Source organism: Monodelphis domestica, chromosome 7, assembly GCF_027887165.1.
Source record: "Monodelphis domestica isolate mMonDom1 chromosome 7, mMonDom1.pri, whole genome shotgun sequence".
Taxonomy (NCBI): domain Eukaryota; kingdom Metazoa; phylum Chordata; class Mammalia; order Didelphimorphia; family Didelphidae; genus Monodelphis; species Monodelphis domestica.
In genome coordinates this window covers 52,168,898-52,438,964 of record NC_077233.1, presented here as the reverse complement: position 1 = coordinate 52,438,964, position 270,067 = coordinate 52,168,898, and the positions used below count along the sequence as shown (strand labels likewise).

The following is a 270,067-nucleotide window of genomic DNA, read 5'->3' as shown; positions in this document are numbered from 1 at the left end:
TGTGAGATTTAAAATGGTTGAGGTCTTAAACTTTAGTGATTAAAATAGTGGAAGATATAAATTGTGATAGATATAAGAGAGGGTGAGTAAATTTTACCGCAGAAATATATTTCACTACAGTGTCTTGGGTTTTAAAATCAAATATAAGGTGGTCGCCAGGGAAATATTCCCAATTATTCAAATACCCAAGTCAATTGGGTTTTATAGAGATTTTAATTAACAATACAATGAGTAATCAAAGAAAGAGATCAAGAGTAAGAAAGGAATAAGTATGAAGGGCCTCAAGCCAATATGGCCTAGACCTGAGTCTTAAAAGAGAAATCAGTCCGTTTTTTAACACTCACCACAAGGTCTGACTAAATAAGGATACTAGTGACACCAGGCCAGCGTCCTTCCTCAAAGAGTCTTCCAGCCAGAGATTGTTTCAAAGGGTTTCAAAAGCTCTCTCAAGAGCCTCCAGAGCTCCTACCCCAGAGGGACAGAGCCCCTCAGAGGAGCTCCTCAAGGAGCTCTCCAGAAATGAGAGTCAGAAATGGAGATCTTTCCTTTTTGCTCTTCTCTGAGCTCTTTATTTTTAAGGGCAAAATCTCCTCTGTCACCTCCCCTAAGTCCTTACATCTACCAATCACTGTAGATGTTTCTAAAGGACCACCCATTTTGAATTCACAGCTGAGTAGTTTTAATCTCTTTAGTAAGTCAGGAAAAAATGCTGCTGTGTTGACAAATTTCATTAAGAAAAAACCTCTGAATAAGTTATCACCCTTTTAGGTTTAAATAGTTTACAAGTTGCCCCATCTTTATAGGTACTTAGTATCCCATTGTATCAATTCTAAAACAGTCATGACTCAAAGAACTTCCTGTCCCTTCCATAAGCATGGATCAAAGTACTTTCATTGTTCTCAAGGAGCTCTCTGTCCTAAAGCAGTCCTAAGTAGGGTGGAGTAGGGATATTCCCAAGGCAAGGAGCCCCCACACTCAAGTAGAGTACTCACCATCTGCTAGGGAATTTTTTAAGTAGAAGATTCCCCAATGGGGGAAACCCCTAACATTCATAAGTCTGAGAAATTTTAAGGTTTACACCCAGGACCTCCCGTCTCCAGGCCTGACACCCTAGCTTCTGCCACCTAGCTGCCCGCATAGGACCAGCCTCTTCTCCTTTTCTCCTAGGGGAATAATACAGGCACAGATAAGTAGTACAAGATAATTTAACAACTAGAGAAATCAGGAATGGCTTCTCAAAGGTGAAACCAAAGTTGAGCCTTAAAGCGATTGACAAATCCAAAAATGAGATGTCAGGCAAGCATATGCAGAGAGTGGAGGTAGGAGTTGTTGATAGTAATACCTATCTGCCTACAAATAGACCAGACAATCCCTTGAAGTCCTTCTGGGCCTAGAATCTATTATGGTATGAATCAGATCAATTCTGTGTTATGGGGCTAAAACCTGAGGCTGGTAAGCTTATAAATTTAGAGCTGGAAAGAGCCATAAAGGTGGTTTGGGTCCAAATTCCTTATTTTGCAAGTGTGGAATCTGAGGTACTGGCAGAAGTTCAGTGACTTGGCCAGGATCACACAGCTAGTGGGTGTCTGAGGAAGGATTTGAACCCAGATATTCCTGACTCCCAAGTCCAGCCACTCTCCACTCTTACCACATTGCCTACATTGCCTCTCTAACCCAGGCACCTGAAGGGATTTGTCCAAGATGGAACAGTTTACTTAGGGGCAAGGGGAAGTCTTAGTGTGTGTTTTCGGTAGTCTGATTTGCTTTCAGCTATTAAATAAGATCAAATTTATTCTATATTTCTGGACTTAACACATCACTGCAATCAGCTGTGACCCCCCCCCCCCCCCAGTAGAATTCTGCTCTTTACAGCATAGAAAAGGATCTCATCCAGGAGACTCTGGCCATAGATAGACAACCATAATGCAAAGAACATTAAGGGGGGGGGGGGGGATCACAAGAGGATACTTAACTGATTTGAAGGATCCAAACAGACTGAAAAATGAATTAAGAAATGAAAGTAAGATAAGAAACAAAAGCTATTTAATTTTTTTAATATCAAGGGACTTGTCAAAGAGCCATATACAATCAAAAGCCAATTCTTTTTACTGCTTTTACATCAAAGTTAAGTAAGAAATTGTGAGCATAAAGCTAAGGAGGAAGAAGAGGCGTTTCTACTTAGCTTTCGAGCTTTGTGACCCTAGGAAAGTCATTTCACTTCCATTTGCCTCAGTTTCCTCATCTGTTAAATAATGGCACCTACCTTCCGGGGTGGTTGTGAGGATCCAACACTGTTTATGAAGGGCTTAGCACAGTGCCTGGCACAAAGTAGATACTTCATAAAAACTGAATTGAGAATCAGGAACCCCAGGTTCTAGACCTGTCTTCAGAGCCCCAGTTGAAAACGTTGAACTAAGATGATGCTAAGGTTGCTTCTAGTTCTAACATTCTCCAGTTAAGAACATGGCAGCTGCTTCTAAGCCCCCATCAATTTAAGTACTTCAGAAAAGCTTGTATTTGACGAAACAGTTCATCTGCAATCCCAAAATGGATCAACCATGTCTTAACACATTCTAGAATTCTTGGTGAGATTTTCGCACATAGAGGGATATTTGTAAGTGTTTCAAAAGGGAAGCAATGATCATTCCAAACCCACCTGACTGAAGAACAGATCATGCCAGACTAACCTCATTTCCTTTTTTGGAAGGGTAACGGAATGGTAAATCCAAGGAATGATGTAAGCATAGCATACCTGGGTATCAGCAAAGGAAAGACTCATGCTGTCTTTGTGGACAAGACAGGTACAGGCTTGATTATAATACATTTCGTTGGACTCATAATTGGTTGGATGATGGAACCCAAAGAGGAGTAATTGATGGGTTCATGGCGGAATCTTCAATGGAATGCCTAAGGATCGGATCCTTCTTATATTTTTACTGGGGGTTTTTCTGATATGAATATGAAAGGAAACACTTTTATTAAGCCTTTGTCAGATGATGAGCATTGTGATACATGCTAAGGATACAAACTCAAGCTGAGAGAGTTCCTTCCCTCAAGGCACTTGCATTCTAATAGGGGGAGACTCCTACATAGGGGAGATCAGGACAGACAATTTATACATCTTTTCAGGAACTATGATAGTCAATTTTTGAGCCTGAAGCAAGTAGAAATGTGGGAAGAGATATAGCGTACCTGGGGAGGGAAGAAGGTAAGTGCCAGGACAAATGGCCAGATAGCCAAGGTGGACAGCTGGATGAGAGAGGAAGTCTGGTAGTTTGATATCAATTAGATGATAGATTTAATGTGTTGTCATTGAATTCAAAAACTGAAAAAGCAATAAGAATGTCAAAGATGAGAACTAGAAAACAGTGGATGACAGAATCAGGATCCCATTAGATTCGATGGAAAAGAACAATGGAATAAGTTTAGTCAAAATAAACTTAATAGGGACGGATTAAAGTCTTACATTTGTATTTAAAAAATCAAAAACACAATATACCAAAAAAAAAAAAGCCTCCCATCCTCCTGAAATTGCTATACAACAGTTGCTATGAAAGAGATTAGGGGAGCACATGAATTACTAACACCATATATGTTAACCTAGCTCTACGCTACATTGAGAAGCAGAGTATCCAGAAGAGGAGAAGAAGCATCCATTCCCTCTGCACTGGTTGTTCAGTTGAACCACATTTGCACTATCATGGTCAGTCCCGGGCACTATATGCCCGGATGACATTGACAAGATGGAGTGCAATCAAAGGATGGTGAGCATCGCTCCTGAGGGAACTGGAGGCCATTGCCGTAAGAAGTTGGTTACAGGAGCTGGAATGGGGGCAAAGATAACCTAGAGAGAAATCTCAGAGGTCCTTAAAGGCAGCATTGGTATTTTTACTTTTATATATATGTGTTTTTTTTTAATCTATATTTATTTGTTTGTTAATTTATTGGTTTATTGATTTATGTGTATATAGTTCCAGAACTTGGCACAGTGCTTGGCACATAACATAGTTAAGTACTTAAATGCTTGTTGACTGAACCATCCCAAGGAAGAGAGGTCAGACCTGTTTTGCCTGATGATTTTGGCTCAAGGTAATGGAGAACTTTCTAACCTTCAAAAACCGAATGGGCTCCCTCAGAAGGAGGTGGGTTCTCTCCCATGACCACTTGTTGGCAATGTTGTAGAAAAGGAATTTTGTCTAGGTGTAGCTTACCCCAAGTCCCTGAGGTCTCCTTCAATTCTGAGATACCACAATCCTGTGACCACTCACTGTCAGTCGATTTTTTTTAGTAAAACCAAATCTAGGATTCCTTATTTGGCAAAGTGTGACTGAGGGAAGAACTGTACTAGCTGGAAATTCCACTGATAGCAAATCAATCCCTCGGGAAGTTTGTATGAGCAGCTGTCAAGTTGGTGAGAGAAGAGAAGGAACAGAAGGAAACAACTGGGCCAACCACCTCATTCCTTTCTGTCTTCCACACTCAACTCCAGTAGTAGTGCTTTGGGAATTTAAAACCCATTGAAGGACCCAGCTAAAAACTTGTTAAGAGAGACTTGGATCTTAATTCCCCAGTTTCATAGCCTTAATCTCATACCCTAAAAAAATCCCTTTCAATAGTAAACTAATTAAGAAGTATTGACCTATCTCAGACGTGTAGGGCACTGACTTAGGCACCATGAAGTCTTCGAGAGAAATAAATGTAAGGTCTAAATTTCCAGTTTTCTATAATTTATAATCTGCACAAGAATGATAGGATAATATAATATAGAATAATATAGTATACTATAATATTATATATTAATATAATAATAATATATCTATAATAATATGTAGTTACATAATAAAATGACCTGGTTACTGTTGTATCATTGAAAATTTGTTATCCTAAAAAAAACTACATTTCCCGGGAGCCCACTGACTTCCTGTCCTTATGTACTTCCTGTAGACAGGATATTAGGCTAGGACAGGGAAAGTCCCACCTCTCTCTTTTCGGCATGATGCAGCAATCATGGTGGTATGGTAAGGTGGGGATTTTGAAATGGCTAATCAGTCATGGGCATGTGGCTTTTATTTTGTATCCTCTTCATTCCTTTATTTCTAATGATCATTTAATAAACCTCCTAAAATATATTTTTATTATTTGAGATATAATTTTAATTTTTTACAGTGTACAGACTAGCAGAAATACAGAATTTCAGAGGTGTGGGAAGTCAGTAATGGGCTGATATAGGCAGGGAAGGTTTCAGGAAGGAAAAGGAGTGGGAACTTACTCTTAAAGGATGGGTTAGTTTTTGGTAAGGGAATGTAGTTAGTAAAAATGTAGAGGGAACCCTTTCTTGCCATGGGTTCCATTATTCTTGACTTCTATCTGTAGGAGTAGCCACAGTTTGGGAACTAACCAGCCCCCAGGAATCTGATGATGGAATACTTGGGGAGCCTCCGAGCTCTGGATTAGAAGCTCTGGATTAGGTTAGTGTTATATATTAGAAAGAATACTGACCTCAGAAGCCAGAAGACAAAGCTTTAGGTGCCAAGGTGGTCAGCTATATGATCATAAAGCTGTGTGAACCATAAGGCTGAGAACTCCTCGAAGGTGGGAACTGTCTTTTGCCTCTTTGTGTTTGGCACTTAGTAGGTGATTATTAAATATTTATCAATTGTTTGACAAGCTAGTTCACTTCCCTTGCCCTTTATTTCTCCCTCCAATTCCCTAGAAGATAAAGAAATCAAACTATAGCAGGGATTCTTAGCACTTTTTGTTTCATAAATCTCTCCAGTAATCAAGGGAAACTTAAGGACCCTATCTCAGGATAATGTTTTTAAAGCATAAAAATACAGAGGATTACAAAGGAATTTAATTCTATTGAAATACAGTCACTGAAATATTTTTTAAACAAGTTCAGGGATCTCAGGTTAAGAACCTCTGATTACTGGCCAACCCTTTCAGTTCTAACATTCTGTACATCAGAGCTTGGGCATCTTACCCCAACTCTCACCAATCTCATAGCACCTGTAATCTGCCCAATTGGTATTCATTTGTTTCAGACTTTTTTAACCCCCTAGGTGGCTCAGTGGATTGAGAGCTGGAGGTGAAAGGACCTGGGTTCAAAACTGGACTCAGATACTTCCTACCTGAGTGACCCTGGGCAAGTCATATAACCCCTATTGCCTAGCCCTTACTACTCTTCTGCCTTGAAACCAATATGATTGATTCTAAAGTTTTTAATTATATATATGTATGCATGTATTATACTTTTATATATAATATATACTTGTAAGGATAAATACTTTTATACATAAACATATACTTATAAGGATGTTATTTTATATATAAATATATACTTATAAGGATATATAATTTTATATATCTTTGGGAGCTGTCCAGCAGTCTCCCTGAGGGTAAGGGCTAGCTCAGTTTAGATGTGATGATGAGGTTGAATAATGGAGATGAGAAGCACTGTGTGCTCAGGTCCATGTGCATAGGCATCACACAGTGTTTTGCCATAGCATGGAAGTTTATTTATTATATAGCCTGGTGATTACATACTTCTTTGGCACACAATCAATTTTCTACACATATGTTTCCATGGAACTTAACAACAAGACATGTAGCCTAAGGAGATAGTCAATGAAACATTGTTGCTATAGATGAATGACATATACAGGGTGATCTAGAGGTTAGTTCTCCCTGACCTAAGGAGAATCATTGTTACTTTTGGTCAGCTTTCACAATCAATCACAATTACTTGGGAGATGGACAACAAAACATTTCATAGCTAGGTACAAGGTTAGAGGGCAATTTAATGACAGACCAAATTTGGAGTTTTCCTCATTTTACAAGTTCTATTTTTCTTGTGTTACTTTAAAGCACCTGGCAATGTTGCCTGGTTTCTGTCCATAAACAGAATTCAGTGAAGTGTGTCTTGAAGGTGATTGATGTTCTTGGTTTGCCTGGCTTGTAATGGGAGTAAATGTAACTTCTGTGGAGAAGGAAAGGAGGGGGGCAATGGGTAGTGATCTCTAGGTTTTAATTCTATGAATGTAATCTTTTAGGGTAATGGTCTGGGGGGATTAAGGTGGGATATATGTTTATTGATCCTATAAATATTTGCTCTCATATTATTTCTCCTGTCCATTAGTTAGGAAAGTTGGAGAGAAGTCACAGAAGGGGATCAGTGGGGGCCTCATTCTCTGGGGACTGCCTTACAGACCCCATTTCCCCAGACTGTGACCTTGTCAGTCAGTGAGGGTATGATGGCCTCCACCAATATATAAATATATATTATAAGGATATATACATATATATATATATATTTATAAGGATATATAAGTTTATATATACTTTTATATATAAATATATACTAATAAGGATATATACTTATATATATATATGTTTTTATAAGTATATATTTTAAATATAAAGTCATACATTTTTATGCAGTCATTTTGTATAATTATATTTCATCCCCAACCTCCACATTTCCTTTCAAATAGATCCTGTTTTATGGGTATAGCTTGTGTACAGAGGTCTTTTATATATTTAGGTCACAGTATCTTCCCTTTATCTTCCTTATCAGTCTCAATTCTTCTCTCTCCCGAACATTGTCATTTAGTGGGAATCAGAAAGGACTAGTCCTCATCCTTTCAAGAATTCATGGTAATGTTATTTTGTGAGAACATCAAAATAACAAAAATTGTCCCTGATCTGCTCTGCCTACATGCCCCAGGTAATAGATTCTGTTCTGCTCCTGGATATTTGATCAAGAGTGACTTGGGGACATTTCATTCCTTGTCAAAAATACTTTCTTAAAGATGGAACTGCAGATCCAGTGGGATCTTGAATTCTATCTTACCCAACAAGGGTAGGGAGAAGGGAAAACCAAGGGGGGGAGGGGGAGAGGGAAAAAAAAAGGGAGGGAAAGATAGGGGGGAGGGGGAGGGAACAAAAAGGGAGGGGACAAGGGGGACTGATTCAAAGTAGATCACTGGACTAAAAGGTAGAGCCGAAGAAGAAAAGGTTAGAACCAGGGAAGGATATCAAAATGCCAGGGAGTCTACAAATGACAATCATAACTTTGAACGTGAATGGGATGAACTCACCCATAAAACATAGACGAATAGCAGAATGGATTAGAATCCAAAACCCTACCATATGTTGTCTTCAAGAAACACACATGAGGCGGGTTGACACCCACAAGGTCAGAATTAAAGGATGGAGTAAGACCTTCTGGGCCTCAACTGACAGAAAGAAGGCAGGAGTGGTAATCATGATATCTGATAAAGCCAAAGCAAAAATAGACCTGATCAAAAGGGACAGGGAAGGTAATTTATATTTTGTTAAAAGGGACTTTAGACAATGAGGAAATATCATTAATCAACATGTATGTACCAAATAATATAGCACCCAAATTTCTAATGGAGAAACTAGGAGAATTGAAGGAAGAAATACAGTAAAACCATATTAGTGGGAGACTTAAACCAACCATTATCAAATTTAGATAAATCAAATCAAAAAATAAATAAGAAAGAGGTAAAAGAAGTGAATGAAATCTTAGAAAAATTAGAATTAATAGACATATGGAGAAAAATAAATAGGGATAAAAAGGAATACACCTTCTTCTCAGCACCACATGGCACATTCACAAAAATTGACCATACATTAGGTCACAGAAACATAGCACACAAATGCAGAAAAGCAGAAATAATGAATGCAGCCTTCTCAGATCACAAGGCAATAAAAATAATGATTAGTAATGGTACATGGAAAACCAAATCAAAAACTAATTGGAAATTAAACAATATGATACTCCAAAATCATTTAGTTAAAGAAGAAATCATAGAAACAATAATTTCATCAAGGAAAATGACAATGGCGAGACATCCTTTCAAACCTTTTGGGATGTAGCCAAAGCGGTAATCAGAGGTAAATTCATATCCCTGAATGCTTATATTAACAAACTAGGGAGAGCAGAGATCAATCAATTGGAAATGCAAATGAAAAAACTCGAAAGCCATCAAATGAAAAACCCCCAGCAGAAAACCAAACTAGAAATCCTAAAAATTAAGGGAGAAATTAATAAAATCGAAAGTGATAGAACTATTGATTTAATAAATAAGACAAGAAGCTGGTACTTTGAAAAAACAAACAAAATAGACAAAGTACTGGTCAATCTAATTAAAAAAAGGAAGGAAGAAAAGCAAATTAACAGCATCAAAGATGAAAAGGGGGACAGCACCTCCTATGAAGAGGAAATTAAGGCAATCATTAAAAATTACTTTGCCCAATTATATGGCAATAAATACACCAATTTAGGGGATATGGATGAATATATGCAAAAATACAAACTGCCTAGACTAACAGAAGAAGAAATAGAATTCTTAAATAATCCCATATCAGAAAATGAAATCCAACAAGCCATCAAAGAACTTCCTAAGAAAAAATCCCCAGGGCCTGATGGATTCACCAGTGAATTCTATCAAACATTCAGAGAACAGTTAATCCCAATACTATACAAACTATTTGACATAATAAGCAAAGAGGGAGTTCTACCAAACTCCTTTTATGACACAAACATAGTACTGATTCCAAAACCAGGCAGGTCAAAAAAAGAGAAAGAAAACTATAGACCAATCTCCCTAATGAATATAGATGCAAAAATCTTAAATAGGATACTAGCAAAAAGACTCCAGCAAGTGATCAGAAGGATCATCCACCATGATCAAGTAGGATTTATACCAGGGATGCAGGGCTGGTTCAATATTAGGAAAACCATCCACATAATTGACCACATCAACAAGCAAACCAACAAGAACCACATGATTATCTCAATAGACGCAGAAAAAGCATTTGATAAAATACAACACCCATTCCTATTAAAAACACTAGAAAGCATAGGAATAGAAGGGTCATTCCTAAAAATAATAAACAGTATATATATATATAAAACCATCAGCTAATATCATCTGCAATGGGGATAAACTAGACACATTCCCAATAAGATCAGGAGTGAAACAAGGATGCCCATTATCACCTCTACTATTTGACATTGTACTAGAAACACTAACAGTAGCAATTAGAGAAGAAAAAGAAATTGAAGGCATCAAAATAGGCAAGGAGGAGACCAAGTTATCACTCTTTGCAGATGACATGATGGTCTACTTAAAGAATCCTAGAGATTCAACCAAAAAGCTAATTGAAATAATCAACAACTTTAGCAAAGTTGCAGGATACAAAATAAACCCACATAAATCATCAGCTTTTCTATATATCTCCAACACATCTCAGCAGCAAAAACTAGAAAGAGAAATCCCATTCAAAATCACCTTAGACAAAATAAAATACCTAGGAATCTACCTCCCGAGACAAACACAGGAACTATATGAACACAACTACAAAGCACTCTCCACACAACTAAAACTAGACCTGAGCAATTGGAAAAACATTAACTGCTCATGGATAGGACGAGCCAATATAATAAAAATGACCATCCTACCCAAACTTATTTATCTATTTAGTGCCATACCCATTGAACTACCAAAATACTTCTTCACTGATTTAGAAAAAACCATAACAAAATTCATTTGGAACAACAAAAGATCAAGGATATCCAGGGAAATAATGAAAAAAAACACATATGATGGGGGCCTTACAGTCCCTGACCTTAAACTATATTACAAAGCAGCAGTCATCAAAACAATTTGGTACTGACTAAGAAACAGAAAGGAAGATCAGTGGAATAGACTGGGGGAAAGGACCTCAGCAAGACAGTATACGATAAACCCAAAGATCCCAGCTTTTGGGACAAAAATCCACTATTCGATAAAAACTGCTGGGAAAATTGGAAGACAGTGTGGGAGAGATTAGGATTAGATCAACACCTGATACCCTACACCAAGATAAATTCAAAATGGGTGAGTGACTTAAACATAAAGAAGGAAACCATAAGTAAATTGGGTAAACACAGAATAGTATACATGTCAGACCTTTGGGAGGGCAAAGACTTTAAAACCAAGCAAGACATAGAAAGAATCACAAAATGTAAAATAAATAATTTTGACTACATCAAATTAAAAAGCTTTTGCACAAACAAAACCAATGTAACTAAAATCAGAAGGGAAACAACAAACTGGGAAAAAATCTTCATAGAAACCTCTGACAAAGGTTTAATTACTCAAATTTATAAAGAGCTAAATCAACTGTACAAAAAATCAAGCCATTCTCCAATTGATAAATGGGCAAGGGACATGGATAGGCAGTTCTCAGATAAAGAAATCAAAACTATTAATAAGCACATGAAGAAGTGTTCTAAATCTCTTATAATCAGAGAGATGCAAATCAAAACAACTCTGAGGTATCACCTCACACCAAGCAGATTGGCTAACATGATAGCAAAGGAAAGTAATGAATGCTGGAGGGGATGTGGTGAAGTGGGGACATTAATTCATTGCTGGTGGAGTTGTGAACTGATCCAACCATTCTGGAGGGCAATTTGGAACTATGCACAAAGGGCGATAAAAGACTCTCTGCCCTTTGATCCAGCCATAGCATTGCTGGGTTTGTACCCCAAAGAGATAATAAGGAAAAAGACTTGTACAAGAATATTCATAGCTGCGCTCTTTGTGGTGGCCAAAAATTGGAAAACGAGGGGATGCCCATCAATTGGGGAATGGCTGAGCAAATTGTGGTATCTGTTGGTGATGGAATACTATTGTGCTAAAAGGAATAATAAAGGGGAGGAATTCCATGGAGACTGGAACAACCTCCAGGAAGTGATGCAGAGTGAGAGGAGCAGAACCAGGAGAACATTGTACACAGAGACTAATACACTGTGGTATAATCGAACGTAATGGACTTCTCCATTAGTGGCGGTGTAATGTCCCTGAACAATTTGCAGGGATCCAGGAGAAAAAAACACCATTCATAAGCAAAGGATAAACTATGGGAGTGGAAACACCGAGGAAAAGCAACTGCCTGACTACAGTGGTTGAGGGGACATGACAGAGGAGAGACTCTAAATGAACACTCTAATGCAAATATTATCAACATAGCAATGGGTTTAAATCAAGAAAACATGTAATGCCCAGTGGATTTACGCGTCGGCTATTGGGGGGGGGGGGGGGAGAAAATGATCTTTGTCTTTAATGAATAATGCTTGGAAATGATCAAATAAAATATTAAAAAAAAAGATGGAACTGTTTTTAAATCTACTCTAAATTTTTTGCTCTCATTTTCTTGTATTTCAAGGCTCAGCTTAGCTGCTGATTCATCTACTAAATATTCTCTGATCCCAGCTGAAGGCAATCCATGGAAAGTCTGCTGACTTTGGAGAAAAGGACACGGGTTAAAATTCCATCTCCTCTAATTTTTTTTTAACCCTTATTTTTTGTCTCAGTGTCAGTTCTAAGACTGGAAGAACAACAATGGCCAGGCAACTGGGGGTTAGTGATTTGCCCAGGGTCACCCAGCTAGGAAATGTCTAGGGCCAGATTTGAGCACAGCATCTCCTGACTCCAGGCTTGGTACTCTAACCACTGTGCTGTCTAGTTGTTCCACCACCTCTGATTCTTACTGCCTATGTGACTTAGACAAGGCAGGTACAAGCATTTTTTATGGCTTACCATATGCTATATACTAAGAAATAGTAATACAAACAAAAAGACAGCCCCTGACCTTAAGGAACTGGAATGATTATCCAGTTATATATATATATATATATATATATATATATATATATAATTATCTCTATCAATAGATAGATTTCTTTGGATAGAGATATCAATATAAATAGATGTCCATATATATTACATATATACATATTTATTTATCTACCTCAATCTGCATACTTCTCCATCTGAAGATAGTTGCTCAGAGTTCCTAAGCTTTTCAAAGTCATTTGTCTTTTCAAGATTGTTATTGCATGTTATTCTTCTGATTCTGCTTATTTTCCTTCCTTAATTTCTTAATGTGGGGGTCAGGGGAGAAAGGGAGGCCACAGAGAAAAAATTCAGAACTTAAAAATAAAATAAAATTGATTTTTAAAAAAAGGGTAAGAAAAATGTTCCCCTTTTCACTACTGTGGAGCTCTGCAAAAGTCTCAGCTCCAGGGAGAGGGGGAAAGCTACCCAGACCTAGAGATGGGAAATTCTGAGTTCAAATTTGACCTCAGACACTTCCTAGCTGTATGACTGGGCAAGTCACATAACCCCCCCCCCCCATTGCCTGGTCCTTACTGCTTTTGTCCCTTAGAACCAATATTGGTTCTAAGATGGACGGTGAAGACTTTTGTTTAAAAAAAATTTTTTTTTCCCAATGGCAGCCCTTTACCCTTTAGAGTTCTGCAGTCTAGAGGACAAGATAAGACTGATAAGCATGAGAACATAGGACACTAATTCACCATCAGGATAAGCATGTGCTGAATTGGCAGAGTGATAGCTCAAGCAAAGACCAAGGGAAAGTTCATTCTAACATCAGAAAAAAATTCCTTTTCCTGGCTCTTTTCAGGTCCATGTGACAGTCTGATCACCATCTGGTCATCAGAGCCTTCTCAAAGTCCCTTCTTAATCCACAGCTCTCTGGCCTCAGAGACCTTGAACTGTGCTGTACCCCTCTGTCCCTCTCTTCCCTCCCTCCTTCCCTCTACTTGGTCTAACCTCAGGCCAGATGGAGAAGTAAACAAAATTTTGATTCATAGAATTATAGAATTTTGAAGCTGCAAGAGACCTTAGAAATCATCCAATCACTTCAGAAAGGCAAAAGATAAGGCTCAGAAAACTAAATTAAATTGTTTGAGACCATTAGGCAAGTTAGTGGCAGAGCCAGAACTGAAAACTCAAGGCTCCTTATTTCTAGCCCTTTAAATTTTCCAGTAGTTATACTAGGTTTGCCTATTCCTTGCCTCTCTCAGTTCTCTAGTTGCTTAAGGAAACTCCCTATATTTAAAAAAAAATTTTTTTCCCCATGGCTACATGATTCTTCTTGTCTCCCTCCCCCTCCTAGAACTGACAAGCAATCCCACTGGGTTATACATATATTAGCACTCAAATCCTATTTCCATATTATTCATTTTTGTAGTAGAGTCATCTTTTAAAACCCAAACCCCAAATCCTATACCCATATAAGCAAGTGATAAATTCTATGTTTTCTGCTGGATTTCTACTCCCACATTTTTTTTCTAGAGGTGGATAGTGTTCTTTCTCATAAGTTCCTCAGAATTGTCCTGGATCAATGCATTGCTATTAGTAGCAAAGTTAATTACATTTGATCATCCCACAATGTTTCTGTTACTGTGGACAATGTTTTCCTGGTTCTGCTTACTTCACTCTGCATCAGTCCATGAAAGACTTTCCAGTTCTTATAGAAATCCATCAATTCATCATTTCTTATAGCACAATAGTATTCCATCACCATCATATACCACAATTTGTTCAGCCATAAGGAAACTCCCTCTCTTAAGGATCTATCACCTAGGCTGGTTCTCTTCAAAAGCTAACTCTAAAAATGGTTTGGATACCCTTAATGTATAAACTTCCTGTCTTATACCCCATTCCCTAAAGACTTCATTTCCTAATCTAATAGATATAACCCTATTAATATATTCAATGAGTACTAAGGATACTCTGAGTACATTAAGGGTGTATGACCCTGGGCAAGTCACTTAACCCTGTTTGCCTAGGTTCCTCATCTATAAAATAAGCTGGAGAAGGAAATGGGAAACCACTACAGTATCTTTACTAAGAAAACCCCAAATTATGCCACAAAGAGTCAGACAGGACTGAACAATAACAAAAAGAATACTAGAATTGTGTCAACTCACTTTTAAGGACCACCTAGGAAATATTCAACTCTTATTAGCTAACACCAATCAATCCTATTTAAAGGGAAGCTGGCCCTCTAATTCAATCAAGAGCTTTATACATTTTAAAGTATTAATACCTTGTTAACACATTAGTACTTCTTATCTTGTGATCATATCTTGGGGTGTTAACAAATCTTGTGATTATATATACTAGGAGGGGGAAAATTAACTATCAAAGATCATCTTCCTCTCTGCTTCCCCAAATCAAGTGGAAATAATACTGAATTTGGGGCACTAGATTAGAGGACTGAAGTTGTACCAGTTTTAAAAAAAGAGAAGAAAATAGTCTACAAGAGGCAACTAAGTGGCAAAGTGGATAGAGTCAGGTCTGGAGTTGGGAGAACCTGGATTCAAATCTGAAATACTTCTTAGCTGTGTGACCCTGGGCAAGTGACTTACCCCCAGTTGCCTAGCCCTTGCCCTTCTTAGAATTGTTTCTAAGACAGAAAATAAGGGTGAGGTGGGGTTAAGAACTTTGGAAAACTTATGGAAATTTGTTACTAAGATAAAAATTAAAAAATAAAATAGTTTTGCATGATAATTCATGAATAACCTAGATTGAATTGCTTGTCAGCTCTGGGAGAAGGGAGGGAAGAAAGAAGAGAAACAATTTAGATCATATAACTTTGAAAAACTTATTTGGAAATTTGTTATTAAAATAAAATAATATTTTGCTTAATAATACATGTATAACTCAGGTTGAATTGCTTGCCAAATCTGAGAGGGGGGGAGGGAAAAGGGAGGGAGGCAATGTGGATCATATAACTTCAGAAAACTTACGTGGAAATTTGTTATTAAAATAAAAATAATAAAATAGAAAGGGATCTTAGAAATGGTGTAGTAAGAAACCAAGTACAAAAAAAAAAGCTTGATTTTGATTTTTGGGAAAATTCTAGAAAGAATCACAAAGGATATGGTTGGCAAATATCTAGAAAATGAAGTGGAGGAAAAGGGGGAAATGACAAGACATAGACAATATTATCAAAAATGAAATGGAGAATTTTGATTACACTGTGGAAAGGAAACAAGACTGACAGTTGGTGGGGGAAGGGGCAACTGGGAGTGACAGTTGGGTCTTGTGACTAGCACCTCCTTCCTGCTTGGGCTGGACTTCCTTCCTGGTGTGGGAGGAGGCAAGAACTCATTCAGCCCAGTCTGGAGTGGGTGCCTCTTCTTGGTTCAGCCAGAAGATTCAGGCCCAATCACTTCTGAAATTTAGAACTGTTCTTTTTTGCTTTCTGTCTACTGCTAAGATTCTGAATTAGACAAAGCAAGGACAGATATAGAGTAGACGGGAGTGAGAGAAACCCGCCACCAGCCGGTGGGGCCTGGCCTCAGCTCCAAAAGCTGAGAAAAAACTACAATCCCAACTGGTTATTAAACTTTATATTATTTGAATTCTCAGTCAGATAAGTGGACTATCTTTTCTGTGCATAGAGGGAGCTGAATATCAGTGAATCAGTGTCATTAAATGACTATTCAATGACAAACAGTCCTTATCGGACCCCTGCTGCTTTCTCGGCAGGGGGCATCTCTCTCCTTTTTGTCACTGAGCAATATTACCTCTGTTCCCTCAACTCCTCCATACCCCCATACAAACCTCCAATTATCCCCATTTTTCCAATCCCCCATTTCCTTTCCCAATAAATATTACAACACTAAATTAAAAAGGTTTTGTACAAACAAAATCAATTCAACCAAGATTAGTGGGAAACAATAACTTTGGAAGAAAAAATTTATAGCAGATGTCTCTGGCAAAAGCCTAATTTCTCAAATATATATATAGAGAGAACTGAGTCAAATTTAGAGGAATACAAATCACACTGATTGATAAAGGGTCAAAGGATATCAACAGGCAGTTCTCAGAGGAAGAAATTAAAACCATCCATATTCATATGAAAAAATGCTCCAAATCATTATTGATTAGAGAAATGCAAATTAAAACAACTCTGAGATTCCACCTAACACTTATAAGATTGGCTAAAATCACCAAAAAGGAAAATTACAAATGTTGGATGTGAGAAAATTGAGATACGAATATTGTTGGTGGAATTGTGAACTGATTAAAAAAAATGTTGGGGAGGGCAATATGGAACCAGGCTCAAGGGCCCATAAAACTATGCAAACCCTTTTACCCAGCAATACCATGACTGGGTCTGTATCCCAAAAAGATTAGAGGTAAGGGGAAAGTGCCTACCTATACCAAAATATTTTTAGCAAAATATTTTTGTAGTGGCAAAGAATTAGAAATTGAGGGATTGTCCATCACTTGGGGAATGAATGAACATGTGGAATTTGTTGGTGATGGAATACTATGTGCTATAAGAAACAATGAACTAAATGATTTCAGAAAGAGCTGGAAAGACCTTCATGGACTGATGCAGACTGAAGTAAGCAAAACCAGGAGAACATTGTATACAGTAAAAACAATATTGTACAATGATCAATTGTGAAAGACTTTGCTACTCTCAGCAATACAATGATCCAGGACAATTCTGAAGGATTTATGACTAAGAATGCTATCCACCCCTAGAGAAAGAACAGGAGTTAGAATGCAGATCAAAGAATACCACTTTTCACATTAGTCTATTTGAGTTTTTATTTTGAGGTTTTGGCTTTATATGAGTATTCCCTTACAACAGTGACCAATATAGAAGTATGTTTTTCATGACAATACACATATAATCCAGATAAAATTGCTTACCATCTCTGAAGAGGGAGGGGAAGTGGAGGGAGATAATTTGGATCTTATATTTTCAGAAAGCATGTTGAAAATTATTATTACATGTAAACCTTAAAATTTCTTAGACTTATGAATGTTGGAAATTTCCCCATTGGGAAATCTCATACTGGAAAAAATTTCCTACTGATAGTAAGAACCCCCTTGGCATGGGAGGATCTTTCTCCTCCCTACTTGGGACTGCTTTAGGACAGAAACCTTTTGCTGAACAATGGAAAGGGCTTTGACCTATGCTTAAGCATAGAACAGGAAGTTCTTTGAGTCATGATTGATTTTAGAATTGATACAATAGAGATACTTGGAATGACAGAACCAGGTCTTGGAAAATACAATTTCCACCCTACTTAGAGTAACAGGATTTAGGAAGGGCTGCAGCAAAGGATCAAGATTTAATTATTTGAGAATATGACCTTCAACAGACATGTGCAAAGGGGAAGACCTCTGGGCGGTCCTGGGTTAAGCTAGAGCCACCATTGGCACAGGGAAGACATGGACAATGATTGGTAGATGTGAGAACTGAGGGGAGGGAACTTAGATGGTTTCCTTAAAGATAGCGGGGTCTGAGAACTGGGGGGGTTCGAGAGGTTTTGCTCTGAGAGGTTGTGCTCTGAGAAGTTTTGCTCTGAAGGAGGCTGGAGGTGGAGGCCCCTGAGACTGTTTCTCCATTTTGGTCACGTGAGTGATAGGGACTGATCTCTTTTCTTTGCCTCAGCTATCTAAGGGCTTGGGCCTTTTGGCCCAGCCTAAACAGAGGGGGGTATTTAAGCCCTATTCCCTCTCTCTCTCTCTCTCTCTCTCTCTCTCTCTCTCTCTCTCTCTCTCTCTCTCTCTCTCTCTCTCTCTCTCTCTCTCTCTAATACCTTTCTTCCTCCTGTTTGTAATTAAAAACTCCATAAATGGTTGACTGCTGACTTGAGTTTTTATTTAGGAATTACATAGCTGAATTCCTTGGCGACCTTAAATTAATATATATCAGTCTTTTAAAGTGATTTCCTTGTCACATACATGTAATTGGGAAAATAAAATATCTTTTAAAATAAATAGAAACAACATCCTTAAAAGTATGTATTACATGAAAATATGGCTAAACTGCTATCAAACTACTTACTGCCTTGGGGAAGGTGGAGAGAAGAACAAAAGCTAAATTCTAAAATGTCAGAAAAAATTATTAAAAACTTTTTTCTATGTGTAACTGAGAAAATAATTTTTTAAATAAGAAAATTAGGTGGGTATGACAATAATAGCTAACTTTTATATAGTGTCTACTCTGTCAAGCACTGTATTAAGTGCTAAACAAATATCTCAAGTGCTCCTCACAACAGCCACTAAACCACTAATTTAATCTCTGATTACAATGAATCAGCAGGGTTTCATCAAGATAGGTTATGGGGCCAATAAGAAGGAACTGGGATTATTTAATCTGGAAAGGGAAAGAGTGGTGAAGAACATGGTCACTTTTCCAAGAATTTGAAGAGCTCTCCTGTGGAGGAAGGGTTAAACCTGTTCTGTTTTATCCCATGGAACAGAAATGGGTAGAAGTAGCAAAGAGATCCATTTAGACTTGACTTGAGGAAAAACTTCTTAACAATTAGAACTGTCAGGATTGAGAGCCAGGCCTGGAGATGGGATGTCCTGGTTCCAAATCTGACCTCAGACACTTCCTGGGCAAGTCATTCACCCCTATTGTTAGCCCTTACTGCTCTTCTGTCTTAGAATCAATACTTAGTATCAATGCTAAGACAGAAAGTAAGTGTTTGTTTGTTTTTAAAGAGATACTGTTTGCAACCACTGCTACATGGCAAGAATGAAAATTCTTAACCAAACAAGGGGGAGAGAAAACAGTAAAAGAAAATATATAATTTGGATTATATACAATTTTAAAACTTTTCATAAACTAAGTCAACGCAAATAGAATCAGAAATTATATTATCACATGGGGAGAAGGAGTTGATCTTTGTTCCAGTATTTGTTAGAGGTTGGACTGGCCCAGCTTGGAAGCAAGCAGGACTCTGTGGGATGCAATCCTACCAGTGGGTGCTTGGTGAGCCTGTTTTCAGACATGCATAATGGAGGCATTCATGTCATTATTCTATTGTCATGCCTCTCTCCTTACTGTGTGCAAAAGGGAAGCCCTTTGATTGGTTGCTGAATCAACCTTGCATTCTTTTATCCTGGTGGTAATCATGGCAATGACTGCTGAAAATCTTTAGGGATTGAGTGTCAGGCACCAGGCACCAATGCTCTCCTTACTCAGGCCCACACATGGTGATAAATACATTTGGCCTCTGTGAATGTGTCCTTTATTGCTCTTGAGTGAAGGATTATGTAAGATGGTGACTTTTGGAAGATCAGAAAATGGCCTCCACCAGACACCCAGGAGCTAGAGTCCCTACTTCTAGAATTTGCTGGCAGCCAAGCAGTGTGAGGGGCTGATGCTGAGCCCAGCAGAGGAGCTCTTCCAAGACCCTGTGTCTTGTAGCAACAGTGGAGCAACTGTCGATTGGTGGGGCCATGCAGTCTTGAATTTGGAAATGAACTCAGTGGAATGAATAGTGTATAAATTGGAGGCTATTTTTCCCAAGGACCAAGATGGGAAAGGAATATGTCCCAAGTGTGAAGGATGGTATTTGTACTTGGGTTCTTACTACACCATCTCTAAGATCCCTTTCTATTTTATTATTTTTATTTTAATAAGTTTCCACATAAGTTTTCTGAGATTGATCCAAATTGTCTCCCTCTCTCCCCCCTCTCAGATTTGGCAAGCAATTCAAACTGAGTTATACATGTATTATTAAGCAAAACATCATTTTATTTTAATAACAAATTTCCACATAAGTTTTTCAAAGTTATGTGATCTAATTTGTTTCCCTTCCTTTTCCCCTTCCCTCTCCCAGAGCTGACAAGCAATTCAATCTAGGTTATCATGTATTATCATGTAAAACATTATTTTATTTTTCATTTTAATAACAAATTTCCACAGAAGTTTTCCAAAGTTATATGATCCATATAATTAAGATTCCCTTTCTAAAACCTAATTGATATAAATTGGACAGATAAAATTAGAATGGTGATCACTGGGTCAATCAATAATAAAGGAGAGATACTAAGTGGGGGTTGATATTAGGGGGAATATGGTTGAATAGGGGCTAGAGCTGATAGCATCAGAAAAATATACTGCTGCCCCATTAGGGATAACCCTAGAACCCTAAAGAGGAAATGTGGCTAATCAGGGCTCTAGGAACTCAACTTGTCAGTGTGAGTGGAAGTTGGGATATAGAGAGCCAGAGTTTATATGGCTACACAGGGAAATGACATCAATATTTAAGACCAAGAATCTCTCCTTAATGTGGTCAGAGGTCACAGAATATACTCAGACTATTTTCAGAAGAAATGTGAATAATCAGAAACCAAATGAAAAAAAAAGTTCCAAATTGTTAATGAGAGATACAAACTAAAACAATTGAATTGATGAAGATGTTTAAAGAAAAAGTAAATAACTGGAAGAAAACACACTGATAAAATTATACTCTGTGACCCTGTGTGTGTATATATGTGTGTGTATGTGTGCAGCTAGAAAAGTTCAATTGACCTGGGAAATGATTTGAATTTGTTAGAAAAGTCACAAAATTGTTTATGCTTTTTGAACCAGACATCCCACTGTTGAGAGCCAATGGAAGGCAATGAAAGAAGAACGGTCATGTATCTGTAGTGGTGCTCTTTGTGGTTGAAAAGAAATGAGGAATATGGGGGTTCAATACAGAGGAATCAGTACTAAGGAATGACTGAAAATTTTTAGTTATATGAACATAATGAAATATTATATCCCAATAATGAAATGGTATATGTAAGGCATTTGAAACAACTTGGGGGACTTGTATGAACTGATACATAATGAAGAAAGCAAAACAAAGAGTACTATTTACTGATAAACTCCTCCAAAATGTAATAGGAAACAACACCAAAAATGCAGCTGATGCAATTATGATAAATTTAGTCCCAGAGAACAGATGATGAAACATACTCACCTTCTAATAGAAAAGTGATGGGCACCTAGGGGATACAGAATATTAGTGGCTGTCAAATTGTTTGCTTTTTTGGTTGGGTTTTACTAATCTTTTTTCTTCTGTACAATGGAAATGTTTTGCCTGACTTCACATGTATAATCTATATTATATTGCTTGCCTTCTCAAAAGGGTGGGAGAACCAGGGGGAGGGAGATAATTTGGAATTAAAAATTTTAAAGAATTTTTTTTTTTATGTATTTGGGAGCTGCACTCTTTGTGGTGGCAAAAAAAAAAAATTGGAAAATGAGGGGATGCCCTTCGATTGGGGAATGACTGAACTTATCTGTGGTATCTGTTGGTGATGGAATACTATTGTGCTCAAAGGAATAATGAACTGGAAGAATTCAAAGTGAACTGGAATGAACTGATGCAGAGTGAAAGGAGCAGAACCAGGAGAACATTGTACACAAACCGATACACTGGTACAGTCAAATGTAATGGACTTCTCTACTAGCAGCAATGCAATGATCCAGGACAATTCTGAGGAACTTATGAGAAAGAACACTGTTCACATCCAGAGAAAGAACTGTGGGAGCAGAAACACAGAAGAAAAACAACTGCTTGATCACATAGGTCCATAGGGATATGATTGGTAATCGATCACCCTAGTGCAAATATTAATAATATGGAAATTGGTCTTGATCAATGACACATGTAAAACCCAGTGGAAGTGTTCATTGGCTAAGGGAAGGGGGAGGGAAAGAACATGAATCATGTAACCATGAGAAAATATTCTAAATTAATTAATACAATTAATTAATTAAAGATGTATTTGGGAAATATTTAACAAAATAAAAGTAATTTTTAAAAAATCAAAGGCAGCTTGGATTAATTGATAGGGAAGTGGCCTCAAAGCTAGGAATACGTGAGTTCGAGTCCTGCCTCAGACCCATCTAGCTCTGGCTGAATTCCTTTAACCTCCCAAGATAGTCGGACCCTGAACTGCAGAGGTGCCCATCCTCATTGGTTGGAGTTTCCTCACCTGGGGAATCCTCCTAACGAATGACTTCACAGCTCCAGGGGCTTCTATGAATGTATTTATTTATTGACTTTAATCAGCGAAAGGGATTTGGCTAGCCCAGTATCGGACTCCATTCTAGCTCGAGCATTGTGCCACAGAGTAACGTTTCCGTCTATGTGCGCAGCCCCAGGGATGGCCGGCTACATAGGCCGAGGAGGTGCTCGTCACCGAGGAGTGACAGACACCTCTCCCAATGACTTCACCCACAAGTTGGGGACAAAGCTGGCACGGGAAGCCGGCTTTCCTTACCCCAGGTCGGGGTAGCTCTCCCGTAAGCGGAGCGTGCCAGATGCTCGCCCCCTCTGCCTGCTGCTGCTCTCACCTTGGCTGCCTGAAAGAGCGGTGACAGCAGGAGCTCTCTGGGTGCCTGGGCGGGACGGGGCTAGCGAGGGCTCTCAAGTCCCTCCCCCACGCACCCCACCCCCGCCCCTTGCAGCCTGCAGCCAGGCTGGCCAGCTCCCGGTGGCTCTGTCCGTGGTGGCGGCGGCGGGTGACCGTCCGGGAGAGGGGAGAGGGAGAGAAGGATCGGAGGCCGGAGCTCATCCCTACGCGCCAGGCGGAGTTGGGCTGGGCCAGGCCGGGCCGGGCTGGGCTGCGGCTGCGGCTGCTGCAGCGGCTGCGGGCTCCGCACTGACGCCAGCCGCGGGGGCGGGCGCGGGGGAGGGAGCCCTCCCAGCACAACTCGGGAGGGTCCTCAGGTGAGTGCAGCGCAGCAGGGGCGCTAGGGGTCCAGGGAATGGGTCGGGCCAGGAGGCGGGCTCTTGGAGGCCCCCCTACTCCCTCCCCCGGCCTCCGAGCTAACTCAGGTGTCCTCGAGCACGCGTGGGAGTGGGCGGGGCGTGGGAGTGGGGAACCGGGATGGGCTCAGGGTCCGAAAAGCTGAGAGGCTCTCTGCGTGTTCTCAGAGATAGGATGGTGGTAGGAGCTGTTGAAGATGAAGGAGATGTTGGGACGGAGTTAAGGCTCTATGATGGGCTACTCGTGTGACCTTGGGCAAGTCATTACCCGTCTTGGGCCTCAGGCTCCAAAATGAGAGAATTAGCCTAGATTCACCCTTTTGTCCCTTAGCCTAGAAGAAGAGCAATTTTCTATTTTCTGATCTGGTACTGGTTCCCGCAAGGGGTAGGGGGTGGGGGAACAGAGCATCGTTCTGAGGCGGAGCACCCAGAGGGCTTCGGGTAGGGATGCTCCAGGACACACCGACTCCTCCGCCGGAGGACCAAGGACTCACCGTCCTCCCCCAACCCATTTCACTGGAAAGCTGGCTGAGTTCTGGCAGCTTAGGAACTTTGTTCTTATTCCCGGTCTATCTGGTGGCTCTTAGGAGGTCGGTCCGGGACTGTCTTGAGATTCCTCCCCAACTCCTACCTTCACCGCCAAGACCAAACGGCATATTTCAGTTTTCTGAAGCTAAGGCAGGCGCTGGGTGTCTCAGGTGTGTGTCCTGCTCTTCACGCTTGTGGGTGGGTCTGGACAACACCTAGGTCGCTGCTGGACAAACGTCGGGGTTGGCTGTTAGGATTTCACACCCAGATTCTGTGTGCTTAGGGAGTCACCTGTTCAGCCCCTCTTTATTCTGGGCACTGGAGGCCATGGACTACGAAAGAGGCTGCGTTTGGAAGGTCTGAAGTTGCGGACCTCTGCCTAGGATGGCTGGCCCTTTCTCTAACCGAGATGTTCTTGTGCAAAGGATGCTGGGTTGGGGAGACTCCCAGAGCTCCTGAGAACTGCAAGGATTTTCTAGGTAAGTTGCTGAGCTCAGGCTCCTTTTATCACTGTCCTTCTCCCTCTCCCCCCCCCCAATACCCCCCCACCCCACCCCAGCTCTCTTATGCCCCCATGGGGATTAGGGGATTAGGCACAGAGCTAAAATAGGTCTCCCTTGCCTCACAGATGCTTTGGGTCTCTCGTGCCTCCAGCCCAGAGATTCTTAACCTTTGTGGTGTCATGAACTCCTCTGGCAGTTGGATAAAAGTCTATGGGCTCCTCAGAATACTATTTTAAAATGCATAAAAGAAAATATTTAGGATTACAAAGAAAACCAATAACAAAAAAATGAAATATTTTTAAAAATTTAACCCTTAACTTCCATCTTAGAATCTATACTATATATTAGTACTGAGACAAAAGAGTGATAAGAGCTAGGCAATGGGGGTTAAGTGAGTTGCCCAGGGTCACACAGCTAGGAAGTGTCTGGGTCCAGATTTGAATTTAGGACCTCCTGTTTCTAGGCCTGGCTCTCAATCCACTGACCCACCTAGCTGCCTCCTATTAAAATATTTTTTTTAATGTAATAGACTCACTGAAATCTGTCCATTGAGCTCTTGGGAAATCATGGATTCCAGGTTAAGAAGTCCCACTACTCCCTCCTCTTCATAGCCAGGAGTACCTTAACTCCCTAAGGGGGTGATTTCCTGACCTCTTTTACTCTCTGGATTTTACCTCCCCCACTAAAGTGCCAAAGTTTTGCTGTTCCTTTCTATAAAATCTTAGTGCCTCCCCACTCACACCAGTCCACACCCAGTCTCATTCCTCTTGTAGGATTAATTTTCATTTTGGCTTCATTCACTGGGCTAGAAAAATGCATCTTTTCTTCCTGCAGAATCTCAGAATCCCTCTTAATCCAGCACATGGAAACATTATAGGATTAGGGTGCTTGGTCAGGCAGAAGGCGGGGCTAGGATGGAACAGGAGGTAGGCTCTTCCAGTGAGGGGTAGGACAGCAAGAGAGGACTCTGACACCCACAATACCTGGGGAAGCTGGGCAGGGAAGAGGGTGAAGGTGAGGGCTGCCATTGACATCACAGATTCTCCAGGACCCACCCTGGGGTGGGGTGGGGTGTTTGAATCACAAGTTTTCTTCTACCTCTGACCACAGGTAGGTGAACAAGGGCTCTAGGGAAGGTCAGTGCAGAATACACAGAGAGCAGCTGGATCCACACTAGGCCAAGCTATTAGATAGTAAGGAAATGAGAAAGGGCAGAGCCCTTATGAGTGGGTAGTTGAAATCTAGATCCATCCCTCTGCCCCCTGCTTCTTTAACTATGGTGGGAAAAGGTCTGGATTTGGAGTAAGATGACCTAGGTTCTAATCCTTTCTGCTACTTAATACCTGTGTGACCCTGGCGAAGTCATTTTAATTCTTGGGTCTCAGTTCTTCTTCTGTAAATTGAGGAAACTGGATGAGATGACTACATCATCTCTTTTTGCTCTAAATCTGTGATCCTTTGCTTGAGGTGTAGAGTCTCTACATATTATAGGATTTTTTCCTTGTACTAAAATATCAGAGGGGCAAAAATACCAGGTACTTCTATTTTTAGTCACAGCTCCTTTTCAGTACTTTGAGAACTAGTTAAGATTAAAGTAGGTCTCCCACCTTTTGGTCAACAACTCTGACCCTGTCTTCCCCAACACTAGCCTTAAAAATAATCTAACAAGGAAGACTTGGAAAAGGGGACCAGGTAGGAGTGGGTCTATAGAGGGTGAACAAAAGCCATAGGAAATGGGCAAGGGAAACCAGAGTCATACTGAGAGTTTGGCCAATGAGACCATAGTCATGAGCTAAGGGACCTGGGAAAAGAGGGGGTAGGGACTTTTTTTAAACCCTTACCTTCTGTCTTAGAATCAATACTGTGTATTGGGTTTCAAGGCAAAAGAGTGGCACAACCTAGACAGTGGGTATTAAGTGACTTGCCCAGGGTCACCCAGCTAGATTTGAACCTAGGACCTCTGTCTCTGAACCTGGCTCTAAATCCACTAAGCCACCTAACTGCTCCTTACCTGGGACTTTATAAAGCATTCAAAGATCATTTTAGAACCTTTCATCAATATTAATGAAAATGGGACTTCTCATTTATATATTGCTTTATTAAAAAAAAAAACAACTTTCCCAACTAGCATCTTGGGCTTTCAAGCTTGAGGTGCCAGTCTTACAGACATCAAGTTCACCCTCCTTATTTTATGGATGAAGAAACAGACCTAGAGAGGGAGTCACTTTCCCTAAGTCGTCCAGGTTGTAAGAGGCAGGGGCAGGATTTGCACCCATGACCAATGCTTTTCCCACCAGACTTCAATGCCTTCTTATTTAATTTGATCTTCACAATGGTGTCCAACCCATGAGAGACACTCTAGATTTTTATGATAACTCCAGGTAGAGCAGATATTGTTAGCCTAATGTGACAGATAGAAAAAACTAAGTCCCAGAGTATGGCCTAAGATCATATATCCAACTCATTGTAGAGGTAGGGGTCAAACTTGAGCCTAGAAGAAGAATAAAGGTCCATTGAAAATTGTTTTCAATGGAAGCTAGTCCTAGCTTAGGAAGTCTGCCTTCCTCGGTCCTTTCCCTCTTTGGAAGAGCCAGAATCCTGCAGGTAGGTCCACCAGCAGAGCAGCATTAAATTTTTGCCCCCTTTGTAGTAGACAGCAGGACCAAAAGAGGGAAAGCTTGTTTTGGGGAGAGGCTGCTGCTAGATAGCAGAAAGAATGCTGGACTCGGAGATGTGGAAATCTCTGCTCAAATCCCTGCTCCAATATCTGTCAACTGTGTGCCCCTGGCCAAGGTGCTTCCACTGGGCTTTGGTTCCTTCCCCAGTAACATGAGGGTTGGCACCAGGTGATTGTAAGGTCCCTCTCATCTCTACTGACCTCTGCATCTCTGATCATGGGTGGCAGAGGAGGAGATTGAGGTAGGGTAGACACAATAAAGAAGATGCCAGCTTGACAGGGTTAAATTGGCTGCAGTGACTGGAGATGGTACTCCAAGCCCATCCATCGGCAGTGCAGGGCTCAGTTAGCCTCGTCTGAGCATCTCTGAGGATATTGAACAGAGAGAGAAGCAGCAGAGATGGAGGCAAGGTGAATGAGGGGGCTCTAGAGCCAGTGCCCAGGTAAGGAACCCTGTGCCCCCAAGGAGCCATCGTTGGGATCCCTTCTGCCCAGGGGATCATGCCAGGGATCCTAGCATGTCCCAAAAACTACTGAACTGCCCTCTTCCCCCTCTCTACTCCATGGGCCAGGAAGATACCAATCCCCTACACACACACACACACACACACACACACACACACACCCTGTTCAGGCTGAGCCTGGGCACTGCAGAGAGGGCACTGTGCCAGGCACCAGAAAAGGATCACAGTGGGGGTGGAGAGGAGGGGTAATGTGATAGGAGGACAGGACCTGGGCCCCAGTACAGTAGCCCCAGGGCTGCCAGTAACAGCAGCCATTGGTGGGAAAGCAAGAGGCTTTCCTCCCCTCCTCTCCAGACACAAATAGCCTGCCCTAAACTGACCAGAGGCAGCTTCCTAGGTGGGAATAGACAACCTTCCTTGTGATTCCACCTCCCAGCTCCTCTTCCTTCCTCCTCCACCATTTCCACTCCACACATGGATGTGACCTACTTTTCAGTACAAAAACTCACTGGGCAGTGCTCCCCACCTGTGGACTCCTGATCTGTGGAGCCCCTTTTTGTCTTCCTGTGATATGCAGGTTCAGGAAACAGGCTCAAAATTCCTCAAAGATTAAAAAAAAGAGAGAGAGAGAACTTGAGTTCAAATCCTGTGTGATCTGGAAAGGGACAACTTTCCCTCTCCAGGACTCAGTTTCCTCAGTATAAAGGCATCTATACTAGGTGATCTTTAAACTCCCTCCTACCTTTAATCCTCTGGTCTTAGGTATGAAAGGGTAATATATAAAATGACGTCCTGATATGATGATGATGGTACCCTTTATCTTCTGCCTTAGCATCAGAGTGGCAAGGGATAGGCAATGGAGGGGTTAAATGACTTGCCTAGGGTCACACAGCTAGGAAGTGTCTGATATGAACCCAGGTCATACTGACTCCAAACCTGTTACTCTCCACTGTGCTACCTAGTTGCATTCCTGGTATTATTGTTGATTATCTGCTGCAGGGACTTGGGGAACCTTACTCAGGCTTTTCTTGGAAGAACAGAGTTGTTGGGGAAACGTGCTCATCCCTTAGTCAGGGGCCAATTCATCCCTGGGGCAGCCACAAAGTGGAAGAAGGCCAGGACAGGGGATGCTGACAGTCTGGCTGTCTGAGGCCCTGAAGGGAGAGCTGCTAGGAAAGAAGAAAGTAGCATTGCCTTGATGACCCTTTAGCCCTGGGGAGCCACGGAGACAACAGGAGGGATGAAGCATATACCTGTGAACAGGATCCTTTAAAAAAAAGTGTATATATTATGTATATGTATATATATATATACATATATATATATATATATATATATATAGAGAGAGAGAGAGAGAGAGAGAGAGAGAGAGAGAGAGAAAGAGGGAGAGAGAGAGAGAGAGAAATCCTATATATATATGTGTATATATATGTAGGATTGATTGGAGTTCTAAAGCATTTCCAAATTGTTCGTTTTTAGACTATTGGAACTCATTTCATAGATGAAGAAATAGATGGCCAGCGAGGCCAAGGGATTGTCCAAGGTCAGGCTACTGAAATACTAGAACTGGAACTGGCCCTCGGGTCCCCTGACTTCTAGGCCAATGGTCTTCCCATTCTAGAATGAGTGAAGAAGAAAGACTAGGTTCTGGGGTGCAGAAACCTGGTTTCTGTGGAAGTGAGAAATTGAAAATGATTTTGTAGCAGGAGTTTGGAGCAGCTGAGAATGATGACCTGTCAGTCAAACGAGACTATTCTGGTTTAGAATGTGACCAGGAGAGGCAGTTGGAGGAAGGCAGGAGACCAACTGTTGTCTGAACCCTTTTGACTTGAAAGAGGGAAGAAGGCTGTTCTCTCTCTTGGCTTTTTGGAGACTGAAGCCTGAAGGTTGTCTTGGACTTTGAAGACAGAAGAAAGAAGGACAAAGTCCAGCTCTCTCTCTGATTTGCTCTGTTGTGATAGTGACTGAACTTCCAGACCTATCAGCCATTTCTCCCAACTGAAATATTCCATCATCCTCCAATCTAAGACTCATCCTAGTGATAGGGAAACCCCCAAATCCTCTTTCCTTCCATTTCTTATCCTTCCCTGTCTTCCCCAATAAACCCTTTATTTAAGATAGAGAAGAGAAAGAGTATTTCATTTGAGACATCATAAACTCACCCTGAGTTGATTTAGAGAAACCAGAAGGAGAAACAGGAAGGGGGGGAGGCAAGAAGGGAGGTGAAGGGAGGAAGAGGGAGGAAGGGAGAAAGGAAGATTAACAGCCTAATCTCTAATTATCAATTACCATTCAAAATAGTCCCTTATTACATTTCGAACCTCAGCTCCTGTCCTTACTAGCTGGGTGACACTGGACAAGGCACTTAACCTCAGTTTCTTCATCTGTGAAATGAGGATGAGTTATATACGACCCCAGAGGGTGTACTTTGTCAACTTTTAGGTACTACATAAATAAATCAATTTGATTCCTCAAGACCCAATTAAGCTCCTACTTGGTGTGAGGCTTGTTGAGACCCAGAAGATACAAAGACTTGAGAAATTATCCTGTCCTCAAGGAGCTTAGGCAACACTGCACCCCCCCAATTCCCTATATCCCCCATATTCTCCTTTCTGTTACAGGTTTGTCAAGAGAAAAGTGAAGGCAAAGGAAGGCAAGCCCTGGAGAGCTGGCCTTGGCCATGGCCCCCACAGCTCACATCTCCCTCTGGAGCCTGTTTCTTATGCCAACCCTCCTCCCTTGCATAGTGCAGGCTGGACGGCTTCCTAGACAGTCAGAAGGCACAAGGCACCCTCCTCAAGACTCCCAGCAGGACCATGGGGAATCCCCTGGGCCCAGACACCAGAACCTCAACTCTCAGGGTCACTCTTGGTTAAATCCTGGACTCAGAGATGAACTTGGCACAGACCTCATAGATTGGCTCAGACCCACATTGCCTCCTTGGCTGAGGACTGCTGTGGGGCCAGGAGAAATTGGAAGGTCCAAAAACTCTCCAAGTAGCCGCATCCTGCCTCTGTCTACTTCTCCTCCTCTGAGCTCAGTAGTCAGTCTCGAAACCCCTCCTGGACAGGATAGTGCCACTGGGGCTATGTGGATGGGGCCTCCCCCTAGGCAGGAGGGACACAGTTTAGTGGATAAATTAGGCACTGGGGATGCAGAGGGTAGGAAGATGGGAGTCAAATTTGGGGTTTCAAAGGGACCCATTTCCAAAGACAGAAAGGACCCTTTGAACTCAGAGCAGACTCCAGGACAAGAGACCCCATTTCCCTTCGCAGCTGGGTCCCCTGAGAAGTCCCCAAATCTTCATCTCTTTCCAACCCTTGCCCTGGAGCCCAAAGCCCAAAGACCCCACCAGGAGGTGTCCACAATTCAAGCGAAGGTAGAGGCCTTGTCCAAAGGCATGACAGGCTCCATCCCAGAAGGGACTCCTAAGGAGGACTTGGGCTGGAAGGCAGTGAGCAGGGATGAGGACCTTAGTCTTCAAGGATCATTAGCTGCCCAGGCTTCTGCTCTTTCATGGGTGCCTTCCATGACAACTGACCATGAGCACTGGCCATCAAGGAATGGTCCTGTGATCCCAGAGGCAGGTGGAGAGCTGATTATGCAAATGGACTCTGTCACCCTCAGGACCATGACCAACGATGTTGTCCCCTTCCCAAATGACCATGACCTAAGCCCCACAGTGGAAGGTGGAGAGGGGCTGTCAGCCAAAGCACAAAGTTGGAGAGGGAAGGGTTCCACAGAAGAGAGGAAGCAGGACTCCCTCAAACCAGGGAGGAGCTGGAGTCTAGAAGAAGCCCAGGCCCCCCAGGTTATCATCGAAAAGAATTCAGTATCTCCTGTTCTAAGACCTGAAACCTTCCTAAAGCCTGAGCTGACATCCTCTGCTACAGCTGCCTCCTCTCAGGCTTCCAGGTCCCTGCCCATCTTGATCTCAGACAATCAGCTTCCCTCAGCCCTGACTGAAGAACCTGACCTTAGAACTGGACGCTGGAGTGCCCATTTTGCCCATCAAATCAGCACCCAAAAGGCTCTGCTCAGCCACCAGACTGAGGACTCTGACCATGAGAGGAACACATCGTCTGCTACAATTCTCCCCAGCTCCATGTCACCATCAGCTTCCCCCAGCTCCAATACCTCAGATCCATTGTCGCCTGGGTCAGGTAGGTGCCAAGTGGAGGTTCTAGGCACTGGCCCTTCCAGGTAGGCTCCTCCCATAGTTCATGAAAGTTTGCATCCTTCCCATTCTCCATCCTAGACCCTTTGGGTTCCTTTGGGCAAGGAAGGAACCAAGCCAGGAAAAAATACCCAGAGCATCTCCTCTAACACATGAAGCCCTGTCTAAGTCTGACATCCCTGCTATTTCCTGCAGCCCTCTCTAGGAAGCAGGGGCTTAGAGACTGTGCTCTGCCTCCAAGAAAGCCAAATTCCAAGATTCTTGAGAGCTCCCTAGTTCAGCTATTGCCCTGTGACTTTGATATGTTTAACGTCTAAGGGCCTCAGCTTTCTCATCTGCAAAATGTGAAGAATAAATAATGGAAAATAATATGAAGCAGTACAAGAGACTGCATTGGGAATCAGAGGTTCTGGCCTCAAATAGCAAGCAACCTCAATTTGTGGCCTGCAAGACTTTGAACAAATTGATTAATAATTATTCTGAAACACAGTTTTCTCAGCTATAAAAGTGAGAGTATTAGAACGGGTGATCTCCAAGGTCCTTTCCAGTTCTAAATCCTATGACAACAGTTCTATTTTGCTCAGCTGTTCCTCTTTTCCATTTTCGGCCATTCTTGCTGATTCATTTGTGGTCCTAGGATTTGGGGAGTTTTCCCAAGACCCAGCCAATTTCTGTCTACCTCTCCATTCTTCCTCTAAAGTTTAGGAGCTAACAAACATGGGAAGAATCAGGTAATCTCTGAGTTTCAGACAATGTTCCTAAGACTATCAGTGATAGACATCTGCCAGTTGTGTTGGGGAGGGCACTCTTTCATCCTGGGAGCATCCCCCCCCAATGGTATTATTGTTATTTCAGAGACCCTTCTCTTGGAGGGAGCCGAGATGATTTCCCCCCAGCGAGTAAGAGGGGCTGTGGAACCTCCAAATTCTTTGAATTTCACCACTCCAAGCACTCCTGCCCCTGAGAAGATGACAAATGCCACAAAGAGCCCCCCAGCAGCTGGCCTACCAGGTGAGGGAACACTAGTGGGGGGTCTGAACATCCAGGGGGAGGGAGGACCCCTTTCACCCAACTATCCCCAAAAGAGAAGATTCCTGATTTGGAGGAGCCCAGGAAACACCTCTGGTCCCATCAGAAGACCTAAATTCAGTTTTCCTAGAAGGACAACAGTTCTGTTTTGCTCTGCTGTTCCTCTTTTCCATTTTCGGCCATTCTTGCTGATTCATTTGTGGCCCTAGGGGTTGGGGAGTTTTCCCAAGGCCCAGCCAATTTCTGTCTACCTCTCCATTCTGCTGCTCTTAGAGCCTGCGGCTCAGCTCGAACGAGTTCCAGTTTCTCTGGAAGGGCCTCAGATACAAAGATTAATGAAAGAGGGACTAGTGGGCGGGGCCGGGGAAGGGAATAGCTGCTCCTGTGAGATAGGTACAGGGCTAAAGCTAAGCAGCTTTTACGGGATTATCTCCTTTGATCCTTGCGATAATGCCGACAGAACCCCTTCTACAGCCCCAGGGGAAGGCCTGCGGACCCCGGTAGTGGCCGGGGGGCAGACTGGGAGCTCATAGATATCCTCGTTACAGGTGTAGCGGCAAGACAGCCCGGGGAGCGGCCTCCCCAGAGTCACCCTCCGGCCCCTCCAACTTCTTCCCAGCCCCTCACCTCTTCCCGCCGAGGTCTCATCCGAGTCACTACCCAGCGAGCCCTGGGGCAGCCGAACGCTCCAGAGCCATCTCCTAGCCCTGCACCTTCAGACCCTTCCTCGGATTCCACTTGCGGCCCGAGGGCGTGCGGTCCTCAAGCCAATGAGACGAGCTCCCCGCTGCTACGCTGGGGGTCCCTGCGGCACACGCTGAGCTTCGCTTGGGAGCTGCATGTGTACGGCGCCGGAGCGTTCTTCCTGCTGCTGGCCTTCCTGGCCTTGGCCGGCCTAGTGGCCGCCGCGATCACGCCACACATGCCTGGGCGAGCCCACGCGCTGGCCGCCGCCGCTCTCGTGCTAGCAGCCTCCTTGCTGCGCGCCATTTACTTGCTGGCCGACCCCTATGGCTCTCGGGGCCGCTTGGCAGCCCGCACTGGGCTGGTGCTCTACAATCTGCCTTTCCCGCTGCTCGTGACGGCCCTCGGGGCGCTGGCGCTTCTGGGCCTCGGGCAGCTGCTCCCGCCCCGCTTGCGCAGCCTGCGCCTGTTGGGCGCGCTGGGTGCGGTGCACTGGGCGCTCCTACTAGGAGCGGACCTGCTCTCGCCCTGGCTGCGCCCTCCTCTTAACCTGCTGGTGCAGGGACTGTCGTGCGCCTGGGGCGCCGGAGTGGCGCTGGGCACGCTGCTCCTGTGTCGCCGCTGGCTACTGGGTATGGTGGAGGTTGGCCCCGAGGGCCACGGGAGGAACCGAACCCCGGGTCCTGAGCCCAGGGTCCTGGCTGTGGGCGGAGCCCTGGGATTGCTGGCCAGCGGTTTGCAGCTGGCCGCCGCTGTGTGGCTGTACCCGCTGGCGGGGACCCCCAGCCGATTCTCCTGGCCCTGGTGGGGCGTGCAGTTCTGGCTACGCCTGGTGGAACTCGCCTGGGCCACCGCCTTGGCCCTGGTGGCTGGGGTCGCTTCGTGCCGCTGGGGCCCGAGACCCACCGAACACACGTGCTGGGGCAAGCTTCTGCACTACGCGTGCCCCCCACCAGGTAAAAACGAGGTGCCCGAATATCCCAACAACTGCTACGATTGGACAGGCACAGCGGGGCTGGAGCGGGGCGGCACAGACATCAGCAAGAGCCTCATTCGCAATCCGGCGGAAGGCGGGGGACCCCGTGCCCCTAAGGATAGCAATGAGCTGAGAGCCGGCCAGGTCTTTCCTAGCCCCGCCGGCTCGGCGGCCTCCCTGGCTCGGGCTGGCCGGAGCCCCAGGTACCCCAACAACGTCGGCCCGGGCCGCTCTCGCAGCAGCGTGTGCCTGGATAAAACCGCGGGATTGTCCCTGAGCGAGCTGGACTTGCGGCCGCCCTCGCCCATCAACTTAAGCCGGAGCATCGACGAGGCGCTCTTCAGAGAACACTTGGTCCGGGACAGCGTCTTCCTGCGCTCCAGCCTACAGTATCCAGCCGGCCTGGGCCGTCGGGACTCCGCAGCTTCTCTGCAGGACGCCTCGGCCCTCTCCCAACCCGGGGGCCCCCTCTTGAGGCAAAGGCGCAGCAGCGACCCCGACCATTCGGGCTTAACCCCTCAGGGCCGCTGCTGCTCCTTGACCGACGTAAGGGTTGTCCCCAAGCCCGCCCCGGAGCCAGAGACCGGGGCCGCGTCCGGGAGCTCGCTGGATAGTTTCTCCAAGGGCTCCCTCAAGATCAGTTGGAACCCGTGGCGCCATGGGCTGTCATCAGTGGAGAGCCTGCCTTTGGACGAGCTGCCCAGTACCGTCCAGCTGCTGCCCTCCCAGGCCGAGCCGGAGCCTGCGCCCGCCGTCGGAGAGCCGGGGGATTCGGAGCGCGAGGCCCGTCGGAGCTTCCTGGCTCTAAGCAAGCAGGTGGACTCGCGCAGCGCCTCCAGCGAGACCATAGAGCTGTGACCCCTGCCAGGACCGATGGACCTCGGGGAGCTGGGGCTTCCTCCCTCCTCTTTCCGCGCCCAGAACAGCCAGGGAGGGCGGGGCGTTCCATCCCCAAACCCGGGATTATTTTTTTACTTTTTTTTTTTTAACTGATTTTGCCCAAGGGCGGAGGCCTTTCCGGAGTGGAGAGACAGCTGGAAGGGGGCGAGGGGGAGGTCTGGGGGAAGGTGCTGCGGCCCCCACCCTGGGCTGCACCCCGGGCACACAGCCAAGGAAGAAAGCATTCGAAGAAGCTGTATTGGGGCAAGAGTGCAGAATAGGCGTACTGCAAGAAGCCTCTGGAGAACCAGCTCCCAAACTTCCCGCTTTGTGCCAAAAGAAAGAAAAAATAAACCTTCCAAACCAACCTGCCTTGCCCACCCCATCCCTCCTTAGCCGGGCATAATCTCCCCTCCCCCCCATGATCTCGAGGCTCCGGCTCTGTCCCAGCCCAGCCTGGGCTTTCCATCACCCAGTGAAAGCAGAATGAGAAGCCAAGGAAGGCAGAGCCCGGCCACGGCGCCCCACTGTGGAACTCCGGAATCACTGATGTATTAAAATCTTGGCTTTGCTCCTTAGTCTCCTGGCCCTGCGAGCCTCGGTTTCCTCATCTGTAGCCAGGGCCTAGGCGACCTCTGCGGCCCCTTGTGTCCTAGGGCTGGATCCTGCGGCTTTGGGGAGGCTTCACCTCCAAAAGGCTGGGTGGGGAGCCCCTGCTCCACACAAAGCCTTTAACTCTCCCCCAGCGGCGACTCCTGAAGCTCTTCCCCTGGAAAGGCCCGCAAAGCCCCCCCTTCCAGCCTTGGACAGACCTCAATGGCCTGTCCTTCTCGTTGGGCAAGTTCCAAAGGCAGACAAAGCGCCTTCCCAGCAGCCTAGAAAAGGCTGTAATTCCAGATTTAAGTAAGCAGAGGCTCCGGCATCCCGACTCCCAGGGCCTACAAGGAGTCGACTAACCTTTGTGACACTCGGCTTTCCTGTCTGTAGAATGGGGAGAGTCGGAGTTTGGGGAACGTTTTAAAACAGCATTACACAAAGGGCAATGAAGGGGTGCACGGTGGGAGAGACAGAGCAAACTGGAGAACCGGGAAGAATTAGTCCAGGAAATGTATGTGTGGGAAGGGCGGACTGATTGGGGCAAGACTGAGGGGTGAGATATGGGGGGGGGCAGGGGAAAATGAAGGAAAACTGAGGGGCAAACTTGTGGGAGGACGTAGACACATGCAGCAGGAGTCCCTCCCAGGGAGATTGGAGCCCTGTTTGTAAGACCCCCCCACCAGGGTTCCCACTAAAGCATCATGGGATAGGGGGTCCTGGGGGGTGGGGAGGGGGGCTCAGACAGGTCAGAGTCCATGCTAGGTTTATGAAGAACTTTATTTTCCTGAGATGAATAAATAGGTTAGTCGGTGTGGGCAAAGCAAGGGGGGGACCATGCGGGAGGATTCAGTCCTTCGGCTCCCCTCCCCTGGCAGGGACCACCTCCTTCAGCCTCCCAGGAGCCGGAGAGGGGAGGAGGAAGAAGGTAGGACCCAGCTGTGTGGCCAAGGCCATAGGCACTACCAAAATGGGGAAATGACTCTTAAAAATCACTTAACTGGGGCCTCTCCTCCTCTCCAGGATCTCCCTCCCTCCCCCCTCCCGACTCCCGACTCCCCTGGGCCTTCTGTCCACCCAGAAGGCCTGGAGAAGGGGAGGTGATGAAGAAGCCCAGGAAGGGAGGCCCCCTGGCTCAGTTCCCGCACAGAAAACAATGGAAGTGCAGCCCTGGCTTCTGGCTAGAGGAAGCCCAGGGAGAGGCACCTCTTAGCAGAGCACCGGCCGGGCCCAGAACCCAGCAGGCCTGGCTCCGGCGGCCTCGCCCCCCACCTGGGCTTCTTCCCTCACACACACCTCAAGCTGCCCAATCTGCCTCCCTTCGGGATCCAGGCTCCCCCCGCATCTGTTCCAGGCTTCCCCCGTGTCCACCCTGGGGCTGGACTTGAGCCCACCACCCTGGGCCCTGGGTTGTAGAGAGGGAGGGGGAGCCCTCCCACCCGGAGCCATTCTCTATCTGCCTTTGATGAAGCCATCCAGCACCCGGTCACTCCGCTCGGACAGCCAGTAGCCCGCCATGGCGGCCACGGCCCCGATGAAGATGGCGGTGAAGACCATGTCGCCCTTGGCCGCCAGAGTGGCCAGAGCACAAATGATGACCCCGAAAAACATCTGCTGCAAGACCACCACCTCGTCATCCGTCACCTCGGAGAAGAAGCCCCCCGGCTTGGGCTCTGGAGAGGAGGGAGGAGAGAGGGGAAAGGCCAGCTCAGGCCAGGGAGACCCCCCCAGCCCCAGGGGACACGTGGCTGGACGTGGCACCTCACAGGCGGAGAGTGGGAGGGAGAGAGGGAGAGCGGGCCCTGGGCCCTCAGCCGCCCCGCTCACCTTCCAGCTGCTGGGGCACGCAGCCCTCCGGGCTCCTCTCGTAGCCCTCGGCACAGGCACATTGGTAGCTTCCGTCCGTGTTCTCACAGAGCTCATGAGCCCCTGGGCACACCTCGGCTTCCCCCTCGCACTCATCCACGTCTGGGGGAAGGCAGGGAGGTCAGCTCGGCCCCGGGCCTGACTCGGAGCCCCTGGGCTGCCCCCCCCCCCCGCACTCTCCAGCCCGCCCCCCCCCCCCACGCCTCACCCAGGCATTTGGCTCCATCGCGACGGTAGCCCGCGTTGCACCTCTTGCATCGAGCAGGCCCTGCTCCCATGCAGCCAGCACAGGCTTTGGCACAATCTGGAGAAAGAGGGGAGATGGGCCGGGGCTGTGAACAGGACCTTGTGATCTGAGGGGGTGGCTGTCCCTCCCAGGGGCCTCCCTCCCCCTCCCCCTCCAAAGGGGACTCTGACCTCGGCACTCGTAGGCCCCGTCCGTGTTCACACAGAACTGGTTGGCTTTGCAGGCGGCCATCTCTGTCCCACACTCATCGATGTCTGTGGAGAAGGGGGGCCTTCAGAGCCTGCCCCCCCATTCCCTCTGGCTTGGGTGGGGCCCTGTCCTCGAGGCCCCACAACACTCGAAGCCTGCCTACGCCAAGGGATTCTTCTCAAGTCTTCACATCCATTTACTCCTGTGACTCGCCCGAAGCCCCCCGCCTTTGAGGTTCCGGGGTGAGGGCCCGCGGCTCTTTTCAGCCAAGCACACTCACCGACACACTTGTGCTGGTGCAGGGCCCAGCCCTGTTTGCACCGCAGGCAGCTGCCCTCCTCGGGCCCGGAGCAGCGGGAACAGGGGCCGAAGCAAGCTGACGGAGGAGGGGGACAAGGGAGGTGCGATGGAGCCGTGGCCGAGCAGCCCGCCCCGGCGCCTCCCGGCCCAGACCCGCTACCTACCCTCACATACCAGGTGGCTGGCGTTGCGAGCGGCCTCATAGTGACCGTCCCCGCACTGGGCACAGGCGGGGCCCCCATAGCTGGGCTGGCAGTCGCAGCGCCCGCTGCCCTGTCGGGTGCCCTCCCCGTCACACTGCCCATTACCACTGCATGGATTCTCCGGGCCCCCGGGACAGGCTGTAGGGAGATATCACCCGTCTTGAGCCCGGGCGGCCTCCCCCTCCGGCTGCCACACGACAGGCGGCGCCCGCCACCCTTGCCTTGTTCCAAACCCTTCTCCATCTCTTTAGCTGGGCCGCGTCATGAGGCGGATGGAGGTGAAGGGAAGGCGGCGGCGGATCTACGCAAGGGTCAGGGGAGATCACGGAAGAGGGCACGGGCAGTTTTTATCAGACAAACCTGAACAGCTTCTGCCCAAGCAAATCCACTGCAATTAGAATGAGAAAGTGGGAAGAAGCCGAGCCCAAGGGCCCAGCCTGTGCGGGGTCCTGCGCGCCCCCCACCCCTGGGCCCAGAGGCAGCTCTTTGAATAACTCACCCAGGCAGGAGGGCCCATAGGTTCCAGGAGGGCAGCAAACCTTTAGGGAGTCCATGCAAAGCCACTGGAAGAGATCTGGGGCCTGATGCTGCCTGAGAGGGTGGGGGCACCATTAAAGGGGCAGGAGATAATAGAGGCCACAAAGAACGGGGTCGAGGTTCCCTGGAGGAGGAGGGTCCTAGCTTGCTCCCCAGGGCCGGCCCGCCAAGGAGCAGGATGTGGGCAAATGAATCACAGCCGGGAAGGGAGGGAGGGATCATCCAGTCTCGCTCCCAGCAAACAAAGCAATGGCCCCGGGAAGCTAACTGGATGGTCTCGCATCAGGTGTCCGGATTTCCAACCCAATGCTCTCTTGTTGTCCTCCTTCCTTTTTTAAACCCTTACCTTGCGTCTTATAATCGACAGTACAGATCAATTCCAAGGCAGGAGCGCGCCAAGGGCTACGCAATGGGGCTAAGCGACTTGCCCAGTCACAGCTAGGGAAGTGGTACGAGGCCACATTTGAACTCGGGGCCTTCCATCCCCAGGCCTGGCTCGCAATCCACCAGCCACCTAGTTGCCCCCAGGGCTCGTTTTAGCATATTGTCTTGTTTTCCCGGATGAACCAAGAATTGTTTCCCAAAATAGTACCCATTAAAAAAACACGTATTAAGTTCCATGAACGGGGAGGCCCTTTGCTAGGGGCTGAGGATTCACAGATGTGCCTGCCTGGAAGGAGCTCACAGTCTAATGGGAGGGGGAAAGGGAAGGACCCACACCTCAACACACTAGATGGAACGTGATATGGGCAACAGACATCCAGCAATGGCCCAGGATTCTGCTTTGGAGGGGAGACGTCCCCCCAAGCCAATCCTGCCCCCCCAAGCACCCCTCTGCTCCCCCAGGGGCACCCACTCACTTGCTGAACCACCAAGACTCCACCAGCTCCTCGCTCTGTTCCAAAAGCCGGTGGCATTCAAAGTCAGATTTGCTGCACACGCCCTCCAGCACCTCCAGCAGCCGGGTCTCACTGGTCACACAGCACACCAAGGACCTGAGGTCGGGCCCTGCTCCTCGCCCAGCCCTCCCCCCCAGCATAGGCAGGGATCCCCATCCGTGGGACCCAGGGGGGAGGGGGCGTCCCAGCCCCTGATGTGGCGCACAGTGGATCAGGAAAGACAGAGGAGACTCCCCAATTCTTTGGGAAAGGAGGTTCGGCCCCACGCTCCTTGGGCCCTTGAAACTACCTGTCCTTATACTTAGACAGCTTTTCCTCCTCCCAGGCAGTGTTGCCTCCTCCAAAGTTGTCCCGAACGGTGCGTTCCAGGCCCTGGGCAAAAGAAACTCTAGGATTCATGGACTCCAAACACTTAAAAAGCATGAGGTACCTGGGGAGGGGGCGGCTGGAAGGGCCAGTAAAAACACCCACCTTGCTGAAGCTGCTGACCAGGTTCCGGCAGGTGTTACAGGGCTGGGACTGGAGCCACACAGGCACTGGGAAGCTCAGAAAGAGGCACAGGCCCCACGACAGGGTGGAAGCCAAACCCCCCCAGATGACTGGAGCCATCTTCCCTCCAGAAGGCTGGGGGTTATTGGGTGGTACTGTGGACAGACGTGAAGGGACGGGGCTTAGTGGCCTCTCTGTCCCTGTTCAGGAAATGGGGGGGGAAAGAATGATGAAACTGTAACCGGGAAGGAAGCCTCTGTAAAAAGCAAGAGTATGGGGCACTGGGTGGGCAAGGAGATACCTAGATAGCAGGGAAGAAGGCCAGGTCCAGATAGAGAAATAGTGAGAAGATGATTGCTCTATGTCCAGGGAAGTAGGTAACAGGATTAGGAGGAATTAAGGAGGAAAGAAACCAGTGACCAGGAAGTTCTCTAAATAGGGATGGGAAATACTAATGTGGGCTTTCCAGCTAAGGGGAGAGTACTGGAATAGGCAGACAGGCTGAGGAAGAGGAGGTGCTGCTGGAGAGGGGAGAAGGGGGAGAGGGGAGTGGGATTAGGATTCTAGTACTGGTCGAAGAGAAGGGCACAAAAAAAAAAATTGGACCAGCGAAGGGAGTGTTCATGGAAGGGTATAGGGAGGGAGGTGGTGGGAAGAGAGGATGAAATCCTATTACTCGCAAAAGAAGTGAGCTGGAAAGAGCTGTGCTGGGATGGGAGTGGGGAGAGGGAAAGGAGGAATGAGAGGAGACAGTCATGGTATTTCCAGGGAAAAAGTCAATGGGGGGGAGGGGGGACTTACAAAGCCATGGAGGGGAAGGGGGCAATATTAGGGGTGCTGATATCAAGCACGTTTGGGAAAAAGCAGGGGGAAATGTGAAGGGGCTCCTCCCTGGTAGGGGGAGGCCCTTAGATTAAAAGCCTTTTAAAGATGGTCATATCTGGGGAGCTGATAGTAGATGGGGTACTGAAGGGAAGGGGGTGGTATCAGGAGCTATTAACCAAGGTACTGAGGGGAAAGGGCAATAGGAGGGGAACAGGGAAATATTGGGATGCTGATATTGATGGGTATTAAGGGGAAAAAGACATATTGGGGGACTATTTAGCAGGTATTGAGGGGAGAGGGGCAATATTGGTAGGTCTGATATTAAATATGATATTGAGAGAAAGAAGGCATTAGGAAACTGACGCTGACCAAAGTATTAAGGCAGATGTTGGCAGGGCAGATATTAACTAGGTATGGGGGGGCAATATTTGGAAGAAGATATTAACTAATATTCAGAGGGAAAGGCAATTCTGGGGGGGGCTGACATCATTAGCGGTACTGAAGGGAAGAGGGACCGGAGGGGGTTCACATAAACCGCGGGGGGAAGGGGGAGACATGTGTCATCCCCCGCCCCCGTGGACCTCTTCCCCCCCCCCCAGTTCCGGAGTGGGGCGGAGAGGGGGAGGGGAAGGAGGGGGCGGGACCGCGGAGGGAGGGGCCGTTCGTACCCGCCGTCTTCCGGAGCCCGGATGGCCTGGGGGGCTCCAGGGCCGCGCCCAATCCAGCTGCCCTCGTGCCCGCCGCCACCGCGCTGCGCCGCCGCCGCCGCCGCCGCCGCAGCCTCCGCGCGGCTCGGGGCCTCCGCAAGCTCCGCAGTCTGGGGGGCGGGGTCCGCTTCTCCACCAATGGCGACGGGCCATGTGCCCTTGCGTCACTTCCCCAGCGGCCAATGGGAGCCCACTCGGGGTGCACCTGTTCAGGCTTTTAAAGAAACGACGCGCGTACCGCGGGAGGGCGGTGTCTCGGGCTCGCATGCCGATTGCACAGATGCATAAACTGGAGGCTTGGAGGCTACAAAAATAAGACTATCTTTATTTACTGCCTGCACAACCCTAGGCAGGCGTTCCCCAGACACTCCTAGCCGGGAAGGGTTCCCGTCTCTCCCCAAATCCACACGTCTTGAGGCACTGATGGGCGGGCTTCACGGTGGGGAGGGGCCCTTCGCTCCAGGTGGTTACAAAGGACTTCGGTCTCGCTGCCGCCCTTGGGCCTATTAGGCGAGGAGCCAGGAGTGGGTCAGAGAGAGGACGATGCCCCCAGCTGCAGGCATTCCTCCAGGGCAGGCTGCAGGTACTGGCCCATTCTTGTGGCATGAGCTTTTACAGTGTCCCGGTGCCCCTTGCCAGGCCCTACTAGGGCCCTCAGGAAGGCAGACGTCTGGGAGGGCAAAGAGAAGACTGGTACCGAATGAAAGAGGTCGGGTATACACTCTGGGGGAAGCAGCTCCTCAAAGCAGGCGACCACGTAGCAGCCAGACGCCCTGCCCTCCAAGAAATCGGGCAGCACACAGCTAAGAGAGGCCGCAAAGGTGTCCGGAGTGGGAGCTGGGGGCCGGGGAGCTCCCACCTCCTGGAGCCACTCCCGGCAGAGCGCCACTGCCCCGGGCGAGAATATCAAGATGACCACCCCGCCCTCTTGCAAGGCTTGGCGTCGTTGGGCATGGAACCATGCCAGGGGGCCCAGGGCGCTCAGTTCCTGCCGGTGCCACAGGTCCACGGCCACTGAGAGCTGCAGCTGCCCAAGGGCTGAAGCCAGGGTGCCTACGAGGCGCTCGAAGCTGGGGTGGTCTGGAGAGTAAAGAAGGAGGGCTCTGCGGCCGCGGGCAGCCCCTGCGGGAAAGAGACCCAGAGCGGGTGGGAAGGAGTGAGATGAGGAAACCTCCCCCCGTGTCTTTCGCAGGGTCCCCCCTTGACACTCACCCCCATAGCGGTAGTCCTCCTTCAAGAACTGCAGCCACCCTGTGAGGGGAAAGGGGCAGAGGCGGCCCATCAGCCTGGCCCCTGTGCTTGGTTCTGCGATCTAGGCTCGCTAGAGCCTGGGTCTCTGGCCCACCTCCTTCTCCTCCCTCCCCAACAGGGACTTCCTAAGTGGGCTCTCTGCTGGGTGAGGGAGAGAGGAAGGCTGAGGGCAGAAGAGGGGAAGGAGACACCAGCCCCAGGGATGTTGGGGCTCACCTTTCATACCATCTCTGTTGAGCAGGAGGAGGAGCAGGATGCAGGCAGCCAGGGCTAGGAAGGCCAGCCAAGCCAGGACCCAGCGATGATGGGTGTCTAAGGCACAAAGCAGGGAGCAGAAGTCAGCCCCAGGGCTAGTCGGGGAGGGGGAGCCTGGTCCACCCCTCACAGGACTGCCTTCCTTTGAGCCACCCACTGCCATGGTCAGCCATACTCACACTTCTGAAGAGAACAAGCCCACAAGGTCCCTGTGGCATTCCACAGCTGAAAAGGACAAGCAGCCCATTAGCCCAGGGGCCCCTCCAGACGCGGCTCCTCTCCCTCTCTGCTCCAGGCCTCCTTGCCCTCTCTGAAATGCTGCCCAGGGCTTTCCCAGAACCATCACTACGGAGAAACCTTCCTGCACCGCCTGCCTCTGAGCCTGGAGGAAGTCTTTTCCCTCTTTCCCTCTCCCTGGGTACCTAGGTGGCCTTGGACAAGTCTATAGATCTGTAGCCCTCTATTTGGGGAGTTAAATTAGATGGAGGTGGGGGCACCAACTGGTTCAGTGGATAGAGCTGGGGGTGGGAAGTCCTGGGTTCAAATTTGATCTCAGGTACTTCCTAGGTGGGTGACCCTGGGCAAATCACTTAACTCCCACTGCCTGGCCCTTCCTGCTCTTCTACCTTCAATATTTAGTATTGATTCTAAGATAGAAGGTAAGAGTTTTTTAAAAAAATAAAATAAATTTAAAATATTCAGAGTTATATAAAAAATAAAATAGATTAGATGGAAAGGTAGTGTTTTAATGGAAAGAGAGTCAACTTTGGAACCAAGAAGACCTGAATTCAAATCTTTCATATCCTGATTATGTGATGATGGGTAAGCATTTTAGGCAGCTCTCTATAAGTTGCTGACTTATGAAGATAGGAATTTGGGGCTCAGTGGATGGAGAACCAGGCCTAGAGATAGAATGTCCCGGGTCCAAATATGGTCTTGGATACTTCCTAGCTGGGTGACCCTGGGCAGGTCACTTAACTCCAATTGTCTAGCCCTTACCACTCTTCTGCCTTGAAATAGATCTTTAGTATTGATTCTAAGACAGAAGTTAATTATGGACTTTTAAAAAAAGAGTCCATGGGAGGTCCTGGGTTCAAATTTGGCCTCAGGAACTTCCTACCTATGTGACCCTGAGCAAGTCACTTAACAACCCATTTGCCTAGGCCTTACTGCTCTTCTGCCTTGGAACCTGTGGACTGATACACATTACTGATTCTAAGATGGAAGGTAAGGGTTAATAATAATAATAATAAAGGAGTTTGCTTTTCTTCAGGGAAACCTTTCCTGGATGTCCAGTCCCCTTCTTAAACTCCATCCCATACATTTTTCATTTGCTATCCTTTTCCAAGTAAATGCTGCACTTTCCCACTATACCTGGCTTGTATAAAATCTTCCTGTCCTATAATCAATTATTTTCAGGATGTACTCATGTATTTTTCCTTTCAAACAGATCTCATTATGCAGACTATTTATATTTGGACTCATACAGTAATTATGTTCTAGCTTGTATTATCATAATTGTTTCACTTCTGATGGCCTATATCTTCAATGAGACTATAAGTTCCATCAGAACAGAACCTTAAAAGTGTCATTTCCTCATATTCCACATAGCATCAGGCACAGAAAATGAATAAATATAATAAGATAATAAATCATAATCATGAAAAATTAAACTAAATTATGAGTTAATTATAAATAAAAGTAATCTTTCTTGAAATATAAAACTTCAGTGGGTTTCCCTAGTCTTCATAGAATCACAGAATTTGAGAATTAGCCTAATCCTTCTCATGTTTCTAATTTCATTTTTATGGAAATATCTCTTGTTTTCTTCATTTCTGAGCACATCTTTCTTCCCCTGCCCAGCAAAGCCATCCCTTGTTCCAGTCCCCAATCTCTGCAGAGAAAGGAAGGAGTATTTCCTAATCTCTTTTTGATCCAAGCTGGGCAATTATAATTATATTATATTTGGGGTCTTTGTCATTTTGTTGTCCTTGTTGTTGTTTCCATTTATGAACACAGAAAAGGGAAGCAGAAGCCCAGGAAAGCTAAGTGGCTCACTTGTAACAGCATAATGGGTGAGTGATATTGTTTGTCAGTATGCCTCTCTTTTAACATCCCAGTAAGTCATCAAGAATTTATAGGAAATGCTTCCTGGGAGGTTCCAAGAACAGAGATCTCAATGCAAAGAGGGATTTGTTCCTAACGGAAAAATTACTGCATATCCCTTGATTATACTGTATAGAAAGCAATCTAAGAATGCAGTATAAATAGGAGTATTGCATTAGAGCTCAGCCGGTGTTGGGGAGAGAGAAGAGCAGGGGTTAGCAGGGCTCACTGCAAATAGCTAGAGATCAGGTTTCCCCCATTAATCATCTACATGGCAGACACTCTGCTAGGTGCTGAGGGAGGCAGAAAAGCAACTGAAGACTAGGCTTTCTCTTTGCTTCCTTGTATTACTTAGTCTCCCCATTAGTCAGTTAGCTCCTTAAAGAAACAGATCAGGGTCAGTTAGGTGGCTCAGTGGATTGAGAGACAAGAGGTCCTGGCTTCAAATCTGCCTCGGATACTTCCTAGCTGTGTGACCCTGGGCAAGTCACTTAACCACCCATTGCCTAGCCCTTACCACTCTTCTGCCTTGGACCTAAATATATAGCATTGATTTTAAGATAGTAAGGTTGTTTATTTTTAAGGCCATTGTGTTTACTTGTTACAATGTGAGGGGGTCCCATTTTAGGTGGTAAGACTTTAGGAAATGTCAGTGCCATATATAAGACATTCTTAAAAAAAAATAATAACATCTTGGGGGCAGCTAAGTGGCTCAGTGGATTCAGAGCCAGATTCAAATCTGGCCTCAGATACTTCCTAGATGTGTGATCCTGGGCAAGTCACCTAATCCCTATTCCCTAGCCCTTACTGCTCTTTTGCATTGGACCTGTTACTTAGTATTGATTTTAAGATGGAAGGTAAGAGTTTTGTTTTGTTTTTAATATCATCTTAGGGACCATGGAACATAGAATGATAGAACAGTGTTAGACTCAGAACAGACGTTAGAACATAGAAAATTAGAAAATAACCAGGAGGGACTTGAGGGCATTGAATGTTAAAACCAGGAATGTCAGAGCTGAAAGGGACCTCAAAACAGAGAGATGGGCTAAACATCAGCTCTCCTCTGACCTCCTCCTCCACTGATTTCACAAGAAAGTGAGAAGGAAGGAGAGAAGAAAGATATCATTGAAATGCCTTTCTAGCAAAGGAAAATGACTCACTCATAACTCACTCTCCCAACAACCCTGTGAGGCAGGAAGGGCAAGTCTAGCTCCAGAACCATGATTTCAAGGGCTTAGGGAACTCCCAGATGGAGAAATTCCCTCTACTCATCTGCAATGGTTCTTCTAGTCTTAGCAAGTGGCCTGAGGCACTTTGGGGAGATGGGAGTAGGGGGGTAGGTTAAGTGACTTGCTCAATCAATCAGTATATCTGGGATTTGAACCCAGGTTTTCCTAACTCTGGGGCCAGTTCTAACCCATAAGCAACACTGCCTCTCTTTGTTAGCTTGCTTTAGATGATGGGATCAGAGACTCTCAGAGCTGGAAGGGACCTCAGAAGGCATTTAGGTTAATGCCAAAATTCTACAGAGGAGAAAATTGAGGCCCCCAAAGTTAAGTGGCTCTCACTGTTATTTCAATAATAAAGGGTCAAATCCAGATATCATGAGTCATCAGAATCAAAGGTGAGTTTCCCACTGTGTTATTATTCCCATATTAGAGTAGAGGAAATTGAGAAGCAGAGTCAGGAAGTGTGACTGCCATGAAAGCATCAGATCTGGAAGTCAGACCCATGTCTTCTGGTCCTGTCCAGTGCCCCTTCCATTATTCCAAGCCAGAATGTTTCAGATGCCCATCTTCACACTGCCTGCCTACCTTTGCCAGACCAGGAGTCAGGAAGATCTAAGTTCAAATCTGTCTTCAGATGCTTACTAGCTGTGTGACCTTGAGCAAGTCACTTCACCACATTTGCCTCAGTTTCCTCATATGTAAAATGAGCTGGAAAAGGAAATTCAAACCACTCTGGTATCTCTGCCAAGAAAATCCCAAATGAAGGCCTGAAGAGTAGAACATGAATGAACAACAACAACCCCTTCCACTGACCTGTACACACTGACCAGACTGCAAGTCTTGAAGAAGCTGTTTCCCAAGGAAGGCTGCTCTCTGCCAAGCCAAAGGGAGTAGATGTCACATAGGGCCCCACCAGAATCGGGGAGGGAGGGAGAGAATGAGGAAAGGGGTGGGGAGAGCCAGGACCCCTCAAACCTTGAGGATTCTTTGGGGACTTACAAGTAACCTCAGAGGTATCACCTCACACCTAGCAGATTGGCTAACATGACAGCAAAGGAAAGTAATGAATGCTGGAGGGGATGTGGCAAAGTAGGGACATTAATGCATTGCTGGTGGAGTTGTGAACTGATCCAACCATTCTGGAGGGCAATTTGGAACTATGCACAAAGGGTGACAAAAGAATGTCTACCCTTTGATCCAGCCATAGCACTGCTGGGTTTGTACCCCAAAGAGATAATAAGGAAAAAGACTTGTACAAGAATATTCATAGCTGCGCTCTTTGTGGTGGCCCAAAACTGGAAAACGAGGGGATGCCCTTCGATTGGGGAATGGCTGAACAAATTGTGGTATATGTTGGTGATGGAATACTATTGTGCTCAAAGGAATAATAAAGTGGAGGAATTCCATGGAGACTGGAACAACCTCCAGGAAGTGATGCAGAGTGAGAGGAGCAGAACCAGGAGAACATTGTACACAGAGACTAATACACTGTGGCACAATCGAATGTAATGGACTTCTCCATTAATGGCAATGCAGTGATCCTGAACAACTTGGAGGAATCTACGAGGAAAACCACTATCCACATCCAGAGGAAACAGTATGGGAGTAAAAACACTGAAGAAAAACAACTGCTTGATTACATGAGTGGAAGGGATATGGCTGGGGATGTAGAATCTAAATGATCACCCTGGTGCAAACATCAACTTGGAAACAGGTTCTGATCAAGGACACATGTAATACCCAAAGAAATTGCGAGTTGGCTTCGGGGGAGGAGTGGATGGAGGGGAGGGAAGGAAATAATGTGATTATTGTAACCAAGGAATAATGTTCTAAATTGATTAAATAAACTAATTCAAATGGGGGGAGGGGAACCACAAGTAACCTCAGATCTCATGGCTACACAGTTTGAGAGGGATCAGAAATGAAAAGCTAGAAGGGACCTTTGGTGCCATCAAGTCCAAACCCTTCATTTTACCAAAAAAAAAAATGAAACTGAGGCACAACAAACTTGTGATTTGTCCAGAATCACAAAGCTTGTAAGTAACCAAGTAGGGATATGAAGGTATGTTTTCCTGGCTCTTCATCTGCTGCCAGGGAATGGAAGGGGCTTCATTGGAAAATTGGGGGCTATAGAGCAGAGTACCCTGTTGGGACTGTAACTGCATCAACTGTTGAGGATGGGAGAGGAAGGCATTCAGGATCAGAAATGGGCTCTAGGATGAGGGGGTTTGTTCTCACCGTGTGGGCCAGGCTTGGCAGTGGGGTACACCCACTGATCTCCATGGCACAGAAGGAGTGGTTTTCCACAGATCCCCAAGTCTCGAGCAGTAGCATGTCATCCCTTAGGGGACCTAGAACATCTGGGAGGGGATAAAGTTCAGAAAAATCAGAACGAGAACCTTCTTTTATTCTCCCACCTGCCCATCCCTTTCCTTCTTCCTTCAAGTCTTTCCCTGGCTAGGTTTCCCCTTTTTGCCTTTCCTTTTACCCCTTTCTTCCAGCATCTCACTCACCTTTTGGTGGACACTTCTGAATTTGGGGCTTTCCCCTACTCCACACCTGTAGGGGAAAAGGACAGAATCAAGAGAACACTCTGGATAAAGAGAAAGCTAGGAGAAAGGCTAGAGGGTGGGAAAGGAGTAGGAGCACATATCCTAAATAATAATAATAGACAGCAAAGTCACTTAACCTCAGTCTGTCTCTGTCTCTTCTGTAAAATGGGGATACCACTAGCACCTACTTCCTAAGGATTACTATAAGAATCAAATGAGATAAAGTTTGTAAAGCACTTTGCAAACCTAAGAGAGAGAGATTCATGCCGCCTCTTGTCATTGTAATGAGGATATATTTAAAATATAGAAATAAGTTATAATGATGAGGAGGCATTTTAGGATAATATATAAGGAGTTAATAATAATAATAAGGCGGCAGCTGGTTGGCTCAGTGGATTGAGAGTCAGGCCTTGAGATGGAAAGTCCCGGGTTTAAATCTAGCCTCAGATACATAGTTTTGATTCTTTTTTTTTTTAAACCCTTACCTTCCATCTTGAAGTCAATACTGGGTATTGGCTCCAAGGCAGAAGAGTGGTAAGGGCTAGGCAATAGGGGTCAAGTGACTTGCCCAGGGTCACACAGCTGGGAAGTGTCTGCGGACAGATTTGAACCTAGGACCTCCCATCTCTAGAACTGGCTCTCAATCCACTGAGCTACCCAGCTGCCCCCCATAATTTTGATTCTAATAAAGGTGAGGGTTTAGAAAAAAAAATCAGAAAGATCTGAGTCTAATTCCTGCCTCAGATAAATACTGTGTGACCTCCACTAACTTCCAGTGCTCAGAGACAATGCTAAAACTGTGGCTTGCAGTTACCTACCTGCACTGATAGAAGGAGCTTCCATACTAGGAGTTTTCTAAGCTAATGAAGTCAAAGGTTGGAAAATGATGATTATGTTAATGTCCTCACATTTGTATAGAAAATTATATTTTTAAAGCTCTTTAATAATATATAGGATCTTAGCACCCAGATAAAGAAACCAAGTATTTACCAACAAAATATTACATCTAGAGACAAGAGGCCAGTCTGTGCTTCCCTCTACCAGCCCAGCCCGAGTCAGAAGAACAAGTAGAGATCATGGAGTATGGATCTTCTGGACCTTATTTATGTCATGAGCCCTGTTGGCAGTCTGAAGAATCCTATGGATCCTTCTTAGAATAATGGTTTGTTGCTTACACTCATATTCATAGGAAATGCTAAATTTCCATTAAAGGTTAATAAAAATGGAGATATGGGTTTTATTCCTCTGTCCAAGTTCCCAGATCTCCTAAAATCTATGCACTGATCCTTTGAGTGTGAGGAATACAAGGTTAAGAACCCCTGATCTGGTCCATACACATCCCAATTCTACAGATGAGAAAACTGAGCCCCACAGAAGGGAAGTGACTTGCACTAGATGACAAGGTCAGATCTAAAGTCTGAGCCTCCTTTCTCCTTTATGTGTTTCCCATTGCAACAAAAGTGAGCCTCTGAACAATCCAGGTAAGGTGTGGTTATCATCATTTGACAAATAAGGAAACTGGGGCTCAGCAAAGGGCAAGGTCCAGCCCAGGATCCCAAAGGGAGTTTGTGGTTTGTGGGAGAGCTCCAGTTCTGTTGGATCCAGTGTTCTTGTTTTTCCTTTGGGATCTCACCTGAAGACAAATATTGGGATGAAGAGTCAGCATAGGGAGATGCTGAAGGGTCTGCAGAGAAGAGAAAAAGGGAAAGAGAGAGAGAGAGAGAGAGAGAGAGAGAGAGAGAGAGAGAGAGAGAGAGAGAGCGTATCTGTCAGTCTGTGTAAAACCTCTTTAACATCTTCCCACCCAACTTCTTGGACTATCTTAGCTAATTTCTAGGTATCGATCCCTTGCTTCTGCCCTCCTTTCTCCTGATTCCCCTGGTTCCCTCTGCCCTCACTACCCTCGGTCTTCCCAACTTTCTTCTCTTCCCTTCCCCTTACATTTACAATGACATTCTCCCGAGGCAGGGGTAGAGGCAGAGGGTGGCAAAGCTCACTACCCACTGGCTGCCAGCAGAGTACCATCTCTGCAGACAAGGGGCAGGGTGCTTTCACCATCCAGCTCAGGGCTGTCTCCCCCCAGAGTGTCGAGAATGTCAGATTCAGCTTGCTCTGATTCCACAGATTCTTGTGAGCCCTGGGATCTAGGAAGGAAGAATTGTGGATCACTCAGCTGTTCTTCACCTGGGCCCCCCACTAGAGGAACTCTCCCAATTCCATCTTCCATCCCCCTCTCACTGTCTCTTCCCCATGCTTCATTTCTCCCTCTGTATCGATATTCCCACCCACTAACAATCCAGGACCAGAGACCACCTCCCTTTCCTACTCCCTTTGGAGCCCAAACTTTCTCACCCTTCTGGAAGGGGCAGTGGCTGTTTCTGATGGCATCTAGCACATTTGGCCACATCTGAAAAATTAACCAGTTTGGGTAAAGGAAAAGAAGGCAAGGCTCAACCTTTCTCTGACTTGGGAATAAGACCCTTTCTCCTTCCCTCCCCTCTCCCTCTCTCTGCTTTTTTCCTCTTTCCCTTCTGTGTGTGTGTGTGTGTGTGTGTGTGTGTGTGTGTGTGTGTGTGTGTGTGTGTGTGCATCCTCTGGCTCAGGGAGAGAATTCTGAATCCACCACCACCCAGTTCCTACCTGGATACAGAGGCACGGGACAAGATCCGTGTTGTTCACAGTGATGTTGTGTGGTCCTGTCTGGGGAACAAGTCAAAATATGGAATCTGGGATAGGAGTTGGGGTGGATAGTCAGGGCAGGAAGAGAAGAAGAACAGGTTCCAAAAAGGTGACAGGAGACCATAGTCAGAAGGAGCCTGCCAGGAGAAAACTGAGAAACCTCTACCCGCTTTAGCTTGGAGAAACTGTGTTCCCCAAATTTCTCCCCTTCTGCCAATCACCAGTGCAAGAAATTCCATCATTCTAGATTTACCCTTTGGATCTCAGAATCTTTATGGTTTTCAAGACCCTCCCTTTAAAATAAAAATCCTATTGGGCAAACATATTTTAAAAATTAAACTAAAGTTCTATTGCAATGATAGGATGAGATGGAAGGTAGAAAGATCTCCCACCATTGTCAGAGTCACACAGCCAGAATCAATGGGCTGAAGACAGAATGAAAGCCTGAGTTGGGAAGAGCATCTGAGGAAGAGCCTCAGGGAGGGACCAAGAAGAAGGAAAGGTAGGAGGGATCCAAAGAGGAATGTCTGAGACTCTGAGAAAGGGGGAGAGAGACTCAGATTTAAGTCTGTTTATTTTAGGGAAAAGAAAGGAAGACTGAGAGATCCTAGGCAGGAAGGAAACCAACTTGGGGACCCAGGGAAGAGAGGTTGGGCCATCACAAAGGATAGGGACTGCCTTCCTTCTCACCAAGACTTCATGAAATCTTGTGCTTAAACCCTGGGTCTGATTCCAGTATAGGAAAAGGACATAATTCTGCTCAGCAGAGACATCCATCACCAGCTGTACAGCATCCCCTTCCGCGGAGATGTTGAACCAGGGCAGGACTGGAAGGCAATAGTGAGTGGGTTAAGTTCCATCCCCCTTGTCCATCTCTAGCCATATCCTTCTTTCCTTCCTTCCATATGCCCCCCCCCCCCGTCCCAATCAGCCTCCCTTCAGTTTCCTCCTGCTGCCAAACTTGCCCCTCATCTCACCCCCACTCCATTCTATACCCCAGCAACTCTGGACATTGTTCCACAATTCAGGTTTGATGCAATCTGGGAAGAGAAGAGAATATAGGCCCTCAGTAGGAACCAACAAGAAAATGGGAGGGGATGAGATAACCCTATCTCCTCCCTGATTGAGCAAGTAATCAACCAGTCAACCAGCATTTATTCATAAAAGGGACTACTGTGTGTCACAAGATGAGATTTGAGCTGCCTTCCCCCTAAATACCTGGGATCAAAAGAGAAAAAATGGAAAAGATTCTGTTTGTAGAAAAATATTTATAGCTGTACTTTTTGTGTTAGCAAAAATTTAGAAAATGAGATGTCCATTAATTGGGGAATGGCTGAACAAATTGTGCTATCTGTTGCTGATGGATATTATTGTGCTCAAAGGAATAATGAACAGGAGGAATTCCATGTGAACTGGAACGACCTCCAGGAATTGATGCAGAATGAAAGGAGCAGAACCAGGAGAACATTGTACACAGAGACTGATACACTGTGGCACAATCGAATGTAATGGACTTCTCTACTAGCAGCAATGCAATGATCGAGGACAATTCTGAGGGATTTATGAGAAAGAACACTATCCACATCCAGAGGAAGAACTGTGGGAGTAGAAACACAGAAGAAAAACAACTGCTTGATCACTTGTTTACATGGGTATAGGATTTGGGGTTTGGTATTTAAAAGATTACTCTGTTATAAAAATGAATAATATGGAAATAGGGTTTGAGTGATAATACATGTATATCCCAGTGGAATTTCATGTCAGCTCTGGGAGGGGAGAGAAGAGGGGAGGGAGAGAACAGGAATCATGTAACCATGGAAAAAAATTTTAATTAAAATAAATACCTGGGATCACTGGCCTGGGAGCTGGAAAGGACCTTATAGATTACCTTATCTGACTCCCTTAATTAAAAATTAGAAAAGGGAAGCCCAGAGCAAGGCAGTGATTTGCCCAAAGTCAGAGAAGTTGTAAAGTCAGTCCAAATGTGATTCTTAAATCCAGGTCTAAACAACCTTCAATAAATATTTATCCTGGACAAGTCACTTAACCCCCATTGCCCAGTCCTTACTGCTCTTCTGCTTTGGAACCAGTACACAGTATGGATTCTAAGACAAAAAGTAAGGGTTTTAAAATAAATAAATAAACATTTATTAAGCACCTACTATGTGCCAAGTACCATCCCAGATATCAGGGATACGAAAACAAAGATGAAACAATCCTTGTTCTCAAGTGGCTTACATTATTATTATCATTATTATTATTATAACTGATATGATACCTTATTATTAGTAGCCCCTTTTGGGGAGAGACAACACATACATATATAAATACATACAAAATAAATAGGGATAGAGACAGGAGCTGTGATTTCATTGGTACAAGCAACTCTAGAGTGAGGGAAGTCCCTCTCCTAAAGGAGGTAGGCACTTTTCCTGCAACTTATAGTTGTTGTTTTTTTAACCTATACCTTTTGTCTTAGTAATAACTCTAAGAAGGGCAAGGGCTAGGCAGTTGGGGTTAAGTGACTCCTCCAGGGTCACTCAACCAGGATGGTCTGGGGGTAGGACTCTGACCTCAGGTCTTTCTGGCTTCAAGACCAGTTTTCCATAGACCATGACATATTGTCTCTCATGAAAAATAAATGCAAGGTTATTTTAAAAGGAGATATTAGTGGGAACAAGTTTTGTATGATAATATATGTATAATCCAGATTGAGTTGTTTGTCAGCTCTGGGAGAGGGGAGGGAAAAAGGAAGGGAGACAGTATGGATCATATAACTTTGGGAAACTTATGGGGAAATTTGTTATTAAAATAAAATAAAGATTTTTTGAAAGGATATGTTAACAGTTGAGGAGGGGGAGGGAGACTCAGAGAAAGCCTCCCCAAAAAGTGCTTCTTAAATTATGCCTTTAAGGCAACTTGAGTTTCTAAGAGGTGATACTCAGGGAACATTCCAGACATGGGGAACAGTTCTTCCAAAGGAACAGAAATGGGGGAAGGAATGTAGGATGTGAAGAACAGCAAGAAGGCTCAGTGAGTCTGGTGCTAGAATGCTGGGAGGGGACTGATTTCTAGCGAGCCAGGAAATTGGGGCAGCTAGGTAGCTTGATTCATATCTGGCCTCACACACTTCCTAGCTGTGTGACCCTGGGCAAGTCACTTAACTCCCATTCCCTATCCCTTACAGCTCTTCTGCCTTGTAACTGATACTTCATATTGATTCTAAGACAGGAGGAAAGGATTTTTTTAAGACCCTGGAAAGGTAAGTTGGAGGTAGACTATGTCAAAACCTTTTCTCTTACAATAAGAGGTAAGGCAGGGTAAAACTTGAACATAGCCTTTTAGTTGCTATTGCAAAGTCATTTCAGTTATGTCTGACTCACAAGGAGTGACCTATTTGGGGACTGGTTGGCCATTTCCTTCTCCAGCTCATTTTACAGATAAGGAAACTGAGGCAATCCAGGTTAAGTGATTTGTTCAGGGTCACACAGATAATTTGCCATTTCCTTCTCCAATTCATTTTATAATTGAGGAAATTGAGGCAAATAAAAGTGACTTGCTCAGGATCACACAGCTAGTGAGTGTCTCAGGGCAGATTTTAACTCAGGAAGATGGGTCTTTCTGACACTAAGGCCCACCTTAATCACTTCATCACCCAGCTGCTCCCTGAAATAGGCTAGACATAGATTTGTGATATGGAAGAAGCCTTAGAGATCATTAAGTTTAATTCCATGATTTTACAGATGATGTAACTAGAACCCAAACAGAGGTAGTGACTTGTCTAGAATCACAATAGTGATAAGGGGGGAAAGTCTGGATTCAAACCCAGGTCTTCTTCAGAATAACAAATGCCAGTGCCCCCAGGAAAAGGAACTTGGGAATTGAAACTCAAATTCAGCCGAACACTCTAAAATTACAAAGACCAAATTTGGTCTCCCTAAAAAGATGTAAGAAAACTCCCTACCTTTTTTTTTTTGGCAGCTGTAGGATAAAACACAGAGTACCAACTTTTTTTTTATGTGATCATTACTTTTTAAAACCCTTACCTCATTTTTTAACCTTACTAAGTATTTGTTCTAAGGCAGACAAGAAGTAAAGGCTAGGCAATGAGGCTTAAGTGACTTGCCCAGGGTCACACAGCTAGGAAGTATTCCAGACCAGATTTGAACCCAAAGACTTCCTAACCTTCATGCCTAGCTCTATACATCTAGTAGCCCTCCAATATGTTCATTACTTTTGCTAAACTATTTTTTTCTCTTAAAAAAAAAAACAATTCTTAGAGATACTAGGTGGCTCTCCTGAAGGGAAATGTAGGTGATATAAAAATGAGAGATATCAAGAAAATTTTATATTAAAAAAAAAAACCTCTTAATTTCAGGCAAAAATAATTAGTCTGGGATCTTTTCCTGACAGTAGGTTGTGATAAAGGGAGAGAAAATGCAGATTGGAGAGGAAAATATCTGAAAGGATGAGGCCAAAGACACTGAAGACCATTTTTTCCCCTTTTGGATGTTGCCTAGGACCTATTCTGTTCCTTCCCTCCTCCAGTAGCCTAGAACTCACCTGGTAGTTGTTGTGTGTGATTGAGTTCCTTCTGGTAACGGGGCTGAGTATAGGACCAGATCCACACTTCATCCCCTACTGGTGCCCTAAAGCAGTCAAATACCAGGTAGCCCTGAGAAGTAAAAAACCCCACAAAGGGTCAGAGTTCTCACCAAAAGCAAGGACCACTAACAGCATCCTTGGCTCCCTCCACTAAGGCATCCTGACTTTCTCTGCCTACCTGGTCTCTTGGCTACATCTTACATGATTCCCCCAGAATCCAAATAAAAATCACTTGCCCTGATCATTAACCAAGTGCTTTCCTCACAACAACCTTGGGACCATTTTACAGATGAGGAAACTGAGATCCAAAGAGACCTCACTCAGCTGATAAATGTAGGAGTAAAGATTTAAATCTAGATCTTTAGACTCCAAGCTCAGGACTCTGTATCACATATTTCTACTCATCAGCTTAGAGGGCAAAGTGGAGAGAGTTTCAGGCTTGGAGTCAAGGAGACATAAGTTCAAGTCTGGCCTCAGATGCTCATTAGTATGACTCTGGGCAAGTCACTTAACTTCTGTCTGCCTCAGAGACAATAACAGCATCTCTGCTGTGAGAATCAAATGAGATATTTGTGAAGCACTTACAAGACACAGAGTAAACTCTTAATAAACATTTCTTCCCTTCCCTTCACATGAGGAAGAAACTGCTAACCAAGTCAATTGCTTCCCTCAATATTATCCTTTTCAAGTATACCCATCACCTTATTTATTCCTGAAAACAGTTCTGTGAGGGAGTCAGAGCAGTCATTACTCTCATTTTACAAATTAGGGAAAGTGAGGAATGGGACTATGAGACTTGCCCAAGGTCACATAACAAGTTAGTGCCCTAGACAGGTCTTCTGACCCCAAACCCTATTTTTCTGCTTTAATGTGTGGCCAGGTGGAATTTCAGGGACGAGTTTTAGGATAAGGCTTAAACAATGGACTTTTGCACCCTGAGTTTTCTGTCCCTTTCACCTCTCAAATATAAAAATAATAAATAAATAATAAAGTCCACTTCTTTCTCAAGCCCTCCAGTTTACTTTTTATCCCTAAACTAATAAAACAATACTTATTTTCTAATATCATCCTTACACAACCTACCACATTTTGGCCCGGCTGTACCATGGAAGGAGACACCTCTACCTCCACCAAAACACAGCGGTTAGAGAGGAAGTCCTTGAAGGAGAGTATGACTTCCGCCTCCAGAGATTCTATGGGACACAATACAATTCAGCTCAATAAACATTTATAAAGCACCTACTGAGTGCAGAGTGCTAAGGGAAGGGACTGGGCTAGGAACAGCAGCTCAGTTGGTTTGATGGTGAGGGTGGAAGCAAAGCAAGGAGACAGGGGACAAAGATAATAGAGTGTAAAGAGCCATCCTTCCCAATAGAGGGAGCAGAGCAGGGACTTGGAATAGAGGGGGGCTGCCTCACCATTCCTAGGCCAAGGTCCAGATGTAAGTTCAGCATCTTCTTGGAGCCCGCCCTCATCTGGATCCTCCTTCCTAGGCTCTAAAATGACTCTGTAAGGACAGAGGCCCCCTGCCCTAGCACCCCACCCACCCCCAGCTCAGAGACAGTGAGTAACATTTCTGGCCTCTTTCCCAGGTTTTCTGGAATTCCCTGTGCTGGGAAAGAAAGTCTCTGGGCTTCAACCCAAGGAGTCCCATCTACCTTAGCTGATGGGACCTGAGATGGAGGAGCCCAGGACATCTTGCCCAAATAGGAGGAACCCTGAGTCAACAGTTCAGTTTATCACTTCCTTCTCCCCAAACTCCTCTCTTCTCCTAGGCATGGAACTGAACCCTTCTCAGATGACCACACACTTACTGGATTTCTTCTGCCTTTTCCCTCCCTCTCCATCCTTTCCAAATACTTTCCTGATGGAACCTTTCCCTTCTCCCTAGCTTTTCAATCACTTTGGATCTCTTCTTCCTCAAATCTAGGGATCCACATAGATTGTCAGAGCAGAAAAAGGTATCTTCTACCCCAATCCTGCTCCCTTTTCTCTCCCTTCAACATCTCTCCCACCTCTTATTTTTCCATCTGGATTTTTTTCCCTCCCTCCTTCCTTTCTCTCATCAGGAGCTCTCCCTCTTTAGTACAATGTTGTCCCCCACCCTACCCTCCAGCCACACTTACAATTTTAGGATTTAGAGCTAGAAGAAACTTTAGAATAGCACAGAAGAGAAGGCTAAGAGATTAAATGTCCAATATCACCCAAGAGAGGCATTGTAATCTGTAATTGGGGACCCTGTCCCTAGAGACCTCATTCAAGAGTCTCTGGGCCTCTGGACAAGTCACTTAATCTCCCTTTGTCTCAGTTTCCTCTTATGTGAAATAAAGGGGGGGGGGTTTAGACTAGATGACCCCTGAAGTCCCTTTTAGTTCTAGTCTTAAGAGAGTGAAAGATTCAAATCCAGATCTTTGGAGCCCAATCCATTGCCTTATTACATTCTGACCAGCCTTCGCTCCCATTCCGAGGACTTTTTTACTTCCTACACCTAGACTCACATCCTATACCCAGAACCTCCTCTACCCCCAACCTCTTCTGATAAACTCTATTCTCCTTGCCCCAGAGACCCACACCAGAGCAGGAGGTATTCCTCCTCCCCATACATACACATGTAGACACACACACAGTCTCTCACCCTGCACTGTTAGATAGAGGGTCACTCGAACACAGAGATCACAGTTACTTTCTTCCCTGCATTGAAGGACCACCTCTGTCTGCAGCTTTGTGGGCACCAGCACAGGGTCTTTAATGGGCTCGATTCCCCCCAGCAGACAGAGAAAGTCGTTTTCTGCATGAAGAGGAAAGTGGCAGCTTCTAGAAAGACCCCCTCCATCCACCCAGAACAGGGGCAAAGGGAGACAAGGGAAGAACCCTGTGCTTGTCCTCCATGGTAGTACAGGGGTAGGTGCCCATTGGAGGAATTCCCTGGAAGTCCCAGGGAACCAGCTCAGCCAGACCTAAGGGACTGTGGAGGTCTCCAAGAAGCCAGTGGCAGGAAAGTAAATTCTATCTCCAGTCTTCTCTTGATACTCACCCTTGAGGCGACATGAAAGACCCTAGGGGAAGAAAGGGAGTTCACAAATCCTATGTCTCCCTTACCCAGTTTCCCCACACAATCTCTGATTTCCCATGAGCCAGGTTCAGATTGTGGACTAGCCTTGAGGACACAGAGAGACAGCTAAGGCCTCTAGGAGTTCCAGAACTTTTCTAGAGACTCCTGCTGCTCAGATCTCAAGCTCTTATTGAGGTTCCTCCACACTGAAATCTACTGAAGACCCAGAAGACCCCAGCTAGTAGCCTAGAGGGAAGGGGTAAGCAGAGCTGGTTGTTTGCCCTTCCCCCTAATCCCAAACCAGCCTCATACCTAGGCAGACCTGAAAGGGCAGTTACACTGGAGCCGGAGTAGTAGTGGCTGGCACTGCCATAGCCCCAAGCCAGAATGTGTACTCTCCCCTCACCATTTTCTGAACCTCTCCCAAACTCCCAGGAAACCAACCTACCTGATAACACTGAACAACATCTGGGGATGCTTTCAGCTTCTCCAGAGACAAGACCCAAGGCCAGCCACCAAGAACGAAGAAGAGGAGGATCCATGGAGCTGTCATCTTCTGGATGTTGTCAGTCAGGGTGTAGGCTGGAGGCTGCTCCCTCATGGAGGGAATCTATTCCTGCCCCTGGCCCAAGTCTGGTGTGGGCATCTGCTGTTCCTTTCCTCGTAGAGCCTGGGACCCCTCCCCTCCCACTCCTATCCTGGCTCTGGGGCCTCCTAGGGTGGGAGGGTTGGGAACAGACTGAAGTCACTTGGCTCCTGCTGTCACTCTTTTCAGTTTGATTCTGAATCCAAAGTGCTTTCGATTCAACTTGGAGCTCTGCTGTCCCCGCCTCCTGCTCCAGCCCCTGTCCTGTCCCTCCCCTAAAAAACTGGGCCCGGAGCCCAGAATTGGGATGACTGGGAAGCAGACAACTCACTGGCCACTGCCCAGGAGATATAGCCTCCCCCATCACACACACACAAACACACACACACCTAGCTAGGGAGTGGCCACTAACCAAAGGCAATATTGAGCAAGGGCACCTAGCGCCCTGGGGAGTCCTGTGGGAAGATAGAAAAGGGGAGGGCAGTCCCAGAGGCCCTCCTCCAGGCTCTTGGTGGGATGGAATTATTCCATGTCACGAAGTACAATGTTCATCTTCCGGCGCTTAAAGCCCTGCCCTCCTCATCTTCCCAGCCTGGCACCCATAGAGGCCCTGGGGCACTGATGACATCCGGAGACCATGGCACTTACCGGGCCTGCTGTGACTGCTTTCTGAGTCACGATTACCCTAAGAAAACAACTGCCCCTTGTGGGTCCTCCACCAAGCCCAGAACCCTGAGTTTTCCTACGTAACTAGCTGCCACCTCACAGAATGACAGTGTGAGAGCTGGAAGGGAGCTCAGCCAATAGCCAGGCCGCTCCACACCCAAAAGGAATACTTGGTTCTAACAAACACATTTGTGATTCCCCAGCCTTGAAGCCCGCCAAGAAGAGGAAACTCTGGGTAGCGGCGTCCAGGACCAGCTTAGTGGCTATATTTCTCCCTATGTCTGTCACTCCCGTCCACTCATTCTTGTGACTGATGATGTACATTGGAGTTCCTTCATGCTGATTTTTAATAAAAGTTTACCAATGAATTCTCCATTAGTGGCAGTGTAATGTCCCTGAACAATCTGCAGGGATCTAGGAGAAAAAACTATCCATAAGCAGAGGACAAACTGAGGGAGTAGAAACACCAAGGAAAAGCAAGTGCCCAACTACAGCGGTGGAGGGGACATGACAGAGGAGAGACTCTAAACAAACACTCTAATGCAAATACTAACAACATGGCAGTGGGTTCGAATCAAGAACACATGTGATACCCAGTGGAATCATGAGTCGGCTACGGGGGTGGGGGGGAGGAAAAGAAAATGATCTTTGTCTTTAATGAATAATGCCTGGAAAGGATCAAATAAAATATTATAAAATTAAAAAAAAATAAAATGCACCAAAGAATGAAAATTAAAAAAAAGTTTACCAATGCCTTTTTGGATGGTCAGCTCTTCACTTTATTTCGTGCAATACATTTTTTTAATTGCTTTTTTGTATTATGAACTAAAAAAGTATCCAAAAACATGATTTCCATGTACAAAGACCAGAAAATTAGAATATCTAAAACTGTGAATCTAGAACATCAGATAGTTATTTAAAATATATTAACAGTGTATTTTTAAATATTTTCGTAGAATATATTACATTTAACAGATATTTAAAATGCTTTATTTTCGGCTTCAAATTCTCTCCCACCCCCTAATGACTTTTAAAAAATGGTTACCTCACCCGCCAGTTGAATTCTCACTTTTAGCCCAGTAAGTCAGCTAAAACGAAGGGCAGCGGCAGTTACTGCCCCCCACCCCAGCTTTCCAGAGGAAGGAGGAGTGCTTCTTCGTCTGCTCTCCCAGAATATGGTCTTGATAATGAATTCCTCAAGGCTTCTAAGGCCGTCTTTTTCCCGGGCATTATTCGTCACGGCTGCTTCGCCTAGCCCTAAATCCATCCCATCCTAAGCCATAAACGACTGCCTGGTACGGCCTCTCCCTCCCCCGCTCTCTGGGCAGCTTCATGGCTCAGTGCCTTCCTCCGGAGTCCTCGCTATAGCTTGGGGCTAATGGGGGCCGAGCAGGGGGCGTCAGCAAAGGTCGAGGGCACGGCTGGGCACGGCCGCCGGTACCCCGCAGGCGTCTGCTTCCTTCGCCAGCTTTCCTCCCCCATTTTAGGCCTCACCCCTCCAGCCAGAGGTCTTTTCCCTTGGGATTCCGCCCGGAGACTAACGCCTACCTCCGGTCTCTGAACCAGAAGCCACCCTAACGGAAGCGAGAATTCCCTCCCCGAGAAGAGAAGGCAGCGGGCGCCAGTAAAGGCCTGTGTCGGGGGAGTCGGTGGGACAGCCCCTCGCCAGAGATTTCCGAATCCCAAATCCCTTTGTTCGGTGCTCCGAACGTCCTTCCTCCCCACTCCCACACACGCCCTCCGTGGGAGGCCCAAGTCCGAGGCTCCAACTTGGTGACGGGCAGGGGGCGCTTTTGACCTCCCCTTAGCTCGTTTCTCTTCCCAAGTCCCCTAGACGGGGAGGCGCGGACACTTCTCTCTTCCTACGGCCTCCCAACTCAGCCGCTGTCCGAGGTCGGCGGCACGGTCTGAGCCGCCTCCCGCTCCAGCCTCTGGCACAGCTCTAGGCGGTTCCGCAAATAGCATCGCCAATCCGGGGAGTCGGGAGGCCCCGGCCGCGGCCGGGACCAGAGCCAACGCGGGCTGCCGAGAGCGTCCTCCGCGCCCAGGGCTCGGAGTAGTTGGGGCAGGTCGCCAAGCAGGCGGAAACGGGGGAGAGTGCGTAGCGGCCGGGGAATGTCCCCCTTGGCACAGAGTTCGGTGAAGAAGGCCAGCAGCGGGGGGCGCGCCCCTCCCGCGGTGCCCGGGCCAGGCAGGAGGCAGTGGCTCAGAGCGGAGCGGAATAGGTCCTGGGGGTCCTGCGCGGCCCCAGGCCCACCTCCCGCCCGCCAGCTGTGGTAGAGGTGGCCGCTGGTCCGGCTCCAGAGGATTAGCACGGTGCCTCTCTCCTGGGCCACCCGGGCCTGGGCCCCGCACAGCCAGGGAAGGGGCCCCAGGCGGGCCACGCGCTCGCCCTCCCATAAGTCCAGGATCACGTCGCCGCCGCCTCCCAGGGCCGCCCTCAACAGCTCCGCCAGGGCGCCCACCAGACGGCGGTGAGCCTCCGAGTCCGCAGAGTAGAGCAGCAGCACCGGCCTGGGCCGACCGGGGCCTGTGAGGAGAGGGGCAGAGCTAGGGCGCCGGAGCGCTCCCTCCCTCCCCTCTCTCCCCCACCTCCAGCCGAGCTCGGGCCGGGGAAGGCCCCCCGGGGGGAGGGGCGGAAGGACCGAAGCCGCCTTCAGTCCTGGGATGGGAGCAGATTTGTTTCCAAAGGAGCCCGGATGCTGGAAGCCCCTTATCTCCAAAGCCCGCCCCACCACCTCACCTGTCAGCAGCCTCCTTAAGCCCCGTGCCTTCCAAGCCAGGACCGCCACCAGCAGGGCGGCCCCCATCAACAGCCCCAGAGCCACAAGTCCCAAGTGCCTGTGAGAGACTGAGGCAGGCCGGGGTGAGGTCAGGGTGGGGCGCGCCCCGCCTCATCCCCTCCCCCACCCCGGACCCCCAGACTTACTGTCAGGACACAAGCGGTGCTTCTGGGCGTACTGGACATCTGACCGCCACACCTGCCCAGGACAGGAGCCCAGTGAGAATGGGGGGAATGCGGGGCAGGAAGGGGGAGGGGGAGGGGGAGAGAAAGCAATATTACCATAACACAGCCCCCGGAGCTGGGGAAGGGGATGATGAGATCTGCCTTCACTGGACTGGAACCGAGGCCCTGTGAGAGCAAAAGACACAGGGTCACCAGGCCATGGGGTTTGCGTATTCAGGAAGAACTGAGTTCAAATCCTGCCTTCGGGACTTCCTAGCTGTGGGACCTGGGTCCATAACACCTTGTTTGCCTCAGCTTATATTCATCAATAAAAAGAGGGGCTCTAAGGTGCCAGGGCCCACGTCTAGGTGGTCATTTTACACATTCCTGGAGGAAATGGAGCCAAGTCACCAAGCCTTCCCTGACTACTACAGTGGCTGGGTTGTGGGACCTCAAGTGACCTGGGTGGTGTGGAGCCTATTCAAATCCCAGGGGGGCTACCCAGGGCCAACGACTCTCTTTAGACTTGAGCCTCCTCACTTACAAAATGAGGAGGGTGGCCCCGGCCTCTCTCTAAGTGTCCTTCTAGGACCAAATTCTCTAGTCAGGATTAGGCACAGGAAAATCATTGAGAATTTTGGTTTAGAAACCCAAAAAGTAGATTAATGGAAGTGACTGGATAAGCAAGAACCAGACAATCCAAAAAATAAAAGTGACTGCTGGAAAGAGTTCCCTTTGGACAAGAACTGAGAAAATTAGAAAGTCATCTGGCAGAGGGCAGCTCCAGGGAACAGGCCTGGAGTCAGGAGATAGGGGTTCAAATGTGGCCTCAGACCCGTCCTCCTTGTGTGACCCTGGGCAAGTCACTTAACCCCTATTGCTGAGCTCTTGCCACTCTTCTGCCTTGGAACTGATACTAAGAAGGTAAGGGCTTCTTACCTTCTGGAGTAGAAACCAACATCTTATATCATATATTACAATTAGTTCAAAATGTAAGTGCAAACTGAATAGAAAAGGCCATAGAAAAGTTAGAAAAGAACATTAAGTGCCTTTCACAACTATGGCCCAGGGGAGAATTATTAATTAAACAAAAGGTAAAGAAGACCCCCCCCAAATAGAATACATGGTGATGTTGAAAAGTTGTAAACCCTTTTACAAAATCACTGAAGAAAACAGGGGGAAATAATTGCAGCAAAGAGCACCAGGAAGTCTTGCCTGATTTGATTCTATCTAAAATAGGTAGAGAACTGACACAAAGATAGATTGGGAGAGGGAGAAGGCTTAGTATGACATATGGCTGTCAGGTTTTTGAGAGCAGGAGGGAAGAGTCTTTTGGTCAGTTATCTCTTGAGCAATGGCTTTTGGCCTTCTCCCTCTCCCTTTCTCCTTCTCCCTCTCCTTTCCCTTTCTCCTTCTCTCTCTCCTTTCCCTTTCTCCTTCTCCCTCTCCTTTCCCTTTCTCCTTCTCCCTCTCCTTTCCCTTTCTCCTTCTCCCTCTCCTTTCCCTTTCTCCTTCTCTCTCTCCTTTCCCTTTCTCCTTCTCCCTCTCATTTCCCTTTCTCCTTCTCCCTTCTCCTTTCCCTTTCTCCTTCTCCCTCTCCTTTCCCTTTCTCCTCTCTCTCCTTTCCCTTTCTTCTTCTCTCTCCTTTCCCTTTCCTCCTCTCTCTCCCTCCCTCTCCCTCTTCCTCTCTTTCTCTCTCTCTCCCTCCCTACCCCTCTGATGATGAGACAAACCCTAGATATAGAGGAAGGTACTTCAGGGAAGGACTTGTCCTTGCCTTCTCCCTAATATTACCCTGCCAGCCCCCTCCCCCTCACACTTTGTGCTCATGGCTAATTCTCAAGGGATGAAGGGAATACTAGAGTCTGGGAGAACAGGGGAAACCAAGGTTCTAGCTACTGGAGGAGATGGCAGAGACTAGTACCTGGCTGACTGAGTAAACGGGCAGCTGCAGATCACCGTGCTCCACCCCTGAGTGGTACCAGGCAGCACTGAAAGCAGCAGGGGTCTTTGAGGAGAAGTGCAGGACGAGTTGTTGGGACTGGATAGCCATGCTTACATTCCAGGAGGAGGCTATAAAGAGGAAGCATGAGAGGCAAAGGGGCAAGTCCCAGAGGCTGAGCTTGGCACAGCCAGTTAGGATGGGGCTGGGGATGAGCAGCAAAGGTGGGGCTACAGGACTAGCGTGGTTGTAGCTGAATGAAGGTTAAAATGGTGGGTTGGGGGGAGATGGAGGAAGATCACGTGCTCACCATTCCTGTGGGGACATTCGACATGGCTGCTATTCCCAAAAGAGAACTAGGGAACAGAGGAAAAGAAAGTCACCAGGATGGAGGTGGATGGGGAAGAGATGCATATTGCCCCTTTTGGGTAACCTGTTCAAACCCTCTTTAGCCAAAGCACCAACTCTTCTCCCTCCCAGAAACTTCTCCTGCTGAAGACATACCTTGAAACAGAGATGTGGGTGCAAATCCACCTTCTCCAAGATATACCACTATTATGAGAGAAGAGAGTTAGATGGGAGAAGTTCTGAGCCCCAACAGCTCATCTCCAGCTGTGGGGCCACAATGTATTAAAAGCTTCCTTAGGGTTAAAGATGAAAAAATCTGCTCTTTCCCTCCCTCTTCTTCCCTCCTTCCCTCCCTCTCTCCATCTCTCTGTCTCTCTCCCTCCTCTCTTCTCTCTCCTCTCTGTCTCTGTCTCTCTCTGTCTCTGTCTCTGTCTCTCTCCTCCTCTCCCTCGATCTCTGTCTCTCCCCACCCTTTCTTCACCCTCCCTTACCCCCTCTGACTCAGAGACTGTGGCATTGGCAAGGTCTTCACATGGACTGTTCCAACTCTGTTTCTGGCACAGGGAGGCCTCTAATTTCACTGGGCAGCGCAGGTTTAGGGTCATGGCCATCTGGTCCTGGTAGCTGTGATCAATGAACTTAACTGATCTCCAGAAATCCATGCTGTCTGTGGGCAGAAGTCTCCTGGTGAGATGTTTGCTCACCCACAGTCCTCTCTCCGCTTCATTCTGCCAACCCCCTGATCCCCTTGTCCCTTCCCCGGTGCCAGGTTTCTCCATTGTGGTGCTAATAAGAGGGGCAAATTCTACAAAGCCTATCAGGCCATTCTGAAGTCCTTCATACCTGACCCAATCAATCTTGGATGTAATAACTCCCCAATATGTACCCTCTGCTTCACACACCCATCTTCCCCTTGGCACCTCCCCACACCGGCCATGTCCCAGCTCTTTTTATCAATTCCATTCTTTCTCTACTAACGATTCAGATACTATCCACACTTCAAAGCCCAGCTCCCAAAGGCGGGCCTGGACAGCTCCAGTCCACTTGATTCTTCCTTCTTTGAAATCCTAGAGCACTTGCAGCTTGTACCATATACTTTATGCCTTCCTTATTCACTCTCTTGTACTGTGAGCCATTTTATCCCTCTCATTCAAAGAGTACCCACTGAGTGAATGGCGCTGCATATCCTGCCTCCCCATCTAGGCTACAAGGAGGGAGAAACGTGCAGGCCGCCAAGGTTCAACATTTATCAACTGACTGATTGGGGTGCCAAGACACAGGTGCTGCTCCCATCTTGTCTCCTGCTCTTAAAGTACAAAACCAGAACAGATCCCTGAGACCCAGTGATAGTTATCTGGAGGAATCCATCCTTGGAATGAAGGGCTGGGAGGGGATTTGGGTTGGCCACTCACAGACTTCAGGCTGGTCCTTCAAGGGGCACTGCTTCCTTCGAACACTGTCCTGGTGCAGGTATGCTGCCTGATGGAATGAAGGGAGTGAGGGCTCCATGCACAGAGGGGCAGATTTCTTCATACCACCTCCACTCCCAAACCCCTTGAGCTAGTCCCATTACAATCCAGTTCTCTGAGGCCAGAGATAAAGGAGTTTATGCACTCAACTTCCAAGAAAGGGACCCATGAATCAGGAAAACCTAACTCCTTAAAGAAAAGGGAAAATTTGTAGTGGGAGGCAAAACACAAGAAGGAAGAAGAAGAAGAAGAAGAAAGAAGAAGAAGAAGAAGAAGAAGAAGAAGAAGAAGAAGAAGAAGAAGAAGAAGAAGAAGAAGAAGAAGAAGAAGAAGAAGAAGAAGAAGAAGAAGAAGAAGAAGAAGAAGAAGAAGAAGAAGAAGAAGAAGAAGAAGAAGAAGAAGAAGAAGAAGAAGAAGAAGAAGAAGAAGAAGAAGAAGAAGAAGAAGAAGAAGAAGAAGAAGAAGGAAGAAGAAGGAGGAAGAAGAAGAAGAAGAAGAAGAAGAAGAAGAAGAAGAAGAAGAAGAAGAAGAAGAAGAAGAAGAAGAAGAAGAAGAAGAAGAAGAAGAGCTGACATTTAACTTCCTTTTTTCTATAGAAACTGTCACATCTGTGTTTGTTGCCATCCTCACACTTTGGGCTCTATCCCACCTCCAGCCTCAGTTCCGCAATTCCTCCTAAGGCATTCAGTGCCCTCCTGCTGCCCCCCACCTTGCTGACACAGGCTTCTCAGAGCTCTAATGTGGTGCTCTCCTCAAGCTCAGCAGAACCTCCTGCTTCCAGCCTGGTTGTTTAGTTTATTCACCTATACACCGTCTGTTATCCACCCACCCCCTTCTCCTCCACCATGTTACATGGCTGCGAAATCTCTCCTTTTCCATCTAATTTCACCAACTAATCCATGTGAAGGTGTGAGGAGGAGGGTGCTGTGGCCACTTCAAATGATCCCAGGGGGGACCAGGTCACTTCTACTTCTGAACTCCCAGGTCATAGGAAGGACGTGATAAATGAGCCAAACCAGCCTCGAGGTTAGCCCAGAGCTTCTTCTTGGGCGAAGAAGACAGGGCGTCGTGTTGAATAAAACACTGGATCAGGAACCCCGGAGTTCAGGTCCCCCCCTCCCCCATACCAGCTGGGTGACCCCAGGCAAGCCACCACCTCTCTAAGCCCATCTAAGGATAATGACGAAGGAGACCCATCCTGAAAGGGGACGGACTTGATATGCAGAAACACACATTTCTGGACATGACCAACCCAAGAACTTTGTTTGCTTGACCACTTCTTCATCTGTAAATTGGGGACAATCCAGAACCGACCAGCCATGGTTATGAGGGTCAAAGGAAAAAGAATGAACAGAGAAAACCTTGGAAACCTTAAATGCTCCATAGATGTCCAAGCCCTTCCTTGACATCCCACAGAGAATGAGAACGAAGGCTGGCAACATGGAGAGGATGCGGGCCGGGGACAGTGAGTCGTGCGTGGGTACTGTGGGGAATTAGAAGTACACTCTGCCCCTACCAGTCTCAGCAACAGCCCGCCACTCACCTCTATGCACAGACAGGGCAGCAGGAACTCATAGGGAAACTGGACGGTGTGACCTCCAGACACAATCTCCTGTAGGAGGAGCAGAAAGGGAGGGCCGGGAAGATGCCTCAGAAAAGGCATGTGCAGGGGGCAGTGGATGGAGAGCTAGCCCTAGAGAGGGGAGGTCCCAGGTTCAAATCTGACCTCAGACACTTCCCAGCTGTGTGACCCTGGGCAAGTCACTTGACCCCCATTGCCTAGCCCTTACCACTCTTCTGCCTTGGAGTCAATACACAGTATTGACTCCAAGACGGAAGGTCAGGGTTTAAAAAAAACAAAAAGAAAAGAAAAGGCACGGGCAGTCTAGATAGTTCTCTCCAAAGCAGTGACGAGGATCTGCTTAGGGATGGGGCAGGGGAAAAGCAGGGGCCAGGCTTGAGAGCGGCCAAATACACTTTCTTTCTCCTGAGAAAAATGCGCTGCCTGGGAAGGGTCTGTATTCTGTGTTTAACAGTCTGCGGTCTGAGGCCCATTCTCTGGCCTGGCTCTCTGGGAAGCCGGCAATTCAATGATGGGAGGATTAGAGCCTTGGACATGGAGACTTGGAATGGAATGTCCTGTTTCCAGGGCTGCCCGAAGGGCTCAGACGGACTTCCTTGATGTAAAAAGCCAGAATCAGGAAGCTGGCTGGGTGCTCACCTCACCAGGATAGGACAGAGGTGACGACAGCGAGCCACCTGCCCGGTGAACTTTATGGGAGCCCCGGGGGATGAGCCAGATCCTGGTGGAATTGACCTTGAAAGACAGGGGACAGAGAGGGCCAGAAATGGAGCAGTTTGGAGGCAGAAGGAGGGACGAGGAAGTCGGGAGGCCCGAGTGCTGGTACCAGTCATTGAATGACCAGGATGACCAATGAACCTCTTCTGGCCTGCATTCTGCTTCTCTATGAAATGGGATTAGTCATTCTCCTTGTATGGATAATGAAGAAAGATACCCATCCTGAGAGGTCACGGACTTCATATGCAGAATGAGACACATTTCTGGACAAAAATTTGTGTTGCTTGACCAAGCCTATTTGTTAGGATTTGCTTTATCTTTTTTTGGTAGGGAGGAGACATAGGAAGATGGAAAAAAAAAAGCTTGTTAGTTGAAAAAAAATAAAATTTAATGAAAAAACAAAAGTAATTCCTGTACTACTTGTTTCTTTAGGGCCTATTAGCCAAAGGCTAATACCATGCATCAGAGAGGCAGCTAGGTGGCTCTGTGAATAAAGAGCGAGGGCTAGAAAGGAGAAGTCCTGAGTTCAAATGTGAACTCAAATATTTCCTGGCTGTATGACCCTGAGCAAGTCACTTAACCCCCATTGCCTAGCCTTACCCTCTTCTACTTTGGAATCAATATTTCGTATCCATTCTAAGATGGAAGTTAAAGTTTTGTTTTTTAATGATACTGGAGTGGCTGGATATTTCCTTTTCTGGCTCATTTTACAGATAAGGAAACTGAGGTTAAGTGATTCGTCCAGGCTGGATTGAGCGGCCCCTGGTAGGAGCCTGTGGACCCGGGTTAAGAACCTCTACCATAAAGACACTAGTTTCTCCAGGAAGTCCCTGGCCGCGTAGAAAGAGTGCTTGGCCTTGGCGTCAGAAGACCGGGTGTGCGTGGGCAGGCAGGATGCTTTCAAGTCCCTTTGCCTGTCTAAGTCTCAGTTTCCCCTTCTGTAAAATGGAGATAATCTATCTTGCGGACGTGGTGGGCTGCTGGGAAGAGAGCACTTTTCTCTGCACAGCTGACTGTTTCCTTCTCCCTTTCCTGGGAATGCGCCCGGGGCCTCTGCCCGAGGGGCTGCGTTTTACCTGTCTGTGGAAGGGGCTGCTCAGTTCCTCGCACTCGAGAGGCCACTGGTGGCACAGCCTCACGCGGATGTCCGGCCCCGGCGGGGCTGTGACGCGGACGGCCCTCTCTCCGGGCAGCAGCACAAAGGAGAAGGCGGGCCCTGGAGGAGCAGACCGCCCAGCCCTGACTCCCCGCTCAGAACGGGCCCCCGGCCGCCCAGCCCCAGCCCCCGTGCCCACCTCTCTGGCCGGGGGAACCTGGCCGCGGGGGCCTCCTGGCAGCCCCCTCTGGAGCACCGAGCTGGGTCCTCTTCAAGCGCAGCCCAGAGCGGGGCACTGCCGGGAAGGAGACGGCCAGGCGGCAGGCTCGCCACCACTTCCCCTGTGGACGGAGGAGACAATGTCTGACCCCTCGCTCCTGCCCATTCCCCGGGGGGCCACAGCAGGTTGCTCCCCGCCTCAGTTTCCCTCTCTGTAAAAAGCCATCCTTCTGCCTAGACCACGACATTCCGGGAGGAGACGACCCCCGCCAGCGCGCTGGCCGTGATGACATTACAGAGATGAGCGGACGCACAAGACGCGGAAGGACGCGTACCTGAGCAGTGCGGGGCAGCCTGGGCCGCAGGCAGACCTGGAACTTGGGGAACGGGTTGGATTTCCGCACTAGAAGGTGAAGCTGGTGCTTTCCAAGACCTGAGAATGGGGTGGAGAGAGCAAGCAGGTCCTCAGGGGGGACGGACAGTCCCTTCGGGGAGAGCAGGACCCTCAAAGGACGGCTAGAGGGGCCTCTGACTCATTTTACAGATGAAGAAACGGAGGCCAAGAGAGGTGTTTGACTTACCCAAGATCACACAGTTAATAAACATCATGGACAGACCTTGAATTCGGGTCTTGTGGACTCCAAATCCAACATTCTAGCCTCTCCTCCCCCACTGCCTCCAGACATGATCATTTGCACACTTCCGGGTAAAATGGAGTCAGGAAGGCCAGGTTTGGGATCCCGCCTCCTCCGTAGGGCCCTGGACAAGTCATTGACCCTCTTTCCCCAGCCTCAGTTTCTTCCTCAGTAAAATGAATCACAATAGCCTCCCAGGGTGGCCCTGAGGAACAAAGGGGACACTGTCTGTCTGGCATTTTGTCCTCTTACAGCTCTAAATCAAAGCTGTGCATTTTCAAAACTCAGGAGGGAGACTACGATGGGGGGGCAGAACCTCTCTGTAAACCCTCTTAGTTAGCGCTTTCCATTTCAGACCAGGCCACATCAGCCAGGCTAGATGGGCCCCTTGCCGGGGCGGGCAGAGGAGGGATGTTCCAGTTCTCCCCAGCCCTGCCCTCCCCGGCCAGCCTGGAATGTTCTCTGTTGGGCCCGAGAGTCAGTGTCACTGGAACCAACATCCGGATCTGGGATGACGGCGGGATGGCCAGAGCCTGCGAATCCTCTCTGCCTCCTGATGGCCTTCGAGGCCCTGCGAGAACGCCGCCTTGCCTTCTGGGAGCCATCCCGGCCCTCCCTGAATGGTGGGGCCTTCTCTCCTCTTTTTCCTAGAGGCATTGATTTGCTGTCTCCCTCATTAGACTGGGAGCTTCTTGAGAATAGGGACTGTCATTGCCTTTCTTTGCGGCCCTCGAATTTTGAGCCTTCATCTGGCATACAGTAGGTAATTTTAAAAAAAATTCTGACTTTCTGTCTTAAAATCAGGACTGAGTATCAGTTTCAAGGCAGAAGGCAATGGGGGTTAAGTGACTCGCCCAAGGTCACACAGCTAGGAATTGTCTGAGACCAGATTTGAACCCAGGACCTTCTCTTGTCTCTAGGCCTGGCTCTCTATCCAAGGAGAAACCTAGCTGCTCCTTGTCTTAATAAAGACTTGACCAATATAGGTTCTTCTATCCCTTTTGATTCCAGATCTGACTAACACAGTCTATAAAAGTGTATAGAAAGGTCCCCAGATCCAAGTTGAGGAGTACCATTTAAGGACTGCAAGAGGTAAATTTAGGCTAAATAAAAAGAGGTCCTGCGTGGGAGCCGCTGGGTGGCCCAATGGATGGAGAGCCAGGCCTAGAGAGGAGGTCCTGGGATTAAATCTGGTGTCAGACCCGTCTTAACTGTGTGACCCTGGGCAAGTCACTTAACTCCCATTGCCTAGCGCTTCTGTCACGAAACCAGTAAAGAGTACTGATTCTAAGGCGGAAGGGGAGGGTTATTGGAAAAAAAAGTCCTGCTTTCCTTAGAAAACTCAGAAAGGGCCCCTTCATGACTCGGAGAATTACTGAAAGCTGAAAATACAAAAAACTTTCGACCAGATTTGCAAAGACACGAATGGCAAAGCTGGACCGCTGTGACACGGGCTTAATCCGTTTAGATTCACCCTGGCGGGTGAACGTGGCTCCCCAAGTCAGCTAGTAGAAAGAGCAATGAAGTGAGGCCGAGGATTCAGCATTAAGTCCCGCCTTAGCCACGAATGAGCTCTGCGACCTTGAACTAAGAACGCTGCAGGAACGCTTGGGGCTTCCTCATCTAGAAAAGGAAGATCCCCAGGCGCCTGCCCGCTCCACAACCTCGATGAGGCTGTATCCCCCCGGCTCCTGTAAGAGACACGCGGGGGCTCAATGGACCCCGTCTGAGCCAAGATTCCCAGGCAACCCCCAGTTCTTACAGCATTTCCCAGGATGCTCTCCTCCCTTCCCTAAAGAGGAAGGAAGAAAGGAATGGCCTCGGTGGCAGCCCGGTTTATCCAGTGGGAACTGCCTGGTCCCAAGGGGGGGGGGGTGCTCTCCAGGGGGGCGCCTTCCATACCTGTGCTGTTCAAAGTGAGCTGGAGGTGGAAACAGCGCAGGCATCGCCAGGTCAGAGAACACGGTGACCTTGTGGACGCGCCCCGGCTCTGGTGAAGGCTGAGGGCAAGATGTTCTGCAAGGGATCAGGAAGGGGGACAAAGGTTGGGGGCTCCGGGAGTAGTCCCTGGGCCCCACAGACGCTTACTTCTCTGTCACGATAGCAGACACCAGTTGGGGCTCAAGGGTGGGGAGCACTGGGGTCTCTGAGGACTTCAAAGGAGTATTTAAAAAAGAGAGCGAACACTCACCGATTAAACTGTCATCCTGCCGTGTTTGGGGGCCAGGGTGGAAAAGAAGGAAAAGAAGCGTTAATAAAAAGACTGGGGAGGTAAGAGCCCGGGTCTTGGTCCCAGACTGCCCCAGAAGGAGTCGGCAGGCTTCTCTGCCGGTCCCACCCCCGACGGGGATCTAGAGGTGCTCTCCTAACAGCCCAGGGCCGAGCAGGGACCTCGGGGCAGCGGGGAAGAAAGCGGAGAAGGACCTCTGGAGGGCAGGCGGGGGCGGGGGCGCTGTCCCCGGTGCTTCTCGTCCTTACCGGGCGGGAAGGCTGGAAACAGGGGGCCCCCCACCAGCTCACTCGCGAGGGCCTGATCCCCGCAGACGGAGAGAGGCTGAGGAGGAGCAGGAAGGGAACGAGGAGGGGAGCCGCCGGCACCGGGCTCCCCATGGGCCTCGGGAAGATCAGCGCACCGGGAACATAGCATAGCTGGAGATGGGCTGCCAGGTGTCCCTCGTCAGGACGGGACGCTCCCGCCCGAGCCTGCCCCTGCGCCTGCCCTGGAGCTGCTCGGCAGCCGGCAAGACCACATTCCTTTTCTTCCGAGCTAGGGCTTGTTCTGCAGGGGAGGGAGCGCTGCCACTGCCGCCGCCGCCGCCGCCGCCGGCTCCCGAAGGATCCAAGGACAGCCTCTGGGGGAAGAGTAGGTGGGTGGAGGAAAGGGTTCAAGGTGAAGGGAAGGCTGGGCTGCTCCGGCAGACGGAGGAGTATGAGTGGAGGTTGGCTCCCGAGCCCTCCGCCCTCGCCTCCGCCAGCCCCGAGCTCCGCTCTTTTCCCTGATTGACTCACACCCTGCGTCTTGGAGGAGAGCCGTCTGCACTCCCGGGCACAGCCCTGCGCCCTCCACTCCAATTCTAGGGGCCCCTCGTGGTCCCGCCTCTCGGTGCCCCCCCCAGAGCGCCTGTTCTTCCTCCCGTTGAGCTCCGTCCCTCTTTCTGGTCGGGGTTCTGGGTCCGAGGGACGCCGGCACCTCACGGCCCCGTATCGCCACAGCCGACTCCGGCAGTTCCAAAATTGGCGGCGGAGCGCCCGGACGAGGGGAGGGGCCCGGGGACCTCACTGACCTGGTTTTCTGCGGCTTCCTGTGCTGGAAAGAAAAGGTGGGGGGCCGACAAGGTTCCATCGTGTGTGGGGGACCCTGCCGCCCCCACAGCTTCCTCCTTCGCGGCCCCATTCACGCGCCCCATTCACGCGCTCTTGGCCTCCACCTTTCACAGTCTGGGGACATGTGCCGGGCCGTCTGTCATCCGGAGAGGATGGGGAGCCTGCCGGGGCGGCTGAGAGAACAGAAACTTGGGGCGGAGTGGCCCAAGAGCCCTCCATCTAGACCAGGGTCACCGGGGACGGAATCTCGTTTGTGCTTTGTTGTTCCCTCGTGTCCCATTTGGGGTTTTCTCGGCAGAGACACCGGAGGGGTTGGCCATTCCCTTCTCCGGCTCATTTTACAAATGAGCAAACTGAGGCAAGCAGGGTAAAGTGACTTGTCCAGGGTCACACAGCTAGTTCGTGTCTGAGGTTAGATATGAACAGGGAAGATGAGTCTTTCTAACTCCAGGCTTGGCGCTCTCTCCACCACCACCTAAGGAGGTTTCTGCTACTTTCCAGCAAATGACCTCGGGGGCTTGTCACTTTTCTGCTCGGGGCAAACCTTTCCTCAGCTGTGAAATCAGGGAACTTGGACTTGTGGGTTCTAAATTCTGGGATCTCCAGTCCTGTGGCTTCACCCCTCAACCCCCGATGCTCATCAGTACCAAGCAGTGCCTGGCATATGATAAAGAAGGCAGGCTGCTCTGCTGGAGGATTTTCAGGACCCTTTCCCCTGGCTCAGAAGTGGGGAAGACCGCTAGCAAAGAATGGTGTTGGAGGTCTGGAAGCATTAATGAGCAGCTAGATTTGGCTGTTGCCCATAAATGGAAGGAGTGAAGACAGAGAAAAAGGGTGGATGGCTGGGTGGGGCACAGGAAACTGCCTTTTATACAATAGCAGGGATTGTTGGTAGGTGTCAGTAAGGTAGAGGAGGAGGGGAAGGAAGGGAATGAGCATTTATGTATCACCCATTAAAGGCCAGGCACTCCATAATACTATTTCATTGGATTTTCACCACAACCCGGAGAGGCAGGTGTGGCTGTTATCCCTATGTTACAGGTGAGGAAACTGAGGCAAACAGGCTTAAGTGACTTGCCCAGGGTCACAGAGCTAGTGTCTGAGGTCACACTTGAACTCAGGTCTTCCTGCCTCTTGGCCTGGTGGTCTTTTGCATGAACCAGCTGCCTGCAACCAAGGCTTTAATTAGCAGAATGCTGTCCGAGGGAGGAGAAAGGCTGTCTCCATAGGAACTCACTAGTGAGCTGGTTCCCCTTTCAAAGATGGTGCCTCTTTATGTCATAATCACAAGGCCCAGATTTCATACTCTAATCTTGACTTAGGGACCAAGCTGAGGTCCTCAGCCCATGTAGGATCTGTCCAAGAAGGAATCAGGAGGGCCCCAAGCCTCTCCTCTACAGTCATACCAGATCCCCAAATAGCGACTCCCTAACCACCAGCTTTCATGAGATCCAACATTGAATTTGAAGGGAAAAGTTTGCTGGGGTCTTCCACTGTGCCTCTGGTCCCGAAGACTTAAGGTTAAGAAATCTCAGCAAAGACCCAGCTCCTTAGCATGAGTCTCCATCGTTTGCTAAGGCTGAATCAACTGAGGGTAACAGAAGTAATCTGCCATTTTGCTTTTGAATATGTACTGTGATGCTTGATCATTATTCACTTGGTTATCTGGGAGTAACACCTGTTATAGAGGAGGCTTCTATTCAGGGAAGGCAATTAGGAAATAGCAGGTAGAACAGACTGCATCAATAAAACATTTTTTAAATCATGTCTTTCAATTAAGTGAGAACTCACTTAATTCCCTCTTCATTCCCAAGTCATTGGAATGCTCAAAAAACGAGTTTCTTTTCCCCAAAGTACTGTACAATACTTTGTTCATAAACCTTTACAGTCCAAGAACCTGAAGTACTTTCTAAATGCAAAAAAGATTGTCATAGCTAGCATTGTGTGTTTTAACTGTATTTTAATTTGACAATGCATATGATTATATATACATTTCTATTTGTAAAAAATAATCATCTGGAATTCCCTCCCTTCCCTTCCCTTTCATGTTACCGCCTTCCTCTAAGGCCTGGGTAAGCAACCTTGGCTGAGGCATGCTGACTCCACCCCACACTGACTTGACCCTTCTCTAGTTCTCATCATTATGGTCTGGACAACACAATTAATGCTGTCAACTAATTTCGTGTTAATCTCATCTGCTCCACTAGATGGTAAACTCACCTCAAGGAGACTTTATCAGTTATTCTGTGTCGTGTTAACATCACAGCCCAGAGATGAGCACAAAGTAGGTCCCCTCAAATGGCAGCTGATTAACCAAAATATTGGATTAAAAACACTTCAAACCTCAAATGAGACTGTGGATGAAAGGCACTCTGCAAACCTTTTAGCACTAAATAAGTGCAAGCTGCTACTATTCTCCCAATATTCTGAATGGAAATCTCCTGTATTTCAGATGTCAAGAGATAAAAGCACTTATCCCCATGGTGACACAGGAAGTCAGCAGCAGGGCTTGGAGACAAGGTACCAGGCTTCTCTATTTCCAGTTCCCTATTATACCACAATGGCTTATTTTTCAAGATCTCATGCATTTTTTCCCCTTTTCATTTAGAACTATTTCCATATACACCATATGGCAGAAAAGAGGATTGTACACCCAACCGCAGATCTCTGTTATTTCCAGGTTGTTTTTCTTTGTTTCACCCATTGCTAAGAACAATTTTGAGAATGTTTATTTCATGTTACTCCAAATGATATCAAATACAAAGCACAAGGAAGTCAGGTAACAGTTGAATTTTATTGAGTTCCTTTTTTGAGCCATGCTTTTTGGAGTCAGAGACCAGCCCCTACAGATATTTCCTTCCTAAAAAGTATATTATCTGATTCATGACCAGCTTCTGTTTGTTTTCGTGGCTGCAGGAAAGGAGTTGCAGGATGGAAAGGAGTAAAATGGATGACAGATAGGAGATTAAGGATAATCCATCTCTAAGAGGAATCCAGAAAGGCCAAAACCCCAGGGGCTCAAGTCACAGCATTAGATCATCCAATCCTGGTCAAAGGGAGCCCCATACAACTCCCAGCCCTAAATCAACACAGCCTTTCAAATATAGTTCTCAAAAGGGTTTTCTGGAATTTCAGCCTCATGTGTACCAGCTGCCAACCTTAATAGGTCAGTGGCTTGGAGAATATTTCAGGACTAGTCCCTCTTCCCTCCCTCTCCTCTCAATTTGAGGCCCAGCATCCCCTATCCCCTCTCCCCTCCCCCAGGCCCAGTCCCAACCCCAATTATAGCCCATAGTCCGTGAGACAAGCCTCATTTACGCTTCTTCTCCTGTGTACTGGTGAACCAAGAGTCCAGTAGTTTCTTACTGTAGTAGAGCTGCCAAGCATGCACCTGGACAGCCACTACCAGCACCAGGTACATGACAGCGACAGCAGAGATGCCAAAGATGACTCGGTATGCCTTGCCATGGAGGTATAGCTGCTGTGCAGCAGGAAACATCTCCATGGTACCATAGATAAGAGGAGCAATGGAGAAAAGCCCCGTGCTGATCATGGAGAGCACCAAGTAGCTTATGTTGTTTCGGGGGAATGAGAGGAGGCCAAAGCCAGAGGGCACGATGCTCAGCAGGTAGGGGTATTCCCACTGGTAGGGCATAGCGACTTGATCATATGACAGGAGCTTCAGATGCCCCACACACATCTGGGCAGCTAATAGGAGCCACAGGCCTATATGAATGTAGATCAGCCTCTTAATCTCAGTCTTGAATGTAACACTGTGGGACAGAGCAAAGGAAGAAGGGTGCATTTAGTGTCAGTGGATGCTGAGATCCCACTTGGGGGAAGGCTCTTTATCTAACATATAAACATGTCTTCCCTGTTTTTGTCTTCCTCCTGATTCTCTATTTCAGCTTTATTGTTGGATAAGAATGAAGCTAGGGAAGAGATGCAGAAGCAAGACTGGGAGGTCTGTAGTGACACACTTATCCTATCCACTGGGCCAGGTCTAGAGACCTGGGTTCAAACCTGGGATGGACACTTCTTAGCTGTGCGGCCCAGGGTAAGCCACTTAACCCTCACTGCCCAGCCCTAGGGGTTCTTTTGCCTTGGAATGCAGGGTAGTGATTCCTAGATAGAAGTTAAGAGTTTAAAGACATAAAAAAGCTTAGGGGCTGGTCCAGAAGTGATTTGGGCAGGATAGGGATGGCATTTCACCCACACAGAACCTATGGGAATGGTCAGGTTTGGATGGGTCATTAGATGGAACTTCAGAGGCAAGGCTTTACAGTGATTGGGAATAATAAGTAGGTAGTGCCAATCTGCTAGGAAACCTCCACTTCCCTCATGGAATAAACTCCTTGAGGGCAGGATCTGTTTCCTTTGGTGTATTTTTATCCCCAGTGACTAACCCAAGGCCTGGTGAATGGCAGGTGTTTAATAAATGCTGGCTGATGATTAATTAGAGGATCAGAGTAATTAACTGGGAAAGCACCACATCTAGCCTATTAGGCTATTAGGCAGTAAGCCTGGGGGGTTGTTTGCGGCTAACACGGACCTGGACTTTTATGGATTTTAGGGGAATGAATGGAGGGACAGTCCGGGTCAAATGGGTGGGGGGAGGGGGAAACCCAAGAATAGGTCAGAGGTCACGTGTTTGAACGGGGGAGGGTGGCCTGGGGTGACATTTAAAATGGGCACAGTATGAATGAAGGGGGACTCAGGGTGTCCGAAGGGAGCCGCGCCCAAGGGGGAGGAGCTCGAGGCAAGTCCCCAGATGCAGAAGGATCTCTCCCTCCCCCACTCCTCCTCACCCCGGACCCCAGGACTATCAAGGAGGGTGCAGCGAGAAGGTGCCTCTCTCCTACCTCATCTGGTAATGCGAGGCCACGCGCTCCCGGTGCCGATAGTCGCTGCCGTCAGTGCCAGCCGCCCGGGGCCCCGCGCGAGACGCCATCGTCACAAGTCCGAGCTGAGGCCCAGAGAGCTTGCGTGAAAGCTAGGTTGCCCACCAGAACCGCCCTCGCCCAACGGGCCTCCTCAGCCGAGCCCGGCCGAACTGAGCCGAGCAAGAGCCGAGTCTGGCCGAATAGAGCCGAACGAGAGCCGAGTCCAGTTCCTCAAGCATTTCCGCCTCCCTGCAGGGGGAAAATTTCCGGTCTCTCTAGGCATTTGGAAGACCAACTCTGTGGTCGTTCAATGTGCATGAGTCATCCTTCGCCTTCCGAGTGCTCGCACGTGGATTTGGGGATAAGGCTGATAATGTTTCTCTGGAGCTGGGGGAAACCATTGCTTTGCAGTTTCTTCTGGGGTAGGGAATTGGGCGTCTGAGCTAACAGAAATCTCCGTTCGTTCAAGTACAAAATAGTTTCTGGCTTTGAGAGTGTATTCACTTTTGGGAGTGGAACTGGGGGAAGGTGAGGGACAGGGAGACCAAGAAAAGGATCGGAGGGCAGCTCAGGTCGCTCCGTGGATCGAGAGCCAGGTCTGGAGACAGGAGATCCTGGGTTCAAATACGACCTGAGACACTTCCTAACCCCATTGTCTGGCCCTTGGAACCAATACTTGGTATCAGTTCCAAGATGGAAGAGAAGGGTTTCTTTTAAAAAGATAAAGACAAGAATGGATAGGTCTTGAGATTTAGAGTTGGACCAAATTGTTATCTAGATCAACAACACCTTCATTTTACAGATGAGGAAACTGAGTCAGAGGGGAGGGGAAGTTAGCAGAGCTGAGATCTGAATTCAGATCTCTAGAATTCAAATAAAGCCTCTCATCCTATATTGAACTTGAGCAAGTACCACTGTGTACCGCCACCATCATTTATTTATACCTCCCTCATCTCAAGGCCAAATTAAAGTCCTTATGGACCCTTATGACCTCGGTTTCCTTATGCTTTTTGCTAGATGCTTTTTTATAAGTGATTCTACAATTAAAAATCTCTTGAGAGGTTCATCGGTGGCATTACTTTCACTTATATTTTTAAAAATCAACATTTCAACAGAATTGTTCCACCTATTCTTTCTCTAATTATATATGACATATATATATGTATATATATATATATGTAAAGGACCCCAATATTTATCTATTTCCCTTAGCATGCATGGTTCTGGCACTGCCCATAAACGAAGTCAGATTTTTCAGAATTGAGGGTTGATTGGATTTGTTGGGCAGTATCCCCGAGGAGCCAGGAATCCAGTTATTTTATGGAACCAATCACCCCATCTTTTAAGGCTTTCATGGTGGGATTGCTGTAGCAAACTCATGAGCTGCAACTGATGCTTACATTGTTTCCCAGACAGTGAAGAATGTGGCTGAGATGAGTGTTTACCTGCCAGGCTCCATGCCAAGGTTCCCTTTCTGAGATTGTCTGCTCAGGCTTAACACTGTGGCAATGATGAGCTTTGAAAAAAGAAAGATGGCATCTCTGTAGCTGATGCCTCAAAACTCTTCTGCTAACAGTGAGGTGTCAGGATAAAGGCTGTCCATGGCACCAGAATTTAGGATTAGGATAATCGATTGTGGATAGGTTAGTAAGGGGTGCGGCATTTCCAGAGTTACTTTTTCTGTGGGCTCTGGTTCTGTCGCCACCTAAGAGGATCTGGACCAAGGCTGCTCATTATACCCAGAAGGGAAAGATGTCTATGACCTGGCAACCTAAGGGCTAGGCAAATGGGATTAAGTCATTTTGCCTGGGGTCACACAGCTAGAAAGTATCTGAGGTCAAATTTAAATTGTCCCCTGTGCCACCTAGCTGCCCCCAAAACCCAGATTTTTAGAAAATCACTTTAGCAGCTAGAAGATGGCTTCATGTTGTGTCCCCTCTCAAAGGGGTAGCCCAGAACTTGCTCTCAGATCCTCTTTTCTATAGTCTTTCTTTTAGGGAAGTCATCAGCTCCCAGGGTTTCAGGGATCCTGTTTATTCTTAGATTTACATACCCAGCATTCATTTCTAAAACCAAGCTAAAAATCTCCTACAAACCTGCCCCTTCTCCAAACTTCCTTATTTCTGTTTACTCTCACCTTTCACATCAGTTCTGTCTCTTCAATATTTCCCAGATGTCTTCTTCCCATTTACATACTCACCTTACTAGTTCAGGAACTCTTGCCTGGACTCTTTCAGTAGTGCCCTCACTAGTCTTTCTCTATCATCTCTCTCCTATTCAATCCATTCTCCACATTGCAGTCAAATTTGCTTTAGAATTAATATTAAATGTCAGTTCCAAGGCAGAATTGCAGTAAGGGCTAGGCTATTGGGGATAAGTAACTTGCCCAGGGTCATATAACTAGGAAGTATCTGAGGTAAGATTTGAACCCAAGACCTCCCATCTCCAGGTCTGTCTGTATCCCCTGAGCCACCTAGCTGCCCCCAAGTTTATATTACTTTAAAAATAAATATTTTATTTTCCCCCATTTACATAAATAGTTTTTATAACCATTTTTTAAGTTTGAATCAAATTCTCAAATTTAAATCTAGAAACAGATATTGAGTGATTATACATTTTTAACCCAGTGGAATTGCTTGTCAGCTCCAGGAGGGGGGAAGGGAAGAGGGGAGGGAGAGAAAATGAATCATGGAACCATGGAAAAAATTTTTTAAATTCTCAAATTCAAATCAAATTAAGTTTGAGCCAAATTCCCTTCCTCCCCTCCCCCTTCCCTGAGACAGCAATCTGATACAGATTTTACATGTGTAATAGTATAAAACATCTTTACATATTAGTAATTTCATGAAAGAGAACTCAAAGAAAAACAAAGAAATTAAGTCTAATCTGGAAGTAGATGGCATTTTTCATCAGGAGTCCTTGAGGATTGTCTTGGATCTTGGATCACTGTATTGCTAACAATAGCTAAGTCATTCAAAAATGTTCATCATATAATATTGCTGTTGCTCTGAACAATGTTCTCTTGGTTCTCTTATTTCAGTTTCATCATTTTCCAGATTTTTTCTTAAACCATTTTGCTTATCATTTTTTATAGCACAGTAATATTCCATTACAATCATATACCACAATTTGTTTAGCCATCCTCAACTGATGGATATCCCCTCAGTTTCCAATTCTTTGCCACCAGAAAAAAGATAATTGAAATAATAAAAAAACCCAAGAAGTTAGTTTTTATTAAAAAAAAAAACACACAGCAAAGAAATGACTATATCACTCAAAAAATTACTTCCCTAGTAGTAGGGAGTAGTGGCTTTCTTTTACCAGGATGAAATACAACCCCTCTGTTTGTCATTTCAAGTCCTTCCAATCTGGATCTAATTTGTCTTTCCTGTCTGATTCCTCTTCACTCATTTTATTTCAGTCAAATTGGCCTCCTTAAAATTTTCCATGGATGCTATTCTATTTGTGGTGTTTGTACAGGCTGTCCATGCCTGGAATCCTCTCCCTCCTCATCATTACCTCTTGGAATCTCTAGCTCCTTTTAAGACTCAGCTCAGGTGCCACCTCTTAAACAAGATTTTTCCTGATTCTTCCCAGTTGTTGGGGTTTCCTCCCCAAATTACTTTGATTTAATATTATTATTTTTTAAACCTTACCTTCTGTCTTAGAATCAATACTGTGTATTGGTTCCAAGGCAGAAGATCAGTAAGGGCTAGGCAATGGGAATTAAGTGACTTGCCCAGGGTCACACAGCTAAGAAATGTCTGATGCCAGATTTGAACCCAGGACCTCTCGTCTCTAGGCCTAACTCTCAATCCACTAAGCCACCTAGCTGTCCCCTACTTTGATTTATTTTATATTTACTAATCTGAATAAGAAGAATGTAAACTCCTAAAGAAAAAAAGAATGCCAGCTCCTCAAGGACAGAGACTATTTTCTTTTCATCTTTATATCCCTAGTCTAATTCATAGTGCCTGGCATATAACAATTGCTTAATAAATATCTGTTGAATATAGAAATATGTATTACATGAAAGTACAGATATAACCGGCATCAGATTATTTGCCACCTAAGGGGAATGGAGGGAGAAAATCTGAATTTTAAAATGTAAAAAAAAGTTGTCAAAAATTGTTTCTACTTGTAACTGGAAAAAATGAAAAACAAAAATAAATAAACATTTACTAAATTAGAACAAGGCAGAGATTCATGCTGAATTCTCATTCATCATCACTGTGGTGAAGTGACAGGCAAATTCAGACAAAAAAAAAAGGCAACCTTATCTAAAAAATCTACTCCAAGGCAGTCTTTTTCAGAAGCTGGAGACATAACTTCCACTGAGTCTACTGAACAACATGTCCTGCTAGGTGCATCCCCAGGGGCTGTTTTAAAAGAACAAAGTGTGTATTTTCCTGTGTTCCGGAAGGCTGAGGGAAGGAGGTGGTCTGTCTAAGCCAATGCCTTCAGGTCTTGTATAAGTTTGAGACTCAGAAGTCCTGGGATCCTCCAAGACAAAGACAGCTTACTGCTGTCCGTGAGATTGTCTCAGTGAAGACGTCACCCATATAACCCTTCATGTTGCTGGTACAGGAGAACATACTGTGTTCTGAGGAAGATGGCATCTGGTATAATTTGCAGGGACCACAAACTTTTTAAACTATGAAATAAAGTATTATGGGTATCCAGGCATGCCCCTCAATGCGCTGGTTGGTTCACTTCTCTGCTATGATCTCTTTCCCTTTTTTAAACCCTTCTTTCAGTCTTAGAATTCATACTATGTATTGGTTCCAAGGCAGAAGGGCTAGGCAGTGGGGGTTAAATGACTTGCCCAGGGTCACCCAGCTAGGAAGTGTCCAAGACCAAATCTGACTCCAGGACCTCCTGTCTCCAAGTGGGCTTTCAGTCCATTGGGCCATTTGGCTGCCTGAGCTGCTACAGCCTCTTAAACAAGATGTGGAATTCCTTGGACAAGCTGAACTCTAACAAAATGTCGACTTGCCTTGCCCAGGTTCTTTTTGCCCTGATGATGTAGCCCTTTGCTCTAGTATTTATGATGGTGCTTCAGCAGTAATAGCATTCTACAATTTGATACTACATTGATGCACTGAAGTGGATCCTTCTGGTCTGCTTTTAAAGGAAAACTAGGAGCCATCTGATGGTGGAGCATGCAAAGAGGGTGTGGATGAACGACACAGAATGAGGCCCACATTTCCAATCGTCACTAATGGGTTGCTTTTTCTTTTCTCTTTTTTTTCTTTGACTACTTATTTGTCACCACAGAGGAGCCTATGGAGTTATGGGCGGAAGCTTTTTGGAAGTGATAGTGACGTTTTAAAAGGGAAAAGAGCTCCCACAATTTTTAAAGGACAATGCTCATTCATCCTCCCAGAGGGGGAAAAGAGACACTGCAGTCCTCCAGAGAAGGAAGCAAACATACCAGAGCTAGGTACACAAATCTGGCACAATTGCTGCCAGAATTTCATAACAAAGGCCACATCAACAGGGCAAAAAGCACCCAGGATAAGGCAAGTTTATATTCTACTAATAGGCAGGAAACACCAACCCCCCCCCCCCCCCCCCAAGGAATGAAAAATAGAACCAGGACAAGAAGCATTCATGGCCACATAGTTTGGTAAGAGAAGCACCTTGGATCTACTTATCTCATTCCTCACCCCCTCACCCCCTCACCCTTTATGGAAACCATGAATCATGGTGTATAGAGTGCCTTGGGGAAGGGATCATTAGAGGACAGGAATGATCTTGAATGTTCACAGGCTTGGATGAGAGTCCTCAGGTTTTTCTGTTGGGGTAAACAAAACCTGGACTACACTCGTTTTTTTTTTGTTTTTTTTTTTAGTCAATTTAGAACATTATTCCTCGGTTACAATAATCATATTCTATCCCTCCCTCCCCTCCCCCTACCCTTCTTGTAGCCCATTTGCAATTCCACTGGGTATTTCATGTGTCCTTGATCAGAACCTATTTCCATGTTGATGTTTACACTAGGGTAATCATTTAGAGTCTACATCCCCAATCATATCCCCTCTACCCATGTAATCAAGTAGTTGTTTTTCTTCTGTGTTTCTACTCCCACAGATATTCCTCTGAATGTGGATAGTGTTCTTTCTTGTAGATCCTTCCGGGTTGTTCAGGATCACTGCATTGTCACTAATGGAGAAGTCCATTATATTAGATTGTACCATAATGTATCAGTTTCTGTGTATAATGATTTCCTGGTTCTGCTCCTTTTGCTCTGTATCACTTCATGGAGGTTGTTCCAGTTCCCATGGAATTCCTCCACTTTATTATTCCTTTGAGCACAATAGTATTCCATCACCAACAGATACCACAATTTGTTCAGCCATTCCCCAACTGAAGGGCATCCCCTCATTTTCCAATTTTTTGCCACCACAAAGAGAGAAGTGATGAATATTCTTATACAAGTCTTTTTCCTTATTATCTCTTTGAGGTACAAACCGTGCAGTGCTATGGCTGGATCAAAGGGCAGACAGTTTTTTATCGCCCTTTGGGCATAGTTCCAAATTGCCCTCCAGAATGGTTGGATCAATTCACAACTCCACCAGCAATGCATTAATGTCCCAATTTTTCCACATCCCCTTCAACATTCATTACTTTCTGTTGCTGTCATGTTAGCCAATCTGCTAGGTGTGAGGTGATACCTCAGAGTTGTTTTGATTTGCATCTCTCTGATTATAAGAGATTTAGAACACTTTTTCATGTGCTTATTAATAGTTTTGATTTCTTTAACTGAAAATTGCCTATTCATGTCCCTTGCCCATTTATCAATTAGAGAATGGCTTGATTTTTTGTATAATTGATTTAGCTCTTTATAAAGTTGAGTAATTAGACCTTTGTCAGACGTTTTTGTTATGAAGATTATTTCCCAATTTGTTACTTTTGTTGAAATATTTTACAAATATTTCATTTGATTCTTACAAGTCTGTGAAGTAAGTGCTGTTGTCCCCATTTTATGATTAAAGAAACTGAGGAAGATAGGATTAAGAGATTTTCCCAGGAAGAACACTATCCACATTCAGAGGAAGAACTGTGGGAGCAGAAACACAGGAGAAAAGTAATTGCTTGATCACATGATTCGATGGGGATATGATTGGGGATGTAGACTCTAAATGATCACCCTAGTGCAAATATCAATAATATGGAAATAGGTCTTGATCAATGTCACATGTAAAACAAAGTGGAATTGTGTGTTGGCTATGGGAGGAGAATGGGAGGAGGGAAAGGAAAGAACATGAATCATGTAGCCATGGAAAAATTTCCTTAATTAATCAATAAAATTAAATTTTTAAAAAAAGAGAGACTTTCCCAGGATCACACAGGTCTGAATCTGAGTCTGAATCTGAAGCTGGATTTGAAGTCAGGTCCTCCTAACTCTAGGCCTAGCACTCTATTCACTGCACCACCTAGCTGGCTCACAGGAGCTAAGGATCTGTGTGTGTGTGTGTGTGTGTGTGTGTGTGTGTGTGTGTGTGTGTGTGTGTGTGTGTGTGTGTGTTTGTTTTTGTTTTCCCTTTTTGAGGAGAGACTTAGGCATGAATTAGAGCCTAAAGACCTCAGATTTATCTCTAGATGTAGCCATAAACTCAAGAGAATATTGAGAAGGGATCCTAAGATTAAGCCTAGTAGATGGAAGACTAGAGCATCACATTCTAAACCATTGCTCAGATCTCTTTCTCCTCAGAGAGGAAAGCTACTAGGATGGAGCTCTGTGGTCTTTGCCCCTGTCAAATTCCTTCTACCTTTCTGACAAAGCCAATTAGTTAATTCAGTGGAGAGAACTCTGGTGTGGGAGTTAGGAAGGCTTGAGTTCAAATATTTCCTCAGGCACTTACTAGCAATGTGATGCTGTGCAAACTACTTAATCCCTTGCAGACTTCATTTCTACATTGTAAGATTTAAATTTAGTTTCTCTGCTAAAAGTATTATATTTTTATGAGGTTTATTAAAGATTAAGAAATAAATAAAATACAAAATAAGAAAGCATGTGCCTAGGCACAGGGCCCATTCACAACCACTTACTCTACATCTTGTCTGCTAAGTAGAGAGCGACGTGTGCTTAGAAGCGGAAGCAGTGAGAGAGAGCAAGTAGGCGGTACAGTCAGTTTAAATTCTCATTTTGTTCTCAGCCCAGGTGAGCACTTAGGTGAGATTTTAGGGAATTCTGGGAACTACCAAGGACTTCTGGGAATTGAAGCCTGGGGTTCAAATCTCCATTTTTACAACATCTGTAAAATGAAGGGGGTTTGGTGGTCACTCTTCCAGCTCAAATTTATGCTCTTATGACCCCCTTTGACTCTCAGGGTTGAAAAGAACCTTGTTTTTCAGTCATGTCCAGCTCATTGTGACCCCATTTAAGATTTTCCTTGCAAAGATACAGGAGTGGTTGGCAATTTCTTTCTCTAGCTCATTTCACAGGTGAGGAAAAAGAGTTAAACAGGGTTGTGACTCTCCCAGGGACACAAAACTAGTGTCTGAGGCTAGATTTGAACTCAGGAAGATGAGTCTTCCAGACTTGAGTCTTTGTTGCTCTATACTGTGTACTGTGAATTTTAAAACTACTCCACCCTACTCAGACCGTACTTTATTTTTTTTTTTAATTTTTATTTGGTCATTTCCAAACATTATTCATTGGAAACAAAGATCATTTTCTTTTCTCCCCCCCCCCCCCACCTCTCCCATAGCCCGCGGCGATTCCACTGGGTATCACATGTGTTCTTGATTCAAACCCATTTCCATGTTGTTGGTATTTGCATTAAAGTGTTCATTTAGAGTCTCTCCTCAGTAATATCCCCTCCACCCCTGTAGTCAAGCAGTTGCTTTTCATTGGTGTTTTTACTCCCACAGTTTATCTTCTGCTTGTGGATAGTGTTTTTTTAGATCCCTGCAGATTGTTCAGGGACATTGCATTGCCACTAATGGAGAAGTCCATTACCTTTGATTGTACCACAATGTATCAGTCTCTGTGTACAATGTTTTCCTGGTTCTGCTCCTTTCGCTCTGCATCACTTCCTGGAGGTTGTTCCAGTCTCCATGGAATTCCTCCACTTTATTATTCCTTTTAGCCCAATAGTATTCCATCACCAACAGATACCACAATTTGTTCAGCCATTCCCCAATTGAGGGGCATCCCCTCATTTTCCAATTTTTGGCCACCACAAAGAGTGCAGCTATGAATATTCTTGTATGAGTCTTTTTCCTTATTATCTCCCTGGGGTACAAGCCCAGCAGTGCTATGGCTGGATCAAAGGGCAGACAGTCTTTTATCACCCTTTGGGCATAGTTCCAAATTGCCCTCCAGAATGGTTGGATCAATTCATAACTCCACCAGCAATGAATTTCAAACTGTACTTTAGAAGATTTGATTTAGCTATTTCCTGATTTGTAACAATGAAGATACTTGGTCTAACAGAATCAGGTCTTGTGAACTCTATATTGCTCCACCCTACTTAGTTTAATGAGGTCAGGAATGTCTGCACCCATACTCAAGGATTAAGTATCTAAGAAGATGGCCTTCAACAGACATGTGCAGAAACAGCTGACAGACCCCTGGGCTGTCCTAAATCAAGCTAAGTTAACATTGGTACAGATGAGACGCAGGAAAGTGAAGTAAAACCATCTATATAGGGCATGCCACTTCTCTTCAGCCCTTTCCCCCAGAGAGGTGGCTCTGGCTGGCAGCGTGCCAAGCATTCTGACATCTTGGCATGGTGGCAGCTATTTGTCTGGGTTTTGGCGGTGAGTTTGCCCTTGAGCTAATTCAGGTTCAGGCATCTTGGCTGAGCCCTCTTGGAGTTCAGGCTGATTCCTTCCTCTTTTACTCTCCAAAACCTTACCTTTCTAAAGCCTCTAATCTTCCCCCTGGCACAAGCCAGGCTGGAGAAATCCTACACCCTTTCCTTCTCCCTTCTTCTTAATTTCTTTCCACTATATTAATTAAATCACCATAAATTTCCAGCTGATTTGGGTATTTTTTTATTTAGGATATCCATGGTGACCAATAATTAATATAGTTTAGGTCACAACGCTAAAATTATCCTTTACAGTACTACTTAGCTGTCTGACAGGAACCTCAAAGACAATCAAATCCAACTTTTATCTAAATAACAGCCCCAGCAAATAGTTATTCAAATTCTGCTTAAAGACCTCTAGTGAGGAAGAAAGCTATAACTTCCTGAGGCATTTTGGAGAGCTGTTGGGAAGTTTTTATTTTCTCAAGATAAACCTGGCCCTTTAAAACTTCCACTCATTGCTCCCTACACTTCCAGTCCAAGAAAAACAAGACTCAGTTTTCCTTCCTCCACAGGACAGCTTTCACATTCCAACCTTGTCTTCTCTTCTATGCAATAAACTTTTCCACTGGTCCCTAGGCCTGGGAAGTCACTGACAATCCTGGTTTTCCTCCATGGTATGCTCTTCATATGTCTTTTTGATATTCAAAGCCCTTTAAACCTGTTGCCTATCTACCTTTCTAGCCTTTTCACACTTTACTCACCAGCCTATCCTCTTCCATGTACTCTTTTCTTTTTTTCTAAACCATTACCTTCTGTCTTGGAATCAATAGTGTATATTGGTTTCAAGGCAAAAAGAGAGCAAGGGTTAGGCAATGGGGGCTAAGTGACTTGCCCAGGGTCACACAACTTGGAAGTCTCTGAGGCCAAATTTGAACCCAGGATCTCCTATCTCTGGGCCTGGCTCTCCATCCAAGGAGCCACCTAGCTGCTCCCTCCCTCATGTACTCTTTATCTGGTGATGCTGGCCTCAGTGATGCTTCTTGAGCAAGGCACCCCATCTTCCAATTCTGTTTTCAGTGGCTATCTCCCATGCTTGGAATTCTTTCTCTCTGCCTTCTGGCTCCCCTATCATCCTTCAAACCTCAGTTAAAATCTTACCTACTAGGTGTCTCAGTGGATTGAGAGTCAATCTAGACATGGGAGGTCCTAGGTTCAAATCTAACCTTAGTCACATCCTAGTTGTGTGACCCTGGACAAATCACATAACCCCCTTTGCCTAGCCCTTACTGCCCTTCTGCCTTGGAACCAGTATTGATTCCAAGACAGAAAGTAAAGGTTATAAGAAAAATAAAATAAAAATAAGTAAAATCACACCTATGGGAAGCCTTTCCTTATCCCCTTTAAATGCTAATCCTCATTCCTATGTAAGCATTAATTGTACTTAGTGCATCTTTCACTCCCATGAAAAATGCAAGAAGTACAAAGGACTTACAGGAACCCAGAAGGTAAGCAGAAAACACCAGATACTCAAATAGCGCATCAACATCCTGCTGGTAAGGAATCAGATTTGGAGTCGCTTTTCTGGGCAACCCTCTGACATTCTGGTGAGCCCCTATTTCCCACACAGTCTATAAACCACATCCTGTGGTTTAGATTCTCCTCAGAAGGTAAACATATTTTGAGACTACTGAACAAGCAAGTCTCTTCCCATCAGATCAGCAATGCCCAAATAATTCACTGGCTTTACTCTCCAAGTAGGATTCGGTATATGAACTGACATGCTTGGGGTTTATGCCTAATGTTGAAGAAAAAATATCAATATTAATACTGTACTCTGTGTTTTGTAAAGGACCTAAGTATTCCAGAAACAGTGTATTTAATTTATCATTATCAGATCCATTTCCAGCTTGGACAGTTGTCCACACTGGTATAATTTCCCAAGCCTTTCAAAATAAGTTTTTGTCCCAGGATGAACTAAAATAACATTTATAGTAGGTGCTGGATTAGGGGCAGTCACGCAGCTAAACTCTCCCAGCATCCTCCCCTCCCCAAACAACTTTTAAAAACACCTCAAATCAAATTTTGGAGTAGCAGAGGCAACAAAAAGTCAGAGAAACATTTTTCCCATCTAAGAAAACTTCAGAAGTCAGTAGGAGAGGTCTGTAGCACCAAGGTGGAGGCTTCTCCAGAGCCCACACACGATGGCATAAATAACATCCACAGCAGCAATTTGGGGGAACTCTCAGCCTAGAACGAGTAACAACTGGTCAGAAAGAGATGATCAGGGATCTTCTGCTGGCACTGGATATAATTGGTGCTGATTAACAACTCTATTACCCATGCACAGTTCTGGGTCACAATTCCAGGGCAGAAAGGAGCACTTAGGGTTGGTCACAAGAGAGCAGGGGCCCTCAGTACAGTTCTAAAGCAAAGAGGATTTCTAGTGGCTGCAGACACTGGGGCGCTTCCCAGGTAAAGACCAGAACACAGACCAGGAGACCAGTGACCATACCCCTCTTAGGATCATATATCACTTGGGAAGCACCAAAAATTTGCAGACCTCCAGAAATAGTTCTGAAAAGAGCAGTACAAAAAAGCCCAAGCTTGGGACAGAAGCCAACTTTAACATAAAGTTGAAAGTTTAAAAAAAAAAAAGCCTGGAATAATGTTCCAACTCTAGAACTAATGCTGAAGCCACTTTCAAAAGCCCTTATGAAAGGGAGGCCTCCCGGATGAGGACAAGCAAGTGGGCAGGTCGGTGGGCTCCTTGTTGGCTTTCTATTTGGGGCCTAACCTCAGAGGGAGAGATGGGAGTGTGACTGTCACTGACTAGCCTTGGTCTGTTCTCTATAGAAAAACTATTTTCTCTTTGTTTAAATTAAAATTAACAGTTGTTAAAAGATTGACAATATCAAATCTAAGACAGAAGGTAAGGTTTTGTTTTTTTTTAATGGCTAAACTAATTTACAACTCCACCAGCAATGTATTAATTTGTCTAATTATAATCTCTCCATCATTGACTTTTGTCATCTTTGTCAATTTTCTGAAGTGAGGTAAAACTCTATTATTTTTATTTGATTTTTTTTCTCATTACTAGTGTTTTAAAGTATTCATATGTTTATTTGTTTATAATTCTTTTGAAAAATGTTCCTATTTTCTGACATTATCTATTGGGGAATAGCTTTTGTTCTTATTTATTTCTGTTCTCATTTTTTAATATATTATGGATAAAAAACTCCCCTGGTGACTATATTTAGTAATTTGATTATTAAACACTGCAGAAATGACAGATATAAATCATTGGAGAAATATTAATTGTTTGTGTGCAGGTCAAATGAATATAATAAAATGACAATAATACTTATACTTATTCAGCGCTGTAACAAACTCCCCAAAAGATATTTTATATAGTTAGAAAAAAATAACAAAATTCATTTAGAGGAACAATAAGTCAAGAATATCAAGGATAATAATGAACAGAAGTGTTAAGGAACAGGGCCTATCAGTATCAGATCTTCAGTTAAAATGATTTGGTCCTGGTTAAAAAAGAAAGATATCTAATAGTAGTAATAGTCTCTCGGTAACTGAGGATGACAATTGTCTTTGTGCGCTTTCATCTGTGATGTAGATGAGTGTGCACAAAGACACTTGTGCGTGAAGGAGATTTAAGTGGAAAAGTCGATGCACAGAGACAGTCCCACTCTCTCGGCGTTGGAAGCCTGGGTCCAGTGGCATGAAAAGTCGTTACATCTGGAGACTTCCTCAGCTGCATTGGATGGCCGTGTTGTCTTTTGTGCTCTAACACGCCCTGAGCACTCCACAGTGCTCTAATAGTAGGACAGATTATATATACAATATACAGAAGGAAACAATTATAATATTATAGTATTTGATAAAACTAAATATCCTAGTTACTGGGGAAGAACTCACTATTTAACAAAACACTATTGGGAAAACTAGACGGCAAGCTAGGAGCAATTAGTTTAGAATAACACCTCACACAATACATCAAGATAAGCTCCAAATGGATACAGAAGAATACAAAAGATCATGTCCTAAAAAAAGAGAGGAACAAAGAAGAAGTTATCATTTGAATTTATGGATAAAGGAAGAATCCATAATTCATCTAGTCAAAGAGAAGATTACAATTTTTATTCTGTAAAATTAAAAAGATTTTGCACAAACAAATGGAATAAAAATTAGAAGGGAAACAAGTAACTGGGGGGAAATCTTTGCAGGAAGTTTATCTGATAAAAGTCTCATTTCCAAGATCTAAAAGGAACTGACTTAAATTTATAAGATTAAGAGCCATTGTCCAAAAGATAAATTATCATAGCATATGGACAATCAGTTTTAAAGGAATAAATGTAAGCTGTTGACAATAATATTGGGGAAAGGCTAAACAAAGTGTGGCATATAGTTGTGATGGAATACTACTGTGCTTTAAGGAATGATGAGCAGATTAATTTTATTTGCTTATTTATTTTAAACCCTATCCTCCTGTCTTAGTATCATTTCTAAGACAGAAGCGCAGCAAGATCTAAGGAATTGGAGTTAAGTGGTTTGCTCAGGCTTACAGATCTAGAAAGAACCTGAAGCCAGATTTTTTTTCTTTCTAAAAAATTTCAAACTCTTCTTTATTATTGAATATCTATCTTTTATCCTATATGTTCCCCACCCCCTGGCAATATTTCCTTTTTTCCCCATTACATGTAAAAACAAATTTTAATATATTTTTGTTAAAAGTTCCAAATTACTTCCCCTTTTCCCCTCCCTGAGACAGTAAATAATCATATATATATTACATGTGCAAGCACATAAAACATGAAGTTATATTTGAACCCAAGTCCTCCCAAGCCCTGGCCTGACACTCTATTCACTGTGCTATCTAGCTGCCCTTGAGTAGGCTAGTTTTAAAAAGACATAGAAGGATGTACATGACAGTATGAAGAGCAAAATGAGCAGAAAAAAGAGAACGTTATATACACAACAGAAATAGTGTTTGAAGAATAACTTGTGTGTGTCTACCTCCAGAGAAAGAACTGATAAATAGAAATGAGCAAGACATAGTTTTATGTATCTTTTTTTTTTTTTCAAATAATGCTTTCTCTAATGCAGATAGGGGATAGAGGGAGGGAAATACTTTGGAACTTAAACTAACAAAAAATTTTTTAAATGAAAAAACAATATGGGGAAAACTAAACTACTATTTAAGGAATGCAAATTAAAGCAACTTTAAGATTCCATCTATCAGACTTGCAAAGATGAAAAAAAAAAGGAAATGATAGATGTTGGAGGGATTGTGAAAAAGTGGGTAGATACTCTAGAGTATGGTGAGTGGAGCTGGGTAACTGGTCCAGTTGTTCTGGAAAACAATTTGGAATTATGTCTAGAAAGTAACTGAACTACCTGTCCTTTGATCCAGCTATATTATTACTAGACCAATACCCCAAAGAAACCAAAGAAATAGTAAATGTTTCATGTGTATTTGGAAGGATTGTCCTCCACATGTAGCATAAAAGTGCTGTGGGGTGGTTCAAAGAGAGGCAGAATAGACATCTTTAGCCTCTTCTTCCCCTACCTTTCTCCAAGGGATGCTTTATTTCCCACAAGGAGGAAAAAAAAGGAGATTGACCACAAAAGCCTGGTCTCAGACAGAGGAGGGTACCAGGTTCAAATTACATTTATATGCTCTCTTAAATATTATTAGGGTAGGGGTGAAAGAATGTCAAGAGAAATAATTAGAAATCAGAAATGAAAGGGAAACAGTACTTCTAGAATTCAAACTATATTATAAAGTTGCAGTCATTGACACCATTTGGCAATGGCTAAAAAAAAGGTAGACCAATGTAACAGATTAAACAAGGGAAAACTAGAAACAAGGCAATCAATAATCTAGTATTCAATAAAGGCAAAAACATAAATTGCTCAGGAAAGAATTCCCTATCTGATACAAAAATAGAATTTCTGGGAAAACTGGACAATGGTCTGACAGAAACTAGGCCATTGCTTTATAAAATATGCCACAAAATTCAAAATGCACTCATGACTTTAATATTAAAGATAATATGGTAAACAATTAGAGAGTGGGTCAATTTATCTTTCACAAATAAGGCTAGGAAATGTTTTGTTAATCAAACAAGGAATAGAGGCAATTACAAAAGGTAAAATAGATAATTTTTATTACAAGAAATTAAAAGGGAGTTGTTCAAACAAAATTAATGCATCTAGGAAAAGAAAGGAAGTGGTCAGGTGGAAGGAAAATCTTTGTATCAAATTTCTCTGATAAGGGTTTGGTATCTAAGATACATAGACACCTAACACACACATATATCATTCCCTAAATGGATGTGGTCATATGATATGAAAAAATAATTTTCAAAAGAAGAATTATAAACTATTAGCACCATATGAATCATTCAAATAACTAAGAATAAAATACAAATCAAAACAACCTGAGACTTAACTAACAGCTAGTAAATTGATACAAATGGAAAAAGACAGAAATATGCATGCTAGTGCAATTGGTGGTGGACCCATAAATCAGTTTGACAACTTTGCAAAGCAATTTGGAATTATTCAAGTAAAGTTGCTATAAGGTCCATACTCTTTGACTTAAAGATTCCACTACTAAGCATATAAACCAAGGGAATCATTGATAAGAAGAAAATGACAACATTATGAAAAAGATTTTTTAAAATAAAACCTTTACTTTCCATCTTAGAATCAATGCTGTATATTGATTACAAGGCAAAAGTGATAAGGGCTAGGCAGTGGGGATTAAGTGACTTGCCCAGGATCAAACAGCTAGGAAGTGTCTAGGGTCAGATTTGAATCCAAGAATTCCTATCTCCAGGCCTGGTTCTCTATCTACTGAGCCACCTTGCTACTCTCAATCAAAATATTTATAGTAGCAGTTTTTGTATTAGTAAAGAACTGAAAACAAAATAGATAACCACAAGGCAAAGGAATGGTTAAATAAATTATGGTACATTAGTGTAACAGAATATGACTTTGGTGTAATAAGATGATGAATATGATGAACACAAACAAGCATGGAAAGACTTATGTGAACTGATGCAAAATAAAGTAAGCAGAACCAAGGAAAATGCAATGACAAAAATGTAAATAGAAAGAACCACCTAAAGAAGGAAACCATAAGTAAATTGGGTAAACACAGAATAGTATACATGTCAGACCTTTGGGAGGGCAAAGACTTTAAAACCAAGCAAGACTTAGAAAGAATCACAAAATGTAAAATAAATAATTTTGACTACATCAAATTAAAAAGCTTTAGTACAAACAAAACCAATGTAACTAAAATCAGAAGGAAAACAACAAATTGGGAAAAAATCTTCATAGAAATCTCCGACAAAGGTTTAATTACTCAAATTTATAAAGAGCTAAATCAATTGTACAAAAAATCAAGCCATTCTCTAATTGATAAATGGGCAAGGGACATGGATAGGCAGTTCTCAGATAAAGAAATCAAAACTATTAATAAGCACATGAAGAAGTGTTCTAAATCTCTTATAATCAGAGAGATGCAAATCAAAACAACTCTGAGGTATCACCTCACACCAAGCAGATTGGCTAACATGATAGCAAAGGAAAGTAATGAATGCTGGAGGGGATGTGGCAAAGTAGGGACATTAATTCATTGCTGGTGGAGTTGTGAACTGATCCAACCATTCTGGAGGGCAATTTGGAACTATGCACAAAGGGCGATAAAAGAATGTCTACCCTTTGATCCAGCCATAGCACTGCTGGGTCTGTACCCCAAAGAGATAATGGACAAAAAGACTTGTACAAAAATATTCATAGCTGCGCTCTTTGTGGTGGCCAAAAATTGGAAAACGAGGGGATGCCCATCAATTGGGGAATGGTTGAGCAAATTGTGGTATCTGTTGGTGATGGAATACTATTGTGCTAAAAGGAATAATAAAGTGGAGGAATTCCATGGAGACTGGAACGACCTCCAGGAAGTGATGCAGAGCGAGAGGAGCAGAACCAGGAGAACATTGTACACAGAGACTAATACACTGTGGTATAATCGAACGTAATGGACTTCTCCATTAGTGGCAGTGTAATGTCCCTGAACAATCTGCAGGGATCCAGCAGAAAAAACACCATTCATAAGCAGAGGATAAACTGTGGGAGTAGAAACACCGAGGAAAAGCAACTGCCTGACTACAGTGGTTGAGGGGACATGACAGAGGAGAGACTCTAAAGGAAACCCTAATGCAAATATTAACTACATAGCAATGGGTTCGAATCAAGAACACATGTGATACCCAGTGGAATCACACGTCGGCTACGGGGGGGGGGGGGGGGGGGAGGAAAAGAAAATGATCTTTTTATTTAATGAATAATACTTGGAAATGATCAAATAAAATATTATAAAATTAAAAAAAAAGAAAGAACCACCACAAAACAATCAAAAGTGAATGTTACAATATTAGAAAGAATGAGTAACCCCAAAGAAAAATGAGAAGACATTGTTTTGCAAATGTGGGAGGCATTATAAGCGTGAAATGTTGCATATATTTTCAGACTTTTTTCCATGTAATTATTGGTTTTGCTGGAGTGGGGGGATTTCTCTTCTTTTTCTTTAAAAATACTCTTTATATGGCATGGCTTTCTGGTAAACGGGAGGTAAAGGGATATTGGGAGAAACTTTTGCAATCTAAAATAAAAATATATTAACAAAAAATCAACAAGATCTTCCTCCTTAAGAATTGTGACAGGTAATGTTTTTATGGTGTGATGTTTTAGATTTTAGTCAAATATTTATTTAGAGTTTATTGCGATATAGTACAAGTTGGAGGTATAAACTTATTTTCTGCCAAGTAGCTTTCCAGTTTTCCCAATAGTTCCTATCAAATAGAAAGTCCTTCCCCCATTAATTTATCCTTATGGTTTTTCAAACCCTGGGCTCACATTTTTGAATTTGCTCCTGGTTTTTATTTGTCTCATCAAATCCTCTGTCTTTTTCTATTTTTGTTCTGTACCAACTCTTTTTCCTTTTAATCTCTGAATCTCTTTCACATCTATCTATACCTCTCTTATTTTTTTAGTTACTTTTTAAATTTAGATAAAGTCCTTTACATTTCTTCCTATTATATTTCATCTTTTAGTCCAAACCCTAATCCTAACTACCATCAAGCTTGTTAGTTATCCCTCCCAGCTCTGAGTCATCTGCACATTTGATAAGCATGTCATCTATGACTTCATCCCAATTGTTGATAAAAAAGATTAAAATAGTACAGCTCCAAGGACAGGCCTTGGAACACCTCACTAGAAAACTCCCTCTAAGTTGACATGGAATCATTAATGACTACTCTTTGGGTGAGGTCACTCAACCATTTCAGAATCCTTCTAATTGTACTGACTAGCTAGCTCACAAAACTTTCCATTTTGCCTGATGGGCAGCATAAGAGGTTTTATCAAATTCTATTTTAATATCTAATTAAATTCTTAATATAGTACTGCTTTGAGCTACTAGTTAAATAGCTCTATCCAAAACTGATTAGTGTGAGGCCAGCTAGGTGACTCAGTAGACTGAAATGGGAGAGCACAGAGATGGGAAGTCCTGGGTTCAAATTTGACCTCAGATCCATCCTAGCTGTTTGATCCTGGGCAAGTCACTTAACTCCCAAAACAATGAGAGCTGGCTCAGGAACATGTTATAAGGTGCAATGTCTTAGGTAGGTACACTGCCTACCATATGTATGTGCATGAGTGTGTATGTAAAAATAAAGAGAACTCTGTAAGTCACTTAGGGGAATCATTACTAAATAAAGTTTTGTTTTTAAAAATGATTTTTTAAAAAGGGGGTGGGGGTTGGCTTAGCCCTTACCACTCTTCTGCCTTGGAACTGATACTTTATTGATTCTAAGACAGAAAGTGAAGGTTTTAAGTTTTTTAAAAGGTTAATCTGATATGAACTTTTTTTTAAACAAGCGAAACCATCAGATCACCATTTCCCTTTCTTGATATTTATATACCTTCAGTAATCCATGCTAGAATTTTGCCATCCTATGATTTGCAAATCTATATTGTGCATGCTCTACTGTGTACTTTTCTGAAAATTGGGACATTTGTCTTTCTCTAATGCTTCAGTAATCTAACACACATTCATGACACCTCCAAAACTATCTTTTAGATAAAGAAACAATTCTTTCTGTACTTGGGATCTAGTTTATTTGAGCCCAATATCTGGAATTCTTTGAGGACAGCTAGGTATTCTTATTATGTCTCTACTTATAATTTTGAACTCCCCATTAGCCATTTCTGTCCTATCTTTTTCTAATCTCCAAATCATTCTCCTTGCTAGAGAAAATAGAGGCAAAATATGGGTTAGGGTTTTTTTTTTTTAATTGCTCCCATATGGCTCTTATCAGCTACTTCCTTGTATTGCTGTCATTTGTGTACGTGTGGGATATATCTTTACATCCCCTGTATTAACACTTTGGTGTATCCATAGCAGATGTACAATAAATATCTTTTGAATGAATGGCTAGCCTGGTGCTCTGGAGATAATTCTTGCATTGGTCTAGTAGACTTCTCAGATCTTTGGAGAAAAGGGTAAGAAGTGAGCCTCTCAACCTTGACCGAGTTCTCCTCTTCCCTCTACCTCTCCACACTTTCCTTCTACAAAAAGGGTCTGTTTCTCCTAGCAAAGACAACTGGAGGTCACAAGTTATGAGGGTTAACTCAAAATATGGCTTCTCATACGCCCTTTTCCCAGCCTGGAGCTGACAACCCAGGAGAGAGACTCTATTGTGAGACAGAAATAAATTGAAGGGATGGGGAGAAAGGAAGCTGAATTGAAGATTGCTTCTGGTCACCTATTGGATCAGGACAGCAAGCAGGCAAATGATGCCCTAGAAATGGCTTTTAGTGAGGCATGAGAAGAAGAGAGGTTGCTCCCAATTAGGGAGGAGGTGGGAAGAGAAGGTGGTTTTGGTGGAGGATGTTGTAAAGGGGGAAAGTTAGTGAGGCTTTTGTGATGTCAGGGTGTGGGAAGGGTCTAGTTGTCTGAAGGATGTCTTGCTGAAGGGGAAACAATTCCTAGGTGGGGGAATGGGTATGGGTATGGTGTTGAGTTAGAGAGAGTAAGAGAAAGAATACAGCTCCTAGGTTGATCTAGAGGTTTTTTTTAGAACTTGTTTACTTGGTATTAGTAAAAAGCTTTGGATCCTCTCCTATCACTGGCTATAGGACAATTTGGGGTGCAGATAGATTCCCTCATTAGGACATAAATAAAGGAAATGAGATTGCCATAAGCTCCTTGAGTACAGTGTTGTCTGATAGCCAGGTAGAGGAAAGTCTATGGGGGAGGGGGGCCTCCCTCCACTCCATGACTCCTGAGCTCTTATGTAAGTGCTTAGTTGGCTGTGGACTCTGCCCCCTGGAACAGAGTTCAGTCGTCTTGGACCTCTTTAGCTGTAATCCCTGGTTTCCCCTGGCAATTTGAATACAGCCTGGGGACAGATAGACATGGAGTGAGTGTCTGAGGGGTTGATGGTCAGAAATGGACTAGACCTAAGAGTCTCTACTGAGGAAGGACTGAACCAAGCCTAGTTGGGACCAGGGAGGGGAACTCTCAAACCAGATGTCTATATTAGGAAATATATTCTGACTGAGAAGCAGCTGTCTCTAGTAAAGCAGCAAAGCTAACCCAGTTATAAGGATGTAAAACTGGGTGTAGAGAAGGTGGAGGATGGGTCTGGGTGGTAGCAGAGTGCTTCTCATTGGTCTTGTTGCTGTAGTGTAGTGAGAAAAACAAGTCCTAGAGCTTCCTCTGCTGGGGAAAAGGTGTGAAAAAGAAGAGAAGTGCGCCTGGCTTAGAATGAATGGTTCTTGTTTCCTGTATAGGTCTCAACCAGTAGAGTTGACCAGGATGGAATATGCCATGAAGTCCCTCAGCCTACTTTCTCCCAAGTCTCTTTCCAGGTAAGGCTTGTTCCTATTCAAGTCTACCATATCAGTTCCCTGAGCTATATGCCTCCAAGAAGGCAGAGAGTAAGTAGATCTTGCTTTCCAGAAGGTTATTTATCTTCTGATCTAAGCAAAATGTCGTTCATCATGGAAATCTTCTGGAAATAAGAGTGGAATAGACTTTAGAAGAAAGGGAAGGTTCATATGGTTGGGAAGAGGGAAAAGCAGTTAGAAGGTGGGAGAATGTAAGTGACAACGTTGAGAGTTGTAGAGGACTCATCCTTACTGTACTGTCTGGCTTTCCAGTTGGGTTGCAGTAAGTACCTCGGTGACACAGCAACTATTGGCTGAAACCAATTTGGTGACCAAAGCCCGCCCCTACCGTGTCAGCAATGCTGATCGGAGCATTCGGAAGGGGATCATGGCTGATAGTCTCTTGGACCTCAACCACAAGGTGAGAGGCTTTGTTAAATAGAATCATTTTTTTATCTATTTACAGCTAAATAGCTTCGATGTTTAAAATATCTTAGTGAGGCCTAAGTTCCAGTTCTAGTCATAAACACATCTCTATACATGGCAAAAGCAACCCTTGCCTACTTGAAACCCAATCAATTCAAGCTAAAGCTGGATGAAAATCATTGGAATCTGTTTCAAAATGGGAAGGAACTTGGGGTGGACCTTTTTAAGCCAATCTCTATTTTTCAGATAAAGAAATTGAGCCCCACAAAAAGGCAGAGATATGTTTGAGTTCCAGGAAAGTTTACTGGACCCTCTGATCTCAGACTTCTAGTATACAGTACTTTCCTTTCTCAATTTTTCTTGTCTTTATTTGCGAAAATATTATACCCCTCCCAGTAGAACAAAAGTTCCTTCACTACAGAGACTTCAAAAAAGATCTTATTTTTACTTATAATTCTTTGTTTTCAAAATACTTTTGCTTTCACATTTATTCTTCTCTATGCAGGGACTTATTCCTTAGGTTATAAAGGGAAGGAAAAAGAGGCAAACAGCAAAACCAAGAAAAATATCAAGTATTTCACAACATATACAACATTCTGTCCACATAATACCCCTCTCCCTAGCCTCCAAAGAAGAGGGGTACATTTTTCAACTCTTCTCTAGGGTTAGACTTAATCATCATAATTTCTGTGCCAAATTTTGTCTTTTCCCCCCCCCATTGTTGTCATATACATATTTTCTTGCATCAGTGGATATGTCATGGAGGGACTATTCTTATATTTATTAGATTCACTGCCTTTAACATAGTAGATGCTTAAATGTTTGAATGGAATTAGTAACAGAGGTGAGTCTAGAGCATAAGCTCCTGACTTTTAGTTCTATTCCACAGAATTTTCCAGTTTTATTTTTTAATTGAAAATTTTTATTTAATTAATTTAGAATATTTTTCCATGGTTATATGATTCATATTCTTTCCCTCCCCTCCTCCCCATAGCCAGAGTTCAATTCCACTGGGTTTTACATGTATCATTGATCAAGACCTATTTCCATATTATTGATAATTGCACTAGGGTGATCATTTAGAGTCTACATCCCCAATCATATCCCCATCGACTCATGCGATCAAGCAGTTGTTTTTCTTCTGTATTTCTCCTCTCACAGTTCTTCCTCTGGATGTGGATAGTGTTCTTTCTCATAAGTCCCTCAGAATTGTCCTGGATTATTGCATTGCTGCTAGTAGAGAAGTCCATTACATTCGATTGTACCACAGTGTGTCAGTCTCTGTGTACAATATTATCCTGGTTCTGCTCCTTTAATTCCTGGAGGTCATTCCAGTTCACATTTCCATAGTTTTCTTAGGCATGCTATTGCTGACAGATGGCCAAGTCCCTTCTACAACCATAGGAAGAGAGAGTCCTTTTGGTCAAAGTTCAGTGTGAAGAGGATCCGTGGTGAACCCCTTTTAGATCAGGGACTCTTCATTTGTGTGTGTGTGTATGTGTGTGTGTGTGTGATAGACCCCTTTAGCAGTCTAGTGAAGTCTGTAGACTCCTCAGAATAATTTTCTTAAATGTATAAGTATATGAGATTATAAAGGAAATCATATATATTGAAATAGTTATCAGAATACTAAAAAAAAATTCTTAGATTCCATGTGAAGAATTCTTGCTTTTTGATCCTTAAAAAGCTAGTTAGGTCAGACAATCTTCTGAAATTTGTCAATAATAACATCTAATAATCTGGGTATAGTGTCTCAAACTCTGTATACATTATTTAAACTTAGAGTACTTGGAGTGAAAGGAAGTGACATGAAATAAATATTAAAATTATTTTAGACTAAGAATCAGCGGACAAGTTCTGGTCCTGGCTTTGTTGTGATCATCAGTCATGACTCTGGACAAGTAAATCAAGCTCTGTGTTCTTTTCATGTCCTCATCTGTAAAATGGGGATAAAATTGGTTTACATCCAAAGTCTCCTCTAACTCTGTGGCTTTATCCTCAAGGGGGAAGTTTCTAGCCAACTAGCCAGGACTAAGAAGGAAGTACACTTTAACTTCCCAAAAGAATGGTACTTTATGTAAAACTTGGTTACATCATGGTCCTCTGCTCCTTGGATCCTTGTGCTCCTTTTCATCCTTAGATATGTCAACTGACTTAATTTTCACTTAATCCTACATCCTACAGAAGGATGGAACTCCAGGAGTGGAGAGAACTAAAGTCTGACTATCCTTATTAGAAAAGGATTGTCAACATAGAGCTGAAAAGCAACCTTATAGATAGATCATCTAGGCCAAACTCTTCACTTCATAGTAGAGAAAACTGAGACCTAAAGAAGGAAGTGACTTTTTAACCCCATCTGATCTTGTAAAGTGATGACTGACTACTTGGTTTTCTTTTTCCATATCTCATAAGATTGTAAAAAACAAAACAAAACAAAAAATCCAAGTTTGAAACCACTTGGTATAGGGCAAAGAGATCTACACATAATGCCTTAGTTCTAACAGGATCAATTACATAATAAGACTAGTTCAAATCCTACTCAATATACTCAGCTTAAGAAGGCAGAACCTTGAGATACATCTTGGATGATAATAAAGTTTTACATAGAACTTTATGGTTTGCCAAATGTTTGATATATTCTGATTTTGTTCTCATAAGAATCCTGGGAGTTAGGTGCTAGTATTATCCTCATTTTACAGATGATAAAACTCAAGGCAGACAACAAGTGAATTTCTCAGGGCACACAGCTAGAACGTGTCTGAGAGGCAGCTAGGTGACTCAGTGGATAGACAGCCAGGCTTAGAGTCAGGAGGTCCTGGGTCCAAATTTGCCACCAGATACCCCCTAGCTTTGTGACCCTGGATAAGTCTCTAATTCCCTAGCCCTTAACCATTCTTCTACCTTGGAACCGATACTTAATATAGATTCTAAGACAGAAGGTCTTTTAAAAAAGTCATGAAGGGGGCAGCTGGGTAGCTCAGTGGATTGAGAGTCAGGCCTAGAGACAGGAGATCCTAGGTTCAAATCTGTCCGCAGACACTTCCCAGCTGTGTGACCCTGGGCAAGTCACTTGACCCCCATTGCCTAGCCCTTACCACTCGTCTGCCTTGGAGCCAATACACAGTATTGACTCCAAGACAAAAGGTAAGGGTTTAAAAAAAAAAAATATATATATATATATATAAAGTCATGAACATGTCAGGGTGTAGCTTCTGAATTTAACTTTTTCCTTAGCAACTCTCCTAAATGTTGCTGGTAGAGCCAGTGTGAATTCTGGAACAGAAAATAAGGTGGATTTCTTTCTCTTTATGCACTTTCTATCCTGTCTCATGTTTTTCAGAATTGCCGTCATCATTAATTACAGGGTTGTCTCTGGCTATTTCTGCACGAACACCAAGCACATTCTCCACTTCAAAAGGAAATTCTGGCAACTATGTTAAAGATGCAAAAATAGAATTCAGATAGCAATTCACTTCCTAGTGAAAGAAACTTTGTCTACACCATTGAATCTGGTAACTTTGTTCAAGTTCTTGAGTCTCAAGTGGCCAGACTTGAAACATTTAAGACATTAAGAGCATTGGACTTCGAGTTGGTTCAATCCCATTTCTACCATTAATTTGCTCGATGACCTCAGATAATCTATTCCTCTCCCTCCCTTTATTCTTTTAGAAGATGAAGGTACTGGGTTAGCTCATCTCTTTAGTTCAAATACATAGCAGTCAGACTGCCATGTCAATCTGTGGATTGTCTGTGGACATACTCAATCTTTCCATTAGACTGGCGTTAAAATGTTACAAGGAGCTACCACAAAGTGGAGGTGGAGGAGACTCCTCCATAAACTAAAAGGCAGACATTGTCTCTCCAGCACCCCAACCCTTTTTGGCAGCAACTAAACATATATGACTTTTTTAAACAAAATGCTAATGAGCAAAATGTAAGAAGTTTAATAAATAAACTCCAATTTTGTGCATTTGTATTTTTAAAAATAGCATCTGAGGATATAGAAAGTATGTCCTAGTGAAGTTACAAAGCCCTCTTGCCTTGGCTACCAAATTGCCTTAAAATCTAGGCAGGATTTCAGTTCCCTAAAATATTATCTGGGGTGGGGCTTGGGGGTGGCAAACTTTAAATATGATTCTTTGAAGCCTTAGCCAGTAAACTCTATTATGGTCATTGTTATTTCTATGATGTAGTAGTTTTAATGTTTTTTCTATGGCATACTAGTTTCATGTCTCATCTTATGCTAGCTTATAATCAATGGCTTATTTTGCTTTTTTCTATAAACTAAATACATAGTTCATAGATGATAACAACAGTTATCATTTACATAGTGCTTAACCTCTGTCAAGCTAAGTGCTTTATACATATTATCTCATTTGATCTTCATAATAACCTTGAGATGGAGGGAGAGAGGGAGACAACATGAATCATGTAACCTTGGAAAATTTGTGTGTAAATTTGTTACTGGAATAAAATAAATATTAAATTTTTAAAAGAACAATAGTAACCTTGAGAAGCAGATGCTACTATTATTATCTCCACTTTATAAAGGAAGAAACTGAGGCAAACTATGCCTAATTAACTTGCCCATAGTGATATCTAGTAAGTGTTGGAGGCTGAATATGAATGTGGACCTTCCTGACTCTGGGCCCACTGAGTCACCTAGGCTGAGAAAGGCCTTAGAGACCATTTGAGGAGTGCTACTTTTCATCTTTATAGCCCTCAGCACTTGGCACTTATGTTAAATTGAATCCAGAGAATTGGAAATTGAGGGGAGTGGTTGAAGAACCTGTGGTACATATTGGTGATGGAATACTATAGTCCCATAAAAAATGGTAAGCAAGTTGATTTCAGAAAGATACGGGCAAGACCTGTAGGAACTGATGCAGAGGGAAATGAGCAGAAATGGGAGAACAATGTACACAATAACAGCAATATTGGATGATGATTATCTGTGCAAACTTGGCTACTCTCAGCAGTGATGTGATCTGGGACAATCCTGAAAGATATGATGAGGAATGTTCTCCACCTCCAAAGAAAGAACTGTGGAAGTCATCTTTCACATCAGTGTATTTATGGTTTTATTTTGGGGTTTTGGTTATGTATGACTTTGCTCTTATAACAATAACCAATATAGAAATGTGTTTTGCATGACGATAAAAATGGAAAAAAATTGAATCCCAGGGTAGTTGATATCTTGACTTTTGTTGAGGATGGGAAAGGAAGGAAGGGTAAAGAAGAGGAGAAAAGTCTGGTCATAGTTATGTATCTCTTTCCCTAGATACAAGAAGCTCTGTTAGTGGCAGACACCTTCTCCCTAGTTCTGGAAGAAGATGGTACTATCATAGAAACAGAAGAGTATTTCCAGACACTAAATGAAGACACCGTTTTCATGGTCCTACAGAAAGGGCAGAAATGGCAACCAGCATCCAATCAGGTAAACCCAACTGAGGGGATACAATGGGAAAATGAAGAAAAGACTCTAGTGGTGACAGAAGCTATCAGCTATTATATGCTCTTATACACATTCTAATTAATCAGGAAAATACCCATGATCTGTAATGCTCATTTTAGGGATCTGGATATCAGCTCTCACTCTCTCAAAAGCCATCTAAGAAGGTAGATGTGGCCTCTGTGACCTTTGACTTATACAAAGCAAGGCCAGATGACTTCATTGGCTGCCTGAATGTGAAAGCAACACTGTATGGCAACTATACACTATCCTATGACCTGCACTGCTATGGGGCCAAGCGCATCATGAAGTGAGTATCTCTGGGGAACTCAGCTTCCTGAGCCATTCATCTACTTCAAAACTCTGCTCTATGTAGCTCAACAAGTATTTGCACAACTAACATGAACAGAGTACTATTCTAGATGTTGAAATACAAAAATAAAACAGGGACCTTGACCTAGCTGACTAGCAAAATCCGGCTGCCAAGTGGAACATGCCATCATAGATCCTTCCTTGGCATAGGTGCAATATGTGTCTTTCTCACAACCATTTCCTTGAATATTTTGCTTTTTTTAAGGTTCAGCTTCTATATGGGGTCTTTCCCAGATTCTTTCTAGTCTAATCACTCTCTTTCCTGATTATTATTCAGTCATTTTTCAGTCATGTCCAACTCTTCCTGACCCCATTTAGAGTTTTCTTGGCAAAGTTACTGGAGTAGTTTGCCGTTTCCTTCTCCAACTCATTTTATAGATGAGGAAACTGAGGTAAACAGGGTTGGGTGACTTACCTAGGGTCAAACAGCTAGTAAGTGTCTGAGGCTGCATTTGAACTCAGGAAGAGGAGTCTCTTTCACTCCAGGCCCAGTGATCTTTCCCCTGCACCACTTAACTGCTCTTTCCTAATACTACTTTGTATTAGTGTATATCTGTATACTTGTAGGCAGCTAAGGGTTGCAGTGAAAAGAGTGCTAGACTGGGAATCAAGAAGATCAGACTTCAAATTCTGCTTCAGATCCTAGAAATGTGATCCTGTAAATGTTTTGGAAAAGCTACTTAATCTTTAAGTTTCAGTTTTCATATCCATAAAATGGGTTAATAGCTGCCCCCAAGTAGCTAGATGGGTGGAAATAGAATACTAGGTTTATAATCTGGAAGACTCATTCTCCTGAGTTCAAATTTGGTCTCAGACACTATCTGTATGACCCTGGGCAAGTCACTTCACCCTGTTGGCCTCAGCTTTCTCAGCTGAAGAAGGAAATGGCAAATCACTCCAGTAACTCTGCCAAGAAAACCCTAAATGGGATCATGAAGAGTCAGATGTGACTGGAACAACTGAACAAAACCTCATAGGTAGTTACAATCGTAACATAGGTAAAGTGTTTTACAAATCTGAAAGCACCAGCTAAGTTGTTGATAACAATGATGATGTTATGTTGTAGTCTCCTAGTATAACCAGTCAGTAGGTATTATGTACCTTCTATTACTTCCTTAAAGTTAGGGACTATTTAATTTGTCTCTGTATCCCTCCTGTCTTACACTCAGTAGGTATTTAATAAAATGCTTGAAAGAGTTTTACATTCTGGTTGAAAAGACAAAATGTGCATTCTCTCCACATGGGTATTATACCAGGCCCAATAGGTGATTAAGAAGTGCTTTAGATCAGCGATGTCAAACTCAAATAGAGGGGTAGCTAGGTAGCACAGAGGACAGAGAGCGAGATCTGGAGTCAGGAGGACCTGGCCTCAGACACGTCCTTGCTGTGTGACCCTGGGCAAGTCACCTAACCCCAACTGCCTAGCCTTTGCCACTCTTCTGTTTTAGAATAAACACTAAGACAGAAAGTAAGGGGTTGTTTGTTTTTAAAGGGAAAGAACTCAAATAGAAATGGGGCCATGAATCCATAGATTAATGGTCCATTAGTGCTCTATTCATTCCTGTGTGGAGCCTGATAAGCGGGTCTGCAAGGAGGGGGTTGTCCTTTGTGATAGGGACCCGAGGAGAAGTAGGGAATTGAGGAACCAGGGTGAAGAATGATAGACGCGGACAAGTCAGTGTTTGAATAGGGCAGGCAACCCCTATGATTTTCCCCTTGGGAGGAAAATATGAGGATCAATGGAATAGGAGGCAGAGGTTAAGATGGAGGTAGAGAATGTAAGCCAACAGGGTCTGTAGCCTCCGGGAGGAGAGACTTTAGAGAGAGAGAGAGACGGAGAGATTCCTAGAACAGATTGAAGATCCAAGAGGAAGTTCATGGGTTGCCTCTGAATTTAATCCTGTCCTGCTTGGGCGGTACTCCCAAGCACATAGCAATCACATCACAAAGTATAGAGAATTAAGATTGGGTGGCACGGTAGAGGGAACACCTTTGGGCGTGTAGATTGCAAACCGGCTTTCCCAGGGAATTGAGTCCCAGCATGTTAATGAGTTTGTCTTAGGCAACTGGCCTCATGGCCAGGTCAGGGTTACATTCACAAGCCTCATTGGTATAACCTTATGCTTGGAGACACAGTAGCCATAGTCATTTATATTTCATAGATGTGAATATGCTTGGAATGCTACATCCTGCAAGCAGCATATTGAATTAGTTTTTAAATTTAGTGTGAACTATTTTATTGTGCTTTTATTTATTTTATTAAATACTTCCCATACATTTTAATCTCATTCTGCAACCTAAAGTATTGGCCCACTGGTCACATCTTTGGCACCTCTGCCTTAGGTCATAGAGGGAGAGCTCTCCATGACCTGGGGAGATAAGAGAAGGCTCTCCTCCATTGGGTGACACCCAATCTGAACCTAAAGCAGGAGTGAGACAGAGATAAAATAGAAGAGGGACAGGGGCATGAGGAATTTTCCAAAACTTAAAAGATCTTCTTCCCTACAGATTTATGAGTTAACTAAGGAAGGGTAGAAACAGGGCCAGTGTAGATGATTGAATGGAAAGCTGTCCAGGAAGTTATCCTATGCCTGCGCATCTGATTGGCACAAATGATCTAAGACCAGCAAAGGGATTACAAAAGAACAGGTTGCTTCACTTCTTCATAGACAGATGTTGAATCCAGATAAAGGACACATGGCAGCTCTGCTTCAGATGAATGACCTTCCCTTTTTTCCTTTCCTTCCTGGGGATAATGCTTTCATAAGCATATATTATCAAATCTGAGGGGGCACCAGGCCCTCTCCACCACTAGGCAGCCTTCTGTTTCCAGGGGATTAGTAGATGCCACATCACCACTATATAGTCTTCAATTATGCATGAAACTAAAATTATGATGCTCTAGCTGCTTACATAGAGCAGGGCTTCTGTTCAGGATCTCCTAACTCCCAGTGGCTTGGAATTCTTTCTGCTCCACAGCCTGGGAACTTCCTCCTTGAAATGATGGCTCAGTTCTCTCAGGTCTACTTCCTCCCTTGTATCCAGGCCTGGACATAGCCTACTTCAAAAGCGAGAGGGGTTTCTTCTCTTTTTTCTCACAATAGCCCAATTGACCCCTTTACTTATAAAAGCTTTGTAGAAGTCACTTATCTTGAATCCCTGTTCCAGGATTCAAGGGATGTCACTTGTGTCTGGGCCAAGAGTATATTATATATTGTCTGACTGAATGGACAGTAGCCAGGGAGAACCTGAAGTATGGGGCTTCAAAGCCTGGCCTCAAATTTGTTATGATAAAAATTAAAGATCATGTTAAAACTGGATATTGATACCCCATTAATATCTAAACACTTTCCTTTGTCCATGGCAGGGTTTTGGGTATGTGTGTTTTAATTTAAACCCTTACCTCATATCTTGGAATCAATACTGTAAGTTGGTTTCAAGGCAATGGGGATTAAGTGACTTGCCCAGGTCACACAGCTAGGAATTGTCTGGACCAGATCTGAACCCAGGATTTACCATTTCTAGGCCTGACTCTCAATCCACTGATGACCTAGGTGCCCTCAGGGGGCAGAGTGTGTATATGTGTGTGTGTGTGTGTGTGTTAGTCACTTTTAGTGAGGCCATGGACTTTCTTAGAATAATGTTTTTAAATTAATAAAATAAATATATAAGATTACAAAGAAAACAAATTATATTGAAATAGTTATTAAAATATTAAAAACAATTTCATGGATCTCAAGTTAAGAACCCCTGGTTTAGAGAGGTCTAGGAGAAAAAAAAAAGATTTAATGTAGTCCAGGGGGGTTGGGAACAGTCAACAAGCATTTATTGTGTATTCACTATGTGCCAGGCAATATGCTAAGTGCTGGAACTACAAAAAAAAAAATCCCTGTCCTCACAGAGCTTATACATTCATGAGGAAGATAACATACAACTATGAACATAGAGAATACATTGGAGGCCATTTCAGAGGGAAGGCACTAGCATCAAGGGGAATATGGAAAGGCTTCCTTCAGAAGAAGGGATTTGAGCTGAAACCTGAAGGAATACAGGGTTGAAGGTGAAGAAGAGCATTCCAGGCATGGGAGAGAGACAGTGAAAATGCAGGAAGTTGGGAGATTTATGCAAAAAATAACAAGGAAGTCAATGTCACAAACTGGAAAGGTAGAACAGGCCTGGGTTCTGAAGGGCTTTGAAAGACAGAAAATGTTATATTTAATTCTGTAGTCGCTGTAATTTGAGCGTGTGTGCATGTGTAGGTGGAAGGAGGGGGGAACAGAAATTACATGTGGCTGTATTTTAAGAAGAAATATCTGACAGCTGAGTAGAGAATAGACTGTAGTGGAAAGATCAGCCAGTAGGCTATTATAGTAGTCCAAGCATGAGGTACCTGCAGCAAGGTAGTTGTAGGGTCAGAGGAGAGAAGAGGACATTTAGGAGACATTCTGTGAAAAGAGATCCTGGGAGGAGAGTGATGTCCCTGACAGTAATATGAAAGTGTGGAAGGGGGAAGGGTTTGGGGGCAAAGATGATGAGTTCAGTTTTGGCCATTTTGAGTTTAAGATATCTACAGAACTTCAAGATATCCAGTTTTGGGGATGCAAGCCTGGAGTTCAGAAGGGCTGGATCAATAGTTCTCAGACATGCTCTGAAGTGTTTTCCCTCCTTCCTCATTGTGCTTCAAGTGACCAAATGCCTTTTCTCTCTTCCTCCTCTCTACCCTATCCCCTCTCCTCAGGGAAGCTCTCCGATGTGCACTCTTCAGCATGCAGGCCACTGGTCACATCCTTCTGGGGACCTCCTACTTCATGCAACACTTTCTGGAAGACACAGAAAAGCAGCAGTCTCTAGAGGGGGGCACACTACCTCTCCCAATAAAGTTCATAGCCCCTTCCCTTATGAAAATGCTACATTGATGCCTCAGGCCAAACAGGGGACTTCGGAGAGTCGAGAGTGCCTTTGGTTGCCTGAGAATGTTTTCACCAGGACTTCTGCCAGGCTTCTATCGATTCTTCTCATCCTCCCACCATTTTACCTCAGAGTTAGGAAGAACAGAAGCAATGGCTATGGACTGAAGGGGAAGCTATGGGCTTCTTGATCCCTTTCCCCTATCTCTGTCCCAAAGAGCTTGGCCAATCCTTTACCTGGTCAGTGATCTATTCCTAAATCCTATTCCTCTTGGATCCATGATCACGGTAACAAATGTCCCTAAATAAGCATTTGCCTGTTCTTGCCTCACTCCAGGATTGTTTGTATTGTCACAAATTAAACCAACTATGGTAGGATACATTTGTAATATGTAACTTATGGACATTACAGCTTTCTTGTCTTTTTTTCTTGACAACTTGGTGCCTGGGTGTGGATCTACAGGGTGGGGTGACTATAAAGGCAGAGACCCATAAACTATGAATTTGGCAGCTACAACAAATTGGACCACTCCCTGCAGCAACCAGAATGAGAGCTTGAATTTGAAGAATTCTTAAAAAGGTGACTGGATCCAATCCCTCCCCAATCAATTCCTACATGTGGTAGCAAATGTTCCTAATGAGGTATTAACCTAAGCAACCTCATTTGGGATGGTGGGGAGGGAACCCATCTACAAAGCAAGTGTATCAAAACAGGTTTATGAAAGATTTTCTTTGTGATTAGCTAGAGACAGGAACAGGATGCCCTATAGGGCTCATGATCTTTGTCCAGATGGAGGTGGAATGAGGGTATCCAAGATAGCTCTTCAGACTTGTATGAAGGATCAGAACAACTCAAGCAATAACAATATTGAAAAAACAAATCTGAAAGACTTGGGAATTCCAATCAACACAATGACCAACTATGATTCCAGAGGTCTCAAGGTGAATCATGCTGCCCACTTCCTTATGGGCAGCAATGAACTTGGAATGCAGAATGGGAATTTTTCTTTTTAAGACATGGCCATTGTAGGAATTTATTTTGCTTAACTATACATGTTTGTAACAGATTTTGTTTTTCTTGCTTTCTTATTTGGGTTGGGGGTAGGGGAGAGGATGCAAATCTGAAAAGAAAAGAAAATATAATTCAATTTAAAAAAATATTTGGCAAAAAACACTGCTTCCTAGCTTTTGCTTTCTTTTTTAAATGGGGAAAAGTTTTATCTTAGCAATGTTAAAGGTACTCCCTCCAGAAGGTAGGTATAGGGCAAAAATTTCTAGAAAGGTTTTTTGATTGAGAGTAAGTTATGGTGCTATCTACTATACTCTATTTAGAGGGGGGAGTATTTTTCTTTAAAAATCCTTAACTTCTATCTTAGTATCAATTCTAAGACAGAAGAGCAGCAAAAGCTAGACAATTGGGGTTAAGTGACTAGCCCAGGGTCACACAGCTAGGAAGTATTTGAGACCACATTTGAACCTAGATCCTCTCTACTCCAGGCCTGGATCTTTATCCATTGTGCTACCTGGCTGCCCTAAACTCTATTTCTAAAACTATATTTTGGGATCTTTGAGAGGCACTGGAAATACTCTTTGATTTAATCAAGATTATCTAAGAAGGGCTGCTCTCATCTACCAATGCTAGGGGCTTTGGGTCCCTACCACCCCATGTGGACATTTTACTTTAAGGATATTGTTGGGGAAAGAGTGGGAAGATTTTATTGACTGATTTTAGGAGAAATCAAAACACAGGAGACAGTTATTGAAAGAGACATGCCAAATGACTGACAAGAGACAGAAGAATGGCTTTGATTTGCCCTCCAGAGAATAATCAAAGGCGTCATAGATGTGCTTATGGTATTCCTTCCCACATATACCTTTATTAGCTATATGTGAAATGCTAATTCAGATACAAGGGAGAAAAGTCTTATTTAAAATAAATCTGTGGATAAATGTGTGTGTGCATGCACATGTTCTATAGGGAGAGGATCAGAGTTGATTTTATGATTCTTTAGCATAAAAAACTCTCCCAATGCAAGTTGGCATTTTTAATACAATTTATGGTTTTAGTTGCTTAGAGCAAAAGAGACAATAGGTGTCAGCAGGGCATCTAGACCCAAGGCTTCCTTGTTTTGAGGCTGATTTTCCATTCTGTCATGGTGCCTCCATAAAATCTATATTGGATTACTTATATTCTCAGGGTGGGAGGAGAAAAAGAGAGAACTGGAGATTTAAAAAAATTTTTAATAAATGTTAACAATTACTTTTACATGCTTTGCATCATAATGCATGTATAATAACCCAGATCAAATTGTTTACCATCTCTGGAAGGGAGAAGGAAAGGAAGAGAGGGAGACAATTTGCATCTTATAACTTCAGAAAACATATGTAGAAAATTGTTATTACAAGTAATTGGGAAAACATCTTTAAAAATAAAAATATTTTATATGTAATGGTAGAATAAAATTTAGAAAAATACATAGAAAAAATTTAAATACACCATTCTGCCTCTATAATAAGCAACACTCATTCAATTCATTTATATTCCTCAAGAGGAGAAAGCATAGCACTTCTAGGAACAAAATTCCAAGGACAAAACCAGATCTTCATATATATAATCAAGAGTATAGACTACCCATTGTAATGATCTGGCTATAGCAGTTAAGGTTTGGCCCTGCCATATGTCATGAATTCAATGATTTAAGGCTAGGTTTTTTCAAACCTTACTTTGGGTTAGGTATCTGAAAAGGAGATTTTTTTTTAATTATAAACAATTTTTTTAATCCCATCAGGTTGCTTAATCTTCCCATTCCTCAAATGAGGCATGTGAGGTTTTGAGCCCCAATTTAATAAATATTAAAACCTAGATCTTTTGACTTTTTGTAGTGAAAAAGACACTTTAGGACAACGAGCATTTGTGAAAGATCTGCTAAGTGCCAAGCAACATGCTAGGTATAGGGAATACAAAAACAAAATAATCCTTGTCCTCCAGAAGTTTCTACCATATGCATACCTTTAAGTAAATAAGTAAAAACATATATATATATATATATATATGTATATATATATATATATATATATAAGGTATGTGTGTGTGTGTTCAGGGAGAACTAGCACCTCTGGTGTGAAGGCTTGCAGAGTCATCTTCGGGGGTGCTTATTCACCTCTGCAATCACCTCATTCTACAGATTTGCTTACCTGTCTGGTAGGGGACTGTATTTTTTGTGGATGTAGGAGACAGGGAATTTGGGGAAGACTTTATACAGAAAGGCAAACTAAGGGATTCTCTCAATTTTCATGACTGTATAATGGACATTTCTATTGAACCTAGTCAGTAAAGCTATTGACACTTGCTCAGTCAGGCAGGGACAATGACTTGAGCTTGGTCAGGGAACCCCTTTATCTATAATAGCTGCCTAGAGAACTATGTGATGAACTAGGGTGAATATATCTAACAGAGGCTGTCTAAACAAAAAGAAACCTTCCTAATTCGAGTCACTGAAGTCTCCATCCAAATAGAGCCAGAATTTCCAGAATTTTCCTGTAGCCATTTAAAAGGCTCTCTCGCTCTCTCTCTCTCTCACACACACACACACACACACACAACTGGAAAGATTCATATGAAGTGATGCAAAGTGAAATGAGCAAAAGCAGAACTCTGTACACAACAATAATGTACAATAATTTACTGTGAATGACTTAACTATTATCATCAAGGCAGGGATCCAGAATAACTCCAAGGGACTCATAACAAAAAGGCTATCTACCATCATAAAGAGTCCAAATGCAGATTGAAGCATACCATTCTTCACTTTATTTCCTCCATGAATTTTTCTCTAGTGTAAACTATGTGTGTCTTGTTTCACATGATGAACATGGAAACCTTCATTGTATGATAATATATGTGCAAACTATATCATATTGCCTGCCTTCTTGGAGAGGAACAAGTGTCAATAGTTTTACTGGCTGGGTTCAGACAGAAATGACCATTACAAAGTCATGAAAACTGAGAGTCCTTTTGTTTACTTCATCTCTCTGTATAAAGTCCTCCCAAAATTTTTTGCCTCCTATACTCACAAAAATACAGTGTGTGGAATGTAGGAAGAGAATGTGGATTGCAAAATTGTCAGAAAACAATTTTTTAAAATTGTATTGACCTAATCTGGACAAAATAAAAATAATAATTAAAAAAAAATAAAAGGATGTTTGCTGAAGCTTCCTCCTGCTGCTAGAAATATGAACCTTCCCATTTATTCTGTGATCATTTTCACCTTTAATAAAAATGCTACCATGTTGTTATTCTGGTTGTTCTGATGCTCTTTCAAACCCAGGGCCTCCATAGGCTACTATGGGGTGAGTGTGGTTGTTTCGATACATGTTGGAAAGGGTTGGTGCTGTCCAAAGAATGGATCAAAAAGTTTGTTGAGAGAGAAAAAAGGAAAGAAAAACTATGATACTATATGTTGACAGAACAAAACCTGAAACTGTAATAACTTGGAATGATGTTTATTAAGTTGTCCAGTAGAGCAGAGAGCTGAAGAGGTCCTAGTGTCTGAAAGTTATACATTATTTAAACATTCATACAAAAGAACAAGGAAATAGTAGGTGACTGGCCAGCACAGAGGCAGTTTCTAGATAATTCACCTGAGTTGCTTGAGATGTATAAAGGAATAAAACTCCTTACATTCCTTGCTTTAATCTTTGCATCTGGCTGGTTTTCTGGTCAGTAAATTCCAGATCCCAAGTTAAGCATTAAATGAATCTGGTTTCTTAGTAACAATTCTGGTTTCTCAGCAATGTAGAACTAGGTTCAAATAGTGCCATAAAGTTTTCCCACACACACACATAAAATACTTTAGGGCTATTTTATTATTTTTAAAAACTCATCTCCCAACCCCCCATCCCAATGAACAAGTTATGAGAGAAGTATTGTGGAATAGTGGTCTAGGTCTTGGTCTTGGAGCCAGGAAGGTAAGAGTTCAACCTTGCCTCCCAATTCATAAGGGCTATGTGAAATGAGTCTTTGGACTTGGTGGATACTCCATTTCCATTTAAATCAAGACAACCTTCTGGCTAGGCACATTTAATAGAAAGATACATGATAGCTATAAGGAGTTTACATCATATCACTAAGGATGACTGACAAGCAGTGCAACAATAAATGTCATCAAGAATATGTATATCTGAAAAAGAGGTTATGTCACATGAATGAAAGTTAACATATGGGCACTCTGAATCTATCTCTATCTTTCCATCTATCTACACACATATAAATATAATACACATATAAATACATATACATAAGCATAGTTCCAAGATAGAAGGGTAAGGGCTTAGGCAATTGGAGTTAAATGGGTCCAGGATCACAGAGCTAGGAAGTGTCTGAGGTCATATTTGAATCCTGGAGGGTCCATCTAATTACTGTAAGTCATTTACTTTCTCTGAGCCATTTCACTTGTAATATGGGGGAAGGAGTGGAGTAGATTATCTCTTAGGTGTCTTCCAATCTTAGATTCTATATTCTGAGATCAGGTACAACGTTCTTTAATGTTATCTATTGATTTCCTGAGCTAATAAAGCTTTGCCCTCAAAAAAATGCACATATCTATGGAAGAACAAGAGACAAGAACAGGGAATTGTCTAAAGAATTATCAGAAGTAATATTCACTGTCAACATGAGCAGTGCAGACAATGAATGCTAGCAAGAGTCAGGAGAGAGAGATCCCTTTCAGTAGTGCTTCTATTAGGAAAGTCCTCAGCTGCTTGGGCACCCAAATAAAATGGAATGACTTGGCAGCCTCACTGCCACAAAGATTTAACCAATTAGGAAAATAAGGGCTCAACTTCCTGCCATGCCATCCTACCTCCCTGGCTGACGTCTCTAGCCTGGACCTAGGACCATGCCATCCTGATGAGAGAAAGTCAATTCTACCCCTCACTATATTTTACTTCCCATGCTATGCTGCTGCTCAGATCCATTTCCCACTTTTCTTCCCTTCCATGCCAAAGTTCTGGCTGACAGGGTGTTAGGGCTGGGACAACCTGTTAAATGGATAACAGTAAAAGTAGTACGGATTTGTATAAGTGGCACAGTTACTGGTATCCTGTGGCGTCTCATCAGAGAAATAAGTTTAGGGGCAACTGGGTAATATGGAACACCAAACCTGGAGTTAGGACCTGGGTTCAACTGCCTTGCTCACTCTTGTCTTAGAACCGACACTAAGAAAGAAGGTAAGTTGGGGGGGAGGGGAAGAGAGGGAGAGAGAGAGACAGAGACAGACAGACAGACAGACAGAGACACAGAGAGCCTACGCAAACAGCCTAACCGGTACTTCGTGCGCTGGCTGCTCCACCTCCTTCTCTCCGGCCACGCTCCCCACGCCCGCTTCCTAATTTAGCTTTAACTGACAGCCATTTTCTCCAATCTCCGTATGGAGAGGGCGGTGCTCCGGTGCCCTCCTCGCCCCTCCTGCCTCCGCCTGAGCGCATGCGCACACTCGCTCTGTCTTCTCGTTCCGGTCGAGATGTGGAGCTGCGTTGTTCGTCGGTTGTTGTGCGGGTGGACGGGGCAGGGACCTGGGTTCCGGGCAAAATCCGGAACCCCAAAGAAGAGTGAGACCTGGTGATTGATCCCCTTGGGGTGGGGACTGACTGAGTGTGTGTGCCTTTGGGGATACAGTGATGGGGAAGAGGACCAGGAGGGGGAGGGGAAATGAGGGATGGGAGGGAAGGGGAAGGGGACTATGAGAGGGGGAAGGGGAAGGAGGGGACAGGAAATAAGGGGGAAGGTTCCTAATGTTTGTCAGCTTGGCCACTCGAACCTGCCCTGCTTTTTTTTTTTTTAAACCCTTACTTTCCGTCTTGGAGTCAATACTGTGTATTGGCTCCAAGGCAGAAGAGTGGTGGTAAGGGCTAGGCAATGGGGGTCAAGTGACTTGCCCTGGGTCACACAAGTAGGAAGTGGCTGAGGCCAGATTTGAACCTAGGACCACCCGTCTCTAGGCCTGGCTCTCAATCCACTGAGCCACCCAGCTGCCCCCCTGCCCTGTTTTTCTGATCCAGATCAGTTCACCCTTCCTCAGGCAGCCTAGGTGCCCCCTCCCATATGGCTGAAAATGGTTTGATGGCCTCCCACTTCAGCTCAGAACTCGTGAGCTCTTGCTGACAGCCTCTGCTGAACTCCAGCTGTGAGTCACAACTGGACTCCAGATAATGTTTTCATGCCTTCTGGTGCTAAGTCCTGTGACAGTCATGTCTTTATGGTATCCACTGACACTTTTTTTAAAGTTTATCTAAGCATGGCATTAATTCTCAATTAATGTAATAGAAACTTGTGTCCTGTTGTACAATCCTTCATGACTTCATCCGGTATTTTCTTGGCAAAGACACTGGAGTGGTTTGCCATTTCCTTTTCCAACTCATTTGACAGATGAGGAAACTGAGGCAAACAGGTTTAAGTGTCTTGCCCTGGTCACACAGCAAAGATGTGTCTGAGATCAGATTTGGACTCAGGAAGAGGAGTCTTCTTGACACCAGGCCCAGGGCTCTAAACTAGTTGCCCCTTATGTTTTACAGAACAGAAAAGGTTTGGGGGATGATTCTGATGATGGGTTTTGTTTCTATCATCTTAAGACATCCCTAGCTAAGTGTGGGAAGACTTATCACACCTGAGAGTTGACCAACAGGATATGAAGATTTTGACCATAACTTCTGAAACCATCCACTGAGGTTCAGAAGGCTTATGAGATGTGTTGGTAAAGGGAGCACCTATACTTAGAAAATTACAGATCCTCAAGTAAGTCACTTATTTGACACTTTAAAGTTTACAAAGCACTTGCCTCAGCAACACCAGGTGGTAGGTAGGGTATCATTTCCCCCATTTTACAAATATGGAAACTGAGACCCAAGAGCAGTTAAAATACTTGCCCAATATAACAAAGTGTTAGAACAGGACTTACTCAGGTCTCCACACTCAAAGACCAATACTCTTCACCAATGTATATGACACCAGATTCATAAGTAAATATTTTTTCTGTTGTTCATTTCCCTTTTTGCCTTTATAGGTACCAGATGTTCCTTCAGAAGTCCAAGAAAATGGAGGGGGGCCCTCATAACATGCTCTTTCCTGGGATGCTGCAGCTAGAGACACTCAGCCACAAGGAGCTGACTGAGGTGATGAAGACAGCTGTGTTATACCATAATGGTGAGGGGAGACAAGCTTTGGGGCTCGATAAATCTGATTTTAGGATAGTGCTTTCATCATGCCCCATTAGGGCACAGGAAGTGACTAGAGCTGATTCCATGTTAATTTTTGTTTAAATATTATGTTAAATGACACATGTAAAACCCAGTGGAATTGATCATTGGCTGTGGGAGGGGGCTGGAAGGAGGGGAAGGAAAGAACACGAATCATGTAACCATGGAAAAATATCCTTAATTAATTTAATAAAAATTCTCAAGCCAAAATAAATAAATATTATGTTAAAAACTTAACTTTGTCAGTGCAACCAACTACACTTATTTGGTATTTATATTTAAGTAAATTCTCTTCAACACTTAAAGTATTATTAATAGTGTTTCAGGTTGGTTTGTTTTTTAAACCCTTACCTTCCATCTTAGAATCAATACTATGTATTGGTTCCAAGGCAAAGAGTGGTAAGGGCTAGACAATGGGAGTCAAGTGATTTGCCCAGGATCAAGCAGCTAGGAAGTGTCTGAGGCCAGATTTGAACCCAGGACCTCCTGTCTCTAGGCCTGGCTCTCAATCCACTGAGCCACCCAACTGCCCCCTACTAGTATTTCAGGTTTTCAAAGTCCTCATCACAGTTCTTTCTCCATTCATTATCTTGACTTTTATATGGTCCTAGTTAGTGTGTTCTTTGTTATTCTGGTTTTGCTCATTTTGTTTTGCATTATTCTATAAAAGTCTTTTTCCAGATTTCTTTAAATTTTTCTTATTCTTCACTTAAATAGAAACTGATTTATTTGGCTATTCCTCTGTCATTAAATATTTAGGATGCTTTGCAATCCCATCCTCATTTCTAGGGGTCTATGTGAATGTGACAACTTTGTTTTTCTAGGACCTCTGGTGGCCTTGAACAAACCCCCAGGACTAGCAGTAACAGGTATGGAAAGGGGTGGGATGGTATGGATCGGAAAGACAGTTAAGGAAGGGAATAAGAATTGGAAGTGGGGAGAAGAAAGGTTAAAGAGTTTAGTATCTCATTACTTTTCTTCTTGTGTCTCCAGGAAAACCAGGAGAACTTACTTTGCTCTCAGTACTCCCAGAAATAGGCCAGCATCTGGGGCTCAGTCAGGAGCTCCATATTGTCCGTGCTCCTGGGAAGTAAGTTACAGCTTATGCTAAACCATTAAAGCCAGAGATCAGATTGGGAGATGAAGTGAGAATTGCAGTTGCTCAAAGCAGTATGTCAAGAGGGTTAAGTTTTTCCAGCAAGATTTGGGACCATAGATATCCTTTAAAACAGGTAAAAATTCATCCAAGATTGTAGGAAAAGTCCTGCCATGAGAAACCTAGTTCTGCCACTCAAACAAGTGACCTAGGGCAACTGACTTCTTCTGGCTACACTCTCCTCATTTGTGAAATGAAGCCAAGGTTCATTTTGAGTTCTCTAGTGGAAAGCTCACTGGGCTCTTAGTCAAGAGATTGGATTCAAATTTTAACTTTGGTACATCCCTTGTGACCCTACTGTCAGGTTCATTATTGTACAATGATAATACTACTACATACTTCAATGGGTGGTCATGAGAAAAGGGTATTATAAATCTTATAATACTATAGAGCTATGAATTATGACAATTGTGATCTCTTTTTTTTACCTCCTCCTCCTCCATCCACCAGGGAGAGCTCTGGGCTTGTCCTCCTCTCCAGCTGTCCAAGGATAACAAAAACCTTTCAGAATTTCTTCATCCAGTCTCGAAGAGTTCAGAAACCCACAGTGACCTACTGGTGAGGGGGCAGCCACTGGCTTCTAGTATTATATCATGGTTCTCCCCCCTTCAAGGTTGCTGCTCTCTGACCTCTTCTTTCTCTGCTTTTCCCTCAGGGCTGTCACTGTTGGGGTTCCAGCTACTCCCAAAGGTGAGATTCAAGTTGCTCTGAAGTTGGATCAAGTCAGGGGAGCAGACCTGGTGAGTGAAGCGTTAACTCTAATCTCTTGCTCCATGGGAAAAAGGAGAGGGCGACATGGCAGATGGGAAAGTGTAAGCTTGTTAGGTCTCACTAATCAGGAACCTACTTTGAGTTAGGAATGAGCTGAAAGCATCCAGTACCCTGTGGCCTTCACTTTATTCTTGAGTCCCTGGGGAGGGATGGCAGAGCATAGAATTTGAAGTGGATTTTCTATTCTGGGGGACTGATCACAGGCAGTCCCAGTGAAGGCACCATCTCGACAGACCTTAAAGGAGGGCGTCAAGAAAACCCTGACCCGCTTTTTCGTTGAGGACTCCACACCTGACTGTGCTCTGGTGAAGCTCCAACCAATTACAGGTGGGAATCAGGACCATCCAACTGGGGATACTGAAACTTTGTTTCAAGGGGGCAGGAGCTGTGGTGGGTTTACTACTACTACTAGCTAGTAGTTGAATTCTTCCTAGCAACTCAACTTGAGGTGGACCAGGGGGATCTAACAGCCATCAGAAGGCAGAGTATGACTTCAGGACTAATCCCTAGTGCAGCAAGGCAGCAAGGGAGTTCTTAAAGCAAATGTTCTTGTCCCCAGCATTTCCCAACCAGCTCTTGGTGCATATGGTGCTTCAGTTGTGTCCTGTGCTTGGGGATCACCTGTACTCTGCTCGAGTTGGCAGTGTCCTAGGGGAAAGTTTTCTGTTGCCAGTGGAGACCTCAGTGCCTCAGACACAGGTACTTCGATTTGCTTTGCCTGACCACCTGGGTTTGTTTTATTGTTTGGGGCCCCGTATCAGAGGAGTATCTTTTGTCATTGGTTATGGGATATAGTTCAACAGAAAGCTATCCTGGACTCTAGTCTTGGCTTTGACATTCGCTTCTTGGTTAGTTGACTCTGAATATGTGAAATAAGTTCTTTGACTCATCTAAAATGAAAGATCTGGACTAAATTGCCTTTCAGCTCTAATATTCTGCTTCTATGTTGATAAAAAAAGTCTTTTGGACTTGAAGTAGTGATAGGACACATTATTCCCATTCCCAGCCTCCACTTTAAATGAGAGCATCTATTTGGGTTTTCTTAACTGTTAGGTCTATGTCCTGACTCTTCTTTTCTATCTTTTCTACCCTCTAGGTCCTAAGTGAATTGCTCCTCCATCGCCTCCACATAACTCCAAAGGAGATGGCCCTTCTACCCCTCCACCTCCATCTGCATCAAATCCTTCTGCCCCAGACCTCAATGGCCCCCACAATGCTTATAGCTCCCTTGCCCCCTTTCTTTTCACAAACCCTATGGAACTTGGGGCTCCAAATGTCAGATGGGCCCAGAAAAAAATAGCATGCCAAGTCAAGATGGCTCAGAAAGTGGGAAAAGTGAGTTATTTACTGCCTTTGGGGAAGGCCCCAGTGGGAAGAGTTGGGGGAAAAGGCCTGCTTCTTGGGGGAGTATGTATCCAATCCCTCCTCCATTCTGGCCTTTTTGGCATAAAAAGAAAGCTGGGAAGAATCTTCCCCTGAGGACTCTGGATCTCTGCTGAAGTTAAGGCAAGCTAACCTCATACTGGGGAGTAATTTGCTTTTAGAACATACAAAGACTGATGGTTCCATTTAGTGACACCTCATTCTTGGGAGTTAGGGCACACCTTGGGACAATTTCCTGATTTTCAGCTTGAATTTCTCTTTGACCATTGCAAGCTGTCCCTCACCCATTTCAGTCTCTCCTCTGTTACACAGTGACTACTCCCCCCAAATTTCCATTTCCTGGGCTTTACACCTCCCACAAAAGTACCTTTATCATAATCTCTGATTAGCTTTTTCTCCACTCCTCTTCCCATATGCTGCCCTGCCAGCCAGGCCTGGCAGTGTGTCCAACCCCTTCCTCGAATTGCCCCAACAGTAAACATGACAAAAACAGGATGTATCTCAATCCTATTTTTTTTTGGCCCAAAGTGGTTTCTTTGGCCAGATCTTATATTGAGTGGTAAATAAGAAATGTGGCCAGGAGTTTAGTTGCATGGTCTCTATTGCTTGGAATTCTCTTCTGGGAGTCAGGTGCCAGCAGGAGTCGTGAACTTTGGGATTCTTTATAAGAGAATTCGTCAAAATTTGGTGTGTTTTCAAGCCTCGGCTTCTAGTTGCTAAAGGTGGCAGGAAGCTGCATTTCATCTTCGAGCAACTGGGGCTCACAGGCATTTCCTTTTTCGGTGTTTTGGGTGGATGGAGTTCTGAGTGAACTACAACTGTCATTTCAGGCTATGGGGAAAAGCTGATGAGAATTTCTCAGGAGAAGGGATAAGGGGTCAATAAAGGGCAATTAGCTTGCCTCCCTCCCACTTCTGTGAATACAACTTTGGGGTGAAACCAAAGAACATATATCACTTGCCTCTTGTGCTTCTTTGGGCTTGATCACAGCCAAGGTTCTAAACTGGGGACACTTTGCTGGGGCCAAGGGGCTTAGACCAAACAGGGGTCAGCTCCCACTGGCTCAGCCTAGACCATGAGAAATTCTTTTCCCTCCTTTCCCCTCCCCAAACTCTCCCAGGTCTCAGCACAAATCAGCCCCCTCCCAGGACCCTCAGGGTTTGAAGCCCACCTTGGCCTGCTTCCTACAATTGGGAACAGGCTCTTTATGAGCCGGAAACTTAAGCAAACCCCTGCCTGTGGCACGGAGGTTCTGGCAGGGTGGTTTTTGGAGTGGAAGTTTGAGAAGGAAGGTGTGAGGTTTGGGTGGTCGGTAACCTGGCAACACAGGCTTAGCAAGGTGGCAGGGTAATCCTTCTGACTCTGTGGAAGGTGAAGGAAAAGCATGGGTCAGTTGCAGTTTATTAGTATTGGATCCTATTCCTTTTTTCACAGATGGACTAGTGTCCTCTTGAGGCCCTCTGCTTAGACATGGTAAATTGTGAGAAAGGGCAAAGGAAGTCCCATATGATAGCCCCAAGCATACTTGCTTCAGTAGGATTTACTTGGAAACATACTGTGTTGGGGCTGATTCATTCTCTTTCCCTCCAGGAGTGAGCCAATAGATGTAAAACCCACTCAGGTTTCTGAAACCCACTCTGTTGCCCTGGGGGTGATCTAATGTCGAGAAATACTGTTACCTTGGGTAAAGCACATCCTGTTTCTGGGCCTTAGTTTCCTCATCTGTAAAATGAAGGTGGTGGACTAGGTGACATGAGATTTAAGGTCTTTTCTAACAATATCCAGTAAGAGTATAAACAAACCATAATATGACTATAAATAGATAATATCTATAAATAGACCGTAACTAGAACTACTCCTTTGAATGTCTATGTCCTGGTATATTTGTCAATAATTCACCTAAGGCATCGCAACCCTCTGAGATGGGCAAAACACATTCCATTCCCATTTTACTGAGATGAGTGCATGTTCCCTGCAAAGAACCAGCAGGGATAATAACTCCTCTACTTTTATCTATACTGCTCTTTTGGTATTTATAATAATGCTATCTTATCTTTTCATATTATCTTGTGTGTTGGTGTTTGCTCTCCCTCTGGAGTGCAAGGGCTGCAAAAATACCAAAACTTATGCATCCAAGTGAGTGTTGTTCCCTTCAAAGTAGTCACTTAGGAGATTATACACTTATTCAAATGAGGCGCCATTACTCAAGACATTGTGGGAACTCCTATTTGGAAATGCATTGAGAGCCTGTGGTAGATTCTTTTGAATATCCTCAAAGGTGATAAATCTTCATCCTTTGGGGAAGGATTTTATTTCTGCAAACAACCAAGAGCCTTATGGAGCCAAGTCTGGTGAAGATGGGTGATCAAGCTAGGTAACGGCATTTTTTTTGGTCAAAAATGAGATGTGACTATAAAGTAAAGAGAATGATTTTCTTAGGTGGCTCATAACCTGGTTCAGAAAGCAATTCCCAAAGAAGAGTTCCCCAAATAATTTGAGTAATGGCAGCCTTGTTGGAATATATGCATAACCTCCCAAAGTGATTTCACTGAAGCAAGGTAGGGTGGGAGACTACCCTTTTGAATGTCTATGTCCTTTCCATGTATCATCTTATTGGATCTTCATCACAACCCTCTGAGATGGGACAAGACATTCTATTCCTATTTTACAGATGAGGAATCTGGTTCAAGGAGGCTCTGAGACTTGGCCAGGGTCTGACTGTATGTCAGTCACAGAGCCAGGTCTTATACCAGTGTCATTGGTCTCCCACCCACCATGCTCTTTACTTTCTCCTGCCTTTGTTTACAAACCAGTCTCATTACATTACAGTCACACCTTATACCCACCATAGGATTTTCCCTCATAGCACCTGCTGTGAAGACCCCCAACCTCTAATTATACTGGTCTTAGACCCCCAGGGAATGGGAGGAGGGGTCAGAGAGCAAGAAGTTAGCCAAGGGCCCAAAGCATAGATGTTGCCCTACCTAGAGACAAGGGGTTCTTTGTAAACAGCTGATGTTTGTTCCCAGAGAGAAGCTGTTTTCCCTGACTGACAATGGCATCTGATGTATTGAAGAAGTTGGTCATCTTGGGACTATGGATATCCCATTTCTGGAAGTTGGCCTGGTCAGTCCCTATGCATTGTTTGGTGTTGACTTTCTTCTTTCTCATGCTTATGGAGAGAGTTCTCTCAATGGGCCCCAACTTCTTCCTGCCTCCTTGGGCTTTCCCTAGATACTGGGAATACCCTGATGATTTGCAGGTAACAGGTGTGGAATCCTTGGCTTCCTCAGGCATGGACTCTTTAGCCTCTTCAAGCATGGACTCTTTAGCCTCTTTGGGCATGGAATCTTTAGCCTCCTTAGGCATGGATTCTATAGCCTCTTTGGGCATGGAATCTTTAGCCTCCTTAGGCATGGACTCTTTAGCCTCCTTACGCTTTGAACCCTTGGGCTCCCTATGGTGTCGATGTGTCAGTGGACGGGGGCCACCTCTTCTGGTACGGACAGTCAGAGGCTTCTTCAAAGGAGAGCCTTCAACCATTAGTCGGATACCCACATAATGGGGTACATCCACAGCTGCCTAGAGGGCAAAAAGGTTAGTGGGATAGAAAGTTCAAGCATCACGAGAATTCATCCATCTCTTTCCCTGTATCTCAGAAATAGTCACAAGGCAGCTGATTAATGAAATCTTTACCAGGGGGACTAAACTTGTGTAGTCTCATCGGGATGGCAAGTGGAAGAGAAAAAGAGGTATAGTTCCTTTAAAGGAAAGGGATTCTCTTTGTTGAATAATCTATCCAAAGGAATGAGAGTTGTGCCTTGGGACTCGGGAGTCATCAAATTGCTGGAGTGAAAGGCCAAATGGTTTAGAAACAGTTAAGATGGGGTAGTTCAGATTGATTTGATGGTCCCTGAACGTCTTGTGCTCATCAGGTCTCCGGAATATTCTCCTTATCTAGAGTGCTCTTCTCCCTCCTCTGTACCCTATAGTCACACTTTTCCCTCTCACACCCAGTTCAGGCCCTGTTTTCCTCAGTGAGGACTTTTGTGTCCAACCTGGCCAAAAGTGAAGATCTTTTCTTCCTTTGCTATTATAAAAGCCTTTGATGAAGAACTAGAATCTAGTAATATCTAGAAGGACTGGGCTGCATCAGTGCATTTTTTTTTTTGTAAGGCAAAGAAAATAGAAATAGGATGAAAAATTTTATTTCAAAGTCAATATCTGCTTGTAATTATTTGTATTTAAGTTCCTTTGCACAGATAAAAGAAAGTATAGTGAAATTAAAACAAATTTTTTAAAAAATAGTTGACGGGGCAGCTGGGTAGTTTAGTGAATTGAGAGCCAGGACTAGAGACAGGAGGTCCTAGGTTCAAATCTGGCCTCAGACACTTCCCAGCTGTGTGACCCTGGGCAAGTCACTTGACCCCCATTGCCTAGCCCTTACCACTCTTCTGCCTTGGAAACAATACACAGTATTGATTCCAAGACGGAAGGTAGGGGTTTATTTAAAAAACAAACAAACAAAAAACAGTTGACACACCTGGTCCTTCTAGTGTTAATGTTTTTGCTCATCTTTTTGCAGCCGGTGGGTAGGCCCTTTTAATGTTCTGGATGTACATGTCTCATTTCCTCAACTAACCATCAGAGGGCAGGGCAGGGGCAATCATACTTTCTATAGCCTCACCCCACACCCTCCTCTTGAGCCTAACACCATGCCTTGCACACAAGAGGTTGATTAGGGCATCAGAGGTTTGGAAAGTTCCTTTTAAAAGAAAGATGCTATTTCTTGTCCCTTTAGGAGACCCAGGGAAAGAAAGGTTCATGGCCGTAGTACCCCGAGCATCTCACCTGCTTGTAAATAAGTTCAAAAGCACCAGTGTCACAGTTTCGGTCTTGCCGACGGTCTATGACTACACGCAATGTATCGGCTAGCACTCCAGCACAGAGTCGGGTGGTGACAGCTGTGGAAGGTGCCATAGTCGGGCTGGCATTGATCTCAATCAGCCAAGGATGGAAATCTTCTCCAAACACGAAGTCAGCCCCATACAGCTCAAAGCTGCCCTTTCGGGATTGCACAGTGTCCTGAGAAGTCTGCAGTGTATGGATGACTGCAGCCTTCATGCCTGGAACCATGACATCTGCCCAAGCCTCAGGTGCCCCTGCCTCCTTCAGGTAAGTCTGGAACTTCTGGCTGCACCACATGTTGTCATGGGGCAGCAAGGGGTGGCGAATGTTAGAGTTTTCAAAGTGCTTCTGGATGGAGTTGTTGCAGAGATGCACAGAACTGGATGAAAAGGAAGAAAAGCTTCGGCCCTCTCCCTCCCTTCCCCTGCCACCTTGAGACTGGAAGGAGCAGACAACAGCCCAATTCTGACCTGTATCTGTGTCGATGCATTGCCATAATGACTAGTCCTGGGTCATCTGTCCCTCTAAGAACTCAAATTCATCTCTGGGTGGGCCCCAGGCCATTCTGATGTTTTGATGCTTTAGACCCAAGCCAGACACGCCAGTATGTCAAACCTTTTATAGTTCTCAGAACCAATGCAGGTTTGGCTCTCTAGGTGCCAGTCCAGGCCAAGCTGTTGCTTACAGACACAATCATCTTGGAAATATCCCATAAAGGGACCTGGTGTCAACCTAAACTCAAAAGATTTGTTGCAAAACTTGGGCAACTTCCTAAAAAGGATACAGTGCTAGAAAGAATAAAAGAAACCTGTGTAAGACCTCCCAATAACTGGCCATGCAAACTTGGGCAAATTACTTGACTTCAATCTCCCCTTCTGCAAAATGAGGCAATTGGACTAGTTGATCTCCAAATCTTCACCCTTCTAGTATTCTGTAGTTCTAAGTTAATAACTACATTAATCTCCAATCATTCCTAACCTGGCCTTTAGTAATAATAATTCACATTTACATTCAAGGTTTACAAAGGACTTCTTCACAACATCCTGTTGTGCAGTAGGTAATACAAGTAATACTATGCCCATTTTACAGATGAAGGCACAGGCGGAGAGATTACATGACTTGCCCACGGACACACAATTAGTAAATGTTGAAGTCGGGATAGGGACCTAGATCCCTTCCAAAACCAAGTTGTGAATTCTGTCTCTCCACTTGATTTAACCCTGGAAAAAAATTCTTTCATTGATTTCTCAGTTCTGAAATTCTTAGCCACTTTACCCTTTCCCCCTTTCCTGCTATTTCACCAAGGTGAAACCAATGGGCAAGGAGAGGCAGGAGACATTGTGAGCTACTGTCCCATGGACCTAAGTTTCCCATCACCTAGCCTTACCTGTCCAGGTTCCTCAGAGAGAAGGGCTGAGTGGAAAAGCGAATATAACTGTCTCGATAGAACCAGACAGTGAGTGGGTTCCAGTCAGTCACTAGGAACCACTGCCTCAAGTCAAACTTGGTACCAAAGATGAGTAAGGGTCGCTCAATATACTTCTGTACCACCCACTTGCCATCTTTCACAATCATGGGGTCACAATCCACCAGCTTTAACATCTCTTCCAGGTGGTCCATGCATACAATACCTGGGTAAGACAGGATATAGGAAGGAACAGAACTCGCATCCCAGAAATTCCTAACTTCTCTGAGGAGTGCTTATAAGGTAAAGAACTTTAACTTTTTTTAAACATGAGCTTTCCACCCCCAACAGAATTTACAATGTATATGTATCCTTGCCCCATTAAATTTTACTTTGGAATAAATAAAAATACAAACAAAACCCGATCTACAGAGTGATCATGTATGATAGCATATGCAGCATTTTGTACCTGTGGTTCCTCGCCTCTCAATCAAGAGGAGAGCACATTCTTTGCAATGAAACTGAGTGTAGAAGCATTTTAAGGTTTTATGTTATTTGTTTGTAGGTCCTCTTGGTTCCACTGTCTTTGCCCTGTATTAGTTCATACAAATCTCCCATGTTTCTCTGAATTCTTCATCTTTGTGATTCCTTACAGAGCAATAAGATTCCTCAACACTCACACCATACTTTGTTAGTCAGTCCCCAATGGGTGAGCATCTGCTTTGTTTTCAGTTTTTTGCCCCAAAATATGAGCCAGATTTTTTATTTTTATTGATTGGTGGGGATTTTATCACCTTACTTTCCCAATATAGCCCTTCTTCATTCAGAAAAACATCCCTTTTTAAAGGAAAAAAAGCGTTTCTCCAAAATCAATCCACAATATCAACCAAGTTTAAGACCATAAGCAATGTTCTACACACAGAGCTTCCCCTCTCTCAGAGGAGGAGGGCAACTGAGCCTAATTCTTGACTAAAACCCATCTGAGGATGCACTCCACTGTGATGAGATCCACCCACCACCTCCAGGACCATCTCATCATCGGGCAGTGGAATAAGTATGGTTGCCATTCAAAGTGATGACACGTTGAAGCCACGATGCAGTTTTGAGTGCACAGTTTCTGGCACATTTATTTGAAATTTATTCATGCCTTGTTTGCCAAAGCTGGGTTTGACCAGCAGGGCTAACTCACAGACTGGTAGTTCTCAGTGTTTGCTGATCTCTCCCTGCCCATGTTCTACTTCCCTTTCTGCCCCAACCCAATGAGCAAAGATGGCCCCACCCACAGATTTAGATTTGTAGAAACACAGGCACAACAGCTCATATTTACTGTTTGCTTTATGGAGTTCCCCAATACTTCCCTTGTAATGTGCCTTTGAGGTAGGAAATGCAAATATGATTATTCTCATTTTATGGATAAAGAACTGGATTTGCAGTTGAAGATAAGTGACTTGTTTAAGAATGTTGGAACTGGCAAGCTGCTGCATCTGGTAACAGTGCATCTGCTCCATCTTCCTTATTTTACAGAGCAGGAGACAGACCCAGAAGTGATTTGCCTCAGGTCACATAGATAGTCCTGAAAGCTCAAGAGCTGGTAGTCTGACTTGAAGTCTCCCTCTCATCTCTTCCAGTGAAAAGACGGTATGTTCTCTGAGGCTCTACAGTCTGGAGAGCTGAGGGATGGCAGGAGTGAACTGGGAACATACTAGGCACTATGACTGTTCGAAAAATAAATACAACCGCCACCTTGATAATTATTTCTTTATATGAATCAACAATTCAAGGCTGTTTCCTTCCTCATCTGCATCACTCTCTGGGCGGATGCTCAGAGGAGGCCACAGGGTCTCCCCTCACCCCCTTCTGTTTTCCCTTACCTCGACCTCTGGACTTGGCTCCAGGCTTCACAATCCAGATATTTCTGTCTCCTTCCATGTCAATTTGAGGCACTACTTCTCGGAGCTGCTGAAGGATGTCTTCACAACGCTGGATGTGAGACTCGGCTTTCTTCAGCTCAGCCCCCTCACTGTGGAGAAATGGTGAGCTGCTCAGGGTGGCACTGAAGAGCTGCACCTTGATCCATCTGTGTGCATGCCCTTGCAGGGACCTCCCATATACCTGAAAACTCCCACGCACCCTTGCTTCCTCCAACTGCATGTCACAGGTTAGTGTTAGGTATGCTTCTGCCTTCTCTGGGAAGCCCTTGTACTACCTTTTTCTTTTTAATTTATTTATTGCCAATTACATGTTATAACAAATTTCCACACAAGTTTTCCTAAATCCTATGGTCGAATTTTTCTCCCTCCCTCCCTTCCTCCCTTCCCTTCCCCTCTGGCAAGCAGTGCTGGCAAACTATTCGATCTGGGCTATACATGTATTATCATGCAAAACACATTTCCATACTGTTTCTTTTCATAAGTGAAATCTTATAAAAACAAAATCCCAAAACATAAACCCAAATAAACAATTGAAAAAGTGTTTGCTTTCATCTGCATTCAACTCCAACAGTTCTTTCTTGGGGGGTGGATAGCATTCTGTGTCCCAAGTCCCTCAAACTTGTCCTGGATTATTGTATTGCTGCTAATAACTAAGTCTATCTCACAGTTGATCATTCCACAACATTACTGTGTACAATGTTTTCCTGCTTCTGCTTATTCACTCTGCATCAGTCCATGAAGGTCTTTCCAGCTCTTTCTGAAATCCTCCAGATCATCATTCCTTTGAGCACAACAGTATTCCATCACCATCATATACCACCGTTTGTTCAGCCATTCCCCGATTGATGGGCATCCCCTCATTTTCCAATTCTTTGCCACCACAAAAAGATCAGCTATAAATATTTTTGTACAATAGGTCCTTTCCCCCTTTTTTACTTTTATCTCTCCAGGATACAGACCTAGTAGTGGTATTACTGGATCAAAGGGTAGGCACTGTTTTATAGCCCTTTGCGCAAAATTCCAAATTGTCCTCCAGAGTGGTTGGATCAGTTCACAGCTCCACCAGCAACGCATTATGTACTATTCAAAGGACACAACTCTTTCTGATCACTAAAGGGTCCGGAGAAGCAGTCCTCCAGCCATTGGTTTCCTTGCTTCCAATTTCTCCCCACTCTCATTGTGTATAGCTCTGACCTTGGCACTCCCTTTTTCTTTTGGCTATAAAGTTGTGGTGGTTCTCGCTAGCAATCAGTAAGTATTTACTATGACTCTTACAATGTTCCAGACACTGTGGATAAAAAGACAAAAATGAAATCATTTCTGAGCTCAAACAGTTCACGTTGTATCAGGAGAGACAACATGTACGTATATAGGTAGATACAAAAGGGATACAAGTTAAATTCAGAGTAATTTCAGTGGAGAGGGGCTACTAGCTTGAGGAATGGGGAAAGGTTTCTTGGAGGAGATGACAGTTGAACTGAGTCTTGAAGGCACTTTAGGAGTCTCAAGGGACAGGGGTGAAGGAGTGTATGCCAGGCCTGGCAAAGACATGGGGAGGAGAGACGTAGCGTCGAGTGTGAGGATGAAGACTAAAGCCCATTCACAAATGGTATGTCATAAGCCTGGAAACATGGGCTGAAAGCAGACTGGAAAGGCCTGGAAATGCCAGAGGAGTTTTTATTTAAAGCTAAAGGTAACAAGGAGCCGTTGGTCTTCACTGATCTGAGGGACGTGTTCACACCTAGGCTTTGGCCACTGTGCATAAATGGATGGATCACTGGGGATAAGTGACTGGAGGCAAGTACAGCATCCAGGAGACTGGTACAACAACACACCAGGGAAGAGATGGTAAAAAAGAACCTCCAGGAAAAAATACAAAGTCCTCTCTTTGGCATTTGGTAGGGTTTCAGTGTATCCTTTCAGGTAGATTGCCCTTTTTCCCGCCTCGTGTATTTTGTGCTCATGCCAAAATGATTAGCTTTCTGTTCCTTGTATGGGACGTTCTACTTCACTCCAAGTCTTGATAGATCCTGGAATACATTCTCTTCCCTCCTCTCCCTTTTCAAGTCCCAGCTCTCTTCAAGACTCTGTCAAGGGTCACTCCCTACAAGAAACCTTCCTGGATTTGGTTCTCATTCCCCCACCCCAAATCCCTGATCTCTACTTATTCTGTTCATATCTGATATTTACTTATCTATGCACATTTCTTATGCTCCCAGAAGAATATAAGTCTTTAAGGACTATCCCGATTGCTTGTATTTGTTGGCCTAAAATAAGTCTGTTCTAGAAAAAGACAAATAACTTGATGCCAAAGCCTCTACCTCTTCTCTGTTTGAGGTTAGGAGGGCTTGGGTGGTTTGTGGAAAATTGCTCTATCGGGTCATATGATCCAGGTTCAAATCCTGCCTCTGCTACTTATTTTGTGACCCTGGGCTAGTTATTACACTTTTCCAATCCCGTGTCCTCATATAAAATGCAGATGTCAAGCCTTAGAGTCACCTTTGAGCTTTCATCAGAAGTCAGTAACTGGCGGGGCACTTCCCATATCTTCTTCCCTCCTCTTTCCTCTTCCTGAGAAACTTCCCATGCACCCTTCCAGAGTGCTCTTTCTTCTACATGGCATATATGTTTGTTGGTTCACTGAGCCTGAAATTTAATTTCTACCTGTACCTTCCTATTTCCTTTTTTTGCTTATACCTTTACATTTTTTTCTTATTTATTTACCAATTATACATGATAACAAATTTCCATGTAAGTTTTCCGAAGTTATATAATCCAAATTATCTCCTTTCCTCTTTTCCCTCTCCCCTCCCAGAGCTGGCAAGCAATTTGATCTGGGTTATACATATGTTGTCATGAAAAACACATTTTCATATTGTTCATTTTTGTAAGTGAATAATAATATAAAGCCAAAACCCTAAAAAAAAAACCCAAATAAACCAATGAAAAATTGTATGCTACCCTCCCTACTTCTGAAAGGATTTCAAGCTGGCTTATGTATTTTTAAATTATCCTAAATCACTAAACATAAGATAAAAGCAAATTAAAAAAAAACTTTTACACATAGCCAGCAAATTGGAAAAGAGGGGAGAAAATGGGAAAAGGCAATGCTGGAAGAGCTGTGGAAAAACAGGCATAACAATATACTGTTGACAGCTATGAACTGCTCCAACTATTTGGGGAAACAATTTGAAATTATGCTTTAAAAATGACTATGGTATTCATACCCTTTTACCCAGAGATGCCATTGCTAGGCATACACCCCCAAGGAGGTCCAAGGTAGGGAAAAAAGTCCCATATACTCTAAAATATGTGTAGCTACATTTTTTAAGGTAGCAAAGACTTGCATGCAAAGTAGATGTCCAACTGGAGAATTGTGGTATGTGAATAGAATGAAATATATTACTGGGTGATAAGAAGAGTTGAATATGAAGAGTTCAAGAAGCATAGGGAAGCTCAGATACAGAGGGAAGTAAACAGTTCCAGGAAAATAATACAATGACAGCAATGTGAGATGCAGCATAATGATAGGACCTTGGAATCCAGAGGATCTGAGTTCAAAACCTGCCTCAGACTCTTATTAGCTGTGGGACCCTGGGCAAGTCACTTTAGCTAGGACCTCAATTTTCTCATCTGTAAAACAAGATTAGATTTGATAGCCTCTGAGATCCCTCAGCTCTACGATCCTATGTAAATGAAAAGAACAACAAAAAGAAACTGCTGTATAATTACATTGATCAGGCTTGGCCTCAGAAAAAGGAAAACATAAGTTCCTCCTTTCTTTGTGATGTCAGGCAAGCTACTGTATCCTTCCTCTATTTTATGGTCTGACCAAACTGGCTGCCTTTCTGTTCTTTACACTCAGCATCTATCTCTGTCTCTGTGCTACCCTTCAAACTTAGAATGTACCTCTGTCTCATAAGGTCCCTCAATTCCTTCATAACTCAACTGAAGCACTATCTTTTCTATTGAGCCTTTCCTGATTCCCTCAACAGCTAGTATCCTCCTTCCCTTGCTTGTATTTGTTTAAACCCTTACTTTCAATCTTAGAATTAATACTAAGTACGGGTTCTAAGGCAGAAGAATTTTAAGTACTAGTCAACTGAGGTTAAATGACTTGCCCAGGGTCACAGAGCTAGGACATGTCCATCTATATTTGAACCCAGGACTTCCCTGACTCAAAGCTTGATTCTCTATTCACTGTGCTATCTAGCTGCTTCTCTACCTAGCTTATATTTTACCATCATATTTTTATTTTATGTAGTTTTTCTCTATATATATACATCTACATGTGCACAGAATAGATATTTAATTAATGCTTGTTATCTGATTGAATAGTGTGCATACTGTCTGATTCCATTGATATATTAGTTATTTTGTTGAATTGAGTTTTCCCCCTAGTTTGTTTAAATTTCTTTATTACAAATAATGGCTCACACCAAATAGGGGGAGGGGAGACATCTAGCCAGAAGTGACGGTGAAGACCAAAGATATCAATATTTTTTTTAAGTTTGAGGATGGGGCAGCTGGATAGCACAGTAGGTAGAGTGCCCTTACCACTCTTCTGCCTTAACATTGATACTTAGAGATTTAACACCCATTCTAAGACTATAAGGATAAAAAAGGGAATTGACTATTTGAAACCTAATCTTTGGATGATGGAAAAGCACAAGGAGATATTTTGAGGAACCCACAATCAGTGAATGACAACACTTGTGCCAGATATCTGGTTCTCCACATGTATTCTCTGTGGCTTAGGCAAAAATAGTACCATGTTGGCTCACATAAAAATGTTCATTTGCTGGTCCAAGCAAGCATACAAACTGAGGCTTTATCAATTGTCTGCACTGGTTCAGTATTTTATTCGTTCATTCAAAAACTCCAGTGCCTCCACTCTAGTTCAAAGCACAATCACCAATTGTCTGTAATCTCCCAACAAGTCTATCTGCTTCTAGGTTCTTTCCCAGAAATCCATCCTGTACAATGCCAATGGATTAAGCTTCCTAAAGCAGAACTTTGATGATGTCAGTCTATACTAAAAACAAACAACAACTAACCCTTAAATAGTATCCTATTGCCTACAAAATAAAATTACAATTCTTCATTTGGGCATTCAAGACCTGCTACAAAATGAAGCAAAATCAGTCTTGTTGTCCACAGTACCACTGTATCAACTCTTGCCAGAATGGCTTTTTCTGTCTTACTTATTTCCTACCTTTGCCCTTTGGATCATGGTCCCCAAAAGCCTTTCCTTCTTGTATCTTTCCCCATCCAAATTCTATACTTTCAAAGTTTAGCTCACTTATTCCACAAAAGCTTCTCTGTCCATGTTAGCCCACAGGATTCTCCCTCTCTCCCTTATACCCATTCCACAGGATTTGTCATCTCTGCACTCATTTGACAACCATTTACTACTGAGCCCTTGTTAGCTGTTTTTTATTCTCTTTATCTGTCTCATCTCTTCTTCTCCATACTAGTAGGGGTAGGTTTTTTGAGGGAAGGGTTAATGGAATTATGTCTTTTCCATACTCCTTGGTGCCTGGTATATATATATCGTTAATTGTTCAAACTTGGCACTTAATTAATCCCAAAGAGATATTCCACGCGGTTCCTGAGAAATAGTCTGAGAAGACTTCATTAGAGATCTGGGACTTCAGGTAGGCTTTGAAGAATACATAGTATTTAACAGAGTTGGTGGAAGAATGACATTCGAGACAAAAGGAATGGCACAAGCATGACCAAGTGAGATTTTTGCATTATATTCATGTATATAAGACTAGGTGAAGCAATATGGCATATTGGATAGAAAACTGGCTTTGAAGCCACACAGTCAAGCTTGGTCAAGACCCTCTAACACATACTAGCTGTGTGACTCTGGGCAAGTTCCCAAACCACTCAGGGGACTAGACAGAAAAGACACCAACCGATATCAATAGAAGGAATCTCCTAAGCTAGTGAAATCCAGTCTAGGTCTTACCCCTCTCCTTATTTTGAAGCTGCGTACTTCCTCCCTCTTAGGTAGGGCAGATTCTACGTCCCCTTTCATCCCTGTATGTAACCCTGGTGCCTTACAGAGAGTAGGTACTTAATATTTCCCGAGTGATCATGCTCCCTTTACGGTAGTGAGAGGATCCATCTAGGGGAATTTTTATGTAGGGGAGTAGTAGAAGATATGATTGCAAAAGCAGAAGAGGGCCAGATTGTGGGGGGTCCTAAATGATGAGTCAAAGGGGTCTGGACTTGATTCTGCAGACCAGTGAGAGCTACTAGAGGCTCCTGAGCATTAGAGAGGCATGATGAAAAGGATTAACAGTAATTAGCCTGGGGTGGTCATGTGCAGGATAAATTAGACTGAAGTGGAGCAAGAATCTCTATATTCAGGAAGCAAGAGATAGATGGATGGTCTGAGACACTAAAGAGAGAACAAGGTTTTCGACAGCTGCCCCGTGGCAGGGCCCCAACCAACTGCTCACAGTTTCAGCTTTTGGATGTTGTTTTTGTGACCTCTGTAGGACTACACTAGTAGGTCTCAGTGTCCTGGGGAAAAGGGAAGGTGAGTATAGCTGGCGAGTCAGGGACAGCTCCAGGCTGAATCTGGGGCAGAGGTAGCCTATCTCCCCTCATGGTGTGATTTCTGTCTGGATTCTGGTAATTACAGGGACACAAACTACTTGTACTCCTGGCCATCTCCCTTTGAAGATACAAATACGTGGATGCAAAAAGGGGGAAATGCCCTGGAATCTCAAACCACCTCTTTTCTGCTTGGTATCTGCATTGTCCCATACATAGTTCTCTCTGCAAGCAATAAGATATTGGAGAATTTGGATATAATATGACGTCTCTGGTGCTTTTTAAAATAGTAGCCTTGATGCAGGCCTAGAATGGATGAACCCCCTACCCCTAGCTCCCCACTTCCAAGGTCTTTGGATCTACCTGTGCTCATGTCCCAACACCCCATTTTATGGGCACAAGAACAAACACTTACTGGACCACTTGGTAGTAGCGCTGGAGAAAAAAAGTCCAATCAGCATGGGTGGAGTACCCTTGGGGCTCCATGGTCTTGTCAATATCCTCATGGGCCAAACTGCTGAGGTGGTCCTCACAGGCCTGGAGAGCATCTTCGATCAGCTCCGATGACACTTGCTTGATTTCTTTTTTGCGAAGTCTGTTCCCTGAGGAGCCTGGGGGCGGGGTGGGGGTGGGGGTGGGGGGTTGATTATGGAGGATAAGGAAGGACATCACAGAAGGAAAATCTTGTCTCCTGGATCCACCTTCCACCCTGTGTACCCATGCCAGAGAAGAAAGTTTGGGAATCCTCCCACATGGAAGGAAAAGTGGAGGTACCAGAAAGGCTTTCTTGGAGCCTCGTTGGTCCCTATGCCCCCTGATCTCAAAACTGTTTCTTTTCTTGAGTCCCTGGATAGCAAGACCCCTTGAATTTCATGTCTGTGGACCCAGAGAGGAAAAGTGCAAGTCTTTGGAGTAGAGGTCTTGTGACGTGTCCCCCTCCTCACAAAGTTTGCTATGTTATTCTATGTGCCTGAGCACATAGGTACAAAGGATTCTAGATCACCTGAAGAAGCTTGCTTATGTTCTTTCTTTTCAATGCAGGTGCATCCTGACTTCCCAGTGAGAAGACAAAAAGCACGTCGTCTTTCTGCTGAGTCTGTAATCTTAGCAGGCTTGACACATGGATGGGCCCACAGAGGGTGCTGACTCAGTGGTGGGGGACTAAATAAATGATGACTGGAGGAATGAATGAATGGATGGATGGATGGATGGATGGATGGATGGATGGATGGATGGCCCATGATACTTACTTCGGAGAATCTTTTCCAACAAAGCTGGGGATGATCTCCTCTGCTTATTTTCTTCTGAATAGGGGACCCATGACTTTACCACCAGCTTGAGAACGTTGCGTGCAGCTGTCAGCCAGAAGTCCTCTGCTCCCAGGATGTGATTGGGAGTGAAGAGTGGGGGGGGGGATACCCTCCTTAGCACCAGCCCATGGAAGGAGGAGTGGGGAACAGGACAGAAGGAAGCAACCACTATTCCCAAAGCAAACTCAATGTTCCCAGAATTTGGTCTATTTATAGAGTCTGTTCTGGGCTTGGTACAACTTTTGGACTTGGAACTTAGTCTAGACTTGGAACCCAGGATAAATTAAGAACTCAACCTAGGACTAGCATCTAGTATGGCTCAAAGCCTAAATATAGACTCAATCCCTATTGTAGATCTGGAACCCAACCCAAAACCTATCCTCCTAGTGTGGATTTGTAGCCTAGATTAAATATAATATCAGATGTAAATCTTGAACCCACTTAGTGTGGATCTAGTACCTAATGTGAATTTAGAGCCCAATTTAAACCCGAAAGTCAATGTAGTCTTGCTCAGTATAAGTCTAGAATTCAACCTAATCCTGATATTTTGTGTGGATCTAAAACCCAATCTAGACTTGGTTATCTCAGTGTGGATCCAAGACCTAGCCAAAACTGGAACCTAGTATAGATCTAGAACACAGCCTCGATTCGACAGCCAATTCCTGCTTAGTACCTGATCTAAACCCAGTGTCTGTACTAGACTTTCTTAATGTATATGGGCTGATTCAGCTAATTCAGCATTGTAAGAATCTTGGGGAAGGTATAATCAGGGAAGGAACAAGATCTAAGAGATACGGGTCATGGAAGGAAGCCTGGCAGGGTAAGGGTCATCCAGACTGTAACCAGACAAAGCAGAAAACGCTCCATCCTGAAACAGGGGTGACTCCCTAGTCTGAAGGGGTAAGGAGAAAGAGTTGGTGAAGAAGGCATCTTCCTACCCATGAAGGCCTGTTTCTCATCCTCAGCTCCTAGGCGGTAGCATCGTGGGAAGAAGGAGTCTGCATTGGCCTCATCAAACCAGGGTAGGTTCCGAAGATTAAGGCACAGGCCAACCTAGGAAGTCATCCCAGGAAAGGAGCAGGGTGGAACTTCCCCTGAGTTTGCCAACTTGACTTAGGGGGGTCAACCATACTTTCCGCATATTTCCAAACAAGATAGGAACCAACAGCAAGCTAAGTATTTTAAGATAGACCAAGCGATTGGCAGCACCCTGGGGATATATCTAGATTGCTCTGAAGAGGCATTCTTGTCCATAGAACGCCATTAAAATAATAATGATCAATCTTTCCTGCCCCAAAATGTGCTCATTCCCACCCCCCATGTCCTTGTTTAGGCTATTCCCCATACCTAGCATGCCACCATCCAAATTCTGACTATCCTTCAAGGGCCAGTTCAAACCCTGCTTTCTTTCTGTACTTCTTTGAATTCTGCCAATGAGATAATGGTCTATGCCACACAGTTTAGAACTGAATCATCCTTTGTCTTGTCTTGATAATTGCTATCTGTGTCCATATTCTTTTCTCCTCATTTAGATGGTAAGCTTCTGTTTTTAAAACTCTTAGAATCAATACTGTGTATTGGTCTCAAGGCAGAAGAGTGGTAAGGGCTGGACAATAGGGGTTAAGTTCCTTGCCTGGGGTAACCCAGATAGAAAGTGTCTGAGGCCAAATTTGAACCCAGGACCTCTAAACTCCAGGCCTGACTATCTGATGAGCCACCTAGCTGCCCCTATATGGTAAGCTTCTTAAGAATAGGGAATATATCTCATACCTTTTCATAAGTGACTAGAGCAGGGCTAAGAATATGGTACGTGCAAGAATCACACTTTTTGATTGACTGATTGGCAGGGAGAGGTATGTTTCCCTTTCCTACATGCAATCAGAGTGGAGGGAAAGGGGGTTTGGATTAGGGGTGCTGAATAAATCTGACATGGCATGGTGCCCACCCCCCTCCTCTTATCTAAGGGATCCCACCTTGGTGGTAAAGGAGCCCGCCCGAGCATAGTGATTTATCATTTGCTCTTTGCAGAGAAAGCGGCAGTCGATCACATCCCTCCGGGTGGTCCAGATGAAATAGGGCACTTCATTTCGAACCATTCGGGACTAAGACACAAGGGAGAGGGCAGTAAATAGAAAGGTGAACAAGGTCATCTGTCTGTCCCTCTATGGGCCCTCAGTTGAGCAGCCTACCTTCTTATCAGTTCCTTAAAATATCCTGGAAGGGTACCCTGGGAGAATTGACCCTCTGTCCCCTGAATTGAAGGGAAAGAGGGACCCTCTCCCCATTACCATAAGGTCATGAGTGCCATCTAAATCTTCAAGATCTGTCTGTTGATCGTCATCATCATCATCTTCATCCTCTGGGGGACAAAAAATCCCAAATAGATGAGGCTCTTGCCCTGTTCCTTCTAAACCCTCCTTTCAGAGCTTCCATTGGTATAACAAAAATTACAGTGGAACTCTTTGGACAAGTTATATGGGGGTAGCCTGTGACATTAGGTGAGGGGCTCTGTTGGTTTATACTTATAAGAAAATCCTTAACCCATGATTCCATCTCCACTGCAAAGCTAGCAGGACTGCCCATTCCATAAAATCCCTCACTCCCAAACTGTTCTGTGACTTCTTTTCCATTCTTCAGGGTTACTTGAGATGTTCATTTTAACCTTTTACCCACAGAAACAAGCCAGGGGACAAGAGAGGAGTAGCCCTGCTAGTTCACTTTCTCATCTCTGCCCTCCCACCCCAGCTCTACCCTTGGACTCACACTCTTTTCAGGACTGGCTTGAAGCCCTCCAAATCTTGGTAATTCAGCTGCTGAGGTGAGGAGAGAAAGAATGTGAGCAGTCATGTTTACCTTCTTCACAGTCCTCAGGGACTTCATGATCTCCAGATCCAAGATTGTCCAGTTCCCTAGGAGGAGGTAATGTTGGCCCTATTGTTAAATGGGGAATCTTCTTCTCCACCCAGCCCCGGCGGCGCAGGATCCCTCGGATCACGGGGTAGCGGCCCTGGATCATGAAGACTTTCTTCTGCTGTGGGGTGAGAGAAGGCAAGGGAAGAGGCTGAGGAAGTGGCTAAAATGTCAATCTTCCCAGAGGCCTTCTTCCACCTCGGTTGATTCCCCCTGACTCTGACAGGTCTCCCTGTTCCCCTTCCTTTCCCACCTCTGACCTTGATGGCTCTCTGCACCAGGATCTTGGCATTCTTAAGCCGGTCAATGTTGAGTGGGGCCCCAGGGAACCCTCTCCAGACAGACATCGTAGCTTGGGGGCCTACAGTGAGACAGCCAGACAGATCCTGGAAGCTCTTCTGCCAGGTTTTCCTCCCAAATCCTACTCCATACAGTCTAACCCACCCCTATTCCTATCCTCTATCCTCCCATTCATAACCTGTCTCTCTTTCCCCGATGTTCTGCCTGCCTTTTTTTCCCTATCTCATCTTTAATTTCTTCCATCTCTTATTCCCCATCCTTCAGTCTTCTGTCCTATTTCCATCTTCTCTCCCTGATCCCTGTCCCTGTAGTTTGCTCCTGTGTCTCCTGGAGCCTTTTCTCCATTCACATCCATACAGGTCTCTCCTTAATTCTTTTCTCTAACAAAGCACATCCCTCATACCCCTTACCAAAATCCCATTCTCCATTTACACACTTCCTATTTGATTCCCTCCATCCTCAACAACTAACCATCTCTTAATTCCCTGAATCCCCTAGTTCTCCTCTATCTCCTTCCCTCCAGCCAGTTCCCCATTTATACTTTCTGATTCTTTCCTGGTAGTCCCCCGTTTCCCCTCCATACAACTGGTTTTCTCCCTCCAATCCCCTTCTCCCCAATCAGTCCATCTCTTTCCTGACCCCCTCCACTCATTCCTTACCTCCATTTTCTTCCCTTCACTAAGCCTACTGTCCCCATACATACAAATAATTGCTCCTATCCCTCTAGATCTTTTCTCTCCAGTCCCTGAGCCCACCCATCTTCCTCTTGGTCTGCCTCCTCCTTTCCCCGCTTTAGAATAGCTTTTCTGCATCCCCAGCTACTGCCCCATCTGGTACACCACCTGATTCCTCCCCATTCCCATCCATTTAGCTGGAGCCCTCCTCCATCTCTTTGTCTCCCATTTATCCTTTCATCTATCTCCTGTCCTTTTCCTTGCATCCCTTTCTTATCCACATAAGTGGTTCCCTCTCTCCACCTCCCCGCACCCTTGCATACACTTCCCACCCCACCCCTTTCTTTGACAGGTGGAATGGGCGGGATGGAGAGGGGAAGGGGGAAAGGGGAAAGCGGGGAGAGAGGGGACTGGAGGCCAGTGTAGACTGAAAGGGGCCCAGGTCGGACTTCACCTTCGAGCCGCGGACGCCGCGGGCTCTGTGAGAGATTCAGGGGCTCAAAGCTGTTCTCAGGGTGTGGCTGAGGGATAACCTTGGCCTTGCCATCACCGTCCGCGGACGCGGGAAGGAGATGGTACAGGTGCCCGCAGGCTAAGTGGTCCACTGGGCGGAGAGGCGGCGGGGGGGACTCACCCTGGGCGTCCGGGCGCGACCGCGCTCCCGCAGTCCTGGCGCCTGCGGCCCCGTTAGAGAAGACTTCGGGGGAGGCTGCGAGGACTCTTGGAGAAGCGACGGTGGCTCCGCGCCCCGAAGCCCCAGACCCCAAGGCAGCTCGGGACCCCGCTTGGTTCTGCGGCAACCCAGCGCTTGGGGACCCCGGGGTCTGTTGACTCAGGTTCCCAGGGCCCCATTGCGTCGACGTGGTCCGAGGCCAATGTAGGGTCTGGAGGCGGGATGAGACGGGCCCCGGCTGCCGGTTTCGTCCCCAGAAGGTGTTAGGGCGACACAACCTAGACTGGCCCAGCCGCGGCTCGAGCGTGCCTGGGCGCTCAGGCTTTCCGGGGATCAAATCTGGCTTGGTCCAGACTTGCTCTTTGCACAGCTGCTCGCAGCTGTAGGCGGCCTGCTTTCGCTCTGTACACCAGGGAGGGTCCCTCTTGTACGCCGCCCCGAGCTCCCCGCCCCCCAGCAGAAGAGCAGCCCCAAGGCCCTGCATAGAACCGGAGGAATATTCCCTCACAGCCCCTCACACGCAGGATCCTCCACGTGAGGTGTGAGGCCGGGGAGGGTCCATCCGCCGGCTCAAGCCCCGGTAGCTGCGGTCCCAGGCCTGATCCCGCCCTCTGTTTAGCGTTGTCATGGAAACCACCCCCCGGGGCACAATAAAGGAGGGGGGAGGGGAGTGTCACTTGGGTGGGGAAAGGTTCGCATTCCTGCGGCGCCCCCGGAGACTTGCTTTGCCCCTTCGGGGCCCCTCCCACCCCTAGCCTCGCTCCTAGTGGTCCTTTTCCCTCTAGAGTCTGCTGGTTGCCAGGAGCAACCTCCTCCCGAAATGCACGAGAGAGAAAGTAGTGTCGGAAGGGAAAGTTAATTAGGTGAGAATTCTCCAACTTAGAACCCAGAAGGGTGGAAGCAGATGAAGCTCCAAACACAGTTGTGGGTTGTTTCATCCAAGGTGGTCACAGGGCAAAGAAAGCTTCCAAAGTTGGGCTCATCCAACCTCCTCTTTGAGCTGGGAATGGTGGTGGTGGGGTTTGTCCTGTTATGTTAATAGTGGCAAGCTCCTGCTGCCCTCCACAAAGCAACACTCCCCTCACCCCCATTACTGCCCTGTTTATACACACAGCACAGAGATCATGCAGCCCCTCAGAGGGCAGGAAAAGACTTTAATGGGGTGTGAGGTCACCAGGTTCAGAAAAGTCACAATGAGTGCAAGAGCGGAAGTGAGGGCAGGCAAAGGGGTGGGAGCATTGATTGGCAGGGGCGGCTACTAGGGACTTCTAGCAAGGGCAGTGATGGGCCCCCAGAAGGCAGATATTAACAGAGGTTCCCCTCCCCATGGAAGAACCTGCCTCTGTTCTGGGCTCCTGGGCCCAATGGGGGCCTTTCATTATACTTTACCCCTACCACAAGCCATCTTTAGGTAGCACCCCTCAGGCAGACCTCAGAAAGCCAAGAAGCCCCTGGGAAGAAAGGGAAAGGAAGAATAGTCTGAACTTCTCTTCCCTGCACATCTGGGGAGGGGAGGAGGAAGGCCACAGTCACCTTTTGGCTCCAGGCCCGCCCAGACCCACATCGACCAGTAAAGCAACTGGAGGTGGTTATGTTTGTTTAAAAAAAGACAAAAGGTTACAGTATCCTACAAGCACAGAGTTTTAAATTTCAAGACATTAAAAAAAAAACCTGTCCCAGCCCAGGGGACTGAACATGGATGGCCAGGTGGACCCACTGGGTTTGGCCTTGCAGGTCTACTGCTGTTTTTCTCTTCCAGATAGCAAGCTCTCCATCCCGGGCCTACATCCCCAACCCCTGCTCCTCCCCCTCGCCCCAGCATTCTTCAGAGCTCCACCAGGGCAGCTTTGCAGAGATAGGAGAGGATGAGAGAGGGAGAAGCCGAGAGATCCAGTCAGATGCTTTAAAACTGTGAAGAAAGCAAAGGTGAAAACTGGGATTAGGTGCAAGATCTCATGTCTTGATGTGTCACCTTTAATTCCTCCCACTTTTTTAGAATTCATCTAACTAACCCTCACCATTCCATTATGGTCTTCAAAGCTGAAAGAATTTCCCTCTTCCTTTCTATCTCCTGTTACCTAGTAGAGCTCCCCCCATTCCCACTAGATATGACTCATTCAGCAAGCATTTAAGTCATGCCCACCATGGGGGCTAAGTGACTAAGACTGGAAGGCCCACACTACTCCTTATTCCTCCTCAGCTCGGGGATCTCTGGGGAGACGTCTGGGAACTCCTAAGGGACCTTATATACAGCCTCTTAGTCTGGAGGAAAGAGAGGTCCAGGGCTTTGTGTTTATCGGTTATTCTAAATACTACCATCCAACTCTGATGCCTCATCATTCTGCAGCTGTATCCCTGGATTCTTGAAGGTTATGTTTCCTGTTCTGGCAAGTCCAATCTCAAGCTGGAAGGACTCTTGAGTACAGGTCTGCTGGCAAACAGTTACCTAAGGATTAGCCTAGCCTGGTCCAGAGATATGTTGCCAAAGGGCTAGCAAGTAGGCAATGAGCAAGGAATGGAGATTTCTATTAAGGGAAGGAGGGGTAGCTATCTGCATTGCCGAAAGAGGTGTCTACACTAATGAAATAACTTCTGATATTCTCCCATTCTCAATCTGTCTTTCTTTGTCCCCACCTGAATTTGGAAGGTCCTTTAGTCCCTAAAAAAGCTAGAGACTATTTCACCACACCCCACACCCTTTTCTTTGCTCTGCCCCAGTGCACATTAACAATGCTCGATACCATAGTGAATGTTAATGGCTGTTAACTGATATCTCCATCAATGTCCTCCAGCTAGATCTTTTCTGGGTATGGCTGCAGCCCTGGACCTTGAAACTGACACCAGTGGACTGTAAACTCTAGCAAGTTCTATTACCAAGTGGGGAAAAGCTTCAAAGAGCCAGTGACAATAATAGGTGTCATTCAACAAGCAGCTTAGTTTCGAGAGGCTTATTGTCACTAGAGGGCTGGCTATCAACCAGATTATTTTATTTTTTGCCATAGCAATTTAGTAGACTATCTAAGGTGTGGGATGGTTGTAAGTTGTATCAGTAAAGTGCCCACAAGGATAAGATGATGGATTCTAGAAATGCTGATACAGAATCCTTTTACTTTCAACCTGGGGCAATAGGTTCAATAGATGCTTATGTTAAGTACATAATGAATTCAAAGCATCCTCCACCTTTGATGTTAAGCTACCACATAACATCTTCTCAATTTAACTGGACTGTCCTTGAGGGCAGGGATTATTTTATACATTCTGGGCATCTAATACAGTGCCTTAAGTGCACACACTTCAACACCTATCAGTTGAATTAAGCTTCTCATCTCCAGAGGTGTGGTTATCTCATTTCTTTTCCACAGGTCTAATAAACCCCAGGAGAAGCTGCTAGTAACTCTCATGTTAGGAAATAGCACTTCTAGACAGGGTCTAGTCTTCCTAGGCATGATTTCATTATCAATAAATATTAAATGAAGTATCTGGTGATAAGTTCTGTGGCATGCACACGTGCACACCAGCTAAGTACTATTACACTATCTGGAAAGAGTCTTCCCTTACTCAAGGTTCCTATAACTAGAAAGAAATAGACAACTTTATGAGTAAATAAAAGAAATTAAAAACTGGCTGGAGAAATCAAGCTCAGTAAGCCTGAAAAAGAGAAGTCAGAAAGAAAATATGAAATTACTTCTAAGCTATGCAAACCAAGCAAAACTACCACCTACTGTCTCTTTGCACAACACTCAACCTAACTTTCCTAATGACAGATGTGAATGTGGCATAGATAAGAATTTCCTGCTTAGAACTTTGAGATGATAGAAACAGGTCTCCATGGGATGTCCTAAGAGATGGAAAAAGCACTCCATCTCTCAGAGATGGCCTCCAAAGATAGGTCTAAAGAGCAGCCTCAGATGCTCCTTCTAACACTAATTTTTCAGGAAAGAAATTCCATTTTCTAAGCATCATCTTTCTACTAAAAAAAGTTATTTGATTTCTATCCCAGCCTTATTGTTCCCTAAGGAAAAATGCAAATTCCTCAACATCCTAATTTTTTTAATAAACCTTTACCTTCTATCTCAGAATCAAGACTATATATTAGTTCCAAGACAGAAGAGTAGGAGTAAAGTAATTTGCCCAGGGTCACACAGCTAGGAAATGTCAGAGGCCACATTTGACCCCAGGACCTCCCATCTTGAGGCCCGGCTCTCTATCCACTAAGTCACCTAGCTGCCCCCATCCCTTACATTCTTGAGGAACTCCTCTGCCACAATACGAGCACGAGCATTGACCGACAGCTTCATTTCACTGATCTCCTTGTCAATCTCCTCCATGAAGTGGATCACAAAGTCCACCAGTTTGTGTTTGTACATTTGCTCTGTATGAAAGTTTGTGATCAGGAAACTGATATCATAACCCTGAGAAACAGAAAAAAAATTAGCAATTTAGTTGTGTTTGGCATCCCTCATTCTCACCTTGCACTTGGCCATGGGCAGCAGGGGCCTTTGCAGGCCATGTATCTTCCCTTATTCTATATTCTTTCCTTTAACCCCCACCTTTTTAGCAAAAAAAAAAAAAAAAAAAAAAAACAAAAAAAAACACCACCCTGAGAAAGAAAACACAAAAGCCCTATAAACACATATAGTCAAGCAAAATAAATTCTCACATTGGCCAAGTCCAAAAAAAAAAAGTCTCAATCATCACTCTAGGCTCAGAGGTGGGGAGCATTAAAGCCCTAATCTTCTCACATGCTATATTTATCTTTCACATATCTACCGTTTTGGAATTGTTAATGTACTAAATCCAAAGCTTCTCTACTTTTTTGTATGCATATCTATGGGATGGTTGGGTATAAGAAATTGGGATTTGGAGGAAAGAAGGAAATGCATGCTCAACCTGATTATGACATAATGGCAATCCTATATAATCTTTTTATCTAGCATTGATCTTATAAGAGTTATTTCACCTAGAAAGTTTTGAAGGATTTTCCCCCTTAAGTCCTATTTTTGGAACACCTGTTGCTCCATTTACCATAGAATCAATGGATTATAGAGATGCAAGTTTTTACAGATCTAGCCCATTCAAATTTTACAGAGAGGGAAACTGAGAAATACTGAGTCTATAGGGAAGAGTTTTAGATGTGGTTGCAGAAGAATTGGGCTATCCTGGGCAAGTCACACTCTCAAGTTTTTTGTTTTTTCATTTATACAACACTGGGGGTAAGACTAAATGAGTCCTAAGACCTAAGACCCCTTTCAGCTTTAAACCCTAAGATTACATGAAACCCAGAGATACAATGGAATCTGAAATCCCAAAACCTTGTCACTGGCAGTGCCACCACTGCTAGATAGAATGAGCAAAGTACTGAAGTAAGAATGCCGGGGTTTAGGTCTCCAGTAAATCTCTTACTAGTTAGTGGGGTACCTTGGGGCAATGCCAAAACCTCTCAAAAGTCTTAGTTTAATAAACTATAAAAGTGAGGAAAGGAATACCTTAAATGGTTGTGAAGATAGAATGAGATAGTGTATGAAATATAAATGAAAAATTTTATTATATTTCCCCAGCTAGATCAGATACTCTTAAGGTTAAAATTGTTATCGTATACTTCTTTGATTTACCCAAAGCTCTTGAGCTGGAAGAATGTCTCTCTCTAAGCCTTGACACCCTTCATTCTGAGTCAAAGAAAAAAAATTCACTGATTATTGCCTGGAGAAAGATTTCAAGATGGTAATCTCTGATCTTAAGCTCCCTACCACCAAGAGGGAGAGAGGTCTCAGGAAGCTTGTTCTCATGTGTCCCTAGGTCAGGGACAATCATCAATCCAGGAAGAATCTTGGAATGCATGAAATGAAATGCTGTCCCAGATACTATTCCTATCCTATCTGGAATCTCATGTGTAATGGAGACAGTTGGAAAAATAAGCACATCACAAAAATGAGACATATTTTGAATCTTGAAGATTCGTGGGATCCTGTCTGATTACACAGGCCAGCAGTTATTAATCTAGCAAAGTTCAATTACAAATACTGTTCCTGGTCAAGTGCTTCAGCTTCAGGTCTCTAGCTCACCTCCACAGGCTTCCTGCGCAAGATGAAGAAGTTCTCTGCTCTCATCATCATGAAGCGCATGAACTTGTGGCAAAGGATCTTCTCAATCTCATCAGCCTACAGCAACCAATAAAAAACAAACCAACAAGTTTCTACAAAGCTCAAGAGCACAAAAGGAGGATGTGATATTACAACTTCTGGTCCTCAGCAGCTCACACCCAATTAGGTCCCCATAGTTCAATAATATAGAGGCTGACTGTTCAGCTGCTGTTGTCCTGCAATGTCAATAAACTTAAGTTCTGGAAACCAAAAGAAAAAAATTCATCTTCTTTAAGAACAAGAAGAGTTAAGCAAGTTGGAGGGACCGTCTCCAATATCACATGAACAATATTATTGTAATGTTACATGGACGCAAAGGTTATTAGCCAGGGATCCATGAACTTGTCATTAATAGTTTTCATATCTGTATTTCAATATAACTGGTTTCCACTGCAACCCTCTATATTTTCCGCGTGAGGAGGAGGCTCCATTAGCTTCACTAGACTGCTCAAGGAGTCGTGATGCAATAAAGGTTAAGAACTCTCGCAATAACATGACCTATTCTCATTCCTAGGAATTGGTTTCAACGCCTTCCTCCAGATGGCATACACATATAGTGTGCTACTCTCTCATTCCACTAAAAATACACCTAAGGTCTGGCCCCAGAAAATAGGAAAGAGGACTGGGTCAGTGTACCATGCTGCTAAAATTTTTAGTACAGCTTAATGCATTAAAATATTTGAATTTGGGTTATCATTATAAATGGGCAGAGATTTACATATCATTTTATGTTTATAAAGTATGTTCAACTATTTCATTTGGTTTTCACAGGACCTCTTCGAGTAATATATTCTCATTTTATCCAAGGAACAACTGAAGCTCCTAGAACCATAACCTCTGTTTGTGACCTGTCCAAGTCCACACAACTCCTGGAAGACAGAACAGGCTCCCCTGTGACTCTTAACCTACTACTGGGACTCTCTGTTCATTATAGCCTGCAAAACCCAACAACCTGAAAAGATTCAATTTTCTACTTATTTCATGATGTGGAATCTTTTTTCCGCCACACTGACCATTTCCATAAAATAGTTAGGGTTAGGTCCCAGAAAGTAAGACTATCTTTTAAAACATCAATCTGTTTCATTTTACTAAGTTTTTTCCTAAACAATCTCTGGGATCTCAGTGCCATAAGTCCTCAGAGTGATCAGAATTTCAAACTATCAATTTCCCATTTTTAGCAGCTCTCAATTGTTAAACTTACCTGTTTCACAGCAATGCTGACTCTAACAGAGTTGATGGAACCCTCAATCAGAACCTTTTCCTTCTCATTCCTGCTGATGGTCACAGGTTGTAACAGGAGTTCTTTGCTACTCCTATAAATGCAATATCAAAGATTTCACTGTCATTGAGTGGATGGCATAATCCACAAAGGTCCTATAGTCACCAACCAAGATAAAGCCCAAGTTAGTGGGCATGTTCTAGCTAACTGCACAGATGCTTCAAAATAGGAACCAAAGACATCCTCTATCTATATATACTGATTCAGTAATAAGGACTGATCAGCGTGGAATATAGCCTAAGCCATTTAATTGTCAATCTAGTATTTTTGTACTCATCACTATTTCTTTAAGATCATGTCATCATGGTGGCCAAAAACTGGAAAACGAGGGGATGCCCATCAATTGGGGAATGGCTGAGCAAATTGTGGTATCTGTTGGTGATGAAATACTATTGTGCTAAAAGGAATAATAAAGTGGAGGAGTTCCATGGAGACTGGAACAACCTCCAGGAAGTGATGCAGAGCGAGAGGAGCAGAACCAGGAGAACATTGTACACAGAGACTAATACACTGTGGTATAATCGAACGTAATGGACGTCTCAATTAATTGCGCTGTAATGTCCCTGAACAATTTGCAGGGATCCAGGAGAAAAAAACACTATTCATAAGCAAAGGATAAACTATGGGAGTGGAAACACCGAGGAAAAGCAACTGCCTGAATACAGCGGTTGAGGGGACATGACAGAGGATAGACTCTAAATGAACACTCTAATGCAAATATTATCAACAAAGCGATGGGTTCAAATCAAGAAAACATCTAATGCCCAGTGGATTTACGCGTCGGCTATGGGGGGTGGGGGGGAGGAAAAGAAAATGATCTATGTCTTTAACAAATAATGCTTGGAAATGATCAAATAAAATATATTTTAAAAAAAAAAAGATCATGTCATCAATATACCCTTTCTCGGTCTATGGTAAAGAAAAAGAGGAAGTGGTAACTCAAGAGATCTATGAAATCCCTGAAATAACCACACAAGGTTCTCTACCCATATGTACTGCACCATCCTGGCATGTCCCAACTTTGAGGGGTTGACAGTCCTGCAGACTTGGACCTGCAATCTTCACTGGCTCTTGGCACTGGTTTTCAGGGTGCCCACCAGTTCCCACTAAGTGAGACCCAACATGCACCACTTCTTTCCTACCTGACTTCCACTTCTGGCTTGTTGTGCCTCTCCACAACTTGGGAGGAAAAATTCTCCAGGCAAAGTGCAGCCTGCAGCGTGGCCCGCACGGCACTAAGGTAGGGGCGGAGAGTGGCAGTCTATAGGGAAAAACATAAGGAATCAGATCTGGGTGCACTTATCACAAAAAGTAGGGATTTTTTTTCCAGTTACTCTTGCTAGGAAACAAACAGTACTGTTAGTTTGTCACTGGCTGACCTGAAGAGCTGTGCTAGCCATCCCACCCAGGTGACTGGAGCTGGAAAGGTGGCAATGTCTGTTTGGTGGGCTACCTGACCTTTGTAATCTGTGCTCTTCAGTCCCCAACCTCACCTTGGACCACTGCAGCAGCCTCTCATTTCCCAATGATAATTAGCTTCATGTAGTCCTACACACCTGACAAAGTGCTTTTAATTACACCCTGGAAGTGGGCATCACACACATCACTGAGGATTAGGAAATTAAAGCTGAGGTAAATGACTTGGTCAAGGTCACTCCGAGTTTGACAAGTGCAGGACTGGGATCCAACCCTGCTTTTTCATGCCTCCTTCCTTCTCTTGGATTCCTCCTCCGTGCCCACTTCCCCTTCCTTCTGTACCCTAGCTGCCCCTCCATGCTTCTCCCTTGTCTTCCCCATCCCTGTCAGTCCTTTCATCGTTCCCAACATCAATCCTTCGAATCTCTGCCCCTTTATTCTTCCCCATCGTTCATCCCATCCGGTTCCTGCTCCTCCTACCCCCAGATCCTCCTCTTCCTCCGCCGAACCCTCAACCCTCTCCTCCCCACCTAGCCCTTCATTCTCTCTGCACCCTTCTGCCAGGCCCCTCATTCGCTCTCCGTGCCTTTGCCCCTCTAACCCCCCCAGCCCCCTCAATCTCCTGGGCTCCTCCCCAGGGAGGCTGCCCTACTTCCTCCATCGGCCCCAGCTCTTCCCCAGCCCCCAGGACGTCTCGGTTCCCGCCCCGTCGAGGAGCTTTCGCCCTCCCAGTCCCTTCGGGGTCCCTGGGCGAACGCTCCCCATTTCTCACCATTGCTGGTGCTGGCTAGGCCGGAAAGCGGAAGTGCAGGAGTGCACAGGGTCCAGGGCGCCGTCTCTTCCGGGAGCCAGGTTCGAGCGCTACCACCGCTGCTCCGAGGGTAGGGGCAGCTGGAGCAGGAAAAACAAGTTGTTCTCCTTATTTCCCTGCATATCACATAAACCTCTTAGCAATGAGTCAGTAAACATTTTGAAATAATTGTCACAATGGTAAAAGCTCCCGCCGTGTCTGTCCTTCACTGCCGTTTCAGCATTCTTCTCCTGTATCCCCTTTTCTCCGACACATGGTACAGCCCAGTTCGCCGTTCTGACTCCATATTAGGACAGGGCCAGACACGGAATCGCCCCGCCCCTTCCGGTCCTGACCCCGCCCTCCCACGGTCTGTTACTGCCCTGGCCTGAGACGCTCCAGCTCCCCTGCCTCGCCCGAGAGTGGGCCCGGCCCCTTTGCACCACCCCCGGGCCGCAGTGGGCGGCTCCGCCCGTCCCCGCTGGGCCAGCGGTTACCTGCGCTCGAGGACCCCCGCCCGCCTCCCGCGAGGGACTGAGACCAGCCGGGCTCGCGCGCCTCGTGGATCCGGATAGAGCTCGGGCTGCGAAGGTGGAGGCGGGACCGGGGCGTGGGGAAGGGGCGATGACTTGGGGGACGAGGAGGGGAGGGGGCGGGGGGACCGAGGGGGCGTGAGGTGAGGACTGGGGAGGACTACTCTGGTAATGAGGTGGGGTGGGTTACACGGATTGAAGAGGGTCAGGGGGCGTGGGGAGGGGGCGGCGACTCAGGGAGCGAGGAGAGGCGGGGAGCTGAGAGGGCGTGTGGGGTGAGGACCGAGGACCACATTGGGATTGAGAGGGGTGTGGGGTTAAGGAGCGTGGGGAGGGGGGACAACACAAGAAGTGAAGAGGGGCATGGGAGGATGATCAGACAGGAGGAATGAGGAGGGGTGGGCAGGGAGGCCGTAGGGGAGGAAAATGCGGTGAGTGAAGAGATTGGTGAGAGAGCTAGGGAATGTGGAAGTTTGGGGAAGGACGGGCTATAATGTGAGGGAGTGAAAGGGCATGGGATGAAGGAATGGGGTAAGGTAATGAGGGGAGACAAGTGGGAGCCTCATGGGGAACCACCTAGGGGGTAAGATAATCTGAGAATGGTGGTAGAGGTGATGGACTTTGTGGCACCATTAGTAAGAAGAAGGCAGACTTAAAGGAGAATAAACAGGCAGATTTAGGAGAGGGAATCTTTGGGGAAGATCATTGAGAATTAAGAGCAGATGGGAAGAGTGGTGAGAGGGTAGATCTGTCCTGAATCCATACACCTTTCTTTAGTCTCTTCCAAGATCCTCTCTCTTCCATAGGGTTTCAGGTTCCTTCTTTGTCCTCTTACCCTCTCCTCAGTATTCTTTAAACAAATGAATGAACACTATTAAGTACATGCTAGTGCCAACATCATCAAGCCAACAAGCAAATCCTTGTTATTAAGCAGTTACTATTTCTAGGCCTGTGCTTAAGTGGTGGAGATACAAAATAGAAAGGAAGTCCCTGACCTCAAGGAACTTGCACTATAATGGGGAAAGAAGACCTTGGGACTGGTAGTGGAAATTCAGAATGTAGCCTGAAGAAGAATGAGACTGGGTTGGCCTGGACAATCCTCCTTAAATGGAAGTTCAATGAGGAACCATCCAGTCACAGGGAGAGGCATCAGGAACCAAGGGTAGTTGGTGTGAGTTCTAGGACTGGAATGAGCCTTTAGGTTGGGGTATCATGAAGGAAGTCCAGCATGGAGAGGATGAGAGTAACAAGACAGTTCCTGCTCTCAAGATGCTTACATTCTAATTGGGGGAGTTAACAAACATGGTAAAGAAGGAAAAGAGTTTGTGTCTGAAGAGGCAAGTTGTATATAGTCAGTTGATGAGTCTGTACCAGAAGCAGTGGTTGGTTTGAATACTGTGCCAAAGGTAGGTGGGTGAGAAGGAGGGTAAGGAATGGCAGGCAGAAGTAAAGATGGATGGAAGGCTGAATAGTTTCTGATGCCTGTTAGTAGATACAGGGCTCAAGAAGACTAGTTTGTACTTATTCAGTCACTAGTCCTAAGGACTGGGCCCAAATACAGAAGCACCAATAACAGTGTCCTCTTGGGCTGCGATGAGGCTCACTTCTCTATACTTTCTTCGTGATAATATCAGCTACTATAAATTCAACTATCATCTCTCTCATCTCTTAGGAAAAGGGTTTTCTTTATTTTCCTTACTTATAATTGCTTCCTGCCCCAAATTACTTTGTATTTATTTAACATGCATTTTTTGTATTTATCTGTATACATATTATTTCCCCTTAGGAGGATGCAGCTGCCCTCCCAATTTCATGGCCTAGTGCAGTGAAGTCTAACCTTTTAGAGATGGAGTGCTTGGTCCTGCCCTCATCCCCCCACCCCCCTAGAGATGGCATGCTGTGCCCCTGCCCCTCCACACACAGGGGAGGTGGGAAGGACTCCTATTGGGCTGCTGGGCAGAGGGGAGGGTGATGTGAAAAAATGTCATCTGCCTTTTTAGTAATGAACTGGGGGTGGGGGTGGGGTAGCAGAGTGCTCTGTGTGCCATCTTTGGCACTTATACCATAGGTTTGCCATCATTGGCCTAGTGAAAAGAGTTATCACTATACTGGAGTTGGGTGGATCTGGGGTCATATCTTTGCTCAGACACTAGTTGTATAACCCTAGATACTTAACTGAACTACTATATATCTTAGTTTTCTCTGAAAAATGAGAGGGCAAAAAAAGGATCAGATTCTGTGTCCTCTAAGGTTCTTTCCAACTCTAAATCTGTAATCCTTTGAAATCTAGTCATCCTCTTTTGAGACAACCCTGTCTCACTAGTCATCTGTCAGACATCATCTTCAAAATGGCCTGTAGTCACTTCACACTCAGCATGTCTAAAATAGAACTTATTAGTTTTCTTCTTAGACCTATCCCCCCTACTCCCTTCCCTATTCCTGATGAATGTTCTGTCTACTAGGCCAGCCTTGGCACTAGTGCAGATCAGGCACTGGGGAGCTGCTCCATTCCCCCTCTTCCTAGCACCCAAGGACATTTTTTGTATGCCTCACCCTTCTGTCCAGCCTCCTAAAGCAAGCACTTTCTCCCTCAGCTCTCTCCAGTAATGCAGGGACTCACTGGTAGATTGAATTTGCCCTCTGGGCCCTCAAACTCACAGGTTCTCCAATGCTGCACTAGGCCATACTGCCTCTCAGTTTGTCAGTTGCAGTCAAAGGCAGCTGCATCCTACTGAGGGGAAACAATACTTATATAAATAAGAACAAAACTCAATATTCTTCTCATTATCCAGGTTCAAAGCCTTTGACTCATTCTCAACTCCTCACTCTCTCACATCCCATGTTCAACCAATTGCCAAATACTTGATAACATTTTCAAATCTGTCCCTTTGAATTTATTCACACCCCCTTTACCATGCTCAGAAAACTTATGTGGCTCCCTATTGCCTCTAGGATAAAAGACTTCTCCGTTTGGCATTTACACTTCTCCACATTATGACTCCAGCCCAACTTTCCAGGTTAATTATTCTTCCTCTATCACTCTGCATCCCAGCCAAACTAGTCCACTTGCCTACTCACTTCTTCCATTTTGTCCTTATGTCTTTATAAAGACTGTCCTGATCATCTCCAAAGTTCAGCTTAAATGCCAACTCCTACAAAAATTTTTATGGATTTCCCCCAGTTACTCTCTCTCCCAAATTAATTTGTATTTATGTTGTATGATTTTAGGACTTATTTACAATATAGTTTCCCCTTAGTATCATATAAACTCCTCAAAGTCAAAGACTATTTTCTTTTTGTCTTTGGAGTTATGTTACTTAGCACTGTGCCTGGTATATAATAGGTGCTTGATGAGTGCTTATGAATTAAATGAGGAAAAAGAAGAATTAAAAAGATAAAAGAAGGGAGAAATTTAGGGGTTGTGGGAGGGGGAACAACTTATGATATAGAATAAGATCAAGAGCCCAGTGGGAGACATAGCTGATGATTGTAGAGGGATGGGTAGAATTAGGGTTGATTTTGGAAAAAAGAGATTGAATGAGAGAGAAAAGTGACATCCTAAGAGTGGGGATAATTACTGTTTACATTTAAGTTAAGCCATCCCAATACCCTGGCCACATTTGAGGGCCAACCTCCCTATATAGACCCTCCTATTCCACACAACCTCCCAATTCTTGTAAATTGATTGTTTTCTTCTCTAGCCCTATAGAGCATACAAGGGCCATGAGTGAGCTAAAGGACTGCCCACTGCAGTTCCATGACTTCAAGTCAGTGGACCACTTGAAGGTATGTCCCCGATATACAGCGGTGCTGGCCCGCTCAGAAGATGATGGCATTGGCATTGAGGAGCTTGACACTCTACAGCTGGAGCTGGAGACACTGCTTTCTTCAGCCAGCCGACGTCTTCGGGTGCTAGAGGCTGAGACCCAGGTGACTCCCTCCTTTAACTTGTTCCCATCCTAACTATAGGGTAGAAGGAGAAATGAGGAGAATGCATATTGGATAATGAGGCCAAGTATGAATGGAATAGGCAGACGTCATTATACATAGGTACACAGTGACACCAAAATTACTGCTCTGAGTACTGGAGGAAGGAAGTGCTTTTGTAGCCTGGGAAGACTGCCTAGAAAGTGATAACTTCAATCACAGCTGAATATTTGAGTTATAGTTCACATTAGGAGTTTAGCACCAGCCTATTTTTTTGTGGACTTATATCCCTTGAGTTCTAAATTTTCCTTGGGTGAAAGTGATTCCATTGGCTTCCTTCTTTCCCTCAATAACTGTCTATCTGTCTTTCAGATCCTGACTGACTGGCAGGATAAGAAAGGTGACCGTCGATTCCTAAAGCTGGGCCGGGACCATGAACTAGGAGCCCCTGCAAAACATGGCAAGCCCAAAAAACAGAAGTTGGAAGGGAAGGCAGGTCATGGGCCAGGTCCTGGCCCTGGCCGGCCCAAGTCCAAGAACCTCCAGTCCAAGATTCAGGAATATGAGTTCACAGATGACCCCATTGATGTGCCCCGGATTCCCAAGAATGATGCTCCTAACAGGTGCAGGGCTGGGAGAAGTTGAGGGAAATGGGTTATCAAAAATTGGGAGGGAACCCAGGGGGGATTCTGTTCTTCTGGGGGCTGTCATTGTTCTCTGTGATAAGCATGTAGAATGGGACCACCCATCTAGCAGATACTTAATACAGTGGCTGATAATAGGCGAGGGGACTGTCTGTGCTCAGGGCCAGGCTCTGCTCCCAGGTTCTGGGCTTCCGTGGAACCGTACTGTGCTGACATCACCAGTGAGGAAGTACGAACGCTGGAAGAGCTGCTGAAGCCCCCAGAAGATGAGGCTGAGCATTACAAGGTAGACCCTTCTGAGCACCGCCCCTTGTCAGACCCTGTTTTGGGCAGGGAGTATTAAGGATTGATGGAAACATTTAGTCTGAAGCTTAGACCACCTCAAGCTCTGGTTCTGAAACACACAGAAATAGTTACAATTGAATAAGGAAGGAAAAAAGATGCAAAACAGGTTCTTTGGTTTGACTGGTCTTTATCTTATTGAGGTTGGTTGCTTCCTTTTTTTCATACAGATCCCACCTCTGGGGAAGCACTATTCCCAGCGTTGGGCCCAGGAGGATTTACTGGAAGAACAGAAAGATGGAGCCCGAGCAGCAGCTGTAGCTGACAAGAAGAAAGGCATTATGGGACCACTGACAGAACTGGACACCAAAGGTACTCTTCTGTGTCTAATGGGGTCACCTTTTTCCTCCTGATCATCCCTGTGAGACCCAAGGAAAATGTCTAAGCTGTGTTCTACAACCCACTTGCCCTCTTTATATCCTCTGCCCATCTCTGGTTCCAGATGTGGATGCACTGCTTAAGAAATCAGAGGCCCAGCACGAGCAGCCTGAAGATGGATGTCCCTTTGGCCCTCTGACTCAACGACTCCTACAGGCTTTGGTGGAGGTAAGGATTTAAATTCTTAGGGTGCCCAAGATCTTGTAGTTCAGGGAACTCAGAATAGGACTAAAGCAGTTTTACAGAAGAATCTCTAGCTTTAAATAAGAGGACTTGGTTTCTAATGTTGCCTGTGGGACTTTTGGCAAGTAACTTAGTTGTTCTAGGTTTTAGTTTTTCTTCATCCGTGAAATTAGGGGGTTAGACTAGTTGACTTTTAAGGTTCCTTCCAGTACTAAATCTGTGTTCCTAAAGATTCAACCTGTGTAGAACCCTTTATCATGGGGGTAAATAGCCATGGAATGTTAGAAAAAAAATTAAGGTGTTCCTGTTCTCTGAGAGCTTGTGGGAGGGGGAGGGATACAGAATAGACACCTAAGAAAAACTTAAGAAACTTATTCAGACCATAGTTGGCTGTATTTTTCATTCATAAATTCTAGGGGAGAAGGTGTTTGCCACAGTCATTGTAGTGGCTAGAACACTTGGTCTTAGACAAGATTAGGGTTTGTGAGGGAGAAAAGATATGATTTGATTGAAAGAAGAATATTTCAGCTTTATGTTGAAGGGCTGACCTTTCAGCCTGGGAAGTAGGGAAAGGAAGACTTTTATAGGAATAGAGTTGAGTTTGAGTCAAAGCAGTTGTCTTGCTTTATGGCCTTCTAGGAAAACATTATCTCCCCGATGGAAGATTCCCCTATCCCAGATGTGTCTGGCAAAGAGTCTGGAGCTGATGGTGCCAGTACCTCCCCTAGAAATCAGAACAAGCCATTCAGGTGAGTAGTGCTCCCCCCTCCTCACCCATTTTCACCCCATTCCTTCTCAGTCTCTGCTCATTCTTCTAACTGAGGGTCAACTGACTCTTCTGGGTCTCTGACTTCAAATGGGGAGGCCTCTAGGGAAGAGGGGTAAGAGATGAGAGTCCTGGGATGGTCTCAGTAGCTGCTGAAGCAGTTCTATTTTCTACAGAACTGGATACTCTACCAAGCTTGTCCTTTGATGGGAGAGAGGGTGGTGGCATGATGTGAAGCTTAGGGGACACTGACCATCTGACCCATCCACAGTGTCCCCCATACCAAGTCTCTGGAGGGACGAATAAAAGAGGAGTTGATAGCTCAGGGCCTGCTGGAGTCTGAGGACAGGCCTGCTGAGGACTCAGAGGATGAAGTCCTTGCTGAGCTGAGGAAGCGGCAGGCTGAACTGAAGGCACTCAGTGCTCACAACCGAACCAAGAAGCATGATCTTCTGAGGTGGGTATGAGCACAGATAGGGACTGGGAACTACAGCTTTGGGTAGTCAGTCCCCTGTCTTGCTGGACTCTGGATGATGCCATTCCTGAATTTTAGTGCCACTCACATCAATGGGGTCATCTCTAAAGTAAAAAAAAAAGTAAGCAGCTATTATTGGGCCCTCTAAAGTCTTTCTGTATTGCCTCATTATGGCGTGACAGTGACACTAAGTTCTTGAAGTCAGTGCCATTGGAGCACAAGTCATGGTGTGGATACCACAAAGTTGGAAAGGCTTTGAGAGGCAGGAACTCTCACCCAGTTAAGTGCATAGGAGCTCCTCCTTAGAGACTGATAGCCATCAGGTGATGAAGTTTTTGCCATACCAGTTCTGCAAAGGTGTATCCTCATCAGTGGGAATGGCCACACATGTGGAATCATTAATATTTGAGGTGTTTTGGGGTACCCATTGAGTAGTGCCCAACTGCATACTGCATGCTTTAAAGAAGCATGATGGGGCAGATTCATAGTCAATCCACCTAATAATATATTAGGGCACGAAGGGATAATGTTGTGGGAGAAATCCTGGAATGTTAGAGTTAGAAGGATTTTAGACAATCTGGTCCAAACCCTCATTTAAAAAAATATTTTATTGATGTCTTTTGTTGTTACATCACAGTCATTTATAAATATACCTCTTTTCTCTGCCTTAGTGACCTTCAGAGAAAAAAAGTTAAGCAAAAGCTAACACATGACCTCAACTTACAGTATTTTATCCCACTCATTTTTTATTGTGATCAATAATCAAAATATTTCAAGACACAGAAGAACAGAGAAGAGAACTGTTCAAGAAACTATAGACTTCTGCCATGTAGAATTTAAAAAAAAAATGAGCTTAATATGTTAGTAACAAATGGCTTAGTACAGCTTTTTTGCATCTCCCTCACTTCTCTCTGTACATCTCATCTCTCTTATTAATCATAGGAGGAAACTGAGGTCCAAAGACAAATGACTTGCCTAATGTTCCAAGGCTAATTAAAGTCAAAGTCTAGGCCAGAATTTTAACCTCCTCTAGAAAACAAGTGGCCTTTAATAGCCCATTTAGAGAAGTGACCAGGCTGCAAGTTCCTTGAGAGGAGGGACTGGAGTTTCCCCTCCTTTGGCATCCCCTGGGACATTTAGCAGAGGAGTAGTTCATGTAATAAATACACAAAGATTTACTTGGCTGAAAAAAAAAAAAAGGCTTTTCTCCTCTCAAGTATTTCCAGGCTAAGCAAGGAATAGAAGATGAAATAGTGTTCTTAACCTAGAGTCTGTGAACTTTTTTTTGTTTTAATGTTTTGATAACTTTAAATATAATTGGCTTCCTTTGATAGTACTTTGTATTATATTTTTATGCTATTAAAAAAACATTCTGAGAAGGGATCCATAGGTTTCTCTAGACTGCCTATGTGACTAGAAAATTGGTTAAGACATGCTTTATGGTGAAGTCCAGGGCTCTAGGCAGATTCTTGAGATGTTTTGGAATTGTGTTGTTTTGAAATTAGGCAATTAGAAATGTTGACTAGAACATTTTTTTAAAAGATTCTTGGTTTTTGTTTTGTTTTTTGACTGGAATGGGACATGGAGAGCTCAGCTGTGGGATGGTGACCAAACTAGGGGTTCAGAGTGGGAAAGTGTTCTAGAAGATGGAAGTTAGTTGGGATTTTGAAGGAACAGAAGAGTTGGCCATGCTCTCTGAATTAGTTAGGATTGAACAAGTATGGTGGTCTTTTTAGGTTAGCAAAAGAAGAAGTGAATCGTCAAGAGCTGAGGCAGCGGGTACGCATGGCAGACAACGAGGTCATGGATGCCTTCCGGAAGATCATGGCTGCCCGGCAGAAGAAGAGGACTCCCACCAAGAAGGAAAAAGACCAGGCCTGGAAAACACTGAAGGAGCGGGAGAGCATCCTTAAACTTCTGGATGGATAGCTAGGCTGGGCCTCTCTGTTCCTGCCCTGCCTCTTAGTTCTTCCATCTCCCAAACCTTAATGCTTAGAAGAATGGGAAGACCCCAGTCCCTTTCTCTGGCAGAATGGGTGGGAGTTGCTGTATATTTGCTGCCTCTCCACTGGACTTTTTTAGACAATACCTCTGCCAGGGAGCCAGAGGAGCGGGCTGGAGCTGGCCCTAGACTGTGCTTGACGAATTCTAATGAGAGATTGGTGACTTGGGCCAGGCTTCACTTTTCCCCTGGACCTGGCTGTTGTCCCTTCTTCCCCCTCTTTTCTTCTAAGAACTTTTCCCCTGTGTTTTTCTAAGGTGTAAACTTTAGAGTAAACAGACTGCTCTGGTTTTTAAGAAAATAATCCAAGTCCCAGTGTCATCTCTTGGAGTAGAGAGAAGGAACCAGAGTGGGATTACTGGGATTAGGAGGTGACAGTGAGAGAGAGGTCATCTCTCCCTTTAAGCCTGAAGTGTGAACCTGGAGAGGGATGGTTGGGAAAATAAAGGACCCAGAGTCTCCCGGATGTGAGCATCTGCCATACCCCTTGCTATACTTAGGTACTCTGGAATACAAAAGAAGGAGAAAACATGGTCCATGTCCTATGAGAAATTCTCCATATTTGGAGGAAAAAAAGACTTAATTGTGTGAAAAGTTAGAGAACAATACAGGGCAGACTACAATGAGGTCCTTATTGGATATAGCCTAGAAGTGCTAGGGAAATCAGAGGAGAAAAGGTGGGCTGAAATGAGCCTGGTCTCAGAGAATGAATATTAAATGGGGAGGATCCTCCCAACAAAGAAAGTGTCAGAAATAAATCTTATCCATTCAGATGGCTGAAGAGGAGTCTACTATTCTCAGAGGTAGGAATTCTGGACTTAGAACTATCCCTTTCTGCTTGAAGGTTCACCTCTGCCAGAAATCCCTCTCTATTGTCACAGTAGGGGATGGGGGAGGGAGAAGGGGAGGGGGAAGTGGAAATCCCCCAAATGCAATAGGAAGGACTTCCTTCATTGGCAAGGCACTTCAAGGAGGGGTTGGTATATTCCCAGTTAGAACTGGAATGGATTTTCCCAAAGAAACAGTGGGAAACTCCTGTAGCATGGCTATTTTCTGTTTAAGTAGGTTTTTGAGAACCTCCTTGGGAACCTAAACATTTATAACATTGTTTCTGTGGAGAAACTCCCATGTTCCAAACTAGTTAACAAATGAACATAGCGTGTTTGTTAATTGGGGGAGGCCTTGAATGGCAAACATTCCCTTGGATAGGGAAGATGGGCTAAGAGTAGGCTGATCTCCCACTGCCTCATGGGGACATTTTTAGAAGGTGCTTTGTAGACCTTAAAGCACCATATAAATGTCAGCTATTATTGCTGAACTAAATCTTACTGCTGTCCTGGTTCCCCATTCTAAGGATGACTAAAGGAAGGAAGGACAGCTTAGTACATACTAAGGCCTCACTGACCCCTGCCAAACAGCAGACAAGCAGCAGAAGGTCATGGGCTTTCCAAAAATCGATTTCTTAGCCTGTGGCCAAAAGGGAACTGATGAAGAGAAAAGGCATAAATGAACCTCTGGGCAAAGGAAGAACTTGAGCCCAGACATACATAATTTCCAAGGTTTCAGGGCCGGAGTGGGAGTTGGCAGCTTTTTGAAAGTATTCCTTTGATTTTCAGTTTTTGGTACCCAGGATTGACCCCCACACTAAATTCTTCCTTCATCTTTTCCCTCACCCCCATCCCTCAAAATAATTTGTTAGGGGTCTTCATCTCAGTGGAGCCAGAGAAAAGGAATTACAAATGCAGTAATGTTTGGAGAAAACAATGAAACTTGGAGAATGCAAAATAATAACTTCCTTGCTACTGGTGAGTTGCTGACTTCAGCAACAGAACAGAAATTAAGGGTGGGAAGGACTTCAGCAAAAAAGTGTTGAGAGAGGGGCAGCTGGGTGGCTCGGTGGATTGAGAGCCAGGCCTAGAGATGGGAGGTCCTGGGTTCAAATGTGACCTCAGACACTGCCTAGCTATGTGACTGGGCAAGTCACGTGACCCCCATTGCCCAGCCCTTACTGCTCTTTTGCCTTGGAACCAAAATACACAGTATTGATTTCAAGATGGAAAGTAAGGGTTTAAAAAAAATGTTACGGGATGCTAGGATCATAGATTTAAAAGGGAGAAGAAACCTCAGAGGCATCTTGTCTGATGCTGCTATGACTAAGATGCAAGTTGTAAAGAAGACAGACTGAAAAAAAAATAAGGAAAATTGAAAGAGTTGAGGCTTTAGCACTGATACTTGAACCCAAAATTCCTGGTGGGGATAAAGAGAAGGGAATAAATGTTAACTAAGTGCCTACTATGCCAGGAATTGCCTTTACACTTCTCTCATTTGCTCTTTACAACAACCCTGGGGGAGGAGGGGGTGTCTTGGCTGTTATTATCAGCTTTATTTTACAGTTAAAGAAACTGAGGCAGACAGCTAAGCCCAGGGTCACACAGCCAGTACCTGAGGCTAGATTTGAGTTTGGGTCTTCCTCACTGCAGGCTTGGAGATCTAGCCCCTGTGCCACTGTCTGCCTCTAGGACATGGCCACGTTTCATAAATCATAGCCTTCCTCTGTACCAAGTTGGTGAACCTTTTCTGTTACTAAATTGAGCCAGCTGGGCAACAAGTGCCCTCCGACAGAAGAAGCTCTTGAGAGCAAGAGCTGTCTTTTGGCTCTGCCTCCTCTGCACTTAGCACCGTGCCTGGCACCGAGGAGTGAGTGGGTGTAGGACCCTGGGATACAAGGCAAACTGAGACAACCCTTGGCCTCGAGGAGCTCACACGCTGTGTGGGGAGAGGGATGGCCAAGAGAGACCTTTAGAAGGAGATACTAAATATATACAAAGTAAGCGCGGGCTCCTGGGAAATTAGGGAAGGGCTCCATCCTAGGAGGTGTCCATTGCAAGTGTGGAGCACTGCCAGGGCACAGCCTGGAGAGCCCGGAGGGCATCCTGGCTGGGAGACACCGCCAGGAGGCCAGTTTGGGCCTAGAGTGGGTGAGGTCATGGCCTCGAGCTGGAGGGGGAAGGACTTTAAAAGCCAGAAAGAGGAATCTGCAACCCATGGCCCAGATAAGAAGGAGCCACCGAAATGTCTTGAGCAGAGGAGTGGCAGGATGAGTCACTGAAGCCACCTGTGGTTTCGGAAAGCCAAAGAGGAGGGCTCCGGCCACAGGCTAGACAGGCTGATAGCAGCAGAGAGTAGAGGGAATCGTGTGAGAAGGGGCCGGATGGGACCCTGTGGAAGGAGGATTACCCACCCCTGCCCCCCTGGGATGGGATACCGGAGCGCCGAAGGGCGAACCTACAACAGGGCTGCCCAGCCGAGGCTGATCCTGGCAAGGCCACTGAGAAGCGGCCAGGAGGGGAGAAATCACAGGTCTCGTCTTTATCCCAAAGCTGTCAAAGAGAGGCGGGCAGGAGCAGTGGGTTCAAGGAAGGAGGTTTTGTTAAGGAAAGGGGAGAGCTGGGTGGATCTGTGGACGCCAGGAGAGAAACCAGAAAACATGAGGGGTGGGCAAAGCTCCTTTTGCAATGATTAGACCAGATAAAATAAGGCGAAAGTCGTGGGTGGGAATTTATGCTTCATTCCATCCCATCCTATTAATCGCCGTCATTCTAGAGTAAACTCGCTTGGGGAAATTCAAGCGCTGGGAAGAGGGCTAAACTATGTTTTGGGGGTGGGGAGGGATGTTTTTAGTTTGTTTCCATTTCGAGTAGGACCCAGAGCTGGGGCTGAGCCCCTTTACCCTGTTACTGAGCACCTTCCCTCCTCATTCTCATGATGCAAATGCCATCTGTAGACTGGGATTTGGTAGCTCTGATCTTTCGGCAAGACAGAAATCTGGATGGGCTTTGGCTAAGAGGACCTCGAGATGTCTTATCAAATTAGCATCCTCACTTAAGGTTCCCAAGGAAACTTCTGGAACTGGTGTCATTCCTTCATACATGAGAAATCCTTCTGAATCCTTATGGAGAATATAGCTTTTATGTTAAAAATAAACGTCAGAGTTTTACGACTAAAACAAACTAGCAGGGGCAGGAGACAGGCCTAGACACATAAGGTATCCTAGGTTCAAATCTGGCCTCTGTTACATTTAAAATAGTTATATGGCTTAAACTGTAATAATTAAAATAGTGGAAGATATAAATTGTAGTAGATATAAGAGTGGGTAAGTAAATTGTGACCGCAGAAAATATGTTTCACTACAGTGTCTTGGGTTTAAATCAAATATAAGGTGGTTGCCAGGGAAATATTCCCAATTATGAATATACCCAAGTCAACTGGGTTTTGTAGAGAATTTAATTAATAATACAATGAGGAATTAAAGAAAAGAGAGAAAGAGAGAAAAAGGAAATAAGTATGAAGGGCCTTAAGCCAACATGGCCTAGACCTGAGCCTTAAGAGAGAGAGATCAGTCAGTCAATCTTTTATCACTCACCACAAGGTCTGTCTAAGTAAGGATTCTAGTGACAGAGTCTCCTCAGAGAGAGTTCCAGCCAGAGTCCTCAAAGAGCCTTCCAGCCAGAGACTGTTTCAAAGGGCCTCTCTCAAGAGCCTCCAGAGGGACAGAGTCCCCTCAGAGGAGCTCCAGCGAGACCTCCTTAGAGACTGTCCTCCAAGAGCTTCCCTTCTCCAGAGCCTCTCCTCAAGTGATTCTCCAAAAGGATTCTCATAAGAGATTCTGCTTTTTCTTATATAGGGGGTTTCTCCCATGTCACCTCCCCTAAGTTCTTCCATCTACCAATCACAGTAGACGTTTTCTAAAGGACAGCCCATTCTGAATTCACTGCTGGGTCGACTAATCCCTTTAGTAAGTTTGAACCAGAAAAGCTTCTGAATAAGTTTTCACCTCTTTGCTCCTGGCAAGTTTACAAGTTGCCTGACCTTTAATAGGTACTTAGCACCCCATTGTATTAATTCTAAAAATAGGCATGGCTTAAAGAACTTTTTGCCTCATTATAAGTATGGGCCCAAGTACCCTCATTGTTTAGCAAGGAGTTCTCTCCCCCAAAGCAGTCCCAAGTACGGGTGGAGCAGAGGTCCTCCCATTTCTGATCCAAGTAGAGTTCTCACTGTCAAAATGGGGAATGTTCCCAGTAGGGAATTGTTCCAATGGAGAATTCCCCAATGTGGAAATTTTTAACATTCACAAGTCTGAGAAATTTCAAGATTCACACCTCAGACCCTTGGTAACTGTGTGACCTTGGACAAGTCACTTAGCCCCCATTGCCTAGCCCTTGCCCTTCAGTCTTAAGAGTTGTTCCAAGGACAGAAAGTGAGGGTTTAAAAAAACTAGCAGAAAAGCAATATAAATTGTGAAATCATTAAAAGAATAAGGCAATTTATGTGATGCCAACATCTCTGGAAAGCACTTTGTCTCAGACTGGCACTCAACTCCCTGGCAACTAAGGAAGTTAGAAGGGGCAAAAGCTGGTGGGCCCCCGTAAGGTGGGACGGGTGAACTGTGGGCTTGATTCTGGAGACGGCTTTTACTGCCGACCAGCTTGTTCTCTTACTGAGCATTTACAAAGCATGTGTCAGGCAGCTGCCAAAGTGCTAAAAATACAAAGCAAAGGGGTCCCTGCCCTCAAAGTGCTTAAACTCTAGTGGTTTAAAACACTGCACACCGTCATACAAAGTAAAACATAGTTTGATGGAGAGAAAATCCAAGTGAGAATCAGAGAAGGTGTCTTGAAGGAAGTTTGGGATTCCTAGAGGTAGGGGAGAGAAGGGAGATTTCAGGGTCTTTCCTCGTGCAATTAATTAGTGGTGGAAAAACTATGATTGGAACCCAAACAAGATCAGAAGGCCAGAGGTCAAGCCCTACTAGCTGTTTAGCTTAAAGTTTAAAAGAGTTAGATTTTAATTTAAGCTCTGCTACTTCACTTTCTTTGTGACCTTGGACAAGTCATTTCCCTTTTCTGGAGCTCAAGGTCCTCATCAGTGAAACAAGAGTTGAAACTAGATCTGTTAGGTCTCTTCTTGGTCTGAAGCCTGTAGTTCCATAAATCTCAACTTATTTGTCTTAGTTTTTACATAAAACTCTTAAACTACCTACTCACAGGGCTGGCATGAAGAGGAAAATTCTTTGTAAGTCACAAAGTAAGCTATTATTTTTCTTTTCCCTAAGAGTCTTAGCTCTCTGTCTCACTAGAGTCCCTTGTCTGACCTCCTCGATGTCTGGGTCTTGTGCTCTAGAAAAGCTGGGGGGGGGGGCAGTTAAGGTATTCCCAAGGCCAATCTCCTGAAAGGGACATTTCCAGTCCTCCTGAACCCACCTATAGTGTCCTGGTCTCAAGCCAGTGGAAAGATTGCCCAGTTCTTATGGCTTTTCGAGGGGAAGGGAATTCCTGAAAAATTGAGGCCGGAATGGACCCTGTGTCTTCATAGGTTGTGGGTCGAGACCCTGGCCACTGGAGGGTGCCACATTCCCAGGATCCACCCACTCCCTACAGTAGGCTGCATTGCCCAAAGTAGGTGCTCCATAAACGTCTCTGGAATCTTTCTACTGTCCGAGCACTCAGCCCTGGGCAGAGAGGAGGAGGAATTCAGAAGAGCAGGTATTCAGATACAGGGCTGGGGAGGGGGGCCCCCAAAGGAAGAAAACTTCCTTTTTCTAAAGGCTGAATCTCTTCATCCTTCCAAGCAGGCTCCTCCCTTTCCTAGCACCCCCTTTCCTCGGTTTTCTTCCTAAGAAACTCATTTTGCTGTCCTTGCTTCAGCCCTCTTCCTCTGGCTTCTGGCCTTTCCCTCCCACAACCCTGGGAAGTACTGGGTTCTTTGGCAGGGAGGAATCAAATAAGCTGGAGGTTTGGTGCCCCTCACCCACACCTGCCCGACCTGGCCGCCGTCCACAAAGCCCTTGGCTCAGACACCTATCACATGGCAACCTGCTGTTTTCTTTTCACCTGATTCCGACAAACACCCGGTCCTGCCTCTCCTGTAGCTCTTTCCCAAACTACCTCACCCCACCCCTGATTCAGACCCTCCTGGGGGCTGGACCTGAAGGCCACTTGGCAACGAGGGAGGGGATGGGGAAGATCAGGAGATTCCGGCGCTCCCTTCCTCACCCCAGCCTCTTGCTGCCTGCCACGACCTTTCTGTCCATGGACTACCAGCACAGATAATGAATGGCATATAAGCCAGAGAACAGCTCTCCTAAACAGCTCCCCACTCCTCCCCTGTCCTCCAATAAGCTCCTGCCCTGGACCCCCACCTTCCTTTTTCAGCATTCACTCGGTCAGTCAACAATTCACATCAACTGACATTTAGGAAGTGCCAATGTTGTGCCAGGCGCTGTGCCAAGCACCGGGGAGACAAAAGCAAAGACAGCCCTCAGTGTCCTTAGGGAGCTCACCTTCTAATGAGGAAACAACCTGCAACTGAGCCAGAGAGGAGCCAGGAGGAAGACCCTGGCATTGAGTGGGACCCAGGAGAGACCTTTCTGCAAAATCATGGAGATTTGAAGGGGGCCAGGCAGCAGAGAAGAGGAGGGAGAGCACTCCAGAGGTGGAAGAGGTAGCAGAGGAGGAAGAGCATTCCACAGGTGGAAGAGGCAGCAGAGAAGAGGAGGGAGAGCATTCCAGAGGTGGAAGAGGCAGCAGAGAAGAGGAGGAAGAGCATTCCAGAGGTGGAAGAGGCAGCAGAGAAGAGGAGGAAGAGCATTCCAGAGGTGGAAGAGGCAGCAGAGAAGAGGAGGAAGAGCATTCCAGAGGTGGAAGAGGCAGCAGAGAAGAGGAGGAAGAGCATTCCAGAGGTGGAAGAGGCAGCAGAGAAGAGGAGGAAGAGCATTCCAGAGGTGGAAGGGGCAGCAGAGAAGAGGAGGAAGAGCATTCCAGAGGTGGAAGAGGCAGCAGAGAAGAGGAGGAAGAGAATTCCAGAGGTGGAAGAGGTAGCAGAGAAGAGGAGGAAGAGCATTCCAGAAGTGGAAGAGGCAGCAGAGAAGAGGAGGAAGAATATTCCAGAGGTGGAAGAGGCAGCAGAGAAGAGGAGGAAGAGCATTCCAGAGGTGGAAGAGACAGCAGAGAAGAGGAGGGAGAGCATTCCAGAGGTGGAAGAGGCAGCAGAGAAGAGGAGGGAGAGCATTCCAGAGGTGGAAGAGGCAGCAGAGAAGAGGAGGAAGATTATTCCAGAGGTGGAAGAGGGAGCAGAGGAGGAAGAGCATTCCAAAAGTGGAAGAGGCAGCAGAGAAGAGGAGGAAGAGCATTCCAGAGGTGGAAGAGGTAGCAGAGAAGAGGAGGGAGAGCATTCCAGAAGTGGAAGAGGCAGCAGAGAAGAGGAGGAAGAATATTCTAGAGGTGGAAGAGGCAGCAGAGAAGAGGAGGAAGAGCATTCCAGAGATGGAAGAGGCAGCAGAGAAGAGGAGGGAGAGCATTCCAGAGGTGGAAGAGGCAGCAGAGAAGAGGAGGGAGAGCATTCCAGAGGTGGAAGAGGCAGCAGAGAAGAGGAGGGAGAGCATTCCAGAGGTGGAAGAGGCAGCAGAGAAGAGGAGGGAGAGCATTCCAGAGGTGGAAGAGGCAGCAGAGAAGAGGAGGGAGAGCATTCCAGAGGTGGAAGAGGTAGCAGAGAAGAGGAGGGAGAGCATTCCAGAGGTGGAAGAGGTGGCAGAGAAGAGGAGGGAGAGCATTCCAGAGGTGGAAGAGGCGGCAGAGAAGAGGAGGGAGAGCATTCCAGAGGTGGAAGAGGCAGCAGAGAAGAGGAGGGAGAACATTCTAGAGGTGGAAGAGGCAGCAGAGGAGGAAGAGCATTCCAGAGGTGGAAGAGGCAGCAGAGAAGAGGAGGGAGAGCATTCCAGAGGTGGAAGAGGTAGCAGAGAAGAGGAGGAAGAGCATTCCAGAGGTGGAAGAGGCAGCAGGGAAGAGGAGGAAGAACATTCCAGAGGTGGAAGAGGCAGCAGAGGAGGAAGAGCATTCCAGAGGTGGAAGAGGCAGCAGAGAAGAGGAGGAAGAGCATTCCAGAGGTGGAAGAGGCAGCAGAGAAGAGGAGGGAGAGCATTCCAGAGGTGGAAGAGGCAGCAGGGAAGAGGAGGGAGAGCATTCCAGAGGTGGAAGAGGCAGCAGGGAAGAGGAGGGAGAACATTCTAGAGGTGGAAGAGGCAGCAGAGGAGGAAGAGCATTCCAGAGGTGGAAGAGGCAGCAGAGAAGAGGAGGGAGAACATTCTAGAGGTGGAAGAGGCAGCAGAGGAGGAAGAGCATTCCAGAGGTGGAAGAGGCAGCAGAGAAGAGGAGGGAGAACATTCTAGAGGTGGAAGAGGCAGCAGAGGAGGAAGAGCATTCCAGAGGTGGAAGAGGCAGCAGAGAAGAGGAGGGAGAGCATTCCAGAGGTGGAAGAGGTAGCAGAGAAGAGGAGGAAGAGCATTCCAGAGGTGGAAGAGGCAGCAGGGAAGAGGAGGAAGAACATTCCAGAGGTGGAAGAGGCAGCAGAGGAGGAAGAGCATTCCAGAGGTGGAAGAGGCAGCAGAGAAGAGGAGGAAGAGCATTCCAGAGGTGGAAGAGGCAGCAGAGAAGAGGAGGGAGAGCATTCCAGAGGTGGAAGAGGCAGCAGAGAAGAGGAGGGAGAGCATTCCAGAGGTGGAAGAGAGCTAGTGAACAAAAGGAACAACTGGGAGTTGGAGGTTATGTTAGAGGAACAGCCAGTGCGTGGAAGCTGGTAGGGGAGGGAGGAAGGTGTAAAAGGTCTGAAATGGATGGAAGGACCTTAAAATAGGCCAAACAGGATTCCATGTTTGACCCTGGAGGGAATAGGGAGCCACAGGAATTTACTGAGTTTAACAGACATGGGCAGATCTGAGTTTTAGAAAGAGCATGGACTGGAATCAGGAGAGAGGAGGCAGGGAGGCCAACCAAAAGGCTTTTGTAATAATCCAGGAAGTGAGGTGTAGAGGGTCTGAACCAGGGGGGCTGCTGTTGGAAGAGAGAGAGGGATGTGTAGGAGAAACGTTGGGAAGGTAAAAGCAAGACTTGGCCACAGATTAGCTAGGTAGGTTGAGTAAGAGTGAGAAGCCCAGGATGATTCCAAGGTGACTAGCCTGGGGGGGGGGGGGTTGGAGGGGGGAGGGCTGACACAAGGGAAGATTTGGGGAAAAACGAAATTCAGTTTTGTATATGTTGAATCTAAGAAGTCTATAGGCTTAGTTGGAGGTTCTAAGGGAAGGCAGCGCTGTCCCACTGGAGGTTAGGGGCAGGGGCAGATACGTGTCTGAGCGAATAGAGTGCCAAGCCTGGAGTCAGAAAGACACCTCTTACACACACTAGTAACTGTGTGATCGTGATCCTGGGCAAACTCTGCCTCAGTTTCCTCATCTGTAAAATGAGCCGTAGAAAGAAATGGCAAATGACTCCAGTATCTCTGCCAAGAAAACCTCAAGTGAGGTCATAGAGTCGGACACGACTGAAAAAGCAGCTAAACCAAATTTGATTTATGCCCCTTCCAATTCGGAACCTGTGATCCTCCGTACCAAGAAATACCTATCTATGACTATGTCCTGCCCTGCGCGTGGCACTGTGGAAGCCGCGAAGTTGTTCGAGACCTGGCCGTCCCTGGAGGGATCTCACAGTCTAGGTGGCGAGTCCACACCCGGTAAGGAATGATCTGTAGAAAGAGCGGAACTTAGAGTCTCCGCCATCGGGAAGCCAGGCTTGCTACCTGTCACAATCCTGGTAGGCGTCCGAGGCAGGACTTGAACTGGCGTCTTTGGGACTCAAGGGCTTTCCCTCATTTCACTCCTTTCCGTGGAAAGCCCGGGACTCGGTGCCTCCACCTTCCCCTGCTCCGCTTGGCTCTAGACCATGAAACCCTTGGCACCCAAACCCTCGCCATCACGTGGCAACCCCGATAAGCAGGGAAAGATAACTGGCCAGAGCCGGCGGCATATGCTCGGCGAACGTGGAGCCAGAGAGTTCGAATTTGAAGAGGCGCTCTGCCACTTACCACCTGTGCGACCTTGGGCAAGTCTCTTCCCTCTTCTCTGAACCTCTGAGCGGCCCATTGCGCGGTTTGGAGAGGCAGCGGCCCCTCTACTCGGCTTTCCTCGGCCCTCGCTGCGCATCCCTCCTGTGCCGGCTCCTCGCTCCCCTCTCCGGGCTCTGCAGGGGCTCCTCCGCGCCCCGCCCCCGCCCGCTCCCCTCCCTCCCCTCCCCTCCCCTCCCGCGGCCGCACAAACTCCTCCTCCGCCCGGTTGACATCAGAGCAAACCCGCGGAGCGTCCGGCCGCTTAGGAAGGCGGAGGAAAAGCCGCCGCCGCCGCCACCGCCGCCGATTGTGGGCACAGGGGACCCGAGCGAGGAAGAGAAGGAGGAGGAGGCGGCGGCTGAGAGGAGCTCGAAGCGAGCGCGCGGGAGCAGTGCAAGGCGAACATCGGGGCCAGGGCCAGCGGCGGCCTCGGGAGGCGGTGGGGGTGGGGGCCCGAGCGACCCAAAGAGTCACCCCACCCCACCCACCTCGGGGCAGCCTCAGGTACGCGGGAAGGAACCTGTCTGGGCACCCCCAGCCCTGAGCAAGCTCCGCCGGAGCCTGCCCTCCGGCCTCACCTGGCCCCTCCCCCGGGGCTCCCGGGAGCAAGCTTGACCCTCTTCTCCCCTCGCGTCTCCCGACCTCAGCTCCATCCCTGGGCTAGACCGCAGAAAGGCTCTCAGCCCCACACCGAGGGATGGCGTGGGGGAGCTGCTTGCAGGGGCTCCAACCCTCCCCTTCTTCCGCCTCTCCTTCAGGGCCCCCCAAGCTTATACACCTGTTCTGCGGGGCCACCCGTAGGGCACTTTGACCCCGGGCAGCTAACGGCCTGGCCCCCGGCCTTCCGACCCAAACAAAGGTCCCGCACTCAGCCTCCCGAGCGGTTGGGGGAGGTAGGGCGTGTCTCTGGGCTGAGGGTGGGAGCTCTGACATGCAGTTCCTCAGCCTTTCCCAGGAGACCCCGGGGAATCAGGGAATTCCTGCAGCAGGGGTGGGTGGGATCTGTTTAGCCAACGGGGGGAGGGGAGCGGTGAGTGTGTCCGACCTCCTTCTGCCGGGGCTGCAAACCCTCCGGGCCAGTCTGCTGTCTGGAGGGGCCGACGAGGTGCTGGCTTCCCCCGTGGACAGGCACGCCGTTCCCTGGGCCTGGGGCAGCTGCTCGCCTTCCCTAGACCCGAGTCAGCATCTTGCGTGAACATAGGTTGTTCTGTGTTTGCACTGTGAGCTGCAAGCCCGAAGGGATGGATGATTCCGTGGGTGTCAGACTGTGTTTGCCAGGAAAGGTGGAGGGTCCGGGAGGATCCAGGATGATGCCCAGATGGCCGAGCTGGGCTGTCATCTGGTAGGAGAGAGTTAGGGTGTGTCCAAGCGGGAGACAATGGGGATTGGAGTCCAGGGGGCCATCCTGCTCCGAGGGGCACCGGTGGCTGTCGGCGGGCGTCTATCGGGATTTGGGGACACGTCCGAATGTGCAGGGGTGGCGTGTCCCGGTGGAGGACCATCCCTGTGTCCTAGGAGTTTTCCCAGAGCTCAGTCATTTGGCTGTCACTGATCTTCGCAAAATTTCACACACCCACCCTTTTCTGGCTCCCCTTTCTGGGGACCTGACAGAGGAAAGGATGGGCCGTGGCTTCCTCATTTCCAGATTCCCCTACGACAGGACTGTCTCTGGGCTTTGGGGAGGAGTAGCAGGAGGAGATTGGGAAGGACTCACCTTTTGTTCCTGCCTTGTGGTTCCTCATACTTGAACATCTGGGCTTCCCTGGGCAGTGGAGAGCACGACTGGGCTACCCAAACCTCGGGTCTGGCCAGGTCTGCTCCAGGGGCCCTGCCTGATGCTTTCTGTGGCTAGAGGGGCTGAGGGTAGGAGCAGAGGCAGAGAAGCGCCCCCTTTACACTTTTGGAGTCGTCCTTCTCTGTCTGACCCCTTTTCCCTTGGGAAGACATCTGGATCTCTGGGGGTCCCCTGTGGAATCAAAAGGTTTCTTCAGAGAGGGTTGTGAATTTCTGTTCTTTGACCTTAAAGACCATACAGTCCAACTTCCTTTTCTGAAAACAGAGGTTTAGTGAGGGGAAGTCTTGTACCCAAGAACACAGCGCATGAGGGTGGAAGCCCTCCTAGAAGACCATCTCCTGATGCCTGTAGATTCAGAGAATGGGAAAGAGAGAAGGGACCCTGGAGATCATTTAGTCCCATTCCTTCATTTAACAAGGGAGAAATCGGTGCCCACAGCTCTTTCCAGGAGATTGCTACTTCCCTATAACTCGGATTGTCATGGGGTATCTATCACCCTTCTGCCTTATATTCCCCCTCAGGTCAGCCCTTTTCTGGCTCAGGAGGCAGAACCAAGATGGGTCATTGAACCTCCTGGAGAAACGATGAATTAAACTCTTCTATAACTCGGAGTCTCAGTTTCCCCACCTAGAGAACTGAAATCACTGCTCATTTCCCATTCGCCCTAGATCTTTTTTAGGGAGACACCTCTGTTCAGGGGCTACATTGAGTGGGGGCCATGGAACCTGGTGGGACCAGACATCGTGTGCCCCTTACTTACTGGGAAAGGGAGGGGTGGCTCATTGGATCAGGTATTTAGTGCAAGACCCTAGCCCTGCCCTGTGTGACTGGGATGAGGGCCAGCTGAGAGGACCCTGGGACCCTGTGTCCTGGCACAAGGAGCTGGATGGAGTGCTAGTGGAGATAAAACAGGGGTAGGGGCTCTTCGAGGCCAAGGGCTGGGGACAGGGTCCAGGCATCAGCTGTGGGCTGGCTGGGACAGGGGAATGATGGTAGAGGTGGGAGGATGAGGGAGTACCAGTTGTTCCAGATGTGGCTCTGGTTGTCATGGCAACAGTACAAATGGAGCTATTTAAAAATGTGGCTGAGATATTGCCAGAGGCAAAGGGATCAGGGAACCTGTTTTTTGAGGGAGGAGTTGGAGGAGGAGGGGATATCCTGGGCATACCCCTTGTGGGGATCCGTGTTGTGATCATGGACCCTCTCACCCCTGGGGAACTTGGCTAGTCATCAGTCAGGCCTCTTCACGGAGTTCTCACCATGATGTTAATGGAAGGGTGTGTGTGTGTGTTATATTAGATGATCTAATTTGGGCCCCTGGTTTTTTTAGAGGGAGAAATGATTCAAGGGATGATGTGGTGGAATGAATGGGAAGGAGGCTGATCTAGAACTAGGAAAGAGAAAACAGGGATCACTGAGCCTGGGCTTTCCCACCCCCAGGAGCCCTGGCTGCAGCCAGTGGTCATTGGGCAATGCCTCGGGAAGTGGATGGAGCCAGCTGGAAGAAGCATGCAGATGACATTCGGGACATTTATGAATTCCGGGATGTCCTGGGCACGTAAGTGATGCCTCCGTCTCCCCCTCTCCCTTCTCTTGTGGATGAAGCAGATCTAGTCTAAGGGGGGGTAGGGACAGGGTTACAGAGGAGTCATCAGAAGCCTCCAGGAAGGGGTTGGTGGCCTCACCTCCCCCAAGCTGGGCCCAATTGGATGGTCCGGAAATGGATGGAGTTTTACTCTGGACCAGCCCCTCAGCTGTTTCCTGCTGGCTTCCGCTCATGGAGCTGCCCATGGACACAACCGCAGACAAGCTGGAGATCTCATTCCCTGTCTTGCCTGACTGGTGTGAGGGGGAGACTGAAAGAGGGAAGAGAAGAAAATGAAGAATCCAGATTAAGATTATTAGGAAATAAGAGAGAAGACTCCAGAAAATGCCTAGACTTCTAGGTCAGGAGTTCCTACCATTCCCATCCTGACCCAGGGGCTGACCTAAAGCCTTCCACCATCAAACCCAGGCTCTCCCTCTATCCCAAACCCTTTCTATACAACACTCTGGAAAGAGTTTTAAGGCTGGACTTGGGAGGGAAAAAAGAGTGGGAGAGAGAAACCTTCCAAGGTTCTTCTTGAAACAGCTCTTGATGTCTGAGCCCAAAAATGGAAGGAAAGAGGAAGTGGGGGAGGAGTGGGTGGTGAAGGGTGGTGACCGCCTTATGGCTTCCCCTCCAATTTTACCCATTTTGATCTCCATGAAGAAAGTGGGAAGAGCCAGTGCTCAAAGAACAATACACTGTAACCCTTCAAGGGAGCATGATTTGCGACAGCTTCAGCTTTGTGCTGGGGGGAGGGGGAAGGGAAATGGGGAACAGGACCTTGTCCTGTCTGGCTAGATTAGCCAAAGACCTTTGTCTGGTCACAGATGAGTGGATCAACCTGTCCTTGAGTCATGAGGACACCAGATGATATTATCTCACCTGGGCTGGTGAGAGAAAAGAAGTGTTAGGTCTTCCCTTCTCTGCTTGACTCAGCTGTGGTCCCCAAGTCTCAGATGCTCTCCAGGCTTCCCTCCCTCAGCCCAGCTTATTTCCCAAAATGATTCTCTTTAGTTTCTACTACCTTCAAGTCTTTGCAGAGATTTCTGAGGCTCTGAGCCCTCCCAGAATTCCCCCACCTTACTCTATCCATCGTCTTGCCCTGCCATCTGCCCTGTGCAAGCCAGGAGAGGATAACAGGGGGGGTTTGGGGGTGTGGGAGGACTAGCTTTCGGCAGGGATGAGGAAGCTGTAACATCTTCCCCTTTCTACTTCAAATTGCTGCCCCTAGTCAATGGGGCCAACCTTAGTCCCAGGCTCAGATGTGATCTCAGCCCACTCCAGCCCTCCTCTATAACCCCTGAATTCCTCATCTTGCATTCTCATTGCACCAAGAGAAATTCACTTTTTGTCCCCAGTTATGCCTTTTCCTTGTGTGTGTGTGTGTGTCACTTTAAAGATGTCCTACGCTATTTTCCTCTTCGTAGGAATGATTTTCTCAGAGTCTGTGCTGAAAGCAGGTTTTTTGTTTGTTTGTTTCCAACAGGAGGGTACTGAACCCCTAATGTAGAGAGAGCACATTGAAAGGAAGAAAGGGCAAAGGACCTTACCATTTTGGGAGGGAGTAAAGTGATTATGATCCTTTACATTCTCCAAATGCCTTTCTTTTTAAACCCTTCCTTTCTGTCCTAATATCCACTCTAGGACAGAAGGGCAAGGGCTAACTAAGCATCGCACAGCTAGGAAATGTCTGAGACCACATTTGAACCCAAGTCCTCCTGCACCCCAACCCTCACCCCCAAATGCTTTCCAGAGTTCTTGCCTGTCCCTTTTCTCCTTTAATTCTCATAACAGCTCTGTTAGAGCCCAGAATACATCATTATCCCTGAGAGACTCCCACTGAGGAGAGAGGATTAGAACCTGGCTCCTGATTCTAGGTCCAGGGAGCTAACTAAGACTTGCTGCCTTCAGAAAATGTGTAGGAAAAAAAAATGGCTAGGAAAGATTCAATGTCTAGCCTGAGGACAAGGCTCCACCGTTCCCTGTTTCCACTTGTTCCACACCTATGAGGAGTGGGTGGTTATGGCTAGGGCTCGTGTCCCAGAAGTTCCATGACTTGGGGGTTTGGCAAGAGGGGAGTAATTGTTGTGAGCCTCTCACTACCCAAGAGCTTGGGAGCCAGGCTCCTATTTTTTAGATGTATTCTTCACGTCTTCTTTCCCATCCCACCTTACCATTCATCCATTTTTGCCCTGGCAGGGGAGCATTCTCCGAGGTAATATTGGCCGAAGAAAAGACCACCCACAAACTCGTGGCCATCAAATGCATCGCCAAGAAAGCCTTGGAGGGGAAGGAGAGCAGCATTGAGAATGAGATCGCCGTGCTACATAAGTGGGTGGGAGCCGGGCTGTCTCCGGTGGGGACTTGCCCCCATTCCTACACCTAGTCATGCTTGGGTTGGCTGAGTCCAGAGCCCCATGGTTGATCTCTCCTGGACAAATGTTGCCCAGCCCCGTCTCTGCCTTTTTATTTATTGTCATTGCCCCAACCATGTTGGTCCTGAGGAATAGTGCTGAGGTCTTAAGCGAGGACCCAAGTTGTTGATCACGCAATTGATGGCTTTTCTGTGAATAACAGGAATAATAACAATAATTGGAATTTTTATCGTGCATCCAAATTTGCAAAGCACTTTCCATATTATCTCATTGAAGCTTCTCTGCGAGGTAGGTGCTATCTATTATCCCCGTCTTATGGATTAGGAAATGGAGGCTCAATGAGCTTGGGACTTGGCCCCGAGTGGAGAAGAAGGATTTGGGGGGGTTAATCTATAATCTCTGTCCCCAATGCGGTGCTGCTGCCCAAGAGCCCTAGGATTGCCTTGTGCTCCCGCCTCCTCCTGGCTTGGCTTTCTCAGCCCTGGCTTTCAGGTTTTGGGTTTTTTTTTTTCCTGGGTGTCTTGCTCATCAGATTTATCAGACCCAAGGTCTGCCCCGTAGCTTCTGCCCTGAAATGGAAGCTGCATCCTGAGCCCATCTGGCTTTTGTGCACTCCACTGAGGATGCCCACAATGACGATGATGAAGGCAGGGCCAACACTGGGGTGGGGCTACCTGTTATCTCTGCTGGCACATGAAATAAAGCAAGAGTCCGTCCTGAGGAGCCTAGGCACGGGGGGCGATGGTTCGAGAGCTGCCTTGGCATCAGGAGCCCCCGGGCTCCCTTCTCTCCTTTGACACCCACTAGCAAAGGCACTGAAGGGCCATAGCCATCTGCATGAGTAGAGGCGACTAGGGGGCGAGTGGCTGCAATCAGGAAGACCCAATTCAAATTCTGCCTCAGATACTTCCTGGTTTTGTGACTGCCTTTGTCTGCCTCAGTTTCCTCAGTTGTAAAGGGGAGTTAATAATAGGACCTACTTCTCAGGGTTGTCATGAAGATCCAATGAGATAATGTTTCTGAAGCACTTAGCACAGTGCGTGGCACATATTTGGCGCTTAATAGAAATGATTGCCTTTTCTAGAATTCCTTTCTAAATAATGAATTCCTTTTCTAGTCATTTTAATGAGATCTCAGATCTGACAAAAAGAATTTAAGTATCCAAATTTATCTAAAATACTGGGGTTACATGGTATTCTCCACCCTCGACTGCCCTGGAAGGGTCCCGGGTCATCCAAGGCTAAGCCAGGCAGATCTCGCCAAGCTGGAGAGGCTTTGAATGCAAGTCCAGCGAGTACCGTTTGCATGGATCTTCGTAGGTGTGTCTGTTGTCCAGCCAGCCTGGCAATGGCTTCATTGTTTGGCTCTCAAAGCCAACTAGAGCTGCCAAGATGGCAGAAGGACCTCCACAGCATCGAAATCGCAGCTCCTCCAAGTATCCGTGTTGATGGGAGCCGTGGCTGTTTCCTGGGATTGGGTCCTTCTTGTTGGGTCCTTGGCTCCCGGGAGCATCCCCTGCCCTCCCCTGCTTAAGTCTGGGTGGGTGGAGAGAGGAGGTCTCTGGCCTTCTCTGCTCTGAGCCCCCCCTTCCTTTCTTCTTCTAGGATCAAACATCCCAACATAGTGGCCTTGGATGACATCTATGAGTGTGGTGGGCACCTCTACCTCATCATGCAGCTGTGAGGAGCCAACCCCTCCCCTGCTTCCTTCTCAGCCTCCTTCCTGCTGCAGTCCCCCCTCTTTGTGACCCCATTTTTACCGTCCACATTCCCACCTTCCTTCCCAGCCTCCCTGGTGTCCCCAGAGCCTAGCCTTCCGCCCTTCTCTTGCCCCGGACACCTGCTCCTTCCTTCTCAGCTTCCGTGCTGCCGTGGGCTCCCCCATCCCCAGATCCCCCACTTTCCCTCCTCCCATTCCTGCCCCCTCATGGCCCCTGGCCTCTCCCTTCCCGTGGCACGGTGGTCCCCCCCAGGGGATTGGGAGGCAGAGGAGGGTCCTTGCCTCTAGCCTGGCTCTTCTGCTCCAGGGTGTCTGGGGGGGAGCTCTTCGATCGGATTGTGGAGAAGGGCTTCTACACGGAACGGGACGCCAGCCGGCTGATCTGCCAGGTGCTCGACGCCGTCAAGTACCTCCATGACATGGGCATCGTCCACAGAGATCTCAAGGTGAGCCAGGCTGGGCGTGCCTGGGGAGGGCTACCAGGGGCTGGTCAGAGCAGGTGCCAGGAAGGGGGACGCTTGAAAGATAGCGAATTCCAGGGACCCGTCGTGGCCTCGGACAAGAGCTGGGGACGCCACAGGCTACCTTTCATTAGGGAGGTGGGGAAGGTCTCTCCCTTCCTGTCAGATACAGTGGCTGTGTTAGTTCCTTTTACCTCATTTATTTTTCTGTGTTAAAAGGAAAAGCTTCTCTGGTAGGGGTAGGAGTGGAGGATAGTGGGAAGGGGTAGATATTTAATTAAAAAAAAACAAACCTGATCTTCTGTCTTTATTTTTTTTAAACCCTCACCTTCTGTCTTGGAATCAATATAAGTATTGGCTCCAAGGCAGAAGAGTGGAAAGGGCTAGGCAATGGGGGTTAGGTGACTTGCCCAGGGCCACACCGCTGGGAACCCAGGACCTATCATCTCTAGGTCTGACTCTCAATCCACTGAGCCACCCAGCTGCCCCCTGATCTTCTGTCTTAGAGTCAATACTGTGTATTGGTTCCAAGGCAGAAGAGCAGCAAGGGCTAGGCAATGGGAGTTAAGTGACTTGCCCAGGGTCACACAGCTAGAAAGTGTCTGAGGTCAAATTTGAACCCAGGACTTCTCTCTCTAGACCTGGCTCTCAATCTCCTGAGTCACCTAGCCCCCTCACCCCCTGGAGCGGTATATTTGGAGATGAAAAAATAATTGATAATTAAAACATTAATTTATTTTTATTTTTTAACTTTTAATTTTATTTAATTAAGAACATTTTTCCATGGTTCCATGCTTCATGTTCTTCCTCTCCCCTCCTCCCACCACCCCCTCCCATAACCAACACGCGATTCCACTGGAAAACATTAATTTAAAAAGAAAGAAAAAACTAATTGCTTGATTTATTTAATTAAAACTTAATCAATTTAAAGAGAGAACATGGGAGAACTGGAGGGAAGAGGGTAACAGATGGGGAAATGGACCGGTGGTAAGGATGAAAAGAACGGAGCTGAGAAGAGTGGGAGAAGGGGATTGAATTGGTCCTCTGGGAGCCTGGGTTCTAGTCCCGGCTCTGCTACGGACTCATCCTGGGGCCACTGAGTCCTTATTTGTAAAGCGGGGGTCCTAGGTGCCTGCCTGACTCCCCAGGCTACCGGGAAGAGGCATGAGGTCATCTCCTCCGTGACTTATCCAGGGATATAAAAGGCTCCCTTATCAGATCAGCGCGCAGGAGAGCTCACACGGAGGACAGATTCCAGATCCCCAAAGGCTGCCGCAGAGGGTAGCTCTCGGGATGCAGCCCGGAGGGGTATCTGCCAGGGATGCTCCGGATGCTCTTGTTCCAAATCAGATTCTGTGAGATGAGATAGAATATCCTCCTCCTCCTCCTCCCAAAGCCAGAAAACTTGCTCTACTATAGCCTGGAGGAAGATTCCAAGATCATGATCTCCGACTTCGGGCTGTCCAAGATGGAAGGCTCCGGGAGCGTGCTCTCCACGGCCTGCGGCACGCCGGGCTACGTGGGTAAGAAGGGGGGGGTCCCCGAGAGGAGGGGTCGAGGTAGGGAGCCAGCGGCCTCGGGGGATGATCTGGGGAGGCCATTTGGGAAAGTGGTAAGACTCTTGGGTCCACCGTTGGGAGGGAGGGGCACAGCTCTTGTGGGGGGCCCCCATCCCCTGACGGTCATCTCCTGCGCCATCGCAGCCCCCGAAGTCTTGGCCCAGAAACCTTACAGCAAGGCTGTGGATTGCTGGTCCATCGGTGTCATCGCCTACATCCTGTGAGTGGGGAGCCCCGGCTATGGCAGGTGGGAGCCTGGTGGGGGTGCCCGTAGGGAGAGCTCCCTTTCTTCCCCTCCTCTCCCTCCAGGGCTAGCTCCGCCAATAATTCCCTGGAGAAGTCACTCGGGCTCTCCAGGCTTCTGTTCTGAACTGTAAAACGGGGTGATCTTTTGCGTCGACCCCGCTTGTTCGTCATCTTCGGGATCCAGTGGGATGGAGCGGAGAAGATCGGGGGATGTCGGGGACTCATTGTTCTTCCTCTCTCCCCGGCCCCCCTCAGACTCTGCGGTTACCCCCCTTTCTATGACGAGAACGACGCCAAACTCTTTGAGCAGATACTGAAGGCCGAGTACGAGTTCGATCCTCCTTACTGGGACGACATCTCTGACTCTGGTACTGATGCTGGGCGTGGGGTCCCTCGTCGTTCTTTCCGCTCCCTCACCTCCTCCATCCGCAGACCCCAAGCCTGCCCCTGGGCACCCCCCGGTGCTTTGGTGGGGGGCTGCCTTTCTCTGCCAGGGTCCCCAAGAAGCCCAAGGCCCCTGGGCTGTGGGCAGCAGGCTTGGTGGTCAGGGCCCTGAAAAGGCTTTGCCAGCCCCTCTCCTCCACGCCTATAATTAAGAACTGGAAGCAGAACGGGACGAGTTCAGAAAGACTTCTGTGAACACTCCTGGCAGGGCCCTCCATCGCCCCAACCCACACACGAAAGGATTTCCTTCCAGAGCACGGAGGACAAAAATCCTGCCCGTGGCGCATCTCCAGGGAGCGGGGAGCCACTTCTGCAGCACCCCATCTCCCTCTGAGATCGTTCTGACCGTCAGGACGTTTTTCCTGACACCAAGTCCAGATGTTCGTCTTCCCAGATTGCATCTGGTTCTGGCCCACCCGGGGCCAAGCAGAGCAAATTGAATGGCTTAATCGCCCCTGAACAGCCCCCTCCCCCCTCCCCCTAGCGCCCCCCAACACAGGAGGCCGACACACGCTCTGTCCTGCTGGTCGGACGACGTCCCAGCACTTTAGCTTGGTCCGAGCATCACCGAAACGGTTCCTGGGCATCCTGCAGGGTTGGGGCAGGAGGAAGCTCCGCTGATAACTTCCCCTCGTGGCTCTGCCCCAGATCCGGTCCTGGCTGTTGAGGGACCAGCTGGTGGGTGGGCTGGGGATGGGGTGCGGAGAAGAGCCCTGGCCGGGGCTTGGGGGCCTGACCAGACCCCAGTGGCCCATGGTGGGCGCTCCATAAATGCCGTTCTCTGTCTCTGTCCTGCCTCTGGGGCCAAGCCAAGGACTTTATCCGGCATTTGATGGAAAAAGATCCTGAGAAGAGGTTCACCTGTGAGCAAGCCCTGCAGCACCCCTGGTGAGGACAGCCCCTCCTCGGGTGGGAGGAGAGGCGAGCAGAGCCCCCCAGCCTCCGCAGCATCCCTGACCAGCTCCCCTCCTCCCTTAGGATTGCAGGGGACACGGCGCTGGACAAAAACATCCACCAGTCGGTCAGTGAGCAAATCAAAAAGAACTTTGCCAAGAGCAAATGGAAGGTGAGGAATGGCTGCGGCTCCTCTCCCCAGCGGCTTGCCCCTGGCCTCTCTCCCTCCCCTGGGCCCGTCCCCATTCCAGCCTCATCTCCCTGGCCCCCCCAGCCCAGGGGATCTGGGTACTGATCCTTGTTCTACCACTTCTGTGGTGTTTCCCTAAGCAAGGCTCTCCCTTCGGGCTCCGGGACTCAGTTTCCTCCTGTGTAAAATGAAGGGGGGTGGGGCCTGGATGGCTTCTGAGTTCCTTTTCATCTCGGGAAGCCTCTCTAAGTCCTGCACATCTTTCCAGTGCTACACACACACACACACACACTCACACTCACACACACACACTCACACACTCACACACATCCACACTCACACACACACACACACTCACACACTCACACTCACACACACACTCACACACTCTCACACACACACTCACACTCACACTCACACACACACTACGTATTATTTCATGTTTGCATAATATAGCCTATGATTTCTCTGATAATCATAATCGCTTATATTGATATTTTATGAAATGTGAATATTTAAACCCTTCCTTCTATCTCAGAATCCAGACTGTGTATTGGTTCCAAGGCAGAAGAGTGGTCAGGGCTAGGCAAGGGAGGTTAAGTGACGGCATTTGAACCCAGGACACCTGTCTCTGGGCCTGTGTCCACTCAGCCACGTAGCCGCTCCCCGTTTTCTCCCTTCACTCCTCCCTGGGCACACAGCCCAGGCCAGACTGGTGGGCCCTCGGGGTCCCTTTCTCCTGACTTTCTCCACGGCTTGTCCCCCTTCAGCAAGCCTTCAATGCCACGGCAGTGGTGAGGCACATGAGGAGGCTTCAGCTGGGCACCAGTCAGGATGGACCCGGCCCTGGCCAAGCCACCAGCCATGGGGAGCTGCTGGCGCCCGAGACCAGTGGGGGTGAGGCCAAGGGGCCCCGAGAGGCCGGGTGCGGGAGGGGGGCAGTTCCTTCCCCTCGGTTGTTTGTGGGGGAGGGACTGGGCTGGCCCCTTTCCAGGCGCTGAGCTCCCTGATCTTTCCTTTGCCAGATCCCCATGTTGGCTGCTGCAGGGACTGCTGTGCAGAGTCGGCCCCGGAGCTCCCAGCCACTCGCCCACCCCAGCTCTAGAGCCGCCTGCGCTCCAGCTGCTGGGGGGTGGGGACTGTGGAGGGGCCCCTGGGGAAGGGCTAGGGTGGAGTCTGCCAGGAGAAGCCAGGAGGCCCCTAGGTGGGGAGGATGCTGCTGGCAGCAGGAGTTGGGAAGAGATGGAACACTCTGCTCGCCTCTCCCCTCCCCTTCCCCTTCTCCCTTCTGAGGGCTCTTCCTGGAGCCCATTTCAGCCCAGGCCTCCTTCTGAGGGAAGAACAAGCTTCTTCTTCCACACCCTGTCCAGCCCAGAATTGGATCTCTTTCCCGTACCTTTTTGAAGCCCCTCACCCTGGTCCCACTGGCCAGGGGGCCCGCGTAAGAAGGGCAGGGAAGTAATACCAGGAAACCAGGGCCCTGAGAAGAGACGTGGGAGGTGTGGGTCGCCCGGTTTTCTCCCTCTCTCAGTGCTCCCCTTTCCTCCCCCCCCCCAATTCTGGTCAAGACATCCATGCATTTTCCAAACAAATATTTCTATTTTATTGTTCATTCTTGTATTAAAGGGAAGGGGTTAAAACCATTGAAGTGCTTCATCCCTCCGGCTTGGCACACACTTCCAGATCCCCTCCTTTCCCCTGTAGTGCATGACTGACCATCTGACATGGAGATGGAAAGTCCCCCTGAGGTAGATGCTGAGAGCCACGGAATCCCCAAACCTGAGGCCAGGTGGGGTGGGGAGAGGGGAGGGAGGGAATCTGTCCCTGGTGAGGACTTAAGAGTCTGTGAGGCAGCTGCCCTCATCCTGGGTCTCCAGCATCCTCTCGTCCCGATGAGGCTCCCCTCTGGCGTTTCCTGGGCTTGGGCTTTGCAGGGAGAATTTGTGGTTTGGGGATCTGTCTCAGGTCTGCACAGAACAGAACCTGGGAAAGGAAGGGGGGGTCAGAGTGGGAAGGTCCTCCTGGAGAAGGGCGAGTCCAGTGGGCTCAGCATTGGAGGGGGTGGAGGAAGAATGGAGAGAGTGTGGGTGTAGGTAGTTGTGTGTGTGTGTGTGTGGGGTGTTTAATGGAGGGGGAGGAGAATTCTAGGGGAATTAGACACTAACCGCTTGAGTCCAGCCAGCATAGGGTCCCCACAGGCTCCGGAAGAAGTCTCCTGAAGTAGAAGGAAAGCTGCTGAATCTGCCCCCAAGGGTGCCTCCCCTCCTTGCCCCTCCAAGGACCCCAGCCCCAAAGCTGCTCACCCAGCTCCTTGCTGGTCTTCTGGCTCAGGCTCCTCTGGCTCTTGGAAGCAGGCTGCCAGCCATAGTCCCGGCGGGCGATGTGCCAGACATGGACGTCCACAGGCACGGCCTGGGGCTTGTCCAAGGCCATGAGACACACACAGTCGGCCACCTTCAACACAGCAGTTCAGGACCCAGGCTAGCCCTTACTGCTTTTCAAATCCGTCTCACCTCCGAACTCCATTTCCCCCTAAACTGCTCCATAGTCTAGCAATGCCCATCGAAACCCAGAGTATGTGTGTTGTGTGCAGGGCAATAGGGCAGGCCATGGGCACGGGCCATCCTTGTAGGCCTTACCTTTACCCCGACCCCGGGCAGGGAGCAAAGGTCCCGCTGGGCTTCCTCGTAGGATGCTGCTCGGAGCTGCTGCAGCCAGCTGGCTCCCCCTCGTTCTTTCAGGACCACACGGGCACTCTCACTCACAAAGCGGGCACGGTACCCAAAACCCAGCTCCCGAAGTTGGGGCTCCACCTCCGCCTCTGCAGGGAGAGTTGGGTGACACCATGAGCTCCCCACTCGCAGTCCTGGGCTCTGTCTTACTTCTGTCCCATTGGGAAACACAGGCATCACCTCCACTGTGCCTCCCACCAGGGCCTCGAGGGAAGTGACTGGGGAACAGGCCTGAGCTATACCCAAAGATGGTAAAAAGGGTCAATTGGCCCCTGAATAGCAGAGGCCTGGAGGGGGCTGGGGTCAGTCTGGGAAGGCTTCCTGGAAGGGCAGAGCGCCACCCAGAGATCTTTGAGCTCCGCTCTTTCCTTAGAAATGAGCTGGAATGGCTTGTCTAAGGTCAGGCAGCCAGGAGGGCGCAGAGCCAGGACTCGAACTTGGCACTCTTTCCCCTGCATAGTAAGATGGTCTGCCTGAACGTGGCTGTGGGCACCGGGCAGGGTGGCCTGGCTCACTGGCTAGAGCCTGCAAGCTGGGGAAACCGTGATAGGAGACGCCGTCCAGCTGGCCCAACGGCGGTCCCAGGTGCTGGCAGAGCCGCTGCACCATGCTGGTGATGCGCGAGATGTGGTTGTTGGAAGAGCAGATGAAGGAAAAGAGACATTCCACGGGGTCTTGTCTGAGCAGCCGGACTCCTGCGGGGAAGGCAGAAGGGAAGGTTGTCCCCCAGCCCTGCCGGGACCGAGGCCATCTCCAGGTGCCCCAGCTTACCCGGGAATCTTGAGGCCACTTCTCGGAAGTGGGGATCGGCGGAGGACCAGTGCTGGTACAGGTCTGCCAGGCAGACGTGGAGCTGGAAGAACCGGCACAAGGTCTGCGGAGCCCCGGGTCCCGCCTCCTCCCCGTACACGGTGTAGTACAGCCGTTCGTCTGCCTGGGTCAGGGTCCATAGCCGGCCGTCCAGGACCCCAGTCCAGTGCCTAGGGCTGTGCTCTCTCCACCTGAAACCGAAGGAGAAGAACAGAGCCGCCCCGCTGGGTCCCGAGGCAGGGGGACAGGGGTCAGTTCCCTCTCCCCCTGGGGTTTCGGGACACGCGGAGGCACGAGGGGCAGTGAAGGCGCCCAGCAGCCCTCGCTCACCTGAAGGACTGGCCCGAGGACAGCACCAGGTCCAGGTCCAGCTCAGAGCGCGGGCAGGGGATGGAGTCCCAGAGGCTGGGGATCGAGGTGAGGATGCGATGCTGCATCGCGCCCAGAGCCAGGCGAAGCTGTGCCACACAGCAGCCTAAGCGGAGAGCGCTAGCACGAGTCCAGTCTCGGAGGAACCCTTCTCACTATGCTCCACACCCCCTCCAAAATTTCACGGGATCGAGGCCCCGCCCATCCCAGATTCCTCTTACCCAGAGCCTCGGTCATTGCTGGTGCGGGAGGCTTTATTTTCCCCGCCCAGGATTGACTGACATCCTTTCCTACCAAATCCACGCCCAATTCCCCATTGCATGCAGGCTCTGCCCCTTCCGAGACCCATCCCTCTTCTGTCTTGCTTTACCACTTTGGGGCCTAGTTTGCGGCGCAAAATCGGAAGTCGCTGTAAAAGTGCGTGATGCATCTTGATCACGCGATATTACCGTAATCTGAGATTTGCCGCACTACCGGAATTCGAGTGCGTCAGAATCCCCATCGGAAGGCATCCGCCTATCCGGAACAGAGGCATCGAGAGGGATCCAATGAGGAGCTATGGACTCGGAAGCTAGGCCTTATCTCGCGGTCGGCGGGCTCTAGCCAGAACCCCTCCTCGCTTCCGCTCGGCCGCTAGCGTGCGCTTCCTGACCTGTTCTGGCCTGTTGGGGCCCTTTCCCTTCCCCAGGAGGCGGGATTCCAAATAGACCGTTTATTTTCTAAGAATCAATATATTTTCTTCCTCGGAAATAAATACAAACCAATTTGAAGGGCGGGGACCCGTGGGAGAGGCGGGGACGGGGTTGGGGACAAGCCCCAGGCTTCTTGGTGCCCAAGGACTCTGGCGCGACCCGGAAACGCAGTTACAAATGAGAATAATTTAAATTCTCCGCTCATTTACAGTATGTACACCCCAGAGGGTCACTGGGCGCCTCCCCTCCCCTTCCCCTCCGCCCTCCCCACCCTTTCAGGGTGGGAGATAGGCAGACTCCGGCGTGCTTCCCTCAGGGCCCGCCGAGGTTGGGGTGGGTGACAGGGGAGCCAGCCCTCCTCTCAGGGTCCAGCCAAGGTCCACTTCCTCTCATACAGTGAGGGTGTGCTTTGGAGCTCCTCTGGGGCTGGAGGAGATCCCCTGGCCAGAGGCCACTTCGGACCCTGGAGTGTCCTGTACAGTCCAGCTGCACTTAGGCGGGGCCACCCCCGCCCGACTTCCCCTGAGACTGGCCCCAAGACCAGGAATGAGTCAGTGCAGAGGCTGATGGGTTCCCCCCAGACACCAGGAGGGAGGGGAGCTCCGCTGGCCAGGCAGCATCAGTCGCTATCGCTCGTCTCACTGCTCTGCTCGCCCTGCACTTTGCTGCGATGCTGCAGGGCACGGTGATAGGCAATCTGCACTGACTTTCGGATGTTAGACTTTCGACCCTCCAGCATCTTTTCCTTGTCTAGGTCCTGGTTCACTCCCAGAGGAACTAGCTTGGTCCTGGGGAGCCACTGCCTGTGGAAAGTGACAACGTGAGAGGCAGAACACCAAGCACCAGGACCTTTTCCACATGTTTGTCCATCCACCCACCTACCCCAAATCTCATGTTTCAAGATGACTGACTGACTGTACTCCAAACACCCTCTATAGATGAAACTAAGGGTCAAATGTGGATGTGACAAAACTGAGATCCAGGACCTCAATGTCCCTTTCTAGGCCCTCTCCATCTTGTCTCCCATGGTGGTAGGCAGCTTCAGGGTGGCATAGTGGAATAAGCCCCAAAAGTCAGAGATCTGGGTCTGAAACCCAGCTCCATCACTAAAGTAACTGTTTATGACCTCAGGGAAAGCAAGCCATGTCTTGGCTTCCCAATCTGTAAAACAAGGGGATTGGATGAGATGCCTTCTGAGATCCCTTCTTGGGATAACAATATGTGAAGTCCACCTCTTTGCCTTAAAAAGCATGAGCTTTGTCAGACATGACAACTAGCATCTTTGGAGAAGCATGGTCCATTGGGAAGAGCCCTGACTCTGGAATCCTAGAGCCTGGGTAGAAATCCCAGCTGTTATTACTTGTGTGGGCAAGTCCTTTAACTTCTGCAAGCCTCAGTTTGCTTATCTGTAAAATGAATTCAGGAAGGCCACATGGACTGAGGTCCCATCTATCTTAAAATCCTATCTGGCATGTGCCAGGCTGTCAGTCACCAAGCATATATTATCAGACCTCCTATATTTTGTCACAGTGACCAAGTCTTCTCCAGGGGACAAATGAAAGGACTCCTGGTTTCTAGCTGGAGGTGCTTTGCTCAAACAAATCTCAAGACTTCTCAGTTTTCTACCAATTTGCCAGGCTGTCTACTATTGCTACTAGACCCTACTTCTGTGCAAAAATAAGAGCTCTCCTTCTAGATTGTTAATGCCCCTCCCTAGCCCATGGCTTCTTCCCCCCTTCCCCTTACCAGGTTCTCTTGTTGTCAAAGAAGAGGACGAGGTAGAGATGCTCACGAGCTTCCTGGGTCATCTGCTCCCCAAGTTTCAACACCTCCAGCGGGGGCACGGGAATGGGTACCCCGTGGTGGAACATGCCCTCCCGAGGCATCTTTGGGTCGATGATCTGACGGATTGGGGGCACAGCTTGGTTCAGTCCTCTCCCTCCCCCCAGAACCTCCTGCCTAATACCCTGGCCAGTCTAGCCATTGTTTTGTGGCCAAAGAGAAACTGATCACTGTTGATAATTGAGGGGCTACAAGGCCCCAGAGACCTTATGACCCCTGGGCCATAACTGCGTTGGGTAGCCACAATGCCTGGGAGATTGAAGGAGACTGTTCAGAGTGCCTATGTGATACACAAAGGTGGAAATGTATACCACATCAAAGCTGGGGAGACAGGTCCCTGAGCTGCACCTGTCCATCTGTCTGCCTGCCAAGAACCCCTCATGCCCACTGGGCTCTCACTGGCTCCAGTGGGGCTTCGGAAACTTTTTGTTAACCTCGAGTTTGTATTCTGGATCACTTTCCTGGCCTTGTAGCTGGGGCTGGTGTGGGGTGAGGGCAGAAGGCATGGGGCAAGGTAGGAGAAGCAGGATCCTACCAGAGCTGGGTACGAGGGGTACCCTCGGCACTTTGCCCACACCAGGTCCAGGGCATCCAGCGGGGAGTCCTCATCCTCAGATAGCCAACCAGGTCCCCGGCCCAGACTCTTCCTCACCACTGCACAGGAATGGAAGAGTAGGTTGAATCAAGGTTTGCAGAAGGAAGCCAGCTTCAAAACCAGGTGCCCCTGACACAGTACTTACTGCTATGCCCCACGCCACGCCCCGTGCCCACAGAGTAAGACTCATTCTCAGTGCCAGATGTATCTTCGCTGCTGTCCTCTGGGAAGGTTCCCCGGGAGAAGGAAGGCTTGCCTCGGCCTTGTTTTGAGGGGGTTGTGCTGTGAGAATAGTCAGAAGCTTGAGTTAGCTTTCAAGGAAGCAGAAGCCAGATAGTTGGACAGTGAAGGAAAGGCAGGGCAGACACCCTTGGGCTCTTAGCCTTCAAAGAAAAAAAAGGGCCAAGTTCTTTGCTGCCACTATAGAGGGTGGCAGGGAAGTCTACCGCAGCCCCTTTACCAGTCAGACTGAGAAAGCCCATGACCACCACAGCCAAGGATGCTTTGGCTGCCCTGAAAGCTATCTCCCTGGGATACGAATTTAGAAGTAGGAGCCAAGTACCTGGTGCGATCAGAGGCGGCGCTGCTGCTGCTACTGCTGCTGGACTCTGAGTCAGAACTGCTCCGGGGCAGGCTGCAGTCATTCCGATACACTAGAAAGCTCTTTTTCACAGGCTGGCTTCCACTGCTGAAGCCATTTGCAGGTAAATCTGGGTTAAAGATAAGGAGCAGGAGGAATGTCAAGATTTATTCCCATCTCTATCCTGGACCTGACTGGAAAGCTCTTCTAGTCCTCAGCAAAAAGTGCTGGGAATGATCCCAGGGGCCTTGCATGGAAATTAGTTTGGAGCTCCCTAGTGATTCTAGGCAAATCATTTTACTTCTTTGGGGTCCGGTAGTGGACAGAGGACTAGATGTAGAGTCAAGGAATCCCATTTTTGACATCTATAAAAGCTGTATAATCTTGAGCAGATCACTCGAGCTCTCTTTGCCTCGGTGGCCTAAATCTAGATGGCTGTGACCATCTTCATACAAGGCTATGACTCAGTGGGGCAGCTTCCATAAGGTCCCCAGGGAAGAAGGGCAGCTTCACATACAGGGTCCAAAAGAGAGTCCAGCTCACCCATGGGAGGGTCTTCAGTGGATTTATCACTGTCACTGTCAGAACTTGAGCTGGGCCGGGGGCTCCTCCCTCGCTTTCGCTGCCTCTGTGAGCCCATGATTGGGAGCTGGGGAGGCCCCACAGGGCTGTTTCCATGACCTGGGGCCATTTGGCTCTCCCGATTCTTTGGGGGCCGGCCTGGCCGCTTGGGGGGCCCAGCTGTCTTCGGGTTTTTCTTCGAGAACAAGACTGAGGTCCGTCTGCCCACCTCATGAGAAGGGGTTGAAGACAAGTTGGGGCCCAGACCTAAAGCAGAGACAGAAGTGATCCAGTGTTGGTGAGGGTTATAGGAGGCCAAGCTCATGATCTAAGAGTGTCTCAGAACAGGATTCTAAGTGAGGGGAAAGAAGGAAGTTTGGAGCAGTCAGGCTTCCCTTCTCTTACGCTCCCTGTTAGGTGGGAAGGAAGAATCTAGGCTGGCTACCACTGCCCAGTAAGTAGTGACTGGGGGATCCCTTTCCCTTGGTAGCTACAGCTGACTAGAATAGGGAATGGTATAGGAAGCCTCCGCGGGACAGGCGAGGGAGGGCCAGAGTTGCTGGGAGAGACCCTGCCTGAAGTCTGCCTTGGAATGAAGGCCAGCCCATAGGGGTCCCTTCCCCTATGGCCCAGGCCCTCATGGACGCGCAGACCTTTGCCTGTCTCCTGGCTGCTGCTCTCCTCAGCGGCACTGTCCGTCTGTCCATCCTTGTCGCAGGGGGTGTGGGCCTGGAGGGCACTCCGTCCTGCTGAACTGTGCCGCTCGGGCCCATCCCGGCCAGCCTCCCTCTGGTGTGCCAGCTTCCTTCGTAATGCAGTCATCTCTTTTTTGATCATCTTGGCGCGGCGGGAGCGGTTGACACTTTGTTTGCTGGCATTAACCTCATCCAACTGCTCCAACAAGAGCTTCAGCTGCTCCTCTGGCGGCAGGTGTTTCTGGTTCTCAGACAGCACAAATCGCTCTTCCTCTGGGGGGGCGGGAGGGGGGAGATTGGATAAGGAGGTGAAGCCCAGGGATAGCCCTTGAAGGCCCCGTGACCCCTGGGGCTTCATGGAACCAAGTCCTCCCCTAGTCCCACCCAGGTGTCCTTGCCAGAAGTACTGGCACAGGCTAGGGAAGGCTCAGAGAGGGTAGGGTTTAGGGGACCTTGGGCCCATCAACATAGGAGGCACAGCACATCACCCACCATCCTCTGCATGGAGCAGGGTCTCATCCCCAGCCAGGCTGTGGGGGAAGTGCATGCCCGTCTCAAAGTCAATGCCCATCTTGTCTGCCTGCCGCCGGGCCTGCCGGAGCACAGTGCCCCCCTGCTCCCGCAGCCGCACTGCTGCCCGGTAAAAGATGGTGTCCTTGGCATTATATTTGAGGCAGTTGCTGACGATAAGGTGGAAATCCTCCTCAAAGTCATCAAAATTCAGGTATCGATAGGCCTCAAGGTTCTGCTTCATTGTAGAAAAGTCCATGGGCTTCTTAATGTGCTCGAGGTAGTCAGGGACCTGCCAGGAAGGGACGAAGCAGGCCCTGGCTACATGGAGAGATCGACCACTGACCCCCCCACCCCTCCAGGGCCCTGCTCCAAACCACCAGGGTGGCTCCCCTCCAAGGAGATCATAAAGGGAAATCTAGGGGATCGGGATCCCAATTCCAGCTGGGCAACTGACCTGGACCCTGAGCCAAAAAACCCCTCTGGGCCCCGGGGCTCCCTCACCTAAAAAATGGCCACCATCCCACCCGCTCAACTTCAGGGACAGGCTGTGAGGACTAAGTCAAAGAGAGGGAGAAGGCTCTGAAGAGAGCCTGCATCTGCCTCACTTTCCCCTCAGTACTATGCGGCTGCTGTCCTATTACAGAGAACATCCCACGGTCAGGAGACGGTGGGGTCGTCGGCCTAGCACTTCGGAGCTCTAACAGTCAGCACTTCCAAAGTGCTACTTCCTGGGCTTAGAGCCAACCTCTACCCCGCCAAAAAGACAGCAAGTCTCGTCGTTGCTCAGGAAGGTCCCCTGAGGGTGTCACCTCTTAGGAATGACTATTATAGGCTTTGTAGCAAAAAAAAAGACTCAAGCCAATGAGGATCTCCCCATCCGACAAGGCCTGGCGCCCGAGGAGGGCAGCCTGACTCAGGCGATGGAGGTTTGCCAGCGCTGCCTGGGGCCAGGAGGGGTGAGGAGCTGGCTGACGCTCACAGACCCAATTCATCCCATTCCCTCAGACCTCTATTCTCCAGAAGTGAGGGTTGCTACTCTGGCTGGTAGACTCAGCCTCCAGGGTCCCACCCACTTCAATCCAATACCCTTGAGCCAACTGAGCATGGAAGGACTGGGGCGGGGATGGGGGTAGGGGTGGATGAGAGGGGAAAGGGGTTCTTACTTCGTAGATTTCTGTTACCTCAGACAGAGGGACCGGCTCGCTGAATATGTTGCCCGTGTCCTTCTCTTGGAGCTGTTCTAAGGTCTTACGGAGGAGGATGAGGAAAGGGGTCAGTTGCATTTCCAAGGCCACCTGCTGGACCTTAATCTGAAACAGAAGACAACTGATGCTCAGACACACCCCTTGCCAGGAACAAGGGGTCAGGGATGGGTGAGGTGAGACACACACTCCTCGGAGGCGACTCCCTCAGCGGGAGAAGCCCTGGACCCTTTCATCGTAGACCTAATTCTTAACTAAGGAATGTCAGCTTCTTTAGGGCAGAAGCTGGATCATTTGGTCTTGGTAGGCCCACTTGCCTGGCACATGGCACACATTTGTGAACTAATGAATATATTTGTAGGGAAAAATATTTTCCTCCATGAAACTGAAGCTCACAATTTAGCACTTCATCGTTTCTTAGGGAATAGCGTTCCCAACTTCCCTCCCTTAATGAAGACAAATACCAACCCGAAGGCCAAGTGATATAAGGTGTACAACCTCCTACCCCCACCCTTCACCAGGCTCTCTCCAGGTATGGACGACAGTGAGCACACTCACTCCTCTGGGCCTCAGGGTCCACAACGGGAGCCTAAAAGAACTGGGCCAAACAGAAAGGCCAGGCTTCTTCAGGTGCCGTGCCGTGGCTGTGAGAGTGTGTGTGTCCTCTAGGATATTGGGGATAAAAGGGGGATTACCGTCTCTCTCTTGAGCTTCTCTCTTTTCCGAATCAGTTCCACCAGCAGTCGTGCACGCTCCAGGTCATGGCGGAGTCGCTGCCATGACTTCAGTTGTTCTTTCAGGGCCCAATTCTTGTCCTCAGAATCTCTCTGAGGAGGAAACGAGGAAAACAAGATGGAAATGGAACACGGCTGGGGAAAAAGTGGGAGCAACTGCACATGTCCCAACCAGACAGGGGATCTCCTCTCATCCCTTTGACCCCAGCCTGAACAAGGATTAGCCGGAGCTTGGTCACTGTCCAAGTGGACACGAGCCTCTGTATCCTAGGGGAGGGGCGAGCGTGAGCCTCCCCCATGCTGAGAACTTCGTTCCCCAACTTCCTCCACACCACTCCCAACAAAAGGAATATCTTACCCCTGTCCCCAGTCCCCCTGGGGGAGCTGGCCGTGGTGCCCCAACCTGGTCACAGTTCCTTTGAGACTGTAGGTGGGTCTGCAGGCGGCGAAGTAGGGGGACCCCATTCCTGGACTGTCGCTTTAGTGTCCAATAGCTGTGCAGCCTTTGCATAAACTGGCTCTTCCTCTGAATGGTTAATCGATTAGTAATCTTGCTGAGCCTGAGAAGGTGGGAAGGACAGAGGGAGGAGGGGGAGCACCCTGCAGTAATTTGTACAGGCCAACTGGTACCTACCTCTCACCAGAGGCTTTGCCCTCAGCTAATCTCTTCTCAGCTTAGCTGGTGAGCCTCAGGCTAGCATTCTTAGAGGTTACTGGGCCAGGAAGAGCCTCTGAGTAGGGCCTGTGGGTTCAGTGACAAGACCCTCCCAACATCAGGAGGGGACAGAAGCGGGACTGTGTCCCCCACAGGATGCACAGATTGTGCTCCTGTCCGATCCTCTTTGAAGCAGAATAGCAAAGGGTCTTTGGAAACCACTCATCCGGCTGTAAACACCATGGAGACCTGCTTAACCTGTGAAGCAGTTTCAGTATCCCCAGAGAGATGAAGCCTTCAGCAAGTAAGGATCCAAGCCCCCAACACCCAGTTCTACACCAGGGGAGGGATCCTCTCGGGCCTCAGTGGCTCTTTGACTTGATTTTCTCTAGCTCAAAATAATGGTGCTGTGTGCAGACCCTATGCTCACAGCCATTTCCCTCAGTGGATTATACCATTCAGTAAACGTAGAAGGGTGTGAGGATAAAGGGCAATAAAAGAGAGTTGTAAGTGATAGTAAACTGACTAATTATAGCATTTCAAAGGGTAAAAAGAAGTTATAGGCCCAGTAAACAACATGGAATATATAGTTTATACTGCAGAAACTAGCTAACAGGTATTTTTACAGCTTTCTCTATCCATCCCCTACGACCACCTTTTCCCTTTAAAGCTTTTATTTCATTCTTTCTTCCTACTCACCCCTCACCCCATCTTAGCTAGCTAAAACTATCAAAGTAACGGCTATTCTAAAATGCCTTATAAAGCTTTACTTCATCTCCTATATCAAGTTACTTTAAGTTAGAGTACAGACCCATGAGTTAGTTTTTTCTTGTGGGCTAGAAAAAGTTTTCCAATCTCTGCTCTCCGCTGTGGCTCTGCCAACTCATGCCGTAAAAGCCCGGACACCGGAGATGGGCATGCTAGCCCTGGCTGGTGTGGACTACCTGTGTAACCTGGGACAACTTACTTCACCTCTTTGGCCCTCAATCCCCCTCGCTGTAGAACAGAAGGATGACTAGATGATATCTAAGGTCCCTTCCAACTCTTAATGACCGCAGAACCTCTCGGCCAAAGGGGAAATCATGGGGTCCCCATTCTTAGTCGCCTGGGGCCCTGCCTACCTGTGTGGTGGGATGCAGGGGACTGATACCACAGGTGCTGCCGCCCGTTTTTCTGCCAAGATCTTCCGAGCCTTCTTCATCTTTATCCTTGACTTCGCCTTCGCCTTCTTCACCTTCTCTGAACTCCAGCCTTTTCCCTCTTCTTCCTCTTCCTCCTCCTCTTCTTCCCCTTCGCTGTGTGACAGGGCGGGCAGGCGGCGCACAGAGCCCGGAGGTGTGTGGATATCGCAATAGGCGGTTTTACGCACGCTGAAGGAGGTGCCGTTGGCCCCCGTTTCCCGGACAGGCTCCATCTTCATGTAGAGGGCAGCCTGCTGGGCACAGGTCACGTGGAAGGCCGTGTAGCAGTTGGCCTTGTGGCACTGGATACAGGCCCCCGAGCCCCTCTGCTTGCAGATGTAGCACGTGAGTTTCCATCGGGCGGGCGGGATGTGCTCGATGCTGTCGATGGGCTCCAGAAACACCGTGTTGGCAAAGCAGACCTCGGGGATCCACAGGGCACACACTACGTGAGCCCACCGGCAGTCGTCCGTCTGCTTGAAGGCCCCGCCCTTGTTCGGGCAGAGGGCGCAGTCCACTGCCCGGGACGGGGACTGAAGGCAGCGGCGGCAGAGCCACTGGCCCTCGGGGATGTAGGGCACGCCGTAGCATTCTTGGTGAACGGCCAGGTTGCACATATCGCAGAAGAGAATCACATTGCTGTTCTGACACTCACCGTCATTGCAGATGCAGCACACGGCGTCCTCGTCCACCAGGGCGTTGGGGTCCCCCTTGTGGTGGCTCTCGAAATAGGACTCCTTCTCCAGCCGGTCCATCAGGTACTCAAAGACCTCCTGGGGGATGGGGCTCACTCCCTCCGTCTTCCGACGCTCATTCATGATGTCCAGCCAGATATAGTCCTCCTCATCCATGTCATACTCCACCTCCTCATCCAGCTCCTCAGCTGATTTCTCAATGTACCTGCAGCGGGGGACACGGAGGCTCAGGCTGGGGCTCACCCTTTCCCCCATCCCAGAGCCTCACCAAGTTCTTGTGGGGACAGACGCTGAGGGTGCGCACTCTCAGTCTCTCTCTCATTCATTCTCTCTCTCTCTCTGTCTCTCTCTCTCTCTCTCTCTCTCTCTCTCTCTCTCTCTCTCTCTCTCTCTGTCTGTGTCTCCCCCCCCCCATGTTTCTATGGGGGTGGGGGATCTCTTTAAAATGCACATCAAAGGCACATGTGACAAATGGAACCGAGAATATAAAGACTGGGGAGAAAAGCACCAAGAGAAGACTGCAAGGAAAAACACTGGACAAACCTCCAACACCACTGGAGGAGGCACCTGAGAGCTACAAAGATAAAGAAGACTATCCCTGCCCAAGGAAGTTATGGCTGAGGAGACATGCCGTTCCAAGGGGAAGCTTTCACAAAGGGGCTCCCCAGGAGGGGGAGAGCCAGAAAGCAGGAGGGAAGTCCCGAGGGTGTGTGGCCACTTCACTCCTCTCGCTGGGGAGTAGGAGAAGGCTGGCAGTTGACTGGATAGAACCCTGGGCTATTGTTTGGTATGAGAGGTCAAGCCACTTGGCAACCCGCTTCAACTTCGAGTCACTGCTAACTGGATAAATAAAAAAGCCGGGTTCCTACAGCAGCCCTCAGGACTGCTCTGATTTGCCAGTCCCCCCCAAAGGCTTTGGGGATGCTGTAGCGTCTCCCATGATCATATGAGCCCCAACCCAGTTCCATGGGAAGCTATCACACAGGGGAGTAGCATGGTACAACAGACAAACTCCAAGCCACAGGACCTGGGTGCAAATTCCATCTCTGATGCCTGCTAGCTAGCTGTGACCTTGAACAAGAAGCTTAATTCCCCAGATCTGTGTCCACTCCCCACCTGTAAAATGAAGTGGTTTGCCTAGATGACTTCTGAGGTTCCTTCTAGCTCTAGTGATGATTCTTTGAACCAATGCTGTTGCAGGAGGGTAGAAGGGTGTTTATTTAGAGAAAGGGAGAGAAGCAGATGTGACCCACAGGGTGTCACTTCCTTTCTACTTTCTTTTTCCTCAGTGCTGAATGCTTTGGGAACGACCAGAAAGTAGGGTCTGAGGGAATGAGCTCTCCTTGCTCCCTGGTCTTGGGTCCCAGCTTTCTACATCGTGGCTGTATCCCAGCATCCCAGAGGCAGACAGTGTAACTGAGGGGAGGCTCAACAAGATTAAGTCCTGTTGCTTCTGAGCTGGACCCCCAATCATACTGGAGAGAGACAGAAATCAACCAGGCAAGGAGGAGGTCCACAAGGGGCAAAGGAGGTCAGCAGGAATGAAAAGGGAAGAAACCAGGATGAGCAAAACCAAGAAAGAACTGGCTTAAAGACCCAACAGGGAGTAAGCGCCCATGAGCTGGCAGAATGATGTAGACCCGGGGCCAGGGTCCAAGGAAACCTCTCCTTTATCTGCCCACACTCCTTAAACATTCATCCAACCTACATTCTAGCTCTCCTGAATTCTCTCTGTCCGGGCACAGTTAGGTGAGTCGTCTCGCTCAGGGCCCATCTGCCCCGATTCTTCATCACAGTACAAAGGGGATTCGGGGCTCTTGAAACCTACACGCCAGCAGAGCATAAGCCTCGCAGCCCCCCTCCCCCCCATCAAGGGCCTCAGGGACGGACCTGGCGAGAGAACCGGCCTGGCTGACCCGGGGCCAGTGTTCTGGTCACTCCATCTATACATATTCATAGAAGGGACAGTGGAGGGAGCAGCCCAACCACGAAATCAAAGAAGCCTCAAGGCCTGAGGACAAACAGAGATGAGGAGACTTGTATGACCTACCTGACCGGGTAGCTTTGGGGAGCTAGAGAAATGTGAGCTGCTCTGATAGCTCCCGGCACCCCTCACAGGTCCTGGGGGAAGTCTGAGGGGGAGGACAGAGAAGCCGTGACCCCTGCCTGCTCTCCCAGCCCTTCTAGTCCCCGTCCTGTGGAGCTGGTCTTCAGGGCAGGGTCATGTTGGGAGGGGGAGGAAGGGCAGGACTGGCCTTACCGGTAGTAAGAGGTTGGGCGAGGTGGGGCATCGGGGGTGTCCTGCTCCAGCTCCCGGTATACCACCTCGGGCAGCTTGGGGGTGGGGTTGGCCGAGGCGTTGTGGTGGTGGTGGTGGTGATGGTTCGAGTCCTTCCGCTTGTCCTTGTTCTTATGCTTGCCCGCCTTGGGCGTAGTGGCCGGGGTCTCCGTGTTCTCCTTGTTGCTGCCATTCTCGGGGTTCTCCTCCGGGGCCTCCTCGTCCTCAGACACCACGTCCAGGTTGTCGAAGATGCTGATGCGGTGGACGCGGCCATGCAGGTCCACCTCGACCATGCGCTGGGCTTGGGCGTAGGTCATCACTTCTCGGCTGGGGGACTGCGACACTTCCGAGGGGCTGGGGGACTGCTTGTTGGCCGAGCGCGACTGGCGCCCCTTCTTCTTGTGCTTCCGGAGGGGAGTCTGCTGAGGGGGAGGGGGGCTATCGTGGTCATAGTGGTACAGGTGGTACTCGATGCCGCTGTAGCTCTTATAGATCTTGCGGCAGGTCTCTATGGGGCACTCGTAGGGGGGCTTTGTGGCCCGGAGATTGTGGCAGAAAGTCTTCACATCAAAGTCCACCCCCATTCTGTCACATCTGGAATGCAGACAGACAGCCCTGAGTAGCGGAGGGGGAAGCCCGGGGGAAAGGCTGGCAACGCGCTGGGAGGGAGGAGAGCTCTGGGCACGAGCTGCTCATTCACCCGGCCACGGAGGTGGCTTCTGCTCTGATTAATCTACATAGCCTCTCCTTGAGCCCACCAGAGGCCGAATTTGAACCCAGAACCCCCCTTCTCCAGCCCTGGCTCTCAATCCATTAAGCCACCTGGCTGTCCCATCCTATACTCTAAGAAATTTGTGCCTTCCTACAGATACAGATCGGGGTTCAGCAGGCCTATTTTTCAAACCCAGAAACTAAGGCCTGGGAAAAGGACTGGTCCAGAGCTGCTGAGAGTAGCGGGTCTGGAATGGCCATCCCCAGTTGGAATCAACATTGGACATCTGTTATTGTTGTTTGGTCCCGTCTAACCCTCAGCAAAGCTACTGAGGTGGTTTTCCATTTCCTTCTCCGGTGTGTCCCCATTTTATAGATGAACTGAGGTAAATAGGGGTTAGATGGCTGCCCAGGGTCACATAGCTAAGACGTGTCTGAGGCGTGATTTGAACTCAGATCTTCCTAATTCTAGGCTCTGTGCCGCTGCCCCATGGACCTCTGGTCAAGCACCGTTCCCAGGCACTCGAGTCTTTGAATAGAGACCACAGTGCCGTAAACAGAACTTTTCAGCCAGCAAATACTGGGGTTTGACTTAAGGGGAACAGTGGTTTGCGTTATGTTTGAGCTCTTTTAACCTCTTGGTCTCTATGGAGATTGTCGCCACAGAAAACAACTGTGGGCCTCAGAGACATCTGGGTTCTGGGGCACGGGGGACCGTGCCGGCTCCTCCCCTCTTCCCAGGACAGCAGGATGGGGGAAGCCACACCAGACATGGAAGGGGTCCCGGGCTTGGATTTGGCTGAGCCTCTGGGGCCCAGGGTTGTTGCCCTCAAACCTCCCTAGCCCATAACCTTCTTCAGGCCGGCCCCTTCTTTTAAGTGTATAAAACACGACTGCCCGGCCAACAAAGGAAACCGAGTATACTTCAATAGTTATCAGCATCTGAGCACAACGCATTAAAAGTTCACTGACCTCTCCTAAAGCAACAACATTCTGACCTCTGCCAAGCAGAGCGAGGCCCCGCACTGAACTCTGAGAAGTTACATTGACTTCCAGGCCTTTCACTTTTGAAGAAAAACCAAGGGAAAGCCCAGCCCGCCGCCCCCGAAGCCGGAGCCCAGCCCTTACCCTTTCTACAATAGGCTGTTCTCCTCCCCGCAGCTTTCCCGCCTCTGCTCTGGCTGGGCCAGCCTGTTCTCTGCTCCTGCCGCTGTCACACTGGGCCCCACTTACGGCTTGATTGGGGGAGAGGGGGGCAGTGGTGGTGATGGTGAAGCGGGTGTGTTGGTGGGAAAAAAACAACAAAAAGCAAATTAATAGATTTGAAAGGCTGAAGAATGAATGGGGGCCTGAGAGTGTGACAGCTGCCCCTCACAAAGCCCTTCCCGGGCCAGAAACCAGCGGGATGGGGCACAGCTCGAGTCTGGCCATCCGATCCGGGAGGGGGGTCCGCTTACTGGGCCCCCCAAGGCCCCAGGGGTGGCCGAGCCGGGCGCTCCCCGCTCCCCAGCCCCCATCCCGGAAACCGCCCGCAGTTTCCCCTAGATTCAAGAGTAACAAGTTAAACAACAACAATTCCCAGCTGCCATTGGCTCACGCCCCCGAAGGATACTTTGTAGCAGGGGCATCCCGACCGGCCAAGCCTGGACTGCGCTCCCGGGAGCTCTCCCAGCGCCGCAGCCCGGGTCACGGAAGGTCTGAGGGGAGGGGTGGGGGGGCTGGACAACCGGAACGAGGGGGGGCCCAAACAATCGGACCCGGAGGAGGGGGGTCCCCAGCAATCGGAGGGGTGGCCTCTTAAAGGGCCAGGCGGTTGGCGTGGAAACGGCCCGCGGGCAGTGCCCGGCACCCGCCGCCCTCCCCCCTGGGCGTCCCTTTTCGAGCGGGCGCGTACTCACCGGCCGCCGCCAGTGCGGGCTCATAGCCGGCGTCCGGGCGGGGCCCCCGGGCCGGGGGAGGCGGCAGGACGGGGCAGGCCGCCGGGGGCGCGCAGCAGCCTCCGTCTGGCCCGGCCGGGCGTCCGGCCGCCCCGGCCCCGCTCGTCCTGAGGCTGCTCGCTGCCTCCCGGGCGGGCCGGGCAGGGCTCGGGCCGCGCCGCCGCCGGCGGAACAATAGAGGCTCCTGGGAGGGGAAGGGAGGGAGCGGAGGAGGGGAAGCTGGAGAGGAGAGGAGCGGAAAGAAGAAGGGGAGAGGAGGATGGAGTGGTGGAAGAGAAGGCGGGGGGGAGGGTGCGGCGGAGAAGGAGGAGGCGGCGGCGGCAGGGATTCGCGGTAGCGGCGGCGGCAGCGGCGGCGGCAGCGGCGGCAGCAGCAGCACAGAGTAAACGCAAGGCCGCGGTCGCGCCGAGACGCACTTTCGACACGGCTCCTCCGACAGCCCTGTCCGCTCCACGTGGGGCCAGGCCGAGCCCTCCGGAGCCGCGACCGCCGCCCGCTCCCAGCGCCACCGCGGGGGTGGGGCGGGGGGCGGAGATGGGGCCGCTCCGCTGGGGCGGGGGAGGGGATGGAGTGGGTGCCTCGGGCCGTTTGCAGCGAATCTGCGGACGCGAATGCAGAGCGCGAGACCCGGAGAACTTCCCTCCCTCCCTCCCTCCCAGCCTGCCTGCCTGCCTGCCTGCCTGCCTGCCAGCCCTCCCCGCTGGGGCGAAGCAGGGCCAAGTGCTGGCGCCCTCCCCGGCACCCCCCCCCCCCCCCCGGCCGGGGCCGGGAATCCGGAGGGAGCGCTGAGGAGAGGGGCGGGGCTTAGTAGAGGGGGCGGGGCCTAGCCTGGGCTGGCGCTGAGGCCACCTCCCACGTGGAGCAGGGACAGCGAATTGACCTCGTAGCTGATGGCTGTGGAGGCTGCTTGAGTTCGAATCTCACCTCAGCCACCTCTTTCATCCTAAATCGCTTCTTCTTGGGGGTGCCTGCTTGTGCCAAGCACTGAATTGGGGATATTCAGTAGGCATACATGGGGCCTCTGACTTAGAGCTTCAGGGCTTAAGCTATTGAGTTTACAAAGGAGGAAACTGAGGCCCAAGAAGGTAATGTCTAGGGTCTTAAGAGTGTAGAGCTGGAGGGACTTAAGAGACCCTGGAGTCTAACATTTTTCCTTATATAGAAAAGGAAACCAAGGCCTACAGAAGAGGATCCATTTGACAGTTAGCAGAATTTGAATCCAGGTCCTTCGAATTACAAGTGGGTGTCCCGCCCACCGTGCCCAGGATCAGAAAAGAAAGTTCTTCATTGGTGGAGAGCTGAGAAAACCTGGACGGGGATCGAGTGAGGCATGTGGGTGATAGAACGCCTAAGATATCAGGAACCTATCTTAATTCCCGGGAAGCTCCCGGTAAGAAGGGAGCCAGGAGGCAGAAGTGCTTGTCATCTAGCAGCTCGAAGGGCTAACCTTCATCAGTGCTCCAGCAGCCCGAAGGAGGCACACAAGGTCACTTTCGTTTCCCCGGGGCTGTAGCTAGTTTTCCACTGAGGTTTGCAGTTTGTCCGACAGCCACTGGCTTTGCCTTTCTGTGGCTCCCCAGCATTTAACACGGTCCCTGGCACATCGGAGGCGCTTCCTAAATGCGGCTTAACTAGTTTGGAGGGAGAGGAGAGTGGTAAAACAGGAGACCCGGGAGCAGGGAAAGAGGGACCAGACTGGCTGGAACAGAGCTGCCTTCTTACAAAGGAGCCCCGATCGGGTGGGAGGACTTGCACTGGGGCTGTTGGATCCGGGGGGCTCTTTGGGGAGGAGGAGAAGGGGGAGGCTCGAAGCCTGGGAGCCCAGGGCTGCCCAGTGCACCATTTTGGTGGTGTGGGACGTTGGAAAAGGCTTCCCCAATGGCAGCCTCCACTTGGGCTGGAGGGAGGGAGATAGACGAGTCTTGGAGACAGATCACAGTAGAAGGAGTGTGCGATAGTCTCAAGGACGATGCTTCCTTCCCGGCAGCGGGAAGATTGCAGTCCTGCCTCCCAGTGCTGAATAGAACTTCAGAAGATGGGCATTGGCCGGAGGCCAGCCTGGGGGTCGTGGGTTTCTCTGAATTCGGCCCATTGAATTTGCTGTTTGAATTTAGAACACCAGAAGCAAAAAAAGAAGAGGGGGGAGAGGTTGGACTGGAGCCAGGAAGCTGAACTTCGAGTTTTGCCACAGGATTGAGGTTTCTTCAGCTGCCTGCTGGACAGCTCCATTTGGATGTCTATTAAGCATCTATTCAGTCTACATTGAACTAGTTACTCAGTTACTAGAGCACTGTACCTGATCTCAACAAGATCTGAGCTCAGATAGGACCCCAAACATTTACTAGCTGTGTGACCTTGGGCAGGTCACAGCCTCAGTTTCCTTATCTGTAAAGTGGGAATAATAATAGTCTCAACCACCTATTTCTCAGGGTAGTTGTGAGGATAAAATGAGATGGTTTCAAAGTACTTTGCAAACCTTAAAGGGCTATGTGGGAGCTATTATTAGTATGAACAAACATTTATTAAGCATTATGTCAAGTACTGTACTAAGCCCTTGGGATACAAAAAAAAGGGCAAAATCAGCTTCTGCCCTCAAAGAGCTTCCAGTTTAAGTGGGGAGCCCATAAGTAAAAACAAGGTGCTTCAATATCTTTGCAGAATAGATGGAAGGTAATCTGAAGGGGGAAGGGGCTAGCTGCTGGGGATGGGGGGAGTCTCGGGCAGAAGGTGGAATCTGAGCTGTTTCCAAGGAAGTGGGGGGAAGGGGGAAGTTAGAGGCAGAGGGGTGGTGGAGGAGGAGGAGCACTCCAGACACTGGCCCAGAGATGGGAGGCCCTGTCCTGGAATCAGCTCATAGGTGGAGGAGGCTCAAAAGCAAGAAGACTGGGAAGTAGGAAGGGGCCAAGTTAGGGAGGGCTTTGAAAGCTCAGCAGAGACTTGATATTTGATCCTGGGGAGTGGGGTGTCACTAGATTTTACTGAATAGGAGGTGGGGTAACTTGCTAGCTGGCCTGCTGGAGTAAGCATCAGACAGCTTTTAGAAGAAAGGAATTTAAATCCAACTTATCAGTCTGCCTCAGTTTTCTCATCTGTAAAATGGGGATAAAAATTAAAAAAACCTACCTCACAGGGTTGTTGTGAGGATTAAATGAGATATACATGTAAATGCTTAAAGTGCTATTACTATTGTTATGCTTTGGGAAAACCACTTAGTACATTAAAAACTGAATTTAGGGTCAGCTGGGTGACTCAGTGGATTGAGAACCAGGCCTAGAATCAGTAGGTCCTGGGTTCAAATTGGCTTCAGACACTTCCTAACTATGTGACCCTGGGCACTTAACTCCCATTGTCTAGCCCTTACTACCTTTCTGCCTTGGAACCAATACACAGTATTGATTCTAAGATAGAAGGTAAGGGTTTAAAAAATAAAACTGAATTTAATCTCCCCTCCTAAACCCTTTCTCTCTCCCATACTTTCTTATTTCTGTTGCAGGCTTCTATATTTCATCTCCCTTACCCCCTCTAGTTAATTAATACTGCCTGCCTTCCATAATGTTTATCCCCTTTCCCCCATCTTCTGACTCAGATAATCATCACTCTACTTAGGGCTTTTCTCACCTCCCAATCTTCTGTGGCTTCCTCTAACTTATAAGATAAACTCTACTCTCTTGCTCACCATTTAGACCTTCACTTCCATCTTGGGACAGCAAGGTGACTCAGTGGCTAGAGAGCCAGGGCTGGAGATGGGAGGTCCTGGGTCCAAATTTGGCCCCAGACACTTCCTAACTCTGTGATCTTGAGCAAGTCACAACCCTTGTTGCCCAGTCCTTACCACCTTTCTGCCTTGGAACCTAAGACAGAAGAAAGTGTTTAATTTTTCAAAATATGGCTCCATCCTAATGTTCCAGACCTTTCACAAAACTTCCTTTTATACATTCTGCATCCAGAATTCTTCATTCCTTCTCTTGGCTCTCCCTCATGACCTGGAATTCACTCTCTCTTTTTCTTAGGATCCCGAACTCCCTTCATGGTTCATCTCAGATGTTACTCCCTACCAAGGACCTTCCTTAGTGTTTTCTTCCTCATATTACCTTATGTTTATTTCTCTATATTCATCTGTAGCCCCAGAAGAATGGGAGCTTCTTGAGGGCAGGGACTGTTTGTGGTTCATTTAGGTTTTATGTCCCTATTACCCAGGTTAATAAATGCTTGTTATTAAGTAAATAGGGAAGGAAGAGGAGGGAGGAAAGCTCCCTGTGACTTGTAATTGGAGTAACCATCTTCTAGCTCTGCTGTGCTTGGGAAAATGGGATGGGAAAGGATGGTTCCTTTCCCAGACCCTCCAGGATTTATGCAAATGCTGCTTTAGGGAGGGGAGGCCGAAGCCTTTTTCTAGGCTCTACTTGGAGAAGCAGAGTTTGCTTTGCAGAAAACGAACCCCTGGAGCATCAGGGCCTTGGGGTCAGCTCATAAGACACTCTTATTTTCCCACCTGGACCACCCACAAAGTTCATTTCAACCGGGCAGAGTTAGGTTCATAGTCAGAAGGAACCTGTGTGATGGAATGGCCCTGATCAGTTCTGATCATTGGTTTTGTTAGGGATGCCCCAGCCCTCTCCATTCACCCCCTTTTCTAACCTTCTTACCCATCCCTGTCCTGCCTCCACCCCCACCAAACATACACAGGGGCCAGAACATCTCATTTCTTAGGACCTACAGGGGGTGAGTCTTCATGAAAAGCCTCCTCTATTTGGGCAGCTGAGCCTTGGAAGGCAAAAAGAAATGGGATGAAGATGGAGGGGCATAACTGATCCCAGAGCTAATGGGGTGCAGATTTGGGTACCCATTTGGAGTTTACTAGAAGAGGAAATATCCTGTCTTAGAAGCCAGGTATAGAGAACTGACTTCTCTTTCCCATTCTCAGAATAAGGTCTATATTTTTTTTTTGGCCTTGGTTTTGTCCCTTTGTCTATGGCTTCTATCCTTCCATATCTCCCAATTCACAATGAAACTTGCCCCCCTCCCATTGCCATCTGATCATTCAGCTACGATTTCTTGTTGCAGTGCCTAACCCCAGACCCTCCGGGTTCAGCCATCCAGGTTGGACCCTTCCCCCTCCCTGCCCACCAAAGCAGAATGCTGAGACAGGTGTGAGGGTAAAGCTCAGCTTTATTATTGGCGGAAGGGCTCTATGGTAGCGGGACTCTCAGTTGGCTTGGGGGTTGGGCTTGGGGGAAGGAGGTGGCATGCCTTTCTCAGTCAGTCCCACCCACCCTCTGGAGGCAGGTTCCTAGCTTGGTATGAAGCTGACCCTTTCACTCAGCTCTGGGACATGGAGCTGGGCCCAGCCCAGCTCAACCCAGCCCTCGAGGTGACTACACAGGAAGCGATAGGGCAGACGGACCAGCCTCTCAGGGCCCCAGGGCCGTGGGGCTGGGGTCCGCATTGGGGGCAGGCCGAGGCTGAATGTCATGGGTACGCATGTATGAGAGCAGCTGTTCTGGGATCTCAGCCAGCACATCTTTTGCCAGTCTTGCCATGCTCAGCACTTGGTTCCCAGAGCGGTCAATGTAGTCTCGGAATGGCACAAACTAGAATAAAAGGTAGGAGAAGCCAGAATGGCAATGAGGAAGGGAAGTGGGCATGTTAGATAGAGGGGAGGAAAGCCAATAGAGTGAGATAATTAGGAGGACAAGAACTGGGGACATTGGAGGCCAGGGAAAGAGCAGGCTTGGCAACAGACACAGCCAAGAGCCAGACTGGAAGAGGAGGAGAGATGATGGGCAGGTTGGGGGATGGAGGAGAGAGGAAAGCGGTACTGAGCTGAGGTACCGGAGGGAAAGGGGGGCTTCACTCTCCACTGTCAAATGGAGGGAGGCCTCTCCTCCACTCCTGGCTCTTCCTGTGCCCCTCCTCCCTGCACAAACACACATGCACTCACAATGCCATTGCCTGGAACTACCTGAACGATGTCTCTCTCTGCATAGCGCCCACGAGAAGACACACGGACATCGTCTCCATCGAGTTCTTCCATTGCTAAACAAAAGATACACTCTTCTCACAGGCTCGTGGGCTGGCTCCTCCCCATCGCCCCCAGTCGTGGCTAGGGTCCCACAGAGTAGAGACCCAGCAAGAAAGCATCCCTAGCTTCTACCCCTTGTCACTTCGGGGCCACCTCTGGATAGCCCCAGAGAAGAGACCGGGATCTCCACTCTCTCTCTTCATACCTTCCCTTCAGGCCAACAGCCTGGAAAACACCTTGACTTGTGACCTCACTCCCCCAACCCAGTCCAGCTTGCCACCCCCTCAGACTCACCTTCAAACATGGCTGGCCCCACCCCAACAATGATGATAGACATGGGCAATGAGGAGGCCTATGGGGAATTGAATGGGGGTAGGACATTAGGAAGAAGAGGAAACAGAAGGGAGACCCCAGCCCTTTCCCAATCACCCCTTCTCTTCCCCAGCTCACACTGACAATGGCCTCCTTAGTCTGTGTCATATCTGAGATCACCCCATCTGTGATGATGAGCAACACATAGTACTGGGAGCCATCAGAGACCTTTGCTGCAGCTCTGAGAAAAAGCAGAGAGAGATTCTGCATCCTAGAAGGATAGCCTTGGAAGAGACCTTGCAGATCACCAATTATCTCCGTGGTCCTCCTCCCACCCCCTCAGTCCTAAGAGAGCTGCAAGTGTTGCTGTGAATTCTCTTCCCACTCCCCAGCAGGATCCCTTCAGGAGTCAGCATTGCCCCAGTTGCTTCTCTGCCCACCCACTGGCCCTTTTCCTGCCCATGCACCCCTCCCCCTGCATACCGGGCCACCTGGTTGATAACTGGAGCAAAGTAGGTGGGACCATAGAGCTGGACAGTCCGAAGGCTCTGGAAGTAACTCTCCAGGACACCCTCAATGCCTGCACAATTTGGGTCCTCAGAGTTGTTGTTCTGCCAGTGGAAATGCCGGGGGGAGGCTTAGCTCAAGAGGGTTACTATGGCTAGTTGGTACGAGTAGAATGGGAATGGGGAGCAGACCAAGGACCTTGCCTCTCTCTCAGGGATCCAGAAAGGCTGTGGTGGCTGGACCCCTGAGGCTTAGGCATCTGGCAGAGTCTTGGGCAAAGTGCAAGGAAGGACAGGCTTGGACAGATCACTTAGGCTCTCTCATTCTCAAGTTTTCTCATCAGCAAAAGGAGGGGGTAGGGTTTGGGGGGCCTCCAGTGTCCCTTCCCATTCTATTCTGACCTTATGGAAAAGGGAAGCAGCATGCAATTCTAGTCCGTCACCTGGGGGAACCGGCCAGGAGGGCCAGAGGGCCCTTGCTCAGGCCCTCCCAGCCCATACCAGAGGGAACTGGTGGGAGATGCGTCCCTCGGGGGGCAGCTTGGCTCCAAAACCATAAGCAGGGAAGAGCTTGTCGCTGTCGTAGTCCTGGATGATTTCCCCTACGGCCTTGAGTGCCATGGCATAAGCACTGAGCTGGTAGGGGCTCATGTAGTGCAGAGATGTGGGCTGCAGTGGGTTCCCTGTCAGGACACAGTACCCCGAGTCCCCAAGTCATTAGTGTGGCCCCCCTGCTAAATCCCTCCCATTGGGCCTCCGGAGCATTGATGGGAGAGGGTGTGGGGCAGAGAGGGAGATGGAAAGGGTCTTGCTAAGTCCTCCTGTTGGGCCTCTGGGGTGGTGATGGTAGCCAGTGTGAGAGTGAGGAGACAGAAAGCATTTTCCTTTAAGATCCTTTTTGAGGAATGACGGGTGGTTGGCAGGTCAGGCTCTTCCCTGGTGATCCCTCCCAGATTCCTCTTTTCATCCCAGTGCTCACCATTGGAGGCTGTGAAGTCTATGGCCACAGTGAAGTTCAGCTGGGTCCTGTTGGAAGGGTAGGGGGCGGATGAAGCGCTGTTTCTGCTCAAGAACCTAGATTGGCTTCCCTTTTCAGACTTCACCACACCCGCATACACCAGGCACATGCTGTATAGCCAAGCTGCTGGTGCCATTTTAGGAGGCTGTTGGTTTGGCCTGGGTCCCAAGGGGGCCTGTGCACTGGGAGAGGGTGGTTGGATCCACCCTTATGAGAAAAGAGACCCAAGACCCTTCCATTTTCTCCTGGGGGAGCAGCCTTCAACTCCCCCATGTGCAGCGACTTACCCTCCCTTGATATAATCAACAAAGGTGAATTCAGAATCCACAGTGAAGGAGAGCAGTGTCACCTGGGGAAGAGAAAGAAGGTCCCAGGGATGGTCTGAAGGTGGAGAAAGGGGACTAGCGGGAAAAGGAAAGGGCCGGCCAGAAGCAGGGCTCCAGATGGCACTCACCGTCCCTGAATTGACATATTTCTTTTTCTTACATTTCTTCCGGGGGTTGAGAACCTGCAGTGGGGACAGGGAAGGAGCCATTGGATTTGAAAGTGGAGATGCTGTGGATCAGACTGGAGGGAGCAGGGACTGGGGCTCTGGAGAATCAGTGATGGCCATAGGGAAAGCCGTCAATGGCTGAAATGGGAGAGAATCAATTGAGATGAAGCAAGGGAGGCACAAGAGACGATGAGGTTGCGTGCATTGGGGGAGGGAACACAGAGCAGCTACCGGATTCTGGGTAACCCCCAGCTTGATCCAGGAACATCTTACCTCATATACCGTGAACTGACTTTGAGCCTTTGTTAGTTCCCTGTAACTAGTAGTGAACTCTCCAATGAAGTCATGGCTACATCAAGAGAAGAACCAGAAATGGGTGGGAAGGCAACATCCGCCTGGGCTCCAGGCCCTCCCGTGATTTCCTAGCCTCCCAACTTCAAGAATAAGTCTCCCAGGAGAAAAGAATTTCAGCACAAGGAAAGGAAAATGGAAAGACAGCATAGTATAGTGGAAAAAAGATTGAGTTGGGAAATGTGGTAGTCAGGGAACCTCTCTGGGTCTCAGTTTTCTAATCTGTCAAATGGGAAGGATGATAACCCTACCAAGGTGTGGTGAGGATCATATATGGAACTTTTATAGTTTTAAGTATTGCTTTTATGTGGGAAAAAGTGGGTGGGGTGGCTTTTTGGGGGAAGGAACATGGGATAGCTTCACCTTCCATCCCGGTCCCAGTCATATACATCTATCTTCACCGTCCTGAAACACAGGAAAATTAATGTGATCCAGGATGTTTCTCTCCAATGAAATCTTCTCACCAGCTGAGGCCTAGAGACTGGTACCTCCATACTGGGTTGCAACAGCCTACCACCTCTCCCTGGCCCAGCCCCTTCATCAATCCTGGTTAAGCCCTGGGCAGTGCCCTGACCTGTCATAGTCTCCATTGCAGAGGGCCCGCACAGGGATGGTGAAGGGCTGCCACACAGGATTCAGTGTGTTCTTCACTACCTCAGTCTTGTGGCAGATGGTGAACCTGTGTGGGAATGATACACCAAAGGTGAAGCTGGACCCAAGGGAGGCCTAGAGCTTCTGGGATGTGGGGAATGACACTGGCTGGAGCCCAGATTATCAATGGAAATTGGGCTCTCCTTCTTGTTGCACTTAAATGAAAGGGGGACTTGGCTCTTTCATCCCTGACTCTACCCTTTGGTCATGTTGGGGCAACTCACGTGCCATCCTCATTGCTCCGGTAGAAGACTAGGAAAGGATCAGACTTGCCAAAGAAATCCTTCTTGTCTAGCTTGTTGGCACAGAGCTGCATTGTGGCTATGTCCTGGGAATGGGAGACAGAGCTGGGGGAAGGGGAGCCCAATTTGCTCCTAGACACCTGCTATCTTGCATCCCTTTAAGGGGATGGGAGGGAAGTTGAGATAACAGAGAGCTAGGGAGGGCCACCAGGTCTGAAGAGTTTTTTCAGGGAGGAGGGCAAACAAGGGAAGGGGAGCAGAGGTATGAATTACTGACCCGGCAATTACTGAGCTCCTCTGCGGTCAGCAGAATGCTTCCACACTTCTTCCCAGGAACACCCCTGGAGACAGAAATGAGCCCTTGATCATTATAGGAAGTAGAAAGGTGTGTGTGTGTGTGTGTGTGTGTGTGTGTGTGTGTGTGTGTGTGTGTGTGTTAGAGGGAAGGGAGGACCCAACCATTTAGAGAGAGGAGGGAGACTGCATCATTCTGAGAGAGAATGATCCAACTGTTTTAAATTGATTTGTGCTCCCTTTTGGGAGCTCCTTCCTATAGTGGGATCAGTTTCTCTGAGCTGGAAGGGGTCCCATCCCTACCCCAATTTCCTTTAGCACATGCCAAACAAGTCCTAATCCACAATACTTGAGCCTTGTCAATAATAAGGAGCCCACTACATCCCAAGGCTTCCCATTCCGTTGGAAAGTTCCAATTCTTAAGAAATTCTTTCAGAGGTTGAGCCCAGGTAAGAATAAGAATAATCTTTTCTCCATACGACAACCCTTAAAATGGTTGGGCACAGTTACCACAGTTCCTTTAAGACTCCCAGGATCATAGAATTTATTGTTGAAGGGAACTTTATAGGTTAGTTGTCCAAATCTCACATTTTACAATGGAGAAAATAGGTTAAATTAAAGTGACTCGCCAAAGATCATTTGGGTAACAAGTGGCAAAAGTCTAGGAGCTTAGGGGACATTTTAAATGGCTCAGTGGAGATGGGATGGGGTCACTTTGGGTAGTAGTATGGCCAGAGCAGTTCAAGGAAGGGTTGAAGATAATGGCGTGGACAGAAGGGGGCAAGTAGAACAGTGACTGGAGCAGTTCCCGCAAGGGAGTAATCTGGAAAGGTTGGGTGATGGCAGACTGTAAAGAGACTAGAATCATGACCTTGGGGTGGTGGAATCTGGGCTGTCTCCCTCCTCTCTGATCCACTCTCATCTAATAAGAACAGTGGACCTGCTTGGAGGCTCCCAAAGCATAAAGATTTTACCCTCCCCACTCCTTGAGGGCTGGTCTTACGTGAGTGGACGTTCCACACGACTTCCCTGCCCTCCAATGACTTCTCCCAGTGCTAGGAATGCCTGTCCCAAGAAATCCTGCAGAAGGGACATAGAATCAGGGACAACAGGAAGCACACGCACACACACACACACACACACACACACACACACACACCTATGATCTAAGGGACTGGAAGGGCAGAACCAGGGGACAATGGGGAAAGGATGGCTAGAGGACCAGGGTCCTTCTGGATGAGGAAGTGAATTCTGCCTCCTGAAGGAAACAGCAGGGCTTGGTAGAAGTTGGGTGACTTGACTGGTAGAGTCCACGCCTTAGTTTTGGTAGGTTGGGTCAGAACCAATAGCTGGGACAGGGGCCTTTTAGAGGATCCTGAAAATACCCAGTTAGAGCAGGAAGGGATCTTAGAAAGAATTGAATTCCATATTTGCCAGACTATTTTGTGGAACCCTGGAGTTCTGTGTAGTCTGAGGCAGGCTTCTGGGAGAAAACTGCAGTGCTGGTAATAGTTTCCCTCTAACTTTGTAGGCCCAGATAGTTTCCTGGACCAGTAATATAGTTCAGGCCCAAATGGGCCAAACATTGTCCAGATTAATTTGGGCGGCTCCTGTGGAGCTGGCAAAGCTCCACATTTTACAGATGTGGAAAGGGAGGCCAAAAGAGGGCCTTTGTCCAAGGATTGTTTGGGGCATTTGGGCACAGAGTGACAAAGGGGTCAGGAGAAAGTAAGGCTGGCTTTTGCTCTGGACATCTGGGCCAAGGGTGCAGGATGGGAGCCTACTGGAAAGGGGGTTCCCTGGACCAGCTCTGTTTTCCATTCCCACCGGAACTGGATGGAGATCCTGTTAATCCTCACCTTCTGCAGGGTCCCCGAGGTATAGCAAAAAGGAAACACAGGAAGTTAACAGGGATTCATGGGGCCAGCAGAGCCCCCCACGACGTGCCCTTTGGAGCCCAGAGGAGAGCCGGGAGAGGTAGGGGGCTGGAGGAGTTTTCCAGTGTTACAGTCTGGGTGTGAGGGGGGAGGGGGAGTCTAAGGAGGACCCAAGAGGAAGGAGGGTAGGAAAGCTGGGAGTTTGGACAAGAGCGCAAAAGGCCTGGGTCTGGGCAGTCATTCACCGGCTTGGAGATGTTGGTTTTCGAGTCCACGTTGTACCTGCGGAGAAAGCCAGAGGGAGCCGGTCAGAGTTGTCGGGATGGGTGGAGGGGATGCCCCAATGGGGATGGGGTGGAGGCAGAGGCCTGGCGCTAGGTCAGGATACTCACACATCAAAGCGCAGGTTCTGTTTTTCTTCAAAGAAGTAATCCAGCACAAATTTGCGGAGGAAATCCGGGTTCAGCGTGTTGTCGATTACCTCGGTCCGGCCGAACTGGGGCAGGGAACCAGAGGTTACGCCTAGATCTGCCTCAGAGGAGAGCTGCGAGAGAAGTTCCATCCCGCCTTCGTGCCCTCACACCCACGCACTCACCTCCCGCCACTCTTGGCTGGCTCTAGTTTGCGTGAAGAGCACCACCACTGCGGAGACAGATAGTTAGCTCAACCCACCTCTCCCGCTCCTGGGGTCCTCGTACCGCCCCCACCCTGGTGGGCCGAGTGCAGCTTAAGGGCCTCTCCCCTCCGGTCCTCCTCCCCTTTTGACCTCCCCCGCCCCCCCTTGTCCTGCCCCGCCCCGATTCGGCTCCTCCTCCCATGCCCCGATTTTGTTCTGGCTCCGCCTCCATCCTGCCCCTTTGCCCCCAATCTTGGCCGGCTGCCTACTGGGGTCGGACTTGGAAAAGGTGTCGAGATCCAGCAGATTCCTGGAGAAAGCGGTTTATAGACAGACAGATAGACAGACAGACAGACAGACAGACAGGAGAAAGACCGAGACAGACCAATTGCGGGTCAGCTGCTCCCTCCCTCTTCCAGAGGACTCCCCAGAGGTGTGGTGGTAGTCACCGTGGTGGGATGGAGAGGTTTGGATGAGGCCCAGGGTCCTGGGGAGGGGCGGTGCTCCGGGAGCAGGATCCCAGACTCTGGGGCTCCTGGGACCCCCTCAGCATCCTCTCCTCGGGACCCTGGACAGCGCTCCTGCTCTCCGAGGCCCCTCTTACCCTCACCCCAGCTATCAGGGAGCCGACCTCCGGGATGTGGGAGAGACTGTTCCGTTCGGCGCGCATCATAGGCGGGGTCTGCAACTTTCTCTTCCCCAGCCCTTTCTCGATTCCTTCCACAAGCCCTAGTGCGTGTCCTCGCCCCAAATACACAGCCCGGCCTTCTGCTTTAGTTCTTCCCCCCAGAGATTCTGTATTCATCTCGGCATTTCTTTCTTGAGATTTCCCAGGAGCTGGGGCGGGAGGCTGGAGCCCGAACCCCAGACCCCGAGAGGACAGAGGCAACGCCAGAGGCGCTGGGAACTCGGCCAGATGCTTCCAGATCTCCGCTCTCTTTATTCTTCTCCCCGCCACTTTCTCGGCCCCCCCTACCCCCACCCCGTTCCTATACCTGGACTCTCCCCCGACACCCATTCTCTTTGACTCCTCTCACAGCCCCTTCCTCTCTGTTTCTCCTGGCTACTCTTCCTCTTCCCGAGCCCTACCTGTTTCTCTCCTCCAGCCTCTGCCTGACTGCCTCAGCACCTTCCCCCCATCTTTACCCCTCTGCTCCTCTCCCTTCCATCCTCTACCCCGTTCCTTTCCCCTCAAGCCTCCCCGCCTACTCCCACCTTTCCTCGCAGCCACTCTTCGGTCTTCGCTTCCTGCCCCCCGCTCCAAATCCCTGAGTCTTCGGCCCCTAGCCCCTTCCCCTGGCTTCCTCTTCATCTGTCCCTACCCTTGCTCCGAGCCCCTCTCCGCCCCAACCAGCTCCGTTCCCCTTTCAGCTGCGGCTCGGAAAGGGTCTCAGCTCCTCGCCCCTCACTAGGGAAACTGAGAGCCACCTCTACCCGGCCGGCCGGCCAGCTGCCCTTCCACCCGTGGCTAAGCGTTAGGGCCCCCGGCTCACCGGCAAGACACGGTGATCTCGATCTTGGTGGCCGGGACGCTGCGGTCTGAGGCTCCAGTAAACGACATGGCTTGGAGCTGGGGGAAGGAGGTGGACAGGCAGCTCCCGTGGGTTCTGGGTGACCCCCGCCGCGGGCCAGAGCCATGTGCAGGGGCAGCGCGGAGGCGGCCACCCCAGCGCTCACTCCAGCCAGCCCGGGCGTGCGATCACGCCCGCGCTGCTGCTGCTGCTGCGCCCGCTCCCGCGCCCAGACTGTGCCTGTGGAAGCCACTGCGGTCTCCAGATGGCAGCACAGGCCCCGCCCGGCCCCGCGGCAGGCAGCCCCGAGCCCTGCTGGAGTAAGCCCCCCCCCCCCCCCCCCTCCGACCGAGGAGCCGCAGGGGCGCCCAGAAGCACCCTTTCCCCGGTGGTCAGGAGCAGGCTGCTCTCCCGGGAGAGGGAGGGGGCAGAACTTTAATTTTCCAGCTCAGCCCTCGCCCCATCCACCAAGACAAGTCCTTGCAAAGGGCAGTGACCTCCCGAGCTCTCTGGGGGTTTAGCAGGCCCCCATCCTACCTCCCCCCCACCCCCCGCGGAGCGGGGCTGTCCCGACGCTGTCTCTGGTGCTGAATGCTACCGTCGCCTACAGGGGAGCAGCAAGCCTGCGAGATTCCTAGACTTGGAGCCACTAGGGCTCAGAAAAGAGTTTATCCCAACTCCCTCACCGCCTAATGGACCTGCTCAAAGCCCCCGTCCCATGCGGCTCCTCGGCCAAACCCCAAGGCAGCCCCCCAAGCTGGGTACGAGCGGGCCCTCCCTGGCCTATCCCCCTCTAGCCTATTCTGGGGGAGCCCAGATCGGCCGGTCGGCCTGCCTGCCCACCCGGCACACACTCCCGTTAGAGGCAGGCAGAGGGATCCAGCCATCTGGCTCAGCCTTACTTCACCTGGAAGGGAAGGGGGTACCCAGTGGCTGCTCAAGATCCCTTCTCTCCCCGAGCCCAAATGTTCTATCCCCGCTGGGGCTGAGGCAGCTGGGCCAGGTGGGTGGGATCTCCAAGCCAGCTCTAGGCTAATCTGGAAGGGAAGTAGAAGGATGAGGTGGGACTAGTGCAAAATGGGAGCAGGAAGGAGGGAAAAACCCTTGGAGCACAGGGCTCTGCTTCCAACGTTTTTATTGTGTCACAATTATTTCATCTTCAGTGCAGGTGACCCCTCCCCAGCAATAAAAACAAAGGGCCTCCACAGGGCTCCCTGAAGTGCTCTGGTTTCCAGTGGAAGGGAGGGCCAACCAGGCTGGAAGACTGAAAAAGGGGAGAGGGTAGTGGTCACAGTCAGAGGTTTACAGTTTTGCAGGCAGCCCACAGCTTGGGCACATTCCTGTGGGCTGCCGTGTGGTGGCAAGAGACTCCCTAAGAGGATGAGGGGGGAATCCCCCCCACTTTAGGGTTCTCATGGCTTTGATTCCTCCAGGGCTCAGCTGGGGGTGGGGGGTGTCAAGGAACAGAAGATTGTTGGAGCCTGCGATGGTTCACAGAGTGCTGCTGGATACTCGGAACCCCACTCCCCGTGCAAACTGCTCCAGGAGACCCCCGATGGCCCCGGAGGGACTGGATGTCCCGGGCTGGAGTCCCACCGTGCTACTATACGTAGCCAGGAAGGTTGATCGGACTTCTTCCAACCTGGATTCCCGTTCAGTTGGTGCTGAAAACCTGGGGGAGACACACAGGAGGAAGCTGGGGTCAGGAAACAGGCTTCTTCCTGTATACTATGCCCTTGGCCCCAGCATCACATCTACCTGCCACCCAACCTTTCTGCAGAAGTGGGACAGGAGCTACTTCAGGGAGCTTCTTTCCTGGAGCTCCAGGAAAAAGGAGGAAAAAAAGCTGGCTGTTCAAAGTTTCTCCTGGTCACTCTAAATTGGCCCTACCAAAAACTAGGGACAAATGGGCAAGGGTACAATCCTTTTCCAGTCTTCTTGAGCTGGAATGACCCTGGCTCTCAATAGTTTCTTCTTCAGGAGCTGTTGCTTATTCAAGGAAAGAATTCTTACCTCAGTGAACAAACACCACAAATATTAGGCATCAGAACCCTAGCCAATGGGAGAAATTATAATTTTCTCCAAACCTAGACCCAAAGGCTCCTGGACAACTCTTGATGCGAGTTATTGGGGCTGTTACCTAGGCTTCACCATGGAAGCTATGAGTATGAGGGTCTCTTCAAGTCTTCCACACACAGATCCCGAGGGCTGCTCCTGACAGCTTTCCAAGCCCTCTCCTCTAGATAAAGGGAATTCAACTTGACCTTCTCTCCAAAACCAGTTTCAGTTCAATATTCAAATTAGTTCTGGTTTAAGATGGTACAGGCTTATAAATCTTCAAGATGTACTTGTTTTGTGGCTAGAAGCAGCTTTTGCTTTTTAGGGGTAGAGTGATGAGAAGAAGCTGGGTTTGAACAGATTTTCTATCTTTGCTTGCCTGGGACTTTTTTTCTCTCTCTCAGATTTAAGGTTCACATATTGCACAAACAATTCCTCCCCTTTCTGTAAGACTTGTGCTTGACTTTCCTCCCAATCACCGAGAAGGAAGAAACCAAAGTGCTTCTGCCCAAAGCTCTGGTCTTCATTTGGCTGATGAGGGAAAATAGATCACCCTCAACTACCAAGGACTGGGATCAGAGATAAATCAGCTGAAATCTGAAGGCTGCCTTCTCATAAGGCCTCTGCTGTTATGTGGCTGACGTATTAAGTACGGGTCACAAGTCTGCTGGTGCAAAGGTCGAGGAGAATGACAGGCAAGAGGGATGGATGGCAGCTTTTCAAAAGAAAGATCAGCTTCTGCCACCTTTGTCTGTCTCCAGGCTCTCTTGTGACAGCCTGAAGTCAGGCTCCTAAGTCTCCTTCCTATACCGCCCTCAGAGGAGGGAGTACAGCATCCTTTTTGTTAATGCAAGAGCAGCCAGTTCTTTCTCCGTCATCACATTCCCAATTCAAGAGGGTAATACATGCATCCAGAATTCAGACTTCTACAAAGAACAAGCTTGGCATAGAAATTTCATTTTACGTCAGCTTGTGATATGCAAACTCCATCCTCAGGCACCATCTCACTGGGGACATGAAAATTTCATCACAATAATACCAAGCTTTTCAAGTCCCTTCTAAGAAGAAATAAGGGAATTAGGAACAACACACACGATGCCCGGCAAACAGAATACCCAAGAGAAAAGAAGATCAGCAATCAGCCAGGATGCCATGTCCTAGCTTAGACAGAAATGGAACTCTTTGGCTAGGAAGGTTCTCATTCAACATGATGACAGGCAGTCCAATACCAGGTTTCCCCATAGGACCCTGAATCATAAGGAAAAGATGTTTGAGATCTTTGATGTTTGCAGTAGGAAGGTTAGAGAAGAAAACAATCTGCTCAGCACTTAGAGCCACAAGTAAGGAGGAAGAGAACAAGGATAATCAAAGACAGATAACCTAAAGGGCACTTTTCCCCTCTGGAGGATGGCCACTCTGAAATCCAAGTTTACCTATAGATTTGCCTTCTAATAACCAGAAAGTTTCAGGGAGGGCAGGTTTGCTTCTTATCTCCAAGATACTTAGTAAACACAGTATTGAACAAGATGAAAATGGTTGCTGCCAGTTACATGGCAATTCTCAAATTATACACCCAAATACTGTATTTTTCTTTTTCCTGTATGACAAGGAGGGGATGACTGTTCCTGTTCCACAAAATATCAAGTTATAAGCATTTTGCCTGCGTATACCCCTCAGGTCAAACTCAGAAGCTGGCCTGAGAGCCTCTTAAAGGATAAGGGAGGACCAGGTAGGGGTTATTATTTGGCATCCATTGTTTCATCACACAAGTTTCCTCAGCACTGAACACTATCACAAGAGGTCCAATCCCACTTACACTCCTCAAGGTCTACTAGCTTTCCAATTACACAACAGAACTTGAAGATGGAGAAAAAAGGCCATCTGTTGGGGATAAACCTAGAAGGAAAGTGCAATATTACTAAGCATTCTCTTTTCAACAAGAGACTGAGATAATGAAAAGAACATTTCATATAATTTTCTCAGAAAGTTTTAGAAATAGCTCTACCCCAGCTGAGTAAACTAAACAATGCCTTTAAAAGGCGGCATAAGCAGCCTAGTAACTTTTTTTTTCAACCCTCAAGGGTAGGTAGGTAGCTCAGTGGATAGAAAGCCATGCTTGGAGATAAGTAGTTCTTGATTCAAATCTGATCTTGGCCACTTCCTAGCTGCACAACCCTAGGCAAATCACTTAACTCCTACTGCCTAGCCTTTATCACTCTTGCTTTGGAACTGATACCTACTTATCAATTCCAAGATAGAAGGGTTAAAAAAAAGATTCAAGACTCAGAGTTCATTTGAGCTACACAGGTATCTTCTGTTAGTGCCAAAGACCCCAGCCCTTTCAAGGGTGCCAAATTATAGGCTTTCCTTTCCAACAGCTTTGGACTCCACTTCTGAAGGGCTTAGAGGAGGACACATCTAGTAACGGTGTGAAAGAAAGATGCAGAGCTTTCAATTTTATCCTTTCGTGGGTTCCAGGTGCTAATGCTCCTTCCGGGGAGATGCTAAGCCCATGCAGCTATGAGAGCCTAAAATGCCCACTTGCCTTTGCTTCTCAAAACAACCTGACTAAAGTCTTCCTATAGGACAGTCAGTGTAAGCCAGGGCTTACCTAGGGCAAGGAGCAAACTAAGCTACCAGAATTTTCCCAGTCATGTCCTTGGGTAGTGAGGAATTCTTTCTCTGCTGACATTTGCAATCAGCAGCATCTAAGCAGCCCCTGCTCTACACACCAGGGGAGCTGCTTCTCTCCCCCCGAGAAATGTAGGGGTAAAAAGAGAAGGAAGCAAGAATGTTCATGTTTAGGATGTGGGGGAAGGAAGGAAGAGCCAGTGTTGACTAAAAGTTGACCCCCTAGAGGGTCTCTGGCTGGGGAGAGCACATTCTCAGAGGTCATGGCCAAGCCTCCCTCATGGAGGAATTTAATCTTACAAAGGATACAGAATTGACCCTTTTGAAGGATAAAGGGATGTGGCTGGATGGGTGGCTAAGACTATGCTTCTTTTTCCAGCTTTCCTAGACAGGAAGCTTGTCTTTTCTAGAAGAGTCCCTCCTCAGCCCGCAGAGGCAGAAGGATAGGTTTATAACAGCTACACAGTCTTAAGAAAAAGCTCCAGATCAACAACAAAGTGCACCAAAGCCTCTTGCCTCAGTGTCAGACTCCCCTGTGAGTTGAAGGGTTAATGCTAAAAGCCCCCAGGGATGTTCCCAATGAACAATCAAGTACACCAGGAAGAGGAGACCATTTTGGCTGTAGGGCCAGCCTCTATCCTACCTGGGCTCCTGAAATCAGAAACTACTAGTTCTGAAATATCAGACCCTTTGAACCAGGTGACTATGTTCTAGATAACAAAATGTTGTGTCTCTTGAACAGTCTTCTGCAAAGATGGATTTGGAAGCAAAATTAATTGTAAGTCAGAAAAAATACATCTAGCCCATACTCCAAATTAGCTTCCTCTCATGTCTGGCCTAGGCCACATGCTTGCCTGCACTCTCCCACATTCCTTTCCTTCAAAAGATTCTATCATGCAAAGGCTTGAACAGAAATAGAACTCTCTATAGTTGTAGCCTACAGAAATTTCTCATGGGGAACACCCCCACCGAGAAGGCCGATGATAGGCTTCAGAAGCTAGGAGGGGGATTTACTAAACACCAAAGCAGTTTCCAGACATGTACAAAAGGACTCAGGGGCAGAACATTTAACTAAGAGGCAGGTAAGATTCAAGTAACCTCTCAATGACCACATAAATCAGTTCTTTCCATCACACACCAGCTCCAAGCCAGAAAGAGTGGCATCTTGCCTTCTCAGTGCACTTACAGACAACTGTTAGGGAGCTCATCCGAGAAGCTGAAAGGGAGAGAGGAGTCTGTGGTCAGGACTGCCCGCTCCTGAATACTGCCACAGCCTGTTACCATCTGCCAGCTGCCATAGTCTGTAGAGATGGAGGATCCGGGCAAGGAGTGGTCCTCTGATCTGGGGCAGAGAAACAAGAGAGAGGGGAGATGGTGCAATCAGTGCCAGTCACATGCCTGATTTTTCCAAGTGCCATCGAGGTGGCCAAGGTTGGACAGAGCAAGGGGGAGATGGTGAAATCAGTTCTGGGCTTCAATGCTCTGGAAAGGTCAGCATGTGTCACTCCATCAAAGTGAAAAGAAGTCAGATGGGTAGTGGCTGAGAAAGCAGATTCTACAGAAAAGGGCAGAAATAAAGGTGTGCCTTGTGCCAAGCTCCAAATCAGTGGCTACACAGATACAAGAGGTAGCTGGAATCCTGACTGGATGACTGAAAAAGATTTCATTGGAGAATCATAGCAACTCTCAGCTGATTTGGCAGCAGAATGAAACCATCAAACTCAGGCAGGTTCAAGGAGAGAGATTAGGCATCCTGTGATTCAGAGAAGTCCTTCAACAGCATCAAAAGGAAGCAAGCTGAAGCCTTTCACCCCTGAGAAATAGTTTTCAACATCCTGGGGCTCAAAGGTGTGAAGCCATGTGGTATGGAACATTTGAGAGTGATCCAGAGATTTAATGCCCACAGAAAATCCTACTGTACATCCAAGAAAGCAAAGAAAAACACGACTTGATGTTCTTTGTAAGACTATTTGCACAAGCAGCTTACCAGCTCTTCCAAAAGCTAGTTCATATTCAGAAGTAATAACCCCAGCATCTGGGTTGGCTTGTCTGCAAGGATATTCATAATAAAATCAGGGAGCTGAGTGACAGCTTTATTTTGGGGAGGAGGAAGATTCTGTTACTGATCAACAAGGAGCTCAGTTTACCTCTCACTGAAACCACTAGGGCAAGCTTCTTTAGTATTCACCTCTTGGCTAAAACCCAATGCAGGCAAGTGTAGCTAGTACTTATGGAGAGAATCCAAGCAAGGTCTGTACCATCTGGGCCCAGACTTACCAATATAGTTCCTGGTCCCTAGAGGAGGGAATTCTTTGATGTCCTTCCCTTTATTCTTGTGACTGTCGCTATGGCTTGGCCACTGTATGCTGAGAAAACAAGAACTGTGGGAAGGATTTCTGGGCCTCAGAAACAAGGGCAGAACAAGCTTTGTAGAGCTGCATTTGCCCTTGGCCCAGAGTTTCTGGATAAATGTCACGTGGATAGTCTTAACATTGCCCCTGTGATCATTCTAATCCTGAGAAGCTGGCAATGTAGACCCCACCCAAAACAAAATAACTATGAAATCTGGATGAGAAATACAAAAATGAGAATGTGTGTGTGTGTCCCACCCCCATCTGCTCTTGCCTAGAATACTCTCCTCTTACCCAGTACTAGAAGTGATCCAAACAGGGTTGAGGAAAGACTGTGGAGACTGAAGCTGCTGTGGTTCTGTTAGCTTGATGAAGCAGCTGGACTATGCCAGGCTAGTTTAACTCTTTGAGGAGGCAATAGTGCCTCATTTTAGACACTAGCAATAAAAGTAATGTAAGGAAGTTAAGGATTAAAAGAAAAAGCCACATAGCCTGTGAAGTATTCAATTTGGGCCACTTGGCACAGACATGTCTCTGCCAAGTGAGGAACTAGTGAGCTGTCTAACAAAGACCTGAAGGTAGTTCAAGTGAACTTGTACAAAGCTAGTGAAGAATAAGTAGATCTTCATCCCTATGGCCGGACTGTGACTATCAATTCCCTAAGATTCTCCAAAGTGAGTTGTATTTATCTGGCTACTCATGGAGATTCTCTATGGCATCATAAGAAAAGAAACACACAAGTCTTTGGTTTTAGAAAACTTGGTAGGTGCCAGAGGTATGTATGATAAGAGACTTGGGATGCAATGATGTAGGCCCACTAACTTTAAGACTACTTCAGCACCAATCTGAAGCAAATTGTTTGCCCTATCTATGCTACTAAGTTTCAATATTCTGAAATACAGAGTCAGAATATTGGTTTAATGAGTGCTTTTTGCTACAAACATTCCTCTTTCACCATCACATAAGATTTCCAACAAAGCTAGTTTGTCAGCTTCAGTCAAGAAGAACCAGTTATTTAGAAGCAAAGTCAGATTAGGTAACTCTGGAGGCTGAAATTCTTGGGATCTTTAGCCATTTCTAACTGCCAGTGGAAAAGTCTGAAACTTAGAAAACATCAAAATGAACATATGTAGAATCAGCTTCTTGAAGGATCAACGATTTTGTATTTTGTCCGGTGTCAAAACTACCGTATACTGTTCTTAAACATGTGAGTCAAATTATACTGGATTTTCAAAACACAGGAATGTTCCAAGACAATGCAAATACTACATGAATCAGAGGGACACCAAGGAGGAAGCTGGTGAATTGTCTCTTAAACCTATTGTTCTAGCGACCAGTATAACCTGCCCCATCAACAGCTTATTTTCTGCTCCCCAGGTTAGCAATAGTCATTGGCTATATAGCAGGTAAGATAAAATGGAGAAAGGAGCAGGATCTATAATATCTGTGGGGATAAGACTACATTAAGGCAGGAGCAAGAGGGTGTGTGACCTAGGAGGACAAATTTTGCCGCTTCTTTTTTATAAGAAGAATTTCTAATTTCCAAGAGAGACTGCTAACAAGAGTTCCAAATGAACTTTTAGTCACATCTTTATCATGAATTTGTTTGTTTTGCAGGAGCATGAAGATACCATGCTTCCTATCAGAGGAGAGGCAATCTAAAATGTCAGTTGGATTATGGTACCTAAAACCAATGATGAAAAGGAAATCTCACCCACAAGAGAATGAAAAGAACTGCTCTAGCTACTGGTGAGATGGCTCATGGCTGGAACTTCAGAACTCCAAGTGGAACTATTTAAACAAGGTCACAATGTTCTAATCCAGAATCTTATGAACAACTTTGGGACCAGTCCTGAGCTTTGGGTTCTGGAAACCCTGTTTGTGCCAAAAGGCTTCATATGTTAGTAGGACAACAGGAAAAAAATATGGGGAAAAGAATGGGTGAGAGGGGTGGGAATCTTCCTTGGCTCCTTCTTCTTAGCAGCAGAGCTGAGGGAGGACTCAGTTACCTTAAAGGGTAGTCAGTTGATTAGCCAGAGTAATGGAGAGCCTACACAAGAATGAAGTCCACAAATAACCTTATTTTAACTAAAGCTTAAACTTTTTTTCCTCTTTGCAACTTTTATCAGAACTGGTAACACAGGCAAATACTGTTTTGAGGTTCTTGTCCTTCAAATGTGAACCTTTACCCTTTTGAAGGCATACATCCAGCAAGCTGGTTTTGGAAATTTAGACTATTTTCAATATATATCTTGTTTAGTACTTATTTAGTACTAAGCTGAGCTTAGAATTAGGCAGATATTAGTGACAAGGACTTCAACTCTAATATATTGATCCTGATAAGTTGTTTTTTTTAAACAAACCTAAACATTTCAGAACTGGAAAAAAGTAATCAGATCTAGTCTACTCCTCCTCTTCCCCATTTTACAGAAGAGCAAACAGAAACCTCAAAGATCAATAAACTTAGTGGTAGAGTTAGGACTAGAACTTGGGTCTTATGAAGAGACAGCAGGGGAGATACCTTATAGGTAATGCAATTTAACCTCCCATCCAAAATAAGAATCTCTTGGAACAAGACCTGATCAGGGGCCATTTAGACCCTGCTAAAATGCTTCCAGCAACAATTACGGTATTGAACAGAACAGTGTTTGAACTCTCCCTTACTGATATGCCATAAGGAAGACTAGAAGATGACTTATTTTTTTTAATCGTTCTATTATATTAGTAGGATAATAGGTTTCAAGTGGAAAGAATCTTACCAGTTTTCTAATTTAACCCCAAAGAGGTTGTGACCTGACCAAGGTCACATGGGTATCTTCTCCTTTTGTAGTTGCCCCTCTCTGGGGATAGTTTCAAGTACCAGGCCTAAAGTCAAGAAGGCCTGTGTTCAAATTTGGCCTCTGATACTCAAGTAGCTCCATGGCCCTGGGAAAGTCACTTGTTTGCATCAGTTCCCTCATATGTAAAGTAAGGATAACAATCCCACCTCCCAGGGTTGTGTAGATCTCCAATGAATTGTGGAATGCTTAGATATCTAAGGGTTGACTATTACAATTATTATCCAAGTCACATCACAATCCTAAGAATTTAGTCCATGCCCCATGGTTAAGTGACTCAGGATAATTAGCCTGGGACAAGAAGGCATGCTAAATATCTTCAGGTACTTCCATCTTCATATGGAAAAGATAGACTTGTTATGTTTGAGCAGAACTAGGAACAAGAGGTGGAAGTTGAAAGGAGGCAAAGTTGGGGCCTGACAGGAGACTGCCTGCCATCTTAAGGGACCTCAACTGGGATGTGCTGCCATGGGAGGTGGTGAGAATGCAGCACTAAAGACTGTGGAGCACAGCCGGGAGGACACAAGAATTCTTGCTTTGGTTGGACAAGATGGCTGCTGTGGTCCCTTCCAACTCTTGCAGGTCATAAAACCATAGAATTACAGTTACCCAGGACCAGAGTTACACAGATCTCAAACTAAGGGTAGGGCGTCAAAGATTCCTAGGTAGTTTCTCCAAGATGCTTTAGGAGACAAAATCTCCAGTCTCCAGGCCTTTCATAGCTGGACCACATTTCTGACTATCTATTCCAGCCAAGTGACCAAAATGGTCTAATGTTGGCAGAAAAGAAAAGATGCTCCTGAATAGGCCAGTGGAGATACAAGCTTCTGTCTATAAAAATAAATGAACAAAGGGGCACTGGCACACTCAAAAGCAATTCAAAATCTAGACCCTTAGAACTACTTGTAATCACAGGTCAACAACTTGGAAATGGCAGCTCCATTTCTGGCAGGGGTTTGTGCCAAAGTTGTCTTAGTGCACCTTGTTATGGGAGACACCATGCTGGGCACCATGAAATATGTGGCACAAGACCCCATGTCAGGGCAAGTGCACAGGGATCCCTCCCCTCAAGGGGCAGTGGGCAGTGTGAGAGTCAGCAGCTATGTCCCTTTCCAACCATTAGTGAGTATCCCTGACTATAGAGTCAATTACATCACTGAGGCAGCCTGAATGATGCTGCTACAGTGACTTTGGGTAACACAGGAGAAGAGCAGGGAAATATTCCTTTTTGAGAAGTTAAATGCATGAAAAGCTTTACTAGTTATAAACATGGCTATAGAAAACTAGGGATAGGGAATCTGAGTTTACTAGATATTTATGTAGTGTGAATTTCAAAACTATTCCACCCTAATCAGACCATTTTTTAGAAGACCGGATTTAGCTATTTCCTGATCAATAACAATAGAGATGCTTGGAATAATAGAATCAGGTCTTGGAAACTACATTTCTCCTCCTTTCTTAGTTTAATAAGATTAGGAAGGTCTGCATTGAACTCAAGATTTAATTATCTGAGAAAATGGCCTTCAACAGACGAGCAAAAAAAAGGACAGACCTCCGGGCTGTCCTAAGTCAAGCTTGAGCCACCATTGGCACATGTGAGAAGCAGGAAGTGAGGTAGAGAACAGCCTCTGGAGTTCTTGTGACTTCCTGTGGAGAGGGCTAGAGTTCAGTTCGATCCTGGAGCTCTGAGCGTGGAGGAGCTTCACAGAGAGCTTTCCTTCAGACGGGTCACGTGAGTGATAAGGACTGACCCCTTTCTCTGCCTTGGCTCTCTAGAGCCTTAAACTCCCGCTTTAACTCAAAAACCGCTCTGGCTCAGACTGAGCCAAACTCCTTTCCTTCTCTTCCTCTCTCTCTTCCTCTAATATTTTCTTCCTCCTGTTGTAATTAAATCACCATAAAATTTGGCAAATGACTTGGGTATTTTATTATTTGGGATTTCCCTCGGCGACCACTTAAATTTAGATTTTTTTCAGTCTCAACCATTTCACCCTTTACAGTAGACATGTTATCAAATAATGTCTAAAACAATTATATATTTCTAGTATCACTTTAAAGGATTCTTTACTTTCATGAACTGATTTCACTAAAGCTCCCTCTTTTTTTTTTTAAGGGCATTAGAGCAAAGTGTTTACTGATGAAGAAGAACCTTGCCACTTGACAAAGAATCAAGATTTTACTTTCCCCATTGACATATAATTATAACTTAGATGAACAAAATGTCATTAAACTCAGTCTTTCAGGATCCATTCCCACTGTCAGCTTGGTCAACAGAGTCCCCAAAAGATATCGGCCCCCGGTACATGGCATTCCTATCAAAAATCAAAGCCTGCACACTTTCAATTGCCAAAAGATGCAAGGAAAGTGCTTCCAAATAGCACTATTCCCGATGGGCAAGAGAGCTGTTACCCTAATTCCAACCCCATCTCTGCCCAGCAGAACCCAGGAAAACTTGGGAAATTAGAAGGTGAAGTGGCAATGGGCTACTGTCTTTGAACTTGGCTCTCTTTCCAGTCTAGTCCCAATTCCCTTCTCTCCAACCATTCCAATCCAAAGCCTTTTACAGGAAAGGCTAGACAGTATTAGTTTAATAGACTTATGCAGAACATAAGATGACCAAGATTATCCAGTTCTCTAATCCACATTAGTGTTCTGTGTTAAAAATTAATCTGTAACTAAGTACACAGGATTCCTCTGTAGAGTTCAATCTAGAGGCACTAATCACACTAATTTTCTGAAATCCTAGCTCAGGAGTTATATATTTGCACCTATGCAGGGTCCAAAAGAAAGGCCAGCAAAGGAAATGGACCTACTTTGGCTCAAAGGTCTATTGAAGTCAGGGTAGCAAAGGGCCATAGGAACGCAGGAATTCTGAGTGGCAAGCTGGGATGAGAGACTGTCGAGAGTCACCTTTCTAGGGGAAAGTATGATAGACAAATGCGTTTCAACCTCCAAAAGATTAAATGAAGCTCTAATCATACCATTATTTGCTTGAGAAATTCTAAATTCTTATCCTCATCCCCTACTTCTCCTTTTATATAGCCAGCTAATGAGTTCTTTAACACAGTGTTCCTGTCACTCCTTAGACCACAACTACACTATTCAGCTCTTTGACAGTCTGGACTTGGAGCCACAGAATACCTTCTTTCTACTGGTTATTTTGGATTTCATTCTTACCATCTGGGAAAAAAACCCCTAAAAATCTTTTAGTTCAATTACTTCTTCATTTTACAATTCAGAAAGCAGGGGCCCTGAGAGAAGTAACTGACCAAAAGGAGAGCTAAGACAGAAGTTAGGCTTCTTTACGCCACGAAGCTCAGGCCCTAAGCCATACACCATTATTAGATTTGTCCCCTGAAGGAAGGGCCTGCATGGGTTCCTGCATATATGTTCCCACTCCAATGTCTGAGGCTACCATTTATGAACCTGATGACTCCTTTCTAGTTGTTTATTTGGTTTCCACACCCAATGGGACTTCTTTTGGAGAATAAGCTATACTCTTATCAAAAATCACCTCCACAGCAGAATGAGATAAATAGCCACAGCTAAGAGGGGAAAGGATGCTGCATGATCCTGGTATTTTCTAGTCTCAGGCCCAGAGACAGCACATAAGTTGTTCCACCACTACCAGCTACTCTGATGCTTCCAAATACCTCACCTGGTTTTGGGGACCTCTAGGGGACTGCTTCCCGTTCGGAAAAAGTTGTCAGAATGGTTAGAGGATGAGGAACTGGAAAACTTGGCTTCCATAGTCCCTTGAGAGGAAGGTTGTCTGTCTTCTGACTGCTGGGGACGATTCCAGGGCACAGTCTGGGGAGAAGATGTATGATTCTTCCTCCTGCAGAGCAAGAAGCAGTCACCTGGAGATCTCTTCCAATTCTATCTTGGGTTTTAAAGACTTCAGAATTCATTTCCAAAAACAGAACTTAGGAACAAGTATGAACCTTTAGAATGACTTATGCCTCACAGAATCCCAAATGCACGTGAACTATTGGATTTAGAGGCCAAAAGCAGCCCTGAACATTTGGGAAGGAATATACTATGATATGAGCTGCCTTTCCCCAATAGGCATTTATGCAAATGACTACTGAACTAGGAAAACCAATAAGTGTCTTCCAAGCATTGGAGCATCTCCTCCAAACCCCAGTTAACATTTCCTTCCCTCTTCCCTTTCAGTCCTATTCCATTTGCTCCCTCTTGTTGACTCACCCAAAAACCTGCCCTTTCAAACAACCTCTCTTTTTCATTTCCTAGGAAGGAAAAAAAGGAACCCACTCTTTCAGTACAGATTGCTTTCTCTCTCTTGACTTCGTTTTTTCCTTGGAAGGGCAGTATTGTCTATCCACCCATTCCCAGCAGGTACAACAGACTCACAGGAAGTCACCAGCATCATACAAAGAAACTCCTTAGCCTTTGTGTGGTATGCACTTGACCACAGTGGAGCCCCTCGGCAGATGGCTAGCTTTAGAGGGGGCAGCAAGTCACCCAGAGAACAAAGCTTTGTTTTGTATATTGCCCAGAGGGGACTTCCTTTATTCTCAGTGTTCCAGCCGAGTACCCAGCCGTGCTAGTCATGGCCAATAGCCATGCTCAGGCCAGCTCACTTGGCACCTTACCAAGCTGCTTGTGTCTGTGCTGCTGTGGAGCTTGGGTCCACAGGTTCATAGGGGAAACTCCCAGTTGCTCCCGGGGAACTCTCAGTGACAAGGGAGAAGTCACTACTTAGGCTCGTGGTACTGCCCCGATCACTCCTTTCTGGAAGAAGCCAATGGAGAAAAAAGAAGTCACTCTTGAAAGGAGAATTACAGTCCTACCAGACACCAGGAACCCTACACTACTTCCACCCCCGCTGCTGCTGGGCATGGGAGTCTCAGCCTATAAACACTGGCATGACAGGGGCCCACAACTCACTCAGGATACAAAGGTCATCTACAGTGAAGCCTGTGTCCCTGGCTGGAAGGCTCTTCCTTCTGCAGAGAGAAAAAAAAAGGCATTGATGTGCAGCACAGATGGGAGAATCAGTGAGTGTTAAAGGCCAAAGTCTAGTTGCTCCTTTCCCAGTCAGCTGTTCAGAATACAAAGCCTGAAATTGCCAACTTGTCCAATGAAATGAGAATGGTTGCCTTGATGACAAATGATTACTTGACCATCTGAATCACTACTGGGCTCTTTGGTTCACTATTCTCCCTATCCATGCCATTCTCAGGCATTCAAAATGTCAATCTATACCCTGTGCCAGCTATAGGGCTGCAACCTAGGCTGGAATTAAGACTACCTGAGCTTCAATCTGAACCCCTAAGGTCGCTTAGATATTCCAAATCAGATGTCTCAAAGATCTCAGGCCCATCATTTCTAAAACTTAACTCATTATGTGTGTCCCCCCCCACCCCCCACAACAACCCTTTCTGAATGTTCCTGTTATGAGGCACTTCCATTCTTCCAGGCTTATAAACCTTGACCCCTGAATTCTCTTTCTTCCCATATATCCTATCAGTTGCTAAATCTTGCTGTACTTATGCCTGCTCCAATTCTGCCTCCATCACTTTTCTCTAATGGTCACCACCGTAGTTTAAGCCCTCATCACCTTTCACTTAGATGATTCCAACAACCTCCAAATTGGTCTCCTAGACTTCTAGTGTCTTCCTATTCTAGTACAACCTCCACACAACTTCCAAAATGATTTTCCTTAAGCACTTATCTAATCATATGACTCCCCAATTTAGCCAACTTCAGTGGCTTCCTGTAGCCTCTAATGCAAACTTTTAAGCCCTTCATCACTTAGTCCCAATCAAATTTTTTAAGTCCCATTACATCCAACTCCACTTTCTGTACCCTAGCCAATCTTTCTCTACTCCTCACACATAACAATCATCTCCTGTCTCCATAACTTTGCAGTGACTGGAATATACTTCATTAAACCACCTTAGAAAATACCTCTCTTCAAGATGAGGTTTCACATGAAGTCTCTGCTGATGTCTTCCCCAACTACTAGTGCCTTCCCTCCCAAATTACCTTGTAACTGATTCTTTATATAGTTGTTCTGCATATACCTTAAAGCACTACATAAATGCTAGCTATATACCCATATGCTCATCTCCCCCCAATAAAATGCAAACTCTTTGGAAGCAAAGACCATTTTTATTCTTTGTACTTGTACCCTGAGCAACTCGCACGAAGTAAGCTAGTAATAATGCTTGCTGACTGATACCTTCTAACTCCAAGATGTTTGGATTCCAGGGTCAGATGGAGCATCTAAAAGCAACTCTATTTCTTAGGCAACTGGACTTAGCAAAGGTGACCTAACACACCTTAGGCTACCAAGGTGAGTCCTGTAGCAGTCATCAATTGAAAGGTCAGACTCCTCAGTCAAATGAGAATGTACTGAAAGGTGCTTAATACCCACTAAGCCAACATGATATTTACCATTTACTCTGTCCCAGATTCCCAAGTTGGAAGCTGCTTTCCCCAAGTATGAAGTAGGAATGGTGATATGTACTTAAGGATGATCAGAATTTGATGTGGCCACACAGGCTTTTTAAAAATTAACAAAATAATAATAATGTTAGGGTCCTGTTCTAAGTAACACCATAATTTTTCTCTTTTTTAAACCCTGACCTTCTGTCTTAGAATCAATACTATGTATTGGTTTCAAGGCAGAAGAGTGGTAAAGGCTAGGCCTTTATGGGGGTTAAATGACTTGCCCAAGATCACACAGCTAGGAAGTGTCTGAGCTGAGATCTGAACCCAGAACCTCCCATCTCTGGGCCTGGCTCTCAATCTACTGAGCTACCCAGCTGCCCCCTCTAACTCTTGAAAGAGATGAACATGAAGCCAGCTAGACAACTTTGTCATTCCCTGTGAACTGAAACTTCTACTGGGAGACAGAAGAGGAAATATGATTTCTATAAACCTTCAACCAAGGGTTCTTAATCTGGTTTCTATGAACTCTTAAAAAAACATTCTGACTACTATTTCAACTTAACTAAGTTTCTTTTATAATAGTGGAGGTAACAACCTGTCACATGGGCTTCTTCAGCAGTCTAGGAAAGCCTATGGGCTCTATTTCTGAATAATATTTTTAAACACATAAAATAGGGACAGGTAGATAACAGTAAATAGAGTCCAGGCCTGGATTCTAGAGGACCAGGGTTCAAATCTGGCCTCAGGTACTTCCTAGTCCTGTGACATTAAACAAGTCACTTAACCTGACTGCCTAGCCTTTGCTGCTCTTCTGTCTGATAAGGTAAAGATTATTTTAAAAAGCACATAAAATGACAATACATCAACTACGTTTGAATATAGTCATCACGATATTAAAACAAATTCACAAGAACTGCAAGAGAGTGAACAAGATTTGGCTCATGTACCCTCAAGGTAATAATGCAATGTGAACAAGATACTGAGTCAAAGGATCAACTTTTCCATCTCTTCATTCATATACAACTTCAATACCTAAAATTCCCTTAAGGTATCCCAAGGTATTTTGCCTGAGCTTACTCTAGAGCCCCATCTTCTTATGACAAGAGAACCCAGGGGACCTTTCAGAATCTGTCCCATTTTTCAATCTATTGAATATGTAATAAAGAAGAATTGGGCCAGGCCACTGGGGTCCTTCCCTTTGCCCACAGTGGTGCAAATGCCCAGACCCTTGAGGTGAGAAGAGAGTATAGCAGGCTCTTACCTCTGGGACTTGAGAGCTGAGAACTCCTCAGAGGTGATATGCTTCAAAAAACTGAAGCAGAAGAAGAAAATCTGAAGAACACAAAACCAGGCCATGGAATGAAAACATTAGACTAGAGAGTGGGGGCCTTCCCTTTATTGCTTCCACAACTCCCACCTGCCCCCCCCCCCCCAAGCTAGCTGGACTCAAGGACAGTCCTCTGGGCCTGACACAAAGTGACTTGAGCTAGTCTCTAGATACTTATCTATGGAATTCTCAGCACAGTCAAGAAGAAGGGCCTAGAGGTGGCAAGAGGGGAGACAAAGACAGCTTATTTTCCTTTCGCCATAGATCAAGAGATTGGGTTCGGGTTTCTCAAACTCTACCTGACAACTCCCCAGGTTTCACATTCCCTGCCACTAAAAAGGGCCACATGATTCCTGTGCTGTTGAGAAGGGAAGGATTAGAAGCATTTTTTTATCTCAGGAAAGAAGCCTAACAGAGAGGAACAGCTGGGGAAGGAGATAATGGGGGGATTAATGAAAACAGCAGGAGGACTGCTGACAAGGAGCAGGAGAACAGAGGGGGTTTGTATAGCAATAGAGGGAAGGAGGAAACAATCAGGCTAACCCATTGCTGGTTTTTAGCCCCCTCAGAACACTGGGGAAGGAGAATCAGATCTGGAGTCACAGCATGGTTCCACCAGGGCCCTCCAAATCCCCAAAGCAGAGACCCTGTTGCAGAGACAGATACAGGATATATGTAGGTCACAGTGTCTAAGAAGAATGAATGCCTAGAGCCAGGGTCATATATAAGTTGAGTTAGTTTGATAAACTATCAACATGAATAGTGGGCCTGGTTTTGGGGTTAGGAGGTACAGAAATATCCCGTGATCTCATTATTTGGTATTAATTTCCTATGTAATATCTAGACAATAACTGACTTCTAAATAGTGCCTAAAGTTTTGCCAAGTCCTTTAAACACATTCTAATATAAGCCTCATGACAATCCTGAGAGGAGGGATTAACCCCAACCCTTTCACAAATGAGGAAATTTAGTGGTCACACAGCTAGCATGAGAGGCAATAACTGAAATTCAGCTCTTCCTAACTATGAGTCTAGCAAATAACTCAACCTTGTCTCCTTTTATGTATCTCACTCCCTTATTAAACCCAAAGTGCCGCAAAGGCAGGAACCATATCTAAATTTCTGTGGTTACTGAAAAATGGTCTATCGCTAAAAGTCATGTAGGAAATAGCTATTAAAATGAATTATCAATACGAAGTTCCACATTCTTTCCTTCCATCATTTGAATGGAATAATTCTTCCTGCTCTCTGCTCAGCCTCTTAACTTCCCAGACTTTTCTTAAGAGTTAACTTACACTGGAAAAGTTTAAAGCCTAGCAGATGAGGCCCTTCCCTGAGATACTGTCTGAGGTAGAGGATTCAGAAGTTGGGAGAAATCATCTGGTCTAAAAGGCAAACTGTAGGGAAGCACATTTCATTCTAAGCTCTGGGCAAAGTGAGAACTGATATAACTAGGGATGACTATATTCTTAAAGCATAATGAAGATGGAAAGAAACCGGAGCAGACCATTAAAAAAAAAACCAAACTACCTAATCATTTTAATGAAGTCCCAGACTTTAGCCAGTGGCAGAGGCCTGTGAACTAAGAAGGGTAAGGGCCCCTTACAAGACAGAAGGCAAGGAAATGTTAAGTATGGAAATTGTTGGAAAGGTCACATAAAAGGGAAAATGAGATCAGAAAGCCTCAAAAGAGGGCTTGAGGAGAGAATTAGAAAGACCACAGAAAATCAAAGAAAGGAGAATTGAACAAAGAACAACAAATAGAATGGTCTAGAAAACATGACACATACAGAGGACTAAAAAGAAACAGGGGTCATTAGGGGAAGATGAGGTTGACTAACATTTCAAGAGGAAGAAAAAACACAGTCCACATTACTTGGGAGTAATCAGAGCACAGGCCAGGCAATGCAGATGAGGCTCTATGACCATGGCAAGAAACCTTAATCCTACCACTGTGGTTTGTGTCCAAGGAACATGATTAGAATCTTTATCTAATGTTAAAATGTTAGGAAGCAGGAATAATGAGAAGACAAGTGAATTGGAGGGGAAATATTCTAAGAGACCAAGTATGAGGTAGGAGTAAGAGGAAGCAGGAATTGAGAAATTAAGTAACTGGGTTCAAGAGGGGACATGCTCACATGTACAACCACAGAGTAAGATAAAAAGATCCCTGTAGCAATTAAAGAACAGAGGGAAAGGTCCAGGAATGGTATCCCCTAATACCAAATCCCAGTTCTGTCAGCAAGCCAGAAACCTCTCTACTAAAAGGGGGTTGAAGGAATCAATGGATTCTATTACTCCCTGCCAAGAAGTCACCTAAGGTAAGGCTAAAGTTGCCCCATTCAGTGGATATACAAAAAAGTAACACTCACCTCCTCTCCTTTGCTGAGTCGATCTACCAACATGTGTCTGAAGAAAGAAAGGGAAATTGAGGCCACTTACAAAAGAGCCCAAATTAATAAACCAAGTGGGAACATGAGTCATTCTAGGTAGTGTCCTATGGTCAGGGCTGTGAATGTCTCAGCATTCTTTTCCAAAGGGACAGATGCTTCCTCCGTGCCCAGAGTCAGAGAACCATGACCTCTAAATACAGAGACAACCAGAAGCAGGTCCCCATATCCTCCCATATGCTCATGTGGGACCTACCCAAAAAGAAACCAGTCATAGGCCACAGTCAGATAGAGGATCTCAGCAGGCTTCAGGGTTGCATGGATCAGCCCATCCTGGGAATAGAGTGTAGATATCAGAAAATAGCCTTCCCATGAGGGTATATGCAGCTATGATCTGGATAGCAGATGGTCACCCACTTTCACTAGAACAGAAATCACAAGGACCCAGTGAACCAACTCAGAGGTCTAGAGTTTAGAGATCAATATCCCCAGGAAAAAAAAAGGAACCAGTTCTTTCATAATGTCTTAAATAGGGAGTTACTATCCCACCAAATATCTACCTTCTCTGAGGGGGAAAAAGGGGGAGGGGAGGGTAAGGGCCTAGAAGAAATCAATCATTTGAATTTTCCCAAGGCACTTTTTACTTTATGAGGCTTCCTAAACTATACTTACTGCCCACAAGGAAAGGCGTAGGAGGGAGATGAAGAGAGGTGTCCGATCCCAGCCTGAGATACAGTGCACCAACAACCCGCTGTCATCTGATCAAGAGGCAAGGGGAATTAGGCCCAGAAGAGAACCAAAGAACAGGCAGTTAATTGAAATGGAATCTGTAGTCATCTTGACCAGTAGGTGAGAAATGTCAGTCATCACCAGAACCCCACCCCTTACAGAGGTCTTAAAGATTCCATGACAATTTCTCCAGCAATGTTAATATGACAAAGACTTAATATTCAAACCAATTTTAACCATCTATGGAGTTAATTACATCAAACAGGCAGGAATATTGATCCCAGTAGAGATATGAGGAAATGCAACAGCCTTCTTTTGTTGGGAAGAAAGACTATGGGTATGGAATATTACATCTATTAGACACAGCTGATATACGTTGCTTTAGTTTTGTGACTCACTTGGGGGGGGTCAAGAGGTTGAAGTTAATATATGGAAATGGATGATGTAAAAATAAAGCCATTTAGAAACCAGACATCATATGTCAAAGATTTTTGCTTTACGCTCTTTATGTGCCACTCTCCACAAATCCCCAAATTGTTTTTCCTAACCAAATGGTGAGAGGATGCTGGTTAGGGATGGGAAGAAAATTTAACTCATTACAATGCAAATACTTTCAAACTAGGCACTTCCAGTTACCCTGGCAAATTGATACAGTTATGAGTTAAAAAGAAACTCCGTGTACTGACCACAATTTTCATGAGTACCAAATAACCAGTGGAGAATTCCTACAATTACTAGCTTGCTTACAAAACACCTTGGGAAAGAATTCAGTGGCTTCAGAACATAGGCTATATGTGTGCTTTGCACGGGACAACTGGATGAGTGGGGTGTATGCATGAACCAAAAGGGTGGCACCCTGGAGACTGGCCCTTACCCTCACTGTTGATTATATAAAGCAGCAGTTTCAGGTAGTTCTGTGTTTGTTGCACCAGGTCCCAGCTCTAAAGGGGAATAAGAGATAAGATGTGGTTGGAAAAGGAGTCTGAGAAAGGAGATTCTTACATTTTGTACAAAATAAAATGATTTCATTCATGATCAGATCTACTCATTGCGCTTATTACCATAAATTATGGTTAACAGTCCAACATGTTCTTACCTTAAAAAAAAGGAAGTAATCAATAATCCTAATTCTCCCAAAGCCCTATATCCTTTCCTGGAGCTGCTCAGACAGGAGGAATGGACTATATGCAATATCCTCTTATCTGTCTGACCCCTTTTAACCAGAGAAATAATGAATGTGGAAAAGGATGAGAGACAAGGGCACAGACAACCCCCAAGTTCTTTCAGCAGGCATGGAACTGAGAAGAACCACCATGAGGGAACTTCTTCTGGTCTAGTCCCCCTACCTTAAACTGTGCCTAAAAACCTCAATTCCTCGTGTGTTCTGACCCAGTTTTACTGGTCTCTTCTCCCCACCAGAAGTATGGGCTAACAACTACTTATCAAAGCTAGGCAGCTGCATGGATAAGGAGGTGAATACCAGGAAGGAGAGCCTCCCAAGGGAAGCAAGAATGAATTCACCACCTGTAATTGGAATGGCTTTCCCAGGAATTTAAAGCAGGTTTATCTGCCTGACCCTCCCTGGCCCCCAGAGAGGTCTGACCCACTTTTGTCAGCTCCAGAGACAGACACTGCAGCTCTGAGCTAATAAAGTCATTACCCGCAGTAACACACAGGGGTCTCACAACTGCTCCAGCTCAACATGCCAGACACTTCCCTGTGAACAGCTCTCTGAGTTGCAATTATGCAGAGAATTGGGGAGGGGAAGAAGGTATAAATCATCAGTGCTGAAGGTAGGTCAAGAAAGATGGGAGATCCGTGAGAAGCTAAAGCACAGCGCTGAAAAAAAGACTGAGAACCTGAGGCTTCTAACATCACAGAGAACATGTGAAGTCAAAGTACAATTACAGGGCAGGAGGAAAACAGTGTGTTTTGTAGTGACAGCTCAGCATGTCAATGAAGTGTGTAGGAGACAGGCTAGGAGTCAAAACCAAGAAAGGGCCACAGTGGGAAAGTGCACCTTACAGATGGAGGCACTTTCATGGATCACAGACTTAATGGTAGATGGATCGATTGAGAGAATATTTGCAAAGCTTTGCTGTGCTTATTTAGCACATAGGTGATACCTAAATACTATTATCATATTATTCCCAGAGTAATATATAACAAGGTGACTTAAAACCAGATTATTTCTGACATGGGTAAAACTGCTGGGGCAGGGAGAAGAGATCTGACAATAAAGTCACCAAAAGGACAATCTAGCCAGAATATACTTTACTAGATGATCTGGATATCCATGCTATGGAAAACCCAGGAGAGACTGAGGGAAAGAGGGTGGTGGTGGTGGTGGGGGGAATGAACAGCTCTAGAAGCATCTTCACATGACTCTGCAGGGGGGAAAAAACACTCCCACTCCCACAGGAGACTACTGCTTCTTCTCTGCAGTTGGGCTGCTCAAGGTCACCAGGCAGTTGGAGAATAAAACAACTGGTTGATGTCACTATTCAATCTGATAGCCAGAAAAGGATGTAATTTTAAGGAAAAATTACCTCCCCCTAAAAAGGTCCCCCCATTCATGAGGGTGCTGATCACAACAGGGAATAGTCTATCAACTGAAGGGAAAAATATCTAGAAGAAAGAATTTACTTGTCGCTAGAATTAGTTCTTCTGCCCAGGGACCCTTGGAAGAAAAGTGAGCCCATATGGTGTGGGTGAGTCAGTCCTGTAGATCAGGCAGACTTCTGTAGGCACAAGGTTAACTTTTTTGGGGTCATAAGAAAGCTCAAGATCATCCAGTTTAATCCTTATTTTACAGATGAAGCAGAAACCTGGAGACATTAAGTGACTTTCCCAAGGTCACACTGATAACATTTAGTATAGAATATTATGGCTGACAAAAAAAAGCACTTTATGTCCTCATTTAATCCTAGGAAAAACTGTGAGAGAGGTGCTATTATCCTTAGATGACTGTCAGGAAACTGAGGCTGAATGACTTGACTAGGGGAGCTACTGAATTTGTTCTATTAGAATTTGAGTCATGATGAAGATGGCCTTCCCTACCCACTTATCAATGCCAAAACACCACACATTTAAGTGCCTATGTTCCGGATACTGTGCTAAGTGCTGGGGCTACAAAGAAAAGTCCGAAACAGACCCTGCTCACAAGGTGCTCACATATAACAGGAGCATACAACATGCAGACAACTAAGTACAAACAAGAGACATATGGGACAAATTGAAGATCCTCTTAGAGGAAAGGCACTACCATGTTAAGACATTAATTTTTTTAGAATTAAATACAAGTCTTCCTTGGTACATAGACCATTACATCTGGAGAAAAGAATTTGGGATAGAATCCAAAAAGATTTGGTAAGGTCATTCTTGACTCCAGGGCTTTGTCCACAGACAACCCCAAACTTTGGGCCTTAACTCTTCCAGTAGTTCTACCAATCCCTACTTTTCCATATGGAAACCACTGCTGCCCTTTAAACCTAGAAGGAAGCAAAGCCACTGGACAGTAATGCTGTAGGCATACTTGCCTTTGTCCTTCTCCAAAATGTAAGAGAAGAAACACGATCACTAAGTACTCCTTCCTGCTTCATCAGAATATAGTAGAGAGAAGACAGAAGGAAGTCGCTCTCTCTAAATTTTTGAGGGCATTTGTCTTAGGTCAATGACTTGAGGCAGTGCCCCACATTTCTCTCTCAAACACTCCACTTGAATTGATGGCTTCCCAGTTCTTTGAATAATGGTTAGAGGATGTACTGTATTTTCAAGGTCTCATTAAATTTCCACTTCACACAAGGTGGATTAAGACACAGCATTATTCAACATTAGTTAATGGTGAACAAGTTTGGGATTAGTAAAATGTGAAAGACAGAAAGGAGTCTATTCCAGGGATGATGTATAGCCAATGGCATGTGGAGATGAGGTAGCAGCTACTCTTTCAGACTGGCTGACCCATAGCCTGGGTCATGGAAGAACATGGAATTAGCCTGAAGCAAAACTGTGGAAGGGCTTTAGACCAGCAACTTTGTTTTATCCTAGAGGCATCACGCCACCAATGATAAGCCTTGAATAGAGGCTTAGGAAGGCCAGCTCTAGTCATTCATCCAACACCCAGGTCATAAATGCTAGACATATCAAGGCTAAGAACATGTTAGGCACATACCCATTTTGTATAATCTGCATCTCCTCTTTCCTCCCCTGAGGCTTGAAAAGAGGAACCAACTTGTTCATTCAGATAACAGAAATGTTCATGAGTTACTTCATCCATTTCCTGTATCCCACAAATCCTTCCCTTACCTGGTACTCACTCCAGTCAATGTTCAAAGATTGAGTCAGAGTGATAGGGATACTTAATGGTGCATCAACATAATCCTGAGAACAGAGAGACACTTGGTGAGAAGCACAGAAACAGAGTGGTTGTTTACAGGAACCATCTTCAGTTGGTATGAGAACAAACCCTAATATTCTCTTATCCCAGTATTCTAGAGTATGGATACTTTTAAGTGACAGCTTAAAAAAAAAAAGTAGAATTGGTTAGTCACATTATGGAACCATTTTCAGGCTGTCATGGGACTTGCTACAGGCAAAAATCTGCTTGGACTAAGCCTTCAACCATCTTACAACGTAACCACCAAAACCTGTTTCTCAATGAATGGGGAAGAAACCAAATCCTATTCCTAAATGTCAAGCTAACTGTTGAGGATAATTCCCTTTCTGTTTCTGTTATTGAAATGTGCCTATCAGCTTGAGAAAGGGCAATGGCGTTAAAATATTCTTTAACAGGATGAGGGGTGGGGGATCAAGGATGAGAAAGTAGAAAACAGAAGATAGAATGACTTCGAGAAAGAAATAGAAAAGAGCACAGTGAGAAAAGGAGATTGGGGGGGGGGGAGGGAGAAGGGCATGATTTTTCCTTCTAAATGTATTCCCTTGGCTGTTCTTGGCCTCCACCAAACCCTCCTCCACATAAATCCCAAATTAGTTACAAATTATTTCCTGTACCTGTTTCCAGTTAAAAACAAGCCCTTCAGCTGTATAATCTCGATCCTTGTACTCCTTGAAAAACTCACAGCCTGAAAGAGGAAAAGAGAATCAGAAGGATGCCCTTTGGGGACCTACATTCTTCTAGGATTGATTTGAATTACAAGTCAAGATTCTTAGAAGCCCTGGAGGATCCAAGTAAAGCTAATCTCAACCTCCAATCTCATGTCTCCTAATTCTAGATCAGTTTACAACCAGTCATCAGAGTCAGTACTTCTATTGCCAGAACCATAACTTTAAGAACAATGACTATCCTTCCTTTTTCTCTTTAGTCTCTGTGCAGGATACCAATCCCAACAGGTAAATTCTAGCAAAGGGAACAAAGGTACCAATCAATGAAAGGACTGCTACTGAATACCTCATGAAATGTCTAGTTGGGGCAGCTAGTGGCTTAATGAACAGAGAGCCAGGTCTGGAATCAGCAGGACCTGGGTTCAAATCTGACCACATACTTCCTAGCTGTGTGACTTTGGACGAGACACTTAACCCCACTACCTATGAACTGATACTCAGTATTGATTCTAAGATAGAGTTTAAATTTTTAGTGTTTTGGGAGTAACAGCACATAGTAGGTATCCTGCAGAATAGCCCTCAGGCTTCTGGTGTTCTGCACAGCTGGTTGTTCATATGCCCAAGGATTACATGCTAGACTATTGGAACAAAATTAGAAACCACCGGTCCTACTACAATCACAAGTCTTTACTCTGTGGTTGATATGAAAGGGGTGCTTGATATTTGCTGTGCCTTCTTTCACGGAAATGTTACTAGCACCCAGTGCTAGAGGGAATGCTTTGAACTAGATATTTGTTGTTTACTTCCAGAGCCTTGAATACCTTAAAAAAAAAAAACCCAAACCCTTTTCTCTTGTCTTAGAGTCAATAACTAAGTATCAGTCCCAAACAAAATGAGGATGTTTTGGAGTTAAGTGACTTGCCCAGAATCAGTTAGGAAGGGTTTAAATCCAAATTTGAAACCAGGATCTCCCTTCTCCAGTTCTAGCATTCTTCCCACAGAGCCAGCTAGATGCCCCAATCATCAAATAATCTTAGTAATAGTAGATATTAAATGTCTCAGTCAGAAAATGCATACATTATCTCATTTGGCTCTCAAATACCCTGTGAAGGTAGTGATTGTTGTCTAGTTGTATCCAACTATACTGTCCATGGGGTTTGTCATGGGGCAAAGATACTTAAGATGCCATTTTCTTCTCTAATGATTAAGGCAAACAGATGTTAAGTGATTTGCCCAGGGTCACACAGCAAGAAAGTGTATGAATCCAGGTTTGAACTTTAGTCTCCTCAACTCCAGGTTTATAGCTCTATCCAATAAGCCACATAACTACTTAGTAAAAGGCATCATTTCCATTTTACAGATGAAGAACCGAAGGTGCATAGAAGTGACTTGTTCAATATCATATAGCTGGAACTTTAACTCAGGTCTCTGATCCCAAATCTAGCACCTTCCTCCTTCCACTATACCAAAGTCCTCAGAAGGCTGCCATGCCCTGAACACTGAATAAGTTCATATTCAGGACTCCTATGGGGAAGATCAAAGGTCCCTTCTGAGAAGGGAACTTGAAGATGAACCTGGAAAATACCTTCATCAGAACACAGATGGAAATAATTTACTGTTCAGTTCTGGTTACACACCAACTTCCCCACTTTAATCCCCAGTGCCTTGCTTCTGATTGCTTTTGGTTGAGATGTCAGAAAGTAATCTTCAGCTACACTTCAGGCTATTCTTGGGGACCTCACTGGGAAATCAGAATGAGACACTAAGCCCAAATTTAGAGATGTCAATTACCTTAGGAGCTCTTGTGAAATATATTGTTTTTCCAAAATCTAGAAGCTCAAATCATCACAAAAAGGAGGACCTAGGCTCAGCACAGATCAGAGCCTCACTTCTAAAATAGCTCTTGAAGAGATCAATAGAAATTACATTTAGGACCCAGGGCAATGCACAATGTTTATTTCCACAAAGTCCTTCAAAGTTAACAAGTAAAAAGACAAGTAATCCAGGTGAGAGGTATGAAATCACAATCTGCTTAAAGGAAAAATAAAACTTCCTGATGATTCTACTTCTATGTCCCCCTAAATAAGTGGGAGTGCTCTGACACTTACTTTAAGGGGGATTTAGACTAGACCCTAAATTCAATAGCTCTAAATTGATGTTGTAGTTTTAATCTAGAACACAGAAAGCAGTTCACTATCTCAGACCTCTTTGAACAGTGGTAGCTACCCCACCCCCTTTCTAAAGTGAGGAATATAAATTCAGGCATTCAGTTGATTTGGAGCTACCTATGTGGATCAGCTTCCATCTTTGGAAAGGGCACACCTATTAGGACTGATCAGCATTCTGAACCTATCTCTACCTCATCCTTCTAGCAAGAGGAATCTAGGCCTGACCAGAGACAAAGGAGAAGGGAAAAGACCAAGAACTATGGCTCTCAATTAAGAAAGTAATTTTTTTTGAAATTTCTCCAGGAGGAGATTTCCATGTAAGTACATATAGATTATGTACCCTGCTGTAATGTAGACAACCTGGGTAAAATAGTGAGGGTTAGTCATCTTTGAGGTAGTGTTTGAGAATAATGGCACAGAAGGGGTTAAGTTATTCCTTCTCCACCATTTTGGCTTAGGGATCTAACAAATTCCTTCCTTAATAGGTTCATTATTGTAACTCAAGCCAGTCCTGATTGCTAAACACATCCCCCTCACTAGGGGTCATCCTTTATATTAAACAGGGTAGTGTGGCGTAGATTTGCTCACTAGTAGTAGTGTAGTAGTATAGATTTGCTCACTCGTAGTGTAGACTTGCTCACTAGATTTGTAACTGGAGAAGACCCAGGACTACCACTTACATGTATAACCTTGGGCATGTTATTTAACTTCCCTAGGTTTCAGTTTTCATAAAATGAGAGGTATTGAAATTGTATGATAGAGTCTAGGTCGGCTCAACTACTAACACTGGCCAGGAAGAAAACATGTATGTATATAGGAATCTGGAATAAGATACAATAAGGGTATAATCAGCTGAGAGATTCAGTCATGTACTGATGAACTCTTCCCACTATTCCCTCATCTCCTCCTTCAAACATTTATTTAGAAGGCAGTGTTATAACATGGAACATTATTAGTTCCTCAATTCCGGAGTTATGACCTAGGCATCGAACAGCATCATTTGTCTACCACCAATGTTATTTTACAACATAGTATAAATTGTTACTGAGGACTGATTTATTATTTACTTGTTCTCTCCAAAACTAGAAGTCCCCAAGTGATCACATTCGATAATGTCTGATCTTACTTCCCTTACCATGCTATTTGGATTTCACTTTCCAGAGCCAACCTATGCCTCTGACTATGCCAGAGCTGCTCTTATGCAAATCACCTTAGACAGCCCAAATTAAAGGAGGATATCACAAAATATCTCCTTCAAAGGTGGTTATAGCCAAGAGAAGATAACTGGTTGAATATATTCTGTTCCCTTTCTGGTTCCTCCTTTCCATCATTCTCAGCTTAGCAAGACATACATAATCAAAAGCTTCAGTATATCATTTGGTTATTGTTAGCCACCACACTCTATAGTTCCCCAAGAACCCTGATACACTGAAGTGTTCACCAATAAGTCATCTCTAACCAGAAATGCCCAACACTATCACACCCACAAAGGGCCAGCTACCATTCAGAAAGAGGAGTCTGAGTTTCATTCACGCCCAGTATCAAATGCCTAGTCATTAACCTCCCAGAATTCAACATTCATGTGGTCTCAAAGGATATGGGATGGATATATACCTGGATATGGGATGGAGAGAAGTGTAAAGTCGGCATATCGCTGCGCCTTGTCCACTTTCTCAGAAGAAGTGACACTAAGACAGGAAGACAATGTGAATCAGATTCAATTTCTGATTTGTTCCTTCTTATCTTCACAGACCAAAAGAGACAAAAGTGATTTCTTTTTAATACCATAGCAATGGGTGAGAGTGTAAAGGGAAGTGAGAGTACAGCTCCATTTGAATCTTAGGGCTCAGAGCAGTTCCCACATATCTGGAGTCACATGTGTGATATCAGATCTGCCTCCTTCTCCAACCCATGACATTATATACAAACATGATCAAAGATAAACATAAAATATTAAAAGGAGAAAAATAGGATTCAGTAATCTGTTTAATAAAGACTACAGGGACAGTGAGGTGGTTCAGTGGATAGAAAGTCAGGCCTAGAGATAGGAGACCCTGAATTAAAATCAGACCTCACACTTAACCCCAATTGCCTAGCCATTAACAGTCTTCTGCCTTAAGTTTGATACTCAGTATTTTTTTTTAAAGGCAATGAGGGTTAAAGTGACTTGCCCAGGATCACACAACCAGGAAGTGTCTGAGGCCAGATTTGAACCCAGGACCTCCCATCTCTAGGCCTGGCTCTCAGTCCATTGAGCCATCCAGCTGCCCCCTCAGTATTAATTCTACATAGGTAGGGTTATTACAAAAAACAAAACAAAACAACATAAAAGAAAAGGTTGACTGTAAGGCTGTACCAGATTATCAAATTACTTGTTGCTATTTGGCACACTGGCCTTTGGTATGCATCACTTCTGAACCATTTTTTTTAAACCCTTACCTTCCATTTTGGAATCAATACTGTGTATTGGTTCCAAGGCAGAAGAATGGTAAGGGCTAGGCAATGGGGGTCAAGTGACTTGCCCAGGGTCACACAGCTGGGAAGTGTCTGAGGCTAGATTTAAACCTAGGACCTCCCATCTCTAGGCCTGGCTCTCAATCCACTGAACCACCCAGCTGCCCCCTCATAGTTCTTAAGTTTTATAAAAGGTAGGAAATTTTATTCGAGATGAATTTAGTTTTAAGATTGAGGGGATAGGTGACAGTCTTAAATTGCCTTTTTCAGTACTATAATATCATTCCTGTAGTCATTCCTCACATATCTGTTTTCGTGTGGGCTTATACACCATACTCACTTTAGGCCAAACTTAACCTTCTTGTTCTCTACCATCAGGTCACAGATGTATCTGACTGATAAATATCGAAGCAATTTGATGTCATGTCCTCTAACCTTATCAAAAAGTTGATTGTCAGCACTTCTGAAACAAAGAATACCAGGATGGCAAGTTTCACATAGAAAGAGGGGAATTTCTATTTATCCAAAGACTGAAGGCCAAGTAACCAACTGATTCTATGGAGTACTAAGATGAAGGATGACTTTTGAAAAAGATGCATTTCAAAGAATGGCAATTGCGGAGCATGGAAATAGGAAGCAAACTATTTCTGACAAGTCTAAGATAGTCTTAACGAGCTGACATGAGCCAAGCTGGGGGAATGAGACTTTCATTTATATGAGATTATCTTCTACTTTTGTTTAGGGCCCTTAAGTCAGTTTTCAATCTATATAATTTAAAAACCAAATGAAATGCCTAACAGGAGACAGATTAAGAGCTACCTTATCAATTGTTTGTGAAAATAGCAGATCCATTCATCTAGCCTAATACTTCTGTACAACAAGACAAAGATAACATTTGTCTGTTCCTTAGGCTGTCTAAAACTTCAAAGCAGTTTATGCTCCCTATCATCCCTTTGATTCACCACAAAGCTAGGCAAGGCTGGAAAAATGAAACAGCCATTACTAAATTCTCTTTTCATAACATCTATCGTTTCCATTTTCTTCCCCCTCCCATCCAAATATTGGTCAGGAAGAGTGTGGTTATTAACATCTGGATCAGGCTTAGATCTGATGAACTGAGAGATCTACCACTCAAGCAAAAGCAAGGCTCCTTGGCTCATGGGTAGGCCAGAAGGTACATGTGAAAGCATCTGAGGACTTAATAGGAAAGTGCACTTATTGTTAGAAAGGCTCTGAGAAAAAGACAATATAAGATACAGGAAACACTGAACCATAAGACAGAAGACAGGTCCTAATCTCCAAAACCCTACTTCCTAGACCTAAACAATTCACTTTACCCTAACTTCCCCATTTCATAAAATGAGAGTTGGACTAGATTATATCTTTATTTTCTTTCAGCTCCAAGAGCCTATGATCTTAGTTCATTTGAGCTCTCCATTTCTTCATTTTGCAGATGAAAAAAATGAGGCCCAGAGGAGTAACTTGCCTACAGTCACAGAATATAAGAAGCAACAAAGGAAGTTACAATTTCTTCATCTATTCCAGAGGATAACTCAAGTTAGTATGCTCACACAATACCTTATTTTACTACTAGAACTATACTGTCCTTTCTAGATGAGGGTTGCTTCCCCTTCATGCCATCCCCAACTCCCTTCCCTTAAAAGGACTATGTCATGTGATAGCCTTTCAAATAGCCATTAAAATTCTGCCTAGAAAAAGCTAGGTTTTATTTCACATTTAGAAAATCAACTAGTCAGTTTCTTCTCCTCCCTTCTCTTTCCCTTCCCTCATATCCCTAAGTAGAGCAAAGAAATAAAATGAAAGACAGCTTTCTATACTATTTTATCAGATATGATTTCTCCCAATCAAAAGAACTATAAAAGCCCATGTTCAAGAGTAAAAGAATTTGTGGGTGAGAAACAGTAAATCCAACTTTTAAGAAGTGTCACTTATTCTAGGTGAGCAGCTATAGGGAGGAAATGAAGAAAACATTCACTTTAATTTTGCATTCTTACTTGGAAAGGGTCTTCTGATTCTGAACTCTAAAACATACTGTTTATACTTTTGATTTGCCATAGTCTAACAAATTCTAGTCCTACTAAACTACAAGGACTTCAAGTGTAGGAACCATGCCTCAATCTAGTGTACTCCCTGTACCATTTCCCTTTGTTCAGTCAATACCTTGCATATGGGCACTCAAGCCTTGCAAAATAGAGAGTGAATTAATCTCTCCCTCAACTCTTCCCAACTTCAACTCAATACTGACCGAAGTGTACAGTCATCTTCTGCAATGTCCTCTGAATCTGCCCAAGCATCATCTGAACCCCCTGTCAGAGAAAGAATATTCTGTATTAGTCAGGATTCTATTACTGAAAGACATGGAAGTTCTGCCACCGTTCTCTTATCAGTGGCATAGACTACACAGAAATTGTAGCTCCATATTAAGAAAACATTTTTACTCTAACACTTTCCAGGGCAATTGCTCCTTAAGTTCAAGATAATTCTTATGATATCTGCTACATGCCCATTGTCAAATGACTTCATTCCTGGTGAGGATGTCTGATTCTCTCCCTCCCTCTTCTTTCCCATCCCACTATCATGGAGAAGGAGAGGCAAGCTAAATGGAAATTTTTAGAACCTACATCATTCTCATTCAGAGAGATTTTTGTTGAGCACTCACCTGAGAAGATATAGTTGAACCCAGTGCGTCCATACAACTCTCCCCATCCTGCTAGGGTTGCTGATCTGCAAATATGCTGGAAGTAATAAACGTTTTCAGAATTAGAGGTTCATCCTAAAAGTAAACGGTTATGGTAATTGGGAAAGGCATGCTAGACTTAGATTTCCCAAATCCAAAGTCAATCAAGAACTTTCAAAAATTGATCAACAAGGCTGCATATATAATTCAGCATGGACTGAAGCCTTCAAACACTACCGAGAATCAAAACATGGATAATCTCTCTTTAAAATAAAGTCCCACGAACAAATACACAAGAAAGAGCATGAGAAGTCCACAAAATGAAAGAAATGACTAGAATTGTGTCTATAAACTATTTTTTAAGTAACCCATAGTGTCCTTGTTGCTCTGGATTTTTTTTTTACCTATATGTAAGTATTTTTTGCTATAATTATTGCTGTTAGTGATCTAGTTTTATTCAACATGTATATTCCCAGAATTTCAGAGCTGGAATGGGATCTTACTGTTTAGCCAACAAAAACTTTCCCTCACAAGCTGGCATCCAGCTCTACTCAAATCTACTCTGCTATTTCCACCCATGAGAGCTCTTCAACTTTTTGAAGGTAGCTAGGATCTCCACTGATGTTCTCTTCTGTAAGTTAAAACTCCTCAGGTCCTTCAATTGATCCTCATATGGCATGACCTTGAGGTCCTTCCTAATTCTGATTGCCCACCCTTGAGTACTCTTCAGGTTAACAACAACCTCTCAAGGTACAGGCTCCAGAAGGGAATATATTTTGCTTATGGACTGACAGGAGCAAGAAGATTACCATCTTATTTTTGGAAGCTGTGTGCCTCTCCTTAAGTCTAAGATCACATTACCTATTCTGACTGCCATATCATATGTTTCCCATCTAAAAACCCCACCCTACCTCTCCAGTCTTCAGAGAAAAATACTATCTAGCCATACCTCTCCTATTTTAAATTTGTAAAATTTAGTTGGTTAGTTTTGTTCTGCAGTAAATGTAAACACTTAAAAATTATTATTAAATTTGATCTGATAGATTGGGTCCAATGGAATAGCCAGTTAAGGCTGTTTTGGGATCTAGACTATCAATCATTAATTTCCCTTTTGTGTAATTTACAGATTTGCTGAGTATATCATTTACGCCTTTATCCAAGTTGTTAACAAAAATGTGAAATAGCACAGGGCAAAAGTCCTGGATATGTACTTGATACTTCTTTAAGTTTATATTGAACCAATATGATGACTTTTGAGAGTTGGTCATTTTACCAGTTATGAATCTACCTAAATGTACCAGCATGCATCCTATTAACAACAGCTTATTCTACGAAGCCAACCTTAAACTATCAAATATTTTGTTAAGGTCAAACAGCCAAAACATCCCTGATCCATTTAGAAATTCTGTCAGAAAAAAAAAAGGACATAAGGTTACTCTGGCAAGATCTGTTCCCAACAAAGCCATGCTAGGTTTTTGATCACTGTTTCCTTTTCTAGATATTCACTAACCATCCCTTTAAAAGTAGTTCTAAAGAAAAAGCAATTTGGAATTATGCTCAGCAAATAACTAGATGTCTACACCTCTTGACACAAGAGATTCCATTGTTGGTTACATATCCCCACGGAAGAAAGGTCCCATATACATAAGATACAAATAGCAACACTTTCTGTAGTAACAAAGGCCTGGAAAGAGTAGGATGTCCAAAGAGATTCAGGGAACATGATACAGTAGATAGAGCTTTGGACTTGAAGTCAGGAAAAACAAGTTTTAAATCCTGCTTCAAACACTTATAGGCAAATTATTTATCCTCTGTGCCTTGGTTTCCTCAACTGAAACGAGTTGGACCTCTAAGGTCCTTTTCAGCTTTAAGTTTCTGATCAGGAGATGGATAAACTGACACATGAATGTAATGAATATTACTATGCTGCAAGAAACAAAGAATATGAATGAAATGTGGAAAGCTTGATACAGAGTAAAGTAAGCAGAATTAGGAAAACTATATAATAATGGAAATAGAAAGAAAAAAATAATTCTGTGAGTAATTATAATGATCAAGTTTGGTTTCAAAAACAAACAGAAAAATTTGCCTCCCCTTTTCTGCAGAAGGCAGGAGGACTTTAAGTGTGTGACAACTGCATATGTGAGACTGGGTTAAAATGTTGGCTTTGTTGAACTTATTTTTTCCCCTTACAAGGAATGGTTCCATAAAGAAGGGAGAGATGTATATGGATATGAAGGCAATATAAAAGAGAGGGGAAAAAAAATCAAGTTATAGAATTTTCCCAGGAAATTAAGTCAAAGTCAATGGCTGCCTAAAATGTCTAGATTCCATTCCCTTCCTTAAAAAAAAAAAATCTGAGTGGGCAGCTGGGTGGCTCAGTAGATTGAGAGTCAGGCCTAGAGACGGGAGGTCCTAGGTTCAAATCTGGCCTCAGACACTTCCTAGCTGTGTGACCCCGGGCAAATCACTTGACTCCCATTGCCTGGCCCTTACCACTCTTTTGCTTTGGAACCAATACACAGTACTGATAAGACGGAAGGTAAGGGTTTAAAAAAAATCTGATTTGTCCTTCTCTAATTGTCTGATACACTTTTCATATTCCATAATATTTTAGAGCTCTCTCAGCAATTGCACCTACTTCTTTTGGTACCTGAGAACACAGCTCAGCTGGCCAAATTAACTTGAATTGATGAAGGGCAATTAAGTTGTTGAGCAAAATTCTAGTAAAGGTTGAAATCCATTTTTTTTTTTAAGTTCTCAGCTACTTGACATAGGCTCTTCTCTCCAATAAATTAAGACATGAGCAGGGTGCATTGAAGCCCAGTGTACACAAGGAGGCAGCATACAATAGCATAAAGTGTGAATGTAGTAGGAAAGAATAGGATCTTCAATTTCAGTTCTACCACTCAGAAGTAGATGCCAACAAGCCACTTATATGCCACCTGTAGAAGGTGTAATTTATCAAAGATCTAGGCATATCTGATGGAACAGGCCTTCCCTTTATCTTCAAAAAGGTGCCAACCTTTGTGTTAAACTTATTTCTCTTTTTAGGTACTAGTTTGTCTGCTTTTCACTAACAAACTACAGAAATATACTTCTAATCCTGCTCACTATGTCCTATCCATAAATTCTCTTACCTTGCTACAATTTGGCAGATTATTGCAATAGCCTGTTGGTGAGTTTGCCTAGCTCAAATCTCTCTTTACTCCAATCTACACTTCATTCAGTTGCCAAATTTTCTTTGTCCATTCCCTTTGACACAAGAGATTCCACTGTTGGTTACATATTCCCAAAGAAATTAAGGCAGAAAGGTCCTGTATACATAAAATACTCATATCGACACTTCCTGTAGTAACAAAGCCATTTTCATGATCACATTGCTATCTTAATTCAATAAACTCCAATGGCTCCTTATGGCTTCCAAGATCAAATACAAAATTAAATGTCACAACAAGGCATTTAAGTCCTTCAAAAATTCTACTTTCTATCTTTTCTAGGCTTCTGATACCTTACTTCCCTGTACTCAATCTGGTGACACCGACCTCCAGTGTGTTCTACAAAGAAGATACTCCATCTCTCAATTCTGGGCATTAAAAGGATGTCCTCCAAGCCTGGAATATTTTCCCTTCTCATTTCTGCCTACTGGCTTACCCAACTAAAGACTTTTCTAAACTCAACTCTAGTGCCTTCTGTCTTATTTGTGATTTATTCTGCTTACATTGTTATTTGCATGTTGTTTCCATCATTAGACTGTGAATGCCTTGAGGGCAGGGATTGTCTTCTGCCTTTTAGTATCCCTAGTACTTAATACAGTACCCGGCACACAGAATATGCTTTATGTTTATTGACAATTTAGTTTCACAAGATCTAAGTTTACCAGTGACTGACTACAAGCTAAATTGAGCCTCTCCTTTCCTTATCCTCTTAACTTCTTGAGCATATGACCCACTGTTTTAAAAAAGGCAAATCCTCTACTTCTGTTATCTTGGCTTCTCTGGTTCTCCTTTTTGTCTTGGACTTTTCAGAAGAAAACTTCAGTCCATCAAGTCCATTATTTAAAGAGTAATCACCTCTTCAGCACCCTCCACATGTACTCTAGGCAGCCTCTGCCTGAAGACCTCCAGTGAAGCAATAACAAATCCCAATTTAACAAAGCACTCTTCTTAACAAAGCCTGGGGAGGAAGAATTGCAAACACTCACCTCCCAGCTACAAATGGAGAAACTAAGGCTAAGATTAGATGGCTTACTAACAACTGTCCTATAGAAATTACTTAAATCCCAGTCTCCTGATCCCCATATGTATATTCTTTTTACCACATTGCCTGAAGATAAAAAGGAGAGATTGGAACCAGTCACAAAAAGTAGAGGTGTCTATGTAAAGAAAAGCTTGATATTCTATTTATGATCCACCTGTGCTAAAATGCTAGAACATTAGAGATCTAGTTAAAGCCTTTCATTGTCCAAAGAGGTATCATTAACTTAGAATATATATTTTTGCCAGAAGAACAAGCTGCAACATCTTCCAACAAAACAAATCCTGTAAAAGTTCTTGTAAAAAAGTTCTTTTCCCCAGGCAAATGAATCTAAAAGATATGATGTGGGCCTATGAAATTGCAAGGTACTGGAAGAAAAAAGCAGAGTAATGCCTACAGGAAGTTGTATTTCCTATCTCCTATCACAAATCAGGGGTCTCTTAAAACACCTCACCAAACCTTGGATGCCCAAGCATTCCTTATATGGTTGAAGATCTCTCAATTCCAGAGTGTTTAATATATAAATTAAGAGCATCCAGTATTGGTCTGTATTATCACTGTTACCAATGCACATTACATCCTAACAGATGCATTGTAGACTGAAATTTCTTAAGCTTAAAATGTATAAATCTATAATATGAATTATTTTCTCATTTCATTAATGATTTCATTTTAAAATGCAATACAATGAAGTTACTTAGAATAAGGTGTGTCTTATTGAACTGCCTGACATTAGGAAGGAAGGGTGAAGGGAATTTAGAGCCCAAAATTTTAAAAAATGTTCAAAAAAATTTTTTTACATGAAATGGGAGAAAAATATTAAATTAAAAAAAAAAGGCTGAAGCAGGCACTAAGGAGTGCTTTAAGTTTGGTTAGACACTGAAGATGCCAGGTATCCATTGCATCCCAGGCCATCAATCATTAGCTTGACTCATGTCCTACCTGTATTGACTGTATTTTGATGACTCTCTGGAAGAAATCGAGGTTGATGATTTCACAATTCTACCTCATTTACATCCAATTTATGCTTGAAGCCATATCTATTACATGATGTGATTGGGTCTATTTGAAAACAAAGGATGAATGGGCAACTAAGCAGCTCAACTGATAGAGCACCAGGCCTCGAGACTGAAGTTCCTGGGTTCAAATTTGGTCTCAGATATTTCCTACTTATGTGACCCTGGCCAAGTCACTGTAAAATTGAGATTTAAACTCTGGACTTCAATCCCCACAAGTCCTTGCTCCACTTCCCCAAAATGCTTTGTAATCTCACGGAATTCTGAGGTGGGCGAGATCGAGAAGGTACTTAAGCTGATTTAAAGGCTTTTGAGCTCGCTCTCTCTTTTTGGACTTCCGTTTTGGAGGAGAGGTGGCTCTTTCCATAATGTAGGTGAGGTCTTGTCTAGGCCTCTGGCCTAGGCACATTTTCCTTATCTTGTATTTTCTTTAATCCTTAATAAACCTCAAAAATATAATACTCCTTGCAGAGAGAAACTAATTTCTACCTGCCTCAGTCTCCCCTAAATTTTAATCTTTACATCACTTAACCTGAATTGTCAATAGCCCTTACTGTTTTTGTCTTGGTACCAACGTACAGTATTTATTCTAAGATGAAAGGTAAAGGTTAAAAAAAAAAAAAGACAAAGAACAACATGTCATGATCATACATACCATTTGTTTTTGCTGGGTGTGCAATCCACCTACCCCATTAGTGATAGTCACTTTTGAGGGACCACACCTCCTATATTCATGAGCTGATCTTTGCTACTTTATTTGCCATGCTGTTTGATCAAAAAGTCTTTTGCTTTGAAACTATTTACTTCTAATGATAGGCAAAAATAAAACATTTTTTGGGCGGGGACAAAAGAATAAGGGGTGCCTGAGAAACAACAGGGTATAATGTTCAAGCTTGAAGTTAGACAACTCCTTTATCAGCTCGCTCTCATCATACTCATTATGTTCATAATCCCCCAAGACTTTTTCCTCCTGTACCACATATCCTTAACCTTGGTGTCATGGACCTCCTGGACAGTCTGGTACAATATCCCTTCTGAAATTGAGATTTTCAAATGCATGAGAAAATACATAGGAAACCAATTATTACTGGAATAGAGTTAGCAAAATAGTTTAAAAACCAAATTCAGACACCAGGTGAAGAACATCTGTTCTACATATACTCTTTTCATAAATTCATCTGCTCTTCATGGCTTTTACTCTTACTACTATGCTCAAGGCTGCCAAGTCGACATAAATCTCAGATGCTGGGCTCCAGTTCTTATTTTCTATGATTTCTCACCTTAAATGTACCAATCCACCCAACACCTAACACCAAACATGTTCAAAGCTGAATGTTTTTCTCCAAACTGGCTTCCCTTTCTCCAGTCTTCTAGCTTTAAGATGGTCAGCTTTGTACATAAAAGAAAAAGAATCCAGCCAAAAGTCTTCCTGTTTTTCCCTACAATCTCGTATTCTCCTACTATCCTAACCAGGGCACTCCTACAGAGATTACTCTTAACAGTCTCCAAGCTAGCTTCCCTGCTTTTAACCTCTTTCAATTCATCTTGTAAATCATTACCAGGATAATTTTCCTAAAAAATACTTTAAAAGTATTTTAAAAAACCACATTTTCCCTATCAAGAACCTACTGCTCCCCACTGCCATCACATCCAAATTTTCAACCAACTTTTTTAATGTCCTGCATACATAACAGACTTAACTGTGTCTTCCAATATGCTTAATATGTAGCATTTTCTCTTATATCAAACTGATCAATAATACACTGTCCTATATTTTGAACAATGATACACGTATAACCCAGTGGAATTGCTCATCAGCTGGGGGGGGGGGGAGGAACGAGGGGAAGGGAAGAACATGAATTATGTAACTTTGGAAAAACGTGCTAAATTAATTTAGAAAAGAAAAAACCATATTATCCTCTACAAGTCATGGTCCCACCAACTCTGACTCTACTCATCCTACTCCGATGCATATGGCTCAATCTTTTCATTCCTAAAAACAAACAAGATACTATTTGTAAAACACTTAGCACCATATGGGGCACTTAGAAGGTGCTTAAGTGCTTGTTCTTTCCTTCATAATCAGAGCTACCTAATTTAGCATTTAATTTATCCCTAATTGGCTTAATATTAGTCTATAAATACCTGAGTGTTGTATTCATATTGTTGCCCTGTGGATTTGGAAGTAGTGAAGCTTAAGGTGGCCTACCCTCAGCAAAGCCTGCACAGAGGGTTCTCTAGTGCCTCAAGAGCACTATCCTTTCACTTTCTATGTGCTCATGTGGAGCACATAGAGCTTTACCTTGCCCTTGTAGAGGATGACTGGGCAGACAAAGCGCCCTCGGCACCGGGCCATCTTGCTTCTATTGACAAGGTCCTGCAGTCGGCTCACCTGCACAGTGCTTTCAAACCTGCTCAACATAAAGGAGTCGGTTAGTACTCAGGCCACATGGCTGGGAGTAAAGATATGACTGATTTATAAGCAGTTGTTGTCTAGAGGCAGACTACAAATTGGCTCAAATCAGAAGAGAAAAGACTCAGAGAAAGGGATGAGACAGTCACCAAGGAAGATGCGCTCTGCATTTGCAGCCTTTTTGCCTAATGCCCAAGATTCTAAGTTTAGTAATGGTGCCCCCCTCAATACACCCAGTAACTAGTTTCAGCATTTACTGAAAGCAGAACACAATCTCAAATATCATTTCCTCAAAATAGAGGCCTGCTTTCACATGTTGTATATAGTTTATTTAGCCTATAAATATACTATACTGACACCCATTACTCACTTCCCATAAGAGAAGGTAGCCAAGGGGAAACAATACTTTAGTCTCTCCTCTGGCCCCCATTTAAAAAAAAAAAGGGAAACTGAATCCTTTTTTTTTCCTTTACAGACCAGAAAAGCATTTATTCTTAATAAATGTGCCCAGAACTGAGAACACAACAATTTCTAGTTGCAAGAAGCTTACACTCCAATAGAGATTAGGTGAGACAGAAGTAGGGAGGGATACAATTGTGATGTTTTTAATCATTTAATATATGTTAAGGGTACAGGGAAAGTTATAAAAGTTTTGTTAATTTTCCTCCCCAATTGTGTACATCTACTCCTGGTAACTGTTACCAATGATGCATCATTAGCGAGTAGGAAACAAATGTATTTCATGTTGTCCAACTCCTATTAACTTATCAATTTCCCTTCTAAATATGTTTCAATCTTACTAGCCATTCCTTGCTATTTTCACTACATCTGATTAGGCCTTGTTTCTGCTAATATTAAGAGGTAATTGCTTAGGATAGTTCTTCAGTACCTTATTAGCACCTTTCTGCTACTCATTCTAGACACTAAATTCACTGACAGTTTTTAACTTCTTAAGAAAAGCTCAGATCACCTAGGACCCAAGCCCTTTTCTAATGTCTATTAGTTACATTTTTTTTTAAAGGAGGTACTAAATCACTCTGCAATTTCCTCTTTCAGAAGTTCATCTAGAGTGGAATAAAACCAAGTTTACTTTTTTTTCCTAATAAAAGAATGTCAGAACCTTTCTCCTACATAATTTTGCCAATAAAAATCAAGATTTAAAAATGTAAACATGATCTATTACCACACAGTTTTCAAACTCTCCACACTTCCCTTATCCCCAGAAGATCCTCACTTAATACTGTTTTCCTCTACAAGGCAGAGGAATTCTGAAATTCTTGTGGGGAAAGTTGTATATTATATTCTCTAGTCCTCTCACGACCATCCTTTAAAAAATCTGTCAGATCTAAAAAAAATTTAGGATGTTTTCCTTAGGAAGTTTCTAAGTTTTAGAAAGCAGGTCCTAACCAGGTAGGTCTGCAGAGAATGGGGAAAGAGCATATTAACATCTGTTTTTCAGTTATAGATACAGGGAAAACAGCTACATACTAAGGGAAGTGAACTGGTTTGAGTTTTGAAATACCCCAATAAGACTGGTGTAGGCTTTATTGGATAGCAAACAGCTTGAAAAGGGATTAAGTTTCTTGTTTCCTCCTAACTAAAATAAGTAGTAGAGGATGAAACCATGACTAAGACAAAAGAATTATTTCTGTTTTCCGAATGAATACAACCATTTTTAGTGGCTGGCTATGTAACTCCAACTCCCTTCCTAGTATGCTAAATAAAACTCCATCTTGTCTTTTGCAGAAATTTCTATAGTATTAACAGCCCAAAATACTACCACACCCCTATTAGGGCTGCTCTGTCTAAACTCAATCATCTTTTTAAACATCTCAGCTCAATCTAGTATGATCTTATACTTGTATCACACCAACATTAAATGCAGCATCAGTGGAAAAAAAAATATGGAGAATTTTCCTGCTGTACTCTGAGCAGAATGATCTTCCCTTAATTCTGTCTGTTCTGTTTAGAGTGGCTTCCCTATTGCAGGCAATGACACAAACCTTCTTACTAGACTGTTCCTAAAATTGATCCAGTTACTTAGCTTAGTCTAAAAACAAAAAATCCAGCTAACAAGATCAAAGTCAAACTTGTCTAAGAAACAAAAATTATACTACTCTACTTTTACATGTACAATCTCTTCCCTTAATTTCCCCTTCAAGGGTGACACCTACTCTCACTGCCACCTCAAGCACCTTATTATGTAGTCTTATAAAAACTAACTTTACAAGCTTTTCTTGTATAAATGCTTTAACACAGAAACCCTAAAACCACTTCCAGTAGTATGGACAGAGTGGCAATGATGTGCTACAACCCCACCTTTCTATGTTGTATTAGGGCAACAAAGGGAAAGATAAACTTAAGTTAAAAAACTGATTTGGGTTAATGTCTCACTCCTTTCTTGGAAAGGAGCTGTTGGGCTCCTAAAGAAGCTACCAGTTGGGTTGGGTTTAAATAGAGAATGCAACTAAAAGACCTAGAAAGGCTTTTCTTTAAGCTTTAAGAGCCTAGAATTTAAAATTTTAAAACCCAGAATGGGGAAATAAAAGGTCAACCATTAGAAATAACATGACTGGGGGGAGGGGGGGCAAGAAGGGACAGCAGAGTGCTTAATGGATTGAGAGCCAGGCCTTGAAACAGGAGGTCTTAAGTTCAAATCTGGCCTCAGACACTTTCTAGTTGTTCGACTCTGGGCAAGTCACTTAACCCCCGTTGCCTAGCCATTACTGCTCTTCTGCCTTAGAACCAACACACAGTATTGATTCTAAGACAAAAGGGTTTAAAAACAACAACAAAAGAAATAACACGACTTCAAGAAAGTCTAGGAGAAAAAAGAAGGTATTAAGGACTATTGGGTACATGTGGAATTGTGATTTGACACAGCTCATATTGCCTCATCAATAATTCCTCCTCTTCCTGAACACTCCTAGTGGCTGTATAAACCCTGTTTGGAGCCCCTAAAGAATTATGGACCCTTTTATCAGGGCTCTTTAGCCCCAAACTAGGTAAAATATTCCTTGTATCTATCGGTTCCCAAATTGATGACTGAGGTTTACACATCGAGTTATGATTTTCTGAAGCCTTAGAGTCTTGTTTTTAAAGTTATTATTGCTGGGGTTTTGCTTGTTTTTTTTTAAATCAGCTCAAGTCTCAATTGTAGAACAGGGATAAGACATTTAAAACATTTTTTGATACTATATAAATCCAACTCCTGAAGCTTACTAAGAAAAAAAAGCAATGAGAATATTCAACACCCCAATTACTAGTTTATTGCCCAAATGCAGCCCCAGCCTCACAGCTGAATCTCACAAAGCGCCTTACATATCTATAATCAGTAACTGCTTACGTGTCTTTCTCTTTTTCAGCGCTCTCATACTCCAAGAACACAATGTGCCGGGGATAGTGGCCACAGATTTCTCCATTCACATTCTGGATCACACTGTAACAGTAATCTCTGCCAAACAACTCTAGACATCTCTTCTCAATTCGTTCAACCTGAAAAGAGATTAAAATCTAACTAAGCACAGAGCACTGTTTTAGCTGGGAATGCAGTAATAATGGGTTAACTTACGTGAATTATACATTTGCTTTTTACAAACACCCAGAGTCCCTTTCTAATCTTTGCCAAGATTGCATTTATAGATTAACATATCTGTCCTAATTCAGGAGACTCCTTGGCCCTAGATCTTTCAGACATGCCACCAAGCAGTGACAAATAGTTGGTCTAGAGGTAGCCATCTAAGCACAAACTTCTTGATACTTATTGCTTGTGGATATCCCTTGAAGCTGCTCTGTCTACAAGCTAGGGAAAGGCTTGTGGAGAAGAAATGGTAAGATTTATATTACCTGTCAAAGACTGCAAGGAAAGAAGTGACTGATTCTGATTCAAACAGGTGTCAAAACAGATAATATATAACAATACAAAGATGTGACCTCAGGAGATCTTAGTCATTTACCCTTTCAAAGCAGTAAAAATGAAAGGGATAATACTTGTACTAGGATTTTGAAGAAAGTGTTATCAACTTTAAAGGACTACATAAAAAAGTTATTATTAATAATAGAATTTTCAGCAAATATTAAAGGTATTTCCATCACTGAGCCTTCTGGAAGTAGATAAAACCCTCAGATGTTCTATGGACATAAAATTGACCCTCCATTAAATAGAGATAGATGGCTAGAATTAACAGAAAATCAAATTCACACTCAACACTTTGAGGTACAGAGGGATATAGAATACTTTGTCCTAACTGAATAAGTCCTTGGGCTAATAAATAATCGGCAATCTCAGAAGGTTTTAACAGCATGTCTGAACAGGTACAGAAAACAGGCAACTACCTGACCCAAGCCAGAGCTTGCCTAAAACCCAGAAGCATTCACTGAAATACCTACTGGCGCACTGGAACAACCATATCACATTCTGCCAAGCACCAAGAATTTACTGAATTATTCCTATGTGCCAGGCACTGTGTTAGAGATAGTAAGTCAGTCAAAATACTACCTCTCTGCAAGGAAGCCCAGTCGAATAGTAGGGGAGACAACATGCCCAAAAAAATAAAAAATAAAAGGCACAAAATAAACTTTAGACAGGATAAATTGGGAATAATCTCAGAAGGAAAATCCTGAGATTAGAGAGAGCTATGATGCTTTCTAGTTCAATCCCTTTATTTTACAGATAGTTAGGAGACTCTTGACTGATAAAGCACCAATGGCTGGGCCTGGCACTCAACTAAGCTATGGGCGAACACAAAGAAACTTAAAAGGCTATCCCTGCCCTCAAGGAACCCACAATCTAGCGGGAAAGACAACAGGCAAAGCAAGCTTGTATAAACATATAGACTGGATAAATTGGAGATAGTCTCAGAAAGTACTAAGATTAAAAAAGGCTGCGCCCCTTTCTAGTTCAACTCCTTCATTTTACAAACGAATATAGGTAACATTTAAGAAGCGCTTCTATTGGGGGAAACAAGGTAGGAGACCTCGATGAATTACACTATAGTGACTGGGGTCAGGAGCCAACATGGGGGGGAGGGTGTGTGAGAGCAGATAAAACTGTCAGATGCTCTATGGACATAAAACTAATTGACTTCATGAACTAGAGATAGAAGCCCAGAGTTAACAGGAAAACAAAAGACAGAGAGCACCAGGCCTGGAGACTGGAGGTCCTGCGTCCAAATCTGACCTCAGACACTTGCTAGTTGTGTCGTCTTGGACAAGTCATATAACTCCACTGTCCAGTCCTGACCGCTCTTCTGCCTTGGATCCGACAGATATTATCAATCCTAAACCAGAAGAAAAGGATTTTTTTTTTTTAATCTAAAAGATGTCCAAGGGAAAGACTTGTAGGCACCGAGTCAACAGGCACTTGTGAGGCACTAACTGTGTGCGAAGCTCTTAAGGTAAAGCCAGTTCCTGCCCTCAGGAGGATACCACTCTAACCGGGCAGACCAAGCGCCAGCAGATAAACCAGAGGGGATTAACCAGGGAAGTCCAGAGCCCCGAGCTTGGGGGAAACAAAGAACTGCCGCTTCATTTGGAAACCAGAAAGAGGAAGAGGAAGCAGGCGTGGCGGGGGGGCGGGGGGAGGAGAGCAGGGGTCTGGCCCCAAAGCTGCCGCTCCCCGCGGTCCCTCGCCCTTCTCCCGGCCGCACCTTGGCGTTGCCCGCGCCGCTGCCGCCGTCCTTGGCCCGGTACTGAGTCCGGGAAAACTCTTTCAGCAGCTCAACAAGCCCCGGCTCCTGTGGCGGAGACGACGAGGACGACGAGGAGGAGGAAGCGGAGGAGGAGCCGGACGAGGGAGAAGAGGAGGCAGCGGCGGCCCGAGCGCCGGCCATGCCCCTGGCTCGTGTCCACCTCAGCGCGCCGCGCACCAGCCCATGCCGCCGGGCCACTTGCCCGCCCGCCAGCCCGCCGCCCAGCCCAGCCCTTCTCAAGTCCACCCCGCGCTCCGGACCTAGACCGGAACCGACCCAACCCCGCCTTCTATACCCCTCGCCACAACCACAGCCGGGAACGGCTCACACTTCCGCCGACGCCCATACCGGATGTTTACTCCAGCCCCGGCCAATAGACGTCCTGGAACGCGCGCCCCGCCCCGTTGATGGCCCGCCCATCTCCACCTCCGCCCCCGCCCCTCGCCGTGGAAGGAACCACGTGTGGAGAGTTATGGGGAGTGATTTCCACGTGCTTTGTGAGCTGAAGAAAAGTGGTCGAAACCATCGACGCCGCTGATAGGCTGAAAAGGGAGAGGACTATGGAACTTCCCACACCTGGAGCGGACCGTGGTGTGGGGGCCATAATCATTGCCACGTGGGGAAGCTGTGTCCTTATGGTAGCATCTCCTGTCACAGAATGACAAACTGCAGGCTAGGAGGCAGTCACTCATTCAAAAACTTTTTTTCATTTAATTATTTTTAACATTCATTTTAAAAATTTGAATCCTGAATTCTTTTCCCCCCACCATCCCTTCCCCACTCATTGAAAAAGTGAAGAATATGATGCCTATTATGCATATGAAGTCATGCAAAGCATATTTCTGTTAGCCACCAACAAACAGTTATTAAGTACTTCCTATTTGCCAGGAATTATGTTAAGTGCTGTGGATGGCAAAAAAAAAAAGCCAAAGACAGCCCTTGCTCTCAAGGAGCTAACAATGTAATTAGTGTAATGAGAGACTGTGCCTATAATTGGGAAGAAGAGGGGGAGAAGAAAACAGAAAGAGGGAGGAGAGAGAAAAAGCCCTAGAGGGGATCTCAAACACCATCTAGTCCAATCTAACCCCCATCCCTTTAGAGATTTGGAAAATAGGATGCAGGTACATTAATGGACTGTGTAGATTCATTCAACCAATCTGAAAAGCAATTTGGATCTTCATTCTTAAAATCACTAAACTACATATCCTTTGACCTAACAATACCAGTAATAAGCATATAATCCAAAGAAATCAAAGAAAGAGGAAAAGGAGTTACATGTGTATAAATATATACATGTGTATATAGAGGAAGAAAAAGAGACAGAAAGGGGAAAGAAGAAGAGAGGAGAAAGAGAGCTAACATTAAAATAGCTTTTAAAGATTTGCAAAGAATTTAAAAATATTATCTCTTTATCCTCACCATAACATTAGGAGGTAGATGATATTGTTATCCTTATTTCACAGACGAGGAAAATGAGGTAAACAAAGATTAAGTGACTTGGCCAGCGTCATATAGCTAGTAAGTTTCTGAGGCAGGATTTGAACTCGTGATTTTCTGATTCTAGGTCCAAGACCTTATACACTGAACCAGCTAACTGAGGATCCAAGAAATTAAATAGTTCCTTTCATGGATTTAGTTAACAGCAGAACTGTAACAGGAATCCAGGTGTCCTGACTCCAGGTCAAGGACATTTTCACTGCACTGCTCTGAAGTTGGCAACTGGCCTGTGCAGGCAAACGTTACAATTCAACCAATTAAACCATTCAGCCCAAAAGTCCAGAGGGAATTGTCTTTCCAGCAATGTCAGTCCCTTTATTATTTCACCTAATGCAAAAAATCTTTACTTAGCCCCATAAAACCCTATTTTGAATTCAGGAGGCAATGAGATATAGTTGAAAAGAGCACATTGAAGTCGAGTGACCTAGTTTCAAGCCCCAACTTTCCCAGGAATTTGTTTGATTACCTTAAGTAAATTATTTCATTTTTCTGTGACTCTGTTTCCCTGGCTTAAAGGGCTGTTATGGGATTCTTATGTTGCTGGAAGAAATGCAGAATGGGTCCATTACAAACTCAAATCATCTCACCTGAAGAGGTCCTTTTGTTGAAGCCAAATCTGAACTCAAGTCTTTCAGATTTACTAGACTATCAACACAGAAAAGCTGGTCATTGGAAAGGATTTCTGGGGTGGTGTAGTCCAACCACTACTGAAATAAGAATCCCATCTAACTTGTCCAAATGATCATCCCATCTCTGCCTGAACACCTCTAGCACTGTTAGTATCTCCCTCTATTTGGATACTCTCCCTTCCTTGAGCTTCCAGGATGCCATTTTTTCTTGGTTCTTCTACCTGCTTGCTTCTTTTCCAGTTAACCAGTTCATTATCAATTTACCAGTACTGTATTACCAATTCAGACTTCCCCTTCACCAATTCATTATCCTTCTTCCACTCCATAAAGATGGGTGTTTCCCAAGGCTCTCTATAATTCATTCTTTGCTGACCTAATTCACTCTGAAATGTTTTACATATCTATGCAGATACTTCCCAGATCTATATAACCAGTCCTAAATTGAGGACCCTGAAGTTCTAATTCATCATCTTCAATCTTCCTGGTAAGCAGGCACTCCCACTTACATTAATTACTGCTATTACTGATATGACATTGACTGAGCCAAACTCATTATCTTCCTCTTCAAGTCCACCTCTCCTAACTTCCTGATTTCTCTTGAGATCACTATTATCTTCACAGACTCCCTAAACTTGGAACCTTAAAGTCATCTTTGGTAGATCTCCTTTCTCACTCCCTATATACTCCCAGTTATCTCCAATCTCCATACAACCATCCCTTTTGTTCTCTATTTTTCCACTCCCTGAGTTCAGGCCATTATAATCTAAATGAACTATTTTAATGGCCTCTATTGGGCTCCATATTCTGGCTTCTCCCTTCTTTAATTCGTCCTGCAGGTATAAAAATAATTTTCCTAATGTACAAATCTCATTGTAACATTCCCCTACTCAAACACCTGCTTTGATTCTCTATTGACACTAGGATAAAATGCAAGTCCTACCTGGTAGGGCAGGATATCTTTTTTTGTTGTTATTGTTGTGAGGCTTTTTCTATTGCAAAGAGGGGAGGTAGGAAGAGAGATACCTGGAAATTTCAATGTAGCTAAGCAAAGAAATTAATTAAAAACACTAATCAAAAAGTATTTGCATATAACTGGATTCTCTAGTAATCCTATGCATTTCTCATATTTATTTATGAATATAATTATGAGAAAGCATCCATAGGGATAGTAGGGGGTCTGTGACAAAAAAAAAAAGAAAGATTAAGAAGCACTCATCTAGGCTATGGCCCTTTGCAGTCCAGCTCCAAACTTTTTTACCTGTCTTATTTCACAGGACTTCCCTCAATTCTGCATTCGAGTCAAATTAGACTAGTAGCTTTTTCCTATCTCTTGCCTCTCTGCATTCCAATAGCTACATACCCATCTCCACTAACACACCATCCCCATTCCTGGAATATGCTCCCTTCTTTCTTTCCTATCATGGGATCATAGCATCATAGATCTAGAGTTGGAAGAGACAACCAAAGCTATCTAGTCCAATCCCCTTGTTTTACAGATGAGGAAACTCAAATCCAGGGAGGTTGTGGCTTACTCAGCATCTTACAGGTAGTAGGATCAGAGGTAGGATTTGAATTCATGTCCTTTGATTCTCTAGCTAGTGCTCTCTCCACTGTACCACACTATCAACTATCTTCTTTCCCACCATGTTTCAGTTCAGTACCACCTTCTCAATGAAGCATTCTCTGATTCCTTCAGTTGAAAGTGTTGCTATAGCCTAAAATATCCTAGATTTCTTTCTCTGGATCTCTCCTTTGAGCTCATTATGCCTTTTCTTGTGTCTGACTTAGCTGTATGCATGTCATATTCTCCAACCCTTTCCCACTGGGCAGAGATTGTGCCGTGTTTATTATTTTATATCCAGTGCTAAACACAGAGCTTTGAATGTAATAGGAACTTAACAAATATTTGTTTAATTGAATCATTGGGGGAAAAAAGTATACCTGGAATACCACAGTCCTCAAAGAATTGAAGTTGTGGCTTAACCAAAATACTAGAGAAAGATGCATGGATGGGTGAGAGATGACTATAGCATATAAACAATGAAAAGTTGTACAGGAGAAGCAACATACAAGATATTAGCAAAGAAATTTATGGTCAGGTAATGTATGAGATGGGGAATGAACCTTAGCAACTAAGCCAGGTTAGGGAAGAGTTATAGCATGAGAGTTATAATACACAATATTGCATGATATATATATTAGAAATT

At 45.9% G+C, this 270,067-nt stretch overlaps 15 protein-coding genes across 64 annotated transcripts; 5 read left to right on the top strand and 10 right to left on the bottom strand.

Moving 5' to 3' along the window:
- Positions 1–22,914: 22,914 nt before the first annotated feature.
- PRRT3 (proline rich transmembrane protein 3) lies at positions 22,915–35,911 on the top strand. The gene is made up of 5 exons (XM_016424486.2): positions 22,915–23,377; positions 24,228–24,423; positions 30,210–31,751; positions 32,621–32,776; positions 33,343–35,911. The coding sequence occupies exons 3-5, from the start codon at positions 30,269–30,271 to the stop codon at positions 35,310–35,312; spliced, it is 3,609 nt and encodes a 1,202-aa protein (XP_016279972.2). The 5' UTR covers positions 22,915–23,377; positions 24,228–24,423; positions 30,210–30,268; the 3' UTR covers positions 35,313–35,911.
- A 778-nt stretch (positions 35,912–36,689) lies between these two features.
- On the bottom strand, positions 36,690–42,404 carry CRELD1 (cysteine rich with EGF like domains 1). Its single transcript, XM_007500211.3, has 11 exons — positions 42,151–42,404; positions 40,640–40,812; positions 40,458–40,540; positions 40,130–40,240; positions 39,232–39,323; positions 38,694–38,870; positions 38,510–38,605; positions 38,211–38,294; positions 38,002–38,097; positions 37,755–37,895; positions 36,690–37,600 (listed from the first exon to the last, which is right to left on the bottom strand). Exons 2-11 carry the CDS (start codon positions 40,775–40,777, stop codon positions 37,380–37,382), a joined length of 1,239 nt encoding a protein of 412 aa, XP_007500273.2. The 5' UTR covers positions 40,778–40,812; positions 42,151–42,404; the 3' UTR covers positions 36,690–37,379.
- Positions 42,405–42,494: 90 nt separating this feature from the next.
- Positions 42,495–61,256, bottom strand: IL17RC (interleukin 17 receptor C). Of its 12 annotated transcripts, none has more exons than XM_007500204.3 (19): positions 60,367–60,842; positions 59,901–59,922; positions 59,502–59,654; positions 58,285–58,362; positions 57,950–58,059; positions 56,825–56,936; positions 53,239–53,301; positions 52,952–53,088; positions 52,223–52,282; positions 51,935–51,989; positions 51,524–51,726; positions 51,216–51,266; positions 49,544–49,589; positions 49,269–49,390; positions 47,844–47,903; positions 43,875–43,920; positions 43,666–43,752; positions 43,402–43,440; positions 42,495–43,311 (listed from the first exon to the last, which is right to left on the bottom strand). In XM_007500204.3, exons 1-19 carry the CDS (start codon positions 60,517–60,519, stop codon positions 42,719–42,721), a joined length of 2,190 nt encoding a protein of 729 aa, XP_007500266.2. In that variant the 5' UTR covers positions 60,520–60,842; the 3' UTR covers positions 42,495–42,718. The 12 variants fall into 12 exon arrangements, with proteins under 12 accessions (XP_007500266.2, XP_007500265.2, XP_007500267.2 ...); XM_007500203.3 differs by having other exon boundaries at positions 43,657–43,752; positions 60,367–60,835; XM_007500205.3 differs by having other exon boundaries at positions 43,657–43,752; positions 53,257–53,301; positions 60,367–60,831.
- A 669-nt stretch (positions 61,257–61,925) lies between these two features.
- IL17RE (interleukin 17 receptor E) lies at positions 61,926–78,098 on the bottom strand. Of its 2 annotated transcripts, XM_056804611.1 has the most exons (17): positions 75,135–78,098; positions 74,604–74,977; positions 74,317–74,332; positions 74,028–74,141; positions 71,826–71,923; positions 71,471–71,612; positions 71,252–71,391; positions 69,420–69,488; positions 67,820–67,886; positions 66,899–67,074; positions 66,564–66,611; positions 66,370–66,415; positions 66,042–66,190; positions 64,235–64,303; positions 64,100–64,151; positions 63,914–64,021; positions 61,926–63,700 (listed from the first exon to the last, which is right to left on the bottom strand). In XM_056804611.1, exons 2-17 carry the CDS (start codon positions 74,733–74,735, stop codon positions 63,048–63,050), a joined length of 2,079 nt encoding a protein of 692 aa, XP_056660589.1. In that variant the 5' UTR covers positions 74,736–74,977; positions 75,135–78,098; the 3' UTR covers positions 61,926–63,047. The 2 variants fall into 2 exon arrangements, with proteins under 2 accessions (XP_056660589.1, XP_056660588.1); XM_056804610.1 differs by having other exon boundaries at positions 74,604–75,372.
- Positions 78,099–78,224: 126 nt separating this feature from the next.
- On the bottom strand, positions 78,225–80,578 carry JAGN1 (jagunal homolog 1). The gene is made up of 2 exons (XM_001365387.4): positions 80,312–80,578; positions 78,225–79,222 (listed from the first exon to the last, which is right to left on the bottom strand). The coding sequence occupies exons 1-2, from the start codon at positions 80,398–80,400 to the stop codon at positions 78,760–78,762; spliced, it is 552 nt and encodes a 183-aa protein (XP_001365424.1). The 5' UTR covers positions 80,401–80,578; the 3' UTR covers positions 78,225–78,759.
- A 20,930-nt stretch (positions 80,579–101,508) lies between these two features.
- On the top strand, positions 101,509–113,641 carry CIDEC (cell death inducing DFFA like effector c). Its single transcript, XM_056804620.1, has 6 exons — positions 101,509–101,606; positions 101,980–102,057; positions 102,349–102,496; positions 107,783–107,938; positions 108,076–108,263; positions 113,064–113,641. The coding sequence occupies exons 1-6, from the start codon at positions 101,602–101,604 to the stop codon at positions 113,239–113,241; spliced, it is 753 nt and encodes a 250-aa protein (XP_056660598.1). The 5' UTR covers positions 101,509–101,601; the 3' UTR covers positions 113,242–113,641.
- Positions 113,642–119,701: 6,060 nt separating this feature from the next.
- Positions 119,702–125,287, top strand: RPUSD3 (RNA pseudouridine synthase D3). Of its 5 annotated transcripts, XM_007500188.3 has the most exons (10): positions 119,739–119,851; positions 120,862–121,024; positions 121,293–121,432; positions 122,310–122,354; positions 122,479–122,575; positions 123,092–123,199; positions 123,297–123,381; positions 123,616–123,739; positions 123,972–124,111; positions 124,509–125,287. In XM_007500188.3, the coding sequence occupies exons 3-10, from the start codon at positions 121,300–121,302 to the stop codon at positions 124,710–124,712; spliced, it is 936 nt and encodes a 311-aa protein (XP_007500250.1). In that variant the 5' UTR covers positions 119,739–119,851; positions 120,862–121,024; positions 121,293–121,299; the 3' UTR covers positions 124,713–125,287. The 5 variants fall into 5 exon arrangements, with proteins under 5 accessions (XP_016279968.2, XP_001375428.2, XP_007500250.1 ...); XM_016424482.2 differs by lacking the exon at positions 120,862–121,024 and having other exon boundaries at positions 119,702–119,841; positions 123,646–123,739; XM_001375391.4 differs by lacking the exon at positions 120,862–121,024 and having other exon boundaries at positions 119,702–119,841.
- A 3-nt stretch (positions 125,288–125,290) lies between these two features.
- On the bottom strand, positions 125,291–146,461 carry TTLL3 (tubulin tyrosine ligase like 3). 16 transcript variants are annotated; one of them, XR_008913422.1, is made up of 15 exons: positions 145,258–146,461; positions 144,090–144,190; positions 143,773–143,950; positions 143,208–143,278; positions 142,893–143,021; positions 141,858–141,972; positions 140,860–140,982; positions 140,025–140,220; positions 132,980–133,128; positions 131,091–131,334; positions 129,647–130,082; positions 127,780–128,377; positions 126,475–126,517; positions 126,032–126,157; positions 125,489–125,626 (listed from the first exon to the last, which is right to left on the bottom strand). XR_008913422.1 is itself a non-coding variant. In XM_056804602.1 (15 exons), exons 1-14 carry the CDS (start codon positions 145,958–145,960, stop codon positions 126,127–126,129), a joined length of 3,117 nt encoding a protein of 1,038 aa, XP_056660580.1. In that variant the 5' UTR covers positions 145,961–146,461; the 3' UTR covers positions 125,500–125,626; positions 126,113–126,126. The 16 variants fall into 16 exon arrangements, 15 of the variants coding, with proteins under 15 accessions (XP_007500255.1, XP_007500251.1, XP_007500252.1 ...); XM_056804602.1 differs by having other exon boundaries at positions 125,500–125,626; positions 126,113–126,157; XM_007500193.3 differs by having other exon boundaries at positions 125,291–126,157.
- A 137-nt stretch (positions 146,462–146,598) lies between these two features.
- Positions 146,599–155,689, bottom strand: ARPC4 (actin related protein 2/3 complex subunit 4). Of its 2 annotated transcripts, XM_056804621.1 has the most exons (7): positions 155,599–155,689; positions 155,084–155,202; positions 154,038–154,156; positions 152,818–152,929; positions 151,539–151,634; positions 149,718–149,888; positions 146,599–147,385 (listed from the first exon to the last, which is right to left on the bottom strand). In XM_056804621.1, exons 2-7 carry the CDS (start codon positions 155,084–155,086, stop codon positions 147,380–147,382), a joined length of 507 nt encoding a protein of 168 aa, XP_056660599.1. In that variant the 5' UTR covers positions 155,087–155,202; positions 155,599–155,689; the 3' UTR covers positions 146,599–147,379. The 2 variants fall into 2 exon arrangements, with proteins under 2 accessions (XP_056660599.1, XP_007500260.1); XM_007500198.2 differs by lacking the exon at positions 155,599–155,689 and having other exon boundaries at positions 155,084–155,218.
- On the top strand, positions 155,553–164,655 carry TADA3 (transcriptional adaptor 3). Of its 6 annotated transcripts, none has more exons than XM_056804613.1 (10): positions 155,563–155,692; positions 158,587–158,651; positions 159,336–159,564; positions 159,934–160,184; positions 160,386–160,491; positions 160,718–160,859; positions 160,990–161,093; positions 161,748–161,857; positions 162,146–162,331; positions 164,086–164,655. In XM_056804613.1, the coding sequence occupies exons 2-10, from the start codon at positions 158,629–158,631 to the stop codon at positions 164,276–164,278; spliced, it is 1,344 nt and encodes a 447-aa protein (XP_056660591.1). In that variant the 5' UTR covers positions 155,563–155,692; positions 158,587–158,628; the 3' UTR covers positions 164,279–164,655. The 6 variants fall into 6 exon arrangements, with proteins under 6 accessions (XP_056660594.1, XP_056660592.1, XP_056660595.1 ...); XM_056804612.1 differs by having other exon boundaries at positions 160,344–160,491; XM_056804616.1 differs by lacking the exon at positions 158,587–158,651 and having other exon boundaries at positions 155,553–155,692.
- A 6,130-nt stretch (positions 164,656–170,785) lies between these two features.
- CAMK1 (calcium/calmodulin dependent protein kinase I) lies at positions 170,786–188,200 on the top strand. Of its 2 annotated transcripts, none has more exons than XM_007500178.3 (12): positions 170,786–170,896; positions 178,522–178,639; positions 180,869–181,000; positions 182,649–182,723; positions 183,071–183,209; positions 184,621–184,747; positions 184,928–185,003; positions 185,285–185,397; positions 186,283–186,361; positions 186,452–186,539; positions 187,328–187,454; positions 187,583–188,200. In XM_007500178.3, exons 2-12 carry the CDS (start codon positions 178,554–178,556, stop codon positions 187,660–187,662), a joined length of 1,122 nt encoding a protein of 373 aa, XP_007500240.1. In that variant the 5' UTR covers positions 170,786–170,896; positions 178,522–178,553; the 3' UTR covers positions 187,663–188,200. The 2 variants fall into 2 exon arrangements, with proteins under 2 accessions (XP_007500240.1, XP_007500239.1); XM_007500177.3 differs by lacking the exon at positions 170,786–170,896 and adding an exon at positions 175,022–175,790.
- Positions 188,137–191,027, bottom strand: OGG1 (8-oxoguanine DNA glycosylase). Its single transcript, XM_001375345.5, has 7 exons — positions 190,430–191,027; positions 190,061–190,290; positions 189,805–189,984; positions 189,197–189,378; positions 188,861–189,011; positions 188,723–188,772; positions 188,137–188,540 (listed from the first exon to the last, which is right to left on the bottom strand). The coding sequence occupies exons 1-7, from the start codon at positions 190,534–190,536 to the stop codon at positions 188,418–188,420; spliced, it is 1,023 nt and encodes a 340-aa protein (XP_001375382.3). The 5' UTR covers positions 190,537–191,027; the 3' UTR covers positions 188,137–188,417.
- A 138-nt stretch (positions 191,028–191,165) lies between these two features.
- BRPF1 (bromodomain and PHD finger containing 1) lies at positions 191,166–205,867 on the bottom strand. Of its 2 annotated transcripts, none has more exons than XM_007500183.3 (15): positions 205,304–205,867; positions 204,534–204,640; positions 202,674–203,288; positions 199,659–200,618; positions 198,241–198,442; positions 197,844–197,975; positions 197,110–197,256; positions 195,926–196,235; positions 195,392–195,706; positions 194,721–195,005; positions 194,160–194,307; positions 193,743–193,879; positions 193,538–193,656; positions 192,907–193,061; positions 191,166–191,963 (listed from the first exon to the last, which is right to left on the bottom strand). In XM_007500183.3, exons 3-15 carry the CDS (start codon positions 203,276–203,278, stop codon positions 191,780–191,782), a joined length of 3,699 nt encoding a protein of 1,232 aa, XP_007500245.1. In that variant the 5' UTR covers positions 203,279–203,288; positions 204,534–204,640; positions 205,304–205,867; the 3' UTR covers positions 191,166–191,779. The 2 variants fall into 2 exon arrangements, with proteins under 2 accessions (XP_007500245.1, XP_007500246.1); XM_007500184.3 differs by having other exon boundaries at positions 197,128–197,256.
- A 4,626-nt stretch (positions 205,868–210,493) lies between these two features.
- Positions 210,494–220,198, bottom strand: CPNE9 (copine family member 9). Of its 3 annotated transcripts, XM_056804598.1 has the most exons (21): positions 219,218–220,198; positions 217,994–218,034; positions 217,704–217,750; positions 217,501–217,604; positions 217,354–217,390; positions 217,091–217,093; positions 216,235–216,311; positions 215,215–215,278; positions 214,920–215,023; positions 214,619–214,723; positions 214,408–214,449; positions 213,967–214,042; positions 213,655–213,708; positions 213,488–213,549; positions 213,162–213,208; positions 212,684–212,865; positions 212,160–212,287; positions 211,815–211,917; positions 211,659–211,716; positions 211,305–211,378; positions 210,494–210,933 (listed from the first exon to the last, which is right to left on the bottom strand). In XM_056804598.1, exons 1-21 carry the CDS (start codon positions 219,283–219,285, stop codon positions 210,754–210,756), a joined length of 1,656 nt encoding a protein of 551 aa, XP_056660576.1. In that variant the 5' UTR covers positions 219,286–220,198; the 3' UTR covers positions 210,494–210,753. The 3 variants fall into 3 exon arrangements, with proteins under 3 accessions (XP_056660576.1, XP_056660574.1, XP_056660575.1); XM_056804596.1 differs by lacking the exons at positions 217,354–217,390; positions 217,501–217,604; positions 217,704–217,750; positions 217,994–218,034; positions 219,218–220,198 and having other exon boundaries at positions 211,821–211,917; positions 216,235–217,143; XM_056804597.1 differs by lacking the exons at positions 214,408–214,449; positions 214,619–214,723; positions 214,920–215,023; ... (6 more) ...; positions 217,994–218,034; positions 219,218–220,198 and having other exon boundaries at positions 213,655–213,831; positions 213,967–214,396.
- Positions 220,199–220,353: 155 nt separating this feature from the next.
- Positions 220,354–266,091, bottom strand: MTMR14 (myotubularin related protein 14). Of its 9 annotated transcripts, none has more exons than XM_007500169.3 (19): positions 265,693–266,081; positions 263,391–263,539; positions 259,934–260,042; positions 252,341–252,416; positions 251,927–251,987; positions 250,001–250,123; positions 248,821–248,894; positions 244,988–245,058; positions 244,283–244,357; positions 240,852–240,918; positions 239,921–240,006; positions 239,505–239,581; positions 239,231–239,267; positions 236,794–236,864; positions 234,024–234,082; positions 233,729–233,867; positions 232,771–232,950; positions 231,926–232,026; positions 220,354–220,907 (listed from the first exon to the last, which is right to left on the bottom strand). In XM_007500169.3, the coding sequence occupies exons 1-19, from the start codon at positions 265,873–265,875 to the stop codon at positions 220,672–220,674; spliced, it is 1,974 nt and encodes a 657-aa protein (XP_007500231.2). In that variant the 5' UTR covers positions 265,876–266,081; the 3' UTR covers positions 220,354–220,671. The 9 variants fall into 9 exon arrangements, with proteins under 9 accessions (XP_007500231.2, XP_001365156.1, XP_007500232.1 ...); XM_001365119.4 differs by lacking the exon at positions 231,926–232,026 and adding an exon at positions 225,111–225,266; XM_007500170.3 differs by lacking the exon at positions 231,926–232,026 and adding an exon at positions 225,111–225,266 and having other exon boundaries at positions 250,001–250,120.
- Positions 266,092–270,067: the final 3,976 nt, after the last annotated feature.

Coding starts and splice junctions, on each gene's coding strand:
- PRRT3 (XM_016424486.2), top strand. CDS start 30,269: ATGGCCCCCACAGCTCACATCTCCCTCTGGAGCCTGTTTCTTATGCCA. Junction 31,752..32,620: donor TCCATTGTCGCCTGGGTCAG/GTAGGTGCCAAG, acceptor TTGTTATTTCAG/AGACCCTTCTCTTGGAGGGA. Junction 32,777..33,342: donor CCCAGCAGCTGGCCTACCAG/GTGAGGGAACAC, acceptor TCCTCGTTACAG/GTGTAGCGGCAAGACAGCCC.
- CRELD1 (XM_007500211.3), bottom strand. CDS start 40,777: ATGGCTCCAGTCATCTGGGGGGGTTTGGCTTCCACCCTGTCGTGGGGC. Junction 38,606..38,693: donor CAGCCACCTGGTATGTGAGG/GTAGGTAGCGGG, acceptor CTCCTCCGTCAG/CTTGCTTCGGCCCCTGTTCC. Junction 38,098..38,210: donor CGGGGCCTACGAGTGCCGAG/GTCAGAGTCCCC, acceptor CTCTTTCTCCAG/ATTGTGCCAAAGCCTGTGCT.
- IL17RC (XM_007500203.3), bottom strand. CDS start 60,519: ATGAGGGAGCAGCCTCCAGCCTACACCCTGACTGACAACATCCAGAAG. Junction 52,283..52,951: donor CAAGATTTCATGAAGTCTTG/GTGAGAAGGAAG, acceptor CTTGTTCCCCAG/ACAGGACCACACAACATCAC. Junction 43,312..43,401: donor GGAGGACTACCGCTATGGGG/GTGAGTGTCAAG, acceptor TCTTTCCCGCAG/GGGCTGCCCGCGGCCGCAGA.
- IL17RE (XM_056804611.1), bottom strand. CDS start 74,735: ATGGGGAGCCCGGTGCCGGCGGCTCCCCTCCTCGTTCCCTTCCTGCTC. Junction 71,924..74,027: donor GCTCACTTTGAACAGCACAG/GTATGGAAGGCG, acceptor CCCCATTCTCAG/GTCTTGGAAAGCACCAGCTT. Junction 63,701..63,913: donor CTTAAGGAGGCTGCTGACAG/GTGAGGTGGTGG, acceptor CTCTCCTCACAG/GCCCCGGTCGGCCCAGGCCG.
- JAGN1 (XM_001365387.4), bottom strand. CDS start 80,400: ATGGCGTCTCGCGCGGGGCCCCGGGCGGCTGGCACTGACGGCAGCGAC. Junction 79,223..80,311: donor GCCTCGCATTACCAGATGAG/GTAGGAGAGAGG, acceptor TCTGTCCCACAG/TGTTACATTCAAGACTGAGA.
- CIDEC (XM_056804620.1), top strand. Junction 107,939..108,075: donor GGCAACCAGCATCCAATCAG/GTAAACCCAACT, acceptor TGCTCATTTTAG/GGATCTGGATATCAGCTCTC. Junction 108,264..113,063: donor GGGGCCAAGCGCATCATGAA/GTGAGTATCTCT, acceptor CCCTCTCCTCAG/GGAAGCTCTCCGATGTGCAC.
- RPUSD3 (XM_001375391.4), top strand. CDS start 119,717: ATGCGCACACTCGCTCTGTCTTCTCGTTCCGGTCGAGATGTGGAGCTG. Junction 122,355..122,478: donor CCCAGGACTAGCAGTAACAG/GTATGGAAAGGG, acceptor TTGTGTCTCCAG/GAAAACCAGGAGAACTTACT. Junction 122,576..123,091: donor ATTGTCCGTGCTCCTGGGAA/GTAAGTTACAGC, acceptor TCCATCCACCAG/GGAGAGCTCTGGGCTTGTCC.
- TTLL3 (XM_007500189.3), bottom strand. CDS start 145,960: ATGCAGGGCCTTGGGGCTGCTCTTCTGCTGGGGGGCGGGGAGCTCGGG. Junction 140,983..141,857: donor TGAGAAACAGGCCTTCATGG/GTAGGAAGATGC, acceptor TCCTGGGAGCAG/AGGACTTCTGGCTGACAGCT. Junction 128,378..129,646: donor TTGAACTTATTTACAAGCAG/GTGAGATGCTCG, acceptor TTTGCCCTCTAG/GCAGCTGTGGATGTACCCCA.
- ARPC4 (XM_056804621.1), bottom strand. Junction 152,930..154,037: donor AAGCCAGAAGTGGAAGTCAG/GTAGGAAAGAAG, acceptor TTGCATTTATAG/GAGTAGCAAAGAACTCCTGT. Junction 149,889..151,538: donor TGCGCAGGAAGCCTGTGGAG/GTGAGCTAGAGA, acceptor TCTGTTTCTCAG/GGTTATGATATCAGTTTCCT.
- TADA3 (XM_056804612.1), top strand. CDS start 158,629: ATGACTCCAGCCCAACTTTCCAG. Junction 160,185..160,343: donor AAGAATGATGCTCCTAACAG/GTGCAGGGCTGG, acceptor GGCTGATAATAG/GCGAGGGGACTGTCTGTGCT. Junction 161,094..161,747: donor TCCTACAGGCTTTGGTGGAG/GTAAGGATTTAA, acceptor ATGGCCTTCTAG/GAAAACATTATCTCCCCGAT.
- CAMK1 (XM_007500178.3), top strand. CDS start 178,554: ATGCCTCGGGAAGTGGATGGAGCCAGCTGGAAGAAGCATGCAGATGAC. Junction 181,001..182,648: donor GAGATCGCCGTGCTACATAA/GTGGGTGGGAGC, acceptor TTCTTCTTCTAG/GATCAAACATCCCAACATAG. Junction 182,724..183,070: donor CTCTACCTCATCATGCAGCT/GTGAGGAGCCAA, acceptor CTTCTGCTCCAG/GGTGTCTGGGGGGGAGCTCT.
- OGG1 (XM_001375345.5), bottom strand. CDS start 190,536: ATGCAGCATCGCATCCTCACCTCGATCCCCAGCCTCTGGGACTCCATC. Junction 189,379..189,804: donor CAGCTTGCAGGCTCTAGCCA/GTGAGCCAGGCC, acceptor CTCTCCCTGCAG/AGGCGGAGGTGGAGCCCCAA. Junction 189,012..189,196: donor TGCCCGGGGTCGGGGTAAAG/GTAAGGCCTACA, acceptor GCTGTGTTGAAG/GTGGCCGACTGTGTGTGTCT.
- BRPF1 (XM_007500183.3), bottom strand. CDS start 203,278: ATGGGGGTGGACTTTGATGTGAAGACTTTCTGCCACAATCTCCGGGCC. Junction 193,880..194,159: donor GCCGCCTCTGATCGCACCAG/GTACTTGGCTCC, acceptor CTATTCTCACAG/CACAACCCCCTCAAAACAAG. Junction 191,964..192,906: donor TTTGACAACAAGAGAACCTG/GTAAGGGGAAGG, acceptor CACTTTCCACAG/GCAGTGGCTCCCCAGGACCA.
- CPNE9 (XM_056804598.1), bottom strand. CDS start 219,285: ATGTCGTTTACTGGAGCCTCAGACCGCAGCGTCCCGGCCACCAAGATC. Junction 215,279..216,234: donor CGTGTGGAACGTCCACTCAC/GTAAGACCAGCC, acceptor TTCTGTCTCCAG/GGGTGTTCCTGGGAAGAAGT. Junction 212,866..213,161: donor AGACTTCACAGCCTCCAATG/GTGAGCACTGGG, acceptor GTGTCCTGACAG/GGAACCCACTGCAGCCCACA.
- MTMR14 (XM_007500169.3), bottom strand. CDS start 265,875: ATGGCCGGCGCTCGGGCCGCCGCTGCCTCCTCTTCTCCCTCGTCCGGC. Junction 232,951..233,728: donor GCACAGACACAAGCAGCTTG/GTAAGGTGCCAA, acceptor CTTGCTCTGCAG/GAGGAAGAATCATACATCTT. Junction 232,027..232,770: donor CTAGAGGTCCCCAAAACCAG/GTGAGGTATTTG, acceptor ACTTTCCCCTAG/AAAGGTGACTCTCGACAGTC.